Source organism: Thermobia domestica, chromosome 6, assembly GCF_964235325.1.
Source record: "Thermobia domestica chromosome 6, izTheDome1.hap1.1, whole genome shotgun sequence".
NCBI lineage: Eukaryota > Metazoa > Arthropoda > Insecta > Zygentoma > Lepismatidae > Thermobia > Thermobia domestica.
Window position 1 is genome coordinate 147,635,241 of NC_137459.1, and position 282,458 is coordinate 147,917,698.

At 35.6% G+C, this 282,458-nt stretch overlaps 4 protein-coding genes across 14 annotated transcripts in view; 2 read left to right on the plus strand and 2 right to left on the minus strand.

Annotated features, from left to right (window-relative positions):
* Positions 1-59,785: 59,785 nt before the first annotated feature.
* On the plus strand, positions 59,786-84,824 carry LOC145688254 (putative hydroxypyruvate isomerase). Of its 2 annotated transcripts, none has more exons than XM_081762215.1 (6): positions 59,786-60,405; positions 65,109-65,220; positions 71,923-72,095; positions 75,780-75,899; positions 77,289-77,516; positions 84,585-84,824. In XM_081762215.1, the coding sequence occupies exons 1-5, from the start codon at positions 60,210-60,212 to the stop codon at positions 77,474-77,476; spliced, it is 789 nt and encodes a 262-aa protein (XP_081618341.1). In that variant the 5' UTR covers positions 59,786-60,209; the 3' UTR covers positions 77,477-77,516; positions 84,585-84,824. The 2 variants fall into 2 exon arrangements, with proteins under 2 accessions (XP_081618341.1, XP_081618340.1); XM_081762214.1 differs by having other exon boundaries at positions 59,787-60,405; positions 77,289-77,511.
* A 10,834-nt stretch (positions 84,825-95,658) lies between these two features.
* On the minus strand, positions 95,659-119,400 carry LOC145688255 (tRNA:m(4)X modification enzyme TRM13 homolog). 4 transcript variants are annotated; one of them, XM_081762216.1, is made up of 8 exons: positions 119,141-119,399; positions 114,282-114,328; positions 110,300-110,487; positions 107,621-107,803; positions 104,948-105,184; positions 101,941-102,080; positions 100,789-100,997; positions 95,659-96,037 (listed from the first exon to the last, which is right to left on the minus strand). In XM_081762216.1, exons 1-8 carry the CDS (start codon positions 119,282-119,284, stop codon positions 95,815-95,817), a joined length of 1,371 nt encoding a protein of 456 aa, XP_081618342.1. In that variant the 5' UTR covers positions 119,285-119,399; the 3' UTR covers positions 95,659-95,814. The 4 variants fall into 4 exon arrangements, with proteins under 4 accessions (XP_081618342.1, XP_081618344.1, XP_081618343.1 ...); XM_081762218.1 differs by lacking the exon at positions 119,141-119,399 and adding an exon at positions 118,991-119,009; XM_081762217.1 differs by lacking the exon at positions 119,141-119,399 and adding an exon at positions 116,182-116,722.
* LOC145688257 (beta1,4-N-acetylgalactosaminyltransferase B-like) lies at positions 116,746-231,062 on the plus strand. Of its 4 annotated transcripts, none has more exons than XM_081762221.1 (3): positions 116,746-117,008; positions 209,965-210,009; positions 213,433-231,062. In XM_081762221.1, exon 3 carries the CDS (start codon positions 213,620-213,622, stop codon positions 214,688-214,690), a length of 1,071 nt encoding a protein of 356 aa, XP_081618347.1. In that variant the 5' UTR covers positions 116,746-117,008; positions 209,965-210,009; positions 213,433-213,619; the 3' UTR covers positions 214,691-231,062. The 4 variants fall into 4 exon arrangements, with proteins under 4 accessions (XP_081618347.1, XP_081618346.1, XP_081618348.1 ...); XM_081762220.1 differs by lacking the exon at positions 116,746-117,008 and adding an exon at positions 181,285-181,452; XM_081762222.1 differs by lacking the exon at positions 116,746-117,008 and adding an exon at positions 181,517-182,173.
* Positions 231,063-267,634: 36,572 nt separating this feature from the next.
* Positions 267,635-282,458, minus strand: part of LOC145688259 (cilia- and flagella-associated protein 100-like) — a 288,731-nt gene continuing 273,907 nt past the window's right edge. For 3 of the 4 annotated variants that reach the window (XM_081762227.1, XM_081762228.1, XM_081762230.1), the window contains one exon: positions 267,636-267,905. In XM_081762227.1, coding sequence (XP_081618353.1) covers positions 267,786-267,905 — 120 coding nt within the window. In that variant the 3' untranslated portion in view covers positions 267,636-267,785. Of the gene's footprint in view, positions 267,906-282,458 lie in introns of all 4 variants that reach the window. The other variant, XM_081762229.1, reaches the window with a different exon arrangement.

A 282,458-nucleotide genomic window follows, 5' to 3' on the forward strand; every position in this document is an offset into this window, starting at 1 on the left:
CAATCTGACGCCTTTGTTACATTTCTATCTAATAATACATTGTTAAGAGCTCTTCTTTGTTCTACCAGTCTCTCAAGCATTCCATGTATGCTGTTCCACCGAGTTTTAACTTGCTATATAAGGGAATGTACTGCCAATCCTAATAACCTTCAGTGTTTTTCCAGTTCTGACGTTGCCAACGTACTATGTTTAAAGTGGGAAACAATCCGACTAGAAACACACAACATTTTCTCGATTTTTTCTATTACAAGACCCTTATTTATAGAGTTGTAGAGTCTGAACAAAACAACATATGCTTGCATACGGAAGTTCTCGTACCGCACTTGTGATATTACTAGCATTATCAAAGGGGGAACAAACTGTCAAAGACTTGGGTGTAATATACGATAACAAACTATCGTTTAAGCATCATATAAATCAAATTGTAAATCACGCAGAAATCTTGGATTCATTAAAGTCGAATGCTTGACTGAAATTATATTTTTCATTTGTTAGATCAAAATTAGAATATGCGTCTATTATATGGAACCCCCACACGAAGAAAGACTCTATTAGAATAGAAAGAGTTCAAAATAAATTTCTGCGGTTTCTGGTGTACAAGAAAACAGGCATCTTCCCCAGATATGAAAATAATACTTTTCTTAATGAAAATTTTAACACAATATGTACCAATCACAGAAGAGTGTTAAATGACATGATATTCTTGTACAAAGTATTAAATAATAAATTAAATAGTAAGGATTTGGTCTTTGTCTTTCATCTCAGGGTACCCAATGGAAACATACGTGTGGGCAATGGGAATATCTTTTATTGTAAGAAATCTCGAACAAATGTAACAAAACAGTCACCAACGTGGAGGATGGGTGCAGTGTACAACAAACTGAGTAAATGTAAAAAAGTTTTGGATATACACGGTATGAGTCAGAATAGATTTCGCAAACATATTACAGCTGTTCTATGTAACTCTGATATGAACACACTAATTGGGTAGAATTACCTGTTGTGTTCTTAAATAAATAAAATAGACAATTGCATGTATTTTATCTGAAATGTTCCACTACTCTGCAACATGTGCTAAGTGCTGAGTTAGGTTTACCCTTGTGTGTCTCACTTCTATTTCAATTATTTGAAGGACTGAACTTATTAAACTTAGATGGAAGCATATAGTGGGCTGTGATTGTAATATAACTTTCCGTAGCATGCAAAGTCCAGCTATCTGTTGTCAAAGCAATCGATTCCACAGACACACTGCTGCTTGTAGACGATCCAAGAAAGCTTGAACAAGACCATTCAATACCTCAAATTTACACGTTCAAAGGAGTATTGTTCGAGACACTTGAACAAGAGTTTCGAACGGACTTGAAACAACTTTTACACCATCACAGAGGTATTGAATCTGTTTTATATTCTTGTTAATAGATGGCAGTCCAAAATAAGAGACTTTAGCTTTGAAAAAAATGAAAGCGATTTAGTTCAGACCTGCGCATGAATAGCTATAATATTAAGATATTTTTCGTAACTTTCTGCAGGCATTTGTAATTTAATAGATTATATTAAATAATTTAGAAAACAGGTCAATTGATTTTGCAGCAATCCCATCGAATTTTCACTAAGTAGTTTGTCCCTTTTAATGCGAGTTAGGTTAGGTGACGTTAAAAAAGTAAAGTGCTGCTTAGATATAAAATCGTTCCCTATACTAAGCTTTTTAAAAAAAATCTGATTCTTCAAATGGTGTGCTGATGACAGAACCACACTCAAAAAGAAAAAAAAATTGAACTGTTTCCTAAAATTGTGTGTATCACGAGACAATGACTGCCTTTCGATGTTATTTATGCTTTGGCATCGAAGACTGTTTAAAGAAAGGGCTGAAATCACAGAAAACCAAACGAAACAATGATAACATTTTTCAGCTACAGGACTTACCGCCCATATCTGCATCATACTTTCTTCACAAATCTATCCGTTTTGGTACTGGTTAAGAATAACCCGTAAAATGAATAGTAATTTTACTGTTAAAATGTGTAAGTGTGTATGAAGGAGAATTATTTGAGATACCGTAATAATTCCCACTGTCGAAACATGCCTACATAATGTAAGAAACCAGTATTTTATGTTTAGAAGTTTAATGTTACCAGTATCAAATGATTACAAGAGCTATAGTTCAGTTCAAATGAGAGAATACGATATCAAGGGTTTGTTGCACTATTCTAATTTATACATGTTTCTTATTCTTGTATTATAACCTCCGTCAATGATGCGCCTGCTCCGTACGGACTACTCTCTCGTGGACCCCCTTCAATGCTCCTGCCCCGACACTGTTAAATAGCATTTCGATTTTATTTATTTATTATTATTATTGCACAGCCTTGTATGTAACATATGTTAGGATGCACATTTGTACCTTACGGGAAAGCACTAGTAAAATTAATCTGCACGCGTGAAAGCAACCTCTACCTTAAGAAATAATTTCTCAAATACTACGTGTGGATTTCGTGATAAAATAATTAGAATACAATAGGATAGCATGTATCATTTCCAGGATACTTCAGTTTGCGAGCATATTATCAATCTGTACGCAATTATTTGATATTATCAGAGATTAATAACAACACAAAACGTCTTATTAAATCAAGAAAAGTCAGTCATATATTTTTTATTTAATGGACTCTTCTTTCTTAATCTACACCCGGTATTCTTGTATATTAAATTCTCAAATTAATACTTATACTTCTCATTGCCTCAAAATTAAACAAAGGTTATGGGAATATATGCATTATAACTACATAAATCGTGAATATTATCAACAAAAAATACTAACAATATCTTCCGGCGTAAATATTAGCTTTGTTTATTATTATACACACTTGGAATATCAGATAATTATGGAAAAGAGTAACGAAAAGATATTTATTCAACTGCAGCTCTGGCTCATGACGCCATCATACTTGTCTTTTATTATTCTGCACTCAAACTCGAACGCTGATTGGCTATTGAATGCTCTTGAATTGGTTTGTTTACAACAGGACCGAAACGAAATTTCTTGAACGAAACTATTGAATTCAAGAGAAAAATGACGTCAATGCTGACGTCTTTTTCATCAAATAGTCTTGAATGGTCTTGAACAAGAGTCTTTTCCAAGCTTTCTTGGATCGTCCACAAGTAGTATTAGAAAACGGCCTCAATACGGCAAGTCACAGTTTGCCTGGATGGTGACTGGTAACTTGGTTCTATTTTATTCATAAATTCAAGAAACCGAACTGCTTCAACGAAAGGCAAAGGAAGAAGATCCTTTGGTACCGTGTCACTTATTTTACTATGAAGCACCTCTGCTCTTACGGAAGAACAAGGTTTAGAGTCTCTGAGTTAAGACAGAATTCTTTTCTGGTTCTTACGTACTACTATGTTCCCTTCTTTGTAAAACATTTTTCCTGGGATCTTTGTGTTACTTTAGATGCATTTGAGCTTGCAGCAGGTAAAGCGATAATCTGAGATATATATATATATATAGAGAGAGAGAGAGAGAGATAGAAGCACTTAGATTATCATCTACGTTTCTGAAATAAAAAAAATAAAATAAAATAAACATTTTGATTGCATTAGGAGTTGACAATTTAGTTACAAAACAGGAATGTAGAATAATAAGTAAAACTTTCAAATGTATACAAAAACATAGATAATAAGTCAGCATTGAGAACTGAATTGATGTATCGATGACTAGGTGGAATTGTCCTTCAGTTTAAGAGAATTTGGCGGAAAAAGTTATGAAGAGAATTATGTGGAATAGTTTACTATATGAATAGCTGGCGGTAGTTTCAAGTAGTGCTACATACTCTAGTATTTATAGTCAATAGTACCGTTATTTGCAATTCGTTACGCTTATGGTTGCAAGCAGTGGCGTAGGGAAGGGGGGCCCAGAGGGGCCGCCCCCCCAAAGAGGTCCGACAATGTACTTTGGTACTTTGATGTTTGTAATTTTTGATATATTTTTATGTTTATGTATATTTTTGTTTGTAATTTTTCTATGTGTACCTATAACAGCACTTGCCCCCCCCCCAAACACACATCCTGGCTACGCTACTGGTTGCAAGATAGTAACACTAGGATACAGAGTAAAATTGAATTACATCAGTAGAATTGAATTTATCTTATGGGTTTAAAAAGTCTATGGCACAGGTCGGGTATAACTGAGGAATAAACTTACCGACTGGTCAATGTTGGCAGTTCATTTTAAAATATAATCAGATTAAGCCACCTGTATGGATATGCAAATTAAATGTTAAAAAAAAATCGTTACTTAACTGGCCACAATGTAGGAGGAGGGGTGAGTAGTTCGAACGTGGAGATAAAATGTGTCTGAACGATATGGTTGGCGCCCATGAGTCGTTCAAACACCTGGTCTGCTCTGGCCTGCCGTGGTATTTCCATAAATAATTAAAGAAAGCACTAATTCAATTCCAAATAACTATAGAACGTGGTCTTTGCATATTAATGAGTAAGAAAGAAACACTGACGATCCAGGTAGTAGAAATAGATTTTCATATATATAGTTCAGAAATTGAGTATGCTCTTTGTTACTTACTAAAATCTTTTCATGGTGAAAAAAACGTTTCACATACAGTACGTGTATGGGTGAATGATGAAAAACTATTTTGTTCTAATTCGTGGGAAAGAAATCCGTTACTAGCAGCTCCCACCGAAGAAATTATTTGCGTCGCAAAAATAAATTTTTATTGAAGAATGATTTCTGTCTTTCCAAAATATACAGAGCGTCCAGAAAATTACTTATATAACCTGGTGACGGATATATATATATATATATATATATATATATATATATATAATATTTGATAGTGCTATCCGAGGAGGATGCAATATTTTCGATATTTTCGAGGAAAATAGGGAACTTTTACATTCTAACCATAATCAATATTTAAATCCAAATTAAATATAATTGCAGCACCTAAACGTTGAGAGGGTTGTACAGTGTGTCCGTAAAGTTGCGCATCCCAAAGTTTGATTGAGTATATCTTTTGAACCAAAAACGATAAAGACATGAGACTTGAGGCGAATGTAAGCATGTTCTTTGTAAATAATTTCGAGATAATGATCAATGTTGGAATTTGTACGTTTTTATTTTAGTGACGAAAGAAAATACCGAAAGTGTAAAATAAAAAATGTACAAAATGAAGAAAATCAATATTCAGTTGCAGAAAACTCACATCTTGTGAGTGAATCCCTGTGTATATGTGCAGTATGCATCAAATGGTGACGAAAATTGGTGCGAAAATGTGACAAAGTTGATGCATTGTTGCCATCAAATAGACTCTTTACTGCAAATCCATATAACGGGTGTTTTTTTATTGGCAGAAACGTGGTCTCTGGAACCACTGTTGTTGTAAAATTCAAGGATGTCATAAATAGAGGATCTACCTATATGCATCTTCATCCTATTAAATCGACGAAGCCAAAAAACAACCGAGCATCGGCACGTCTGATTGGCTACTCTCGTTTCTGCCATCGTCTGATTGGCTACTTTCGTTTCCGCCATGATTGTTGGCTCAAAACATTGCGATCCTATTGGGCGGAGTGGGCAGAGTAGGGATGGCGAAACTGTGACGTATGGCTTCAAGATTTTGTTGTAAGGGCAAATCCTCTATTTTATAAGATCCTTGGTAAAATTACACCAATAGGTGTGTTTCAGGTTAATTAATGACAAGCAATGAGAATTTGCACATAATTGATAATCTGAGTTTTATTCAAATATTTGCGATAAAAAATACCCATCTGGCAGCAGGGCCGGTTTAACCTATCTGGAGGCCCGGGGCTAGAAAAAATATGTAGCCCCTGCTGACTTCGCCTAAGACATTCCTGTGAAAGCATGGCAGGAACGTTAAGGGCCTATGTTTCATATTTTGGGTATATTTTATTTTATGATGATGATTGTATCTTGTATGATTCTTTTTAGACAGCCAGCTGAGATTTTGATCAGAGTGGAGGCCCCCATCCACCTGGAGTCCAGGGGCTATAGCCCCCGTAAGCTCATCCCTTAATCCGGCCCTGTCTTACAGCTGGCATAAAAACTGGGATTATCAATTATGTGCAAATTATCATTACTTATCATTAATTAACCTCAAACACACCTGTTGGGGCAAATTTACGACAACAGTGTTGCCAGGGGCCGAGTTTCTGCCAAAAAACATTAGAAATCTGATAGCTACCTTGCATCATATATAAGTATCTTTCGAGTTAGTATTCATGATAACGTCATCATGGCATTGCCTTTCGTCTATAAGTCGTAAGATTCAATAAGGTAGCTATCAGATTTCTAAAGCTCAAGGTCAAATCAACCACCACCAATGATCTTAGACTATGAGCTTAACTAAAGTTCAATGTATTGTTTCAAATTTCGCGCCTTATGTTATAATTCTGTTTATCACAATTCCCAAATTTAAAGAATACTTCTCTCGATATACCTAAGTCTTAGAATTAATCATATAACTACATGTTGTAGTTAGGTCTCAATTAGGTCAATTGTTTATCTTAGCAGAACCAACTGTTGTCTAGAAACGTGTTATTTGATAACTTCCACGAATTTTGAAAAGGAAATGAATCCCTGTACACTACCTTATCAATCACATGGTACATCGTGTTGCTTACGTTTATATTTGGTCCATAGGCTGAAATAATCAAAACCAATGACGTAATTTCATTTGACAATTCTTAAATTATCCTACAAAGTTTAAATGTACTAATGCCCTGAACACCTAATCCCATCATAGGTCAGTAACAGATCACGTGATCATACTAATATTTGACAATGATTTACCCAAAGAAAGAGATACCACCCAATTCTAAGAACAATTACCAACTATTGATATGACAATAAGAAATGTAACCCTCCCAAAATTTAAGGTTGGTACACAAATACACCTGTGTCTTACGAAAAAGTCATAAATCCTGTACTCATTCAATTATATAGCCGTATCAAAAAAAATAAATAAAATAGGTCAATAAACCTCAAAATTTGAATATTTGGCAATAAGAGGAACACCAACATTTACAATGGGTCCAAGACAAACGTTTACCGAATTTTGTTACTTGATAATTCCCAAATTTAAAAGGGAACATAAACATGTAAAGGTAATAAACCTCTGTACATACCCATATAACGTGCTAAATACTTATCAAAGGGGTGGTCAATAACCTCCGAAATTTGATTTTTTGGTAGTTCTTAGTAGGAATGTCTAGATTTGTCAACAACAATAGCTTTTATTGCCCTCTTAATTGCTTTTATGACTGTATACTTTTGATGTCAATATGGCCGTGTCGGCCTTGGAGAGGCCGCCCCGTCCTTGGGGAAGGTTTCTGGGGGAAGTGGTTTTATTAGTTGTGCAATAGAGGTTGTTTGGAAAAGTGGAATGACCTTCTTTCTTGTTGAAACACGCTCCTATACGATTCTTGAATCGAAATTATAATCAAATTAGAATTAAAACTACGATTTAGATAATTAGAGCATTGGTATACGTTATTGAACGCAATCTCTAGCTTCAAACATGATCCAACACGATTTTGATTGAGGATACGGCTTTGAACGCTGTTCCTAGCTTCAAACATGATTTAATACGTTTATTGAATCGAAATTATAATTAAATTAGAATTAAAACTACGATTTAGATAATTAGAGCATTGGTATACGGCTTTGAAAGTGATCCAACACGATTTTTGATTGAGGATACGGCTTTGAACGCTGTTCCTAGCTTTAAACATGAACCTATACGTTTCTTGAATCGAAATTATAATTAAATTAGAATTAAAACTATGATTTAGATAATTAGAACTTCAGTATATGGATTAAAACGCGGTCCATAGCTCCCACAAGGTTTTTCCCCATTAATTTAATTATGATCCGACTTGTAAAGCTCGTAACTAATTGAACACTCTTATTTGAACTAGAAAATTATGAATAATGAATATGATTACACCCTTTAAGCTCCAATGTTTAGCAATGATTTTTAATGGTGCTTTGTTTTACGGAGTAAAGTATTAAGATGGGGGAAAAAGGAAGGAAAGGAAGAAATATTTATTTATTTTCATTTATTTTTTTCGTTGCGAACTGCACTTTTTTCGTTTAGCTTGCGTAGTTCTTAAATGATAGACTTAACATTGCCATTTTTCAGCGGTGCTCAGTACAAAATTCGCAGATACGCAAGGTCCTGTGTTCTCTCCAACATCCATTGCATGACTGAGCGTTGGGAGATTGACGTTCAGTTTCACACACCCTATGCAAACAACCTTGCGATATGGTTGGCCAGGAAAGACCAGTTTGTCCCGCCTTCAATGTTTAACCATGGGAGATAGTTACCTGCCAATCATTCCCTCTAGTTTGAGTGAGCGGGAGAACCCACCCTTCCCCGCCTCTCTTTGGCCTCATCTTGTATGAACAGGTTTCTACCCTCTCCCCACCTCACGACAACTGACATACATTTCTTGTCCCCACCCTTCCCCCGCCTCTCTTTGGCCTCATCTTGTGTGAACAGGTTTCTACCCTCTCCCTACCTCGCGACAACTGACATACATTTCTTGTCACAAAGGATGTTTTCTTCAAACCACTTCTGGTGGTTGGTTCTGGAAACAACCTTCCCCCGCCCATTCAGACAAACAAACAAGTTGATGGTGCCAGACTGGCCTTGGACTCAATGTCGATAGCCTCATATTGAGTACTGCAAAACAACACACACAAAAACCTGTAGAACGGTTTCTGTGTATTGCCACATAAAATAATTGTGCTGTTCTTTTCGGCAAAATACAAGTTATTGAGACAGATGTTGAAAATGATAGCTATATAGTTTACTGAATAAAGCCGGAATTTTAAAATCTAGGAACATTGTCGCCTGAACCCAGCTAACGAATTTTATTGCTTGGTAAACAACTATATGCCGTGAAAAATACGACAATTTGGCGTCTTTGAGGTACGAATTCAGACATGCTGGCGATGTTTTTCAAACTTTAGGCATTGTGTGAAAATTCCCTGGTATTACCTCTATAGAAAAAGAAAGAAAGAAATATTTCCTGCGATTCGGGAAGATGCCGACAAAGGAAATACCCCAATTCTTTTCTGCTTCTTTCCAGAGTGATGCAATGCTGTATTACAAGACAAATTCATTTACTTTATTTTTTCTCCCCCTATTCCATTCCCCTTATGTTAATGAATAAATAAAAAATATATTATATAAATGCAGTACACATTTCCTGTATTGACAATCTTGCTTGCGAAGGCTTTTGCGTTTGCTTCTTTAGTGTTTTTTTCTGGATTTTTTTCTGTGTCTTGTTCAAAGAAGAAGATATCATATTCATGTAAGTTTTATATTATTATAATTGATTAGATATATTTGCATAAGTATCGAATGGTGGGACTCCCCCTAGAAAATTAACACACATTGTTTTTCTTATGAAAATAATTAACATAGTGTAGAAACGAACTAAGAGTTTGCCAATATGTTTCAACTTGTGGGGGACCATAGCCCCCCAAACAGGGGAACCGCGTCTGACTTATATCCCCTTTCATGTTTGCCAAAACCGGGGGAACCATGCATGGGGGGCATAGTGCCCCAAACCTGGCGGAACCGCGTCTGAATTATATCGCCTTCCGTGTTTGCCAAAACAGGGGGAACCATACATGGGGCATAACGCCCCGAACCTGAGGGGAAGCGCGTCTGACTTATATCGCCTTCCGTGTTTGCCGAAAATCGGGGGAACCATACATGGGGGCATAACGCCCACTGGGTTTACCAACACCGGAAAAGCTAGCTTCCTGAACGGTCACCACGAAGGAACGAAATATTTGCTTTTTAAAAAGAGATTAGTTGACGGTGTTAGCGCCTTATGAATTGTTTTACGAATAATTAAACTGTTGTTTGAATACTATGTTTGAGTTTCGGTTGCGTTTTTGGACAAGTTGACCACAGGAAAGAGTGAAGAATGGAACTAGCATTATTATTATTATAGTTAAGAATATGTGGGGGAATTTTGCACGAAAAATATCTTGGCAGTGTTATTCTTTTTAGAGAAAAAATGCGTGGTGACATCCCTTAAGAATCGCCAATGACGGATGGACTTATAGTTTACTGCAGAATTTTTTGGCGTTTTAGAAATGTGTGGTGACATCCCTTAAGAATCGCCAATGACGGATGGACTTATAGTTTACTGCAGAATTTTTTGGCGTTTTAGAAATGCGTGGTGACAACCCTTAAGAGCCGCCAATGAGATACTTTATAGTTTTAGAATTGCGTGGTGACATCCCTTAAGAACCGTCAATGAGATACTTTATAGTTTTAGAAATGTGTGGTGACGTCCCTTAAGAACCGTCAATGAGATACTTTATAGTTTTAGAAATGCGTGGTGACATCCCTTACGAATCGCCAATGAGATACTTTATAGTTTTAGAAATGCGTGGTGACATCCCTTAAGAACCGTCAATGAGATACTTTATAGTTTAATACATAATAGTTGGTATTTTAGAAATGTTTGGTAATGTGCCTTAAGACCCGCCACTGATGGACTTTACGGCAAAAATCAAGTGTGCAATTTCTTTGAATCTTTATAACTGAAATTGTGATTAAACAGAATTGCGTACTATCAAATATTTTTTGATGGTAGATTTTATATAAATACATTGTGTCTGAATGATTTGTCGTGAATCTGTATTCATATTGGGAAGTCTTTTCGGAAAATAAGCAATTTACACATAAAGAACACTTTTAGAACACATACATATTCAATATTTACTACAGATAATGTTCAAAATATATTGTTTAGTGTAAAATAATTAAGTTCAACAGAAAGATAGACATTTGTTTTGCTTGTATCCCTAATATTTAGAAAATCAGTCAGTATTAAGTGCACAGATGTATTCACAAAGTGTTCAGAACTGAACAAAAAGTGTTCAGAACCGAGAAAAAGTGTTTTAATGTGTTTTCATACTGAAAAAATGTACTTATATAAAAAGCTCTTAGTTGTAGTGGATGCAATTTTCCTAGATACATGCGAATATTGCAATTTTTACGTAAATGTGTAGACTTTTCTTTGCCACAGTTAGACTCGAAAGAAAAGAACTACGTTCAATGATTCATTTTGGATCATAGCTGTGGACTTCCCCCTTTGCATTCGTGTTAGAATAGCTTGTTCATCACGAAACGTAGTGAATACTCAAACGGTTCTTTTTCCAAGACATGACAAATGAAAGAATGTAATTAAGTGAGAGAAATTTAAGGTAGATGTTCTTTATTTCTGAATAAGTGTTGGGAATATATTTGAAAAAAGGTAAGAAATATGAACTTGCGTATTTTTAACATGTGTTGCAGTATTCAGAATTTTAATCATATGGTAGTCACATGCTTTTTGTACATACTAACTCTATATTAAGCAAGGTAATGACTGAGAAAAATAAATATTGGCTTTGTAAAAATGAAATGAAATATGAAATATCTTGTTAGGGATGCAGAAAGAGAATCCAATGCAGTTTGAACGCAGTCTTTTGCGTAGGGAAGAGGGACTATACCCGGACTGAATTCCCCCTCACAACTTTTCAATTACTGAATGCACTCTTTTGCGTGGGGAAGAGGGGCACTATACCCGGACTGAATTCCCCCTCATAACTTTTCCAAATAGTGAACGCGCTCTTTTTGCGTGGGGAAAAGGGGGACTATACCAGAGTAATGTTTAAGAGTAATGCCTCCCATTACTGAACGTTACTTGTTTTATATATGGATTTCGAAGTGAGAGAGATGGTTTTACCCGTCTTTTTGGCAGTAGGATTTCAATGTAAACGTATGCAGCAATACTAGTAGAGGGGTCCCTCACTGAAAGACTGGGCTTCATACCCCAGAAATGATGTGGTACCGCGCCACTTAAGTAAATACTCGTTCTGTCACTGAAAGACTTGGGTTTATATTCCTTATTTAACCCAATAGTTTTACTTATACGCGTTTGATCTTCAATACTTTTATAGAATATTAAGACCAACAGAATATACAAGCATATGTATTTGAATGAAGTGAATATGTGCTATGGTTTATTACACATTGAAAACATATATACTATACTCACCTGAAAAATATACGGAACTCTGTCACACACGCGTCAGCAGTGCCCAACTTTCAACGCACAACTAATCTTTAATTATGACTTTTGCCGCTAGATGTCACTAGTAGTAGTGGTTGTGCAATACATAATAGGACATGATATAACTTGCATTTGGCGTGTGGGGGTATCATTTCCTTTCACGGCAGCGTACGTGTAAGATCAAGGACAAGCTTTAGCGCATCTTAATTAATTAACTATATAGTTTTAATAGTATTAAATAAAGTATAAAGAAATTGATTCAACCCTATTGTATTCCAGACATTGAAGCTTTACCGAACCTTGAGTGGTGGTAGCAGCACAAATAGAACACCCAGACATATTGTTGTTCAGCCTTACAGCGCCGCAGAGTCAACATTTTTTCTTCTTTTTCTGGTTTTGTGAACGAACAACTAAGGCTTGAAAGGTGTGTATTTCTTCACTTATTGTTTTTTTTAAAAAAAGAAAGAAATTATACATATTTGAGCTGTATTTAGCCAATATTAATGAACAGAGAGAGACTTATTGTGTCTGGATATTTTAAAAGAATAGATTACTGATTTTTTTTTCATAAATTGAACAATTTGCTATCTATTTACATATCATTATTTGACTATAGATTGAAAATAAGTGTTTGCTTTTTATGTACATATTATTAAAATATAATTATAGGTTGAAAGTAATTGAATGTGCTCTCTCTCTTTTATTCAAGTGATATATTATCGTCAACTTGAAAACTCAAAATAGTTTTTTCTTTGTTTTATTTCTTTCAGATGGATTTCTTCTGCCCGTCCGAAGAATTGAATATGGTTGATGAAATTTATCTCCAGGAATTGGTGCGCGGTTTCAACGACTACCCCAGGGTCTTCAGTACCTGGAAAGCCATCATGGAATTGAACAGGCTGGGATATCGGGGGTCGGGGAGATGCGACGCACTCCTACGCGCCCTTCGTGCCTTCGAAGGTAATGATACATTACTTCTCCAGCACTGCGTAAGCAGTGCTGATATAATAGATTTATTTTTGTATGGATTTTTCCGTACATGTGATACTTACGAATCGGCACAGTCAAAACTCTTTTATTTATTATCATGTGGGGAAGGTCAGGTGGATAGGATAAAAGACACAGAGTTATCGGACTTTTTTGATTTTGGCACGCGGTTTGTTTCGGAACCGTGCTTAATCCCATCCGAAAATAATGCCATAGTCATGCCCCCTCAAGAAAATCACAACTTGAGTCCTAATAATCTATATCAATTAACAAATGAAGATTTAGCTTTCTTAGATGAAGTAAATGGGATTGGCACTCAAAATTCCGATGAAATACCAGCTGAAGAAATGAGGAGTTTGGTTCAAAACGAGGACAATGCCGCGGTTATACCCACGCAACAAGTCCAGGGAGAAAATCCTGTATACAATCCACCTGAATACTGTGTACAGGATAATCATGACTATGGGGACCAAATGTTTGTTACTCCTCAGCCTGACCCGTCATATGCCAATGTTCCAGCAATGGTTGGACATGGCAACATAAACAACAATAGTACAACTGGTACTACTAGTAGTCCTAATAGTGGTAGTACAGGTGGTAGTGGTAGTGATAATAATAATAATGGCGGGGATAATCAAAGAAATAGTAATTTCGAAGTTGTAAGAGAAAGCAGACAAAGGTTTCGTAAGTTCCATCTTACGGGACATGAAATTGCCGTCAGACCTGTGGGTGATGAAAGGAACATTAATAACCCAGAGGCTTATATCGAAAGTTTAATTAATTTTGCGTTGGAACATGTGATCTCCAATGCACGCCCCTCGGACTACATTGGCTTATACATAGAGAGTAGTAATAGTACCAACAAGCCAGTGTACGTTCCGTTTAGAAGAAAGGGCAATTTCTCTGCTAGGACAGTCCTCACTTCAATCGAACGTGTATTAAATTCGAATGAAGTGTTCCTTTTGGGGCAAGAACTATTGTTTCGATTCCATATCGCTGAGAGTATGCACGGCCAGGGAAGAAATGCAACGAGTGCCGTTGACACATATGCAAAATATCAAGATTACTTAGAAAAACGATTAATTCGTATTGAAAATAGAAATATTTACTGTCTCCCTATGGCAATAGTATATTGGATAACCAAGCATACATCAAGCAGGCAGAGTTTGCATCTTTTAAGAACAAGAGACCAAGATACATGGCTTCTTAAAGCAGAAGTTCTCTGCGAGATGGCAGGGGTTAACGTTGAAAGTAAGCAAGGTTGTGACTTTTCCGATCTGGACCTCTTTCAAGCATATTTGAAAGGGGAATATCAAATCGTAGTTTATTAGGAGCATGAAAAGAATAACCGTGAATATATAGTACGTTACCCGGGAGAACCGGCAAAAAATAAGATTTTTATCCTTTATCGAAGAGGTAACACTATTGGTCATTTCGAACCCATTCGCAACATTAGAACTTTCCTCAAGGCACGAAAGTATTGTTATTATTGTTTGGAAGCTTATGATGAAAGGTCACGTACACACAAGTGTAAAACTCGTTGTACTTATTGCGAACATACTCACGAACGGGACTATACTGCAAACAGAATTAAATGCAATGCATGCAATAGAGAGTTTGCTGAAGGTGAATGCTTTAATAATCATGTGACACGTAATAAATCGGCTAGATCTGTATGTGATAATGTAAAGCTCTGCATCAATTGCGGCGTCATCTTTGATAAGAGAGGGCGAAAATCTGATCACATGTGTGGCGAACATTTTTGTTCAACGTGCCGAGCCTATGTTGATACAAACCATACATGTTTTGTTCAGAGACAGCGACCTGTTCATACGAAAAGGTTTATGTACATCACCTATGATGTAGAGACGATGTTGAAGGCACCGAATGAGCGCGGTGAAAGGGAACACGAAGTTGTACTGGTATGTTGTCGTCATGTTTGTCATGCCTGTATAAGAAAAGTTATCGATGAGCCTTGTAAAACGTGCGGTGACAATGTTGGAAATCGTTCGTTTTCTTTTAAGACAATGACGGCTTTTATTAACCATGTGTTAGTGGAGCGTCCTGTCTTTCAGAAGATCGTGGCAATCGCCCATAATGGTAGTCGCTACGATGGTCTCTTCTGTCTTAGAACTCTAATAGAAGACCAGCATATTGTACCTAGTGTCCTTATTCAGGGTCAAAAGATTTTTAATATCAGCATAGGTAATCGTATCTTTTTCCGCGACTCTTTCCTTTATATTGGCGTGAATTTATCCAAATTACCAAAAACGTTAGGCCTTAGTCAAAATTTAAAGAAGGGAGATTTCCCATATTTATTCAATACTGAAGAGAATCAAAATTATGTTGGTCCCTACCCTCCACTTGATTACTATGACCCTGAAGGGCGAAGCACAGAAGAAAGAAAACAACTGGAAGCCTGGCACCAAGAACGTGCGGAAAGTGGCGAGGAGTTTAACCTGCAGAGGGATATGTTGGCTTATTGTGAGAATGATGTTAGAATTCTAACAGAAGCGGTCATTAAGTTTAGCGATATCATCGAAGAGAAAACGGAGGGTTTGCAATGTTTCATAACATCATCTACCATTGCAAGTCTTGCAATGCGGACATATCGTACCTTGCACTTACCGGAGAATACTATTCCTATCATTCCCGCGTTGGGATTTCATCAGAAGACCAAGTATAGTACAAAAGCTATGCAATGGCTTATGTATATGGAAGACCAATTAGGGATAGAAATCCAGCATGCTAGGAGAGGTGGGGAAAAGTATATTCGTAGGTACAAGGTCGATGGATGGCACGAAGGACTCAACGCTGCCTTCGACTTTTACGGGTGTTATTTCCATGCCTGCCGCCTTTGTTTCCCCTTTAACCGTGACGCGGTTTTGCACGATGCCCAGGACTCGTACAATACGATGGAGAAACGATATGAGCAAACCATGCGCCGCCGTAGGTACCTGAAAAGTATAGGTGTAAATCTATACGAAATATGGGAATGTTCTTGGGACAATAAGGTAAAGACGGATAAGGAAGTGCAAAAGTTTGTTCAAGAACGTTGTACTAATCTACCTGATTTTCTTATTCCTAAGAACTGTTACAACGTTGGTCGCACGGAGGTCTTTCGTTCCTACGTCAATTGTGCGAGTGATGAGCGAATTTCCTACGCCGATGTAACATCGTTATACCCTTGGGTGATGGCACGTAAACCTATGCCGGTTAAATCACCTAAGATTCACACGGGACCGGACTTTCCAGATGTGGAAAGTATTCACGGTGTAGTCAAATGCACAATCGTCCCTGCAAAGGACCTCTACTTTCCGATCTTACCATACGTTGCGGGAGGTCGATTACTTTTCGGCCTTTGCCACACATGCATGGAAGAAGAAAACACTAACGAATGTACCCATAGCGACGCTGAGTGTGCTCTCACAGGAACATTTTGTACACCAGAGTTACACCTTGCTCTTAAAAAAGGTTACAAAATAATCGATATACATGAGATATGGGAATTTGAACTTTTAGATCCTGAAGAGGGGAATTCAGGAGGGCTGTTCGGGACCTACGTGAATTCCTTCCTTCAGATGAAGCAGGAAGCCTCTGTTTTTCCTGCTTACTGTACCACTGAAGAAGACAAACAAAAATATATCGATGAATATTATGCCCATGAAGGCATACGATTAAATTATGACAATATTAGGATGAACCCGGGATTGAGGCAATGTGCGAAACTATACCTCAATTCATTGTATGGAAAGTGGGGGCAACGCACAGACATGTCGCAGAGTATAATCGTTAGTGATGAGGTTACCTTTCTTAGGTATTTAACTACGGCAAGGTATGAAATTCAAAGTGTGGTACCAATTGATGATGACCATCTCATTCTCACGTACAGAGACATTGAAAATGAAAACGTTCCGTTGGAGTTTTCCAATGTGATACTAGCCGCATTTATTACTTCGTGGGCTAGACTTAGACTTTACGAACTACTGACGACTGTAGGACCTGACAGAGTAATCTACTGTGACACTGACAGTATCATGTACTTACAGAAAAAAGATGAGGAACCCTTGTTACCGCTCGGAAAGTATTTGGGTGATCTGACGAATGAAATTCCTGAAGGTTGGGAGTTTACAACCTTTATTGGTCTAGGCTGTAAAAATTATGCTATGCGGCTAACAAACGCCCAAGGGGATGTTCGGCATATATACAAAATTAGGGGGATAACACTAAATGATAGGACCTCTCAGAAAATTAACTTTGAGAGTTTCTATAAATTAGTGCCTGGACAATTAGAGTCCACAGTAATAGAAAACCCAAATAGCATCGTTCGTAGACCGGGGTTCCGTATCTTTAGCTGTAGAGAGACAAAGAGACACCGTGAGGTCAACAAAAAACGAAAACGAATTGACGAATCTGACATAACCGACGATGAACCAATACGAAAACGTGCAAGTGTACCTTACGGTTATAGGCCCACGAATGAGTGAATGTGACTTGTATGAATGTCTCTTTCATGTAATGAAACCCCGAACCATCATCAAATGTAAAAAATATTTATTTTTAATTTATTTTAATTTATTCTTAATTTATTCCTAATTTATTTAATTTATTCTTAATTTATTTTATTCTTTTTATATTTTCGTTTGCTGTGCAAACAATGTATAAACTAGTCACTTCAGCTTTAATCTTATATCCCAGTGATTTTTTTTATCCATTTCATTACTATGTATACTCCGAACAATCAACGATTGTGAAAATATTAAAATTCCCATGGAAACTTGATATTCAATGTATGAGTGTGAGTGTGTATATATAAAGCAGAGTCTCTATTGTATGCATTCATTTGATTACAAGATGTTAAAGTTTCAACATCCCTCTACTATTTTAATCGCTGGCCCTTCAAGGGCTGGTAAAACTTGTTTTGTAAATCGTTTACTTAATGAACATGATCAAATGTTTAGTATAAAGTTTAATGATATTGTTTGGTGTTATGGTGCAGTAATACCAAAATTAGATGCAAATGCAAAAATACGTTTTGTAGAGGGAATACCTGACATGAATAATTTTGAAATCAAAGAAAATTCATTATTAATACTTGATGATTTAATGTCAGAAACTAATGGTGATGTTGCTAATTTATTTACAAAGTATGCACATCACAAAAAGTTAACTGTAATATTTATTATTCAAAATTTATTTCCAAAAGGAAAGCATGCACGTGATATTAGTTTAAATGCACATTATATTATAGTATTTAAAAATCCACGTGATAAATTACAAATACAATATTTAGCAAGGCAAATTATGCCTCGGTATAGTAAAGAAGTCGTGAGTGTGTTCGAAGAAGTAACACGAGAGCCTCACACTTATTTATTATTTGACTTGACACAAAAAACAAACGATGCGTTGCGAATACGTACAAATATTTTTCCGAATGAAATCATGTATGTGTACGCTAACGTAAAAGACATGCATACAGAAATTTTTGTTTAGTCTGCATCAAGATGTTGAAGGTGAAACAACGCTACAGCACGCTCCGTGCGCTGTGCAAATGCAAGAATACCAAACGAAAACAAATTTTACAAAATGCTTCAGGGGATTTAATAAGAACAATATCTCAAGTAGCTAAAAACACAATAAAAGGAAACATCCCTTTAAATTCTCGTCAGAAGCAACGTTTACGTAGACATAAAAAGATCTTACGTGCTCTATCTCAGCAACGTACTGCATTGAATAAAAAGAAAAAGTTGTTACTACAGAAAGGTGGTGCTCTTTTACCGTTAATCTTGGGACCACTTCTTGCAGCAGTGGGAAGTAGTATTTTTAGTCGTTAAGTATGTCAGAATTACGTAAAATGATTTTAGTTCCTGAAAATGCTGTACATGAAATTCAATCGAATCTTAAATCCATAGATTCGCATCAGTCACGTTTAGATGAAGAAATGAATAACATCTTAAAACGTGGTGATCTTAGTGTACAACAAAAATGGAAATTATATCAACAAGCTTTGCATCGTTATTTACAGTATACATCTTCTTCACATAAACCTATTACTTTACCTATCATTCAAGAAGAAGAAGAAAAATCATCATCATCATTAACTTCCAAACAAGATAGCAATACTTCTATTTTACCATTTGTATCAGACATTTTACAATCAGTACCGAAAACACTTCGTAGGAAAACAGATCTATTATTAAAACAGTTGACAAGTTGTAATAAAATTCAGTGGGATAAGTCTGGTACAGTACGTATTCATGAAAAAACAATACCAGGTTCAAATATTATAAATTTAGTAAATGATGTTGTTCGTACAAGAAAATATTCAAGAAATCCTATAGGTATTCATGAATTTAAAAATTTATTAGAAGATCTTAATGTTCCTAAAGAATTTATTGATACACCTATTAGCACGCAAGCATCAAAAGTGAAAAGTAGTAGTAGTAGTAGTAGACATCGTATTCGTAAAGTAAGAAAATCTCCTAGTCCTGCAGTAGTAGCTAATTTATTTAAACATTGGAAAGAATATAGTATGTAAAATGACAAAATTATCAAAAATATATTATGATTATTCAAATCCTGATTCTTTATCAAGTATACAAACATTACAACGCAAAACAAAGTTATCTAAAAAGAAAATTAAAAAATGGTTAGCTTCTCAAGATGCTTATACATTACATACACCAGCTCGTAAAGTTTTTGAACGTAAAAAGTATTATGTTAGTGCACCAAATGAAACATTACAAATGGATTTAGCAGATATGCAAAATATTGCAAAGTACAATAATAATTATAAATATATATTATGTTGTATTGACATTTTTTCACGTTATGCATATTGTGTTCCGTTAAAAACAAAGAAAGGTCCTGAAATGGTAAAACCAATAACAAAAATTTTTAAAATTTCAAGTTACCTGTGTTTAACGTACAAACAGATTTAGGTGGTGAATTTTATAATCGACATGTAAAACAATTGTTTAAAGAATATGAAATTAATCATTATAGTGTTCATTCCGAAATTAAGTGTGCGTTAGCAGAACGCTTTATACGCACATTAAAAGAAAGATTGTATCGTTATTTTACTGCAAAGAATACTTATCGTTATATTAATGTATTAGATCAAATTGTAAAAAATTATAATCATTCATACCATTCAAGTATTAAAATGGCACCTGCACAAGTAAATGATTCCAATGTGAATCAAGTGTGGGAAACATTATACGGAAATAAAAATAATAAAAAGAATATAACATGTAAATTTAATGAGGGTGATTATGTACGTGTTAGTAAGTATAAACATAAATTAGAAAAAGGATATTTACCTAAATGGTCACAAGAAATATTTATTGTTGACAAATGTATAAAGTCAGATCCTGTCACTTACAAATTAAAAGATTGGAACGGTGAAGAAATTAAAGGAATATTTTATGCAGAAGAATTACAAAAAGTAATCATAAATTCAAAGAAAACATATCTTATTGAAAAAAGTATTGAAACGTAAAAATTGGTGGATGTATGTAAAATGGTTAGGATATCCATCAAGTATGAATTCGTGGATTAGATCAGATTCTATTCAGTCTGCAAAATGAATTCGAACTTTACACACGACTTTTACGTTACTCTTCCTTCAAATGCAAGTAGCAATCTTTTTGATAATAATACAACATCATCATTTCGAGTTAAATTGGCACAACCTATTGATTTACGTGATGGAGAATGGGGTGTTGCATTAACACAAATTAATATTCCGTAGAGTTTTTACAATGTTGGTGAAAATGAAGAAATTATAATTACTAGTGTTATCGATGGTAAAGTTGAACGCCACCATGTTCCAATAACACCTGGATATTATTCATCAATTGAATCTATTCTACAATTAATTCCTGAAAATGCTCGTATGTTACACTATTTAAAAAATAAAAATCAAATTGTTATTAAACATTCTTTGAAATTAGAAGATCAATGCATGATTGGTGTTACACCAGGATTACAACACATTTTCGGATTTATTAATGAAAATACACATGATGTTAAAAAAGTTATATACACAAAAGTTAGAAATGTTGATTTAATATTAGCACGTGGAAAATTTCCATGTGATTTAGATTATAATATTCCCAATACAATTAATGTTTGCATTGATATTGTAAAACAACAACAAAATATAGGGCCATTAGTTCGAAAACTTAGTGTATATAATGTACAACACGGTCATGTAAAATCTTTTGTGTTTTACTCACCAGATTATTTTAAAGTTGAAAAGAAATATTTTGATACGATAGAAGTAAACTTAAAAGATGAACACGGGTTAAAATTACCATTTCGTTTTGGAACTTCAAACCTAACACTTCACTTTAAACGAAAATGATTTCTGAAAGTATTGATGATAGTTTTTACATTACACTAGTTTCAAATGCTAGTGCAGATGTATCCTACAAATAGTCCAACACATTTTATTAATCAATTAAAAAATAATATTCGTTTATCAGAATCCGATTGGTATGTAGGATTAAGTGAAGTACATATTCCATTAACATGTTATAATGTTACCGAAGGTGAAAATGTTATATGGTACAAAATTAAAAATGCAGAACCTATGAAAAGTAAAATTCTTGTTGGATATTATCCATCCATTCATCATTTACTAGAGGAATTAAACGCGATATCAAGTTTTATAAAATTTAGTTTTTCAAATGTTGTGCATGTTGAATGTGATGAACGTGTAGAATCAGTTACATTGTCGCCTACATTAGCTTTACAATTAGGTTTTTCTGAAAAATCAGATCTTGTTAAAGAATCTCGTGGATTCAAACAACCATATGTAGATATCGGATATCCACATCAAATTTTTATATATACAGATATTATACAATATCATTTTTTAGGTGATACAAAAGCACCATTATTACGTATAGCAACAATCTCCGATATTAAATACGGAAAAGTTCAAACAATTACCTTTGAAGATATTCATTATATGCCACTTGCAAAATTTTGTTTTAACACAATTGAAATACTATTAAAAGATCATGCAGGGCGAAATTTGCCATTTCGTTCTGGGACACAGACCGTAACACTACATTTTAAACGCTCTCCTGCATCTGCTAAATAATAATTATAGACAAAAGATGAGAGCAAGACGTGTTACTTATCACCGTTGACGTGGAATACCATATTTTTCAGGACCTGTATATCAAAGGGGACATGGTATAGGTAGTTTCTTTAAAGGATTATTTCGTTTTGCTTTACCATTTCTTAAACAAGGTGCAAAAACTGTAGGACGTCAAGCATTACAAACCGGTATGCAAGTTGCGAGTGATGTATTAGAAAATCGACCATTTAAAGAATCTGTTCGTGCGCGTGTAAAAGAAGCTGGTAATAGTTTAAAGACAAAAGCAATTAATAAAGTTGGGCAGTTGCTAACTGGTAACGGCAAGAGACGGTCACGCAAGAGGAAAGCTCCTGCAATTGTAAAGTTTGGACCACCAACAAAACGTAAACATATACACGACATCTTTTCATAATGGCACTCCTAAATTCAAGTAGTTTTGAATGTTGTACCAATGAATTTGATTTCTTTTCTATACCAATGACACAAACAGCTATTGAAGCAACTACAAATGCTGAATATCGTCCTATTTCCACATTAACCTCAGAAGGACCTATTGAATTTGTTATTCCAGGAGAAACAGGGGAATTTATTCATCCTGCATATCTATATCTTTATGTACGTTGTAAAATTACTAAAGCTGATGGTACAACTTTAGCTAATGATGATACTGTTGCACCAGTAAATAATTTCTTACATTCTTTATTTAGTCAAATTGATATTTCGTTAAATGATAAATTAATTAGTTCTTCATCAGGATCTTATCCTTATCGTGCATACATTGAAACATTATTAAATTATTCTTATGATGCTTCTCAAACACATTTAGCATGTGGATTGTGGCATAAAGATACTGCAAAAAATTTTAATAAATTAGATAATACAAATGCTGGTTTTCAAAAACGTGCTAATAAGGTGAAAAATAGTAAATCTTTTGAAATGTATGGACGTCTTCATACTGATATTGTAAGTTTAGATCGTATGCTTCCTAACAAAGTAAGTTTACGTGTAAAACTACATCGTAGTAAAGATAATTTTTGCTTAATGTCTCCTGAAAATAAAAGTTATAAAGTTGCACTTGAGGAAGTTATTCTCCATGTACGACGTATTGATGTAGCTGCAGATTTAGCTATGCAATTAAATACACGAATGGGTTCGGAAACGGCCAAGTTACCTCTGACGAGAGTGGAGACAAGATCTTATACTATACCTGCACAAGTAAAGTCTTACAACATTGATAATCTTTTCCTGGGTAATGTTCCTAAAGGCCTGGTTATTAGTTTCATCTCCAACACAGCCTTCAATGGGAAATCACATCTTAATCCCTTTGAATTTCGAAACTTTAACGTTAACAAACTGCAATTACAAGTCGGCTCAAAATCATTTCCTCCCAACCCTCTCACTCCTGATTTTAATAACAATTTATACCTTCTAAGTTACTATACTTTGATTTCAGGTACTGGTATATATTATCAAAATTATTCACATACTGTTACTCTTGATGAGTATCCAAACGGATATGCTCTGTATGATTTTATTCTATCTCCAACAGGAACTTTAGACGATAACACGTGGGATGTGGTACGCGATTCCCCTGTAAATTTAAAAGTATCATTTTCAGAAACTTTAACTGAATCTGTTACATGCATTGTGTACGCACAATTCGATTCTTTAGCACAAGTAGACAAAGATAGAAATATTTATACTGATAACACCTTCTAATTTATTCAGTTGAGTACGATGAGGGTTGTTGTACACTTCTCGGCGTATCATGATAACGAAGATGACTTTATTGTAAAAGAATTAGCCATTGTAAATCCTGACGTTCCCTTTCTCCAAAATTGGATTTTTAAACCACCATTTCCTTTAAAAAAGTTAGCTGAGCCGATCGTAAGTACAAACAAATATCTAGGTGAGAATGTGTATGGCATTACCTGGCACGAAGGCGATGTAGAATATTCCCATCTTAAGGAAATACTTCAATCATATTGTTCAAATACTACAACAATATACACCTACGGAATAAATAGAAAGTGTTTTCTTCAAGAAATTCTTCAAAGAGAAGTTACAAATTTAGAAGAAATAAACTGTCCAAAGTATACTGCATTAAGTTTTCACGTTCATCGGTGTGCACATAATAAGCATCGTTTCGGACAATATAGGTGCAGTGTTCATGAAGCATTACTGTATAGTGAATATGTAAAAGTGTATCACTATGTCTTACATGTGAATAACAGTGATAGTTACATACCTACTACAATTAAAAATAATAATCTTCATCATGTATAGTGACGAATTGTTAAAAGTGTTACTAAGTGATAAAGTGACTGGTGCAAGTGTTACTGGAATTTACCCTATTGACAGACTTCCTGTAACGGTAGAACCTCCTGCTGCACTTGTGATTAATCTTGATACATCTGATTCTGCTGGTTCCCACTGGGTCGCAGTGTACATCAATAAGAAAAAACATGGATACTACTTTGACAGTCTTGCTATGGACATTCCCAAAGAAATAAAAAACTTTTTGTCGAAAAATACTAAAATGTACTTTACGAATAATCATCAATATCAACATGATAATTCTGTATTGTGCGGGTATTTTGTGTTGTTCTTTTTGCATCATATTATCCGCACTCAATCATTTCAAAAGTGTTTAAAAATGTTTAACAAGAAAAATTTGAAAAAGAATGATGATATCGTTTATAAACATGTGAACAAATTTTTTTAAAAAAGAAAACATAAATAATTTTTTTATTTTTTTATTTTTATCTTATTATATGTTTACAATTTTTTTTATTTTTTTATCATATATACAATTTTTTTCTTAAATTTTCAATATTTTTTTTTAACTTACATCCCTGCATTTTATTTACAATTCCTAAGAAAAACATTACAATCTTGATAATGCATTAGTTAATGCTGTTGATCTTCCATATTTCCACCAATAATTCAACTGTTGTGCATTACGATATGCACATCCTGATTTCTTTACAATATTTGTATGAAAATTACAATAATCATTAAATGTTTCCACATAATTCACTTAATGGTGGACAATGTTTTGTTTCTAAATCAATGACATTATCTAATGCAAATATTCTTTTAATCCAAAGAGATTTCTCTAAACCTTTACAATAAAAGGATGAATTCTTTGAACATAATTCATATACAAGGTTTCGTATGCATGATACAGTATATCCAGTTTTGCTATTCCATTTCAAACCGTGTAAATTTAAAGTTAACCAATCAATTTGTTTTTGACATCCTAATGATAATAAATTATAATCTATTGGTGATTTTACCCAGCAATGGAAATTTACTGTATCATCGCATGCAGTTAAACAAAACTCACGAATGATAAATTCATTATCAGACATTTTAAAACCTTGAATATCGATAATATATTGATTTACACATGGTGAAATTTCATTTGTGTGATAAATGAAAAACGGAATAATCTGTCCAACAAATTCCGTATTTTTTAAAAGATCACAAATTTTACGCATAAACCATATAAATGAGATTTCACTATGTTCTTGTTCAAAAACTTCAAAAAGTTCACTAAGAGTTTTATCAAGAGATAAGTACTTCGTTGCAAATGTTCCAGTATTTTGAAGATGAGTACAATCATGAGGAAGATTTAACTTGCATTCCATGCATTCAATTGGATTGGTGTTACGTAAGTATACTTTTATAGTTTTTAATACACAGTTCACATTAATGTTTTCATCACTGCATAACACACATGAAACACTAACTCTATTCGAATACATTTTTTCAATCTGAAATATTCGCTTTCCGTTTGTCTTTTCTTATGAAAATGTCCAGTAATTCCGGAAGATAGTCTGTATCACTTAATAATTCCACATACGTTTCATAGAATTTTTCTCTTGTTAATATTCCAATAATATGGGTGTTTGCATACAAGTAAAACACATCTTCTTCAACACTAGGACTTGCAATAATATTCCATGCACGGGTTTCCAATGACTCTGGGTGTACATTCATACAATCATGCGCAAAATCATGAGGGGCTCCTTCTCTACATCCATCGCATATTAATGTATCGTTGAAATCCCATTTTTCAATAGCCTTCTTTATACATTCACGGTCCACCTTTTGACTATTACAACAACAATCTAAACCCCAAAATCGTGATGTTCTTGATAATACTGCTGGTGATGACGGTGGTGTTGGTGAAACTGTTGTTAGCACTGGTGAATCTATTGCATCAAAATCATATTCTTCATCTGACGATGATTCGTATATTTCTGTTTCAGCATCGGATATTGCTTCAGTGTTATCCTCGTAGTGTTCTTCTTTCTCAAAGAGATGCATGGTGTCTCTATGTATATTTTCCGCTATGACCCGTATTTAAAGTATTTTCATAGCCACAAGGAAATCACGTGTTCATGATTCGCCGCGCCAAACTTGTTTTCTATTACCAATTAGCAAAGGGGCATGATTCAACATGTTTACCTGCCACAACCTCAATCTTCTTTGTATTCTTCGCCGACAATGTCTTGTGTTCACCTACCCTGGCGCCAAACTTGTTTTTATTACTCTGTCGGCACTCTGTGATGTATACTAAACGTGTCGTCGGTTTTCCTTTGTATTTGTCTTTATGTTTTAACACGCACCTGTTACCCAACAACGCCATCTTTCACTCTTGATATTTTCAAAGTCACTCCTTAAAAAAAATAGGTTAATATTAAAAATTTGGAAAAGAAGAAGAAGAGCGAACACTAGAGGACTAGCTCGGGAGAGTAATGCTCCCGGAAGTAGAAGCGAGAAACACAGTTCTGATTGGTTGGCGTTATCCACTTCTTGCCATGTTGCCTAAAAATAGCAGAAATCATACGTTTCCTGTAGTCGGCCTTCGTGTCCGAGTGGGCTAGCGCTGTATGCTACTAATAAAAGTCTCTTTTGGCGCGAGTTCAAACCCGGCCCGAGGAAAGTTTTTTTCACATTTTTTAACATTTTTATAACACTTATTAAATTAAAATAATATGAAAATTATACTTAAAAAAGTTATTTATTTATTTTTGTGCAGATAAGTAGTTGTAGTTCTTATGCCCTTGTACTCCATGATATAGGGCTCGTTTTGTTCCCCTTGAACTTCATGATATAAATTTTGTGACCAACTTAAAACAACTGGCTAGGATAGCGCGTAAAACAGCTGGCTAGAGTAGCGCGCGGAAAAACGTACTTCCTGGAGTATTACTCTCCCGAGTGGGTCGTAACACTAGTTAATCTGATCCTTTGTTTGTTTGTTGTAAGCGTCACATAAGAGAAATAAAATAACGTTGCCACTGTCTTAAACAAGACTTATCGGCAATTTACAAAAGTAATGAAACGTGTATAATGTAAAGATTTGATTAGTGGATAAAAGGTAAAAAGTAATAAGGGTAGGAAAAAGTCATAAAACATGTAGAAAGTAATAATTATGATGAAGTAAAAGTACGTGAAAAAGAAATGTCATAACCGGGAAAAGGTCAAAATCAGGAGAGAAGTTCAAACAGTTGGGCAAGCTATACACTACAAGATCAATCCCAGGAAATATCTTAGGATTTTTCTTCGGAAAAATGTTATGACATATCTTATAGGAAATCCTACCCTTTTTGTACTATACACGTGAAGAGTTTTCCTGTCTGGCTGAATGACATTTATCAACATTGTGAAATAGTTCTATTAAATAAAAGTACAAAGTTGAAGAATTACTATGTTAACCACACTGCACATACCACTGATATTAATATCAGGCGCTATATTGTTAAATTGGATACCTCTAAAAAAAGCATAAAAGTCAGAAGGGTACAGGTATACTTTTGGCGCACCACATTTTAGAAGATTTACAAGTAAAATTTAATATTTTGCATGAAAAGACAAATTTATAAGGAACAAATTTCTGCAAGCAACATAATTAAATACAAAGTAATACAGCTGTAATTTATGTTTACTACTACAGGGTTACTAGTGTAAAATCATTATAAATGTTTTAACGACGGATAAAATAGATGAGAGACAATGTTTAGCAGAAAGGGTCCAGCTAATTTTTCTAAGAAATCTTACAGTTTCGGTAGTTTCTATTCTCATTAGTTTAGGTTGGTTCAGGTTAGTTACGGTTATGTTACGTTAGATTATATTAGTATATGGGTCCAGCAGAATTTTCAGAGTGATAGAAATTTGCTTAATTCTATTAATATTAGGTTAGTTTAAGTTAGTTAATTTCATTAGTCTAAGTTCTTACATCTTCCATTTCTCCTGTAAATTTTGTATGTTTTGCCTACTTCTGGGCCCCTTCTGCGAAATGTTTACCTAAGTGAGTGCATATGAAAGATTACCGGTGATACCATTTTCCACCACCGGTGTATTTCTGCATAGTTTACAGAAGCTATAATTTATGTTTACAAGTGGAACGCTACTACCACGATACCATGACAAGTGCTATTCAAATTCGTATCATTACCAAAACCCACTCGTTTTCACTATATTCACTGACGCGCCTGCTTCCTTCGCTCTCACCCCTAGGCTGACGATCGGGCCCCCGCTTCGCCCTGCACTGACTCGGTTAGATAGCATTCGTACTCTCCAGAAACCACCTAGCACAACTTGGTTTGCGTTTTTTTCTTTTTGCACTATAGTTTTATACTATATATCTGGACCCCGTATTTGTACGTGAATCGTAAAAGGATTGTAGTTTATCAACAATTGCTATTGATGGTCCCCTTGAGGGATTTTATCTATGCTATGTGAGACATTTTCATGTCGGTCAATGTAAATCATTTAGGAAACAGTGACAAATTATCATTTTTCAACAATTATTTTCAGTGGTACACCTAAAGTATACCTGCACGATCAAATGATATCTCGTCAGTTGTGTTTTCACTTTCTCTCACCTGATGTCGCTTAAATCGAAATCTTACGAATTTTCTTTCCGAAATAGAGCGTGCTCTAAACAAGAAAAATCTCATAGGATCGTTCAGAACACAGGAAATGACATGCGATCTGATGCCATACATGTTGAGATTTTAGGCGGATTTTCATGTGTCCTTTACCTCCGTGAGTTGCGAGCGATTGTGCTAAACAGCCAATGAAATCACGCATCGGAGATGGCGCGCTACACTCGCGTCAGAGTAGAAATTTGTTCAATTCTGACGGAAGTAGCGCGCGTACACTATTGTATTCACTGACTAACATGGCGGAGGTAAGAACAACGTTTGAAGAACTGCTCGTAGAACAAGTAAGAGAAAACAAAATTTGGAGAACCTTAAGTATCCGAAATACAAGGATTCAGTATTAAGGACAAAAACATGCCATCAAATTGTTGAAAATATTGGTATCGATGGTTAGTACTTTTATATTTGTGTAATTAATTAGTTGTATTACCGGGAACAATAGATAGTTAATACAATAACTGGTATGTACAAATTATCAATCCCTATATAAAATAAAAGCAATGTAATTTGAAACATGCTTTAGTATGATTTATAAATATTTTTATTTGTTTTATAAAATTTATCCGGATCGGATTTTAATTCAAAGAAAAGGTTCCTGTATATTCCGTATTCTCGTCGAAGCTGGAAAATGGGGTGAACCCACCACATTTTCCTAACATACTTCTGACGGCGGCGTTTTGAAATATAATATATTCCAGCTAAAACGATAGCTCTCCTTCGGGAATCCATTAGCACAAACTAAAGTCGCAAACTTTCTATTTTACGCATGCGCATTAGCTAGCGAGTAGTAATTTGGCGCAATACACGCACGGATGTATGAAAACGAAAATAATTTACGATGAATACGCTACATGTGATGCTTCCGTTCTAACGCGGGCATGAAAATCCGCCTTTTGACTCTAGGACAAATCGTAAGAGATTTCCTAGGATCTATCGTATAGTGTATAGCTGGCCTAAAAGAGGGCTGAAGGCCAAAATGGACAGGGCAAAAGGTAGAGAAAAGTGGGAAGTGTAAAATGAAGGAGAAAAAGTGTAGAAAAGGAAGGGAATGTATGAACGTGTAAAGGTAAGAAAGAGTGTAATTGTATAGAAAATCCATTTAACAACTCTCCTCCCCACAGAGCACCCAAAACACGATGCACTCTCCGTAACGGCCACTGTCGAACTCCTCAAGTCTTCAATCTGATATTTCTGCACCGCACTTGTTGATATGCAAAGGAGACGAAAACAATCCGATGCAGTGTTGCCAACAGCCTGTCACGGAATAAGGTTTGATAGCCATCAGAAATAAGGCCTTTTTTACGCAAAAATGGCTAGATTTTGAACTGCTAATCTATAATCCACATTGTAGATTTTAAACCTCTCTTTTTGTGTGTAGTGTAATCCTGGCCGTGTCCAAAAGTGCATAGTGCACACTTCGAGGATGCACACTCGAAGTCTACAAATGGAGTGCACACTAAATAGTGTACACTTTGTAAAATTAGCTTTTGATCACCACTTGGTTACAGTGCCTCATTGTGGTGGAATATGGAACATTGATAACAAAAGAAGGGAGAATTTCGTAAAAATCAACATGCTTTTTTTCTTTAGATGAATGACCTTCCAGTTATATTAAAGATAAATATACCGTGCAGATTGACAATATGGGGTAACCATAAAATTACTTAAGAGTTTCTTTCATGTATGCCAACAGCTTCAGCTTTGCCGTGCCTGCAAATATTTGTCATTTTGGGTCTTCCACTCGCAGATTAACAAAAGCGGAGCGTAAAGGCAATACATATATATGTGTGTGCGTTGTCTTATGTGCACAATATACTCGTAACAATATAAAAAGCACTAAACTATCGGCGATATTCTACTTTAGTAGGCATGCTTGCGGAGGGAATATTTAATATTCTCCCGAAAGAAGAGTAGCACTGGTGGTTAGGGCGCTGACGACACTTTTGCGAAGTAGCTTAGGAATTTTATTGCAAGTGAAAGTAGGCAACTTACAAGAGCCTTAGGACACTGAGGGGAGCGGTATTTACAATAATGTGGTTCAAAACTACTTTGGGAGAGAGTTCATATTGAGTATAATTACTTCCTGTACGGTAGATTACACAACAATGACACTATAATTGTCGTAGTTCTACTGTATTCTTTCAGTTCAGGCATACTTTTTGGACTATTTCTACCATATTGCGCTAATATTGAAGTTTCTTAGATGTTATTCTTTCACTGTGAATTTATTGATTTTAGGTACCTGGAAATCATCGAAATAATGTCTCCCTATTCTTAATCTACAGCAAAAGTTAACACATAGAAGGATGACAATGAAAGAAGTGGTAAAGTTGAACAACATGAGGACCAAAATTATAGGAAAAAGCTATTATGTCGCTATGAAACATCAATTTATAAGCATAATGTATACTCAAGGTGGATAACCCTAATTAAAGTAATATGGTAAAAATAACAAAAAATGTAAGATTACTATCTTATAAGTCCGCTTGAATGGAGTTCTGTATATTGCATATACATCAACATTTGCTTGAACTTTACTACGCTTTCAGCGCCCTACATCTCTCTTGAAATATACCCGCTCTCTCTCCTACATGCTTCCCATTGCGAAAATGATTATTCAGTAACCAATCAAATCCCCTCGTCCAAATATAAACATAAAAAACTACTAAAAATATAATAAGAATTTTATGAAAATTAAGAGATAGTTTTATGAAAAAAAAATACAGTATGTAATGTAATGGCTCTCATTGTTCAACTATATGGAAGAAATTATTTGTTCATAATCGTTTCATACTGGGTACCATAATGGGATTATATGATATAAGAGGAAGACAAGTCTTTACTTTGGCCGTTTCTTTCAATGAATCGTTCAATGAACCGATTCGTAACGAAGGCGGAAAAGAAAGTGCTCTGCGGGGTTTTAACCAGCCTTCACTCGCTCGGCAATACTATGTGAATTAAATATTAAACTTCGGTACAGAAAGGAACCAACTTAGCTACTAACTTATATACGGTATATGGTTTAAGAGGCATGTCCTTAACCCTTAAGAGATCCGGGGTTTGTGGGCTATTTTTTAGACTTTCAGTCAAGCAGCTATTGCATCGTCATTATTTATCCTAGGATCATAGTTCATACCTCATTCTCTTCAGAATGGAGCTGGCTTTCAAATGATACCACTTGCATACTCATACCATATACCAGGAGCGGGAAAAATGATGTCAAAGGGAAAATTTCGGAGGGAACATTTTTTCTCGCAATTTGGGCCCCCCTGGGGCGACCCTGTGTGAACGTAGCCATCTAAAAAAAACTCTGATAAATAGTACTTTGTATACTGAATGTGTGTGCCAAATTTCAAGTTTCTATCTTAAATACCAAGGGCGGGAGAAATTTTATCAGGAATTCCCACCATGTCCCAAATTACCGTAAAACACCATGATCTCAGTTAAAAAATTTCCTGAGACATCCCTAATTACCCTAGGGTCACGTTTCGCACATCACTCTCTTCAGAATAGAACTGTCTTTCAGGCTGTATGACTCACGTGTCTGCGTCATGTATCTAAAGCGGGAAAATGAGGAAAAACGGGATTTTTGCGTCTAAATATCCTTTTTTCAACTTTTAGCTCCCCTGGACCCCCTTGTTTTAACGCAGAGATCTGAAAATAATCTGGTAAATACTACTCGGTAGGCTGAATGTTTACGCACAATTCCAATTTTCCAGGTGCAAAAGTAAGCCCGCCAAAGAAAAAATATACCAACAATGTCCCATATTCCCGTATACAGAGGGAAATTTTTAAACATTCCCTGAGACACCCCTAATTACCCTATGGTCATGTTTCGCCCATCATTCTCTTCAGAATGGAACTGCCTTTCAGGCGGTACCATTCACTTGTCCCTATTATGTATCTAAGGCGGGAAAATCCCGTGAAAGGGATTTTTGGTAAAAATGTCCCTTTTTCATTATTTAGCCCCTCTGTACCCCCCTGTTTTAACGCAGAAATCTGAAAAAAATCTGGTAAATACTACTCGGTGGACTGAATGTCTCTGCACAATTTCAATCTTCTAGGTGCAAAAGTAAGCCAGCACAAAAATAGTACCGAAAATGTCCAAAATTCCCCTATACAGAAGTATATTTTGATAAAAATTCCCCGACACTTCCCTAATTACCCTAGGGCCATGTGTCGCACATCATTCTCTTCAGAATAGAACTGCCTTTCAGGCTGTATGACTCACGTGTCTCCATCATGTATCTAAGGCGGGAAAATGAGGAAAACGGGATTTTTGGGTAAAAATATCCCTTTTTTCAACTTTTGACCCTCTGGATCCCCCCTGTTTTAACGCAGAAATCTGAAGAAAGAATCTGGTAAATACTACTCGGTGGACTACATGTTTGTGCAAAATTTCAATCTTCTACGTGCAAAAATAAGCCTGCCAAAAATACTTTACATAACCCCCCCCCCAAAAAGTATTACACGAAAATATAAATTTTAGACTTATGACGTTATCACCTCCTATGTCTCGATACAGGAAGGTGTGAAACCATCCGTAATGTCTTCTGCAATGTTTCTGGACTTAAAAAAAAAACGGACGAAAAAGCTCAAATAGGAGAGTTATAACGCAATGTACCATGAAACACCCCGTATGGTACAAATTGTACCATGAGATCCCCAAAGGGTTAAAACCGGAACCGAAAGATCAAATCACTGAATCGAAGAATAAAAAAATGAAATGGCCAAAGTAAAGACTTACCAGGAGTAATTTGTGAAGTCTTTGATAAATGTTGTGAAAGGAATTTTTGACCTGTATTTCACTTTTCGGTACCTGTCAAAAATGCATAATGTACGGTGATTGGTATATTACAGTCTCTCTCAAGTGTAAGCAAATATGGTAGCTTTGAAAGTAATTCGTTTAGAATCAAAGCTATAAAATTAGGCGTATCTATCTACGAATTAACATTTGCAGCTGCAGCTGTAGCTGTAGCTATAGAGAAATTAATAATCTTCCGGTAGGTGTTCTATGCTAGAGCTTAATATTTTAATTCAAACGCCATTAAAATTTGTCATTTACGTGCAAATAGCCGCATTACCGATAGTGTAATTATTTCAATTAAGCTACATAAACCATGTAATATTTAAGCACAAATGTCTTTATAGCATTATTAAAGTAACTATTTGGTTGGTATCCCTATACTATTTTAAATTCTATTGCATACTCAAAGTACATAACGTAAATACATTTGTTATTTGCGTAATATTTTTATATTCCAGTTGTAAAATCACTAATTTGTATGTTTACCAAGTAAACAAGTAAATTATCATAAAATCAGCCCACAAATATATTTACTTCAACAAAAATATTAAGAATATGCATCTTAAAATTTTATTACGTCATTCTACAAGAAATCGCCATATTAAGCACACAAGTATACTAACGTAGTGTACATCCTCGCACACTACGCACTATGCACTCGCCCACTTGTGAACTTGGACCTTTTGACGCACACTAGGTGACGTCACTTCCGAAAATATGCGTACTTCGAATGCGCACTTGTATCTTTTGGACACGGCCGCAGTCAATAACGGTCCGGGTGTATTCCCCTTCACCAATTCTATTACAAATACAACTAATTCTGAATTTACAAAGAGTAATCTTAGGCTAGTTTTAGACGGAAGCATCTCATTTAATATTCTATGGCATTGAAAGTATATGGTGCTTTTACACTGTAGCATTTTGATAACCATCTTGTTGTGATATAGCAAACAAATCATTGGAGAAGATCGCAAGTCACTGGTTCCGAAACTAAAGCGTAAGGTAGCTAAAGCTATAGTGATTATAACAACAATTCTCGCCCGCTATGTTAAAAAACGAAAACCACAAAGAAGTATGTGGGTAAAGATCATCCCTATTCCAACTCATTTTTCTTTACCACAATTCAATTTCTCACACACAAAAGGAGCATATATATTTGGCACAATCTTTTGCTTCCTTTTAACACACCACGGAGCTGCAATTGGACCCGGAATGCTGGGGAAAATGCTACGAATTACTGCAGGTTCTATTGACAAGAAATGCCATGGTATGGGAAATGCTACATCATTTGCTACTTTAAATGGTAGGATATCGATGATACGATTTTTGCTACGATAAATGCTTCCGCCTAAAACTAGCTTAATAGTGTCTTTCCTTATAATAGACAAAGATGAAGGAGAAAGGTGTTTTGCACGGTGTCCCTTTAGCTCATTGCAGCCTCCAGAACATCTGCGGTGATTTTACTTGAATACTTGTTGGAAACCTCCTGAGCCCGATACAGCATCGCGAGGTTTAGATGTGGTTACGATTCCCTAGTCCAAGGCGACCTCGGGAGCTGGTGTGGGTTATTTGATCAGCGGTCAACTGATAGTTGGTTCGTCTTCCAGCTCTGCTTTTATAGATGATTTCCTGGTGGCTCGTTCCTCCTCGGGCTCCATCGTTTTGGTTTCGTAACTTCCGTAGTTACTCGTCTGGTTGTGGTGTTTGTAAATAGTAGCGCGTATTGTGGTGACTTGTGCTTGCGTTGAAGGTGGGATTATAAGTGAGTTATAATAAAATTTGAAATGTTTAATTTTATTCACTGTAGACTAACAAGTAACATGTAGGAGTTTAAATTACAATAAAATCCATCAACAACTCACCTATTTTGTGAAAGTCAATAGTAATAATTATAAGTCGAATCGAAATATATCTGTCATCATCATTAGAGACCGGCCGCCTTATGCAGATTCGTTTTGATGAGTGATTAGCGTCATGCTAAAGGCCTGACTACTGCACGAAACATCGAACTCTTTGGTATGATACAAATCACGCGTCAGAATGACTCTGCATAAGCACTTATAATTTAAAAATAGGCAGTATAACATGCACTAAAATGTAACTCGAAATAATGAAGATAAATACTCAATAAAATTTAAAAAGTATATTCAAGTCAGAGTCGTGCACAGGGAGTGGGTCCTGGGGTCCGGACCCCCCGAAATTTCGACTTTTGTGTAAATTTAGTCTAATATTATAGCTGTCTTTGGTTTTCCTCCCAATGAGAGAACGTCATTCTATAGCGTTGCCTTGTTTGAGACATTCCGCTACTTCCAACATCAAAATGCAGGCTGGTGGGTGAATGATTTGATGGTTTCATCATGTTAATAGCAAATTTCCCAAAAAGCCATTGATATGCTTATTTTTCTCCATAGTTAACCAGTATGAATGCAGGACTATTTCTAATGTGCACCAAACGTCCATTATTTGATCTTTCAAATTGGCAATACTCCTAATTTTCACCTCATATTTTAAGATTCCAACTGGCACTTTGCAATTGTTGCCATGATTTATGTTTTCTAAATTTATTAAATTTTTTAAGAGTTGCGATTTGTCAGTTCATGAATAGTGTTCGGATAAGCATCCAGCAAAATTTCTGAATTTTGAAGAATTATTTATTTGAAACCAGAATACTTGACAAGCCTATGGACCTATGTGACGTAAAGAAATACAAATGAAATTATAACAAATTGTCATTATATCAGCACAAAAATATCAGGAAATATGACCTACATGTTGCGAAACGACAAACAATAAAATATTTTAATAGATACAACTTTGAAGGAACAGCAGCAATGTAGAAACTATCAAAGAGACGTAATATGACAGTTCCCAACACGATGTTTGTACCATAAACATAATATGAACATAGGTAACTTGTTTATAAAGAAGTGTAACTTAATCGAGTTCCCGATCAAAAGTGATTATAAATCTTACAAATATGAACCTTTGACGACAATAGCCAGAAAACGAATAACATTTTTGTCGGACTAGCTAAAAACTTGCCATACAAAATAAATAAATAAACAATAAAGACATAAATATAAAACAAATTTACTCAATAATCATATTTCGTTTTTCTATTTGAAATGAATTTTCATTTGGTTACACATCTCATCTACTATCCATTACAAACTAGGTCTTCGGTATTATCTGAATGCGAAGTTGGAGTTGTTTCATTGTGCGTTGGTTCATGTCAGTAAACAAGTATTTGAAGAGCAAGTGTAGGAAATAAATAATTACATTGCAAGTCTCCAAAATTCAGAAAGATTGCTGGATGCTCATCCCAACACTATTCATGAACTGACAAATTGCAACTCTTATACTGCTTGTAGACGGTCCAAGAAAGCATGAACAAGACTCTTGTTCAAGACCATTCAAGACTATTTGATGAAAAAGACGTCAGCATTGACGTCATTTTTCTCTTGAATTCAATAGTTTCGTTTAAGAAATTTCGTTTGGGTTCTGTTGTAAACAAACCAATTCAAGAGCATTCAATAGCCAATCAGCGTTCGAGTTTGATTGCAGGAAAATACAAAACAAGTATGATGGCGTCGTGAGACAGAGCTGCAGTTGAATAAATATCTTTGCCATAATTATCTGATATTCCAAGTGTGTATTATAATAAACAAAAGCTAACATTTGCGCCGGAAGATATTTTTAGTATTTTTTACTGATAATATTCACGATTTATATAGTTATAATGCTTGCATGTCCATAACTTTTGTTAAATCTTGAGGCAATGAGAAGTATAAGTATTAATTTGGGAATTTAATATACAAGAATACTGGGTGTAGAGTATGAATGGAGAGTCCATTAAATTAACTATGTATATATAACTGACTTTTCTTGATTTAATAAGACGTTTCGTACTGTTATTAATCTCTGATAATATCAAATAATTGCGTACAGATTGATAATATGCTCGCAAACTGAAGTATCCTGGAAATGATACATGTTATCCTATTGTAATCTAATTATTTTATCACGAAATCCACACGTAGTATTTGAGAAGTTATTTCTTAAGGTAGAGGTTGCTTTCACGCGTGCAGATTAATTTTACTAGTGCTTTCCCGTAAGGTACAAATGTGCATCCTAACATATGTTACATACAAGGCTGTGCAATAATAATAATAAATAAATAAAATCGAGATGCTATGTAACAGTGTCGGGGCAGGAGCATTGAAGGGGGTCCACGAGAGAGTAGTCCGTACGGAGCAGGCGCATCATTGACGGAGGTTATAATACAAGAATAAGAATCATGTATAAATTAGAATAGTGTAACAAACCCTTGATATCGTATTCACTCATTTGAACTGAACTATAGCTCTTGTAATCATTTGATACTGGTAACATTAAACTTCTAAACATAAAATACTGGTTTCTTACATTATGTAGGCATGTTTCGACAGTGGGAATTATTACGGTATCTCAAATAATTCTCCTTCATACACACTTACACATTTTAACAGTAAAATTACTATTCATTTTACGGGTTATTCTTAACCAGTACCAAAACGGATAGATTTGTGAAGAAAGTATGATGCAGATGTGGGCGGTAAGTCCTGTAGCTGAAAAATGTTATCATTGTTTCGTTTGGTTTTCTGTGATTTCAGCCTTTTCTTTAAACAGTCTTCGATGCCAAAGCATAAATAACATCGAAAGGCAGTCATTGTCTCGTGATACACACAATTTTAGGAAACAGTTCATTTTTTTCTTTTTGAGAGTGGTTCTGTCATCAGCACGCCATTTGAAGAATCAGATTTTTTAAAAAAGCTTAGTATAAGGAACGATTTTATATCTAAGCAGCACTTTACTTTTTTAACGTCACCTAACCTAACTCGCATTAAAAGGGACAAACTACTTAGTGAAAATTCGATGGGATTGCTGTAAAGTAGTTGTATTCCTAAATCTATCCAACGTGTGTGGTCCAGAAACAAAGGATTGGAGATAAAGAACCTTTGTATTGCAGAGAATAACCCATTATTTAACTGTAACGTATATTTGACCCTTGTGTCATTAATACAAAAGAAGATATTGACACTTGAAACTGATAGATAGCTTTGGGTGAATGCTGTACCGTAGGAAGTCAAAAGTTAAGGAGAATAGCCTTTTTATGTATTGTCACATGTGTTACTTGCTTCTATTAGAAACAACATAAATGTAGATAATACAGGAATTGTTTAAAGTGACAGAGAATGATAGCTAAGAGGTGCAGGTAGAGACTAAGGAGATGTAGAAAAATGCTTTGACGGCATGTAAAGAAAAGGAAAGACAGCCAGATGTTTCAATGTGGGTGTTCCATAGGATTGGGGGGCGAAGTGTAATGTCCTTTCTTGAGTAAAGGAACTCTGTTTAATTGGCTTGTGACTTGTAACTTATGTAGAATGAATAAAGAACAAAAATGCCAAGTTGAAGAAAGAAATAGCACTCATTATTGTGATGGACAGAGATTTTTTAGAAACACCTGGTCAAATGTTAGATGTCAGTTTGTGAAAGTTATTGGAATGGAATGCGAAAGCCACATACTGGCGGACCACACATATATACAATTGAACAGAATAAAATGAGAAAACGTATGTGACATTTATTGGTGGGGGTGGACAGAACGTTGTGTTACTTTTGAGGAGTTGTATCTTGCGATTTTGTGACTTGAATGTACTCCTTTTTTAGAAAAGAAACAATTGAAATAGATGAAAAAAGGTCTTTTTACTTGTTAGACAGATAAATGTGACATTCAGCATCCCACCTACCATGATGGTAAGAAAAAAAGAAATAAAGAGCCCTTTTACGTAGAAAAGATTCTTGTTAACTTTAAAGAATAGCAATTGTAGTTGTTTTGTGAAAAACGGAATGCCTAGAAACAGATGTGTTTGTGTGTGCATGAAAGCACGCAGCTTAAGGTATATATACCGGAGTTTGAAATAAGATGAAATTAAATAGTGTGCTTTTGGTTTTGTGGAAAGTTGGCTTGTGTATTTTCGTGTAAGTGTGTTCTTTGGCGAATAAATTTGAAAAGTACTAGGAGTAAAGGTAAGTTAAAATTTACCATTTATATAAACAAATATGATAAAAAATATTGAACTGCGATTTTAATGTATTTACATGAATTAAAATGACTTGTTTTTTAGCTTTTATTTATTGGAGAACTGTAGGATATAAGCGTTGTTATGAACGAAAAAGACATTGAGATTTTCCTGACATGAATTTAAGAATGAAACACGCAAAGCGAAAATGGGTTGTATTTCTTGGAGTTTTATAGAAGGATTTGTGTGTGAGTTAACAGAGAAAGAGAGGTAGAGAAATATATATATATATATATATATATATATATATATATAAACTTGCTAGGCTTAAAAGATGGTTTAAAATGACTGAATAAACGCTGTAAGGGAGACAAAGTGGTTGCCTAGCATTGCAAACGAATTTGGAAGGCAAGAGAGAGCGAGAGAGAGACAGAGAGGAAAAAAGAAAAAAGTTTGGTTTGACTGCAAGGTAGAATATGAACGCAGAGGGGAGGCGGGTGAATTTGTCTTGTTACTTTGAAGGAAAGATTAGTTTGGCTGCGAGGTATACTATGAACGCAGAGGGGAGGCGGGCGAATTTGTGTTGCTACTTTGAAGGAAAGAGAGAGAGAGAGGTGGGGGAGAGAATGTATACTTGTATTTGTGTGTGTGTGTGTGTGAGAGAGAGAGAGAGAGAGAGAGGTGAGGAGAGAAAGCTAGCGTAAGTGGCTAGGCTTGTTACCCACGCTTTGAGCCGACTTGAATGGTCGGTAAAAGCGGGGGTGGGATTTATGACATTGCAATGGAAGAAGCAACAAAATAGGGAGAAGAAAACTTTTTTTGGAGACCAAAACTCCACGACCTTTCGTAAACTAAAAACGAATAGCAGATGATTAAGTTCAATTATTACTAACGAAAAAGGAATAATTTGTTTGTTGAGAACAGTGGCGTATGCAGAACATGATTATGTGGGCGGCTTATTGAGAGTAAATTCAGATTCAAGAATATGTAAATGGTTTTAAGTGATTATTTTTTAGCTACTTGAGTATGATATATGCCTATGTAATGCTACATTATACGGTTATGGCTACTACTGCAAAGCACATGGAGATTATACAAATTTTAAAAACGTTGTTACCTACCTAACACAGATTGTCCTCTTGCATGTTTTAAGGCACGTACGGAAACTGTATACGAAGAAATAAAATATGGCGGAAAAAATAATAAAAAAAATTGATTAGAAAACACGGGAAGCGACAGAATATTTTTGTCGGTAAACGTATGAGGCATTGCCGTATAACACTATGCCCGTAACTTGTGAAGTTAAACGCACAAAATCCTGCATACTACTGACAATGATGCCTAAATAGATGTCACTGATGGGAAAAAAGTAAAAAATTTTTCCGTATAATGAATTTAAATGATCATATCTCCTAAACTATTCATCATAGGACAAAATGGACTACAGAAATCGATTTGTGAAATCAAAAACTATATAGAATGACACCTCACATGACAAACTTAAACATTTTTTGGTAAGTGTTAGAGGCGGTTCGAAAGATACGATTTCTGACATTACATTTTTTGTTTTTTACGACAAACTATTAGTCGTAGAAACAAAAGGAAGATAATTTCTTGAAGCTTACGACCTAACAAACATTAATGTACAAGTTAAAACAATGTAAATTTAAAATAAAAATATAATGATCATAACGCCTAAACTATTCATGTTAGGACAAAATGGACTACAGAAATGGATTTGTCAGGTCAAAAACTATATAGAATGACATCTCACACGATATACTTAAACAATTTTTTTCGGGATGTGTTAGAGGCGGCTCGAAAAGTAAGTTTTGTGACACTACATTTTTTTGGTTTTTACGGCAAACTATTGGTCGTAGAAAGAAAAGAAAGGTATTTTCTTGAAGCTTAGGACCTAACGAATACTTGTAACTTTAAAATAAAATTTTAATTACTTTGCTTGAACAATATGGCGTCGATTTTTTTGAAACTTTGGAAATATGCTTATTAAAGGATATATTTTTACATGAATAGGTAAAATGAATGATATTATTAAAATAAACACCATTTTCGCGCCTTTTTACCGCTACCGGTGCGCGCCGCGTGGTATTTGTTCCCGGAAATAAGATTTTTGCGACGCGGGACGCGTAAAATATTGCCACCCGGAAACTGCGCGGGGTATTGCCGGTTATGAAAACAAACAACACTAGGTAAATTCCTATGGTACATGTGCACACACGCACAGTCTTTTATACACACTAATGTCAATGTTGTGTGCACAGATGGCGTTGTTTGGAAAAACGAACATGGCGGTCACTATTTTGGATTTTAATGTGTTTTCTTTGCATTAATGATATGTAGTATATGTAATAAGGTTTATAATATTTGAATGTGACATATAATATTAATCGGAATGTATAACTTTAAAATATTTACAATTAAGGTACTGAACGTTTTTTTAAATATTGTATTATCTTATTATGAACACCAATAATTGGTAATTCCAAGAACTCAACATGAAAATTGCCGAACTTTACCGAAGTTTCCGAACATTGGCGAAGATAAACATAAGAAATGTCGTTTGGTAAATGTAACTTGTAACTTCCAAAGGTATACTTGAAAGTTTATTATTAGATGCATGTGTACTTTGCATGAACTGTAATTTTGTAACGAAATTATTGTTTTAAATCAATTACAGTAACAACACCAAGTACAACACTACTAGTTGTATAGGATGTGACGCAGTTTGTTGCGTGAAATGTTTACTTTCAAAATTTAATCTCGTACCCAAAGGCATTTAGTTTTGTAATATTGTACCCAAAGGCATTGTTTTGTAATCTCGTACCCAAATGCATTTAGTTTTGTAATCTCGTACGCAGGTGTTTCAAAATATTTTAAGTTAGTAACATTAATATTACACAATGTATTTTAATTTACTCGATCAATTTGTAATTGTAGTATTAACGTTTGTAACACTTCAAACAATTATAGTTGCTTGTTTTTGTATGCTCTTCGCTTGTGTTACTGGTTTTAAAAAATCCTTTCTTAGTAATGCTAAGAATTTTTTTGTTTGCCTTGCTGCAGGTGTTTAAACTGGTTTAAACTAGTTTCATTGCTTCTTTGTTACGCATTGTATATATATACCCCCGTTGCTGAGGAAATATTATCATATGATTTTTGGTAACCATACCTTCAACACGATATTTACTTAGTGATTAAATTTATGCAAACATATATTAAAAGAAATAATAAAGTATTATATTTAGAGAAGAGTACTAATATCAACTGTATTGTTACAGCGGGCCGCGGTGGCTCAGTGGTAGAGCGTTCACCTCTGGTGCTTGGGGTCCCGGGTTCGATCCCAGCCCCCGCCAAGTGAACTTTGTGGTGGACAAACACCGTGTGCGTGGATTTCCTCGGGGTTCTCCCGTTTCCTCCCACTTTCTTCATTCCACCATTTCACTCATTTCTCATTATCACCGTCTCCTTTAGCCTAACCGGCATAACCGTGGGACGTAAAACTCAAAGATTTTATTTTTTTGTATTGTTACAGTTGTTGAAATTGAAAACAACATCAGAAGAAAACAAAAGAAGGAAAGAATCCTGATTTTAACTTTAGGATACATACCAGATTTACTTAGAAGATCATCGTAAGTATATTTATATTATACATATTTGAATGATAATGTTTCTATACTTTGGGGATATATACATATATAAGGTATTATTTTTTAATTGTAAAATGATAAATATTGACAGTAATATACATTTTAAAGATACAAAATTTTGTTTTAACAACATTTTTTACCAATGCACAATGTGTTTTAAAACCTTCAATAGAATCACACTTTATTTTAACAACAAATTTTTTACAGAATTTAAATACGATTACAATGTATGAGTGTTCTGTTACGACAAAAATAAGTAGAGCTTCGTAGAAATAAAGTAAATAATGTTTAACTGAATAACACTGTATTTTATATATTGTTGTATTTATTTTAATGTAAACTAATTTTTGTTTTTATATTTACAGATGGAATTTCTTGGTGCATCATTGGTTCAAGATTTTAATGAAATCGATGAAATTTACCTGGGTGCAATTATTGAAGGCCTGCACACGAAGAAACGCGTGTTGGAGACCTGGTGGAAATTTATGGATAAGCAGCGCCAGGGATTGCGTGGCAGTGAAAGGTATGATACCTTCCTATCTGCTCTTTTTAATTTTTATCATGATAATCAAGCACTTATATTACAATACACAATGTCCAGTGCAGACATCGTTGACTTGTTCACACATGGATTTTTCCGTGAACAAATAATGTACCAGTGTGCACGTGATAAATTTGTGCATTTTAATTATTTTAATTGTGCACAAGGTGATACGATAAATGGGTCAGAGGTAGCCGACTTTTGTAATTATGGATCGCGTTTTATTTTGGATGATAATAATGTGATGCCATCTGTTGATGAAAATCTGTAACCGCGGTCCACCAAGAAAGTCAACCCTTGGAAAACATACTTCAAGAAGAAGATTTGAATTTAATTGATGAAATTATTAATGAACAAATAAAAAATGAAGCAGCAGATGGTACACAAACAATTCAAAATTCCACAGTTTTAGTAAATCGCGATGATTTTGGAACATCTGATTATGTGGAGGCTTTATTAAACGAGTTATGTGAAAATGGACAAAATCCTGTGGATGTTGTAAATAATGAAGAACAGGTATCAGGTGTACAATGTTCACGGGATACTCGTGATTACGGAATGGGGTCTTAACAACTTGTACATCAGGTTACGTTCCTGCAGGTGAACGTAGCGGACATACAGATGTTCAAAATACAAGGGAAGGTAATTTCGAAGTAGTACATGAAAACAGAAAAAGTTTCACTAAGTTTAACTTGGTGGGACATGAAATTGCGGTGAGGCCAATGGGAAATGAAGAAATTAGAAATCCTGCGGCCTATATTGAAAACCTAATGAGCTTCGCAATGGATAATGTACTTAACAATACGAGACCTAATGATTTTGTTGGAATGCACATGATTCGTCCAATAGTAATGATAAGAAAGCAAAGATATTTCTGCTGTCAGTTTTAGCTTCCATTACTAGGGTGTTAAATAGTAACGAAAACTTCCTTTTAGGTAATCATGTCCTCTTTCGATTCCATATAGTAAATTCAATGTTTGGTGTTGGAAGAACACGAGATAATAATTCGACACTAAACAAATATTTACCGTTAAATGAATTTTTGGTACAACATTTGGTTGAGCTTCCGAGAAAGGGTATTGACAAACTTTGTTTGCCTAAAAGTATTGCTTGGGGTATAGCAAAGCATACTGAAACACATCAAAATTTGAGTCATTTAACAGATCCAACTAGAGATACATTAAAAGCTAGAGCTTTTAAGCTTAGTACTCGTGCAGGTGTTGTGATTTTAGGAAAAAATGGATGTGATTTTAATGACGTGGATTTATTCCAAAAACATTTAAGTCCAAATTACCAAATTATTATTTATAAAAAAGTTCCCGAAAGCAAACGTGAATTTAGAGTACGTTACCCGGAAACAGAAGTACAAAGACCAGAGTTGCAGGAAGCAAAACCGATCTATATTTATTATGATCAAAGGGGAAGTATTGGACATTTGCGTCCTATTAGAAACATAACGTCGTTTTTAAGAAAGAAAAAGTATTGTTTACATTGTTTAAAGGGATTTAATGGTTGCAATCGTTTCCATAAGTGTGAGTTAATGTGTTCATCTTGCGAACATGTGCACAAAGTAGATGTTACGATGTATAAAATGAAATGCAATGCATGCAATAGATATTTTACTAGGGGTGTATGTTTTGACAATCACTTAAAAGGCAACAAAATTGGCAAGAATGTGTGTGAATATGTTAAAGTTTTCATCAACTGTAATGCAATCTATGATTTAAAAAGACGTAAATCCGATCATACATGTGGTGAATATTTTTACAGTGCGTGTTATGAACATGTACAGGAAGGTCACTCTTGTTATGTGAAGGAAGTAAAACCTACTCATATCAAGAGATTTCTTTATATTGTCTTTGACGTAGAAACCATGCTCAAACCGGAAAATGAGCGTGAGGAGCTGGAACACGCTGTTTGCTTGGTGTGCCTTAGATATGTATGCCATAAATGTATGAACAAAAGCATTGATGAACCCTGCAGTACATGCGGTGATGGAAACGGAAACCGCTCGTTTTCTTTTAAAACCATTGATGAATTTATTACACATATTTTATTAGATATACCCCTATTTAGTAAAGTATGTGTCATAAGTCACAATGGTAGCCGATTTGATAACATTTTCTGTTTGAGATCTCTCATTGAGTACCCAACATATTATTCCAAAAACTTTAATTCAGGGTCAAAAGATTTTTAGTATTTCTATTCATAATAAAATCATTTTTAGACATAGTTATTTGTTTCTTGGTGTAAAATTATCAAAATTACCTAAGACGTTAGGCCTTTCAGAAAATTTAAAGAAGGGAGATTTCCCATATTTGTTTAATACATTAGAGAACCAAAATTATGTAGAGAACCATATCCGGGAATAGAGTACTATGATCTTGAATCGCGATCTGCTGAAGAAAGAAAGCGGTTGGAGGGATGGCACCAAGAACGGGTGCAATTGGGACAGCAATTTAATTTGCAAAAGGAAATGTTGGAGTATTGTGAAAATGATGTGAGAATTCTCACAGAAGCTGTTATTAAATTTAGTAATATTATAGAAGAGAAAACGGGTGGTTTACAATGTTTTCTAATTTCGTCTACGATTGCAAGTTTAGCCATGCAAACATATCGTACATCATATCTTCCAGAAGAAAGTATTTCTGTTATACCACCTTTAAGGTACCATTATAAAACGAAAACTATTGAAAAAGCAATGAAATGGCTAAAATATATGGAACACCAATTGGGTATAGAAATCCAGCATGCTGGACGGAACGGAGAACAATCTTTTGGAAGGTATAATGTTGACGGATACAATGCAGAGCTTAATGCTGTGTTCGAATTTATGGGTTGTTACTGGCATGCCTGTGCAACGTGTTTTCCAAATAACCGTAATGCCATAATAGACAATGCACATGGTCCGTACAACAAATTTGAAAAAAGGTACGAACATACGGAAATCGGACGAAAATATTTCACAGAAATCCTAAAAATGAATTTGTATGAAATATGGGAGTGCTCTTGGTATAGTAAAGTACGCACAGATGTAGATTTTCAAAAGTTCCTTAAAGAACATTGTGATACTACTGCTGACTTTCTTATTCCTAAGAGTTGCTACAAGGGAGGCCGTACTGAAGTTTTTCGTTCATATGTGAATTGTGCGGACGATGAATCCATTTTTATTATGATATTACATCGTTATACCCCTATGTAATGGCAACGAAACCTCTTCCAGTGGGGTCACCTAAGGTTCATAAGGTGCGGTTTTCCCAGATGCGGGAAAAATTCATGGGATTGTAAAATGTACTGTATTGGCTCCTAAACAACTCTTCTTTCCCATCTTACCGTATGTAGCGCAAAGCCGATTAATATTTGGACTTTGTAGGCTATGTATGGAAGGAGAAACTATTGATAATTGCACACATAGCGATACTGAACGTGCCTTAACTGGAACTTTTTGTACACCAGAGCTTCACCGTGCTCTTGAAAACGGTTAAAAGATCGTAAAAAATTATGAAATATGGGAATTTGAACTCATGGGTTCTGAAGATCGGAATTCACCTCGTTTTTCCGGGACTATGTGAATACGTTTCTTCAGATGAAGCAGGAAGCTTCAGGCTATCCTGTTTGGTGTAAAACTGAAGACAAAAATAAATATATTGACGATTACTATGCTCACGAAGGGATAAAATTAAATTATGTTTTAAATAAAATAAAATAAATTTAAGATAATAATATTATCTTAATTTTATTTAAATAAAATTAAGATAATATTAGGTCGAACCCTGGACTTAGACAATGCGCGAAGTTGTACCTTAATTCCTTATACGGTAAATGGGGTCAACGTACAGATATGACGCAGTGTGTAATTATTGATAGTGGGGCAGAGTTCCATAGGTACCTTACCACACCGAGATATGAGATTCATAGTATAATTCCAGTTGGTGAGGAACATCTTATTCTCACATATAAAGACTTGGAAACTGAAAATGTACCTTTACAATTTTCCTATGTTGTGCTTGCTGGTTTTATTACTTCATGGGCCAGGCTACAATTATATGACTTACTTCTGACTGTAGGACCTGATGACGTAATTTATTGTGACACAGACAGTATTATGTTTACGTGTAAAAAAGATAGGGAACCTCCGTTGAAACTTGGAAGCTATTTGGGTGATACCACTGATGAAATTGTAACATTTATAGGCTTAGGGCCAAAAAATTGCTAGTATGCGGCTTAAAAATGCCTCATGAAAATTTCGGAATATTTTCAAAATTCGGGGAATTACATTAAATGATAGGATCTCTCAAAGAATAAACTTTGAGAGTTTATATGGATTAGTGACAGGAAATATTAATTGTACAACTATAGAGAATTCAAATAGCATTGTGCGAAAACAGGGCTTCACTATCTTTTCACGTAAGGAGACAAAAACACACCAAGAGGTAAACAAAAAACGTAAACGTATTGACGATATACAAAGTAACGAACCAGTACCAAAGAGAAGAAGTGCACCTCATGGATATGTACAATAATAATTTTAGCTTGGCTTATAGGTGATTGGTTTTATTTATTTATTTTTAACAGAACATTAGTAGAGTGTTATTTTATTTATTTATTCCATCGTTTGCTGTGCAAACTCCTTGTTAAAATTGATTCCGAAAATATTAAAAGTTGTTTCAACTTGAAAATAATTGTAGGCCAAAGCATTCTCATAACAACAGCTATGCTGTGATTCTAGTCATTTGAAGTTTTAATATTTATTTTTAATTTATTTTTATATTTTCTTTTCTATAAAAAGTTGTAAGAACACTTAGAGTGTCGTTATTTTGTTAATTGTCTGAGGGAGTGTGTGAATGATTGTATATAAAGTAAAGTATCTATTGTATGCATTCAGTTTAATACAAGATATTAAAGTTTCAAATTCCATCAACCATTCTAATTGCCTGTCCTTCACGTGCAGGTAAAACATAATTTGTAAATCGATTATTAAATGAACCTGATCAAATGTTTACTTTGAAATTTAATGAAATTGTTTGGTGTTATGGTGCAGTCATACCAAATTTAGATGCAAGTTCAGAAATTCGTTTTATGGAAGGAATTCCAGATGTCAATAATTTTGAAATATAAGAAAATTCATTATTAATATTAGATGACATAATGTCTGAAACCAATGGTGATGTTGCAAACTTATTTACAAAATATGCACATCATAAAAAATTAACAGTAATATTTATTGTTCAAAATTTATTTCCAAAATGAAAACATGCTCGTGATATAAGTTTAAATGCACATTATATTATAGTATTTAAAAATCCTCGTGATAAATTACAAATACAATATTTAGCAAGACAAATTATGCCACGATATAGTAAACAAGTTGTGAATGTGTTCGAAGATGTAACACGTCAACCTCACACCTATTTGTTATTTGACTTAACTCAAAAAACAAATGATGCATTACGATTACGTACAAATATTTTTCCTGATAAAACACTGCATGTATATGCAAATGTAAAACACAGTAATTCAGTCGTTTACGTTTAGTTTAGTTCAAGATGTTGAAGGTGAAACAACACTTTGATACTCTCCGTGCTTTGTGCAAATGCAAAAGCCCAAAGCGAAAACAAATTATACGACATGCAACTGGTGATTTAATACGTACTATTTCACAAGTTACTAAAAACAATAAAAGGAAACATTCCGCTCAATTCACGTCAGAAGCAACGTTTACGTAGACATAAAAAGATCTTGCGTGCTTTATCTGTACAACGTACATCACTTAATAAGAAAAGGAAGATTTTATTGCAGAAAAGTGGTGCATTTTTACCATTAATCTTAGGACCATTACTTGGTGCAGTAGCAAGTAGTTTTTTGGAAGATAAGTATGACAGAATTTCGTAAAATGATATTAGTTCCTGAAAATGCAATGCAACAAATGCATGCAAATATAAAATCAATAGATTCACATCAATCGCGTTTAGATGAAGAAATGAATAGTATTTTACAACGTCGTAATCTTAGTATTGATGAAAAATAAAAATTGTATCAGCAAGCATTACAACAATATTTAAATTATACTTCATCAGTTTCACAAAATCCAATTACATTACCTATTATTGAAAAAGACGTTCATAAAACATCATCTGAAGAACAAAAAATAATTCTATTTTACCCTTTGTATCAGACATTTTACAATCAGTACCAAAAACACAACGAAGGAAAACAGATCTATCATTAGAACAGTTAACAAGTTTAGATAAAATTCATTGGGATCAATCAGGAACAGTACATATTCAAGGAAAAATAATACCAGGTTCTAATATTATTGATTTAAAAAATGATGTTGTTCGTACACGTAAATATTCAAGAAATCCTATAGGCATTCACGAATTTAAAAGTTTATTGGATGATCTTAATGTACCACGGGAATTTATTTCTACTCCTATAGTGAAATCACATAGCAAAGTTAAAAAATCACAAAGTCCAACATTAGTAACAAATATTTTTAAAAATTGGAAAGAATATAAAATGTAAATAAAAATGGTAAAATTGTCAAAATTATATTATGACTATACGAATCCTGCTTCTTTATCAAGTATTAAAACATTACAAGGAAAAACAAAATTATCAATAAAGAACATTAAAAATTGGTTAGCATCTCAAGATGCATATACATTACATGCACCAGCACGTAAAGTGTTTGAACGTAAACAATATTGTGTTAGTGCACCAAATGAAACATTACAAATGGATTTAGCAGATATGCAAAATATTGCCAAGTATAACAAAAATTGTAAATATATATTATGTTGTAGTGATATTTTTTCACGGTATGCGTATTGTGTTCCCTTGAAAACAAAAACAGGTCCTGAAACGGCAAAAACAATAAAAAAATTTTTAAAAATTTTAAACTACCCGTGTTTAATGTACAAACGGATTTAGGTACAGAATTTTATAATCGATATGTAAAACGTTTATTTAAAGAATTCGAAATTAATCATTATAGTGTACATTCAGAAATTAAATGTGCATTAGCAGAACGGTTTATAAGAACATTAAAAGAAAAATTGTATCGTTATTTTACTGCTAAAAATACATATCGTTATATAGATGTGTTAGATCAATTTGTAAAAAATTATAATCATTCGTATCATAGTAGTATTAAAATGGCACCGGCAGATGTAAATCATTCTAATGTTGATCAAGTTTGGAATACGTTGTACGGTGATAAAATGAATAAAAAGAAATTAACATGTAAATTTCATCCGGGTGAATATGTGCGTGTTAGTAAATATAAACATAAATTAGAAAAGGGATATTTACCAAAATGGTCATAAGAAACTTTTATTGTTAATAAATGTATTCTGACAAATCCTATTACATATAAATTAAAAGATTGGAATGATGAGGAAATTAAAGGAATATTTTAAACAGAAGAATTACAAAAAGTAAATGTAAATTCAAACAAAACACTTTTAATTGAGAAAGTATTAAAACGAAAAAAGATATGATGTATGTAAAGTGGTTGGGATTTCCATCAAGTATGAATTCATGGATTAAAACAAATTCTGTTCAGTCTTCAAAATGAGTTCAATGATAGAACATGATGTATATGTTAGTCTTCCTTCAAATGCTAGTAGTGAAATTTTTACTAATAATACAACTTCTTCATTTATAGTAAAGTTAGCACAACCTATTCATTTAAGTGAAGGAGAATGGTATGTTGCCTTAACACAACTTAATGTTCCTTTTAGTTTTTATAATGTTCGTAAAAATGAAAAAATTGTAATTGAAACCATCGTTAATGATGAACTTGAAATTGCACATGTTGATATTAAACCAGGATACTATACTTCTATTCCATCCATTTTAGATAAGATTCCTGAAGAATTACGCATGTTAAAATAATATAAAAATAAAAATCAAGTTGGAATTAAACATTCTATAAATTTGAAAGATTTCTGTGTTATTGCAATGACACGTGGATTACAACATTTACTTGGATTTATAAATGAAAATACAACCGAGTTTACAGATGCTGTTTTTGTAAAACCAGTTAATGATGATGTTCCAACCGTAACACGTGCAAAATTTCCATGCAATTTAGAATATAATATACCAAACGTTTTTAATGTTTGTGTTGATATTGTAAAACAACAAGAAAATATTGGACCACTACTTCGTAAAGTTAGTGCATATAATATTGAGCACGGAGATGTAAAATGTTTTGTATTTCACACACCACAATATGTTAAAGTTGTAAAATCTTATTTTAACACGATTGAAGTAAACTTAAAAGATGAGCACGGTTTAAAATTGCCATTTGAATTTGGAACTTCAAACTTAACACTTCACTTTAAACGAAAATGATTTCTGAAAGTATTGATGATAGTTTTTACATTACAGTTGTATCAAACGCAAGTACTGATGTATATCCTACAAATAGTCCAACACATTTTATTAGTCAACTAAAAAATAATATTCAATTATCAGAAACCGATTGGTATGTAGGATTAAGTGAATTACATGTTCCTTTAACATGTTATAATGTTAACGATGGAGAAAATGTTATATGGTATAAAATAAAATATGAAGAAGCACAAAAAAGTAAAATTGTAACTGGATATTATCACTCCGTACATCATATCATTGATGAATTAAATAAAGCATCAAAAGACATAAAATTTTCTGTATCAAATGTTGTACAAGTAGATTGTAGTGATCGTGTTGAATCTGCCTTATTATCACCAACATTAGCAATGTATAAACGCGGATTTAAACAGCCATATGTTGATATTGGATATCCACATCAAATTTTTATTTATACCGATATCATACAATATCAGCTCTTAGGTGATACAAAAGCACCTTTATTACCTATTGCAACAACAATATCAAATGTAAAATACGGTAAAGTGCAAACATTAACATTTCAAGATATTCATTATCTTCCACTTGCAAAGTTTTCATTTAACAGTATTGAAATACTATTAAAAACCATGCAGAACGAAATTTGCTATTTCGTTCTGGGACACTAAATGTTACACTTCATTTTAAGCGCTCTCCTAATAAAAATTAATTAATTAATTATATTTTAAAGAATGAAATTTAGACGGCATTACGGACATGGTATCCCATACTTTTCAGGACCTGTATATCAACGGGGACATGGTATAGGTAGTTTCTTCCAAGGATTATTTCGTTTTGCATTACCATTTCTTAAACAGGGTGCAAAAACTTTAGGTCGACAAGCATTACAAACGGGAATACAAGTAGCGGGTGATGTATTAGAAGATAAACCATTTAAAGAATCTGTTCGTGCACGTGTAAAACAAGCTGGTGAAACATTAAAGACAAAAGCTGTTAACAAAGTTGGTCAGTTATTAACTGGAAGTGGTAAGAGACGGCCACGGAAGCGTAAAGCTCCGGCAATTGTTCGTTTTGGACCTCCAACTAAACGTAACCGTTCAAATAAAAGCAAAATCGAAAGAAAAGTAAAAAGAAAAATAAGTCGTGTTACAAATATATTTTCATAATGGCAGTACTTAATTCAAGCAGTGTGGAATGCTGTACCAACGATTTCGATTTATTTAGTACTCCAATGACAAAAACTGCAATTGAATCTTGCTTTAATGCTGAATACCGTCCAATTTCAACATTAAGTTCTGATGGACCGATTGAATTTTTTATTCCCGGTGAAACAGGAGAATTTATTCACACTGCATATCTTTATCTTTACGTACGTTGTAAAATTACAAAACCTGATGATGCACCATTAGCTGACACTGATGTTGTAGCACCAACAAATAATTTCCTACATTCATTATTTAGTCAAATTGATATTTCATTAAATGATAAATTAATTACTTCTTCATCAGGATTTTATCCTTATCGTGCATACCTTGAAACATTATTAAATTATTCCCGTGGTGCTTCTGATACACATTTGAAATTAGGTATGTGGTATAAGGATACCGCTAAACAATTTGATACCATAGGTAATGCTAACGTAGGTTTTCAACAACGTGCTAATTATATTAAAAATAGTAAATCGTTTGAAATGTATGGGCGTCTGTATACAGATATTGCTGGATTACCAAGAGCACTTGCAAATAAAGTAGGCCTTCGTATAAAATTACATCGTAGTAAAGATGCTTTTTGTTTATTGTCTCTTGCAAATACTTCTTATAAAGTAAAACTTGAAGATGTCACTCTGCATATACGTCGCATTGATGTTGCACCTGATTTGGCAATGGAAATCAATACTAATATGAATCATGAAACAACAAAATATCCCCTCACAAGAATACAAACAAGATCGTATACTATTCCTGCAAACGTTAATTCATACAATCTTGAAAATATTTTCTTGGGTAACGTACCTAAAGGTGTTGTTATCGGATTTGTTTCCAATTCGGCATTTAATGGAAAATCTGTACTAAATCCATTTCATTTTCAACACTTTAACGTTAACAAACTGCAGTTACAAGTTGGATCAAAATCTTTTCCTCCCAGTCCCCTCACCCCCGATTTTAAAAACAATTTGTACCTTCTAAGTTACCAATCTCTGTTTTCCGGTACTGGTTTATATTATAAAGATGATGCACATACAATTACCCCTGAAGAATATCCACACGGCTATACTCTTTATGCATTTGTTCTATCACCTACAGCAACATTAGATGATTGTACGTGGGACCTTGTGCGTGATGCAGCTGTAATAGTTAAAGTTTCCTTTTCTGAAAAATTAACTGAACCTATAACATGTATTGTATACGCACAGTTTGATTCTTTAATTCAAATTGATAAAGATAGAAATATATATACCGATAATACTTTTTAAAAGTATCATTTTAATAAAAGAAGTATAACTGTTCACTTCTAAGCATATCAATTACATGTGCCCTACTGGTACAAAGTGTGTTAAACATTGTATATTGTAATATTTTTGCTTGATTATTCAAAGAGTTGCAAGGTATCATACTATGAAGTTTGTCAAAAGTATTTTTATGCGTTAGCACCATTCATCGTTATTGTAAAAGTTATTAAAACATCTGTCATTAATATTTTAAACATGTTATTTCGTTTTATGAAAATATTCCATATACTTCACTAGGTCTTCCAACATATACGCGTATAAAGTGATATAAAGTGAAGTGAAGTGATGTGAATTTAAAAAACAAAAGTTATGTACACGGATGATATAATAAAAGTGTTACTTCGTGATAAACTTACTGGTGCAAATGTGCATGGCATTTATCCTATTGATAGAATACCAAAAACTGTGCAACCACCGGCTGGACTTATTATAAATTTAAGCAATTCATCTTCAGGTGGCATACATTGGGTATGTATTCATTGATGAAAATCAAAGAGGGTACTATTTCGGTAGCCTAGCATTACCATTTCCAAAAGAAATAAAAACTTTTTTAAATAAAAATTGTAAAATATATTTTACAAATAGTTCCGCATATCAAGATGATAATTCAATCTTGTGTGGACAATTTGTGTTTTTGCGCAAGAAAAGCTTTCAAGAATGTTTAAATTTATTCAGAAAAAATAATCTTAAACAAAATGATAAAATTTTATTCAATCATGTAACCAATATAATGAAAAGACAAGTAGATTAGTTAATAATTTTTTTTATTTACAATTGAAATTCTTGTTTTATTTACAAGAACATATCATATCCTTTTTACAACTTTGCAAATGCATTAGTTAATGCTATAGTACGTTGAAACTTCCACCAATAACATAATTGTTGTGCATTACGAAATGCACATCCTGATTTTTTGTCAAGTTTAATATTTTGTTCATGAAAAGTACAATAATCATTAAATACGTTTGCATGCAATGTGTTTAATGGTGGACACTGTTTACTTTCCAAATCAATAACATTAGCTAGTGCAATAATATTTTTTAACCCAAAGTGTTTTTTCTGCACCTTTACAATAAAAGGTTGCATCTTGTTTACAAAGTTGATATATAAGGTTACGTATGTGTGATACAGTATAACCGCATTTATCATTCCAAGTTAATCTGTGTAAGTTTAATGATAACCAATCAATTTGTTTTTGATAACCTAACGGAAGTACATCATATTCTACTGGTGATTTTATTAAACAATGCAAATTTACTGTATCATCACACGCAGTTAAACAAAATTCACGTATAATAAATTCATGATTCGAAATCTTAAAACCTTGTATGTCAATAAAGTATTCATTAACACATGGTGAAATTTTATGTTTACGTTCAAAGAAAAACGGTATAATTTGTCCAAGAAATTCAGTGTTCTTTAAGCAATCACGCGCTTTGCATATAAAGTTTACACTTGAAATGTCACTATGATGTTCTTCAAACACTTCAAATAAATCAATAAGAGTTATGTCGTTGGATAAATGTTCTACAGCAAAAGTTCCAATATCATGAAAAAAATAAACATTGATGTTCATGATGCAGCAAACATTGTTCACAAGAAATATTATTAAAACGTAAGTATGCACTTATAGTTTTTAAAACACAAACTTCATTAATATGTTCTTCACTACATGATACACAAAAATTTCTTTCGGAATACATTATGTACAGCACGTTTTCTTAACACTATACTCGTTCGATCTGTTTTTTTCAAGAAAAATACTTAAAAGTTCTTTTCGCACATTCACATCCACTGATAATTCACCAAATGTAATATTAAAATAATCTCTTGTTAATGGTGTAATAACTGTATGTGTTTCGGCAAAAATCTCAAACAATTCCTCCTGTACACGAGAATTTACCAATACAGAACAAACACGAATATCTAAAACGTCTTCATTACAATAAAAATATTCATGAGACCATTCACATGTATCGTGCCAATAACATGCATAACATATCAAATAATCATTTGGATTCCATTTCCCAATGCATTCTCTAACAGAGTTGACATCCACATAATTAACACCACATTCACAGTTCCAACTTAATTCCGATAAAGCAGGTGAACATGAGGGCGTACCCACATTTGATACCACTTCGTCATCTGATTCCGCCTCAAAATCTGAGTTATCCTCCGAAAATTCAAACACTTCATTATCTAATCCCTCTTCAGTATCACTTGTATAAACTTTTATATTATCATATCTTTCTAATTCATTTTCATTAATTGTAGGATCCGGAGAATCTGGATAATCATTGTCACTGTCTAACTTATGCTTCACATCAACGTCTTCTCCATCGCTAACAAAACTATACATGTCTATTTTTTAAAACCAATATTTAAATAAAAAAATTCAAATTACGTCACGCGCTCGCGCCCGCGCACGCGGGTATTTTCCGTTCGCGCCCCCGCGCATTCCCGCGCCGCGTCCGCGTTTCCACCGCCGGCTTAAAATTCTTTTCATAAACATTTCGTCTATTGTGCAATATTCTCTTCAACTTCCCACGACATCAACATCTGGTATTATTCTTTTCTTTATAACAATCCACTATTGTTCAACAAGTAAATTATTATTCTTTAAAGCATACACCTGTGATGTTTTCTTTTATTATTCTATTCATACAAGTACAATGTATTGTGTAGTTCTATTATTCTTTATAACAATCTACCATTGTTCAACAAGTTTCCAATGTTTGTTTCTTTTCTTTTACTAATCATTTATCTTTACAACTTTGACATATTTTATTATTCTCTTTTGTGTAACTCCTATACATACAATAATACACCAACCATTACCTGTCATCATATGTCATTTAAACAATAGTGTATTTCTATACAACTAAACTCTCTACCCATTGTCTGGGACGACGCCCCGCCTGCGTAGCTTGGATAGATTTAGGAATACAACTACTCTGCAAAATCAATTTACCTGTTTTCTAAATTATTTAATATAATCTATTAAATTACAAATGCCTGCAGAAAGTTACGAAAAATATCTTAATATTATAGCTATTCATGCGCAGGTCTGAACTAAATCGCTTTCATTTGTTTTCAAAGTTACAGTCTCTTATTTTGGACTGCCATCTATTAACAAGAATATAAAACAGGTTCAATACCTCTATGATCGTGTAAAAGTTGTTTCAAGTCCGTTCGAAACTCTTGTTCAAGTGTCTCGAAAATTACTCCTTTGAACGTGTAAATTTGAGGTATTGATTGGTCTTGTTGAAGCTTTCATGGATCGCCTACAAGCAGCATTAGAAATGTAATAAATTTAGAAAACATGAGCCACGACAACAATTGCAAAGTGTCAGTTGGGATCTTAAAACAGGCGGTGAAAATTAGGAGTATTGCTAATTTGAAAGGTCGAATAATGGATGTTTGGTGCACATTAGAAAGAGTTCTACATTCATACTGGTTAACTATAGAGAAAAATAAGCATACCAATGGCTTTTTGGGAAAATTTGCTATTAACATGATGTGTCACATGCTATGGTTTTCATTTTTCAAAACTTCACTTTAATTCAAAATGACGGATTTCAAGATGGCTGCGGTCAAGGTTACCCTTACCGTATCACTTGACTCTAGGTATAATATGTATTACCGAAGCTTATATGCACTTATTATCATTAATACGCGGGTTAGAAGAGGAGGAAAGGGACTTACGCATATGTAAGTATAAGCAATTAATATGCCTGTAACTTTCCCCTAAATTGGCGTATCTTAAAACTAACTTCACCATTGTGTTTCTGATTAAATTCTAGTCCGAAATTATGTATCATATTACCCTATTCCGATTTTAAAAGCTTGATCTTAATTCAAAATGGCGGATTTCAAGATGGCTATTGTCAAGGAAATACCTACCATACGACTTCCCCCCTAGATTTTATATGTATCTACATGGTTGTTCTTTGATTAACACTCCGTTTACAAAGGGTAGTAAGGGACTTCTGCATTAATCTCTAATAATCACATCAGACCTCTTAAAAATTATAAAAAATAGAAAACATACACCATGGCAAGATTTTCTGTCATCACAAATAATACATACATGTCCTCTATCAGCAAAAAAAAAAAAAATCATTGAAATCGGAGCCGGACAATTGGGTGATGTCCCTTGTAAGTAGCTGTAAATATGTGGTTGGGCAGAGAGAAGGAGAAAACTAAACTAGGGTTTGTTGCGTAGTAAAAATCAATCTTGAAAAATCAATTAATACAATTGTATAATGACAGATAAGATCATTTAAAAAAAAAAGTTTATACTTTATTTTCGAAGAAAAATGTATTTTAGAATTAATTTAACGGCTAATAAAACAGGCCAAATTGGCAAAAGAGTTTTATAAAGTAAACTATATTTAAGGCTATAAGCATTTAGAAGATCTGTATGGCTAAATGCTTTTACAAATAGGCTAGATTTAGCCAAGAATGATCAAATCGTTATCACTGATCCGATGATGTTGCGTTCAAAGAGCGACGGCAGCGCCATCGCAACCACGACGATACATCATCCCGCCCGCTCAGCGTTGATTGGCTCTTTCGATGTGCAGACGATCAAAACTGATTTCAATAGAGCATGTTGCTCGTTTATCTGAAAGTCTTACTCTGCGGCATCTTTCTGATATGTAATGATAAATGTTGAGGGGAATGGAGTGAAACCCAATAGTTGTATCATGACAAGCCTATTACATTTATACCAATAAAATAAAGAAACTTTCATTAATGCAGGAGGTCACGCCTGGAACTCGTACCTAATTTCAAAATTGGCGTGACCGTGTATCGTGCGTGTGTGTTCGTGATTTTGCACGTATTAGTAGAATGTGCCAGGCATCAGATTAGTTAGTAAATAAATCAACATAAATAAATTACTAACAAAGAATAACACTATCTAAAGCAAAGAGTATGTACTTTATGATTATAAAGAAGATAAGCTTATCACGTGATGCAATAAAATTTGAATCGTGTTGAAGCGGTATGAGCATAGAAAACATTTTCTAGCACGAAATAGCATACTATTTTAGCAATAATTGCGTTAAAAAAAATCAAAATGTCAATTCGATTATGTGCAAATCTGTCGTTCATGTTCCAAGAAACAACTAATCTGTTGGAGCGTTATGCGTTGGCGGGGGAATCAGGTTTTCGAGCAGTGGAGTGTGCTTGGCCATACGATGAAAAAATTGAGGATGTAGTTCGGGCGAAAACGAAAGCAGGCGTACAACAAATACTGATCAATGGACCACCAGGTAAGGTGCTGTTCTTGATACTTATATTTTAGGGAAGGGCATGAAATAAATGATCAGTACAAGGGCATTTTTTACTGCCGTGGAAAGTATTTTTTAAGGGAGGAGGAATAGAAAACGGGTTATGTTTGGCAGAACGGGTCTAGAAGCACGCAAAAAAAAAAAAAAAAAAAAAAAAGGGTAATAGTATACATGAGAACCCCCTGATCTGCGTTTCTTCTGTGTGCTGTTACCACTTCTACATGAAATACCATAAATTTTCTACGTAGTGCAATAGTAAGAAGTAAACATGTGCACAAGACATGCGATATGCGTTAAAGGGGTATGTTTAGTACAAGGGGTCCAGAAGCACGTAAAAAACACAAAATTTACAGGAGAAATGAGTGATGCAAGTACTTAGAGGTAACATAACGTAACCAAATCTAACCTAACCTAACATAAACTAACTTGAACTAACCTAAACTAACGTAATATTAGTAGAAATAAGCGAAATTCTATCATTTTTTGGAAAATTATGCGGGACTCCTACACTAATATAACATAAACTAAACTACCCTAACGTAACCTAAACTAGCCTAACCTAACTTATATTAACCAACCCTACCCTAAAGGAACCGAATGTGAACAGAAATTACCAAAATTGTAACATTTTTTAGAGAAAAGAGCTGGACCCCTTCTGCTAAACATAGGCCGCGTTAAATTCTCCCCCCACCCACATAGTCATAGATAAAGTACAAGGGCACTACACATGCAGATATAAAGTACAGGTACGTTCTTTTTTATTTTCGTCTCAGTCGATTAGTAAATAAAAGTCACTTTGTTACCCCCTTTGTAAGTTCGTACATACTCAATGAATAATCCTTAAAAGTATGAGCGTCCTGCTCCTTCGGGAACTGATGCAGCTTCATGTATACTATATCCAGAAAGATACATGTTCCAAGATGATGATGGATGATGCAAGTACATAGACCTAACATAACGTAACCAAATTTAACGCGAACTAACATAATATAAGTGAAATTCAATAATTTTTTTTTGTTGGAAAACTGCTGGATCCCTACACTAACGTAAACTAACCTAACCTAGGCTAACCCAATTCACTTAACCTAGCTATTATGAACAGAAATTACCAAAATTGTAACATATTTTTAGAAACAATTGCTGGACCACTACTGCTAAACATTAGCTTAGGAAACTTGTAGTCAGCATGGCATCCCATTTTATGGGGATACTTATATTAATGCAATATGAACTTTCTTAGCAGCAAATGCACTCTTACTTCCTGAGAAAATGTTTCTTAAGATAGGAGTACCATCAGTGGGTGCACATTGACTTGAAGAGGGCTGGGAGCTCGATGGATAGCGAGGGGTTGCGTCCGTAGTGAGCTGCTGCGTTAGCGACTGAGTATACGCATAAACGAGGATAGTGGGAAAACACTTTATATATCAAAAGCACACGCCTTGCATGTAATACACCTTTACTACACGTCTATGATCACTTTGTACACTGCCTTCATATAGCACTTCACTTCAATATACCTTGCTTATGGAGCACACTTTGCATTTCGTATTGCTAACTTACTACATATATACGAGATTCCTTAGCATATTTTCCGGTAATTTAAGCTTCTGTTTAAGTTTTCTCTATAAAGTTTGAATACTACATCACATAGTTTGACATTTCTTTATGGTATTTACTACACTGCTTGATATGGCTTCTGTGTTTAACAGCTTATAGTGCAGAATTTGTATTACATATTCTAGTGTTTACACATGCTACAGGTTAGATCCACATATTTTCCGATTTTTTATGTTCCTCGTTCAAAATCAGAATACAGCTTTCTTCCGTAAATTCGACAAAATTGTGCCCCCATAAAATGGGATAGCATTAAAGGTAAATTATTTGGTTTTGATATCAATGATGATAAGGTCATAGAGCACAGGTACCTGTACCCATTTAGCTGTAATAAAGACAGAAACAATTGCCCTCCGGGGCTCTAAGCCGCCTTTACTTGCTAACGCTCTCTGGTCAAAACTATGTGGATTAATTAAACTTTGGTACAGACAGAAAGGAATCTATATAGGGGGACCTGTGTTCTAGAATCATCCAATCAATGGTATTGCGGTAGTAGTAGTAGTGTATATATATATATATATATATATATATTATAGTAGGCAACCAAGATAAAAGTTTAGAGATGATATCTGACCTAACCTTAATTTGTGAATATAAACCAGCCAGCATGAAAACAGTGGAAAAATTTGGTCCATAATTGGTAGAACCGTCGGCGAAAGCAGTGCCGGGAGGAGTTATATTACTCTGTATAGATTGTCTTTAGAAGAGCTGAGTATAAAAACACGAACCAAATTTATAACACCAACGAACTTAAGCTAGGTGGCTATTAACAACACAAACATCTAAGCGGGTGAGGGTACAAGTGCAGCAGTGAGTCCATGAGGGATGCGGCCGTAGAGAGCTGGCGCGACAGCGACGGTGGGTATGTGTCTGAACGAGAATAGCGGAAATACACCCATACGGAACAAAAACACATGCCTTAGGTATGGTACACACATGCCGACACTTCCATGGTTTCGCATGATTACTTTCTACACTGCCTTCAGATAGCATTTCATCCTGACTTACTTATGGGTTGTTACGTGGGAAAGATCGTACATTGCATTTTGTATTTTTACCTAATTATACATGTGAGAGTAAGATCCCGATGTATTTTGAGTACTTATACACTGATCATAAATAACACATTTCTTCCGTAAGTTTACAAGTCAATATTTTTCCTGAAGTGGGGCAATACGAAATGGACTTATTCTAATTTCAGAATTGTATTTTGATATGTGTGCTGTACCAAGATTTGTACCGGAAAAAAAAATCGTATGATTTTATTATTTTCTTGTTGCGGACAGCACGGCAATCTGTGCGTTTAATTATTTTTTAGATTAATGTATATAGGGTTTTGGAGTATGTGGAATTACAATAGTGGAAAGAGGAGAAAAAGATGTCAGCGCAGATGGTTCTGTTTCTAGGATGTGTAAATTAGTTTCTGCCCCATCAAACTCGACGGTGCACCGAATGTTTTTATGGCTTGGAGGATTCACTACCTTCATTTGTAATAAAAAGTCATTAAAGACCGTAAAAGAAAAATAACTTCTGAAAAAAAAAAAAAAATCAGCAGTTGCTGGAGGAGAAGTGGTCGGAAGCGGTCGATGATATGAAAAGGATTCTAGTATATTGCTCTTATGGAAATATAATTCTCTTCTAGTAAAAATTACTTGTGATAGGGTGATCAAAAGATTTCTGTACATTTTATCGTTATACCCGTAGCTAGTAACCATGAAACTGAATTTGCTGGGTACGGAAGTATTTCTGTATACAAGAGCGAAATATATAAATAATAGTGTTTAAAAATATATTTCCTCCTCTAGTTATTTTCTCTGTCTTGACAGTTTGATGATTAATATAATTTAGTGTTCCTTTTCTGTTCCAAGCTGTATGATACGTGTTCTACGTGGAATTGTACCGGGGTTTCAACACCAAAAGTGGGATTGCTAAGCATTTAGCCACAAAAATGCTCTTGAGAAGACTTAAAGAGTACAAAGTCTATCCGGAAAAATAATCCCATACATTTTATTGTGAAGCGACCGTACGTTCTGCCGGGATCGATTGTGGTGTAAGTCAACTACAGATTGTACTTAGAGGTTCTGGAAGGTAGTCTTGGTTTGTGTGATCAAAAGTGTACGATACCTTGGAAACAATTTATCTAATTCATATTTACAACCATCTTTAATACAATGATTTTGTTGTTATTCATTGTTTCTGCATGATTAGAGGGTTCTGTTAGCAGATCCAGTAGCCTATTACAATTAAATGTAGAACATAAAACAGAAGCATATACAGAGCTCCCTCATGGCTATTTGGTTGGCGTATGAGTCTTTGGCTCATGAAGCTCGGGTTTAATTCCGAGTGGGAGGTCATGTGGTTCGTTCCCACGCTAAGCTGTAGATCCACGTCTCTGCAGAAAGGGACGCTAAACTCATTTAAACCAACTAACAAACCAAAAGCATATACGCCATCTTATCATATTAGGTATGTTAAAGTTATAACGTTTGTTCCGATTTTATTTTGCAAACAATATATCTATATTTCATTTTTCTAACTACTGTCACAATTTGTGTTCTACTTTTCCAATTACTGTCATTACAAATCCACACGCCAAACACAATTTCAGCAAAGTACTAACTACAGTTTACACTGTTGATTTGAAAACAAACGTAGATAACACTTGGTAAGTGTTGATGTGATACTTTCTTGTCATAGATAGTCACAAGCCTTTGTAAAGTTAATTTCGTTTTTTATTTATTTATTTATTTATTTACAGAAACTTGCACAAGTTCTGGCTACCTTGTTTTTTGCATGCAATGCCCATAAACTGAATTATTAAGGACATTTTATACTGTTTGGTTTATGAGTGTAAAATATATATATATATAAAAAAAAACTTGTGTAAATTTTACTTTTTTGCTTGTCATAGCTACTTTTTAACTCAGTGTCTCATATTAACTGATAGAAAAAATAGTTTTCCATATAAAAAAATGCGTTCTTAAAAATTCTTTCTACAGATTTAGAGTACAGTTGTAATACTGAATTTTTCATTTTACTTTATTTATACCTTCTTAAATATATTTTTAAAGGTGACTTGAAAAGAGGAGATGCTGGAATGGCAGCAATCCCTGGGCGAGAAAAGGAGTTTAATGACAGTATTGATCTCGCGGTAAAATATGCAAAAGCACTTGATTGCAAAAGGTGAGTTTCGTACACACACCACACATGTTCCATGACACCAAATGTTCATTAGTTTACAGTAGCGTGATCACATTATGAGACAAAAATTAAAAACTACATCTGTATGAATAGCAGGGTGGATTGATTTAAATCAGTCTGATTTAAATCACGATTTTAATCAAGATTTAAATCACTTGATTTTTTAAATAAAAATCGTTGATTTAAATCAAATTCCGAAATGAATTAATTTAAAGTGAAAGTAAGTAAGATCTCGTTTCTCTTCTGTTATTTCGATTATGGAAGATAATAATCATAATACAATGAGACTCAATGTATGTAAGCACAGTATGAAAACGAGTATCACGTAGGGAACTATCGGGAAAAATCCCGTTTGAACGGGTTACGGGTGAACCCTCCTTCCTTCTCTTTGTAACACAGGGTTTTAAAATTTCTATTCCAACGGGGAAATCACCATGGACATTTAAGATAAAGACTCTTTTGTGTCCACGTCTATTTGTTTGTTTCCAGATAATAGGGGCGTATTTAGAGGGATCCGTTCCCCTCTCTGAAACAAAACAAAAAAAAATAGATTTTAAAATTTTGGGCGAAATTTATGTACTAAATACATAGAAGTTCCTCGTGATCGTAATACGAGAAATTTTGGATGCATTAAAATATCGAATAATACTTATAAAATGGATACTTGACCCCATTGCAGAACATGCTGCGATCTGCGATGTGATCGCAGAAAATTTGCCGCGCCTGTGCAGGAAAAATTGTCAGAGGAAATAAAATAGCCAACAGAAGAATATAAAAACGTGCCTGGTATGTATAGATGCTTAAATGCACGGACAACTCGCATTTGAACTGTTTTTCACGTCACATAAAGCATATTTTTAACAATCACAAGTGTTGTTTCTTCTGGAACTGATCATCTTGATTTTTTATTTTGGAATTCCTGCAGGAAATTCGTGTTATTATTCAGTTCAAAATCTCTTATCGTCGCGAATTGTGTCGAGGAATTTGAAGCTTTAAAATATATAAAACGATAATTACAGTGAAACCTGTCAACTTGGCCACCTCTCTAAGTTGGCCACCTGCTTATCTTGGACTAGTTCGTCTTGAACCTGCATTTTCCCATAAGACATTCGTTACTTACTACTCGATAAGTTGGCCACCTGTCTATCTTGGAAGTTGGCCACACTGAAGCAATGTTTACCCTATGATGATAATGATAAATTTACCTGCGTATCTTGGCCACGAAAAATACAGTTTTGTTATTTTTCTTAACTCTTTCGAATTCCCATACGAGAGGCAGATGTTCTGTATTTTTGACCTGACACAAAGAAGCATAGATTCGCACGATTTCTTCTTGGAGGTCAATGGCCAGAACACTACCCTCATAAAAGGGTGGTGAAGAAAGATGTGAATAAGAAAAAGCACACACAGGAATTCAGGAAATGGTTGTACGTATTTGTTTACCCTGTCTGTTTTGGTAAAACCATTAGCTATATCGGCTCCTTTCATCAGTGGGAAGCTTTAGTAATTCCGGAAAATTCTCAAGGTTAAAGCTCAATTGTCATTTATTGGCACCTGACTGCATGTCAAAAGGTAGCGGAGGTTTTGAGATATGAATTCCCTCAAGATTTTCTGAAAACATCTTTTGCTCCTAGGGAAACACTTATAGCTCATTAACAAGAGATAATTAACTACAATATTAGAATGTGTATATCTGACAAAAGGAATAAAGCAAATATGTCTAGAATGAACCACCATTCAGTAACAGCTGAAAAGAAGTCATATCAATTGCATATGAATTTCTCAATTTATAACTTAGCTTTTCTTGTTTTCAATCTGAATAACTCAGTTTGCTATAATATCAATTTCAATAAACTGCGTACATACACTTCTATTTCATGGTTGTTTGTGTTATTGTGTTTCCAATCCGAATAATCCAATGTACCAGACTAGTTTTCAGGAAGAGAAAGCCATGCATATATTAGACATACTATCAAAAGCGCCGATCCTGGGGGGACCGAGCGGGCCCGGGCCCTCAAAGCTCATGTGGTCCCTATTTTATTTATGAGTATACAATATTTGGTATAATTTGAGTGCAATTTGTCTTAAAATCTTCATATATATACATTCTGCATCTGAATGCCCCCCCCCCCAAATTTACAGAAAAATCGGCGTTCTTACATACTATAGTAATATTTTCTAGTACTGTATATTTTTATGATTACTCTATATACATTTATAAGTAGCTGTCGTGCCACTGCTTATTAAAATTTTACAATCAAGTAATACTAGAAATCCTATTCTAAAAATACACAAATCACACTTATTTTCTGTAAGTTGGCCACCTGTCTAAGTTGGCCACTTTTCGATGGAACCGATGGTGGCCAACATAGACAGGTTTCACTGTATGCCTGTTGTGCTGTATGGTTGTGAAACATGGTCGCTTACGCTGAGGAAAGAATGCAGATTGAAAGTATTTGAGAATAAAATCCTGAAACGAATATTCGGAACCAAAAGGAACGGAAATGAGGAATGGCGAAAACTTCATGATGAGGAACTGCATAATTTATACCATTCACCAAACATTGTTAGGGTCATCAAATCTTGGAGGCTCAGGTGGGCAGGACATGTAGCGAGAATGGAAGAAAGTAGGAACACTTTCACAGTTTTAACTGGAAGTCCAGTCGGAAAATGACCATTAGTAAGACCTAGGCGCAGATGGATCTCGCAGAAATAAGATTACAAAATAGAAACTGGATTCAGTTGACTAAGGATAGAAGTCAGGAGAGCTTTTGTGAACATGGCTTTGAACCTCCAGGTTCCATAAGTCATAGAATGAATTAGTTAATTTTAGGCGAAATTTGTGTACTCGATATGTATTTCGTGCTGCTAGCTAGTTCCAATTGTTAAAAATATGCCCCTGCCAAATATCAGTAACTTTCGTGAAAAGAAAAGTGTTATGTTGATATACATTGCTGTACTTTTTCCTTAATGCTTTGGGAATTAATTCAAAATTAAAACCCAATACTTTCACTTAAATGACATAATTAACGTTTAATACAAATTCCTAATGTTTTTTCTTCAGTTCGCGACTTGTATTATACGAAGAAAAAGATTTGATTTAAATCAAAAAAATCGATTTAAATCAAAAAAATCAACAAAAATGATTTTTTTGAAAAAAATCATGATTTTTTTCCACCCTGATGAATAGTGTTTTATAGAAGTTTTTGTTGGCGTCGCTGCTGAAAGGGCGCTAAACTTGAAACCACTCAATAAAAGTTCTTGGGGGGCGCGGTGGCTCAGTGGTAGAGCGTTCACCTCCAGTGCTTGGAGTCCCTGGTTCGATCCCAGCTCGCACCGTGTGGACTTTGTAGTGGACAAACACCGTACTTGTGGGTTCTCCCGTTTCCTCCCACTTTCTTCATTCCATCATTTCACTCATCTCTCATCATCACCATCTCCTTTAGCCTAATCGGCATAAACGTGGGACGTAAAACTTGAAGATTTCATTTTTTTTTCAATAAAAGTTCTTGTGTAACTTCCTTTCAGCAAAGTGCAGAAGGAAGTATGATGTGAATATTTTGTTTACAAAATCCTGCATAATATTTGCCGTGAGAAAATTTATTTTTTTATTTTTTATTTTGTTCCTTTATCGAAGCTTAGGTATGTTTTCAGCACCAAAGCTATATAAAACATTGTTCTACCACCTAAGGTTAAATCCAAATCACCGTAATATATTCAATAATTTCCCACAAAGACCACTTGTACAAAATACGCGTGCGCTAGACCAACATGGGGGGGAGCGAATGTTTAAATATTTCGTCCTGAATTCATCACATCAAGACTATTTAAAAAATATATGAAACCAATTCGACGAGCAAGTTATGGCGCTCCAGCCCGGTAAGAGCTCTAACATTAAGTGGCATATGCTGAACTGACGCTAAATTATTTCTGACCTTCTTGCCCCATAATCTGCACGTTTTATTATTATTATTATTATTATTATTATTATTATTATTATTATTATACAATTAGCTCCCTTCTTCAAACTTATCACAAGCACGGATCTTTTGATTTACTAATTGAAGCTATGGAGTAATATTACATGAATTTCAATAGACTTACTTTGGTACTGCGACCAGTATAATTTTTTAGTCCCGGGTAATTTTCATCAGCACTTTGACCATGATCACAATCACAACCGTCTCAATGTTTAATAAGTCATTACTGATTTTACTGTCCTGTAAAGTGTAAGTAGAACACAGAGTTTGCTGAACAGCAGTAATTATTTATGTTACACTTGTTGTCTACACAACTATTTCTGCTGTACATATCAATTTAGTTTGTTGAATGCCCTCTCTTAGATTGCTAAACATCAAAAAAACGGGTTGTCCTCCGTAACGTAATTTCTGAATGTCCACAGATTAATTTTATTAATTTTGAGTTTAACGTCCCGTTCAGCAGCGAGGCTATATGAGACGTGGACCTACTGATTAACATGGAATCCGAACCACATGAGCTCCCGCCGGAAATCGAACCGGGTCGCCCACGCCAAGTCTACAGATTAAATCTTAGTATGATGATTTCTTAAAGATCAAGGTTACGCTAACAGTTGTATTGGTGACCAATATCACAGTGTTGTTCGACATTACCCAGGATTATATATATATATATATATATATATATATATATATATATATATATAGTGGCGGATCCAAGGGGAGGGCTATAGGGGCTGTAGCCCCCCCCCCCTTGACGCTCAGATATACACTGGATAAAATGGGCTTCAAGCCTGCTTTACACAGGATAAAACGGCAAAATATGGTTCAGCCCCTCCCTTGATCATATCCTGGATCCGCCCCTGTATATATATATATATATATATATATATATATATATATATATATATATATATATATATATATATATTTTGCGGTATAAGTGTACGTCTATTGCCATTAAGTGTGGATCATGTCCATATTGCATATCCTGTATACAGATTACGCAAAAGTTGTTAAAGAAAAAGTAATCGGGCTTCACATTTTGAAACTACGGTGAACTTCCAAACTGTGGAAATTTAATATTGAAACCAGAAGTGGTAGACCTATCACTTCTTGTTGCAATAGAGGGATATGGTAGAAGGTGAAACCTGTTCTTGAAACGCGAAAACCACATAAAAAGCCATTTTTCGATACCTTATTACCATTTTTGCTCTAACGGGGTCAAAAATGAAACCTGAAACTCATGAGATTTGCACAGAATCCGGTTTTTCTAGAAAGGAAGTGTGGAAATAGAAAATACTCATGCGGCACTGAATTCGTAGCAAGAAACTGCTTCTCGCTATCTATTTCATTCTTCTTATGGCGATCAGTGCTGAAACCAGAAACTGTAGATTTATATCATTTCCCGTTTGAATACAGGAATAAAGGTGAAGATGAAACCTGTTCTTAAGACGTTGAGTCCATCTCAAAAAGTCATTTCTCGCTATCTCTCGGTTTTTGCTTTATGGAGAGCAATATTTAAACCGGAAGTGGTATAAAATTTCTACAACTTCTGGTTTTAGTAGAGGGATAACAGTTGAGCTGAAATTGATTCTGGCGGTACTGAATCAATATCAAAACACCGCTTTCCTCCCTACCTATCACTATTTTTGCCTTTTGCAATCAGTGTTGAAAACGGCCGGCTTAAATAGATGATTAAGAGAAGAGATAAAACTTATTCTTGAGACACTGCATTCATATAAGAAAACCGTTTCTGGCTATCTCTTACTTCTTTTGTTCTGATATCTGTAAACAGACAAAGGAACGTACCCATTCTGTAAGATTTCCCATCCATGCATAGCATGGTTTGGAAATTCAGAGAGATACAAGGAAACAGGACAGGAGAAAAGACGGAAGCATACTACCTGTGTTTTGGAAAAATTGTTCGAAACGATGATTGATTGATGTTCTCATTACGTCACAAACATTCTGTAATAAAAATAGTTCTTTGCCCAGTTTGAAAAAATTAAATAAAATGAAATATTTCAGTTTAATGTCCCACGATTATACCGTTTAGTCTAAGGGAGACAATGATTAAAGCACGTGAATGATGATGGGAGAATTGGTGAAATGAGAAAGTGGGTGAAACGGGAGTACCCCAAGAAAACCCACGGACACGATGTTATCCAGTACAAACTTACTTGGCCGGGGATCGAACCAGGGACCCGACACACCAGAGATAAGCGCTCTACCACTGAGCCACCGTGCCCCCTTTGGTCAGTTTGAGTACTATGCAATAAACATAAGCGAAATCTTCACTCAATCAACATGGTGTTAGTATCGGTACTTATCCATTATAAACTCTCCTCCGACCACCAGCTGTTTTTAACTTCAGTGAATACTTACTTCGAATAGAATGAATATAATCTATCGGGTAAATTAAGGAAAATAGTTTTTAATAGCTAGAGAAAGAGAAAAATAATATAATTTACGATTTTCGTTCACACATATTTCGATAGTTTATCTGTGTTTGTTACATGGTTTATTATTATCATTATTTCTTTTTAATTATATCAGTTTAAAAACAGCACACGCAGTGGAAAGTATTTTGGAAAGATTTATCAAAGGCGATCTGCTGCGGTATATTATTATTATTATCATTATTTTAATTGGAAATAATTTTTACTATATTACTTAAAGTATGTAATATATGTTTTAATTTCAGAATACATATTATGGCAGGGAAGGTAGAAAATCCCCAGGAAGAGCATTTGAATACGTACGTGAAGAATCTTACTCATGCAGCATCACTTTTAAAACAAGAAGATATTGTAGGTTTGATAGAGCCCATAAATAATATCAGTGTTCCGAATTACTTCATGAATAACTTTGAAAAAGGTACACAATATTTTTTTTAGAAATTGTTGTCAAAAGTAAATTTGTAAATATGATTATATATTCGATCATAGTTGTTGTGGTGCTAGGAACAGCAATAAGCCAAATACAGCACTGCTCAACAAAATGAAACTTTTTGAAAGTTGTTTTTGATTTGACATCTGATTTTATATAATTGGAGGTTGCTAATTACGAAAATGAAACTAGTTTTTCCCCATCACGTCAGGTCTTTGTACAAATCGGAAAACATGATTGCGTAAATTGTGCTATTTGCACAGCAACGCTGCTAATATAGAGTAACATTATGATTATATATTTCCAACAAAGGAACATTATTTTGCTTAGTAACTAATCTGAACATCGATATTCTAAATTATTAAGGTCATTCATAAACAACTTACCTCATTTTTGTCTCTGCCTTTTCACTTGGAAACTCCTAAAACTAGACTTCCTTTTGTGAGTAGTTCGTGAATCTTCACGTACCAACGTCCAGCAATAATCCGCCAGCATTGTTGTACTCCAACGTTCCTGATAGCGGCACTCAATTGATTTGATGTCTTGGTGAAATCTTTCACCATGTTCGTCACTTAAATCACCCAAGTTAGAAGGAAAACTGTCTAAATGTGGAAACAGAAAATGAATCTTAAGTCTCATTTTGTACCCTAATGTTTTAAACTTCTGGAGCATATTGGACACAATGTATTTGTAATTTTCGTGTTTGTTGTTCCCGAAAAAAATATGACACACGTCCCTAAATGCACTCCATGCTTCCCTTTCAACACTTGTCATACAACGTTCAAAATCTGAGTCCTTAAACAACTTTCTGATCTGAGGACCAATGAATATTCCTTCTTTTAACTTAGAACTTGAAAGTTGTTGGAATTTTGTCACTAGACACTGGAAGCACTGTCCATCTTTATCCAGAGCTTTGACAAATTGTTTCATTAGGTCCAGTTTAATATGCAGATGTGGTAATATGACTTTTGAAGGGTCTACGTGGCAGATGCTTTTCAAATTTTTACTTCCTATATTGCGGCTTTCCCTGACAGGTCAGTCAGTTTGTGTCCAGTGTTTATCGCGTTCTCTGCTGTACCATTCGCAAATGTGGCATGGTTACTTGGTGTACCCTTGTTGCTGTCCAAGAAGCATACACATCACCCCTAGATCGCAGCACAGTAACCACTGATGATTCTTGTATTTGATTTTTTCAAAAGCATTTCCATATTTTCATAAGTCTCCTTTAAATGTACAGAATGAGCAATTGGTACAGAGGGTTGTTGGTTGCTGTTGTGAAGAAGCAAACCCTTCAAACTGCTCTTGTTGGAATCAATGAAAAGCCTCCATTTCTCTGCATTATATTCATCCTCTGTGAGTTTTATCATGAGATTTCTGACGTCGTTGCAAAAAACTAAGTTTCCGTCAGCAGAAAAGTATTATACAAATTCTTTCTGATGATGTCTAAAATATGAACATGATGTCACTGAAGCCAATAAATTCTTTTCACTAAGCCTTGAGCCTAGGAGTTCCGCTGCTTGCTTGGACATATTCAAGTCTCGCACTAAATCGTTTAACTCGGGTTGTGTAAATAACTTCGGCTCAGCAGCTTCCTTTTCTCTGCCATACATCTCACCACTACATTCTGTGATACTAGAAGCATAATCTGTAGACAGTAGTTCTTGCGGTGGGTTAGGTACTGGAATACCAATACCATGTGGTACAGCTCATAATGCAGATGGTAGGTTAGTATATGTAAGGCTTCGTTTGTTTCTAGCCGTAAAACCTTTAACTTCACACGAACAGAAATAGCAATCATTACTATGATCTGTCGCTTCACGCCATTTGGTATTCCGAAATGTAGAGATTTCTTCTTATCTTTTGTCCAGTTTCTTAGGTCTTCGACACACACTTTACATACTGTGTGTGGCGCATATGATTTGTCTTGATCCCCTAACTTGATTCCGAAATAGGCGTAATATGCATGTTTCACAAACGATGTAATTTTTTGTCTGTTTCGACACTAAATAACTGCCACAGATGTAGCAGAAATAATCAGAAATGTTCCGACATTTCCTACGTTCCATTTCGATTCAACAACAAACAGCACAGCACAGCTAGATACAACAACAAAACGTACGGCGACCCGTAGTTCTCACAATCACAGCTTACACAGCGCTGTTATTGCGTTTCCAGCGTGTAACGCGTTGTGATATTATTCAGTGTTACCAGATACTGTACATACGTTTTCAATGTTAGCAGAATAAGTAATTGCACGTCTTTTATTACAAATTCAAAGATAATCAGAAGAATATGGAATCGAAAGTATCTTTTTATATTTGCAATCAGTACATTTATAATCACTACTTCTTCCGAAATATACATTTATACGGCTATTTTCCTCTCCCACTCCCCTCTATTTTAAGAAAACTATACGTGATAGAGCAAAACTACCTACATTTTTGGATTTCTCAGGTCAGAAACATTAAGAAAACGTTAATAGTTTCCAAACAGCAAAATCATTGTACAGCAGTGTAATTAAATACAGCTACGAGAACATCAAAATTACAGGAAAGAAAATCTTCACTGTACAATTTCGTACTAGAGATATACAGAAGTTGATGTTTCTTACTATATTGCTTAAACCAGTATTATACTATTAAAGTATTTTAGGATGCAATTAATGATTTAATTACTGTTGTCATTTAGTATTTTGGAGTTTTTTTTCTTAATAACTTATCTAAATCAGACCTGCTGGAGTTTTTTTTTTTTTCTTTCTTGTTCTGAATCTGGGAACCTTCAGTAAAATGTTTTGAACTAGATATATACTGGTCAATTCTGCTTTCAAACTTTATTTACTTATTTGTTTTACTAGTGTCTGATCTTTTAACATGCCTATTGTTAAGTATGTCAATAATAATAAACTACATAGTCAATATGTTGCTCCACAATAATTATTTTTGTTTTCATGACACACTGTTCTGTGACACTCTCGTATGAAAGGTTTCTAAACTGCAGCTCTCTGATTTTCAGTTTTCGTGGTTTTAAACCACATGGAAAGAGATTGATCTCACTACCCATCCTCTACTGGCTAAATGGACTTTCGTAGCTCTCGTTAGCCAGTGGACTGGAAACTTTCTTCGAACAGAACATCCACATATATATAGCAAATAATTATTATTATTTGATTTTGTATATTACTGCAGGAGTATGCATTACAGTGTAGGACTGAATCACTTCGTGAATTTTGAGAAAAATAATTTTAAAAAGTTCCTTCAGTGACTCAGAAGGTGTCTTCCAATGCTTCATAGAAAATTTCATTTGCTTGCTATACACTCAGGTAACACACATCTTTGCTCTAAAATATGAATTATTTGAATATAACTCAAATGTACTACTAATTACAACACTTCAAAGAATGTGACTCAGTTTCCTTTCTTCAATTACCTATATAGTATGTATATAAAAATTGGATTTTCTTGTCTTGTTGATATATTATGTTGTGTTTATAATTTACTGATTACGTAGTTAACTTTGGCTATTATATCACCAAAGATCGACATATGTAATGGGTAATCCGCCATTCATGGTATATAGAAAGTTGTTTTAAGTTTGGTGTCTGTCGAAGCTGTTGAAGTCTTGTTTCCATCAGTTGGTGTTCTGTACTATTAAATAATGTTCTGAATGTTATAGGCTTGGAGGTGGTAAAAACTGTGAACAGCCCGAACTTGAAACTCCAGCTGGATATTTTCCACTTGCAACATATTAGCGGCAACTTAACAAACAACATCAAGCGCTATCTTCCGTATGTAGGTAAGATAATTTACCACTTATGTATTAAAATTTTGACGCGCTTCCTTAAGTCTAAATGGTTATTGTTTTGTCTTTGGTGCGACTGACTGGGTTGATTCGGATCCACGTTAAACTGTATATCTATTGTTCATATAGCTTGAATGTTGGAAAGTAACGTTAAACTTCAAAACACAAAAATTCTGCCGTATATTCGCAAATAACTTAATATTTAATTCTAGATTGGGCTGCGTAAAAATCGTGCTTATATGATAAATGCACAATATGAACTGAAGGTTAGGATTAGTAATTAGATTTCTGCGCTTTCGGCATCTAGGCCACGTTAGCCTGCAATGTATGAGGAATAACGTCCGTCGGCGATCACACTGCCCGGAGAATTGGGGAGGAAGAAAGGAAAGGGGAAGGAAGGAAGTGACCTGGGGTCATTGTCAGATATCATCCCAGCATTTGCCTGATGTGACTAAGGAAACCCTCACTCAGGACGACTGACCTGAAAAAGCTTTCAAACTTTTTCAACGTAGTGTCCCCACAGAGAATCCAACCCAAGACCGCTCGCACCAACGGCGAGAGCGTTAGCGACTACGCTACGCGGAGCTGTAAGATGAGCTCAAGGTAGGCATCAAAGACAACAACGTTAAATTTTAAACATATATCAGATGATTGTAAAAAAAAAAAAGTACCTGTATTATTAATACACATTTTGCTCATGGATCTTCTCAAGTCATTTTTCTTATTCAAAATGCTTTATTTAGTCCATCAGGTGTACCAAAACTTAGGCGATTATTGTAATTTGGGAAAGAATAGCTAGGAAGTAGAATCTTAAGATAATACATGAAAGTAGATTGATTCTAAATTAGGTAAAATTAATTTCGTATGTATTTCGATAGTGTGTATGTATTTTGAACAGCCTGCATTTGAGTTCCCAAAAGTAAAGTTAGTTATTTTTAAAATATATATCTTGCTCTGCATTTGTGTTTTAAAATTTTTATACGTGCATTTCATTGGCTGATTTTTGTAACTATATTTATTGTACTTGTTACTTGAAAGCTGTCATTTGTCTCTGTATTAAGAATTATGTATACAACAATGGGAGCAAGATTTAAAAGAAAGTATTGTTTTCAACATGTAATTGCTTTAAGTAATACTGTTTTTTTTTTTTTTAAAAAAAAAAAAAAACAATTTTAAGGAGCTGTATTTAAAAAATACCTGCAAAATGGACGAACAGACGAATAGTGCTAGAAGCAATATTTTATTTTAGTGGATTTGAAATATGTGTTCTAGCAAATAAGAAGGTTCATGTTAAGAAATAATTTTTTAATGACTATCATAAGTGCTTTGCATAACGCAGAACAAAATTGCTTGAGATTTAATTTTACTTTGCGTTTATTTCAGGTCACATTCAAATTGCACAGGTTCCCAACAGAAATGAACCTAACACACCCGGAGAGATTAATTTCCCCTATATATTCACATTGGTGCAGGAACTTAAATATGATGGATGGATAGGACTTGAGTATAAACCTGCAGAAAACACAAAGTCAGGACTGAAGTGGATTCAGGAATTTGGTCTTGAGATATGAGAGATTCGTCGCTTCTAATACGCCTACCAATAAAAGTAAGGTAAAAGTTAAGAATACGTTTTAATCGTCATGTATATTATGTATCGGTACTAATTCAGAAAATGAAGTAAATTCAAAAATATTTGAGATTAACTGTAAGCACCAAAAACAGAGGGGGAGGGTTTTATTGCCAGCTTTACAGAATCTGATGACTGAATTCAGATAGTAAGAGAGTATAATCTTTCATTTTCTCAATCCTGTACAAGGAACAGTAACGACGCCAAAGTGGAGGGTTATGTATATGTGGGAGGAAGGGGGGAACAGCTTTCCTTCTGGTTACGTCTGCTCTCATTCCCTAGGTTCCACTGATTTAACAAGAAAATATTCGGTTAATTAAAAAATTATGTACAATTTCATGAAATATTCACTCTAGATTGCTACGATTAATACTACACCTCATACGTACTGTAGTTTATGCTCCTTAAAAGAATGTTCCAGCAACCATTTTATTGCCCAGGTATTTATCCTCTGATGATACGTCAGGCCACGTAACTAATATGTAATGGTTGCATACATATCAGGCATTTTTAAAGACAACCAGGAATGTCCATATATTTTGAAATATGTCCACCCGCAAATCCCCTCTCTCGAGCCGAAAATCAAAAGAAAATGTCTTCGTGCGCGATTAGATCTGGTGCAGATATATGTACAAAATTTGGTGGGTCTAGGTGACTTCTTACTATGCAATAGACACATATTATTATAAAGATGGATAAATTATATCGTATGAAAGGTAGTAGAGATCCAAAAGCTTGGAAAAATTCGAAATATATTAAACAAGTAAGTTTTTGCCTGGGAAATTTTAGGCTTCTTTCAAACATTTCAATCTTAATGAAGAAATAACAGTACGTTTCACCTTCTGTCTCACATTATAACACGAAAGAATATTTAATTACTGTATTATGAAGGGAAAAAATATGAAAAAAATATCAAGAATCAAAGAAAATCGACCATCCGGTAACAAAGGAAAAGAACAAATTGGTGAATGCAGTGCTTTTTCCATCAAATGAAGAATTCCAAACCAATAATACGACACCGTGTGTGCTGGAAGTATTTTAATATGATTTAGTTAGGAACAACTTCGTGTGAAACAGATATTTGTTCACTGTTGTGTGGGCAATCTGAATATGTAATAGCTTAACGTAATGCCATTTGAAAACAAACGAGTTTCTACCAAGTTGGTAACTTCACTATTTGTGAGATTGGTGTAACACTTACGCATAGCCTATGTAAAATAGTATTTACTGTGTTAAGTTCGTCAAAAATAGATTGTGTGTGTTTGAAGATACTTTGATTTATCTACAAATTTTGCCATTATTTGTATTCATGATCCTCAAATGTTTATTGCCCCCGCCATTTTGATATTTATGGCCATTAGTATCTGTAATTTTGAAATGAATTCACACCTTTAGGGACCTACTTTTCAGATTTTCTTAATGTTTTGGAGCTGGAAAGTATTTCTTGCAACTATTAGATATTAGTGATTATCAGGGATGGTTTCTTTTCTTTTTCTTTTTTTTTTTTTTTTTTCACCGAAAACAGTTTTCATTTTTCTCCAATAGTTTTGGGTTTTTACTGAAACCAGTGAGATTTTTGCAGAAGTCGATATCCTTTCTTGTTCGTGTAAGTTTCCAAATGTTAACGAAGAAACGAAAAGTTTATTAGAAAATCGCACCCGGACCGAAACCTTTTTATTATTATTACAGGAAACTGAATCTGTTCTTTGAAAGTTTTTTAAACTAAAAACCGAAAAAACTTTTTTTTACTCATCAATATTTCAATACTCATCAATATTAGAAATTCAGCATTAGTGTATAATTTCTGATCTACAGCTAACTATAATATATATATATATATATATATATATATATATATATACAGTCTGTTAAGTAAGAACGTGGTCGCATTACGCACAGCTGGTAACAGATATCGCCTTAGTTCTTTCACACCCAATAGAGGGAACCTGTGTCCTCCATGCAATGTCCAGAAAGCACTAGTTGAGTGTGAATGTGTGTCTGAGAATGACAATAACAACAATGAGTGCAGCTTACACGTCGCGTTTTGAGGCTGTGTTTCTCTGTAGCCACCCAAGAGGGCCGAAAATGAGTGACGCCGCGGCGACGAAATATATGAGGAAGTCCCAAGTCGTTTTTACAAAACTGGATAAATCGCTATAAAGTGGTGAAGAACGTGGATGACTTTCAAGAAGGGTCAAAAGGGAAAGTGACTCCACAAGTGGCAAATATGATTATTAAGCTGTTTTCCGAACTCCAGCCTTAGCATTGCGTCAAGCAAAAGCAAAATGGCTACGATGTGTCTTGTGGTACTATTCCAACATTAAATATTGCATAACCTCCGGGTTCTCAACATTAAATATTGCATTATAGTGATGAAACCTTAAGTTAAGAGCACCCCACGAAACGACTGGCGTGGGCAAAGGACAACTTGGACCGCGAGTGGGTCAACGTAATTTTTACCGACGAATCTTCTGTGTTGGATTATGTAAGCAGACAATGGGCCTGGTCAACTGCCGCCAACAGGTTGTTCCAACGAACAGTGAAACATCCCATAAAGCTGCATATCTTGGGGTGTTTCTCAAAATTGGGTTTTAGCACGTCGCATGTGTTTATCAGCACTTTACATGCACGGAAGGTGTTACAAATCTAACAAAGATGTTTGCAACGGACTGCCAAACGTTGGTACATCGACAAAAATGAAGATTGTATACTGCAAGAGAGCAATCATCCTAAGCACCGCAGAAAACTCTGCAGAGACTGGAAAAGGGAGAAAGGTGAGCAGGTACTGGATTGGCCCTCACAGTCGCCTGAGGTTAATCCCATTGAAAATGTCTGGTCATACATCGAGCTGAAGCTTCAAAGCAAACAGGACTTCACTTTAACCCAGCTGTCCCCGCAAATTCGACGCATTTGGAGGTCTCTTCCACGTGAATATGCGGAAAACTTGGTTGCAAGCATGCCTTGAAGATGCCAGCCATTATCGACGCTGCGCGTGAATGGGCGTCAACTGTTAATTGTACGTGCATTTTTCTTTTGTGCATATCTGATGTAGTATATAGTTTAATTTGCTGTCAAATACATGTTTCTTCTAATTAACCCGACCACGCTCTTATTTAACAGACTGTACATCTTTTTTGGGGTTTCCTCAGTTTTGCTGCTCACTCCGTTAGCCGAGTGGCCAGCGAAGACACCTTTGGTACGGGTTCGATTTTCGGTGGTAATCACTAAAATTTGAGCGCATTACAGTGGCTTGGATTCCACCTTAGGCTGTAGGTCTATGCTTCGTGTAGCCTGAAAGGGACACGTAAAGTTCAACCATCAAAGTATCTCGCTCTATCCCCATCACACACCTGAGTTGAGAAGTCTACGTTTCCCTAACCTCTATTGTACTATGGTAGTATATTTTAGCAAAAGAAAGATGAAATTGTACGGAACTTTTAATTAACCGAATATTTTCTTTCTTTCTTTAATAGTATGTTGTAATCAGTGTTAAATCAGTAGAATGTAGGGAAGGGGAGCAGACGTAACCAGCTGAAGAGCTGTTCCTCCCTCCCACCGTACATAAGCTTTCACGTTGGCTTCGTCACTGTTTCTTGCATAGGATTGAGAAAAATGAAAGATTATAGTCGCATGTCTGAATTCACACACAAAATTTTCAGTTATCAGATTCTATAGAGCTATCGGTAAGTTTTATGTAAAATAAAAGAAAGAGAGATACAAGAAAATTCTTCCCTCTCTCGAAGAGAAAGGAGGAAGCACATGAAAGGGTAAAATAGATACGATGAAAGATCTAAACTTAGAGCACATACTTAAAAAGGTGGATACTTAGAGCACATTACAATAAATTAACATTGTGCGCGCTTCGTTTACCATTAATTTTGATCGTCACATTAACACGTATGCTAGATTAATCCCTTCAGTATTTCCTTCCGAGTAAACTCGGGTGGAAAATTCTACTATGTTTGTAATATCACCATAAACATTTAAATCTTAACTGCTAATGTGCGTATTTTGATAAGAGTTAGTTGTTACACATAACCCCTTGGTTAGTTGACTTGATGTTTAACGTCCCCTTTCAGTACCGAGGTGAATATATAACGTGAGATCCGAACCACCTGCAGTCCCACCGGGAATGTAAGCATAGTTCCGGCGCAAAACGTGCATATGTTAACCATATAGAACAGGGATATGTATATATGACCCGAGATAAAGATTATGTTATTCAATTAAAGTTTTTATATTTTAGATACACTATTTGCATTATGTAACATGTTTACTATTAATTAGTTTTAATTATAGTAATAAATATATTTTGTTCAAAACCAGTTAGTTGTAAGTTTCCTGTGTTGTACCATGTTTTAGGTCGGTTTCTTTCTTGAATTCTTGCTTTGGCTTCCCACAGTTTTGACAGCATTCCTTCTTCAAATGTACTTAGTCCGATCCAGTTAGGGTTGCTCGATATACTGTATCAGAGGTTTGGCATTTAAAGTAATTGTAATAATTTGATTTCCGAATTTGTTTATTTCTGCTTTCCAGCAATTGTCTTTCTACTGTTGTGCTCTTTGCTCCTGATGTTCACTCAGTGACCATGTTTTACTTCCAGAACTCAGATGATAACTGAATTATATTGTACATTGTCACATTCTTGCTTATTTCTTTTTATCCTACTAATCCTTCGTTGATAGCACTGTCAGTCATTAAAAAAATAAATAAATAAAAAAAATAGTAGTATATTTTATGTGCAAACTCTACATAAACTTTGGTATTTTCTTTGGTTGTTGGAGACGTAGACCTACTTGTATTTGATATTCTAGGACTTAACATTTCATCTATCTACTGTGGTGTTAATTGTAACGCCCAAGCATTCAACGTTATTAGTTTGCTTTACTTTTTCGTGAAAGCTTACTGTGTAAGATTTTATCTGTTATCCTTATTGCGTTGTCACTTCAGTGTGTACTTTCATATCTTTTTCATCGACGTAGTGGTTATTATTTTTTTCCTTGTATGTTTCTTTGTAGGTTTTCTTTAGAGTTAGGTGGATTGCTTTATGTTAGTAAATATGTATGAACAGGAGAAAATGTATCGTTGTTTTCTATGGATTTCTTACACTGCGGATGAATGGAGAATCGAAAGTTTTGCGTTTATTAATTTTTTCTTTCCTTTCTTAATTCTTAATTAAAGATGTGACGCGAGTGTAAGAAGTTGTGAATAAACTGACTCAAAAAATACTCAGCTTCTATAGCCACAACATGTGTGTTGACAAAGAATATATACAAACGAAAAATTGACAGAAATAAATTTGGAACTCCATGCAAATCTATTCGTGCAAAAGAAACTGAAAATTAACTAGCGGTACTAGGTTTTGCAGTTTACAAGCAGGACATGGTCGTGGGAAAGCTTGTCAATCTTGGCATCAAACAAGTATTCAACTTGAACACAAAACGCACTCGCAGTAAAGCAACCCCTCTTCCTGAGGGTGTGTGCAGTCAGTGTGGAGCAGTGTTCGTTATTTAACCAGTTCAGTTTGTAGCTGAATTGCACAATGAGACTGCGAGAATAAGAACTAAAGAAGAAAGAAAATAGCAATCAGCAGCTACCACAAGTGCAAGTTATGTAGAGATGTAGTTAAATACTAAAACACTGGAAAACAAAGAAACACTGACAGAAACACGCGGCATATTAAGAAAACTGAAACAAAACCCACAACCGAGTGCTTGAAAGGTTAGAGATGAAGGAAGACGCATTGGAAAGCATATCAATCCACGAACAATACGAAATGTGCTTCATGAAGCCAGGTGTAATGGCTATACAGGCTTGTATAAACTAAGGATTCCAATTCCGGAATTTTTACTTTCCGGAGTCCTCAAAGTAAAATAGGAAAACCTCTGGAATTTTTCGAAAATCCGGAAAGTGAAATTTCCGATTCCGGAAAATAAATCTTCGGAATCCGGATAATTTTGGCCATCCCTAGTACAAACCTTATATGAGCAAGGCGAACAGAAAGAAGTAACTGACTATGGAAGAGAACATAAAATGATCCTTAAGTTTCAACGGAAGATGGTTTTCAAAGACAGAAACAAATTCAGTCTAGCTAAGACGGGCGTGTAATTGTAGGGCCCACAAAGACTGGAGAATGATGAGAAAAATCGTACAGCGTAAGTAAACACGATGGGGGCGTTTGTTAGTGTTTTGATTTACTGATAGTACCGTGTTTCACAAACGACAGTCATCAACATAAGAAAATCGCTCGCACCCACCAGATTCAAATCTTGGGCTCACTGGTGATTCTTTATCTGCACTCAAGAGAATTACCCGTAACGCCAATCCTCAACGTAAAGCTGTTGTACAGTACACCATGCCATGCGAGATAAAAATACGTCCCCAGTCGCCTGATGCAAGTCCCATTTGAGAATATATGGTTTGAGAGAATATGTGGCATGCGCTAGACAAAAGAACTAGAAATCAAAATCTGAAATAAAATTGACAAACGTACATTGTTGGTCAAATGAAGGAAAATTACTCCAGGAAAACACAACCCTTGTCAAATTAAACTCGACATGACGGTTGCAGGAGGTCATCAAGGAAAAAGGGAGGATCCACCAAGTATTGAAAATGTCACACGCGATGCCAGATGTTTTTTGCATGCATTACATTTAAATACTAGTTTGCATTTGCATTACAGATCCAATATTTATTACTTTCAGGAGATAATAGGGGAATAAAAGCATTGTTTATGGGTTGCAGTTGAATACTTGTTTAAGTCGAAATCACACATCATGTGTTCTTCCAAATCAGACAATTATATTGTATTTATTTGATCCTTCGTACACAAATAATTATATATGCATGTATTATCGCATTTGTTCAATATCTGCTAGTTGTCGATGAAGGTAAGAAGTGTTAAGTAATTTGTGTAAGAAGTGTGAAATTTTTTTTTTTTAGTTACTTCGGATCTTCCAGATCTGTATCACTATTGTTAATAGTACTATACTAGGAAGTATATAAAACAATAAGCAAAATTACTAAATATCGTTTTTTTATGTTTCTTACAGGAACTCTCTGATGAATACACAAAATATTGCATATTGAACCTTGGTAGAAAATGATATTTTTTTATGTGGTTGGCTTGTGTTCTGGGAGATTGTAATAAATAAATACTGAAAACTATATTTTGTTACTGGAAAAATGTTCTTGTTAATTGTATATTAATAATATTATAGTATGTTACAAACACATTTAACTTTGTCTTATTTTCTCTTGAATAGAATAAAGTAGCAAAATGGGGATTTCTACTCATTGTTGATTTATATTAAAAAGAAAAGCATCTGGAATAAATAAATATATATTTCTTTCCTGTGTGTACGCAATATTAACTAAGTTACTGGCCTTTGAAAATCACTTCGGGCCACGCCCACTGAAAACGTTCAAGTGCTATTTTTCTTCAAGAATGGCAAGAATCTAGATGCCGAAACAATCGTCTGCATTTGCAGTAAATAAAGTTAGAAAAATGGATGTCGATGTTAGATGATAGAAAGTGAGATAAGTTACCTAAGCATTAATATTGTACCGTTCCACTTTCTAAAATTAGTACTATTACTACATCCAGTTAGAATTCGAAATTAGATTTCTGGACTTTCGGCGTCTATGGCCAAGTTAGCCCATGATGTAGGGCCGGCGCGAGGGGGGTCGAGCCGTGCCACCGCCCAGGGCGGCAAAAATTGAAAAAGAAAAGACTTCACTCACATTCAGAAAATACTCACTGAGGAAATTTAGAACATTTTCCCTCATTTTCAATTATCAAACTACTTGCCACAAGCATCTCATTCATTTCTCTTGCAGCGGCGTAGATGAGATTTTCAGCTAGGGTGGGTAAGATTATCAAGGTGTCTAATTTTTTTTTTTTTTTTTTTTTTTTTTTTATTATTATTATTCTATTCAGCAATATTCTAACTCTCCACTCCAAGTACGCAGAAGGTACATTCCCAATTGAGAGCCATAGGAGGACAAATTAAATACCACCATTACTTAGGAAAAGATGTCCAAAATAAAATTATTCAGATTCCTAGTGAACAAATAAAAATTAAAATACTGTCTTTTTTGAGAGCTGCAAAATATTATAGTATAGTACTAGACTGCACGCCAGTTGTTTCTGGTACAGAGCAAATGACAATAATCGTTCGTTTTGTACAAATTACATACATGCAACAATAGAGAATGCCTTGTAAACATTTACGAACACTTCCTTGGTTTTGTAGCGGTAACAGACAACCCTAGTCTTGGACTGACAGAAGTAATAAATAAACAGGTAAAGGAATGAACATTCCTATCGAAGTCATAAGGGGTCAAGGATATGACAATGGTTCCAATATGAAACGCAAACAGTCAGTATTGAGAAGAGAATTTTAGAAATAAATTCCCGAGCCTTCTATGTTCCTTGCAGTAGTCATTCACTAAGCCTTGTCGTTAACGATGCAGCCAGAACATTTCAGTACGCTGTTTCATTTCTTTGTTTCTTTTCTTATTCTTTTTTTTCTTTTTTGTATAGTTAAAAAAGTTTGAATTCTTTCTGCATCGGTTCAACATTGGACCATACTAAAGAAACATATTAGCAGTCTCACTTGAAGACTATTAAGCACCACAAAGTGGGAAAGCGGAATTGATGCTCTGACTCCATTTAGATATCAGTAGGGGAGGTTTATGATGCCTTGCTTCAAATAAATAATGACAATAGAACAGATAGAATGGTCGCCCACGATACTCTGTGTATAGCAAACCAGCTGCATAACTTAACTTTACTTTGCTCACTCGATATCTGGTATGATTTTTTACTCCACATAAACATAGTAAGCAAAAGTCTCCAAAGTATTGATTCTCATGTGTTGGATGTAGTCAGGATTCTTGACATATCCGAATCCTTCGAGAGGAGCAAAAATGATGCAAAGTTTCAATCTAACTTAGTTGATATGATGGAGTTGGCATCAGCATTAGATATGAATGACCTGCAGATTGGTAATACAGTAAAAGCTCGAAGTCGAAAGAAGAGAGAGTTTCAGTACGAGGCAGATGATGAAGCTATTGAAGATCCACAAACGAGATAGAAGATCGATTTTTATTACAAAGTTCTAGACATGATTATGTTAGCTTTAAGAGAAAGGTTTGAATAACAAACATCACAGCGAGTATTTCGATTTTCTTTACGATATAAGTAATCATAAAGATATGCCACCTGAACTTTTGTCTGAAAAGGCACTAAGCTTGCCGGCATTTAGCACACGAAGAATCGAAAGATATTAAAGCCAGTGATTTGAAAGATGAACTGAAAATGTTATCCGCTATAATTAAGCCTAAAAGTTCACCAAAAGAAACTTTTAAATTAATTAAGGAACATGAGTTTGCTCCCAATGTCAGTGTTGCATTTAGGATATTTTTAACCTTACCGGTAACAGTGGCAAGTGGATAAAGAAGTTTTTCGAAACTTAAGTTTATTAAAAACTATCTATTTCTTCCCCGTCTGAAACACCCTTGAATGGTATAGCGATAATATCAATAGAACACGAATTTTCTGAAACATTGGACTACGCGAATGTTATAAAGGAATTTGCTCATACCAAAGCAAGAAAAGTTTCTTTCAATTAAGGTATGTTAATTTATGTATCTCTATTGTGTTTTAGTGCATCATAAGGCTTAGGCTAATCACTTAGTATCGCCGTAATATCGGATTCACTATATTATCTTCATGTTCCATACTCTATTCGAAACACCTTTTGATATAAAATAAGCTTAAAAATTAGAATTCTTAGTCGTGACTAAAGCACATTTTTTTTTTTTTTTTAATTTTATTTTCTGTGTGCGCTGCTGTATATCACAGATATAACTCTATCCACGACTATAGATATACAGCGAAATCGAGCATACTGAATATTGTCATCTATGGAGTCGTTTAGATGTTACGTAAGCATTCGAGAATGGTAGTTCAATTTTTTGTTTACTTTTCCGTTTCATACATGTTTTTAAATGGGGCATCCTACTTTTTCGTGACACCTGAACGTCGTCTGTCAAAATAAGGTTTGCGGATTAAAGGGGCAGCATGTGAAAGTACTGCCCAGGGCGACAAAACTGCTAGCGCCGGCCCTGCCGTGATGTATGAGGAATGACGTGTCTCGGCGATCGCACTGCCCCGGAATATTATGTGAGGTACACACGGAAAAAGAAGTACTTGACAGTTGACAAATTTTCTTTTACCAATAACTCGGGAACAAGTGAATTAATTTCGATATTTTTGTTGTTATCCTTGGGATAGTTGTAACTTGACAACTTGCCAAGGTTGGTACTCTAATAGGTTAATTTATTGTTGAGTTATTATGAAAAGAAATTTTGTCAACTGAAGAATACTTTCTTTCGTGACTGTACCATCCCAGTATTTGTCTGCTGTGAATGAGGAAAACCCAGGCGAACCTCACTCAGGATGGTTGGCCTGTAAAATCTTTTACACTTTTTCGACCGAGTGTTCCAACTGGGAATCGAACAAAACGCGAGAGCGTTAGCGACTATGCTACGCTGGGTTACTACTACATCCGAGAAAAAAAAAAAAAATATTACGTACAGTTCCTAGCGAACTCAAGATGAGAAAATTGTGGATTGAAGCAGTTCGCACAAAAAGATTTAGCAGCAAATCAGTACTATTTGTATACGAAAAGCATTTTTAATGTAAGTATGAACGTACATTCAAAGAAAATTATAGCAGATTAAGAATACGAATACGGGCCACTTTATGAATTAATAGATTCTGCCTATAAATTTTAAAAATAAGGATTAAATAATAATAATAATAAAAAAAAACTTCTACAACCAAACATGTGAGACATCTGTGAACATGGCAAACACAGTAAAATGTTATGTGCGTGTTTTTCACCTTTTCTTCCTTTATGGCATATAAATTTGCAGGAAAATTATCTGTTTGCAATAGGTGGGCAGGTGCCAAAAAATTAAAGGTGTAGCACGTCATATGATACTATTTCCATGAAGAAACGTAGCGTTGAAGTGTTAATTCAATGTGATCCCTGTTCTAAAACTGGAATTTCATTTTAAAATCTCGAATGCACTAATCAAGCAAAAATCAGTTGACTTTTTTAAAAAATAAACAGATTCGAAACGAATAAAGTTGATAAATAAATATAATTTACTGTATTTGAAGTTCTCTTTAAAAGCGTTCTACACACGCTTAGGTAGATCACCTATTTCTTCGTCCTTTCTCCTTCCATTTACCTCAATAACTCTGTACAACACGAAAGTGGTTCTTTGTTTAAAAATCTGATTTTTTAAATGTATTTTTGCAAGCAAAAGACGAATCTGCGATTAGTTTATTCGATCACGTAGTTTTCCCGACAAAAATAAATAAATAAAAATATGACTTCTATACATTACATGTATTACGTAAGAAACAGTAATGAATTCGTTTAAAGGTCTCTCTCCAGTGCTTGATAAAAGGGATATCTTTATCAGTTTAACATTGTTATAAAAATAAACATATTGGGCCTTATGCAGAGTCGTTTTGAAGCGCGATTAGTGCCATACTAAAGAGTTCGACTAACATAAGTCTCCTGCAGTAGTCAGTAGTTTAGTATGACGCTAATCATACGTCGAAACGACTCTGCATAAGGCGGATTGAATCGTGTAGTGATGAATTTGTTACATAATAATCACTGTGCTGTCACTACTGAAGAACAAGTGCTGCAATATGTTTTGTGTTATGCGACATGAAGGTTGTGCTTTGCAGTTGCAGATGTTTGTCAAGTTCCAACGTTTGCGTTAGGTTTTTGCCGCTGAGATGTGTATGAAAAGGAGACTGTGTTCGGTGTTTCAGAATGTCCCATCAGTTAAGATCAACCCTGATTCATTTTATTTATACATACGTTGAACTGACGTTGAAGAATCAAAATAATCTTACCGTTATTGTCACTTTATATATATATATATATATATATATATATTTGGTCTAGGAATTAATTCGTGCGGGTGGACAAGAGATGGCGCAACGAACGGAGCGTCCCACAGTTCCGTGTATCCACACATGTGTTGCAAACCCCTGTCATCGCGTATCGTTCGTAGTATAGGGCAGTGGATTAAAGCGTCAACAACACCAGTTTGTAGTTAAGTGAACATGGCGCAATTTGTGCCTGATAAAGTGTTTTTGCGGGGTGTCCTGCTGCATTACTTTAACATGCAGAAAAGTGCGACTGAAAGTCATCGTATTTTGGTGGAAGTGTATGGTGACCATGCTCTAGCTGAGCGAACGTGTCAGAAGTGGTTTGCACGGTTTAGAAGTGGTGATTTCGGCTTGGCAGACCAAGAGCGAGCTGGACAGCCAAAAAAATTTCAAGACGAAGAATTGACAGCATTGCTCGAGCAGGATTCGTGTCAAACGCAGGAACAACTTGCAGCAGCATTAGGCGTTGATCAAACAACAGTCTCCAAACGCTTGAAAGCCATGGGAATGATTCAAAAGATGTCACATTGGGTTCCACATGAATTGAAAGACAGAGACGTTGAAAGACGAAAAACCATTTGCGAATTGCTGCTTCAACGACAGAGCAGAAAGGGGTTTCTGCATCGAATTATTACGGGTGATGAGAAGTGGATCCATTACGAGAACCCTAAACAAAAAAAAGGCCTGGGTGAAACCAGGTGAACCAGGTCCATCACAACCAAAACGAGATATTCACTGTGCAAAGGTTATGCTGTGCATATGGTGGGATATGAAAGGTGTGGTGTACTATGAGCTGCTGCAACCGGGTGAAACTATGAATGGAGAACGTTATCGACGACAATTAATGCGTTTGAAGCAAGCTCTGGCCAGAACACGACCAGAATGGGAGAACAGACATGATAAACTTATTGTTCAACGTGATAACGCTCGCCCATATGTCGCAAAACCGGTCAAAACCTATTTAGAAAATGTCGGATGGGAAGTTTTACCCCACCCGCCATATTCACCAGACGTTGCTCCTTCGGACTACTACTTGTTCGATTGCATGAACAACGATTTGATTGGACAGCGGTTTACTTCTTCAGAAGATATCGAAACATGGGTCTCTGACTGGATCGCTTCCAAGGATGAGGACTTCTTTCGCCACGGAATCCGTACATTGCCTGACAGATGGGCGAAAGTGGTGGCTAGCGATGGACAATATTTTTCTTAAGGTATTTATGTATTTTGTGTTTGTACTACAGCTTCAATGTGTGCGTACCAACCGCACGAATTAATTCCTAGACCAAATATATATTAGGTATGGTCAATTCTGGAATTTTTACTATTCGGGAACTTTTCTGAATTTTTATCGAAATCCGGAAAGCGAAATTTCCGATTCCGAAAATTTTTGACCATCCCTAATATATATATATATATATATATATAAGGATGGAGCGAAAAATCATTTTTTGGATCAAAGATCCAATATATTTCAGACAAAAATTTTCTTCTAGGCCTTATATCTCGAGAACTACATATAGTGTAGCCAAACCCAACCTATCACTTAACTTAGTATGATGTGATTATTCCTTGAAAAATATGAAAACTCGATTTAGGGTCCGTTCAAATATTTTGTGGCCCCTAATCCAAAAAATTCAATATATTTTATTCAAACATTTTCTTGTACGCCTCATATTTTGAGAACTACATATAGTGTAACCAAACCCAAACTATCACTTAACTCAGTATGATATACTTATTCTGTACAAAATACGAAAACTCGATTTAGGGGCCATTCAAAAATGTTGTGGCTCCTGATCCAAAAGCTAATTATTGGCTAAGATGTCAATCTTTTGATGCAATTTTTTGACCATTCCTAAAATTCTTGGCCAAGATCGCAATTTTTTGATCCATTGTTTGAATCATTCCTAAAATTCTTGTTTATATATCGAAAACGCAATAGTACGGAAAAGTTGTCAATTGATATTGATAAAATACTGTAAAAAAAATCGTCGCTGAAATCGAATATTTTCCAGTGGCGAATCGCCAAAAGAGACTTTATGTCTTCATAGGGTATGCAAACCCGCTGTACACAACACACTTTTGTGTTTCTACGGTAAATGAACAAAAGTATTACCTATATTTCTTAACTTAAGCAGTGTATAAAATTTAAGAAATATTTTCTGCATGATTTAGGCACATTTAGAATTACACAATAGCCAATTTGTTCAAAATAACAATCTACATAATACAAAATACATATTTTTCTGCACTTTTCAACAACACAGGACCCACGACGAGGACGTAGGTGCAGTACTGCAGATGTAAACAGTCTGTGTTATATTTGTTATCCAGAAGCACAATAGCGACACTGTTGAAACAAGAAAGATAAAGCTCGTTATCAATCTATCAATAATCAGCTTCAAAATAAGTAATGTAAATATCATAAAATCGCAAAATAACTATTGAGTTAGAGCTTTCATAATGACCGATTTTGCTAATAACAATGTACTACAATGATATGTAGAAGGCTTGCTGGAAACAAATATAAACTCGTGAGAATATTATTACTATTATTAGTGAAGTTTTGATAATTCAGAGATGTATCTGAAGTCACAGAAGAGGTCAGCCAAAAACCACGTATAACCAACGAGCATAAAGGACGGGCAAGGGAGAGGCGTGAAGTATTCAAGGTTTATGAAGGGGGTACCAGGTAAACAAGGATGGGAACTACTGGTTTTTCATAATCAGACAAGGTTTTGCAACATGTATGGCAGCGTGCTGTAGACAGTTCGGAATATTATTCTGAGGGTTTATCATTCGAGACGAGTTTTTGTAAATGTGCATTAATACATGTGTATGTCACAAGGTTGCTTGGGTTTCTTTTGCCTAAAAGGAAAACACGTAAAGTCCGTTATTGTAACTGATTATTGTCCAGCTATCTACGTATGTCTTTTTGTACAATTACTTTTTTTTTTTCTTTGTTTGTTCGTTAAATCTTGTTAATAAAAAATTAAAGCTGAGATCTTTAGACTTACACTTTACACTTTGAAAACCAGCCCCATCTCCGCAGAAAAACACTTTTTTAATTAGAAGTTAATGTTTAACACCAGATTTATTTAAGTACTTGGGATGCTTCGTGGGTCCTTGGAAGTGTTCAATTCATCCAGATGTGTGACCGTTTATTTTCACGAGTCTTTTAACTTATATATATGTTGGTTGAGTTTGCTAAATTATGCTTGTGGTAGGTTATGAGGCTGGTGATAATAAATTGGTTCTACAGCTGTCCAACCTGTCTGAGTGATAACTTTTCTGATAAGTGGAGTGTCCGTATGTGTAAAGGGAAGGGGAGTTTCAGGGGCATCGCGATTGCCCAATTTGAACACTATGAACCACTTCTTAGAATATCGTATTTCTTTACTCCAGTCAATATTTCGTTATTTCAAACATTTTCTTCGACGCATTACCGACGCCTGAGACTCGATTAATTGTGATGCACCCTGTTAACGAGAGTTCACCGATATTTTAACTATCGTGCTGCATTAAACTGTGCGACCAGCACTTCGAAGATTATAGGTAAAAGTCTATACTGTCTTATGGAGAAGGGTGTTTGGTCTATCCTGTATCCTTAAAACAACGCATTTCCAAAAATTTTCACTTAGTGTTAGAATATGTTTATAAAATTCCTGTTAAGTATCAAAACTGTCTGCCAACAAATGCTTTCCATAACTTCTGATTTATACACATCTTTCTATCTGCTGAAAACAACTGAATTAAAGGATGATACTTTCTGAATCATTTAGTTCTAAATTCGGATGTGAAGAATTTGGAAGTAATGTCCTTAATCTATATTATAAAATTGAAAATGGCTATGTTTGTGACTTAATCTCTTGAACCATCCGACCGATCTTCGATCAAATTTGCAACATAGATGAGGTTCGGGCACTTAGGGTAGGGGGAGATATATAAAAATCAATATACAGTGAAACCTCTCTAAAGCGGACAGCCGTGGGGAATCAAAAATTGTCCGCTATAGAGAGGTGTCCGTCTTAGAGAGGTTTCAATATTTTCTTACGTAAATTAATAAACAAGGTAATATGCAATTTAAAAAAAAAAAAATGCATGAATCACGTATTTATGAATATTACCAAAATGTCACTGTACCTGCATTATCTTGCGCCATGCAATTCGAGGCACGACATGGGAATAAGATGTTATAGTTCTCTGCCCTTTACACTTATCGCTACTTACTACGTTTTCGGTGTGTTGCTTTAATTTGTGAGTTAATTGCAGTCCAGCAATGACTTTTTTAAAAAAGACAATATGCGTACCCGTGGTCAAAAATACCAAACTTGTCTTCTGTTTGGTTAGAGATTCCAGCGGGACAGTAGAATGATGTCATATTCCAAACAGTGGGCAACTGTCAATCACTTTTGTTTCTGAAGCAGGTTGGGTGGGAGTGAAATGCAAGCAAAGGATATAAGGGTGTTGTGAAACAGAGATCCTTCCTCGGGGTTGCTGAACAGACAGTTGAGGAGGCAAAATGTCACCCCCACATGTTCTTCCTTGGTGACATACGTATGAATTACTAAAAGTGTATTTTTACTGCACTTTCCAACTTGTTTCTAGAGAAAGTGTCCGTAATACGGAGGTAAATAATACCTATAAAAGACAAGAAAGACTGTCCGTGTCCGTACTAGAGAGTGTCCGCTTTAGAGAGGTTTGCCAATATGTTTTTTCCTATTATAGTATTTGGGGATTACAAAATATGTCCGTTATGGGAGGTGTCCGCTTTATAGAGGTGTCCGTTAGTAGAGGTTTCACTGTATATAAAAATGAAAGTGACTGCGATTCTGACTTAATAATTCTTGGATCACCCGACCGATCTCTATCAAATTTTCAACATAGATGAGGTTCGGACCTGGGATGTTATTTATCATATCACTTTGACAGTGCAACTTAGGGGAGGGGAAGTGGAGAAGATTTCAAAATGATCGAAAATGACCGATATTATCAGTGTCGAATTTATAGTTTTAGAGGTCGCTGAGATAAAAAGTGATACTTTCGATGCAGTTTAAAACCATGCAAAAAACACGGGTACGAAACACGATAAGGAGTTGTATATTTGAACTTTTTATTTTAACCCAGCGACACGGGTAATCGATGCTAGTATATATGTATTAAAGAAAGCATTCCCTATGTATGTAACGTAACATACGAGGGGGGACCCAACTGGAATTTCCTGAGAAAAGCTGGAATTATTATTATTATTATTTTAATACAACTTTAATCACCGTCAAAGTACTCTCTATTAGTACAAATATACCTGTTCAAACGTTCATTCCATTTTTGGAACCACCCCTTGCAAATTCGGCCTCTTTGATACTTCCTCGCGCCGTCGTAACATTGCGTTTGACAACAGCAAAATGCTTGCCTTCCAAGTTCTTTTAATCCAACGGAACAGGAAGAAGTCCGCGGGCACTTCGGTGAGAAGTCTGAGCACAAACTTAGCAGCCACTCGTTGCATTCCCAAATCGTCGTGCAAAATGCACTGAATGGAACTTCAGGACAACCCGAATAAGTCTTCGAGTTGGTTGATTATTCTGTCAATCTTCCCTGATGAGATCACGGATTTTGGTGATGTTGTTCTCGGTTCGCGCACTTGAAGGACGATCGGAACAAGGTTGATCTTTAATGCTCATTTTCCCCTTTCTAAACGAGCGAACTATTCGTACACTTACGTTTTAGTGAAAGCATGCTCTTTGTAAGCTGTTTGCATTATCACGAGTTTCTGCAGCGTTCTTGCCAAGTAAAAGAAACAAAACTACACAGCCGCACGTTGAGAGAGAGAGAGAGAGAGAGAGCTTAGTTGTCGGTTGACAGCACTTGGCATAATGATTCAGGAGAGGTCTTCCTATAGCGTCCTAGAGGCTTAACCTCGTACTAGAAGTACACGTTGCGCAGGAATTACGGTTATTTTTGGGTCCGCCCTCGTACATCACCATACATGTCATATTACGTATTTTTCGTAGTTTCTTTCTTTTTGTTTCTATTTAGAATACTCGGTAGTTTAATGCTACGTAAAAGAGGTCACTTAAAAAAAAATAATAAAATAATACTTTTAATTAAGGTTTTCCTGTTGCAGCATATATTGAAGATAGTTATTGAAAATTTTATTTCTAAAAAAATAAAATTTAACAAATGTAAATACATCATTAAAAGTGTCCTAGACAATTAAAAGAAGAAACGAAAAATGCAATTCTCGTAAAGACAATAATGTCAACTGCCTGAATGTATTTAGAGTGCAGTGAATATCAACTAACACGTACGTCGTTGATTTCCTCTCGTGAATTCGTTTTATCCAATTTCGCTAACACACACAGATTTTCAAGTGAAGTGTCTTCTTCAACGTAATACACTAATCGTCCATTAAACCCATAAGATCGTAAATACTGGAGTCTACCCCAATCCAACAAATTCTTGCACTGCCTACCTACTTCCTTTCTCATTTCTGGATCCAAATTCAATCTTCTGTACCTAGAAAGAAATTAATATTCTACATTTCTTTGTAGGCATATGCAAACATGATTAAACTAGTTTAAATTCTAACTTATCCCTCCAAAGGCTTGTATTTATCATTTGCATAGAAATATAAACTTACCTTCTTTATCTTTCTCTCATTTTTGTTATAATTTTATTTTTTTAAATTGCATTCTTTTATCTCTAACTTATGATGGAAGACAAAAAGTATTTAAAAATGTGACTTACAGTCAACTGTAAAAAGTATTTACTTATTTCATACATCATATTATCAAAATCTCTCAGTAACTTCAGAAATAATGACTGAGCACCCCGCAAAAAATCAAGGAATTAACCTTTTGCTCAGAAATCTTAGAACTTCGGATTTCAATATTTCATCACACGCTGATTAAATATCCTAATGGAAACAAGCCATGAAAATTACAATCTTACCTTAAAGTAATATTTAGAGTATTAAATAGAATTATCTCATGTGTGTGGCAGAATAAACAAGCATCGATTATGCGTACGTATGTGTATGTAGAAAAATAGATGTGTGTATGTGTACTGACCATCTAGCTTAGCATGCAGTCGCAACCGAAACGCGAACAGTCAGGTGACGCATTTCGGAGAATTTTCTGCACCGAAACTGAGTTGGTGAATATTAAACTCTAAGGATAATCGCCGAGTTCGCTTAGGCATTCAGACGCAGAATACGATCTCTAGCAAGTGTAATAGGAAGATCAGTATTATTTCAATGTGTTTGAGCATTTTGGAAGTTTCGGCAGTATGCTGCAACAAAATTATAATAATCACTTTAGCTAGGTATTGTAAAATTAAGTCTTGAGGAAGTGATCATCTCCACGGAGTTCGTTGAGTCACACAGTTAACAGATAACGGTGACTTTAACAGCGGATGTAAGCTTTTTTTCTTTTTCAATAGCTAGAGCGATTATCTCAGCCGAGTTCGTTAATGGAATCAATCCATTAACGTCTTAAACGTTACCGGTGGCTGTTTACATCCCATACACGTAAGTTTCGCGTGATTCTCTTCACCGTCCGTATCAGTGTTTATTACATCTCTATATTCATTACTTTTATTTCATATTGCTCCAACGTACAACGGACGGCTCCTACTTAGTATTCATCAAATCAATCCTTGCTGTTTCTTTCATATGACAGTAATGGCACGGGCTGAAATGTTGCTCAGCAATCAACTTAGAGCTTTCACTTGTCATCATAACATACAAGTTGCGTACGTTGTAGAAAGCGTGAGATTTTGAGACAGGAAATTAAATTTCATAAATCAGATATTAACTTAATTACTTTTGTAATGCAATAGAAATGTTTATATTCGCTTACATTTTCGGGACAATCAAAGAATTTTAATTCTTCATCATTTGGCTTTCAAAATCACACAACACAGTATTACTAAACTTTTTAACTTCTGAATAAGCCTTTGAAATTGATAGCAACACTTGTTGTCACTTTTACTTACTTACTTATCTTAATTTAATACTATTTAGGTTTGGATATAAGACCATTAAAATTCTGGCAACTTTTCCTAAATATAACAAAAGAAGAAGTAAAAATTATTTTTTTTTTTTTTCTATAGCCAAGAATGTTGTTCATAGATAGATACATACGTAAAAACGGAATTTCATTCGAAAAACACTGCCACAACAGATCAAAGATATTATATCTGAAGCAGATATGTAATCAAATACAATATATATATATATATACTGTATATGTTACATACAAAGTAGTAACTAAACACAACGTTGAACAAATCCTTGTAACGTTGGAACATTACAAAATCATATTGCATGCTTCATCTGCCATAATGCACTGATTCTTTGGTTATGGTTCAGGATAATGCTATATAGCTAAAAAGCTATATCTGAACTCAATGAAACTGACAATTGTAATATAATTACAATCTGGAATTCGTATATAAAACAATTGTAACATTTCGACTACTCTTGTAATAATGTTTTAAAAAGCATTCCTTGCGCAATGGTGTCAATTTAGAACGTTTCATTTCGAGGGGCAAAACAGTCGGGTACACCGGACAAAATATTAGTCATCTTCATACAACTTACCTAATACCTGGAACAGCATCGCGCCTCAATAATCTGGATTTTGTTTCGCAGTGACTGCACTAACTAGGTGTTGCAGTTATGCAACATCAAAATGAATCGACTCGCTCATCCCGCAAAGTACATAAATGGGAATTTCTACACTTCAGACGTTGCCGTAAATGGGCTCATAGATTTTCAATTGGATTGCAGGCTAAACCAGTTGCGACAGGGTGCACGAATCTTTATCTGTTAGCTCTGTTAGCTCGGCAGTTCTCATCTTAGAATATTGAAGTGCCCATTATATATTCACCATAAAAGAGAGAGATAGAGATAGCAACCTGGTTACTGGAAATGTCCAAATAAACACACTGGTTCATGTTTATATTCGCCTGTACGAATGGACTCAAGTCATGATGTGAAATACACCATCACAGAACACCCTCCATCTTGAATCATACCCTCCACACATGAACCCCCTCCCATGGCACCTACAATGCTTCACTGGGCTTGCGGTACGCTCGAAACCTTGCTTCATTGGAACAGACAAAAACGCGATGACACTTCACGTTTCCAGTGCGCTATAACCTACTGACTGTGTTCTTGAGCCCATTGTAGACGAGCAGCTTTACGCACCGCATTGAGAAGGTAACTTCTGGTATTTGACTCTAAATGTTCGTTGCGTGACAGTTCCTTGTCAGTGTTCTTTCGGAAAGTGGCTGGTTCACGGATTGTAGCAATTCCTGTCGAGTTTAAAAGAGAATTTTTTTGAATATGTGTAAAAATCATAGGTTACGGCCTATTAATGCTGGTATGCTTTATGAAGGTTGGTGGTAAAAGTTGTTAAATAGTGGACTGTCACGGTAATATAGGTAAACGGCTAATAACTGTTTGTAGTTTATATACTGCATTCATGTTGCTTCGGTAATATCGTATTAGAATCACGCAGTGAGACTTATAAAATTGTGTTGTTACTTTGTCCCTTACTCTGCGCGATGACTCTTGAACGAATGCGATTTTTTTTTTCAACAGATAGCTAAAGTGAATATTTCGGCAGAGTTCGTTAACAGTGTCAATCAGTTAATATATTAACGAGTAATAGCCACTTTAACGGTGACTATCTATGGCCCATATCCCATACATAAGCGAGCAGCACATATTTAGAGCAATTATCTCAGCTGAATTTGTTAATGGAGTTAATCTGTTAACATATTAATGGATAACGCAACTTTAACGCTAGCTACAGCCCGGTCACTATAGTCTATATCCCATGCATGTAATCGTATTTTTTTACTTTTTTTTTTTTTTTTTTTTTTTTTTTTTGCAATAGATAGCTTAGAGGGATTCTCTCAGGCGAGTTCGTCAATGGAGCCAATCCATTAACATCTTAACGGGTATCGGTAACTAGCGGTGGCTATCCATACATGGAATATCGTGTAATATTCTCTACTGTATTTACCAGAGTTATGCTCAGCATAATCACTATCCATCTTTGAATAAATGCACACAGGTAGCAAATCTAGCGGTGGGGCGACTGTTAACTATTAGGAATTGGTGTTATGTTAGGAATTAGGTATTAGCAGGCAGATGTTTCCTTTTCATAATAAGGATTACATGTAACGAAAGACTGAAAATGTAAGATTTCGATAGATAATTGTGCTTCCCAATAATTACCATATTAGCGAAATACGCTCCTTCTGTTTCTCAATTCTATATAAAAGCTCAAGCAGACAGAACATTTTTCGTTGTTAGTGATGTATACACACACACACACAGAGATAGTTATCAAAGTACTGGAAACACCTGTAGCTTCCAACACTTAAGATGATGTGTGATGTGATAACTCTGAAAATGTGTGTAGCGTTTGGCCGTTACTAGTGGTGGTTAAGTGATCTTCTGTAGTACGTGAGACGTAGCAGGACGGAAGAATGTATTGAAGCAGGCAAACAGTGCTGATGCAAACTGGGAAGCCTCTCTCTCAGAGACAAAATTGTCGATGTGGGGTTAATTAGTGCAAGTTTATCTGAAGTTGTCAATGTGTTAGGTGTGTCACGAGGAACAGGGTCCATGGTAATTACGGCCTACAGAACGCATTGCGAAATACTAGCGAAGAGTAATAGTGGAAGAGAAGCCTTAGTGTCTTAGTAACACGAATCACCGACCACTGAAGAGACTGCTACCAAACATTGTAGAGTAAACGTTAAAGAAACTGACTGCGGAACTCAATCAATACCTGAACAGCCAATTATGACAATTACAGTATGACGCGAGTTGCATATCCTGAACATCCACTATTTTCAAATTGCTGATCACTGATAAAAACATATTAGTTGGATGAAATTGGTGACGAGAAATGCAAACTTGACGGATGATTGGTAATACATAATATGATCCAATGCGTTCTCTTTCATTTTATTTTTTACAACAGATTGTATTTATATATGGCGGACTCATAGGCTGACTGCCAGCTACTAACGTTCTCTGTCGTCTAGAAAAAAATCACGCATGTCCATGAACGTATCGTGCTCCTCACCAGAAAACAATTTCGGTGCTACTTTTTCTCCATGATAATATAAGATCATTAGAATTCTGAATATATCACACATAAATGTAAACTTTACTCAAGTTAATGTGTACCAGAATGCATGCAAAACAGTTTGAGGAAGAAAAAAAATATTTTTTGTCTTACTTTTGTTCTCGTGCTACGGGTACATTATCTTCCGCAGATGAACAAGGGCTATCTTCATGCGAATGTAATGCTATGTTCTCACACGAGGAATCGTCTGCATGCCTCTCCTCCAAAATATTTGGTTCTCGCACGTTTCTCCCTGGTCCGCATGTCGCCCAACTTACCATACTACGTATCACATTGTAGTTGCACGGCATTATCCCATGTTCCTAAAACGAAAGTAATTTGGATTGTACATCTTTTTTCTTGGTGTCCTAATCCTAGTAACTAATCAAGACTAATAATGATCAGGTAACATTTTGTAACAACTAGATTCTTTTTTTGCATTCTGATTACAAGAACTATTATAACATTTCATGGATGGACGGATAGATTACAGTTTAACGTGAGATCCAAACCGGATGAGCTCCCATCGGGAATCGAAACCGGGTCTATCACGCCAAAGACGCGTACGCTAACTATATAGCCATGAGGGAGCCCCATTATGCTTCATGAACGCATCATAAAACTGTCTTTACGATCTCGATGATCAAACAAATGGGCATGTTATTTCAATATTTACAATACTTGTGTTTGAAAGTGTAGTTTTCTGGGACACTTATGTCAACTCATTCTTAATAATTCATATTTTAAAGGTAACTCATTATATATCATTACTCTAAGTCCTTCGGCGGAAACTTTCCTAGCAGCTTAGTTTCATCAGCATTTTTATAATAATAATAATAATAATAATAATAATAATAATAATAATAATAATAATAATAATAATAATAATAATAATAATAATAAAGACCTAACTGGCGAAGTCAAATCTGCCAAAATGCAAATTAATTAGAAGACAATATAAACTAGAAAGCTTAACATACCCATTCAAAGGATGCAGGAAGTGTTAGCTTTAAACTGATTCCAGATGATAATGAAGAGCATATTGAATAAGTGATTCAGCAGGATTGTTAGTAACAATCGTATTACATTAACTGACGAACATTTGAAAATTAAATTAAGATTTCGTAACCTGACACTGTGATTATTAAAATAAAATAAAATAAAATAGAAAATCATAACCGATTAATCAATATTACTTATGCAAATACAGACAAAGGAAAGGAAAAAGAGAGAGAGAGAGAGAGAGAGAGAGAGAGAAACCTTTACCTTTAATGAATCTATTCCAACGTAACTACTCCATTCACATTTGTGGTGGCAACATGTAGCAAACGCTACTCCTATATATTCCTTGGAAGTGTCTTCATTACTACTTTTAACTAAGTTAGTAATGCTCCTTAAAGCGAAATCTGCAATTTAAGAAATAACTACTTAATGTTAGTCAAGTTACAAAACTGTAAAATATGATTTGCTGTTTTAACTATTCTAAACGTACTACAGATTTAGTAACATGTACTACAGAGTTTATCGTACTACCGTATGTTCCACTAAACTACTACTAGGAGTAATATGAATACATTTCATGTTGTAAATGGGTATGGGACATCGAACTAAGTTTACTCTTCCCTTTTTTTATTCATTGAATCATGTCACTCTCTAGGGTTTGTTGAGGTCGTTGAGTACCTATGCCATCTTTTTGCTCAGCCCATTGATTTATATACGGATGTTTTTTTCTTCGAAACGAACGGGTACATTTTGCTGATTTCTTCATGCCTATTGAAATGTCTCTAGCTTTGTAAAAATTAAATTGTATTAAATGTAAATTCAATATTATTAAACTTCATTTATAAATATTGTATGTCACGGAATTTATTTTTCAGAATGTAAGACATTTAAGGACATTTAAACAAAAACTAGTACAACGAAACCTTTAATATCTTGCTCAATTAGAAACCCTGCCCTGTATAAATTAACGGACAGAAAAATCTACGAAAACGTGGATACTTAACAGCTTTAAACCTTCGCGTTCTTTTCAATTGTGAACCGACACTGCAATTTACTATCATTTGCGCATTGATGTCTTAATCTAATCTGCCTTATTTACATTCTCCTCGGACAACAGACGTCAAAAGTGTCTGCACTTGTTCGCACTTGGAACGTTTTATATATTCAAATTTTCCGGAGACAAAAATCGTTGATGAGCTTTCTGTGGCATAAAAATTGAGTACAAAGGGTTAATAAAATTTTCATTTATAAAATCATTAGCTCTATATTAGAAATTAGAACAAAACTCATTCCTTTAGTAAACTAACTACTATGGGTTTTTCGAGAGAAGTAAATTATGCTAAATTTATAATTGTTAGTTGAATATTTAATTATGACTATGATATACGAACAAAATCGGTATAGTCACTTTCTCAAAAACTTCCAAAAAATTATCTCACTAATATATTTTCCTTGTACATTCTATATATTTCGCTGAGAATAGTGGATTATGCCGTATTGTAAGGCTGTTAATAAAATATGAACGAAATAGTCACAGTTGTCTTCTAAAAAGTGGTCCGAGAAAAGCTCACCCAAATTCAGTAAAAATAGTATACAGAATGTTTAATTTTTCCAATACAAAATAATTAAACGTATGACAAAGATTTGGGGAGAGAATATTACAGCTGTTCACGTCAATTCTTTAACCTGCAGTTCTTTTGTTCATTTTTTCTTTAATTATTAAAGCTAAATGTACAAAAATTATATTGTACAAGATGCTGAAATGTAAAAAGCAAAGATAAATGATATCAAATACCGGGAATATTTATGTATTACTCCATAAAAGTTACTAACAGTAATAACTACTTTTATTATCTACATTCTCTTAAATTATTACAATAATAATTTTCTTATAAATTTGTTAAATTATAAAAGAAGCTATATTGCCCCTCAGACTGACTGCTTCAATCTTACTTCAATGGACTCTTGTGTTTGGATTATCGGCTCACCTCAACAAATAAGCAAAAGGAAAAACTACCCAAGAAAAAATCCCCAATTCCCCCTAATTTCCAAATTAATTTCCCTTGACATTTCTTTTTTTTAAATTTATTTTATTTATTTTCAAATTTGTAAGAACCCTGTTAATGAAGTATTTTATAGGGGAACTCATTACGCAACTAGTGAAAATTTATTAGGTCAAAAATTTACTAGCTACAATAATTTGATATAATTAATGCCTAGAAAAAATATTAAAATACTGCCAAACGGGAAAATATTCCCGTTTTGAATCTTTATCCTCTACAATGACTGGATATAAATTTACAGCGAAATTATATTTAACATTTAGATTTCACCACAAGCGGACACCAATAATTAAACTACGCAGATCAATGCATGGATGTTTAGACAATTCTTGCTTCTAGCAGCGATAATTCGAAGCTTGATGATTGCCCTATAAATCTGTAGCATAATACATAAGAGCAAAATTAGAGTACCATCGAGTTTAATTTTTACATTTGCCTAATTCCATCACATCTCAGCTTTATCAGTGGATCGGGGATAGAAGAAAAAAATCATGTTTTCAAAGCAATAGCCTAGCATGAGTCTGATGTGAAAGAAAAAAATCGATAAAATTGACAGTCGTGGTGCCTATTATCACTTACAAACTTAGTACAATAATGTTGTTGGTCAGAGGACGTCGTTAACACAGCGGTTCCCAACCTTTTTGACTGACGAGAGACACTTTACGGAACACCCATTACATCGCGACACACTTGTTTCATTTTTTATTAATAATAGTATAAATTATAATAGTGTACGCATGTAAGTTTATATACAATACTGATTCTATGTAGTACTGAGCATTCTTATACAGCTGGAGATGTTGAGTGATAGTCCGTCTCAAAATTAATTATAACTAATTAAGTGCTTCACGATTTATGAATTCTTGAGTTTTGCGACACAGGAATGCGCTGGCTGGGAACAAATGTGTTATATAATGTAACATAAAATCTTATCTTCAAAACCGAAAAACATGTTAAGTGTTTGAAGACACGATTTCTTATTTATTTATTTATTTATTTTTTTTAAATACTACAAAAATCCCTGACAGTTAGTACCAGTACCTTCTGTACTAAGCAGTATTTTCCTCTCATTCGTATGTTACTAAGCTTAATGGCACAGATTTGCTGAATGACTTTTATGCATTTTAATATTTCTTTTCATGATTAGTGTTAAGATAGTAGTGAAGAGGAGTTGTATTTAAAAAGACTGGGATTATGCACTATTTTACCTGTAGCCACTCCACAAGCATGCTTACTGAATGCAACAACCCGGCTGGATTTTTTAACTCCTTGCACTTCACTTAATTTGAGATCTGCTATATCGATTCGAATTCTTTGTACATTCTCTTTGTCCTTCAGCTGAAGTTTATTTTCACGTTTATGCCGGTAAGTTGCTCGGTCGATTAGGATAAAGAAGCTGGAATCCTTATCTTCAACAACATCACTCAACGTAGAAGTCATTGCACCTAAGACAGAAAATTACATGTTATAACAGGTTTTCGTGTTACACATTAACACATGTGATAAAGAATTATACAGAAAATTTCAAGCCTTGTGTATGCAGTAGATATTGATTTTGTGAATACTTGTTTACCATTCAGTCACAAATATTATAGGAAACAGTGGACGGAGACAGTTAAAAGCATTTAATTCCGAAATTTGGACGTATTACATCTACAGGGTTCATAGTGGCCTGGTCTCTTGTAAATAGTTGAAAAGTGACCAAAATCTCATCATGCCCCTTTTTTCTTCGTCAATTTCTCCATCACCCCTCTCTTTGTTTGTTGTTTTGTTTAATCTTTTCTTGTTTACTTCGTCTTTTTGAGCTTCCTCGTTTCTTAGGTTTTCTAAGTATGCTTTGTAGTTACGGTAAGCAGACTTAGCAGGTAAGCTTCTGAGTAAGTGGATCCAGTTCTTGCCTATTTCCTAATTTCTCCATCCCAGACATTATATTTAACTTAGCATTGAGGGTTCTCAAAGTTATGAACTATTCAAATTCATCACCCACTCTTAAGAAGAACATACAAGAAGCATAACACAAGACGAACATGATGAACCACACAAACACACACACACACAACGTTGAGCGGAGCGTTAACTATTACGAGAGAAAACTAAAAGACTATTATGATAGAAGAAAGAATCGACACAGAAGGGTTCTCAACCCCACCTTGAGAGCTTAAGCATCCACCAACCATTCACTGTGCTTTAGAAAGAATAAAAGCTGAAGTGAGAATAAAGCTGACTGTTTCACATGTGGCAGCAAGTACTGAAGCTTTCAGAAGAGTAATGAGTAACAAGTTTCTGCCTTTTTTCATTTATTTTTATAGTATTCTTAGAAAAGTGTCAATGTAAAACATAAATCACACGAAAAAAGTAACTTTTAGTGACAAATTAAAAAAAAAGTAACTTTTAGTTAAAAAAGTGACTCGCTATGAGCCCTGCAACTATTAAACACTGGCAAGTGCCTGGGTGCTTTCTGCGTGCATGAACTAAGCTGAGGTTGGATCTCAATGTGAGTTACACGTCTCATCCACCCTGGCTGAAAAATCATTAAAGTACAATCAATTAAGCAAAAAATGGATGATATTCTTACATGTTTATTTCGACAAAATGAAAACTTTAATCATGTTTGGATTTGCCAGTTCCCTGTCACAATGTAAAATGGACAGCATTCCAAGGTTGGAGGAACACTTGAAATTTGTAACGAACTTGACGGAAACAGCAAAGATTTAGAAACATGTTCAACAGTACCTAGTAAAGTATTATAAACAGAGAAGTCAAGTAATTTCGTCATTTCCAGCGTCAAGAAAAACGCAAGGGTCCAAAAGTTACATTCTTGATTCCAAACAATAGGGTGCTACGTTAAAAAAAAAAAAGCCAGTATGTGTTTCACCTTTATTTTTGTATAGGCACGTTTTCTTTCTTTATCTGATCCATTTATCATTTGAAGTTCCTTCTTTCAAAAGTTTAAACGTAAATTACAATATTCCGTTTCACTATAATGTTTACAGATCAGCGCAAAATATAACCACTGTTCAGTATTATGTGTAGTACATTTCATTGGACTCTGCTGGAAAGAAATGATGGGAGGAAGTACTGACGAAAGTACGTCATGCTTGGCCCATTCATTACTATTATGTACCTTGAACTGAGGAATGTTTTCAACGTATTGATGTGTGACACACATTTGAGAAATCACTGACTACATATTATTAACGTCAAAGGAACCTGGAACACATGTATCAATTCTCAGTGCCTATTTTTGTATCTTGCGCTATTTCTGAACTACCAGGCGTCTAAAATGCTAACTTCATCTTCTGACTAACTTCATCTATGAGATATGAAGACCGTGTGGAGCGGTTACCTGGGGGTTCTCCAGTTTCCTCCCACTTTCTTCATTCATTTTTTATCATCACCGTCTCCTTTAGCCTAGCCGGCATAAGCGTGGAACGTAAAACTGAAATATTTCATTTCATTTCAAGATATAAAGATGAAACAATGAAAATGACCTACAACATTGACATCATACTGTATTATTACTTATCTTAGTTATAGATACAGCCGGAAGACCAATTTATACTGGCAATAATAATAATGGGAGAAGGAAAAAAGGTTTTGGAAGTAAACCAGGCTTGTATATTAATGGTATCATCCAGACATCCAGCTGATGGGACTGAGAAAATCTTAAAGAGAAAAACAGGATAGCTGGCACTGAAAGTCCAATATGGGACCTCCATCTGCAACAGCTCGGTGTTAAACACACATTTGTTATTTGCTTGTTATTGGGGGTTTACACTGAAAATTTCAGCAAGCACTTAACCGACCTATACTACGATCAATCCATGTGAATATTTAGTCAGTGTGCCAGTTTAGTTCCTTAAGGTGATACACATACATACCTTTCCCTGCTCCATACTCAATGAAAGCTGTATTGCCATTCGTGAATCCTTCAGCCTGCATATGAGCAAGAAGCGATGCACGCTGCTTCTCGTGTTTCAGATATTTCCCGGAACTTGATGGTATATGATCAGCTAAACCACTAAGTTGACTTTTCTCTTCAACAGCAATTTTCGGGATCACATCTGTTTAGTACAAATAAAATCAAGTGTCCTAATATGAAACTTAAGTAATGTGCAAATCTGTAAATCAGATCATACAAAATAGCAGAACAATATTTTAGAGCAAAAATTTATTTATTAACTTACAAGTTTAGGATACTTTTGCGTAAGGTTTAGCCTTTTGCGTAGCAAAGAGAGGGCATCGTCACACAAATGCTACCTAAGAAAGTATATGCAAATATGGATGATAAGCACTTCTATTTAAGGTGTTACAGAACAACTTCCTCATGACTTAATAATTAGACTTATTGCCTTTGATGCGACAGAGCCGAGTTTGAAAAAATGAAATGAAATCTTTAAGTTTAACGTCTCACGATTATGCCGGTTAGGCTAAAGGAGACGGTGATGATGAGAGATGAGTGAAATGGTGGAATGAAGAAAGTGGGCGGAAACGGGAGAACCCCGAGAAAACCCACGAGCACGGTGTTTGTCAACCACAAAGTCCACACGGCGCGAGCTGGGATCAAACCAGGGATCCCAAGCACCGGAGGTGGACGCTCTACCACTGAGCCACCGCGCCCCCGGAGCCAAGTTTGATTCCCAACGGGAGTACATGTGATTCGGTACTTGATATACGTTCTCGTGCAATGGCTATGCTAAGAAAGACGAAATCTATTATTAACGTAGGATTCAAACTAAGTTTTGGATTTTTATCCAAATTCTTGCACTTGAGGATTACGGAACAAAAATATAATTAGTGGAAAAGGAAGATCTCGAAGCAAGAGAGAAATCAACTTAGAACCAGAACTTCACAATGTTTGGGAGAAAATGGCAAGCAGCATTAAATCAAAGCATTTCGGGCATTTTGCTTAAAAAAAATATAAAACGAGAACTTGCTTGAAATCCTGTAAGTACAATCTTATTTCTTAAATACGGCCATGCATCAGTATTTTAATTGCTTTCTTCCAACACGTACAGAAAGAAAAGAATATTGGAAATATTTTATTTCAGAATGCATTCGGTTTGCAACCTTTTCAATGTTTGACAAAAAACCTGCCCAGATGTAAGAGCACATATATTATGAAAAATGAGTGAGCCACTATTTAAAAACAGGGCACAAAGAACTGTACTAGAAATAGATGAATCAACCGATTTTTGTTCATACCACATTCTATATAAATGAAAATTCATAGTGAACCAGTTGAGAATGTTCCAAGAGCATGCCAGAACAAACTTAAAAAGAATGGAGAGATGAAGGGGGAAGGATAACTGTGATTGTTCCTAGATGGAACAATAAATCATTTTATCCGCAGCTTGTTCTGCTTCTCCCAAAAATTTGCAAAATATCATCTCTCTATGACTTACAGTTCCCGAGACATGGCTCTTTAAATCTCCCGAAATTCGAACTTTTTTGGCCAATACCTAGGGAACGGTGGCGAGTTGGCCAGTTGATCAGTGGCCACTGGTTACTATCTGGTACCAAAATATTTACCATTTTCTTAGATATTGATCAACATCAATATGATCTCTCTATGACTTATGGTTCCCAAGATATGGCTCCTTAAGTCTCTGGAAATCGGCCATTTTTTGGCCAATATCTCGGGAACGGTAAGAATGACGCGAAAAATTTAATCACTTTCTCAGATAGTTTTTGATACTCTAACAGGGATGAACCCTGCATTTGTTATGGAATGCAGGGTTCAAAATTGAAAAAATCGCAAATAACAGACAGACGGACGAAACACACAGACATAGAGAATTCAGTAACCAACTTTTTAAGTTCGTTGAAAAAGTGCGACTGGGCAGAAAATTGAATCATTTGGCTGGGTATCGATCTCATAGTGAAAATGTGTGGTTTGGTCAAGGACTGAATTGGATATCACGGGAGTTAATGCATCACTACGGCGAACCGCGACCTGCGAATCAGTCGCACGTTTCCATTCACTGAATTTTCATTATGTAGGACTACTTGCTTACTGTTTTATTCTCTGTAGTTTTAGTTTCATGTTATTACATGTTAGCTTAGAATATTCATGTACAAATAACTATGTTCGTTTGCGCTATTTTATACACTTCATTTTTTCGTTCGAACAACTGCTACATACATTTTCAAAGGAACTAAAGACCTATTCTGACGTGCTAAGCGAAAAGGCCTTAACTCCATTTCACATACTTTCGAGAAAATAAGCAAAACGCGTTTTGGCTTAGGCTGTACGTTCACATTTGTTGTATTTCAGTAAAACTTTATTAAATATATTTTCACGATCTAAAATTTGTGTGGTAATACAGTTAAAAATGTTTGCTTATTAATTGCCACATAAAGTATTTTTGCTTACTTTCAGTTACAGTTTTGAACATGTAAAGCACTCATGGCGTCATTACCCCCTACCTATTGGTCAAACCACGTCAATTTCACTTTAGATAGATGCAGAATTGTACTACGAACATTCCCATTCCAATATCTCCATTTTCGAAAAATGTGGAGTTAAGGTCTTTTCGTTTAGGACGGCAGTATTATACCTGTGTGTACTTTTCTGATGTGCTCAATTAAATTCATGAGAACTTCATCTCCAATATTGTCTAGTGTTGTTTCAGATCCTTCCTCAATGAAACCTTTATTGATATCAGGTACACAGTATGGAGGGTTTTCTCTTGGCCGCGCATTACACACCTTCAGGTGTCTTTTGAGTTGATCAGCATTACATGTACTAGAAAAATATAAACGTTAAATATTCCAATCAATATATCATTACTAACATAAACATAAACATAAATTTATTACTTATTATGCTAATGTTCTGGAATGTTACAATTAAGAATGATAGTAGATGTAAGATATCGTAACTGTTAAGCAAATATTATTGAGGAATAATACTCATATAATGTTTTCTTAAAATCGAACAAGATCATTTATAAGACCTATTTCTCCACGTCTGTGCGAGGTGAAACATGAATTAGAGTTATTTCCTTCCTAACTACTTACAAACAGGAACGACCGTAAAATACGGATTAAAGAAGTAGCCTTCTTCGAAACATCTACAGCCAGATTCTTCAGTTTGGACCAACCAAGAATTATTTGTAAAGGATACGGGTAACTTTGGTTGTTTTTGTTACTATACTTCGCTCTTCTTCCTCTGAGGACATTCAATTAAAAGACGTTTATGTACAATTGAAGGATTCACTTGAATAGAGAAGAATGCCATGAACTTTTCCGCGAGTCCAATTTGAATCTTATTCAGAAAAAAGCAGATGGAGGCTGTGCAATACCAGTTTATAAAATAACATGGAAAAGCCCTCTTAATTATCAGTTAAAGAGTCGTTGTTGGAGCTTAAAATTTAAGTTCTATTAATGTATTTAGTTTGTTACACTTAATAACAAGCAAATAAATAAATATATTTAAAAAAATATTTATGCGACCCTGATTATTACATCAATATCAATTATCATCAATAATGCACATAATCACCATGAATTTCATGTATGTATATCATTATTTGACACTCTAGTTTTTCAGCATGTCGGACTTATTCCTCCATTCATATTATATATAGATATAACGTAAAATTGCTTTAAACAATGATTTTTATGTACAATAAACAAATATGTCTGTGTATCAAATATAGTTTCTTAGTGGAATTCCCTGTAGTGTATATATAGGATGGACAGGAGGTTATTTTTTCGGAAGATATACCATGAGTGATTCCATTTCAAATCGTCCAGGGTGGTCCACACTACTATCTCAGATTTCATTTATTTTTTCTAATATGGGATCTACATGCAATATTATTAGACCCATATTTTTTATTTTTGGTGAAAAAAATTTTTCCTTCGATAGACAGCCTTCCAAAATGGCGGCCCTCCTCTCGGATTGTTCGGAAAACTGAAAAACGTGTCAAATTAAACGTTCTGTTGTAGAGAAACGAGTGTACTTACTAACATAATCGCAATAGCAGGAAGAGTATAAAGTTGTATGTTTCGGTGGAGGGCCAAAATTCGTCTATTGGTCCAATAGGAATCGTGCAATTTACTCGCAATATTGCCAACTTTGGTGAAATTTTGCTAACTTCAAACATTTTTTTTTCTGTCCTCACGAGCAAAATCAACCATCTACTTCTAGCATCGAAATCTACTCCATAAGGTCTCTTGGAAATCTAAAGGACTTACGTTTCTGATTATTACATCCCACGTTATAGTATGATGAAAAGCTGAAAATTTCATTAAGACGCCATGTTTGGGCGCCATTTTCTCAAAAAACCCACCTTTTAAAAATCTGAATTTTTTTACAACTATTGGAGAAGTACCTAAGTATTTAATATCCGTTAACTGTTCATGCAGCTGCAGCCCCTAACATTCGCAATTAATTATTGAAATTTCGATTTTTGTACTTGAAATGTAAATATTTCCTATGGGCATTTAGGTCTTATACACAAGGCGAATTGAAAGGGAGTATGAAAATTTTGAGAGATGAATCCTGACATCAAATCAAGTAGAAAAGTTCCTATAAACATGAGTCGAATTATGCTTCGTTTTCGAGTTACAGGGTTTCCAACTCGGGACCCAAAATCTGCTCGCGACCATCGAAAATAAAATATATATTTCGCGTTAAAGTTATAATGAAATTCAGAAAGTTGACTTGTATCAATATGATGATTTTTACGTGCGTTGGCAGTGTTGCCAACTTGGTAGAACTTTTATTTGTTTCCAAACGACACTACGTGGATTTTATTTGATATTCATTAATGATTGTGAACATCACATGAAGCACAATTTTCCCCACGTCACCACAGTTTTCGAAAATTTGCATGTATTTCATTAAAAGGCTTTATTTTGTGTGTTATTGATAGTGTAGTTTGCAACATTGAGTGTGAATTTCACTTTGTGTTTACCATCATTAGTCAGGACTACTTGATTTGATGTCAGGATTCATCTCTCAAAATTTTCATACTCCCTTTCAAATCGCCTTGTGTATAGGACCTAAATGCCCATAGGAAATATTTACATTTCAAGTACAAAAATCGAAATTTCAATAAATAATTGTGAATGTTAGGGGCGGCAGCCGCATGAACGGTTAACGGATATTAAATACTTAGGTACTTCTCCAACAGTTGTAAAAAATTCAGATTTTTAAAAGGTGGGTTTTTTGAGAAAATGGCGCCCAAACATGGCGTCTTAATGAAATTTTCAGCTTTTCATGATGCTATAACGTGGGATGTAATAATCAGAAACGTAAGTCCTTTACCTTTTCAAGAGACCTTATGGAGTAGATTTCGATGCTAGAAGCAGCTGGTTGTGAGGACAGAAAAAAAAGATGTTTGAAGTTAGCAAAAATTTCACCAAAGTTGGCAACATTGCGAGTGAGTCGCACGATTCCTATTGAACCAATTGACGAATTTTGGCTCTCCATCGAAACATACAACTTTATACTCTTCCTGCTATTGCGGTTATGTTAGTAAGTACACTCGTTTCTCTACAACAGAACTTTTAATTTGACATGTTTTTCAGTTTTTCGAGCAATCAGAGAGGAGGGCAGCCATTTTGGAAGGCTGTATATCGAAGGAAAAATTTTTCTTCAGCAAAAATAAAAAATATCGGTCTAATAATATTGCATGTAGATCCCATATTAAAAAAAAAAATAATCTGAGACTATGATGGGGACCAATTGTGGTTTGCCTGGACGATTTGAAATGGAATCTGTCCCATGTAGACAAACACTAGGTAGTTCTTTTCCTACACAGCCAACAATCTCAACAGTACGAGGTTAGTTTCATTCTCACACAACTTATATTTTTATAGTTATGTAATATATTATTTCCAAATTATCGACAGTGTTACGAAATATTGTACTTCTAACAAATGCCTAGGTATACAATTTCCAACATACTGAGAGAAAATGGGTTTTGTTTCATCCAAGCCTTAATCCAATAATAATCTTATTTTATCTTGAAAACCGTTTATGTTGTTCTGATCGTATACTTTAAGCCTCGTCTCACATAATCACGGAGCCTAAAATTTGTCAGCTTCAGACAAATAAATGTCTGAACCAAAGTTCCTCAAACTTTTCTTTCAATTGGGGCTATTTTCATTAGTCAGAATGTTCTACGGTTCACCCTACTCTTAATCCTTTTGAAAGCACAATTTTCTATATTTTTTCAGCATTTACCACTATATCAGCATACTTATATTTTTTTAGAATAATATTATTTAAAATTCTCTTAAAATTGTATGGCCTTAATAGGAGAAAATAGATCTTTTTCTTAAATAACTTAAATACGCTATTAAAACTTGTATAAACTTTATCTCATTAAATTGCACAATCTATAACTATTTGAGATTCTCAAGTATAATGTGTGATATACAGTTCGCTTGAATTCTATTTTTTTGTCTTTTTTTCGGACTAACGTTCAATCTAAGGAGACAATAGGGAAGACCTCGAGGACCACATTTTGAGAAACGCTAGTTTAAACTAATTCATTTCAACATATTTATAGAGAATAAACTTACTGAGTAGGATCAAGCGGGCATGGCATACGTCTATTTGAGGAACAATCCTGTAATTAAAAAAGAAATCATAAATCTCAATTTTTTTCTTCCAAATATTAGATATATTTTTCTTACTCAGTCATTAATTCTCGAAAAGGCACGTGGGGCCAAATTTGACTCCATCCTTCATATCATATTTTACTCTTAACGTTTCTCTTTGACATTCACACGAAATTTGATGACTAGCTGACTTTCAAGATGGCATATCGATAATATACAAGTTATAATAAGTGTTCTTTTATAACTTCAATTTTGAACTCAGGGTCAAATTTGATACGCGGTAAATGGCAAGCATCTCAAGTAATAGGTGCCCATCATGTTGTTGATACTAACATTTTATGTGTAATGAATATCTGTATGTTAATTTTTACACTTATTTGGCAATAAAACATGAAAATTGTAAAACAATTCAAAATAAGCAGCAATTTCAAGATGGAGGCAAATATGACTCCAGGCAGCATCCTAGTCTTAAGAATGTCATGAGCGTTAAGGCAGACCACATTTCTTGATTTTAAATGACACCAGCAGCTACTGGAAACAGAATTAATAGCGTATTACAATTCAGATACAATCACAGAGGATCAGTTCATCTCCTTTCACTATCCTGTTCCTTATATAAACCAAGGTTTTGAACCATGGAAATACCATGTTCCAATAATACAGAAAGAGATATTTTTGAGTCCTTTCGCATCTGCCCCAAAGGATCTAAACACAACTTCGATAAGGGCAATTTAGCTCACAAATGGAACGATATAATCTCAACACCTCAAGTAAACCATAAATTATCAGTCTTACTAAGGAATCTAAATAGGATCTCAACAGCTGATTTCGGAGGATACGTAAATTATTCAAAAACTGGATCCGAACACATTGCCCTCACCTGGAACTGAAATAAAAATTATTTCACAAATTCATATGGTACAAACAAAAATGTAAACTAATTTCAGAAGAGATTTCATTGACAAACTACACAAGCCAAGATAAACGTTCAAACACTTTGGTTCTAAAATTTACAGTGTTAAATTTGCCGTTAGAAATAATGTTTACAACAACTAAAAATAAACTCAGGGACAACCACATAAAGACATGTGAAATTCCGCATAAATTATTAAGTTTTTTTTTTTTTTTTTTTTTTTTTTTTTTTTTTTTTTTAAGAACAGTAAATTAACGGGAAATACAGGGATATTTATTACAGGTAATCAAAAATCGAAATTAACTCACTTGAATACTTCACACTAATGTTCTTTATGGAAAACAAAATTACAACAAAGATGTAAAGGTAAGGATTCGGTAATACAGTAATAAAACTGGTGCTGATTATGTTTCCAGAGAAGGAAAATTCAACTAAAGTGATAAACACGAACGCACAAGGTGAGACCTTTTTTTGTTTCTTTCTTTTTGTAGCGTTACTAATGTGAAAGCATTATAAGTGCTATAGGAACTCGTTTCACTGTATTACGGTACTTGTAAATGCAACTTACAAGCAATAATCATACTCTGCTAGGTAACCATTTACATTAGGGATCTACATATTTGTAAAATTTACAAAAGAAATTTCTAATATATTTTAATATACTAATGTGTAAATAATCGAAGTGTGATGGGATCTTATTTGTAAGATGCATATGCACGTACAAATACATTAATGGAAGTCTAATCCATTAAGTACGGATTTCGCCATAAGGTAGCCATTAAGGACAGTATAGGAACAAACTGAAGTTAAATATACGAATGCAATGGGCTAATTCATAATGTGCAATCATGAAAATGTCCCAGAGTTAACTGATCCACATATTGTGAAACTTGGTTAGTAATGTATATGTTATTTTAGAACACCAATGTGTAATCAAAAAGAACTTACCGGGATTTTAGCTCTAACATCTATAATAATGTACACATACATAATTTAACATGTAAGGTAAATGTTTTGAAGTCATATACACCGTTCTTCCGCTATCCTCGGTTATGCATATATCCACTGTTACTAATGCGCCTGCCCCCGTGCACGTCTCCTCCTGCGTTCGACAGCATTGGTACGTTTCGGTGGCCTAAAGTGAATCTGCACCGAGGAATTCCATACACCAAAAGTGATCAACATACAAATAGACGATTTAGTGAAAAATGGGATATAGTATACGACAGTGCCTCGTTACTTCCCGAGGACGTACGAAGTGCAGTCTTTTACAGATTATTCACTGAACATGTAGGAACTTAAAAATGGGGTAAAAAAGCGAGTGTCGTTCACTTTCGTGGTGGTACGAATGGAAAAAACAAGTTGCGTATTTCACCTTTGTGATCGTACTCCATGTTTGTAATGATCGACGGCTAACTCTCTTCAACTGTTTGAGAGTTGTATGCAGTAGTAGCAGGTCTACCGTGATTGATTACCGGTTTTGAAGGATTGTTTCGTAAAGGTTTGCAGTCATTTCGTAGAGGTTTTTGTGAGCTGAACGCAACGCGAAGTTTCTTTTTTTCTTGTTTACTTTCACTTAGTGCTAATTTGCATTTTCGGGAATTTTCTTGTGGGCCGTATAACGTCCTGCAGTTCTAGCTAGAGGTTCCGCCTACGTGGAGTTGCCATTTTTTGTTATGGTTCTGCGAGCATTGACGTCGCTTGTGCTTTGTTTTCTGAATGTAGGTGGAGCACGCTGAGAGGAAAGATCGTATAAAATGGCAGTAGGAACACATGTAAGTAAGACGTACAATTTTTATCTGTATTTATATTCGTGCTTTCAAATGTTGCTAATATTATGTTTTATTCTACTTAATAAGTCATTCTTTTCTGAGGATATATATTTCATTAAAATTTAATCACGAGGGCGGTAATCACTTGTATGTTGCTGACTAGGTCATTGTAGGCATTAACTTTTACAGTGATTTATATCTCGTGATTAACAATAGTATGCCCCTTGTACTTATTCTTTGCGCGTTTTCCCTTGGTACTCCCTCCCTTATTTTTATTGCATTCTTAAAATGGCCCTTGTACTTAGATGTTTTTCTAGAATTTTTTTTTAAATATGGTATACGAAGAATAATAATGTGCCCTTGTACGTTGTGTATGAGTATATGTGGGGCATTTGAAACACATATCGCATGTCACGTGCACGTGGATGCTTCTTACTGTTGCACTACGTATAAAAATGATTTTATTTGATGTAAAAGTGGTAATTGAACACATAAGAAACGCAGATCACGGTGTATTCACACTTCATGTTGGAGTGTGAATACAGCATGATCTGGGTTTCTTGCGTGTTCTATTACCACTTGTAAATATAATAAAATCATTTTTATAGGTAGTGCAACAGTAGGAAGTATCCACGCGCACAGAAGATGATGAGGTCCCGTTGTATACTATTACCGGCATAAAGTAACATGTGAAATGCAGTGTGCTTCCACTGTCTTCACTTATGAGGCTGATTCCTATGGACAACTCCGCGAGTGCCCAGTAGCCTCTACTCCCTGCCTAGACTCGGTTAGATAGCATTTGCGCTTTTTAGTGACCACCTGGCACAGGTTGGTATAATTTTTGCATTTTAAAAATTTCTAATCTTTCAAGAATTATGGTACTGGTGAAGTCTTGGAACACCATATATTGCAAAATTTACAGGTAAAATTCAATACTCTGAATGGAAACATATTTATAAGGAACAAACTTCTGCAGGGGACAGAATTAAATAAAAAGTAATACAGGTATACTTTAAGTTTACAAAGGTATGGTCACTAGTGAAAAATAATTACAAGTGATTTACGACACATAAAATAAGCAAGTGCATATGGAAGATGACCGCATTAGATACTACCTTCCACCGGCAGAGTATTTCTGTACAATGCAGGGAAGTTGTACTTTGTTTACAAGTGGAGTGCTAGCCACATGCTAACTGCCACTGAAACTCGTATCATTACCAAAACCCATTTATTACACTACTCCCGCTCAAGTATACACCCACCGTCGCTGACTCACCTCCTCCCTAGGCATGCACATCCGCGCATTCAGAGTGGCTTCCAGCTTCGACCTGCCCTGACCCGGTTAGATAACATTCGTGCTTTTTGTGGACACCTACCACAGGTTGGTTTTGTTTTTTTGTACTGTAGTTCTTGCGTCACATATTCGAACGCCGTATTTATGCGCAAATCGTAAAACAATTTTAATTTTTCAACTTCTGGCCCCCTTGAATTTTATACATGTTAAATGTGTTAATGTCATGTCGGTCGCCCCGCGCAAGTCTTTTGGAAAACACGGCAATTAGTGAAAGAATTATAATTTTTCAACATTTCGAGTATTGTGCTAAACCTGACCTGACCTATTAGTCCCCTTGAAACTATCTATGCTGGGGTACTGTCATGATGCACAGCGGAAATAGTTTGGAGGACAATAAAAAAATATTCTTTTAACGGTAATAGTATACAACAGTGCCTCATGATCTGTGCGCGTGGATACTTCCTACTGTTGCACTACGTATAAAAATGATTTTATTACATTTAGTAGTAAGAAGCATCCACGTGCACGTGACATGCGATATGTGTTTCAAATCCCCCACATATACTCATACACTACGTACAAGGGCACATTATTATTCTTCGCATACCATAAAACACAACGAAACGCAACGCAAACCGACGTACATTTTATTTTATATTACTCAGTAATTAAATGAAAGTCGCATTTTTACCTCATTTTCAAGTTCCTATATCCTCAATGAATAATCCTTAAAAGACTGCACTTCGTGAGTCCTCGCTAAATGACGAGGCACTCTCGTATACTATATCCTTAAAGGTTAATACATTATGTATAAACAGTCTATAATTTACATAATGCTTACATTGCTTTTGTCGTGCTTTTCTACGAAGTACGAATGTTCCCCACAATATGCTTCACCAGCTTTAGGTGTCATTCGGCATTGACGTTTCTTTTTCACAACGTAATAATGACATTGAGGTTTGAGACTAGGTACATTCTCTGTCATATTTACCAAAATAAAAACAATTTATATAACGATTATTCATATAATTATTCTTCGCAAGATTTACACATGATCTAGCAGACAACAGATTGAATATAACATCGATTCTAGCATGTAATCGATCAATGAGATGTTTTTTGATAACACTATCGAATTACTCGATAAGTTATCCAATAAATTTCAGATTTGCGTGGGCCTTATTCCGTAGCGTTTGCGTCAAGGTAATCCAAAATTGACACTAATTAGCTTTAATCGGCGGAATACATGATTTGTAAATAGAGATACAGAATAACGCCGTAGTGTAATTTCTGCTGCTTTTCCATTGTGGTGAATTTCTATTCAAGGATCTTGCGGATTGCTATGTGATGTCGTTGCAACCCTGGTTATGTTTATCTTGGAAACTAAACCTGCCAACCTTACTGATGTTTCCGTGGATCTACTGAATTTTCAACCTATCTACTGATCTAAAGGAGATTTTTTATTAAAACTAACTTTCTCGATATTTACGTTAACAGCCGTAGAAGATAGGCTCTTGGCTGTTGGAACGATCCTTCAGCAATTAAAAGACCCATGCCCAGAAATAACGATCCATTAGCAAAGACGGTTTCAACAAACTTCACATGCAATATCTTGATTTGTATTGCACACAGTTACTAATCTAAGTATACAGGTGCAAGGAAAAGATCCTCAGAGTATTATGCTACCCACAAATATTGCTGCTTCGTTGAGAACTGTTCTTAATTGCCACAGGAAGCCTGAACACGAGGTGGAAAGAAAGAACTCGATTTTTTCTTGCTAATACTCCAGAAAAGTCGCTTTCTGATGTGAAAGACAGAATATTAGGTAATCGGAGCATACTTTGAGGTGTCGCAAAGGAGCGGACAAAGTGCTAGGAAACCCGGGCAACTGCCGGGGCGCCACAGTCAGGCGGCACCAAAACGAGTCTCAAAAAGTAAACTTTATAACGTGTTTTCTACTGACGTTTTTTTGTTTATATCTTTGTAAAATAGCGGCAATTACATCATTCTTTTCCATTCCACCATAGAAAAAGAGAGTTTCATGGTATAAAGGTAATCAAAAAAGATTATGTTGCTTGTTGTGGAGTTCTGTGTTTTCAAATGGCCCTCTCACCGTAAATTGAATGCGAATAGAGATAAGGCGAAGGTCAGTTGTTGGTGTGGGTATATCCAACATACTACCTGGTTGTGGTAGTTCAGTTACACCATGAGAATGTCGTATCTATGCGGACAGTGCAGCGGTGGTTCAACAAGTTTAAGGACGGTGACGAAACGCTCGACGACGCACCACGTGCCGGAAAACCAACACATGTACAAAATGAAGATCTTCAGGCAGCAATTGAGGCATACAGTGGTCAGACATGTGAGGAACTGGGACTACAATTCAATATGAGTGGAGAAACAATTCGGCAACTCCTCCATCAACTTGGGAAGCACTTCAAGTTGGGTCGATGGGTCCCAAATGATTTGATTCCGGGCCAGAAGGCAACGCGAGCACGCACCTGTGTTTCTTTGCTGTTTCGCCCATTTCTTGACAGATGTTGACATGTGATAAGAAGTGGGTCTTGCTTGAAGCTCCACGGCGCCGTCATGATTGGTTAGCATCCCGTAAACCGGTTCCAAAGCAGCCGAAACTAGCACTGCACCAGAAGAAGGTCCTCCTATGTGTTTGGTGGACTTCTCGCGGAATCGTACATTTGGAACTGCTACCAGCTGGTCAGAGCATCAATGCAAATGTGTATTGTCAGCAAATGAGCCGTGTTCAAGAAAAACTCAAAACTCTGGAGCAAGCACTTGGAATCGCAAAGGGGTCCTCCTGTTAGAGGACAACGCTAAGCCCCACGTGGCTAGGATGACCCGGGACACCATTCTACGCCTTGGATGGGAAGCACTTGCATCCGCCATACTCTCCGGTCATTGTTCCGTCCGATTATCACCTGTTCCATTTCTTGGACAATCACCTTAGAGGCGGCCAGTTCAAATTCCTAGTAGAGGTGCAAAATGCACTTGATACCTTTTTCGCTTCACGGCCCACCAACTTCTACACGATGGAATCCGTGGCCTTCCAGAAAGTTGTCAAAAGGATGCTGATGGGGACTATTTTTGGTTTCCCAGGCACGTCTTAGGTGACATATCATTGTTCAAAGGTGGTGGGTTAAAAAGGTACAGAACTTTCCTGCTTATCTTTACAATACAAAATATAACAATATTGTGATTCACAATGGTGTAATACAATTCGTTCATACGTAAAAATTTTGGCACGTAAAAATATTCTATTATACACAAATAGGTTAACTGGTCGTAAGTTACGAGTGAGTTAAAGATATAAATTCAACTCTATTTTGACACAGCTGAATTTGCTTTGACGGAGTTCGCTGGCCAATCGTAAATGAACCAAGTTTTGGTTAGAAAATCGTAAATGAAACCACGTTTCAAACCCTTTGGCTCGATTTGACGACAGTTGAGTTTGGTTTCTGAGCGGTACCGTTTGGGAACGGTTCGGTTCATTTTGAAAACAGTTCGACTCGGTTTCGGTTAACCGTTCCAAACCGGTTTAAGTGGCCAACCGAAACCGCAGTTTACTTTTTCAGGAACCGTCCACCCCCAGGTTGAGCAATCCAGTCTGTCATTCTGAACGGTTGAAGGGGTAATAACAGCATTTGCAGTCACTCATGCAAATCATAAGAATTTTACTTTGGGACGGATACGATGTTCCGTCACAACTTTTCGTTCCATTATTTCATTTATTCTTATTATCTCCGTCACTTTTGGCTTGCATGGCTTATTCGTGGAATGTGAAACTGAAAAAAATTATTTTTTCGAATTCTGAATGTAGTAATAGGTATCAAGGAACAAATCTAATTTTTGTTTGATTCGTGAATTACGTCAATTTAAATACTAGGCGCTCGTGGAACGAGGATGACGAGGTACCTATGATAGATTCAAATTCCATTAAAACCATAACAGGAAGTATGAATGTAGGTTCAAAATATCCTCTCCTCTCTATCACTTTAATTTCCAGTTTTCTCCAAAATCAAACAACTCCTTCTTGGTACAACTATTTCTATGGACATCAAATTAAATTTCTCGTGAATACTGAATATAATGATCCCCGCGATATCAAGTTCTTTCGTGTCAGAGAACAAAACAGAATCTTTCCCTATATTTTCTTCCGGATTGCCTGTTTCTCCTCACAGCAATTACATCTGCCAGAGAATTTAACTTTTATGATGTTGTAAGAATGTCTCCTTCAATTTCAGAGGATTTATCTTTCCTGGATCCAACCCGGGACGTGTCAACTTCTGCGATCGATATTTATTTTCATACGTTGAGCAGATACATAAACATTAACCGACATTCTAATAATTGCCGACCGTTTTCACTCTGCCCTATTTATTCTGTCTTCGACGAAGTTTTGCTGATGAATCTGCCGATGATCGTCACTTTTATTTAGGATTTTGGGATCAACGACATGATAAGAGTTGAATTAATCGACTCATATGGTATGGCAAATAACACACGCATCGAAAGATTGAAGCAACTATTTCGCAAATTGTATCACAGGGCAAGACCTGGAATACCTGTCCCTTAACTCAGTGAGCTCTTATACAAACATAGATGGCAATATAACACAATAGATTGTGAGATATATTGTATTCTTTTCGCAAGTTTTTTAGTTATTGGTCGCGAAATACCTTTCTCACTTAATGGTAACAACATATATCCATACCGTCTCTAAATAATGACACAAATTTGTAGTGGTGCCATACAACTGTTAGTGTGATGCTTTTATATTCTTTAGTGAATGTATATAATATTTGTTAACTTGAAAATCATCCGTTGTTTTTATGTTATTATAAACCGTTATTAATATCGACACTGAATTAAAAAAAATTCAAGCACAAATAGTGATGTTCTAGAAAAAATAATATTCCTACTCTTCAATGTGACCCATGGGTGTTTGTATTTTGTGCAGGTAAGTGTACGTCATCTGCTTACACATATCCTTTATAAGGTCACTGTAACGTATGGGCCTCTTTCTACAGATTTTAGAAAAAAAAATCAATAATTTGACCTTTTGCTGGTTCGTTTATTGGATCTCGGTATCGACCTAGGGTACCTACCAAATTTGAGTCCTCTATCTATTATAGGTAAAAAGTTATTTTCTTTACAGAGAAACGTATTTCATTCCATTTGCGAATTTGTATAGCTCGTACCTCGCCACAAAATTTTCGATTAAAAATTTACATATAAATTTCAAACTTAAAATATGTGCATGGTGTGAAAGGGAAATACTGTATTTATTGTATATACTTTGTGCATAGCGAAATCTTATATATAGTAGTAGTAATTATGGTCTTTATGCTTTAAATTATCTATATATATAAAAGAGAACGTACAAATCCTTTGTCCGCTCATCACGCTAATACGGCTGAACCAATTTCTTTTATTTTTGGGGGGTTATTAGGATTTGGACCCTAGATGGTTTTTATCATATCACTTTAATTTTCTATTACCAGTGTCTTGAGATAATTGACCATTCAGGTGTCCATTACGTACAAATCCTTTGTTAGTTCATCATAGGTATAAAAATAAACGTATGTATATGCAACCCGCATGACCGTGTCACTCGGCGGGTTAACATAAATGACAGGCGTTATAATGGTTTTTATCATATCACTTGAAAGCGAAAAAGTAAAAATTATCTAAGTAACAAAGTTTATTGCGTTCGGGGGTGACCGCAGCGAAGCGGGGCGGGTTAACATAAATGACAGGCGATATAATGTTAACATTTACTGCAATCTTCTATGGTTTTTATCATATCACTTGAAAGCGAAAAAGTAAAAATTATCTAAGTAACAAAGTTTATTGCGTTCCGGGGTGACCGCAGCGAAGCGGGGTGAACGCTGCTAGTATTTCATAAAATAACAACTTAAAATTGAAGCTCATATCAATTAGTAGTGGTAGTGCAAAGTAGTGATGAGCAAATGCAAGACCAAAACCAAGACCGGGGTAGTCTTGGTCTTGCACATTCAGTCTTGGTCTTGGTCTTGCACTGGATTCCTTGGTCTTGCTTGCAAGAGTCTTGCAAGGCTTGCTTTTAAGAAATCGTAAGTAATCTAATTTCATAGTAATTTTACTTTGGATATAAGGGAAAATGAAATGAAATCGTTAAGTTTTACGTCCCATGGTTATGCCGGTTAGACTAAAGGAGACGGTGAAGATGAGAAATGAATGAAATGGTGGTATGAAGAAAGTAGGAGAAAACGGGAGAACCCCGATAAAACCCACGAGCATGGTCTGGATATAAGGGATAATAAATTCTACAATGCGCTGATAGTAACGGAAATACAATGTATGTTTCTAAATGTAATATAGTTTACTTTCGTGTAAGTATGGTGACAGTGTACAACATAGGCGATGATTTTTATTTTTTAAAAATGGGTGCCCACGCTTCACTATTTATAAGATAAATCACAACGTTTTGCAATCTTTTTATATTTTTAACAGATCCAATACTCCGCTGATTCCCAAACTGGGGAGGCTACCCCTGAGACGCATGAAAGAAAATCAAGACGGCACATATTACTGAAATACAATGAATTGCGAAATTATTTTTACACTCTAAAGGTGTCAGATTTTTTTCTTTTCAACCACGATAAGCTAATCTTTGTATTGAACAAACTTCCAATTAAATATTGAGAATTTGTTTCACTGATTCCAGTATGTACTCTATGGGGCAGAAACACAGCCTTCTCTGTTCCTAGCCACGAAGTGAAAATGGCAAGGCCGCATTAGCTGTCATAGGTAGTCCAATGATCCTGCCTAGTAGTTGTAGGAGAATGGAGAAAAACACGACAAAGCAGCAATAGCACACTTACTACACCATTCGTGATGTTGTGCATGTATAATACGATTATTGTAGTTTAAAGTGTGTATTTTGCAAAAGAATAGGTGCATGAGCTGTATGAAAATTACAGTAAATTCTGGACAATGTATGCGTGTTGCATACGTATACTTACAATGCTCGGTGCAGTTTTACTATACGGATCCATAGATTGTAAAATGGACAGAAAAATTGGGACAAGTCTTTATTTTGCCCATTTGATGTTGAGAACATAACCCAACCAGCTCCTGCGGGGCTTCTAACCCGTTCCTACTACCACTGGCGAAAATCCAGGTGAGGATGAGGAGGACACGCACCCTGCAATTTTGAACTGAGGGGGACTGTCCCCCAATAATCCGATTTGAAATTTGCTTTGGGGGATAGAAATGCGTTCGAGTCGAGTAGAGACAGGATTTTTCTGACAAAATTCGAGTCGAGACACAGCTCTTCCAATAGAAAAATATATACTTTTCGAGTCGAGACATCACTTTTACAGCACATTTTCGAGACGAGACAGTCTCAAATCTTGTCTCGTGCGCATCCCTATTGGGGGAGATATTTGATTATTTTTGTCTGATTGTCACAACGGAACGTGAGATGAAATTGATGTCCCCCAGAATAAGCCTCAAATCTGCCCGCCTCCCAGCGTTGAAGACAACTCTGCTCCTCTTATCCTCCCCACCATTGTTTTTCAAATTCATAAATATTTTGGACATCGCAATATATATATATATATATATATATATATATATATATATATATATATATATATATATATATATATATGGGAACGGTCTCACCCGTCCCCCCAATGTTGAAGACAGATTTGCGCTGCTGCCTACTACTAGTAGTACTTATATTATGGATCCGTATAGTAAAACTGCACGCAATGCTCTTAATGAATGATTTTTAAGATCACAAAGCAATGCTCATTCTATTTTTTCTCATTAAAATTCTATCATAATGCAGAAACAGGATATAAAGGCCCATATCCATGGGGGGCTACGGGGGCTGGGCCCTCTTTAATATTTTCACGGCAGGCTTGCAATATACTATAATATGGTTGGATCGGGCCTCCCTACACTTTTGCACTGGTTACGGGTTTGAGGATATATATCAGTACTTAGCAAGCATTAAGATAACTGGTTCACCATATGCGTAATATCAACATGCACGGCAGTGCATGGCAGCCAAGTTCCGCGAAGAAAATGAAAACTGGCCTTACTGCCGTAAGCATATTATACACGAACAAGAGTTTTGGGTAAAATCGCCGATTTCGAGGCTTTATAAAAACGATTCTATTAAAGGTAGAAACACGAAATTTAGAATATTAGGAGATATCCCACAGATGTACTCATATGCCAAATCTCACATTCCTACCTTCAACCATATTCGAGTACTGGACCCCCAAAGTATGCAGTTTTCAGGCTCACTGACTCACTCATCAAATTGATTAGGTACTTCCCAATGAGATAGAAACGTGAAACTTTGCATAAAGGTACCCTATAACAACTTGAGTATGGAAAAAGTCCGAAATCTGAGGAATGTACTATGGGAAATTTTTTATGGGCAAAAAACTGTCCTTAGCCAGGAAAAAAAATCGTTTCACTCACTCACTCAACAAATTGATTAGGTTCTTCCCAATGAGATAGAAACGTGAAACTTTGCATAAAGGTACCCTACAATAACTTGAGTATGCAAAAAGTCCGAAATCTGAGGAATGTACTATGGGAAATTTTTTATGGGCAAAAAACTGTCCTTAGCCAGGAAAAAAAATCGTTTCACTCACTCACTCAACAAATTGATTAGGTTCTTCCCAATGAGATAGAAACTTTAAACTTTGCATAAGGGTACCTTATAGAGACTTGAGTATGGAAAAAGTCCGAAATATGAGGAATGTTCTATGGGAAAGTTTTTATAGGCAAAAAACTGTCCTTAGCCAAGCAAGAAATCGATTCACTCAACAAATTGATTAGGTACTTCCCAATGAGATAGAAACGTGAAACTTTGCATAAAGGTACCTTATAGAGACTTGAGTATGGAAAAAGTCCGAAATCTGAGGAATGTGCTATGGGAAATCTTTTATGGGCAAGAAACTGTCCTTAACCAGGGAAAAAATCGTTTCACTCACTCACTCAACAAATTGATTAGGTTCTTCCCAATGAGATAGAAACGTGAAACTTTGCATAAAGGTACCCTACAATAACTTGAGTATGGAAAATGTCCGAAATTTGAGGAATGTACTATGGGAAATTTTTTATGGGCAAAAAACTGTCCTTAGCCAGGAAAAAATCGTTTCACTCACTCACTCATCAAATTGATTAGGTACTTCCCAATGAGATAGAAACTTTAAACTTTGCATAAGGGTACCTTATAGAGACTTGAGTATGGAAAAAGTCCGAAATATGAGGAATGTCGTATGGGAAAGTTTTATAGGCAAAAAAACTGTCCTTAGCCAAGCAAGAAATCGATTCACTCAACAAATTGATTAGGTACTTCCCAATGAGATAGAAACGTGAAACTTTGCATAAAGGTACCTTATAGAGACTTGAGAATGGAAAAAGTCCGAAAGTTGAGAATTGTCCTATGGGAAATCTTTTATACGCAAAAATTTGTCCTTAGGCAAGCAAGAAATCGATTCAGTCACTCACTCAACAAATTGATTAGGTTCTTCCCAATGAGATAGAAACGTGAAACTTTGCATAAAGGTACCCTACAACAACTTGAGTATGCGAAAAGTCCGAAATCTGAGGAATGTACTATGGGAAATTTTTTATGGGCAAAAAACTGTCCTTAGCCAGGAAAAAAAATCGTTTCACTCACTCACTCAACAAATTGATTAGGTTCTTCCCAATGAGATAGAAACTTTAAACTTTGCATAAAGGTACCTTATGGAGACTTGAGTATGGAAAAAGTCCGAAATATGAGGAATGTTCTATGGGAAAGTTTTTATAGGCAAAAAACTGTCCTTAGCCAAGCAAGAAATCGATTCACTCAACAAATTGATTAGGTACTTCCCAATGAGATAGAAACGTGAAACTTTGCATAAAGGTACCTTATAGAGACTTGAGTATGGAAAAAGTTCGAAATCTGAGGAATGAGCTATGGGAAATCTTTTATGGGCAAGAAACTGTCCTTAACCAGGGAAAAAATCGTTTCACTCACTCACTCAACAAATTGATTAGGTTCTTCCCAATGAGATAGAAACGTGAAACTTTGCATAAAGGTACCCTACAATAACTTGAGTATGGAAAATGTCGGAAATTTGAGGAATGTACTATGGGAAATTTTTTATGGGCAAAAAACTGTCCTTAGCCAGGAAAAAATCGTTTCACTCACTCACTCATCAAATTGATTAGGTACTTCCCAATGAGATAGAAACTTTAAACTTTGCATAAGGGTACCTTATAGAGACTTGAGTATGGAAAAAGTCCGAAATATGAGGAATGTCGTATGGGAAAGTTTTTATAGGCAAAAAACTGTCCTTAGCCAAGCAAGAAATCGATTCACTCAACAAATTGATTAGGTACTTCCCAATGAGATAGAAACGTGAAACTTTGCATAAAGGTACCTTATAGAGACTTGAGTATGGAAAAGGTCCGAAATCTGAGGAATGTGCTATGGGAAATCTTTTATGGGCAAAAAACTGTCCTTAGCCAGGGAAAAAATAGTTTCACTCACTCACTCAACAAATTGATTACGTATTTCCCAATGAGATAGAAACCTGAAACTTTGCATAAAGGTACCCTATAACGACTTGAGTACGGAAAAAGTTCGAAATCTGAGGAATGTGCTATGGGAAATTTTTTATGGGCAAAAAACTATCCTTAGCCAGGAAAAAAATCGTTTCACTCACTCACTCATCAAATTGATTAGCTACTTCCCAATGAGATAGAAACTTTAAACTTTGCATAAAGGTACCTTATAGAGACTTGAGTATGGAAAAAGTCCGAAATCTGAGGAATGTTCTATGGGAAAGTTTTTATAGGCAAAAAACTGTCCTTAGCCAAGCAAGAAATCGATTCACTCAACAAATGGATTAGGTACTTTCCAATGAGATAGAAACGTGAAACTTTGCATAAAGGTACCTTATAGAGACTTGAGTATGGAAAAAGTTCGAAATCTGAAGAATGTGCTATGGGAAATCTTTTATAGGCAAGAAACTGTCCTTAGCCAGGGAAAAAATCGTTTCACTCACTCACTCAACAAATTGATTACGTATTTCCCAATGAGATAGAAACCTGAAACTTTGCATAAAGGTACCCTTTAACAACGTGAGTACGGAAAAAGTCCGAAATCTGTGGAATGTACTATGGAAAATTTTTATGGGCAAAAAACTGTCCTTAGCCAGGCAAAAAATCGTTTCACTCACTCACTCATGAAATTGGTTAGGTACTTCCCAATGAGATAGAAACTTTAAACTTTGCATAAAGGTACCCTATAATAACTTGAGTATGGAAAAAGTCCGAAAGTTGAGGAATGTCCTATGGGAAAGTTTTTATAGGCAAAAAATGTCCTTAGCCAAGCAAGAAATCGATTCAGTCACTCACTCAACAAATTGATTAGGTTCTTCCCAATGAGATAGAAACGTGAAACTTTGCATAAAGGTACCCTACAATAACTTGTGTATGGAAAAGGTCCGAAATCAGAGGAATGTGCTATGGGAAATCTTTTGTGGGCAAAAAACTGTCCTTAGCCAGGAAAAAAATAGTTTCACTCACTCACTCATCAAATAGATTAGGTACTTCCCTATGAGATAGAAACGTGAAACTTTGCATAATGGTACCCTAAAACAACCTTAGTGTGGAAAAAGTCCGAAATCTGAGCAATGTGCTATGGAAAATCTTTTATAGGCAAAAAACTGTCCTTAGCCAGGAAAAAAATCGTTTCACTCACTCATTCATCAAATTGATTAGGTACTTCCCAATGAGATAGAAACTTTAAACTTTGCATAAAGGTACCTTATGGAGACTTGAGTATGGAAAAAGTCCGAAATCTGAGGAATGTCCTATGGAAAAGTTTTTATAGGCAAAAAACTGTCCTTTGCCAAGCAAGGAATCGATTCACTCACTCACTCAACAAATTGATTAGGTACTTCCCAATGGGATAGAGACGTGAAACTCTGCATAAAGGTACATTATAATGACTTGAATATGGAAAATTTCCGAAATGTGAGGAATGTGCTATGGGAGTTATTTATGGGCGAAAAACTGTCCTTAGTCAAACACAAATCGGTTCATTCTCTCCCTCATCAAATTTATTAGATACTTCCCAATGAGATAGAAAAGTGAAACTTTGCATAGAGGTTCCCTATAATGACTTGAGCATAGAAAAATTCCGAAATGTGATTAATGTGCTATGGGATTTTTTTATGGGCGAGAAACTGTCCTTAGCCAAACATAAATATGTTCGTCCTCTCACTCATCAAACTGATTTGGTACTTCCCAATGAGATATAAACGAGAAATTCTTCATAAAGGTACCTTATAATGGCTTAAGTGTAAAGAATTCCGAAATGTGAGGAATGTGCTATTGAAAATTTTTCATGTGCGAAAAACTGTCCTTAGCAAAGCACGGTTCATTCAGTCACTCATCACATTGATTTGTTAGTTTCCAATGAGATAATGACGTGAAGCTGTGCGTAAAGGTACCTTATAATGACTTGAGTGTGAAAAAGGACCGTAATGTGAGGAATGTGCTATGGGAAATTTTTTATGGATGTAAACTGTCCTTAGCAAAGTAGAAATCGGTTCATTAATTCACTCATCACATTGATTTGCTAGTTTCCAATGAGATAGAGACGTAAAACTCTGCATAAAGGTACCTTATAATGACTTGAGTGTGAAAAAAGTCTTCAATGTGAGAAATGTGCAATGGGGATTTTTTATGGGTGAAAAACTATTTTTAGCCAAGCAGATATAGGTTCATTCATTCACTCGTCACATTGATTAAGTACTTGTTTATGAAATATTAATGTAAAAGTCTGTATATTGGTACCTTATAATGGCTTGAGTATGGAAAAGGTCTGAAATTTAAATAATGTACTAAAGGAAAGTTTTTATGGGTGAAAACTGTCCTTAGCCAAGCAGAAATCGGTTCACTCACTGATTGACTCATTCATAGCATTAATTAGGTACTTCCCAATGAGATAGAAGGATGAATCTCTGCATATAGGTACCTTATAATGATTCGAGTATGAAAAATGTCCGAAATTTAAGGAAGTGCTATGGAAATATTTTATGGGTGGAAACTGTCCTTAGTCAAGCAGAAATCGGTTCACTCACTCGCTCATCACATTTATTTTGTATTTCCAATGAGATAAGTCGTTAAACTCTGCATAAAGGTATCTTATAATGACCTGAGTATGGAGAAAGTCCGAAATGTGACGAATTCTTGATACTTCGTGTCTCTATCTGTGAACAGCGTGCGAATCTTATGTATCAGCCTTTTCATCAACAGTGAATTTCGTGCCTTTGCTCTTCATATTTCCTGAATTTGCCTTCCGGGGGTTCGCCCCCCACACCCTCGCCTTTGCTTGGCCTACTTCCTCACACCTCTTAAGCTTACAATTCCCGAATTTCAAGTTTATTTTCTTATTTCAACTATCTAAAAGATAAGATTTTGTATTCCAGGAAAACGCCTGTTTAAATAACATGGTGATTTCTTCATCTCCCTTTAGTACTAGGCTAGTCGACAAAGCGTTACCCCCCATAGTGAACGCGGCCTAGGTGGCTACACGGTAATTTTAGTTTCACCAAAGTTGTAAATCATACTATGAGCCAGTCAGGGTTTCCAGGTCTTTTCTTTTCATTTCCCGCGCCAGAAGTGGTAGACCTGGATTCGATTCTAGGCAGGAGGTTATATGGTTAGGGTCCCACGTTTAGCTGTAGTTCACGTCTGATGTAGCCTCGCTGATATAGTCGAAAGAGACGAAGCAAGAGGCATTTTTTTTAAAGATATCCTCTGTATCGAAAACAAATATTAGACCACAATCAATAAATTCCATTTACACTACTTTATACTTTACTAGCTATGCACGTGCCTTTGGAGAATGGGGTTCCGGATTCGAATCCTGTGGGAAATAATTGAAAAGTTTCAGCGCATAAAGGTAGTTTAGATTCCACCTTAAACTGTAGGTTTACATCTTGTATAGCTTCGGTGCTGAAAGGACCGCTAAATTCCAAGCCACCAAGTATAAAATTTACATCATGATATTTTTAACCAATTCTCTGGTTTAATCTTTTATTTTTTTTTCCCTTTCATGATTTTGGCTTCTTCTGAAATTCCTACTCTCTACCAATTTTAGCACCTTATTTTCAGTTTCAGAACAAAGTTGATAAAACACGAGCAGTTACAGTTAAAATAAATAAATAAAATAAAATAAACATATCTTTCCCAGGAATATTTCTAAGCTGCATGGAAAGAAATGTCTGGAAACTGAAACATTATGTGTTTGTTGTACAAAACTAAGTTTCGAAATAATTTGGCAACGTAGTTTTTCGGTCATTTCAAAGACTGGAAAGAGAATAAGATGTATTGAATCCCAATTTAAAATTATGGTCTTTGCTGTTTAAAACATTTTCGATATACCTAAGTACCAAACTATTAGAGGTGGCATTTTCCGCCTTTCTACTGTGCACACATCTATGGCTTAGACCATCTAAGGGCAATTGTTCCATCATCCACCCCATAAAATAACGCATAGGCGACCCTGGCCCTTTCGGACTGTTGCGCTTTAAGGTTTGGTATATATTAGGTATATTGGAAGTTGGCACAACTTTAACAAAGTATTTATTATTATTATTATTATTATTATTATTATTATTATTATTATTATTATTATTATTATTATTATTATTATTATTATTATTATTATTATTATTATTCATAGTGAACATCAATTTGGCTCGATGTAGCTCTACTTAACAGTATTAAATGAAATCATAAAATAAGAATATTCTTACCTTCTTCATTCTGAGAATTCCGTTCCATTCCCTCCCAGTCTGGAACAAATATCGCAGCCACTTCTCTCCACATTTTTAGTTTTAAGTCACGATTCATGTAGTTCGGATCTCTTAAATCATATAGGCATGGCCTATTTTGTATTTCGATTATAAACGCCTCTGTGTTAAACACACTAACCATGACTGGATATGTACACAGGAAACGTTTTCAAACACAACTGAAAATTTCTCTTTGTGATTACACTTGTGGTTATCTGTTTGGGGGTGGAGTTCGAGCTTTTGAGATAGAGGCTCAAATTCAAGTTATTTCGTTGTTTCATCTTTTGCCTAAAGCCAAATATTTTGCTTATAGATTACCATGGCACCAGCAAACTGTCAATCAAGTGTATCACGAGAAATCACCCTATTGTGTTACATAGATTTTTCTGTGATTAGCTAATTTTTCGGAATTTCCTTCTATTTTTGTGAATTTTCTTTTGTTATACACACACATACATTATAATAGCAGAGTTCCAATCTCTGCACAAAGCGTCTTCCAAGCAGCTGTTTCTTGCTACAATCCCCTTGCCTGGCAACACGTCTTTCCTTTCTGTCATTCCTTTTGAAATCTTTTAAACAGCAGGCGGCCTATTGTTCCGACCCGCACCAAATACGCTGGAGCCGGCGTTTTTTCAGCAATTTTATTGCTTTCGCGTTCATGTTTAGCCGCTCAGATTTAAATACATGGTCAGCGTATTTCAAACTTACGCATGAGCAATAAATGCGCTTTGCGATCGCTACAAATAGCCGGGGTCTTAGACTCCATAAAAATTAAAAATATTCACTTTTAGCAATTTTCCTGTTGGTTAGTCCCGGGAAGATACAATCGTGCCAAATTTCATCATTCTAACCCTGCCGAAAGTGCCTAAACATTTTGAGGTGACGTCCAATATAAATAACATGAAAAAGGTTTTTCTGTTCCCCATAAAACCACTCTAAATTTGGAAATTTTCATTTTTACTGACTTACTTAGGTAATACTAACGAAAACGTTGAAGCATACCGAATTTCACGTTTGTATTCCAATTTCAAATACCTAAAATATGAGATTATAATTTTAAAAAAACGCCTATTTAAATAGCATGGGGAATTTCTTCATCTCCCCTTTAGACTCCCTAAAAATTAAAAATATTAACTTTTTGCAATTTTTCTGTCTGTTAGTTCCGAGAAACTACAATCATGTCAAATTTAATCATTGTAGCTCTATAGGAAGTGCCGTATAAATTTGAGGGGTAAAAGGTGTCCCATATAAATACGTACCATGGGAAAGATTTTTCAGTTCCCCATAAAAACCACTCTAAAGTTGGAATTGTTTAATTTTTCCTGATTTACTTAGGTAATACTAATGAAAACGTACAAGCATACCGAATTTCAATTTTTTTGTTCCAATTCCAAGTTCCTAAAACATGAGATTGTATGTGAAAAAAAACACCCATTTTAATAGCACCGGAAAATTCTTCATCCCCCTTCACCATTTCAACTTTCCACGTCAACCGGAAGCGCCCCTTTAATTTATGTCAGTTCATGTAGTTTTATATAGAGTTAGGATATGTTGGTGGCAAATATTATTAAGTTTACAAGCTATTTGAAAGAAGCTATCATTAGAAGGAAAACCCGAGGCAGTATGAAACTGCGCAACATGCGCGTCATGTAATGATCTCCGTAATTTCGCAATGTGAAAAGGTAGAGAACAACTAAGTATATTGAAACCCCAGCTATGTCTAGTGATGTAGCAGCGAGAATTCAGCATCAAGGGTTTTGGGCTCTGTTGATACTCTTCGTATTTAGGTAATGAAAAATGAGATGTTAGAGATCGTGATTTTGTAATTCGGGTAAATGAATTGGAATCTCGTTTGGACATAAAGCGCTGACAAATATTTAATAGAATAAATCCTCCCCGCTGTTCTAGTGGCTAGTATGTGCGCCTTTCTTGTACGGGGTCTTGGGTTCGATTCCCGTTGGGAGAGCCCTTGGGAACTAATGTTGTATGTGACACATTATGACTCCTTTAAAAATGTATAATTTTAAATTTAAATCCAGCAATATGCCACAATTGAGAATCCCAATATACGATATTGACATGGTGAACTACAAAAAGAAGTGAAATATGAACAAAAACACCAGAGGCGCAAAAAGTGCAGCCAAGTTCGTCAGCCTCAAAAAGTGTTGAGATGAAGATGCATGAGCCAAGTTCCTTGGCCACTGCATCTGAAAGGAACACTGGAACTTGGCGCGAGGTGTCAAGGAAAATGATGTTAAGGAACCTTAGGTATAGTGGTAGAGGACTAGCTCGGGAGAGTAATGCTTCCGGAAGTAGAAATGAGAAACACAGTTCTGATTGGTTGGCGTTACCCACTTCTTGCCACGTTGCATTCAAATAGCAGACAAACCCCGCCCGACGAAAGTTTTTTTATTTTTTTTTTACATTTTTATAACACTTATTAAATTAAAATAATATAAAAATAATACTTAAAAAAGTGATTTATTTATTTTTATGCAGATAAGTAGTTGTAGTACTTATGCCCTTGTACTCCATGGTATAGGGTCGTTTTGTTCCCCTTGTACTTCATGATATAAATTTTGTGACCAACTTAAAACAACTGGCTAGGATAGCGCGTAAAACAGCTGTCTAGAGTAGCGCGCGGAAAAACGAACTTCCGGGAGTATTACTCTCCCGAGCGGGTCGTAGTGGTAGTGGGTTTGGGACCACCATCAACCTTAGGAATATCAACTTTGCTAAGGCACATATAGAGTATACTGCAGTAAGATTGGTGGTTCGAGACCCAGACAAGGAAAACTTATATTCCTCCACGAAGTGTCAAAGTAAATGATGTTAATGAGCCTTAGGGAGTCTGTTTGCGTGGTGGATTTGGGGGTCACCACTAACCCTAGGGCTTAAATGTCCCGTCCGTGAAACTAGGAACAGACATCTTAATGTGTTCGAATAGTTAGACACTTCGCGCCAAGTTCCATTGTTCCTTTCAGATGCAGTGGCCAAGGAACTTGACTCATCCATCCTCATCTCAACACTTTTTGAGGCTGACGAACTTGGCTGCACTTTTTGCATCTCTGGTGTTTTTGTTCATATTAAGAATTCTAAAGTACAAGGGCCAATGTGTTACTAAATTGCATTCCTCAGATGTTTACTTTATCTAGGCCTACTCCGAACTTGAGCCAGTTACTGACCAGTATTATACGCTCTATAGAACTAGTTTTTAGAAATAATTATCCTTGGCATTTCCATAAAAAATGTAGCCCAGCATGTAGCGAGAAAAACGGAAAGCACGTCATAATAATTCGTAAAATACGACCTCCATTTAATTCAGAGACGGATATAATGGCACGCAGAGGAATACTAATCGCGTCACAGCGAAATGGCAGTTTATATCTTTTGTCTTCTTTCACTGTTTATAAATTAAGCTACAGTGGGTTGGGTTAGGTTCGGTAATCTTTTATATATCATTTTGACAATCAGCTACTGCCAATCCTCCACTGTGGCAGAAACTCATGTAGTCCAAGTTTTTTTCTTATTCCAATGTTTTGACTCGAATACATTCTAATTTGCGTTTTAACATTACTACCTATGTTCCTAACACTATTTTTTCTATTGTACAGTCAGCGACTGTAAAAAGTGGAGGTTGGGTACATAAGAAATGATAGCTTTTTCCAGTAGCAGAAAAGTTTCACTGTATGCCTGATAGTTGGACAACCAACATGACAGCAAATACATGCCCGAAAACATAACATGCCAGGATATTCCTCCATTTGGAGGAAAAAAGTATTAATATCTGAGAGCATCACTTAGAGAAACAACCACGAGATAAATCTGCAGAAATTCCATTCGCGTTAAGTTCAAAGAGATAGGAATTAATGCAAAGGAAACGAAAAGAATAATACGCATCATGCAGAGACCGAAAAAGTATGTAAAGCTAAACAAAATGAGAAAAGAAGAAAAGAGGGAAAGGAAAGAGCAAAAGACATGGGAATAAATTAAATTTTAACACTTAAGGATAAACAGTCTCCGTCTTTCCCCCTGCCCCCTGTATTGTCTTGGTTTTTCTCCCTTCATAGGATAAATCTCTTTCAGTATCAAACGCGAACATCATTTATAATTTTTAATTCCTTGAAAAAAAATGTAACTCAGTCTAGGCTCAGACTCGAACACAGAACCCTTAGAACAACAGTCACACACGGTACCCACTTATCTACACAGGCTCTATCAACTCCGTTTATAAATAACCCATTACGCGCGCTGTTATCAAATGTGTTAAATCAGCCATTGTCGGTGAGTTACTCCAGTTACACTTGAAGTTGGAATTTTATTTACGGTCTTTAGCCATCTACGGCAACAGGTCCCATGTTTTCATTAAAAGCATTTGTTTTGTAGATTAAAATCAAGAATAAATTAATCTATTATGAATTAATCTCTTGGGTGCACCAGCACACACACACATACATTGTATATATATATATATATATATATATATATATATATATATATATATATATATATATATATAATGTTATTGATTAAGGATTAAATGAGTTATTTCGTAAATTTACGAAACGGGTCTTGAAGATCATCGCAACAGTAATGACACCTCGTAGCATTGTTACGTAACACACGCAATATAAATAAAGCTTCAAAACCGGAAGTTACAAGTTCTGCCGTGGCTAAGTCGGGAGGATGTCTGCTTCTTGAGTGGAGCAACGCGGGTTCAAATCTCGGCTGGTGCACTTTCAATTTTCTTTCTCTCAAAATACATTCCTGTATGTTTGTATTTGTCACTAATATTTGCTTTATTGCATTTTTTGTAAATTAACTTAAATTATTGGAGGTTAAGTAAAGTCAGGAAGGTTAAGATAAATATATGACTACTTTATACGTGTGTGCACTCCAGAGATGGAGTGAGTCAGTGAGTCAATTTGTCAAGATTTGTAAGTGGGTCGTGGGTCAATAGGATGTGATTCACTGCGACTCACTGTGACTCACTCTAAGCCAAAAACCCATTCTGACCCACGCTCACCCACTGATCCACTCTGACTCACCAACCCATTCTGCTCAGTGCATTGAAGATAGCTTCTTCTGAGCACTGGTGAATTTCTCTACCTTTTACTTTCAAGGCCTCCCTTTTTGTTGTTTTTTCATTTGTTTCTATTTAAGAAAGAACTTCAGGCACTCTTGCAGAACTTCAGGCAATTGACCATATTTGGATTTGTAATAATAGCAATAGGACTTACTTCTTGACTTTTCAAACACATCCTGTGAGCTTTTAGAGGAGCTAACTATTGGAAAAAATTGTGAATCACCCGTAATGTATGAATTATTATATAAAAAATTAAATATAACTATGTGTGTGTGATCATCATGATCATATTGCAAAGTCAACTGAAATGACATTTGGCGTATACATAGTTTGGCCCTGATCTCAATATCATTTTTTAAAACTCTTTTACTGGGGGGGAGAGGCATTTTCTATATATAGGGTTGATTTCTAAAAATAATCGAAAACGATCGATATTAGTTCAGAAACAAATTAAAAAGCAATTATTGAGAAATAAAAACTACAGTTTTACGCATTTTACATCTACTGGTTTTTATTATAACAACTGCTGAAACTTGTGTTTATATATGGAGCGTTCACAGCATAAGGGTATCACGTCATAAAGTTGTGAGGAAAATGGACATAAAATTTGTACTGTAAGCTTAATTACGTGAGAATTTTAAATTTGTACGGGATGCTTAATTATATGGCCAATTTTAGACTTCTCTTTACTTTGGTCTACTTTACCTTGATTTGAGACTTTCAAATTTCATCCTATTTTCCACTGAAAATGTCTGTAAGTCAACAAAGAAATAATTATATATGATAATTAAATTTAAATTCATCGCAATTTGGCCCATGACAAACACTTTATCATTGTATATCGTAAAGATCAAATCCACCGGTATTGTAACACAGCGGTGCTTGAGCGTTGAACCGTAGAAATTCAAACTCCGATTATTGATAATTTCACAACCTTGTTTTATTACAATTGTAAATTTTATTTTGTTTTGAAGAGAGTGTGGATCATGGGTCAGAGTTTATGACGATGGGTTTTGGTGGGTCGGAGTTGGTCACAAAGGTTCAGAGTGGGTCATAGTGGGTGGTGGGTCGCAGTGGATCACATACTGTTGAACCACTGACCCACTCCAACTCTGATTAACGCTTCGACATTTGAGGCTAACAAGTTCTGCCAGGGGACTTTTTTTTTCTTTCAAAATGTATTTTATATGCTCATATTTATTATTATTAATTACTTTCTTGCATTTTTTCCTACATTAGCCTATCTTAGATTAGTGACCGCGGTTTAGGATAGATTATATAAAGTCAAATACGGTTATGTATGTTTACACTTTCGTTTTTCTTTCAAAATACATTCCTATCTGTTCACGTAGTCCAAAAATAGGCATACACTTTTGTATTGATCAACTATAACATTCTAGTTTATGAGTTTATTTGCTTCGGCTCTTCTAAGCATAAGAAGTAAGTAAAAACATATTAAGAACAAATAATAAAGAAACTAAGTCTACCTGATGGATAAAAATAAGAAATTTTATAAAATGGAATGAGCTGATCAGTACGGTACTGTATACTTATTTTTGGGCCACCTTGTATATTACTAATAATTTATTTCTTGCATTTATTAATAACAAGCTGAAATACACACTTTTCGCATGGGTCAGATAAAATATCTATGTAAACAAACTGAACAACGAAACGAGAAGATATCGGTCATTTTCTACTACTTTTACATATCCCGGTAAATGCCCCCTGAGACCCCCTGGTTCGAAATTTAAAAGAACGCCTCTCGCCCGCAGGCAATTGGGCTGTATTTGGAAGTCAGCGTCTCTGGAAGAATCACCTTTCATCTCAGCTACCGTGAAAACTAAGGATTTACACTAATATTGACCAAGGGCTCCTCCGTGGCTAAGCGGTTAGCGTAAGCGCTTTTGGCGTGGGAGGCCTGGGTTCAATTCCCAGCGGGAGCTCATGTGATTCGGATTCCACGTTAATCAGTAGGTCCACGTCTCATATAGCCTCGCTGCTGAAAAGGGACGTTAAACTCAAAATCAACTCAACTAATATTGGCCATTTTGAAATATTTTTATATATTTCGGTACCCCATCCCCGGGTGACACCGACCCGCATACAATGGTAGCCGATTTTCAAAGTCATCGCTAATAGAAGTGTCACCATTGATCTCAGCGACCGCGATAACTATGAATTCAACACAAATATCGGTCATTTTCTAATATTTTTACATGTCCCGGTAAACGCTCCCTTTTCCTGAGAAACTGGTTCGAATTGAAAAAAAAACGCTTTGTCCTGGTCTGGAGCCTGAATAAAGATATCCGTGACCAAAATTTAGTAACTTTCCGTCAACTCGTCTGATTCCCAGGCCGCACACAGACAGACACACAAACAAACTCGTATTTCATACACACAACTGACAGAACAACCCAGAGCATTTTTTTCCTTTTCTTTTTTTTTACACAGCACAGCGTTCTTTGCCATAGAACGTTACTATGTTGCTTCCACCCAGTTAAGCCTTCAACTAAGTGCCTGAGGCGTTAGTTAGTCTTTTATACGTAAACACGTCTGTTGTATTTTCCTCTTCTATCGAAGTAATGGGTCAGCTATTTTGTTTATGTATTGACCTTGAAGAACCAACAAATTGATTTTCATGAAGTCACAAGTCGCTTTGGTCCGTGAAGTTGATATACAGTAGAAATGACCTACAGTGACTCACATTAATATTCGGACACTTGCATTTTGTTAAAAGTAGGAAGGATTATGAAATAAATGAGAGCCGTGTGAGTGAAAAAATTAGGTATTTAGATATTCATATACTTATAGAAAAAAAAGAAGTACAAATAAGGTGTCTTGAACGAAAGAAGCAGAAAGAACTTACAGATACTGATGACACTGTGTATTTGCAACGCCACTTTAATATTCGGACACCTAATACATAGATGTTTTGTGTGTGTTGTTGCTTGCTCACAAACGCTTCGCTAGTACTTAGTGGCTCAGTGGTAGAGCGTTCACCTCTGGTGCTTGGGGTCCCGGGTTCGATCCCAGCCCCCGCCAAGTGAACTTTGTGGTTGACAAACACCGTGTGCGTGGGTTTTCTCGGGGTTTTCCCGTTTCCTCCCACTTTCTTCATTCCACCATTTCATTCATCACTCATCATCGCCGTCTCCTTTAGCCTAAACGGCATAACCGTGGGACGTAAAACTCAAAGATTTTTCGCTAGTACTTAGTGAGAAACCCACGACGTTTCCTGACTTCCTGTAAAGGGTTGGACATGTTTCCAACAAGTTTGTTGGTAGAATGGGGCGATATGTCATCCCATGCTGCACGGAGAGCCCTTTTCCAATCGTCTCGTGACGTTACTTGTACCCGTTTGACCTTATGCTGTAGCTCATCCCAGATATGCTCTCTAGGGATAAGGTCGAGACTCTGCGGTGGTGTTTCAAGCACTTTCGGACAATTATACAGCAACCATTTGCGCACCACATGTGCTTTACACTTCGGGTCATTATCCTGGTAAAATTTAAACATACCCATAATTCCTAATTTTTCAGCACTTTGGTGGAGATTTTGCCGAAGAATATTCAAATAAACCTTCTTTCTCATAATCCCTTCAACAAACACCAATTCTCGCACTCTCGATGCAAAAATACACCCCCATACCATCACACTTCCTCCTCCATGCTTTACCTTAGGTTGAAGATTTGCAGGACCTAACTTTGTATTTGGCTTCTGCCACACAATTATCTTGGCATCGGACTCATGGAGATTGAATTGTGATTCGTCCGTGAATAACACGCCATTCCACCAAGTTGGGGGCTTCTCAATATGAACTTTAACGAACTTAACTCTTTTATCTTTGTTAATTTTACTAATAAAAGGCCTTTTTTGTAGCTATTTTCCCATTAAACCCTTCACTTCACAACACTTGCCGCACAGTTTCAGGATGCACCGTCTTCCCTGTGTCTTCTACAGCTCTACTGTTCATTTCAACGCACCTATTCCGGAATTTGCTTCACTTTCTGAATCAATTTGCTTTTCTCTCCATCATTCAGTTTCACAGGTCGGCCCTTTTGAGGCACTGACTCGATTCAAAATCTCTATTAAATCTTTGTACAATGTCAAAATGGTGATTTTACAAATATTGAGTAGATCTGCAATTTCCTTGTACGATAGACCTTTCGCACGGTGAAAAATTACTAACTGTCTTTGCTTAAACGTTGTACTTGGTCCCTTGTGCCCCATTTTCCTTTTATGCTTTCTCTCGGTCACACTAATCACTCGTAAACTAAGTAGATACACATGTCCTGTCTCGGGACAACTTAAACTGCAACTGGAACTCTTCCACTGTGTCGCTCGCTATCGATAAACAAACGTTAAAACAACTGTCCGAATATTAAAGTGGCGTCCAAAATACAGTTTATTACAATTGCGTGCTCATGAAGTGGACTTAATTTGCATAATTTAATTAACTGATAACATATTTGTTCGACTAAACCATTGCCTTTTTGCTTGTTTTCCGTTGGTTTCCCATTTATTATTTTTTACATGTATAGCAAGCAAATTATGTGTAATATCTATGGTGTCCGAATATTAATGTGAGTCACTGTATGCATTACTCACCTGTTGTGAAATAGAAAGATTATGTTGATTTTATCTGAACACCCAAAAATCTGTTATAGCAAGAGGCCTTTCCACAACTACTTCCAATCTGGATTAAATTTCACGGCTGACTTTTTGAATTATACACAAGAGTATCATTGATATGTTAGTGTTAATAATATTTATGGAACTAGTCAGGTTTTAAACTTCCAAACTATGCCGTGCATAATAGTCGGAAGTCTTATAGAGAGGTTTCATCCGTGTGTGTGACAGATACCAGAGCAAAGAAAGTAAGTGATATCGAAAAGTGATTTTCTGCCATTGATTCTGCATCCAAAGAATAGGTTCCATCTCATCCGTTAACTCCATATTCAAGGCGGAAGTGGTTCAAATTACCTATTTCCAGTGTTGCCACTAGACGAGACAGAACTCTTTAGGATGAGACGCGAGACGAGACAGTCTACTTGTCTCGTCTCGTTTTCGAGGTGGGGCACGATAAGAGACGAGACGTCTCATGAAATGTCTCGTCTCGTCTCGTGTCTCGAAATTGCAAACACAGTTTTTGAATTTAAAACACACACAGTAAACGTAACATTTTCGATGTTACTCGGATGACACATTAAGATGTTAGAACATTGAAACCGTTGCGTTTGCTCTGCGTTTTTTTTCTTTTTTTAAAATAAAGTTAAGTGTAATAGCCTTGTTAGCTTGTTTTTATTAAATTATTTCTTCATGTTTAATTTTTCGGCTGTTTCTAGTATATACTACTTAATTTCCTACAGTAATTTGAGCCCGGCATTTATAATTGAAATTTAATTTTGGTTCCATTGCATTTTATTGTCAATAGTAAAGATGCCTTACAACACATTTAATTTTGACTGAGGAAATGAAATTTCTTCCCGTTTTTGTGAATTCAAACCCCTGCCCTGGATGACTTTTGTATGTGTCCTTAACCTTACTGTTTACAACGCATGTCCTGCACAGTAAAAAATAGCTGTGTTGATTCAACACCATGGGCGGAGCTATGGGGGGCATTGTCCCCCAACGTTTTGACAAAAAATGAGTTATTCATATTAATTCCACACTCTAGGAAGTATTCCACAGGTCCGAGACCGAGCAAAAGGTCTGCCTCCCAGCAGACAATTCCTAACTCCGCCTATGTTCAACACAATGCGATGACCCAGCATGACTAGCACTCTTTGTTTTAAATCAACATAGCACACAGTGTTGATTTCGGTAGTGGGAGAAAAAGTTAGCTGCAGGGAGATTTGAACATGGATTACCCAGTTAGAAGTCGAGCAGCTTACCTACTTGGCTAACTCATCAGACAGAAAAAAAGAACACTTGAAACAGTGTAGAGATAAAAAAAAATGTTGCTGAACAATAAACACAAAATTACTCTCACGACTTATAACATTATTTGATTACTTTTTCAATGGTCAACTAAGAAGCACATTTCCCTATCCCTTTCAGTACTCTTTCTGTAGTTTTATTTTTTAAACCCACTACACGACCTGGCGACGCGACGGCCAAAACATTTTCTTTCATCACGCTTTTGTTATTGTCTCTGGAGCCAATCATAGCATCGCTATTACTAGGTCGAATCATAATAGTAAATACGGTCGTAATTAAAAAATGCCAAGTTCAATTTTGTTCTACACTTTCCCTGTCAAAAACATTCTTAAAGGGCTATTTGGGAACGATTAGTGAAAGTTAGGAAAATCACGCCGTCATTTTAAACCTGTCTTAAGATCGTATTTACTATTATAATTGTCGTGTGCTATTAATAACTCTAGTATCGCAGTAGACATGCCTATCTGACTTGACTCGCGGTTTTAGAGAGTAAGGTAGGTTGTACGGAATACTATTAAAAAAAAAAAGTCTTAGTGAGTCGGTATTGAAATCTTGAACACGTTCAGGAAGGCCTATTTCAATTCAGTTTGGGATTTTACTTCGTAGGAGCTTTTATTTTCAGTTGTTTGCCACTCTCTAAACATGCCGCCTTACACGCTCCGCACAACAGTCAGTACTCTCTGGGGTCAGTGCAGTCACATCGAACTTTCCTTGTCGCGTTAACATTACTTGACATTCGTTTTCGACGTACCTATGAGCAATTTGTATTCGTGTATTCGTGCTGGTATAACAAATTTCAATGTTTCAGAATGTAAAAAAAAAAAGTTTAGGGTCGAGAAGCCTTACACCAGCGGCGCAAATCTGTCTTCACCATTGGGGGGGGGGACGAGTAAGACCGTTCCCGTATTTTTTTAAGAGATGTTCAAAATATTTTTCAGTTGAAAAGCAGCACTGTGGAGGATCAAGGAGCAGAATTGTCTTCAGGTGGGCAGATTTGAGGCTTATTCTGAAGGGAAGAAGATGAGACTCATATTACGGTAAATGAATTTGATTTCTGAGGTGAACCTGTTGTATATTATATGGTGATGTAACTGAAGTGGCAGTCGGACACAAATCATCACATTTCTTAAAAAAAAAAAATCAAATCATGTTACTGACCTTCGTTTACTCCACATACCGTATCATCTGACATATCATTGCAGGTTAAAAGTAGGATCAATCGGCAAGAAGAACTGCAAGTTGTGGTCTTAGTCTGTTTTTGAGAAAAATGAAATGAAATCTTTAAGTTTTACGTCCCACGTTTATGCCGGTTAGGCTAAAGGAGACGGTGATGATGGGAAATGAGTGAAATGTTAGAACGAAGTGGGAGGAAACGGGAGAACCCCGAGAAAACCCACGAGCACGGTGTTTGTACACCACAAAATCCACACGGCGCGAACTGGGATCGAACCAGAGACCCCAAGCACTAGAGGTGAACGCTCTACCACGGAGCCACCACACCCCCTTAGTCTGTTTTTGATGCTCTGGACTCTATCGCCTAGCACGCCCGTCTACACCATGACTCATACGTCTATCATTCAGTGCAGGCACGTATGCAGGTTTTCTTTTCAGAAGGGGGCCAACATGAATCCTCGTAAGCACATAATTCTAATGTTTCAAAATTATCTATAATAATAATAATAATAATAATAATAATAATAATAATAATAATAATAATAATAATAATAATAATAATAATAATAATAATGCAACAGTTCTGTATTTCTCTTAAACTTTTTCTTATTTTTCACTTATGAACCGATTTACTTCAAACAAACTGCATTGTAGTACAAACGAAATCAAAAAATATTTTTGAGACACATGTAAGGAAAACTGTCTGCTACGTATATCAAATGGCAAATGGCTATCATAACAAAAATAGCAAATGGCAATGAGTGTATCGTTCTAATACATTAATGTTATAAACAGACCGGAATCGAAATTGTAATCCCATTTAAAAGTGGAGGCGCGGTGGCTCAGTGGTAGAGCGTTCATCCCCGGTGCTTGGGGTCCCTGGTTCAATCCCAGCTCGCGCCGTGTGGACTTTGTGGTGAACAAACACCGTGCTTGTGGGTTTTCTCGGGGTTCTCCCACTTTCTTCATTCCACTATTTCACCCATCTCTCCTCATCACCGTCTTCTTTAACCTAATCGGCATAACCATGGGACGTAAAACTTAGAGATTTCTTTTCCCATTTAAAAGTGTTCTTTAATTCCACCTAGTTACAATGGCATTACGGTATGTTCTTAGAATCATAACAACAATGTATTGCCCACAGTTTGGACACTGCCTCAAAGTAATCTGATATAAAAGAACCTCAAAAGGGAAAAAGGTTCAACAAGTGCTTGAGTTTTGGAAGGGGACAGCTTCCAGGACCTCACGCTCGATACGTCCCTGATTCAATGCATTATATTTATTTCTTACAAAACATGATTATTAGATGCGCAATATGTAAAATTATATCATAGTTTGACTTTTAATAGGTCTTTTCTTAACACATCCATAAATTCCGGCGTTCTGCCTGCCTCCGGCGAAACTCTACTGTATTTCCCAAGATAGCTTATACACAGGGGCTAGAAGTCTGCACGGATCGGAATTTTTAGCTCGGACAGGCCCGGTCCCTTGAATCTATCAGCATTAATGCATTAAGGGCGCAGTCAATGGATCCCAGGCTCCGAGACTCCAAACTCAGGGGGCCTCTTAAAATCCCTTTGTTTAATACTAAAATACAGCATTAAACTTATATTATAGACAGACCTAAGCTAAATTTCTTTCGGCTCGTTACGCTCGCGGTATCGCTAGAATTAAGTCTATCCATCAGCAGTATTTAACTGTTAATAATGAATATAATTATTTAACTGTTAATAATTAATGTAACTAAACCAATTATTGTAAACTCGGAGCACATTAAAATATTACAGCATAGTTCTCGGTGGTTCGATAAGCCTATGAGGCAGTGGAAGGCAGCAAAGAAAATTTATGAGCTGAAACTATTCTTAACATAGGGCCCCCTTAAAATAGTCGGCTCCAGGTCCCCAAAAGCCTTAATCCGCCCCTGCCTATAAGCAATATTTCACGAAAAGCTGATATTTTTTTTTAACAAATGTGTTCGTCATCAAGTTTTCATAAAGTAGTCCCTTTCTCCTTTAAATAATTTCAGATTCCGCAGTGTTTCAGTAGTAGAGAGTTCACCCCTGGTGCATGGAGTCCTTGGTTCGATCCCTGCTCGCGTCAAGTGAACCTTGTGCTGGACAAACACCGTATGCGTGATTTTTCTCGGGGTTCTCCCGTTTTTTTCCCCACTTTCCTCATTCGACCATTTCACTTATTTCTCATCATCACTGTTTCTTTTAACCTAGCCGGCATCAACGTGGGACGTGAAAACTTAAAGATTTCATTTCAAATAATTTCAATCAAAAAACAGTTGCAGGACATATTAATTTCGAATAAAACAAACTACTATATAAAATTCTGAGTATATTATTTTTTAAATGAAATTCTCGCGGACCTTATTTCTGAGTCGAAGGATAAAAAGACTAAATTTACACTCTTATTATTATAGATCCCTTTCAATTGAAGCAGTTGAAGTAGTTCGGAAAAATTAAAAAGCCATACCCTATATTCCAGTGTGCCACAATCGGTATAACGCGGCACACTAGTGTGTCCAGCAAAGTGAACAGTGTGACGCAAACTTGTTCCTATTATTTGGAAGAATATTTGTCGAGTTTCTGTTATTTATTATTATTATTATTATTATTATTATTATTATTATTATTATTATTATTATTATTATTATTATTATTATCATTATTATTGCTGTTGTTGTTATCAACTATCCTTCCATGGATCAACTGTCTGTATACAGTTAAGCAACCACAAGTATCATATTGAGGGAATGAGTATAATTGTTCACTTTAATAGTAACAGAAAAGTCTATTTGCTTGTATATTTTACCGGAAATAACTGCATCCATCTAGAAAGTTAGGACTAACAACAAAGGAATCCGATATTCTGACCAGACACCACCCCAAAGTCGTGAGTCCCACAAGTTCTCTTCTACGCCTTGGCACAATAAGGGCTGTTGCGTTCAGGGAGAGAAGGAAACAACTTAATTCCATTGCAGTTATATGCTTTAATAAATGTGTATGTCCATTGCAGTTATATGTGATCGTTTCGTTTTCTGTTTATATTATTATTATTATTATTATTATTATTATTATTATTATTTATACATTTTTCAACACGATTGCCATGTGTATGGTATTTCATACACACGGCTCTCCCACGCAGCGCCGCGTGATGATTTTCTATACACAAATAATATATTCCAAGTTTGTTGTGTTCGTTCTATAAGTGTGTATGTAATTAGATAGATATGGCGTAGAAATCAAAATTTAATGTCCACGCCACGTATATGCAAAACCACACACAAAGAAACTTATGAACAAAGACATTGAGTTTGAGTTTAACATCTCGTTCAGCAACGAAGCTATATGAGACGTCGACCTAATGATTAACGTGGACTCCGAACCACATGAGCTCTCTCCGAGACTCCCACGCCAAAGGCGCGTACGCTAACCGCTTAGCCACGAAGAAGCTCATGAACAAAGACACTTATGGGCTAAAACAAATGCGAAAACAAAGATGTGTGATGTGATTTTGAGTTTATCGTCTCTTTCAACAGCGAGGCTATATGAGACGTGGACCTACTGATTAACGTGGAATCCGAACCACATGAGCTCCCGCCGGGCGGAAACAAAGAATTACTGGCTGATTGCTGTACGTGATGCACAGGTGATAACGGTCAACAGTTTTAAACAAATATAGTTTTAATTAAGCACGAATTTAACTTACAGTGTACAGTGGGGAAGGCACAGTCGTTTACAAGGATCGTTTTCTTTACAATATCAAACCCCGTCAAATACCCTGCAAACCTGTCAGCAAGCCCCGATCAATATTAAACAGGTATTGTGTTGCAATGTTCATTTCAATGTTAACCTATGTAGGCCTACGAACTTCAATACTCGCCCTCAAACGAAGGTGCAGACTATCCATGATTTGCAGTATTAAACTCTCTCTCGCCCTCTGTGTTCTTTTAACATGTCTCCTAGCGATTACAACATTTTTTGGTATATCAATCACTTCTTCGTAGGATAGTGAGTGGCCATTGATTAACCTGGCATTGAATTTTTCACTTTTTTACCTTTGAAATTGACAATAATTGTTTGGACATTTCAGTTGCACCTACCTAATATTATCAACGTTTCTTCGATAATTTCGTAACATTATATTATTTCTTTGTATTATTGATTAGCTTGGTCTGGCTTATTTAAACACTTTGTTTTCTCTGCACCGACGTGTCACATCTCTTGGACAAAAATACACTAGCTCTCACTGGAAATCAAATCCAGAAACAATGCACTTGAACCATTTGACCACAACAAGGTACATTTAAAAGGGATTTTCGATTTTGTTCCAAAAATTGTGATTAGGAAACATTTAAAAATATATTCAAGAAATGGTACGGAGCAAACGCACTGTACTTTCTCGCTCGAATTTCTTACACTGACTCATGTTAGGCTGCAGCTATTATTGAAACATTTATTTGGGAAATTGCCAATAAAATAATGTTTTGGAAAACTTGTTAGAAGAAACTTTAGGCATAAAAGTAGAGTACCCATTGGTCATATTTCCGTTAGAAATAACTTAAGCCATATACTACAATTATTAAGGATATAATTGTATGTGGACTATAAGTAAAAGCGTCTAAGTAATTTCTGAGAAAATCATGAAAAACGTCACCCCAAGAATAAATGTCCCTTGTGGATCTTTTCAGGACAAACGAGCTATGCTATATTGTTAGTGTTTTCATAAAACATTTATTTATGAAATACGAACACAATCGCCTGAGTCGTCCTTGAGAAAATCGCAGGGTAAAACTTAATGTCAAAAGTAATATACCACTTCTAGATTTTCAGGATGAGAGAATTATACCATATAGCTAGGTTATTTATGTAACATTTATTTATGAAATATGAACAACAAACATCTCCTGAGTATTTTTTGGGAAGGTCATCGGGAAAAACTTACCGTCAAAGGTAAACTTTTCTATCTGTAATTTTGATGATAAACGATTTATGCCATATTGTAAATTATTTATAATCTGCACCAAGTATATCGAGTAATTTTTAAGCAAATCGTCAGGAAAAATTTCACTCTCAAAGTAAACTATCTCTTTTCGATTTTTCTTTTCGGGACAAGTGAGTTATACCATATTGTGAGATTATTACAGAATATATTTTAACTGAAATTACAACAAATTTGTCTCAGTTATTACTGAGAAAATTGTAAAAAAAAAGTCAATTCTTGAGAAAACGTCTCCTTCTGTATGTTATCGGGATAAATGATTTATGCTGTATGTTAGTTTATTAATGAAACATTTCTTTACGAAATATGAAACAATTGCCTGAGGCGTCAATGGTAAAATCATCAGGAGAAAGCTACTCCTTTTGAATGTTTACATGACGAACGAGTTGTCATATAGTTAGATTATTAATGATATGTTTATTTATGAAATTTGGTTGAGAAAATTGTGCAAACAGATCGCATACTACACAATAAATTACACCATATGTATTTTTTTCAGAAAAATAATTGATACTACGGTGGAGAGTTGCTAATAAAATATATATTTATAAAAATAAATATAATCGTCACAGCTGCTTTTTTTTGAGAATACTGAATTATTTTAAATGTTCATCCTTCAGTAAACTATCCTTACATTTAGGTGTCGAAGGATATAAAATTCGAAACGATAGTATGTTATTAAAACGTTATATCTAGAATTCGTTCCAGATACATTGAACAGTATGGCCTCTAATTCAGTGCATGTAAAACCGTGACGAACCGACAGACGAATAGATGGGCAGACATGGAAAACTAATTTTTTCGATATGTAGGGGCCATGTAACTTGAATCCATTGAAATCTCGTATTCGATTTTTATAACTATCACCACACTTTCTTCTTTCGTCGCTCGAATGTGAAAACGAATAGGCCTACACCGACACGCAAAGTGATAATTTGTAATCCCCAAAATTTAATTTGTTATGTTTAATGTGGTCACGCTAGAAAAAAAACTTATGCCTGTTACACCATTTTATTATCAGTTTTTCACGCTACTGTATAATTCAGAAGAACGTTATGATTATAGTTAATATCCATGGCATATTTTGGAAGCATTCGTGTTCCTCACAAATAGAGCTGTATAATTTAGTTTTGTTTAAAGAAAGCATTCTTTATTCCTTACACAGACTTATGATTGCATTTCTTGCACTTGTGGATATGAAAAAAAGGAGAGACAGAGAGAGTCAATACTCTAAAAAGAAACACACACACAAACACTAGAACAATAATTTAACATCAGCTTTTTTTATGACAACGAGTTATTGTTCTTCTTTCGCTGTGACTGTCAGGCTGCAGGTCGGGTATTTTTTTCTGTTCCTGACTCGAAGTGAGTTGAAGTTTCTTCTGCTATGCAAAAACGGAGAGGGGAGGAACAGGTATACCATACCATAAACTGAAAACAATAGCTATTATTAATAGTACCCTAATTCTGAATAAATATGCCATTAGAGGAAACAAAGTTATTTTCTTATTATATTCTTTTTGTTCCTATTAACATAAAAATTATACACTTTCTATAATGTTTTGTAAAAAAAAAGTAAAATGGATGGCATGGGATGGGACTCGATCTGGTGTCAAAACAGTATAAGAACCAATAGTCCGCCACTCTATCCACTTGACCACAGATACTACGTTTGTTGCCTGTCTTTTAACAAATAAATCTCATGGCTATAGAGCATGTCACTTCCAAATTTAAGACAACAGTTTTTCTCTTTGTTTCTATATTTCCGTTCAACATCTTGGTTACAGAAGCTACTTTATATTTGGTAGACAATTTACACTCTAGGTTTAAACCAATAAATGCAACATTTTACTCTACTTTCTAGTTCCTTGATTCAACTTCTGGATACTACGATACTACCAATCGTGAAATTCGCTCTGCAGTCGTGCTCTGCTGCTGCAAAATTCTCTTGAAAGCATTATTACCAGTATACACAAAACCGAGCATAATTTTGTTTTTTGTTATATTTTTATTATTTTATTATCTTTTTTTGGAAATATCTTCTTGGATGGATTGCTTTCTATTATCTCCACTTACTAATAACTGAATTTTACCCATAAACGTAAGGAAAATGGAATAATTGCGAAAAATCGTTTGTTACAGTATACGCGCATGTTTTTTTTTTTTTTTTCATGAGGGTACGTCTGTATTATACAAATGAAAAACACATTGTTTAACGTAAAGGAAATGGTTGAACCGTTCGGTGTGAAGTTTTTAACATAGTTAACACCTACCTCAAACTGGGTTGTTGTCACGTCATATTTATTAAAGTGCGTATCCTAATAGAGGAGAGAGGGTTAAAAATACATAACAAATAGAGTACTTCGCGTTAGTGAGATGAAACTTAGTACCGTAAGACTTTGTGTACTTTGCACAAGATTTAAGCCTTTTTAAAAAAAAATTGCATTTAACTTACAAACGTAATGATTTAGAACACTGTATTTTAAACAGTGTTGGGAAGTAACGTAACGCAAGTAACGCGTTACTTGTAACGCGTTACTTTTTAAGTAACGTTTCCTAGTAACGCGTTACATTTGTTCCAAAGTAACTGTAACGGTAACGCGTTACAAATTTTTAACTAACGTACCTAGTTTGCGTTACTTTTTTCGCGTTACATTTCGGATAAGTAACTATAATGTACCGTATGTATATTTTTTTCGGAAACAATTGTTTCTTTCCTGTAAGTGAATTTCTAAAAAAAAAAAAAAAAAATCGAGCGACCAACAGTCTCAGACACACAGAGAAACAGATAAGTTTGTAGTGCCACTTGCTGTTTTTTTTTGAAGATGAGGACAACCTTAAGGAAATCACGTGTACTGATTGCAAGCAGCCGGAAGATTTTGTCGTAGATTTTGACAGCTCCAAATCAATACATTCAGTGATTGAACTAAGAGTGCAATGATACCGGTAGTCTATTTTACTTTGATTGGTGTTGTTTTTATATTTTACCGTTCGAACATTTTACTCAGCTCTTAAGAATACTTTTTTCTTATGAGGATGATGGTGAACAGAATTTAAAAGTAAAGTGTCTGAAGTGCCCCGGCGGAAAATGTTTATCAACAACTATCGTGCTATAATTAACGATTTACAGTAAGGGGTTAATATGAATAAACTGTGTTCTGATGAGCAGGCCTACTTTATTACTAGAAAAATAGTTTGCTGATGGTATGTAATATTGGAGTTCTTTCAGATCAGTTTGCTTATCCTAGAGTCCCGTTAATTATTGAGTAGGGTAATGTTTCTCTATATTCTTTATTTTTAATTTTACATAACAACATTGTTATTATTATATAATTAGTTTAGCAGAATAATAATAAGCAACCATTTTTTTCTAACGCTAAGGGATGAGCACGAGTTAAGCTAAAACTCGACTAATTATTATTATTATTCAAGTCGAGTTTCGAGTCAAGTCAAGGGTAATATCCTCGAGTCGAGTTCCGAGCCGATTCAGTTTCTCGCGTCGAGTTTCGAGTCCAGTCGAATTTGATAAATGACTCGTTCGTTTTAAGCCGTCTTGAAATCATGATCTGATTACACTGGAAAACGAAAGCCATGAGAAATGTAAGGTAAACAGTAATATGGAATACTTTTAGTGTTGCTCACGAGAGGGGACACTGCTTGTATCTCGTCTCATCTCGATAGCGAGACCACAAGAGATTTTTTATAACAAGCTCAGCTCGGCTCGGCTCAACTGAGAAGATGGCTCGAGCCGGCTCACTTGGGATGAACCATCGGCTCGAGCTGGCTTGGTAAGGATGAGCCATTTGCTCGGTTCGGCTCAACTGAGCCGAGGGCTCTAGCCGAGTCAGTTTTGTGAGCTGTTGGCTCGGCTCACTTCTCGGTTCGGGTCGATAGTGAATGAGCTGTGAGCCGAGCTGCTCGAGTCATTGACAATTCTAAACCCAGGCCGAGCAGTTTTAAAGATATTTGGCCAGTACCCTATAACTTTTAACAGTGTTTGGCTCGAGCCCGAATACTCAAAACCGTCAACCCAAATTCAGAAGCTCGTGAACAATGTCCTTGACTCCTAGACTTCACGGCTACCGAGGTTGGCAATCAACTAGTTTTTTAGTATTCAAATACAAACCGCCTATCTTTCTTTTTATATACAATGTTGTTATAATTAATAATAATAATAATAATAATAATAATAATAATAATAATAATAATAATAATAATAATAATAATAATAATAATAATAATAATAATAATAATAATAATAATTTGTGGTAGTAATAGTGTAATTGATAATTGTACTGTCTATGTAATATACTTGAAACTACATACCGGATTTGGCTCGAGTTGACTCGAAACTCGACCCCAATTCAAGTCGAGCTGGAGGAAATTTTTCGAGTCGAATTCTCGGGTCGAGCTCAAAGATGTGTGTTTCTAGTCGAATCGAGTGTCAAAGAAAACTCGCTCGTGTCCATCACTACGAGTAACGCAGTATGGCATTTTATCAATGTTACATTATATGAAAATGTTCATATATCAAGTAAAAATTTGTCCTTGCACTTACATAAAGCGATTGAGAACGTGCAATAATAATAATAATAATAATAATAATAATAATAATAATAATAATAATAGCGATAGTAATAGTAGTACGGAAAATTGAAGCCATATTTTTTTCGCACTTTTAAAGTTTCGGACCTAAAAGTAACGCGTTAGTAACGCGTTACTTTCGAAGTAAAGTAACAGTTACTTTTTGGGGGCAAGTAACGCGTTACTAACGCGTTACATTTAAAGAAAAAGTAAACTAACTTGTAACGCGTTACATTTTTACAAGTAACTTACCCAACACTGATTTTAAACATATAATAGCTAGATATATATAAGTAGAGATGCAATGGCTCGGAAAAAAACCGGCTTTTTTTGGAAAAAAACTCGGTTTTTTCTGCTTTGCTTTTTTGCTTCGGAAATTTTGGGCTTTTTTCAAAATACTGCTTTAAATTGATAAAACAGACTTTGTATCGCTTCTCTATAACACAAAAAATCATTTAATTAGTGGTTGATGCTGATAATAATATAAAACATCGAAAATAAACTATGAATTTCGAAAAAATATTTCAAACAATTTTTTTTCAACATATTTACATTATGAATTCCACAGGATTAACCAATGTATATAATAAGAATTTTTTAACCTCCTATATACAAAAGTAAGCAGAGTTGGCAAGAACCGTGATTGTTTTTGAAAATGCCAAAAACCCGTTTTTTGGGGGATGTTTAAACCAGGCTTTTTTGGTTTAAACCAGGCTTTTTTGACTTAGATTTTTTGCTTTATGTATTTATATTACATATTCACAGAAATAGCCTAAGTTTGTTTCGCCTTGATGTTATTATGCAACAGCGGGATTATGCCGGAAGAACTCCCATAAGCTTAAAGAAGTGCGGTCAGTAAATTTCTTAAGTTGAGAATCTCCCGCCCTAGCCATTGGGAAAATCCCGTCATTACTTGAAATGTAAGACAATAACGGGAAAATCCTGTTATTGCTTTGCATGTAAAATTTAAAGGTCAACGTACCATAATCAGTACGCTAAAACTGAGGTATTAAATTACAAATTTAGTACCGGTACGTAGATATCATTGAAAGTCCAATCCAAGTTAATGTTGGAAGCTACGTAGGCAATCGATAAATTTTGCCAATTTCTATCAATATATTTAAGCAATATTGGCTTCTTTATAAAACAACACGCATTTAGGCATGTAGAAATATACAATTTGGTTTGTTTCGTATATTTAGGCTTAACATCCTTACGAAATACCAAGGTTATCAAGGAGAAGACTTTCGCTTAAACTGATATCCGAACCGTTACTTGGGTTACGCATGAAAGAAGGATTGTGGTTTGACCGAGAATTGAACATGGGACACCTTGATTAAAAGGTGAAAGGGAAATAAAACTATTGCAGGTAGTTTGATATCTGAAAACATTACCATGAAGTTCACACGATTCGCATTTTTCATTCTTTTTATTTTTGTGGTTTAAACCAGTTATTAAAAAAAAAAAAAAAGTTGGTGTAAATCAGCCAACCCTAAAAGTAAACACTTCTTTTTAAAGAATACACAAATAACTAGCAAAATAGTATGTAGTATTTTTACTTCAAAATATTCCATACCCTCTTTTTGAAACAAAATAAAATTAAAGTAAAACATAAGAGAAATACTTAGATTTATATGATACACTTAAAGGCTGCACATCTAGAGCTTTTGGTTCTGTATATTCTTGAAATTCTACAGTTAAGTTTTATAGAACCACCATCACAGTTTACCCAATCCTCAAGTTTTCTGAATTTTTAACAAGAGGGATTCAACATATCATTACGGAACCCCCCCCCCCCAATAAAAGACTACGGAATATATTTAAGTTAAGCTAAATACAACTGCACAACAAACATGACTGAGTGATTAGCTTTTGCGCTTCTATCGGGAAGTCCGGGATTCAACCAGCATTCGACCATTCTGACAAGGCTTTTCTTCATTCCATCTGTGAATGTAGAAATAGTGCGTGTACTGTGAGTTGGGCGACTTCCTTTTTTATTGTTTTTAAATCGTTATTATTACTAATTACCAGCAGTGACGGTTTTGCGAAGGTTAGGGGGGCGGTCTTTCGGACTGAAGCCCGTTCCCCAAAGTTACGGAATGTCTGCAACAAACGAAATATCTATTATTTATGCCTTTACTCATAAACTTTAAGCTCCCGTCAAATAAAAATTACGAATGTTTAAAAAAACTAAACATTAGTAAGAAACCCTTCCCAAAATACTTCTCTAAATCCGCCACTGATTCTCAGTATAAAATGATTTTTAAAGTTGTATCCGGAAGACAACATGCTAAACATATAAACGAAACGAAATATTAGTTATGCCTGTACTCATAAACTTCAAGCACTTCCCAAATAAAATTAGGACTTTTTAGGAAACGAAACAATCAGAAAAAACCCTCCTAAAGTACTTTTCTAAATCCGCTACTGATTATTTGTATAAATTGGTATTCAAGGTTGTGTCCGGAAAATTATTGCTAAATCACTTCACAGCTACAGTATAACAGAAATGTGGAAGTACGGTTTGACGGATATATTGGCGGATAAATAGAAAAACGGGCAAGTTTAACTTTTGCGCTAGAAGCTAGAGTACTAAAAGCTCTTAGAAATGAAACACGGATGACAAACTAGAGAAGAAAAAAGATGTCGATAACTCAAAAGTTAAAATAAAGTTAAATAGCCTCTAAAATTACCCTCAAATACTACATTCTCCATGTTAGCTTTAATTCCTAAAACATGTGCTCCATCCATCTTGATGGTGAATTTCAGAGCGAAATATCACACTCAGGTCATGGAATTTTTATCTAACTATAGAATATACTATAAGAAAGCTATTTAGATAGAAAAATCATGATGTTGAAAAAAGCCAAAATTTCCAAAATTCTCGTTTTTTTCCCAAAAAAGCCGGCTTTTTATGTGAAAAAAACCATCGATTCAAAAAAGCCGGCTTTTTTGCATCTCTATATATAAGGAAAACATTAGTGCAAGTTCATTAGTAAACATTCAGTATAACCATAGCTATTGAAATATAAACTTTGGTGCAAAGTAACCCCATAGCTGGGGTTACTTTGCACAACGTGCAAAAAAGTATGTTCGACATACGAACATAACGTTTCCGTGCAATGTTTTCCCTTCAACATTTATACATTTTACTTTCTACACAAAACTGCATGCAGTCTACAAATATTAATATTAGAATGATGCTACTGGTATTAGTACTTAGTTTGAATTATCGATATTTGTAAAGAAAATTATGTATTTTCTGCTACTGGCACAGGAACCGCATTCTAATAGTTTAGCATATGTCCCACAAAAATGCCAACTCAGGGACAGAAAAAAATCCCCGTGAACTGATTTTCCTTGGTTGTTCCTTATGTCCAAGAATCTCACCCCAATCGTAATTAGTGGGACATTTACGGGATTTGGGACTTTCAGGATGAAAACTACCCAAATTGCATGATTTCCTTTTCAAAATCTAATGTTAGTCATTCCTATGCGTATAAGCTGAAGCCCCCCCCCTCCAAAAAGTCTAGTCATTTCTTAAAAAAAAAAAGAAATATTTGTGGTTGAAGCCTCTCTCAAACTACTTTTCTGAATCCGCCACTGTTCATAATTTATTTATCAACAAGAAATTCATTCCAACATCTTCCTAAATAGGAAATTTACCTAAATTTAGAATGCAGTAGGTTCTAGTAGTAATTATTTCCTATCTAAGCGGTATTTTTGGACCGGTGCAAAGGAACCCCGAGTAGAGACTGAAACTACCTTCTCCCAGTTTTACATTTTTATGACTTTAAAACGTTTCACATTTCAATTTCAACTATTGCATCTAGGGACGTACACAGAGGGTGGGTCCTGGGGGTCCGGATCCCCCCGAAATCCGGACTTTTTGTAAATTTAGTCTAATTTTAGGGGCAATTTTACAATTTTTAATATAATTTAGCCTGAAATTGTGTTTGGACCTCCCCCGGAAAGGTTTGGACCCCTCCCGAAATAAATTCCTGCGTACGTCCCTGATTGCATCGAAGTTCCGTTATCCACAGTAGTATTCTACGAAACTGACTTAACTTTGACGGAAAATCTCGTACGTGATATCTTTCAAATTTTGGCGGCCTTTAGAGTGAGTGCTTTCCATACCTCTACAACAATGAACCCTCTCGGTAATTAGAACTGATGTTAACCGCCAACATTATAGCCAAAATACAGTTAGGTGTTCTATCTTACGGTGCCAGTTGAAACTTCCTCTTTTCTGTTCATGGTTTTGCCGACAGAGGACTGTGAAACTCTTTTCATATTTTGTGCAAAGTAACCCCTGATGTGCAAAGTACGGTATATACATTCGGTACGGTACGGTTCAAACATTTTTTTATTCAGTAGTTAGCTTCTCTAAAAAGTCACAGGCTGCATCTCAAAGCTAACTAATAAGTCCTATTGCTATTATTATAATTGCAAATATCAATATCTAAGATTGCCTGAAGTTCTTTTTTCAATAGAAACAAATGAAAAAAAGAAAAAAAAGGATGCCTTGAGAGTAAAACGTAGACAAATTCACCAGTGTTCAGAAGCTGTCTACAATGCACTGAGCAGAATGGGTCGGTGGGCCAGAGTAGGTCCCGGTGGTTCGCCGTGGGCACGTTCTGTTGACCAGTGGCCCACTGACCCACTCCATCTCTGGACTGCATATACGGATAAAGCAATCATATATATGTGTCTTAACCTTCCTGACTTTATTTAAACTCCTCTAATTTAAGATAATTTACAAAAAATGCAAGAAACCAATTATTAATAACATATATAAAAATATAGAAATGCATTTTGAAAGAAAAAAGTTATCGGTGTACTCGAGACTCGAACCCGCGCTGCCCACTCTAGAAGCAGATACCTTACCGAATTATCCACGCCACAACCTGTGACTTCTGCTTTTGAAGCTTTATTTATATTGCGTGTGTTACGTAACAATGCTACGAGATGTCATTACTGTTGCGACGACTTCCTTCAAGACCCGTTTCGAAAATTTACGAAATAACTCATTTAATCCTTAATCAATAATATATATATATATATATATATATATATATATATATATAGTGGCGGCGATTGGACGTTAAAAGTGCGAGGCAAGACATGATCTGAATATTTGTATATCAATCTTAGTTTCCCTGGTTGTTTCTAACACTTTGACGAAAGGTTGTATAACTAATAGGATACTATATTTTTTCAGTTAAAGCACGATATATCGTATTTCATATTTTATTAAGTAAATTGACAAGGCTAGCGCAAATAGGTACTAGACCTTTGTACTCTTAAATAACGAAAGTGTAAGAAGAGATTTGATTCCTTGCTCATGAACATCTTAAAATTCTGTCTGGAAAATTGTGTAATCAGATTATTTAATAACAAATTTGCAAATCAAATAAATAGAAAGGATATTATTAATCATAGTAATGAATAACGAGTCTTGTTTTGTAGATGTTATACTCAAACTGGCGGTAATTGAACAACTTAATTTTTAATTTCAGATATGCTATTAAACGTATGTTATTACTCTTAGAAAATGAAAGACAGTAAATACTATAACCATATGCTGCGACATTTAAAGCAGTATTTGCTTTTGCAGCTTCCCGAAACATGTTCGTTGCCATTAGGTGCAGTTTCAACTTTCTTGGAACACATCAAAACACAATACTTAGTATCACTCCACACTCCTGCTATACAAAATAATCCTAAAACCTAGAATTATGTTGAATTCACTAAAGTTAATTGTATATACACTTACACCCCTAAACACACACCACTTCACTCGTATATTACATTACAAAATAATGAAAAAGGTAGTTGTTGTTTCTTATTACGCTCTTTTTAATCAATATTCCTTACTTTAGAAAGAAGAGAAGCTATTTTAGGAATTGTCAATTTTTGTTCAATTAAAGAATAACTTGTGAAATACTTTTGTTTTGGCGAAATGTTCTCTCAATTAGTTTCAAAGCGGCTGACTAACATATCGAGCCCTTATAAGAAGGGGATATAGAAGCAAAACCTGCTAAATCCAGTTTTGAATTTTGTCTGAGAACGAAGAAAAAGTGACGCCTCATGTTTTCAATTGTTGAGCAGCTTTTTTTGTTTAGTGGTTGATTTCATTAATTTGTATTAAGTAGGGACCACTAAACTAGAAAATTGTTCAACAATTCTGAAACATAAGGGCATCACTTCTTCGTTTCCTGACAAAACTGAAAATGAATTTAACAGATTCTATATCTCTGGATTGAAAATATGCTCGAATTTTTGGATTGTTTGCCGTCGCACTTAAAACGAAATTCCTCTAGCTTTCTTAACTTCACGGGAAAACAACCAATACGTACTCATGCAACGGCAAATATTATATAGCACCATTTTTCTATGAAACAGTAATGCACACAAAAACTTTATATTTCCAAATAAAACTACGACATATACATTAATGGGTTGCTTCAAAAAAGTGGGAGGCAACTGCCCCCCTTTGCACCCCTTAATCTCCGTCCATGTATATATATAATGTAAGTATGTGTGTGTGTGTGTGTGTCTGTTGTGGGTTGTTTGTGTGTGTGTGTGTTTCGGTCTCTACATGATGCGTATTATTCTTTTCGTTTCCTTTGCATTAATTCCTATCTCTTTGAACTTAACGCGAATGGAATTTCTGCAGATTTATCTCGTGGTTGTTTCTCTAAGTGATGCTCTCAGATAGGAATACTTCTTCCTCCAAATGGAGGAATATCCTGGCATGTTATGTTTTCGGGCATGTATTTGCTGTCATGTTGGTTGTCCAACTATCAGGCATACAGTGAAACTTTTCTGCTACTGGAAAAAGGTATCATTTCTTATGTATCCAACCTCCACTTTTTACAGTCGCTGACTGTACATTTTACTTTCTTTGAAGTAGATCAAGTAACCAGACCCCATCCGTCACATCGTCAGTAAGTTGATTTTGTTACTGGATTTAAATTGTGGGCATTACTTGCGAAAGTAGCTCGTACATTTTACATTCGAATTCCGATGTTTCTCATGTAAATTGCATAAATGTCTTCCTTTATCACTTGCAAGCAATGGTGGCTCGTGCTTTGAATTTTAGGTGGTGCACAATAGATGACCTCTCCTTTTTCATCATTATTATTATTATTATAAATAATAATAGTTTAATAATAATAATAATAATAATAATAATAATAATAATAATAATAATAATAATAATAATAGCAGTGGCGTATTTACGATTTTGTTTCGGGGGGTTTTGCTAACTCGGGGGGGCTTTGCCTGAAAATGTGAAAATTCTGCAAGATATTTCATATACTTTATTATAGTAAGTAAGATTTGGGGGGGCTTAAGCCTGGAAGCCCCCCTAAATACGCCACTGATAGTATAAATAATAATAGCGATTACTTCATGGCGTGCTTCAAGCATGAAATGGAGAAGCTCATTTTGTATGATTTTTGACGTACTCTTGAAAATTGTTGCGCTTTCTAAATGACTCTTGAGAGCGCTGTCAAGTTCTGCACTGAAATTAATTAATCTACGAAAAACGCCTAGATTTGAAGAAGAGTATGTTTTTCATCATGTCCTCTTAAAGCCAATTCGAAGGTGCCACGAAACCAAATGCAATTGATGATTATATTGAGCACGTACCTGTTTTGCGTCACTTTTTGATTGGGGCGAGGTGGCTCAGTGGTAGAGCGTTCACCTCCGGTGTTTGGGATTCCTGGTTCGATCCCAGCTCGCGCCTTGTGGACTTTGTGGTGGACAAACACCGTGCTCGTGGATTTTCTCGGGGTTCTCCCGTTTCCTCCCACTTTCTTCATTCCACCATTTTACTCATCTCTCATCATCACCGTCACCTTTAGCCTAACCGGCATAACCATGGGACGTGAAACTTAAAGATTTCATTTCATTTCGTTTTCACTTTTTGATTGTGATTCTCAATGGACCGCCTATAACCAGCCTTTAGTTGAGCAGCAATATTCACGTTTCCCAACACAGTGAGATCAGAACGTGTCTTATATGACCTGACGATTTTTTTCTTTTCTTTTTTCTTTTCTTTCTTTCCTTTTCTTTTTCTTTTCTTTTCTTTTTTTTTTGTCATGCAGATGCTGCATATCCGCACCTTTTTTTACTCCATGCATCTTCCTCCGCCCCGAACAACAAACAGGGAAAACAAAGCAAAGAATTTTTAATTTCACATTCACATAACCACTTATGCTGTTCGTACAAGCTGAGATTAAACTTCCTTGCAAATGTTCGTTTCTGACTTGTAATTACTTGCGTTATATTGAGAGTCGGAATTGGTTTTCCGATGTCTTTCACAAGTAGGTTTGCTTCTGAAGTTCTTTTCGAAAACGGGTAATTCAACAGAGGCGTTACAGAATTCATTGCTACTGCATTGCTAGTTCACGTATATCAGGGACAGACACGTAATTATGCAATTACAGCAACAATATTCCAATGAACAACAAAGACCGGCACACACACACACACACACAAACATACAACACTACAAAGTCCGCTACCCGCTTTAAAATCTCACCCCTTCCCCAATTAACGCCCTTTCTCTAAAAACTGTTCTCTCCAATTTTCTCATTCACCCATGTGCACATGAAAAGGGAAACGTATCTATGCTGCCATATTTCTACTTATTCAGATACGAGTGTATTAAATATCGACACCCTTAATTTGTCTTCACTCTTCACGGGGTCGCCTTTACTGTCTCCATAGCTGCCTTGACCTTACTTGGTTGACACAACCAATAGTTATGACCACTTGGCCACCTCGCATTTATTCAAGGCGCAAGTTTTTTTTTTCTCCTCTGTAGCGACTTGGTTACGGTACACAACATTGTCACAAAGGAACAGACTATTCCCCTTCAGGCGAGTACAGTGTCAACCAATACTGCAAGGGGAGGGACGGTGGTGAAGTTCCAGTTCCAAAGCGTTATGTTTTGGAAAGGCTGTTTTTGTTTGGTAGATTTGTTTGCAAAAGATGTGCAAGCATATGGAGCCTTGTGAGGCAGTGCATGGCGTGATAACCCCCTCTTACTGCGTAACTCCCGCAGTGGCCCAGAAGCTGTTAAAGCTGAAGAGTTTGGCAAACTCTCAAGCAGAAAGCAACTAGCCAGCCCCGTTTCAAACGCACTTGATTAAAACAAGATGATGTTGACAATATAATGAAAAGTGATTTAGCACAAATAAAAAATGAAAATATTGGAAGGAGGTTTGTACAAACATGCAAACATTAAGAGAAACGGCCACTGCTTGCAAGTGATAATATCCGCACTTCTGCACATCCTTGTGACTTTCCAAAACATAAATTACATAAAGAACTTAATCCAAAGTTTTCTCGCGACCACAAGATACAAACGAACAACTATTTCATGTTTGCTTTGCTGAGATTCTATGGACGGGACAATTTTTGGTAGACTTCGATTCACTGCGTTTAATTGCATCCTCAGCTGATTTGAACCCGCAATCACGCGCACCGAAAGACAGTGTTCAGACCACTGCAGCGACTGTCTAATTTTCTGTTTCCGAAGAAATTAACTTCACTTAATCTGAAGTATGTACGATAAACATTAACATCCTTACCGTAGGCTGCATTGAACAAAAAAAAAGAAAAGAAAAGTCGGTTCATTCCGACTGTCGCTCGTTATATCCGTAATTTGACTTCCAGCTAGACAGCCATCATGACTATGTTGTTTTTCATAAAAACTGGGATAGGTATGTAAATATGCAACTGGAGATTAATTTTTACTAAAGAGAAAAAGTCTTCGAATATAAAACCTACTTTGTGGGAAAAAAAATCAATGTTTCGTCTCCTCCCCAAATAAAATTGAATTAAATAAAACGCTCTAGGATCCAGAGTTGCGGAATAGGTACACAGAAGCTTAGACTCCGAATCCTGAATTTTGAATACCCCCAAACCCCTTTGAATTAGTAGGGCTAATATAAACTTCGTTATATTAATTGATAGACGCAGCGTATAAGGTGTAACCACAGTCAAAGAGAATCATCAGGCTATTTTTAGAACTTTGCTAAGCAATTATTAAGTTTGTTATTTGATTTTCATATTGGCGCACAAAATGGTTGAAGAACATATATAGAAGGATGCGACATTACGCAAAAGCGATGAAAAAATTGGAAATTTTCGAAACGTGTGCATGGAGGAGAAAGGAGAGAATCATTTGAGCTGAACGGAAAACGAATGAGTGTTAGAAATAACAGCAGTTGGGGAGAAAAAGGAATTTTAGATGTAATTAGGAGGAGGAAGAGGAACTGGTTGGGACATTGACTGAGGAGGAACTGTAATATGGGGGACGTGCAAGAGAGTATTGTGGAAGGAAAGAGAGGGAGGGGGCGAAGGAGACTGAAGTGGAAAAAGAAAATTGCTACGTCAAGACGAAGATACTTGCTGAGAACCATCGCATATCGAAGCTTCTCAGTTGCAGCAAGTGACTTGCCAATAATGGCAGAATAGTTACGATGATAATGATATATAATTAGTAATATTGGCCGAAGAAACTAACTAACTAACTAACTCTACGGCCTATGGAACCCGGAGGTTCAATGCCGCGTTCACAAATGCTTTCCACTGACTTCTATCCTTAGATAACTGCATCCAGTTTCTACTTTGTATTCCAACCTCTGCGAGATCCATCTTAATATTGTCCTCCCATCTGCGCCTAGGTCTTTGCAATGGTCGTTTTCCGATTGGTCTTCCAGTTAAGACTTTGAAAGCGTTTCTACTTTCTTCTATTCTAGCTACATGACCCGCCCACCTAAGCCTCTTAGACTTGACGACCCTAACAATGTTAGGTAAACCGTATAAATTATGTACTTCCTCGTTATGAAGTTTCCGCCATTCCCCGTTCCCGTTCTTCTTGGGTCCGAATATTCGTCTCAGGATCTTGTTCTCAAATACTTTCAGTCTATGTTCTTCCCTCAGAGTAAGTGACCATGTTTCGCAACCATACAGAACAACAGGCATGATTATCGTTTTGTATATTTTAAGCTTCAAATTCCTCGACAGAATTCGCGACGACAAGAGATTTTGAACCGAATAATAACACGAATTCCCTGCTTTTAGTCGACATTTAATTTCTTCGTGAATATGATTTTTGTCTGTTAATATCGATCCTAAATATTTGAAAGTATCCATTTTATCAAAAGTATTATTTAATATTTTAACGCATCTATAATTTGCTGTATTACGGTCCCGACGCACATCCATGTATTTAGTTTTCTCTGCATTTACTTCTAAACCCATGTCCCTGCAAGCGTTTAATAAGATCTCTGCATTTTTTTTCTATTGTTTTCCTATTATCCCCTATTAAATTTACATCATCAGCATATGCCATAACCTGGTGAATACCGTTCAACTCTAGGCCCTGGTTGCTATCTTTGATTTTCCATATAGCGTATTGCAGAACAAAGTTAAATAATAATGGCGACAACGCATCTCCTTGTTTCAGGCCATTTTCGACGTGAAAGCTCGTGGACAAAAATTTTCCTACCCAGACTTTACTTTGGGATTCATTTAAACATATCTTAATAAATCTAATTAGCTTTCTCGGTATTCCAAGTTCTGCAAGAACGTTGTATAATGTTTCTCTCCTAACCGAGTCGTACGCCTTTCTAAAATCAATAAATAGTTGATGTACCGGGGTATTGTATTCCCACTTTTTTTCGAGTATTTGGCGAATGGTAAATATTTGGTCGATAGTTGATCGATTTCGTCTAAATCCACACTGATAATCTCCAATAATTTCATCTGCATATGGGGTCAATCTTGCTAATAGAATATTTGAAAGGATTTTATAGGATGTTAACAGAAGAGAAATGCCTCGGTAAATATTACAGTCAGTTTTGTCGCCTTTCTTGTGAATTGGAACAATGATTGATTCTTTCCACTCTTGTGGCAATTCTTCCTTGTTCAAGATAAGGAGAATGAGTTTGTGTATCTTGTTCTACAATTTTTCGCCTCCATATTGGCCGAAGAGGAACGAAAAAAATTAAAATATCAATGGTTATAAGCAAACCTCTTAATATTTTAGAATAATTTGAGTGACAACTGAAGACGACTGAACTATGTCTTTTGTATAAACTCAATTTATATAAGAGCGGTGGCTCAGTGGTAGAGCGTTCACCTCCAGTGCTTGGGGTCCCTGACTCAATCCCAGCTCGCGCCGTGTGGACCTTGTGGTGGACAAACACCGTGCTCGTGGGTTTTTCTCGGGGTTCTCCGGTCTCCCGTTTCCTCCCACTTATTCATTCCACCATTTCACTAATCTCTTATCATCACAATCTCCTTTAGCCTAACCGGTATAATCGTGGGACGTAAAACTTAAAGATTTCATTTCATTTTGCAATTTATATAAATACTTTTGACCTTTATCAGAAATACAAAATAACGGGATCAAATTCCAAGTTATTTGAAATAACTGTACAAAATCATTCTCATTTGTGAATATGGATTATTTATTGTTGTGTAATGTTGTATCACTCAATCCTCGGTGTGCTGTATACTTAAGGAGGCTAAAAGTTATATTGATAAACAATTATTCAACGTATAAGCATCCGCTCATGAAATCAAACTTGTGGTCACATGCACTAAGTTTTTGTCAATAACATGAACATGTTATTTCGATATTAATTTTATGAGCACATTAAAAGTTTCCAACGGTTGCTTGAGCCTCTGAGCCAAGGCCATACCCATGTACTCGGCACCTATGGTATAGACTACCGAATACCGATATTCAATGCTACATTTCTCTTTAGTTTTGGAAGAAAGTACTTGTGCAAGACTCTTGTGGAAGAGTCTTGGTTTTGCATCGGGATTCCTGGTCTTGGTCTTGGTCTTGCATGCAAGACTCTTACACTAACTGCAAGACCTAGACTTTTGCGCTCATCACTAGTGCAAAGCAAATTTGTTAGAAAATCATTCGTAATAAAATTTAATACATCTTTATTGTTTGTACCTGGAATAATTTAATATTGAATACAGTGAGAAGGCTCAATAACTACTACATTAACATAATATAAGCCTGTTTTTGTAATTGTAAAACTAGGAAACATGGTGCTCTATCAGACTCATCCAATTCAGTCATGGGTGCTACAATTAAATATTTACGGTCAAAATGACTTCACTTTAACATAGATTATAGAAAGCAATTTATTATATGTGTAGTTTTACAATACGGCGTCAAATTATATTTAAAAAATCAAATTTCGTGTATTTGCTTTTATCCGGACATCCCATTAGACTTCTAATTAGACTCTTGGGCACCACTTAGACCATTTCCGCAAAAAACATGACGGAGGGTCATTTTTAGTGGACAAATCATTAAGGACTCTTCAAAATTCATTCACTTCGTTAATGTTCCATATGTAAAAGAAAGAAATATATTTTTATTTATTCTGCGCGCAGTTCTTTAAATTAAAATAAATAAAAATATACACGAGTGCAGCAGATTTAACTAATATCATGTAAATTTCTTTAACTTAATAGCTCAGAAATTGGGCATAGACGCAGAACACTCCGTGAAATGACAGTATTAAAAAACTTCCACTTTTTTGCTTTAAATGATTCCTTAAGACGTTCTGGATTATTACCGTACAGAGTGGTAAAATAGGTGCAAACTGATGTGCTTCCTCTAACGGGTGCAAATATGTGACCTGACATACACCGTAGAAACAACCGTGCACAAGCAGAAATCAACTTACGGTGGGTGACCACAGAAAGCGAGAATGTTATCTAAAGTGTCAGGGCAGGAGGGGGGTTCGTCCATAGGGATTAGGCGACTAAACGATGATAGTGAAAAAAACTTGATATCGCATAAAATCACATAAGATGAGCACTAGTAATTGACCATAGGGATGCGCTCGAGTCGAGACATGTCTCGAATCTCGACTCGACTCGACTCGAATTCGAGTCGAGATTCGAGTCGAGACACACTTTGTAAAATTCGAGACGAGTCGAGACAAACGTATTTCTCGACTCGAATTTTCGAGTCGAGACACGAGTCGAGTCGAGACGGCTCTTAAAAATCTCGACTCGACTCGAATGTCTCGAAAATTTTTCTATAATTTTTAATATTATTTTGAAGAAAGTATTCACTCAGAAACAGCCTTGAAACCAATTCCAGCTTTTATTCCTTCAGAAAGGTACAGAACGCATAAAATTAATGATTAATCTTTAAAGATCAAGATTTAATTTTCAGCTCAATTCAGTTAATTAGAACTAATAGTTAATGTTGTTGTATTTGGTTGTACTGCAAATATAATGATAATAATAATAATTGATTATCTAGTTTGTATAAAACTATTATCCGTAGTTTAAATCTAGTTTGTATAAAACTATTGCGATAAAGTGAACTTCACAAATTCTCTGAATGAGCAGTTGATAGTCTATAGTAATTTAGCATAGTTATAATTATTGTTTTTGTTCCCATGAACGCAATAGGGTTACGTAACTTCTGGATTATTCGCTTGCCCAACTATTTTGAGGCTTTAATATGTTGCAGCATATCAAGAGCTACGGATAATATATAATGAAACATTTGTTGTACATCACATATTGTGATACGAGACTATTTTACATAGTATATCTTATCTAATATAAATAAAATAAAGAGTTTGTTTGTGAGTTTGTCTGTCTGTTTGTGTGCGACCTGGGGACCAGACGAGTGGACCGAGAGTTCCCAAAATTTGGTCACGGGTACCTTGGTCCAGGCCCCAGATCAAGACGAAGCGTTTATTTTTAAATTTCGAACCAGGGGGTCTCGGAGGGGACGTTTACTGGGACCGACCTGAGGACCAGACAAGTTGACCGAGAGTTACCAAATTTTGGTCACGGATACCTTGGTCCAGGTCCCAGTCTAAGGCAAAGCGTTTTTGTCAAAATTGTAACCAGGGGGTCTCAGGGGCGCGTTTACCGAGACATGTAGTAAAAGTAATCCAAATTGATGGACATTAGTGTCAAATCCATAGTTTTCACGGTCGCTGAGATCAATGGTGACACTTCCATCAGCGATGACTTGCAAATTCAGCTACCACTGTACGCGGGCCGGGTGTCAGCGGGTGAGGAATACCGAGACATGTATAAATAGCCCATATTGATTGATACTAGTGTCAAATCCATAGTTTTCGCGGTCGCTGAAATGAATGGTGATACTTCCACAGGTGTTGACTTCCAAATACAGCCCCCATGCTAAGAATGGGTATATTAAGCTAGTATTACAGTAAATGGACTGCTTGGATGCCAAGAACTAGTACAGATAAGTACCTTTCACTTCTGTGAATAGGTATTTTTTTAAAGGATTTTTGTAAACACTAAATTATAAAACAATGAACTACATACAGTAGTCATGGTTTTGGTTCCCAACATAAAAGAAATATGAATTGTTCATGAGATATTGAACTTTAACTTTCACTCCTGGAAAATTTCAATTTTGGAGTTAGGCCACTTGGCATCGAAGCAGTTCACTGTAAGATAAATACATTCCGCACATTAGTAACATAGTTGTTCAGGAGCCTTCGATTTCCATCCTCTCAAATGAAAGCTGAACGATTGCTTGGTACATGCTGACTATATAGGAGAAATAGTGTATTAAGTTTTCGAGCTTTGGTGCGTATCCGTATTTACACTCTGATATAACTTTAAGTTCACACTCAAATCGAGCTAATTGTTTAATACATTTCGAAAGCTTTTGTTTATATGCAGCTCATTAAGGAAAATCTATTTCATAATCGTAACATTTATGTACTAAGAAACTATGAACGTAAAGTGGACTCGACCTAGCCTCGTGGCTGCTGTGACTCAGTGGCACAGCTTTCACCCTTGGTGTGTGAGGACTCTGATTCTGTGTGTGTGTGTGTGAACTCCGTGGCTAGTGTACGCGTCTTTGTCGTGGAAGATTCGGGTTCAATTCCCGGCGCGAGCTCATGTAGTTCGGATTCCACGTTAATCAGTAGGTCTACACTTCATATATCCTCGCTGCTGAAAGAGACGGTAAAGTCAAAATCAACTCAACAATATATATGTGTGTGTGCTTATGTGAATTTCCTCGTGGCTGTATGGTTAACACATACACCTTGATCGCGGGAGACTCTGGTTCGATTTACGGTGGAAGCTCATGAAGTTGTTACCGGTATTCCACTTTAAACTGTAGATCCATGCCTCATATAACCATACATATAATATATATGCCTTTGATACACTTATTTTCCGACTTGGAAGCCATCGAAAATTTCCGAACACAGAGTCCCGTAGACCGAAAATGAGAAACATGGCTACAGAGTAAAACTGCCATAAAAATTTAAGCTTTTTAGGCTAACTTAATCCTTATATATAATGCAACTAGCTTGGCTAAGCTATAATGAAGGAAATGCTATCATTTGCAACACTCTGAGAATAGAAAATGTTCGCCAGGTATTACTATCCTCCCCTCTCCTGCAGAATGAAAACCCTGACTAAAACTCAATATTATATATATATACATATACAGTGGCGGATCTAAGGGGGGCTATAGGGGCTATAGCCCCCCCTTGACGCTCGGGTATACACTGGGTAAAATGGACTTCAATCCTGCTTTACACTGGATAAAACGGAAAAATATGGTTTAGCCCCTCCCTTGATCATATCCTGGATCCGCCCCTGTATATATATAACTATTTTGTGTAATGTAACAAACAGTGGCGGATAGTATTCATGTTTTCTTGCAGAGGTCCTTACGAGGGTTCGCTTCCATCTTCCTCTCCCCAAGAACTAATAAATTAAAAATTGCGATTACTTGTTAATCTTGTAAAATTGCGATTACTTGTCAATCTTGTACAAAGGACGCAATTAAAGTCCCAGTGTAACACCCCTTCACATTTAGATTTTTGCCCTGGAAGAAAACCAGTTATTATTGTTTCTTGATTTCTCAGTCTCACCTACATAAACATACGAATAGAATTAAAGGATAGGACATGTTTAGAGTGCTTGCACGTGACATCTAACTATATTTCTCATTAAATGTGTCACAGATGAAAATGTCCGTTTGTACTGCCTCTATTTTCTGGTACACATGTTTCATTTATGTTATGTTGCTAAAATTCGTTAGGAAACAAGTACAGGCTGCGCCTGTGTGCCTGACAAAACGTAAATGTACTGGATAATTATTTCTTCACTTTCTTAAAAAAAAAAAAGTAACACATCTCATGTCGGCTAACAAAAGGAGGTAGCGGACCAAAGATAGCCGTTGTTTACCTAAGGTCGTTACACAGCAGGGGTTTCACTCAGTCAGAGAGAAAAAAAAAATTAAAGTTTCTACATTTGTTTTGAACTGCAATGTACTTCTTCCTTTTATTTTAAGAACCATTTCCTTGTCATTTGTCTGCATCAGAAAAAAATGCAATAAAATCACTAGAATGTGCCTATTTACCCAAAGTACGTACTAGATCACTAGTTCAATAGTAAAATCACTAAATCTAGTATTATACGAAATCATAAATGTGGCATCCCTGGGTTGGAGCGAAAGTAATGGTTGAAGTAAAAACTAGTCCGTATTTCTACTGCGTTCTGTTGTTGAATTCACAGAAATGTTCAAAAATAAATTCAAGAAATAAAACACGATCCTACAAAAGACTGTTTACTTGCTCACTGGTTTTAGTATTGTGAACTGAAACTCAAGTCGCAGTCATGTTGAATACTTCTGTCCCTTTCTAGTAGTTTCTACTTTACAACTTGAGGTAGGATGAGGGTCGAGTCGGAAGCGGTATGTATTGTTTATACTACTTACAATGTTACCCCCCCCATAAAATATAAATTCACCCTTTCTCCCTTCCCTTTTTCGAATACAATGAACCGACTCTTTTGCTGAAGAAAGATGCTAAGAGAAAATTGAAACATCTGTGTCTAAACTTTCTTTGAAGCGCATTCTTTTGTATCTGTAGGGTTTTGCGAGTGTTTTCACGTCAATATGAAGAGATAGTTAGCCAAATCTTTTACCATGGACTCCTGCTGCGAACTGACCGTGAGTAAACATAAACACCCGATCTCGCTGTGCTCAATTTCTCTCGCACACGTGAAATGGGTGTTGTTGTTTCCAAAACAAATAGGAAGTTATCTTGTGCTTTTGCATTTCTGCACGCACACAGGTACCATTGCTATATTTTAATGATCAGAAGAAATATCAAAACCATCCAATATATATGATACGAAACAGCTAACAGAGGGAGGCAAAGATTATAGTATACCAAGTTTTCCGCGTGGTACCATTATGGAGAATAAATATTTGATAAAGTCACGTAGATGCGCTTAAACCTATTCCATCTGTCCTTATAATTTTTCTGGTCTCATCAATTTCTCAGGAAAATACGTACAACATATGTCCAAATTCCATATATACTATTTCTAAACTAATGAGTAAACTCATTAAGAACACCAACTGATATCAATAAACAGGAAAGAAAACAATACTTTATACTTCTATCATTTGGTACACATCTCTATGAAGCACAGCTTGTTTCTTTTCGAAATAGCTCCTTCGTGTCACAGCTGTGGTTAGTTTTGTTTTGTGTTAGGATGAAAGAGAGAAATGCAACATTTGCTTCGCGGTGAAGTTATATATATATTATTAAGATGAGCGGTGATAAGCGAGGTTTAACAAAGAGTGCCTTTCGGATGCACAATTTAACGGGTAGTTGCAGTCCGTGTTGAGAATTGAACCAAAGCTATGTAAGACATGTCAATATTGAGCTCTTTTGTGGTAAAAGTGAACTTCAGAAACACACAAAAGACTTGAAACATCAAGCTAATGTAAAGCAATTGAAAAATAGCCTACCTATCGCTGCATCTTTTCTGTGGCTAGGAACATGCAGTGTGTAGCAACAAGAATCGTGTTAAGGACTTTTTTTTTTCGAACATAACATTCCCTTCCACACCATAAAAGACAATATAATGTTTGTTAAAAGAAAGTGCACATAATATTTTTAAATTTTGTTTGTGATCCTATCATGCATAATTATAAATAATGCCTTTCATACTACGAGAATGAGTTCAACTATACGTCATGGCCCCTCTAAAGCGGGGCCGCGGTGGCTCAGTGGTAGATCGTTCACCTCTGGTGCTTGGGGACCCTGGTTCGATCCCAGCTCGCACCAAGTGAACTTTGTGGTGGACAAACACCGTGTGCATGGGTTTCCTCGGGGTTCTTCCGTTCCTCCCACTTTCTTCATTCCACGATTTCACTAATTTCTCATCATCACCCCTCTCCTTTAGCCTAACCGGCATAAGCGTGGGACGTAAAACTCAAAGATTTCACTTCATTTTTTCCCTCGAAAGCGATATCTTTCAAAATTATTTATTGTTAGATATTGTAAATTTACGGTATCTATTTTAGTGGACGGGAAATTTTGCATCTAATCGGATAATTTCATGGCTTCTAACAGGAATTCGCAGTTACGAAATTTGCATCACTGTCTTTTGAAAGGATGCCTAGAAAAAATACTACTAGAAAATAACTGAAAACACAAAATGGATTTGATAGCCAAATTCACGTCATCTTGGTTCGTCATCATTTTTCTTTAAATATTTGTATTTAGTATTAGATTAGAGTTTAGTGTCCCTTTCAGCATCAAGGCTATATGAGACCTGAACTTACAAATTAACGTGGGTTCAGAACCATAGGAGTTCCCATCGGAAATCGAACCTAGGTCTCCCGCACCAAAGACGCGTACGCTAATCATATGGACAAGGGTGTTCGATATTTAGTAATGTGTACATAAAGTTGTGAAATTGCGCTTGTATAATGGAATGCAATTCCTTCTACTGACATAAACCTTCACAATACTTAGCTGGACAAAGTATCTTTAAAAAGAAAATGTCACTCTTTATGTTTCAGTTCCTGGTTCGACTGAAGGATGGAACAAATTGCAATGAGCGTTTTTGGATCCTACGTTCTGTAGTTGATTCATCATAAACTTGGTATTTGATACGGATATGAACTATTACACTTATTTGGTGTTTATTTCTAAATAAGTCCTAATACAATTTCATAAAGTTGTAATTCTTCTTTAGTTTGTATCACTTTACACAATGACAAATCCAAAAGGTGTGTTGTATCGGTGCAGTACCAGTTTTTCACGTTTTTCAAAATGTTCCAAAACCCAAAGAATAATCTTTAATTTCTGATATTTTAGTCGTCACAAATTACAATTTTATAATGTAGTCAATGTAACGTCCCGTTCAGCAGCGAGGCTATGTGAGACGTGGACCTACTGATTAACGTGGAATCCGAACCACATGAACTCCCACCGGGAATCAAGCCCAGGTTTCCCACGCCAAAGGCAAGTATACTAACCGTTAGCCACGAAGGAGCTCCACCATAATTTTAGTGGGCGATAAGAAATATTTCGCCAGTGCTTTTACAATAAATAAAATTTTATAAGTATTAAAGAATAGTGGTAAGAGATTTTATAATAGCTCTTTTATTTATGAGATATGAGTATTTAAAAAAAAACAACTAAAGAATAGGTTGGCGGAACCACAAAAGACTCGTAAAATAAACTTTCTTATAAATACATACGCACCTTACTCACCTTTTATAATTGCTATGCTTACGTTCTCCATAAAAACAGAAATTCTCTTTTAATGATACTTTACACAAGATCATGAAGTGGGTTCAAATTTAATTAAAGGCAAAATACAATACAATAATCCACAAATATTGCCTCAAGTGAGTTTAAAGATTTCTAAACACTAGTGCGAAACCGGGCTCTGCCGTTGCGATCGATTTACAGGTCTTGAGACGAAAGTAAGAAGGGACTTACGCACACAGTAAGTAAAAACAATTAATATGCCTGTAACTTTCCCCCAAATGGGTGTATCTTAAAACTAACCTCACCATTATTTTTCTAATTAAATTCTAGCCCGAAATTATGTATCATATTACCCTATTCCCATTTTGAAAACTTGACCTTAATTCAAAATGGCGGATTTCAAGATGGCTGCCATCAAGGTCATATCTACCATACGACTTCCCCCAGGACTTATATGTATCCACATGGTTTTTCTTCACTTTTCTTCATTAACGCTCCGTTTACAAAGGGTAGTAAGGGCCTTCTGTAGTAATCTCTAATAACCACATCATAACACATCAAAGTTATTTAAAAAAATAGAAAACATGCACCATGGCAAAAATTTGTCATCACAAGTAATGATGCATACATGCCTTCTATCAGCAAAAAAAGTTTCATTGAAATTGGAGCCGTACATTTGAGTGATGTCCCTTGTGGGATGTGATTGAACGTGACGTCAGAACTCATCGCCCCCCTTCCCGGAATTTACGGGAATTAGGTGACCCGAGTGAGCACATGTGGTGCCAGCTCTCTCCAGCGACCTATCAAGGATCATTGCGTGTATGCCAAGACGTGTCGCCGTTTTTATCCATGCCAAAAGTCGACATACTGACAATTAGGTAGGTAGTCATGATGGTCTGGCTGATGTGTGCGTATATTTTAACTCGTACATTTTGTCTCGACTCGAATTTCGAGACGTCTCGACTCGAATTCGAGTCGAGTCGAGACAGAGACTGTCGAGTCGAGACACGAGTCGAGACAGAAACATATTTTCGAGTCGAGACACGAGTCGAGACAACATTTTCTCGAGACGAGTCGAGACAGGCTTAAATCTCGACTCGACTCGACTCGAATGCATCCCTAATTGACCACACTAGTAACGCTATATTTGTAAAACATACAATACAAATTTCCTACATCATGCAGAAATATTCTGCCGGTGGAAATTGGTATGTTACACAGTCGTCTTTTATATGTACTGGCCGGGGTCGGACTGATTACTAGTTGGTCCCGGGTGCTAACACATTGTGTTGGCCTCGAATTCTCAATCCTCCCAACCAACATTACCCTAACTGCCATAATAAAAGCATACTATTATCTTAGAAAAAGCACACTGTTCTTTAGTAGCAACACCGTACATTATAGCTTCTAACTCTTTTTATAAAAAAAAATTTCATTTGATACCCTTTTGATTTGGCTCCTGTCTGGGTGGCGATCTCCGCTTAGGCATCTGGGCCAGTCCGGGCCTGCCACTGGCTCATTTAAATCCAAGAATCAGGGCCATACTGGCCAGGCAGGAAACCGGGAAATTTTCCGATGGTCCCTGGACGATGAATTTTTTTAGTGGGCACCTCCGCCTCGTATCATAAATAGTGGTGTATGTACAAAAAGTCATACATCACGGTCTCCTTCCATATGGGAGTAACGGAACGGAGTACCAATTGTACCAGCAATACAGTCAGCTAATCCCAGACTAGGGTTGCCAGCGCAAATGTTGCGAAAACAGCCTTTCAAATTTTTCGTAATTCAACCCTTAAAGGGTTCCTGATTTCACACTTTGCTTTATAATTTTGCTAAAGTATTCGGCTAAACTGAAATCTCAAATGAAGCTATAACTTGAAACTAAATAATAATTTACATTTTACAGCACTGTTTATGATGGAACCTCTCTCAACATGTTCAAAAGGGTCCATGAGTTATATAGGAGTTGCTTACATCGTGATTTTTAAACTTTTGTTGTGAAAATGTTTTCAGTAATTTTTAAAATTTTTGGGGTCCCTTTGGTCACTCTTAATAGAATACGGTACAATGGAGAAGTGTTGCATTTGTATAAATTATAAATTACTTCTGACGCTTCATATGTGTGTTTGTATATGCACCAGGGCGTCTATAAGGGGTTCATGCCACAGGTGCGCCATTGTTATTTTAGGGGGAGATGTGAAGTAATGGAGCTAGTGCAGATTGTACAGTTGTAAGAGAAGAATGTGGATTGGATACGTCACATCAATCAGCGTCAAGAGAGAAATTACTTCCTAAAACCGTTTTAAAAGTGTATTTAAGACTTTTCAGCATACTTGATCCGAGTAACACTCCCGGACTCCCTTTTATTGTCGGGAGAGGGAGTAGTACCTACCTGTGAGTGGGCCCCTAGAAAGCACCTTCCCGGTAGGCCCCAACGTTGCAGTACGGCCCTGCCTAGTATACCTCTTGTCATGGTTTGACACTAGTAATATTATAATTGTAACCATAAAATATTGGTTTTCTATATTGTGCAAAATGCTCCGATAGTGAAAATTAATATCCTAAAATCTCCTTTTTGATATCCACTAACTCATTTTAACGGTAAAATTTTCACTTTTATAACGGACCATTCTGCAGCAATACTAGAAATTGTATTAACTTGTCTACGGATTAGTGTTTAATATTATATCTATACAGGGCGTTTCAAAACAACACCAACAAAGTTTGGGAGGTGATTCCAGACACCAAGATAACACAAAAAGTATAGACCAACCTGGGACACAAATGCTTCCTTTCGGAGTTACAGGCTGCCGAAAACATGATAAAATGAACTTTAAAGGACCATAGCTTCAAAACTCTGGGACCTACCACAAGCGGGTCGACTTCACGGAGGAACAACTATGTGCTCCACCCAAATATCAATGTTTCAGAATCTTGTGGTACTTCCACAACAATTTTTGTAGAGGTAATTGGTGAGTACTTCATATTATACGCCCGTAGACAAACTCCCTCTTTAAAAATTATAGCGTGAATACGTTAAGATTCTGAAACGTGGATTTTTGGGTAGGGCACACAATAGTTCCTAAGAGAAGTCATGACCCGCCTACGGTAGGTCCAATAGTTTTGGAGCTATGGGACTTTAAAATTCCTTTTTTCATATTTTCGGCAGCCTAACTCCGATAGGAAGCATTTGTGCACCCAGGTTGGTCTATACTTTTTGTCTTATCTTGGTGTCAGGAATCACCTCCCGAACGTTGTCAGTGTTGTTTTGAAACACCCTGTATATTAAAATGCTAGGTTTATATGTTTGTCCGCAATCCTTTTGAAAATGAGATCTCGAGAACCACAAGTGTTAGAAACGTGCCGTTTTCACTGGCCATTCCAAATTTTGAGTAGATTTTCCAGTTCTCATTCAAATTTTCAAAAATTATGTCGTTATTGTTATATTCAACATTTTAGGGGCCGTTTTGAGCCCATAAGATTAAGGCTAGTTTTAGACGGAAACATTTACCGTAGCATTTCTCGTAGCAGAGTGCTGCAAAAAATTTCATATAATATTCTATGGCATCAAAAGTATATGGTGCTTTTAAACGGTAGCATTTTGATAAACATCTGTCGTGACGTAGCAAACAAATTACTGAAGAAGAGCGCAATTATGGCTCCGAAATTAAGCGTGAGGTAGCTAAAACTATAGTAATTATAACAACAGTTCTCGCCAGTCATATTAAAAAACGAAAATCACAAAGAAGTATGTGGACAAAGAACATCCCTACTCCAACTCATTTTTCTTTACTACAATTCAATTTCCCACACAAAACAAAGAGCATGGATTTTTGGCACAAAATCTTTCGCTTCTTTTTAACACCACGGCGCTGTAATCGGACCAGAAATGCTACGAAATAGAGCAGGTTTTATCGACAAGAAACGCCATAGGATATGCCATGGCATGGGAAATTCTATAGCATTTGGTACTTTAGGCTAGTTTTAGACGGAAGCATTTATCGTAGCATTTCCTGTAGCAAAAATCGTATCATCAATATCCTACCGTGTAAAGTAGCAAATGCTATAGCATTTCCCATGCCATGGCATATCCTATGGCATTTCTTGTCGATAGAACCTGTTCTATTTCGTAGCATTTTCCCCAGCATTTCTGGTCCGATTGCAGCGCCGTGGTGTGTTAAAAAGAAGCGAAAGATTTTGTGCCAAATATCCATACTCTTTGTTTTGTGTGGGAAATTGAATTGTAGTAAAGAAAAATGAGTTGGAGTAGGGATGCTCTTTGCCCACATACTTCTTTGTGATTTTCGTTTTTTAATATGACCGGCGAGAACTGTTGTTACAATTACTATAGCTTTAGCTATCTCACGCTTAATATCGGAGTCATAATTGCGCTCTTCTAGAGTGATTTGTTTGCTACGTCACGAAAGATGCTTATCAAAATGCTACCGTTTAAAAGCACCATATACTTTTGATGCCATAGGATATTATATGGAATTTTTGGCAGCACATCTGCTACAAGAAATGCTACGATAAATGCTTCCGTCTAAAACTAGCCTTACACGGTACGATATATCGATGATACGATTTTTGCTACTAAAAATGCCTCCGTCTAAAACCAGCCTAACATTGTTGTGGGCAAAAACTACGGTGTCAGGCAACCAGTATGGCGGGTTGACGGACATTGCAGGCGCTTTGCTTAATGGCATGATGGCAAATTCAAATGCCTCAAGTGATGCAATAAGACGTACTCGGACGGATACAGATTTATTAGAGAAAAAAATATGTCCATATGATATTATGTTACTTCTACAAATTTGTTACAAACTCACTGCAACATCTATACATAGCAATTCACTTCGTGAGTCTCCTACCCCTTACTTGTGTAAGAAGACGTGCACAGTGGGAAGGAGATTCATGGTCATAACAGAACGATGCGCTGAGTAGGCAGTGCAGGTTCAGCTAATCTATATATTAAAATGCTAGGTTTATATGTTTGTCTCCAAAGAAAACTTTATATATTTTTCTCCAATCCTTTCGACAATGAGATCTCGAAAACCACAAATGCTGGAAATGTCCCATTTTCAATAGTCGATTCTAAATTTTTTTGTAGATTGCCCAGTTCTGATAAGATTTTTTTTTAAAAAACATGACTCATTTCTTTATGACATTTTTAGCGGTACAGTGGAAATGTTGATTTTTTTTTTTTTTTTGAGTAAAGCATCATACCCTACGAGTTACATATTCCAACACCACATAGTTGTGTAGAGGGGTTGCCTGTCTCTCAGGAGTTTGTATCATGTCCAAATGACAATGAAAAACGAAGGATAACCATTTCTCCAGTCTAAGATGAATCTTTATTATTTGGAGTGTTTTGTCCAATGAACAACATATATCACTGACATTATAATTAATTGCGTGTGTAATGTATTTGCTTATTACATACTGAATGCAAGAAGAAAGAAAACACTGATCACACATGAATTAGAAACTCCAACAGGAAGTAGGCTCAAATTTTGCAAATAATCCGAGATATTGAAAAAATAATCGAAAAATTCTCCCCTTTATGTGGTGTCCCTTGCCAATTTTTAACAAGATGTCCTTCGCTTGTGTCTGTAAAGTGACATGTACAGATGTTGTGAGGAATGACAAGGAAATCCATGCTCATATGTGAATGATTCACTGTGTAGAGAGCGCAGGTTCAGCTAGTTAACTTTAAAGTACTATAATGAGTGTAGTCTTCGAGCGCTTTCTATTAATATCTTGAATTCTCGGTTGGCAACGCTGTGGAGAACACAGAAGAAGCAGAGTGCAATAACAGCTAATTGCCCGCCCCAGAAGAAAACATTTTTTGATAAAGTATCTTACGAAGGTATGTTGCCGGTGTCCAATTCGATTTACTCTTTGTTTATTTAATATAATATGTGTAGGAGTTTGTGATTAACCTGTCGAATTCACGGAAAAATATACTGTTTAAATACTAAATATTTATGCAGCAGTTGTCAGGCGTTAAATTTAGTTGTCAAAGTGTTTTTAATATTTGAATTGAAAAGGATTGATTTAAAATACATCAGTATTCGTTATGGCTTAGAATTGTTGGGAAACATGTCTATTACCATTATTATTTATTATTACCTTAGCATTAGATGTCATTCGTATAAGGTCCCAAGTTCCTGATTTGATTTACCGAAATTGTTTTAACATGTTTTGCATTTGAACTTCGTTTTACTTTTTTTTTTGTTTGTTTGTTTTTGAATGTAACTTTTTCCATAGAGTTTTGTTTCAGACTATTACTATATACTTAAGATAATAATTATAGTAGAATGAATTATTATATACTTAGAGGCTCATATTTTAGTACATCACTTAATAAACTTCTCCAAACCGGTTTTCATCTAGTGCAAAATTTATTTAGTGTCATGCTATTTTGGGAGACAATAGGTTTCTAAAATTCATAGAAAAAAATATTGATTGTTACTGCATAGTAAGAATGTAGATGTAATCAAAGTATATGGATATCTTACCTGTGACTTAGTCGCTAACACTCGCAAGAAAGGCGATATATGGATTGGCGGTCATTGGATCCTATAGGTGTAAGTAAAACCCTTTTCGGGCATGCTGTCGTAAGTGAGATTTTTTCGTTCACACCGGGCGAATGTCGGATAGTATATAACATAAAGTTATGTGGGTATGTACTAGCCTAGGGACGTCGTCCATCATTTGACAGGCCATGGATGTTAAAAGCCCAGAAATATAATTCCTTGCGGCATTACTCGAGCAGACGATTCTACCAAATTTTCAGGTATATCTTACATTTTCAGGTTAGATTAGAGTTTTCTATTTCTTTTAGCAGAGCATGAACTAAATGAGGAGCTTCGTTACTATTTGGAGATCGACTTCAGGAGGTCTTAGTATAAATGCGGTGTGGACTATGACATAAAAACTACAGCACATAAAACACGAACCAAGTTGTGCTAGGTGGCCACTAAAAAACACGAATGCTATCTAGTGGAATCAGGGGGGCCCGAGTGGAAGCGAGGGGTGCGTCCGTAGGGAGCAGTCGCGTCAGCGACGCGGGTATGCCCGTAAACGAGCATAGTGGAAGAGCACACTTACACATACAATACTTTCATTATAACTCAAAATTCATGCCAGTATGCTGTACACTGACAGTAATTACTTGTATTCACCCTATCCGTAATAATGTTTAAAAATAAAATCCAAAACGTATGCTTTTCACCACGTAGTAGTCCATAAGGAAGAATTCCTGTTTGAGTGCAGTGTGTTAAATCATGATCCATTATGATACAAACCTTCAAGAGCTGTTCCACAGTTGGAAAATAGGAACGCAATGCTTTTCCAGTAACCTCTTTTAGCTTATAACCACTGTCGCTCACGTACCTCCTTACGAGTGCCCATCAGCTTTACCTTGCCCTTACGCAGGTTAAACACAATTGTTTTAGTGTCAACCTCGCATAGGTTGGTTGGTGTTTTCTGCACTGCCATTTTTATGGTCTATGTCCGCAAACACAGGAATGCAGCTCCTCACCTAAGGAACAATTCATAAGGTACTAGGAATCGATTTTCTGATGAAGGAAGTACCTCTAAACTAGAATTAGCGTCAATATTCCTTTATTATTTTTTGCAATTACTTGTTCGGTAGTTAGAAAATAACTGGGCACAAATATGCATGAGTGCAAATTCGGAAGGTTCACTTGACCAACCGGCTCTACCAAATAGAAAATTTATAGGTAAAATACGATGTGAAACATTTTTTATGAAGGAATAGAGTGTGAGTGTAATTACTGTCAGTGCACAGCGTATTAAAATAAATTTTTGGGTGATAGTATTGTATGTGTAATTGCGCTCTTCCATTATCCTCGTTGTTCGATCCCAGCCCCCGCCAAGTGAACTTTATGGTGGACAAACACCGTGTGCGTGGGTTTCCTCGGGGTTTTCCCGTTTCCTCCCACTTTCTTCATTCCACCATTTCATTCATTACTCATCACCATCTTCTTTAGCCTAACCGGCATAATCGTGGGACGTAAAACTCAAAGATTTCATTTCATTTTTCATTATCCTCGTTTATGCGTGTACCACCCGTCTCTGACGTGCCTGCTCCCTTGGACGCACCTCCTCGCTACCGCTCGGGTCCCACTGCTGCGCTCCTACTCTGGGTTACGTAGTATTCGTACTTTTCAGTGGCCACCTAGTAGAGGTTTGCACGGACTCGGGAATACAAAGCATACGAGATGTGGCAATTAAATAACGAGACTGGTGTCATAAATGTGAGTTACAATTGACTGTTATCCCCTTTAATATACTCCCCTCCTCTATCTATCCACCGCTGCATTCGTGCCTTCCATTGTTCATAACAATGCTGTAGGTCATCAGATGTCACTCTGTTCAACAACTCTGTCGGTTTTCCCGTGTTCCCTTCAATGCACTTTTCCGTTTTGGGAATAGATAAAAGTCACAGGGAGCTAGGTCTGAGGAATACGGAGGATGGTCGAGCACAGAAATGCGCTTGCCTGCTAAAACTGCTTCACAGAAAGACATTATTTGCAGGCGCATTGTCTTGATGGAGGATCCATGCATCGTTCTTCCACAAATCCGGTCTCTTCTTCCTTATTCTTTTTCTCAGCTTGATTAGGACTTCTTTGTAGTAGATCTGATTCACCGTTTGACCCTGAGGCACCCATTCAGTTATGATGATACTCCTGATATCGAAAAAAAGATGAGCATTGCCTTCACTTTCGACTTGCTCATTCTTGGCGATGTCGGAGTCTTCAAGTGCATGGATTGACGCTTAGTCTCGGGGTCATACTGGAAAATCCATGTTTCATCACATGTGATGACACGTGTTAGCAAATCTGGTTCTGCTTTGAGTCTTTCCATGACGTCACAGCAAATGGTCTTTCGAATGACTTTTTGTTCCTGAGAGAGGTTTTCCGGGACAATTTTTGCACAAACTTTTGTCATGTTTAAATTGTCATGCAAAACTCGTCTTACTGTCCCTTTGTTAATGTTTGTCATGTCTGTGATCATCCGAACGCTCAGACGTCTGTCTTTCCGCACAAGTTCATTAATTTTTTGAACATTTTCGTCCGTTCTTGAACTCAAAGGGCGGCCGGGTCGTTTATTATCTTCAACCTCCTCTCTACCTTCTGAAAATCGTTTGTGCCATTCGAAAACTCGCGCACGTGACATAGCATTATCACCATACACCTCTTTTTAACATTGCACAACATTCCGTCGGTGTTTTGTTTAATTACTTATGTTAATGCGCTGCTCAACTTTACTGTTCACTATGATTCCGGCACTACTACAGAACACTGACCTCTTCATGCAAACCTGGAAAGAAAAGAAAAGCTTTCAGAATCATAAAACAAACAGTGGCTACTCATGAAAGTTCAAGATCAGCAACACATCATTAGCTACACCCCTCCCCCCTCACGATCCTACGCGACAGGAAGTGGACCGTCTCGTTATTTAATTGCCACACCTCATATGGTATATCACTTCGGGCTCGGGACGTGAATTTTTAAATATACAACCATGTTTCTCGGGGCTTTTCGAGTCTTAACTTCGTAAATACTGTACAACGATATATATTGCACCGTTCTTTCTGGAGAACTTTTAAAGATACATCTGCAAAATTAAACCTGTAGTTGTGTGAATAAAAATACAAATTTGCGTTAATTGTTAAATTTCTATAATTCGGGCTTATTTGATTATCATACGAGCTCGGGCCGGGCTTAGGCCTAAATGTTGAAACATATTTCGGACTCGGGTCGGACCTCGCATTGTAAATTCACGGGCTGGGCCCATGCAAAAAATTTCGGCCCGTGAAGATCTCTACCACCTAACACAAGTTAGTTCGTGTTTTATCCACTGTTTTTTTTTTTTTTTTTTTTTATACCTCCACGCTCTACTTATACTGAGCCCTCCTGAAGTCAATTGGCAAGTAGTAATGGGGTTCTTCATTTAATGCATCCTCTGCTAAAAGAAATGCAAAGCTCCACCCTAACCTGAAAATGTAAGAAATGTGTCAAAATTTGGTAAAACCGTCTGCTCGAGTAATGCCGATTCAGATTATACATGTCTTGGAAATGAAAATTCCTAACAAAAATTGAAACTACGTACAAAAAAGGTAAGTTAGCCTTCACTAGAACCTTACAGTAAAACACACGAAGAAAGATATAAACATTAATACAAAACGCTGTAATGAAAGAGGAATTTGTTTCGTAAACAATTTTCCACGTAGTTTTGAATTCTAAATTTATTTTAATTTTGCTTCACGTATTAACGAAGTTTAATAGAACTTTAATGTGAAATTTGTGCAAAATTACAACTCTTCAAACTTTTCAGATTTATTTGAGATCACTGTTTTGTTAGTATCTTCTATAGGCAGGGTTGCCAAAATCCATGGTTGTTATTGAAAAAAACAAAAACATCTGTTTTTTATTTATTTATTTAAACCAGGTTTTTCTGGTTTAAATAATTTGCTATAAGTATTTATATCGCATATGGACAGAAATAAGTTTGTTTTGCCTTGGTGTTCTTATGGGACAACTGGGTTATACTGGAAGAGATCACATAAACTTAAAGCAGAATCCAAACCGCTTCTTGGCTTACATCCAAGAGAAAATTATCCTTCATTTGAACTCGAAACCGGGACTGATTGGCCACAAATGCGATACGTCTGCTGACTCACTCACGAGGGATTCCTGATAAAAATACGTTTTACTAATCTTTACATACTTGTTAATGTAATTGTCAAGAGGCATTTCAGAAAGATAAAAAGATGAACAGTTGAACAAGTGAAACCATTATACAGAATTACATATGGACAATTTCAAAATACTACAGAGAAGAGAAGAACTAATTTAGTCCAAGTTAATTCACTGCGACTTAATTTGCATATCAGTAAGAAAAGTGAATAAAGCTACGAATTATTTGAGTCGACTTTGGCTCTGAACCATTTATACATAAATAGATACCAAAAGTACTTTTGATTTCAATAAATGCCTCTCGTGGGGTTTGTATGACTTCCCCCCCAAAAAGTACGACATTTCGATTTTATCAATATTAAATATTATTAAAACGAAACAATATTGATTGCAATTGCATAACAATAATGACAAACTATTAAAAAAGTCACAAAACAAATATTCATAAATTTATTATATTGTAAAACTTTGTGTAATAAGCCTCCTGCGGAGATAGAGGAAGCGTCGGTATACACACGTATTTCCAATGAGGGATCGAAGTGAAACAAAGATGGCGCGTGTATGATGTCAGTCTTAAGTTTCTCATATAATTCGTCATGCTGAGAGGTCCATTTAAATTTTGAATTCTTGTCTAAAAGGCACTGGAATGGTTCTATTTTTTCCGAGAAATTTTTGATATGTGCTCTTAAATAGGAACATAATCCTAAAAAGCTTTTCAGAGTTCTTTTAGTAGTTGGTTTCTTAAAATTTCGAATCTTGTTAGCGATTTTGGGTGAAATCTTGATTTCTTTCCCACTAACTGTGAAGCCTAAAACGTCCAATTCTGTGTATAGTAAGTGGGTCTTCTTTGGACTGGCACGAAAATCATGCTTTCTTAATCTTTTAAAAAGTAATTCTAAATCTGATAACTGTTGTTTCCAATTTTTACTTCCTATGACCAAATCATCAGCAAAGGCAGTTATACGGGGTGGTAGGCCCTCTAAAAGCATGCGTACAGCTATACTGAGTCCGGCGGCGGAACTGGAGTGACCCATGGTACACCTCTGGAATTTATATGCCTTTCTAGTATGGTTGACCTCAAAAGTCATGTATTTTTGGCTTTTGGGATGCAACAATTGCTGGAAATAGGATGATTTTATGTCGATTGTGGATATGGAGTTTTTTCCTCTTAAAACGTGTAGAATATCCTCCGTATTTTGAAATGGTATACTTAGGTAATGTGAGAACCTATTACAAGCCTGGAGGTTCAAGACTAACCTGAATTCCGAAGTCCCTGGCTTCTTCACAATGAGCAATGGCGATGAAAACGAACTATCGCTAGTTTCCTTGATAATATTAGCGTCTAAGAGTTGCTTAATTTGTAAGTCAATTTGAGGTCTTACTGCTAATGGAACCGGAGGAGATCTTTGATGGAAGGATGCTCCTTTGTCTATCCGTATTTTATGTATATAACCTCGGAAATATCCAATGTCTGTTGGTGTGTAGGAAAAAACATCTCTGTATTTAAAGAGTAAATCTTGTACGGCTTTCTTTTTTTCTTCTGATAAATCCGGGTTTATGTCAAATAAGTTAATGTTAAAAAATGATTTTGTTTCTTCTAATCGATCCTGAATTTCTTTTTCTGATCTATAAAAAGTTTCGTCATCATGGCCATTATCTTGACAATTACCCTGTAAATCTACTTCTTGAAGATTCTCTTCTACGTAAGCAATTGGGGTGCTCTTTACTAACGTTACCGGTCTACTAGTAGGATTTGATATTAATAAAGTCAAATTATTCTTAGGTACCTTAGTAGGTAACGTTTGTAGTCCGTATTTGTCCAGCAAATTTTCTAATGGAGAGATGAAGAAATATTTATTATTCTTTTGCCGATTCTTGACACTAATTGGTAAAAAGAAATGTGACCTGGCTGGTATGGTAACCTTTCGAGTTGTAAAAACATCAGCCGACTTGTGCTGTTTTATTGTATGCATAGCGTTAGCAGATAATTTTTCCTGGGTATCAATTTCAATTGGATACTGCGGAGGCCGTGGTTTCTTGTATACTGACAACATGTTATTCTTTAAGTCAATTTTGGTCTGTAATCGATTTAGAATGTCTTCACCGAATAAAGGCAAAAAATCTCCATGCTCTAAAATTCTGAAATAATGAGAAAATGTTGTTGAGCCAATTCTAAATGTAATCAAAGCTATATAGCGCAAATTTACGACAGAATTCTCAATTCCTCGTAGATTAGTGCTAAAAGGAATCAATTTTGTGTTTGGTGGAAGCCAATTTTTAGGCCAAAGACTCAATGAACTGCCAGTGTCTATGATTACAGGATATTTTTCTTTATTAATTGTTACATTAATTAATAATTTATGTTCCTGATTTAACATTTTAATGTTCTCCCTTCTATCTGATAACGGAGCTACTGCATAAAGTGATGTATTTGCCAATCTTTGTTGTTCACTTATTTCCTGTTTCTCGGCCCTCAGAACATGTTCTTGAGAGGGTTTGTCCTGGGGCCCCCCTAGGCGTTTCCCTGCTGATTGTTGTAACATGTACTGGAAGAATGACCTTTTTTATAGCACGTACCGCATACCGTAACTGTTTCCGGCCTAGGATTACTATTATTATTTTTAGAATTGTTCTTATTTCCATTTCTCTGCCGATTTTGATTTCCATTATTTGTATTTTTCGACCTATAATTGTTACGTCCATCTCTCCTAAATTGTGAGTTCTTAATGGCATTTTGAGCTACAAGAAGAGATAGTTCAGCCATTTGATTTGCTAATTTAGTGAAATCTAATGTATTGTTTGCACTGGAATTACTAGATGTGCTAGGCGCGGGGGGTTCGGGAGGGGGATTCGGATTAGCAACTTGGGGGGAAGGATTTGGAATTACCTGATTTTGTGATGCACCCTGTAGTTGTGGTGCTGAAGGTGTAGGAAAAACTGAAGCTGGTTGCTGGTATTGATTCCAACTAGGTGTTGGGTTACATATTGGATAGGTCAGTTGTTGTTGATGTACAGGGAAGGAAGCGCCAGTGATTGCTGATGAATGTAAACTGCTGACTGGTGTACTCTGATCGCAGAGTGAATAGAATGCCTGTTGTAATTCCACGTAATCTCGTTTCTTCATTAGGTCATTTGCTTTCTCGAGGTTGTGTAAATGCGTTTGTAAGGCGTGAACAGTTGTAAATGTTTCTAACGCTATCTTTTGCAAAAAAGTTTTCTTTAAACCTAAGGATAAATAATTTATTTTCTGCTCCTCGGTGGCCTGAGGCAGAACTTGTCTAATGACCCTTAATTTTCTAAGAAAATAAGCATCTACTGGCTCGTTTTCACCTTGTTGGACTTGAAAAATTTCAAATTCCGCCCGGTATGCCGGTAATCTTGGTCTACTCAGTGCAACTAATTTGTCTTTTAATTGTTCATAATTAAGCGCGTCTAACTGATTCTGGGCCTTTAACTGTAGAACTAAGTCAAGTGCTACGTCTTGTAAGTACATAGGTAATAGTTCTTTCTTTTTCTGTTCATTCCATGAATGTAATAGTGCCAAATGGTCAAAGAGCATAAAGAACCTATCGGGGTCCTCCGTAACGTGTCCCGAATACTTAGTCAGGTGTGGTATATTAAAAGAAGGGCGCGAATTCTGCTCCATGTTAAAATTGTTTTCTGGGAAAGTGTTTTTACCAGTTCTAGTTTGAGGCATAAACAAAATTCACTTCACTAAAAGCACTAACACTTAAAAATTCACATACCTTCCAAAGAAAAAATGTCCACTTCCGATTAATAAAAATACTGTCCGGTAGGGGAGTATTCAGAGCTTATTCTGAGTCGGTCAAGCCTCTACCATGTAAAACTTTGTGTAATTTCGTCTCATATAAGGAAGAGGTAGAGCAGTTAATAAAAAGAGTGTCCGAAATCGACTCCCACTACCAGTTTTTATTATAAAAATCCACTATAAGAGTATTTGTACAAAAATACTATACAATTTGTTCTCTACTTTAAAAGGGTAAGTGAAAGGTAGTCTTTGACCGTAAGGTCGCAGACAGGATCTCCAACAGAGCCCCGAAGCAGGCAAAGTGGAGTAGAATTAGGTTCCCAAAGCTCCGAAGCAAGCAGTGGGTAGGTTAGATGGCCAACAGAGCCCCGAAGCAGGCAAAGTGGCTGAGGTTTGGATTCCCAGACAGAGCCCCGAAGCAGGCAAAGCCAGGAGAAAGGATAGGCGTAGTCCCGTAGCAGACTAGAGGCCCTGGGATAGGTTACTCCTAAAGTCCCGAAGCAGACAGTAGGAGGGTCACCAGAAAACTGGTACTGAGCTGGATTCTTCTGCCCAATTTATAGCGTCCCTTGGGTGGCGTTGGCGCTTCTGCTTCGATTTCGTCTTCTGCTCCGTAGGAGGGGCTAAACGTTGTCTGCAGGTGATAGCAGGTCCCTCTGGTGGAAGATCCTCTTGCCGAACCATGTGGTGTTGTTTGTAAACATTGAAGCGTGGAACTGCTTGTTTACGACATCACATAGGATATTACAATATAAAAAAGTTGCTTTCGTAGTATAATCTCTTTGAGTAATGAATGGGGAATTTCGGTCTGGATATAATACGAATAATAGACAAGAGTGAAACGTGATAACCCACAAATGTATATTGATCAAGATTTTACGAACATTTTTCGTTTTTTGGTTTAAACCATTAGGAAAAAAAAAATAGCTGGTTTAAACCAGCCAACCCTGTCTATAGGAAAGAAGATAGAGGAGCGAAATGAACACAATTGGAAACATCATCAATATGGCTTTCCAATATGCAATATGATCTAGTCTAAGAATTTCTTAAATTAGGAGTTACTTTTATGAGTGTTGACTAAATGACGAAAATCAGTTTGACAAAACGTTTCATATGATAAGAAGGGAAACAAATATCAAGAAGAGAAAAAATAGAGTTGTAAAATGTCCAGCTGGACTCCATATTAGAGTACAGTGTTACGTAATAGTTGTCTGCTTGAAAGTGGACTGAAGAGAGTGAATAAAGATAAATCTAATAAGGCATGTTGTTCGGTAAAACATAGGAGGTAGAAGGAATAGTAAATGAAAAGAGAAAAATATAAGAGCTAAATAAATGAGAATTAGAAAAATATACAAATTAGAATAAATTCTGAAGTTATAATAATGAGAGATAATTAAAAATGAGTAGTATGTAGGATTTTTTTTTAATGCATAAGATGAAAATCTGTGTATCAGAAACTAGGGATGGCCACAAAGTTCCGGTTCCGGCGGAACCGGTTCTCGGATATCCGGTTTTCAGAACCGGTTCCAGACCTGGATCCGAAAACTGGATCTTGGGAACCGGTTCCAGACCTGGATCCGAAAGAAACTGTTCCAGACCTAGATCCGAAAAACCGGTTCCAAAAGGAACCGGTTCTGGCCATCTCTATCAGAAACGGGATAAGTATGTGATGAAGTGGGGAATTATAGAAGGTTAACACCAGAAGTTAGTGAATAGGATAGTAATGTTAGTGTCTTTCAAATTCAGTGACATGGGAGAGTCTAGGAAAGGATTTTGAGGATATTTATGTGGAAGATGTGGTTGAATGTATTGTTGTGATGGGGTGTGCGTTCTAAGACAGGTAGATGGGGAATTTGAGTGCTTTAGGAGTGTCTGTGTTTCTTGACGAGGATTTAATTCCTATGACATAGGAGGCTGGACAGTGAGTGCATTTAGGGATACAAATTAAGTTGGAAGTATGGCCAGAGTTATGGGGTGCGTGTGTTCTCTTGTGATGGAATGTTGGAATATCAGACCAATGTTGAATATAGGACAAGTTCTACGTCTGAACTTCAGACATTTCTTTCGCGGCGATGCGGGGTATTCCAAAGAAGTAGAGATTTAGGCAGCCATTGATACACGATTTTGGGCGATTAATGTAGTATAAGCTGTATTCATTAGTTTTTGTAGAAACTAGAGCCTGAGGTGGTATTGAGTAAGAAAATTGGAACAGGGGATTCTATGGTGGAGCTTGCTTTACTGTTTTTCGGCAAGGTTGGAGGAAAGCGCTGACCTGAGGATGTTAGGAACGTGTTAAGGGGACGATGAGACGATGAGGTGGAACAGATCAAGATTCTCCGTAAAGCCAAAACACAGGGTAGGAAACTATGTATGTGATAAGGGTTAGAGATCTTTGAAGTAAAGGTGCAAACTGTTAGTGAAGAAGAACTAATGTGTCCGGACGATAATAGCAAGGTTGATATGGTTGAGAAAGAACTTTATGTGACTGTGCACTTTTCTGGGAACTAAAAGAATAGTTTCAGTTGTGGTTGACCGTGGATCCATGTTACAAAAATATCGTCAATGAACCGGAGCCAAAAGAAAGTTCGAATAGAGACGAGCGGGGAATTCGTTGTTCCAGGTGCTCTATAGACAGTTTGTCCTATGAGAAGTCAATATGATTCACATAGTACAATCCTTTATTTCATTTCAAATTACTTAACTGAAAATAGTGAAAACATTACACAGTATTAAAGAAGGTATTACATGCACTTTCCTAAACTCTTCATTTTATAAATCAGATAAGAAGTGTAAGAAACGGGAAAAATTAATAGAACAGAAATTAAGCTATGAAACATCCAGTTGAATTCCATATTGGAATGCAGTAGAACTACCACGTAATAATTTCATTGAAAGGGATAAATAGTGGAGAAAAGGAGAGGGAAGAGAAGAGAAAGTATATTTAGCTAGCAAATGCCTTCACGTGTTCCTATAGGCAGTATTTTGCGTTCTTCTCAATCATTCATATAGAATTCGTCTGAACTTCTCACACAAAATTTCAACGTCTCGTATGGGCATCTGAGAGAGGCATCCAGACCTTTTTCTTTAATTCCACTTCAAGCATCTAAAACATGTTTTCAGTTTAGATGAAAAGTCCAAACACGAAATTTCATGTATCAAACCTTAAGAGATTTTGATATATAGATATATGGCAACCTCTACCACTTTTTCTTTTCTAAGATAAGTGGCGGAAAACAAAAATAAATAGAGTCCAAACACCAAATTCCGTGTCTTTAACGTTAACACTAGAAGCTCCTATTAGTTATGCCAGTTGTCTTTTTTTAAGTTTTCTAAGCCAAATAATAGAATGTTATAAACCATTGATGCACCAACTCATATTGAACACATTGCATATGATATCAAAAATTAGATTGCATTACATTTCTTCCAGAAAATTTTATAATTGCATTTTGAGCGCTTAACGCAAAGTTTTCTTCTTTATACACATCAGTAATTTTATTCTGGTTGCCGAACCGCACCTGACATTGTCGCTTCTTCGGTTGATCATTTTCTGTCAGACTTATGAGACTCTTCACTACAAAAGGATTTTCGCAGTTTTTAGTCTAATTTATCAAGAATTTTCTCGGCATATCTTACTTTCCTTTTGCACCACTGAAGATTTGAGACACGATATATCAAGAACTTCGTGCGTGACATAAACAGGTACATGGTGCTCTCATTCTATTTCCTGACCATTCGATCAGCAACATCTACACTACCTTTTGTGTTGCAGTATGTTATTGTTTTCCGTTTATTCTTTGTATGTTGTGGTATTTTTTCAGTTTGTGCTTTGTACTGCAAACAGACACTTCTTTATTATTTTTGCACGTTTACACTGTTCTGTGTCATATAGTGGTTTATCCGATTGATTTAACACATGAAGGGTACTGGGACAGAGCGAGCTAAGTCCAGTTCATGTTAGTTTCAGAGGAGAGCTATTTTTGTAATCAAATATTCTCTCGTTTGTGTAGGTCTGTAATACGTTACTTTTTTTTTTAAAGGAAAATTACAAACATTAGGGTATAATTTGCTACTTTACATGAATGTTATTCCGTATTTATAACAATTTATTTATATAATGTGGAACAAATATAGTAAGGATGGATTATTGAAGGAAAGAAAAGACTCAGCCCATAAAATTTAAAGCACTAGTGTAAATGCTCCGTGTTTCCATTGCTAATTACTTCTGAAACTTGTAAAAAGACATTATGATGGCGACTTTTCGGAGCATTGTTCAAAGAAAAGGTAGGTTTATGTAATAGCTCTGGGCTTCTGATCCACAAAACCTGTTCAGATCCTAAACACCCTCGTATTTCTTTCAGAATGACTGGAAGTCTGTCATAGGAAAACTGACAAATCAAACACTCTTCCAGTGGGACTACCAAATGCAGAAACTAGTTTCAAAATTGCTGTCTCCCATGCATCATTGTAAGTTGCTCTGAGTCGCACTAGTCTTGGGTGAGATTTATCTAAAATTAGTTCTTTTATTGGGCGAGTGGCAAAGGATCACTTGTGTTTGTACACTACAAAGGTTTCAGAAATACTGTCCACTGGCGAAATGTATCGGAAGTAGCTTCAAAAACATTGAATGATGATGGCTTGGATCTAGCTAATTGGAACCTGTATTCAGTCCTTGAGATTTCAGATTGATAAATCCCATATTTTTATCGCCTTCCAGATATGACTGTTCTCTAACTGGAAATGTGGTCTTTACTATGTCAAATCTTCTCTCTGCTGTCATCAAGTTACGTAACGAACGAATAAGGGTGTGGTTCTTATTTTGCCCTGCACACGAATCAAAGTATTTATACATTTTTAACAGACATAGGAAGATTATTATAACAGACATAGGAGCATTGAGTGCACATCATCACTTCTTGTTTTGGAAACACATTATGGATTAAAAAAAAAAAAAAAAAAAAAAAAAAAAAAAAACCGAACTCACTGAATTTGGCAAACAATGTATACCAAAAACATGCATAGACAACTGCCATTTATGGTATAGAGCAGCGTTTCCCAACCTTTTTCAACTTGTGGCACAGTACGGGTGTTACTTGGATTCTCGCGGCACACTTATAGATATTATTATTTGTAAATATAAAACACTGGTATTTTTCTGTGATTATTGGTCTCCTCACAGAGAAGAAAGCTCGAGCACTGTTTTTTCCCCTTGGTAAATCATTATGCTTATTTTTCATTCTAATTTAAAAATAGAAAACAATTGCAATGAAATGTTGGACTCTGGTTTTTAAAAATACGCTTTCTTTTAAAAACGTATCCAACCTTTTACTAAGAAGAAAGATCACTAAATAACGAACGAACAAACAAATCTCTTTTACTTTTAAAACACAAATGTAGGTAATTTGTCGAAAGGGTTGAATGATATTTTAAATTTTCAAGTTACGAAATAGTCTGTAACAATAAAGAAGCAATTATGACCATAACAGTGATAAGAAATACTTTTTCCAACATTAGAAATGTACAGAATAGTAACCTGGAATGAAACTTAAAATTGTAGGTTCATAGTAGTTTCACAGTGATGTGAAATACAAATATACATTTTTCCCTACGTTTTGCAATTTGATTGCTATAAAATTAATATTTTTTTTCGATTTCTCGCGGCACACCAGCGGCCCATTCACGGCACACCGGTTGGGAAACGCTGGTATAGAGTATTAGTTGAAATGTTTGGCAGTTGTAGATTGTTTCAAAGTCCATACATACAGCTTCCTTATCCATGTTTCTGTAATTTCCTTTTTAGCTTTCTTCTTTTTGGTAAAACAGCAGTTCATTTGTAAACATATTTAGGGCTTTCAAATGCTTCATTTGAGACTCAGTAGTCTTTAGTGCAGAGATATCATTGCATTTCTTCTTTTCTTTATCCAGATGTTTAATTTTTACGGTGTGTTCGTTACAAGTACTACAGGTATCTGTGCGAGGGTACCCAAACGCTATATTGAATTTAGCGTTAAATATCATGATGTGTGATTTTCTTCGATAGATTCACTCATTGCCTCACTTTCTGTAGTATTGGGTAAGAAATGTCCAGCATAATAACAGTTTACACAAACCGCACTTAACAACTTCACAAGCGAACAATGCAATGCTTGCCGTGGGTTACAGTGTCAGCGTAGAGCGTCAGTCTGCACTCTGGATGAAAATGGGCTCAGCCTTTTGTTTCCCAGTTGGATGCGAACTGAGCCCTATATGGCTATTTTTAACACCAGAGGAGTGAGCCGAATTTTACCAGTTTGAGTAGTTCAAAACATTGAGTCGGATGCATACTTTCACATAGGACTGGAATCCGAAAAAAAAAACCGATTTAGTTTTTTTTTTTTTTTCTTGTACCCTTCACATGCTTTTGTCTGTTCCTTTTGTGTATTCCTCACTGTATTCACTAAACCACATCTTTTGCTGCTCAAAGTTTCAGCCAAATGTTTTCCCGTAAGAAACTGCCATATGTTTATACATTAATTCAGGATCAATTAATTTTAGTGCAACTTATTCATCTAATTGTATATAACGTGTACGTTCATTACCCTTACCAAGATAAGGAAATCTATTCATCAAATATCTCGTAATTACCCCACGTCTACCAATGACCAAAATTTGAATGGAACTTTCCGGTTTATTGTTTTTGTAGGAAATAGCTTCTCATCAGGCTTGTAATTTCTCTCACAGTTGTCAATGAATGGGTATCATATGTCAAAAACCAAAGTAATCTTTCAGCTCTCTCTCTCTCTCCTTTTTTTTTTTTTTTTTTTAAATTAGTTTATTTTATCAAAGTAGAAATTTCATGATCTCACAAAATATGTTCATCGTTTGCTTCTAAAATGCTGGTTCGTATTGTTTGCTCAATAGGTACCTTGTACCCATTAGTTTCATCACAATAAATGAATATTGCCAACCCAAAAATGCATCGAGTTCTTCAATAGTCAATTACTATACAGTGTTGTGCAGTTGTCTATTAGCTTCTGTTACAGTGCATTTACGTAATTGATTCTGCGTTTTCCATGTAACACGTATCTCATACTTCGTATTTCTACAGATCATTTTTTTGCCATCACTTTTACATTTTTATTCACATAAAAGCAGATAACTGCCAGTGATTTAATCACTTTTCCAATACTTAACATTATGCGGCCAAAAAGATCGCGTGGTGCTTCTTGGTATATTACGGTGAAGCTCCTTCCCCTACACCATTTATCCAGAGTCCTCGTAAATAAATTGAATAAAGAGTAAATAAAAGTTACAGAGTCTGAACGACGAATTCGAAAAAATAACTGAAAGCGAGCAATTGCTGTAACTGGATGTGCAGAAAAAAAAAAAAAAAAAAAAAAAGCTTGATGCTTCTAGTGTTAAGGGACTTTGAGGTATGGACACCTTATTATAATGTAATTGTAATTCCATCCCGTTTTCCTGCTCACTCCATTTTCTTCCCTTCTGGGTCAAATATCAGAAAGCACTGAGATACATACGTTAAATTAGAAGTCTATATCCAATTCATGCTTTTAACCATCTCAGAATTTGAGATACGGACATTTCAGTGTAATATTTTGCACCCATAATTCCCCTTTTCCTTATTGAATTTGCAAAATCCTGCCTTAGTGGTACCTTACCAAATCCTATGCATTGTGTAAATTTGAAGTTCCTAGCGTATGTGGTTTGGCTTGGCTGTTGATCAGTCACTCACTCACTCAAGATACTTTTGTATATAGAGACTAGCTGAAGTGTCGTACTTCGCACCGGGAGAATAGCTTTAAGGAAACTATTTAAACTCCTTCTTCCCTTAGGATGTGCGTTTCAATGAAAGTGTAATGATAAAAATTTATAAGATATTTCATTTTTCTCAAACTCTGAATCTTTACATTTTCCTTTATGATACATGTGAGCCATTTGTACAACACTTTCCGCTCGAACTCACCTGCACAAACTGCTAACCATCATTATTTTCTTAGTTACCATAATATTCATATAGATGCCTATTTAAAGAAGACTAGTAATTGCAGTCGGCTAAGTCATCAATGACGTTAGAAAATAGAGTTTAAATGAATTTAAACACAAAAAAGATAACTATTTGCTATGCAATTCAGATAAACAAAATGAACTCATTTTCATTAAATTTTACCCCTATGTTATCATTAGAATACTGTTACTAGGGGCGTTTTCTCCTTCTTAGGGAACTCTCTCGGGAAAACTAATGTGATAAAAACCTAAAATAGGTTAGTGCAGCGGTCTAGGAGTTAAATGTCAAACTTCATTACATTCATTTTTATTTATAAATACTAGCCTTCAGTTAACTGGGGAATTCGCCCCCGAACCCCCGCGTTTGCTTGGCCTAGCACCTAGTATTTTTGTTTATGTTTTTGTTTTGCTACTATTTCTAGTTTTTATTAAAACACGTTTTATCATTCCTCTACAATCAATAGTAACGAGGTTATGGATTTCTTAAATTTTTAAACGGCCGTCATTTTGAAACAAACTGGTGTATCGACATAAATAAGTGAAACAAAAGGTGTAGAAATCCTTACGAGGATTAGGAATCAATTATAGGAAACATTAGGAACCGTGGAGTTGGCGTTCCCTAACACTTGAGACTTGAAGCTGTTGCATTCCTTAATCACTGCTGTCAAGGTTTACCTTTTGTCTATTTTGGACCCATCTCTAAGTCAGAGCATGTCTGAGAATTATGTTGAGAGCATGTCTAAGAATTCTCTTAGAAGCATGTCTGAGAATTCTGTTGGGAGCATGTCTGGGAATTATACCCTGTAGGAAATCCCTTGCGCACATATTAAACATTACTGAAATATGCATTTTTGGATGGGATATGTGCGACTTCATTTATATTGATGTGGACTGTCAGTACACAGTTTCTCGTGTTCGAAATAACACGTACTCCGATGTGAGGGTTCTTACAAACTGGAAAGTCAGGGAAATTAAGGGTAGTCAGGAATTTCTGGGAAACAGATTGAAAGTCAAGGAATCATATGAAATTTAGTGGAACGGTTTTGTTCTGATAAATAGAAGATATTTCAATATCTCAGAAGCATTTTTAACGTAACTTCAAAATTCTTAGCTATAATGCCACTATGAATCATTGATTGATTATATCGAGTTCCTCAAAGGCTTACAGCTTTCGTCGTGGGTATGAACTGTACCGAGTGATAAGTTTAATATCTAATTGTACATTGATTGGGTCCATTTCGTCTAGAACAGTTACCATAGCCCACGTGAAAGCTTACGAATTTCTAATCTACTTCGATGAGGCTCTGAAATTATTCAGAAGAAGCAAATGCAAGGTTCTGGAACAGTAAGAGAATTGTTACGTGTTACGTAATCAGTATGTTCTTGACGAAAAGCTTTGCAGAACAACTGTTAAATCATTTTCCTAAAGGAATTTTGCCTTTGAAAACAAAACATTGTTATAAATTTCCATGGATGTTCTAAACAATATGAACTTCTTTTCTCGTCTCCAAGACCACATCAGAGCGGTTAGCGGTAACTCAAGGAAAAGCTTTGTAAATTTCGCTACACACGGCTTGCATGTTATCCATTGTGGCATGAAACCTGTTGTTGAATCGGTGGATGGAATATGTGTAACTTACTACGTCAACTATGATACGTGAACCTGTAGCTTAATGTGGAATTCGAACCACATGAGCTCCCGCCGAAAACCGAATTCGAGTGACCCAGGCGCCAAGGCGTATACGCGAACCTCTTAGCTACGATGGAGTTCTCCAATTTGTATAGAGAAGGTAATTTTGTTTCTAGACAGTTTTGGAGTCTTGTTAAAAAATGAAATATATATATATACGAGGGAGGTTCAATAATTATTGTCCCCGGCATATTTAAAATACTTGAGCTGGGATGGCTTATGGGGGATATTGTAGCCTTTGGAGGCTACAATCGTGCCAAATTTCATCATTCTAATCCTACCGGAAGTGCCAGACATTTTGGAGTGTAGAAGACGTTCAATATAAATATTATGGAAAAGTTTTTTTGTTCCCCATGAAACCACTCTAAATTTGGAAATTTTCATTTTTACTGACTTACTTAGGTAATACTAATGAAAGCATTGAAGCATACCGAATTTCACGTGTGTATTCCAATTTCAAGTACCTAAAATATGAGATTATAAGTCCAAAAAAGCATGGTGAATTTCTTCATCTTCCCTTTAGACTCCCTAGAAATTAAAAATATTCACTTTTGGCAATTTTTCTGTCGGTTAGTTCCGAAAAACTACAATCATGTCAAATTTAATCATTGTAGCCCTACAGGAAGTGCCCTATAATTTTGGGATGTAAAAGGTGTCCCATATAAATACGTACCACGGGAAAGATTTTTCAGTTCCCATAAAACCACTCTAAAGTTGGAATTGTTTATTTTTACTGATTTACTTAGGTAATACTAGTGAAAACGTACAAGCATACCTAATTTCAAGTTTTTATTCCAATTCCAAGTTCCTAAAATATGAGATTATATGTTTAAAAAAAAAAAAAATTAAATAACATGGGAAAATTCTTCATCCGCCTTCATAATTTCAACTTTCCACCTCAACCGAAAACACCCCTTTAATTTATGTCAGTTCATGTAGTTTTATATAGAGTTAGGATATGTTGGTGGCAAATATTATTAAGTTTACAAGCTATTTGAAAGGTGTATATCTTGGGAAGGAAAACCCGAGGCAGTATGAAACTGCGCAACATGCGCGTCATGTAATGAACTCCGTAATTTCGCAACGTGAAAAGGTAGAGAACAACTAAGTACATTGAAACACCAGCTATTGGGGCGTTTACACTTAGTCGATTTAGTCGCACGACTAAATCGACTCGCTGCATTTGCCACTAAATCGAAGAAACTAGGCCGAATCAGATTGATGGATGTGTTCAATTATTTCAACCACAGAAAATAGAACGTCTTTTAATTCAGTTGCCAGTCGATTAGTCGCCTTCGATCAACAAGCGATTAAGTTGAAGTCCTGTTTACACGGTCGATTAAGTTGAAAGTGACGTCAATTCAACTGAATCGAACGCAAATCGACTAAGTGTAAACGCCTCATATGTCTAGTGATGTAGCAGGGAGGATTCAGCATCAAGGGTTTTGGGCCCTGTTGATACTCTTCGTATTTAGGTAATGGAAAATGAGATGTTAGCGATCGTGATTTTGTAGTTCGGGTAAATGAATTAGAATCTCGTTTGGACATAACTCTCTGACAGATATTTAATAGAATAAATTCTCCCCTCTTTTCTAGTGGCTAGCTTGTGCGCCTTTCTTGTGCAGGGTCTTGGGTTCGATTACCAGTGGGAGAGCCCTTGTGAACTAATGTTGCATGTGACACATTATGACTCCTTTAAAAATGTACAATTTAAATTCAGCAATATGTCACAATTGAGAATCCCAGTATACGATATTGACATGGCGAACTACAAAAAGAAGAGAAATATGAACAAAAACACCAGAGATGCAAAAAGTGCAGCCAAGTTCGTCAGCCTCAAAAAGTGTTGAGATGAGGATGGATGAGCCAAGTTCCTTAGGCACTGCATTTGAAAGGAACACTGGAACTTGGCGCGAGGTGTCAAGGAAAATGATGTTAAGGAACCTTAGGAATAGTGGTGGTGGGTTTGGGACCACCACCAACCTTAGGAAAATCAACTTTGCTAAGTCGCAAAGCCACATATACAGTATACTGCAATAAGATTGGTGGTTCGAAACCCAGACAAGGAAAACTTATATTCCTCCACGAAGTGTCAAAGTAAATTATGTTAACGAGCCTTAGGGATGGTGTTTGCGAGCGTGGTGGATTTGGGAGTCACCACTAGCCTTAGGGCTGAAATGTCCCGTCCGTGAAACTAGGAACAGACATCTTAATGTATTCGAATATGTTAGACACCTCGCGCCAATTTCCAGTGTTTCTTTCAGATGCAGTGGCCAAGGAACTTGGCTCATCCATCCTCATCTCAACACTTTTTGAGGCTGACTCACTGAACTTGGCTGCACTTTTTGCATCTCTGGTGTTTTTGTTCATATTTAAATTCCGGGTTCAGAACCAATTTAAAACAGAAAAACAAGGAAAAACACTCTTTGGTTTTAAGTAAAACTACGTATGAAACAATTTTGGATCTAAAGTCCCAGCAATAAAACATCCAAAGAAAAACAAAAAATTCTAACTCATTGCACAAATAATTGTTCAAGAAGAGTACAAATAAATAAACTGAAAATAATAAAAAATAAATAACGTAAAGTGCAAGTTCTGAACATTCTTATCAATATATCGCACTTGGACCTAAAGAAAACTCAATAAATGTTCAAAGGATCGTCCAGCACCTGCGATACATGCGAATGCGTACCGGGACATTTTTGACTGCTCTTAACATTTCATTTGCACTTGGTCCATGGTGCACATTACGGATCCTCTCCATCATGTCGTCCCTTGTAGTAGGACGCCCTTGGTAAACCAGCTCCTTGAGACGTCCTCAAAAGAAAAAATCGAGTGGAGTCAAGTCTAGAGAACGAGCTGGCCAGGAAACTGGTCTCCTCTTCCGAATCATCTGTTTGGGAATAAACAAGCAACAGTTCGTCTAGCAACTCTTGCAAAACGAGCAGGGCAATCGTCTTGTAGTCACATCATTTCACGAGTTTTTAGTGGGATGGCTTCCAAGAGCTCACAGAGAACATCTCACAAAAAAGTTGCGTACCCTACCCATGTTAATGTACTTTCGAAGAAATGGGAACCAATATTATTTGGCCTCTCACTATACCACACCAGACATTTAGACTCCGGATAGGTTGATTGTCAATTTCACGTACCCAGTGAGGTTTCTCGCTGGACCAGTAGTGAGCGTTTGGTATGTTGACATCTCCATTACGTCGACTCATCCGTCCACAGAATATTCTGGTGGAAACATGGGTTACTGGCGCTCATCCATTGACAAAACCCCAGACGGTTATGGAAATCTTGTTCTCGAAGTTCCTGATGCAGATGAACATGGTAAAAATGGAACGCATTATTGTGCAGAATCTTCCAAACCGTCATGTGGCTAATAACAGCATGCCTGGCTAATCGTCTTGTCGATATTTGCTGATCCATATGGACTGCGACAAGGATGTGCGAAACAGTTTATCCTGAATACGGCACCTGATCTGCTGACATTTCTTGTGGTGAGGAGGGACGTGCCTAGTGCCAAGAGCCGAAATACTTTTCTCGACTGCAGATCACGTTCGGGAAACTGTTCACCATACAGCCGCGCGCTTTGCTATGATTCTGCCGACATTCACCCAACACCTTTAACATATCAAAAGCTTCGATATTCGAAAATATCGTATTGGTTCCCTCAAGCGCACGCAATAATAGGTAATAGGAGTGAAATCAACAAACATTCAACGTGGCACCAATTAATATGTCTTTTTCGCCACTAATAACCATCATACGAAAATTTATCCTTTTTCTCTCTCTTTTATTTACAGCTTCTTTTTTTCTTGATCTGCTTCTTCAGCTGTGTCTCATTCTTTTTCTTCTTGACCCCTTTCTTCACATGTGTATCAACAGTTTGTTTTAATTCTTCAGACTTCCTTCCATCATTCCTCCTTTTTGTGCCTTTTTCTTTCAATTCAACCTCTACTTTTTTCTTTTTTTCTTCCTTGACTAATTCTTCCATCTCTTCGCCTTCTCTTTTATCTTTACACATCTTGATTGTTTTACTATATACTTTTCATCATTGTTTTCCTTCAATGTTTCTTTGTTCGTTACTTTATTTTCTACGCTCACCTGTTTACCATATTTGCTTTGCACTTCTTCTATTATTCCTAATCAGTCCTTTTCTTCTATTATTGTTGACCTCGTAGTTATCTCCGGACTCATATTAAGATGTTTCGTTTCTTCTGTCGGGTTGTCGGTGTGGCGTCTACAGACCTGATTCCTCTGTTATCGATTTTCATGTTCAAGATTCTCGTGTTTTACCTCTGAATTTCTTTTTTTCTAACCGAATTCGATTAATTACCAGTGGACATATTTTTTTCTCTGTATTGGCTACCTGAATGGAACTTAACATAAAATCTCCATTGAAGTTTTGTTCACCCTCTACATTCATATTTGCTTCTATGTCATCTAATACTTGTAATTCAGTAAGGATGAAGGTCTTGTCTTCCATCTGAATATCTTCATCAGATAATTCATTGATTCTTCTTTTGAATCTATTCGGCCATTCTTTTGGACAATACTGTGCAAAAGGATTATATTCGTTGCAATTCGTATATTACACGCCACATTGATATCTAAGGTGTTGTTTTCCGCTTGCTACACAACCATATTGATAACGTCCATATTTTACTTGTGACATTGTTTTTGAACGGAACCTATTGATTTCATGTAGTTTGTCGTGGTACGATTTTTGAGTCTTTCGTTGATCTGTTGCAGCATTCACTTGTAGCGAGAAAAAAATGCTTTTGTATACTGACTTAACAATGCACATCTTATACATATAGCAAATCAGGTAGAATTGATGGCAAAGGAAGTAACCATATTTTATAAATTGGATTCAAGAGTGGAACAAGTGAATACTGCAGCTCTGAGCGCATTATTGACCTTTACTCGGACCTAGTTATCAGTTCCATACTGACAGCCTGTGGTGAACGGACACAAAAGTTTTGAAAACATGGTCAGGTCTGCATCAGGAATCATAAAACTCGTAGTGGCGTAACAAGACGGAAAGGGAATGTACGGGGACGTTGCCTCCCCTAATTTCAGGTGAGGAATTTAATGGCCTCCAACTTTTTATTTTGCACAAATTAGTACTTAACTGAAGAGTCCAAAGTATTTTCCGAAAATAAATCTAGCAAGTTTAACGTGCGAATATTAGTTCACATTCTTAGGGGAAAAGGAGTAGCCAGGGACATTTTAACACATTGAGCTGCCTCTTGGTAATAAGCTGTAAAGTTGTTCCAAAACAAGCCTGAAATATTTATTTGGAATGTGAACTTTATTAATGAACCAAAGATATCGACATAAATGCAAAAATAATGAAATAAACAAGTGACAATACAAATCGCTACATTTCACAAGTTTCGAATATTGGCGTGTACCACCGGACACATAAGGTAACTGCAGGTATGTACGCTAGTGCAGCCAAATACGCCAAGTGTTCAGTGCTGGGACCTTTCCGACGAAATCCGCTAGAATGCGTCTCCAATATATGTTACGGTCTTGTACAAGTCCGATTTGACGAATACTCCGGGAGACAGCACTGAGACCACCACGACGCGACGTGCAGTCTTGTTTACTTCAGGAAGGTTCCGTGGGAGGAAGTTATTATTTCACTAGAGGTAAGAATCCGTTATTAGTACTGTGCTAACTCAGAACATTGCCAATTGTTTACAGCAATGTACGCTTTGTTTCGTGTCCGTCTAGGAACACTTTGTTTTGTAAGTGTAATTTCAGTATTTGTGGTTCCGTGGCTACTAAATCAATACCAAACATGGTGCATCGAAATCCGCCAGGGCTTGTGCAGGACTGACTGCAGAAGACAAAGATGTTTCCATTTGTCTTACATGTTCCATGTAATATCGGTGCAGTTTTTTTTTTTTTTTTTTTTTTTTTTAGTCATAGTACAGTGACACTGTTTATCTTCTTATGGACTAAGACTTTTCAGTTTGGAACTTAATTTCAATTTTGGAGATTACATTTTATCTTTTTATCTTTATCTTGCACTTTGGTTAGGGTTACCATTCGTCCCGGAAAATCCGGGATCGTCACGGAATTGAGATCTGCATTCCGGCGTCCCGAAAATATTTCTTGAGACAAATATCCCGGATTTCAGCGAAGAAGAAAAGAAGGGAATATTATAGTTTGCTTACAAGGGAATATAATATAACAAACTCCACCAGAAAATATTTCCAATGAATTAACCATTTTATATATTTTTTTAAAAAAAGTACACAACGTGTGAAAGGAAACATCATACCTTGAATGAGCTGAAACAGACTCTGAAAATCACGAAACGTAACAGATCCTGAGGGGAAAAATTTTTTTGCTTATCAGGAAGAGGGAGTAAATCATTTGCTTAAGTTTGCTTAACTAGGAGGAAAGTCTAGTTAAATATGTGATAACGTAATACTTGAACAACTCTATCTAATGGAAGAAAGTAAATTAGTATACAACACTTGTTTTCATTTTAAGAATTACAAAGATTCTCGTAATTTAGTAGCGTCCCGGATTTGCATTTTTGAAATATGGCAACCCTAACTTTGGTTATTCTATTTTTTGCCTTAGCCATCGTGTGTAGTAATATTTGAGTTCGTATAATATAGATGATGTAAGCAGTTGCAAGATTTATTACAGGTTTCTAGTAGTATTCTAGACTTTGCGTAATTAAATGCACGTGTTAGTAAATACGTCACTTTGTAACACGTTTTCCTTTTACCTTGGATACAAAATAGAAATGAGTCGCATCATTGCCACATTTTCTTCTACACGCAGAAAAGGCTACATTGCAACGCACATGTCTTGTTCTTTGTGTTTCGTGAAAATTAAGGCCATAAAACACTCTGAACATGGCGTATTTACCTGCAACTACCTTATTTGAAAAACGTTGTATTCTACACTTAGAGGGAACAATAATAACACCTCTTACCCACGAAGCTGACAGTGATCACATGTGTAATGGATATCTGTTAATTCGATAGGGGTGCAGTTTCATGAGCCTAGCCATCGCAGGATTCACACTACACCCAGCCTTCATTAAACGTTTCATCACAAATTATGCATTCAGTGGTGCTTTCCTGTTCGTCTGGTCGTATTTTCTCTTCTTCGATATGGTGGTTCATTAGCTTTTTGCGACCTACCGTTGCTAGTTCGTGTGCATAAGTCACTTTTCTTTCAATTTTCAGTTTAACGCGGATCAGCTGCAGACGACGAACAAGAAGTAACCTCCTTTTCCTCGACCGCTGCCGAAGTTGAAATGGGTCTTCACAGCTACACCTAGTGTAACATCTTGCAACATGAATCACGTATGCTGACAGATAGTCAGTGTCTGTAAATATCTGAGGGTTCAGTGAATATATTCCGGTGGATACAAAATCAGTTGAGAGCAATGCCCATGCGACACATCTTTCGATATGCCTCTGAAAGAAGTTGCACTACACGGTATTCGGTTATCTTTACTCCAGCATTCTTGTGCATTCACAGTGAACAAGGTAAATTGTATGTGTCTTTAAACGGTTTCATAAAACACCTGTCAATGGGTTGAGTCTTATGAGTGGTATGTGGGGAAGTACTGAGCAGTGAATACTGTGATCCCTTGCATATTGAATCACTTTCAGTTCTTTATGGCAGCCATAAACAATTAGCAGAACTGAGTTCTGAGGGAAAGGATGAGAGAATTTCACAAGCGTTGCAACCAAGTTAAAAAAAAGTATCATACGTTATAGAACCAGTACTTTCTGCTACAGCAATGCACTCGGATGGCGCATCAACCATCTGTCTCTCACTCAATCTTTAAGTCGGAAATATGAAGAGGGGTGGTACAAATAGACCAGTAGCACTTATTTAGAACATCAACGTTAGGTTTCGACCTCTTTCGCGCGACGTCAACTTGTTCACAACTCGTTTCCCTTTTTCACATATCACTTTGGGATGATACGACGATACACCAGTCTCATCCACGTTCAATGTTTGTGATGGTGGAAAAGAATATTTCTCCATCAGTGTGCACTAATTCGAAAAAGAACTTTGCAGCTTCTTCCTTGTTGAAAGTTGTTGTTCGCAATGTACTTGTAGACACAGGAGTTCTAAGAAACAAATCGGTATGTCATTTCATAAACTCGTAGTAAACATCTTTCACAGATCTCTGTTTATTTTTATTGAACCTGAGATGCATTATCAGTTCTTCGGCTAAGTCAAACTAGCTTCAGGTATTCTTTTCGTGATAATGGCACTAAGCGATCAGCTAACTGTTTCACATGGCATTTTAGCTCTTTTCCATACATATCGGGAAAAGTACTTCCGAATTTCCTAACTTACGTGCAATACGTAATTTCATTCCTTGCTTTCACTGTGACAGTCTGTCTTGCACTAAATATGTTTGTTTGAAGTGTCTACGTACACTACTAACCGAGAAAAATGACTGGTACGGGAGGTCTGATAATAGCAATTTTACCACAAATAACAGATGTAGATGCCAAACCGTAGAATTTAACGGAAAGTGTTTCGTGTAAAAGTTGTTTCTTTTTCAATAGTATTTCCAAAGAAATCGAAATTGATACCATTTTCCATTTGGAATTTTGGAGTTGACCCCCGTAGTAGTATTCCAGCTACGCCACTGGATATGGAAGCATCATCATTTGATTTTTCACATACGATTTGGTGATTCAATTTTTTGTTTGAAATGTCTACGTGCATTACGAGCTGAGAAAAATGCCTGGGACGGGTTGTCTGATAATAGCAATTCTACAACAAATAACAGACGTAGATGCCAAATCGTAGAATTTAACGAAAAGTGTTTCGTGTAAAAGTTGTTTCTTTTTCAGTAGTGCTTCCAAAGAAATCGAAATTGATACCATTTTCCATTTGAAATTTTGGAATTGACCCCCGTAGTAGTATTCCCGCTACGCCACTGGTTTTGGAAGCATCACCATTTGATTCTTTACATACGATTTGATGATTCAATTTTTTGTTTGAAATGTCTACGTGCATTACGAGCTGAGAAAAATGTCTGGGACGGGTGGTCTGATACATCCTGTATATTAGCTGAAATGCTCGTTCTTCGCACGGGAAAATAATTTTATGGGAAATATTTGAATCCTCTTGATCTTTAGGTTACGTATTTCAATCAAAGTGTAATAAAAACACAAAAGATACTCCACTTTTAGCATAAATTTTGAAACGTCGCACCCACATGAAATACACCCTTGAATCAAATCGATATGGTTAAAAAAAAAAAAAAAGAGATGTACTAACTGTATTCTAAATGTCATTTCAAACGGGTCAGCAGTTTTCCAGACCCCGAAAATTATTAATTGGACACTAGTCCCAGTCATTTTAGACATATTTTTTCGCCTTCTTCCCCACTCTGCCGGTTAGGCTGAACTTGGACTTAAGTGGCATTAGGAGTGTCACTACTCATTTCAACGATCCCGAAAGCTATGAATTGCACACTAATATCGGTCGTTCTGGATTATTTTTACATGTTACCCCTTCTCTTCCAACTTTCACCCCTTCGGGTGTTTTACTCCAACTGCATTTTTTCAAGATTGTAAGTTATACTTGTATCAGTTTTGGTTGAAATTATTCCAGGCGTTCCAAAGTTACTCTAGAATATACATACATACATACATACATACATACACACGCATACATCCAAATGTGTACGAGCAACGCCCTCGATGGTGGTGGGTAAATTCCCAGTCCAATTGACATACCCGTTCTTGCCTACACTTCGGCTGAAATGTAATCTGGATTTTCACCTAGCAGTTTAGCGACCCCGAAAACTATAGATTCGACACTAATATCGGTCGTGTTCGGTCAATTTTATGTATCACCTCTTTTACTCCCTCTTAGGTGTGCCAGGGAGGTCTTAACCAACAGTACTATTTTCCAGGCTGTAAGTAATATATGTACCAAGTTCACGTAAAATTGCAACAGACATTCCACAGTTATGCTGGAGCATACACACATACATAGATACATTCATTTTTATACATACCTAGGTATAGATATATTACTATTCTAATACTACACATATGACCAGTATTAAGCTTGTAAGTAACGTCTTATGACGCAAACTGTCTGATTTGTTTGTCAGCTGTACGTAAATTGTTTGTGATGTTCTAATATAAAATTTCACTTCTACAGGTGATTCCTGTTGCGAAGGGAGGGAACAAACCTACAAAAATGAAGGTTTGTATCAGCATTGTAATGCTTTGTTTCAGTTCACAGGTAATTTATCAGTGAAATAAGAATGAGAATCTCTTGTTCTTATTTCATTCATAAATTAATGTAATATTGACAGTGGTTATAATTTTGTGCTAGAATGCAGTTTTCAGCTGCATTAATTTTATTTATTATTATTATTATTATTATTATTATTATTATTATTATTATTATTATTATTATTATTATTATTATTATTATTATTACTGTGTGTCTACCTTTTTCGGAGTATAAATGACGTAGTACTCAGGGTTACAGCTTAGACTTCACCAACACCTCTTAATTTCTTGTTCGAATTGTTCATGTATTGCGTCGCGATCCGTAAGCAGAGCACAAATTGCACTGGAATTTAGTAATTTTAGCAGTTGTTCTGCTGAAATTTCGAAAAAATCATTTGCATTTTTCAGATAGTCTTTCAACGCATTAGAATTTTGTTAGTGATTTTTTTTTTTTTTTTTTCACTCTGTCACATCTCATGCTTCATCCCATTTTGACGAGTTATTTCCTTATAACCGACTGGCACACACACACTCGCTCTTAAATGTACTCATGTGTTAGCGGTAATGGGTCATTTATTCACGTATTACTGATGAAACATCATGTGTACTGATGGAAATAAACTGAAGTTTGTGTAGAAAGTGGTGTTAGTATGTGACATTTTAATTAATTATTTTTTTCCTGGTGCGCTTATCTATACTTACAATCTGTATTTGCTGGGTACAAAAAAAAAGAAGAAGAAGATAGGATTACACTTCCAGAACCAGTTCGAGACACTGTTGCGCCCGCGTGTGTATGTAAGTCTAAGATAAGAAAAAGAAGTATAAGTCTGGAAGAGGAATCAAGACTTTTAAATTTTTATTCCGTTAACATAAATAGAAGTAGGCTCACAACTGAAACTTAATGCAATTTAAATTTTTAATTATTATTTTTGTTAGTATTAGTTAGTCCTTAATTTTAGCTGTAAACGAAGCAAGGAACAAAATTTGAAATGACACTTCGTTTCATAAACAAAGAAGATTACGAATAAGATATAAGGTGAAAACTGGAGTCCACATTGATTGAGATTTGAATTTTATCGAAATCCTAAAGAAGTGGATCTATAAACTTCGTAGACAATGCTGATGCAAATAATCGTATACCTCTGGAGATTTTTGCTTTTGAATAGTCGTATTCAACGTATAAGATATGAATAATATTCCTAATGTGAATTGATCAAGTGACAATCCAGGTAGTTAATGCTGAATTTTAAGGGCATCAAAACCCTCGGTCACGTCTTATTAGAGCAACTACGTTTTTGTGTGTATAATTTTTGTTTTTCACTTTATTATTTCTTTTTTTTTTTTTGTATCGTAGTGTATAAAGTATTTTTACTCATATTTTATTGTTAAATGTAATTTATAATCAAAATGTTATGAGCATTTGTTATAGATGTGTGTTAAATGTGCTTTTTCAGTGTATAAAATCAGGTATTTAACTTGAAAACTTGAAGTGTTGTTACTACTATTATCATTATTATTATTTTTATCAGCTTGCTACTACCCGTTCTTCTGATGCTAGAAGTGTTTTTAAGTGATTTTAGAACATGACCCATTTTAGATAATCTTTCAACTATAGCTATTGTTGCGCAATATTTAGTCTTTATGAAAACGATCTTGCAATTTCAAGATAAAAAAATAAAATAGAAGCAAAGAAAAATATAGCAAACAGCAGTGGTAGAATTGATTTATATTTTAAACCCAACCTAGTGTATAATAACCCTAGGAGAGAGAGAGACTGAAGTTTCATCTCTTTTATGGGCACTCATGAAATGATCTAGGAAAATAATGGCACAGCTACACAATAATCTATAGAGGCGAAAGGATGAGTACGAAAGCTTAATACACGAATTAAAATACTTGATCCGTTGAAATTAGAACCAGCAGCTGAATTCGTTTCCTAGCTATGCTAGAAAAACTGACCATATGAATCTATCTGACATTGAATAATTTGACTAGTGGCTATTATTGTATGATCAGTTGAATAATTACTGGTTTCCGTTAAAAAGAAAAAGTATTCTCTTTGCGTATTTAGAAATTATGGCATACAATTATCTCGTCGTGCGCATTCCAATGATTGTCATGCTGAAGGAAAGTAGGAAAAGTGTTTGGAAATAGAAAGAAAAGAGTTAACTATTACCAAAAGTTTCAAAGAGACTTTCGTAAGTATTCTCTTTCCAAGGGCACCGGAACTAAATTAATTCGTAACATGAACACCATCAATTGACAAGCTGATCCTTTATGGCCAGTACTGATTATTTAATGTAACTTTATGTATTGCAGAGGATTTTGTCTTAACAATTTAAAAAACAGGCAATACTCTCAATAAACAGAGGACAATTCTCCACCCTCCGAATGTGGTGTCTGTGTGTCTTCTTACCCTGTACCACTATATTAAGTATTTCTTTGTAGTCTACTTCTTCTGACTGTACGGAAATGCACTGTACAAGAGACGTTTGCTTTAGAGAAAACTTTAATTTTCATTATTTGCCAGCAGTTTGTATTTCATTATAATTTTTGAAACTGCATTTATGTTACGTTTTTGTAATTCCTGCGTATCTCGTAACAATTTGATTTATTTTTTTCGTAGTTTTCCACTTACAGTTGTTAATATATTAAGTACATTCTCACGAAGTAATTATAGTACAATTTTTTTTTCTTTGTCATGTATAGATAACAAAGTCAAGTTTCTCGCTGCTGAACTGGACGTTAAACTCAAAATCAACTCAACTCAACAAAGTCAAGTTTGGATCAAACCAAACAGATCACGTAGACGGTTGCAATCTGAAAGTGAAATGCTTAGTGATTTGCGTGTTACCCTTTTTCTTTTTCTTTCTTTTTTCTTTTTCTTTTTTTCTCAAAGATAAAAAGGAACTTTAGTTAGCGGGGAAAACGAGATACTTGGTTAGTAGTTAGGAATGATATCTACTGAGTCATGAATTCAGAGTCTGCGTATATGACAGATTTTAAACATAAAATTGATTTTTTCTTCTAGTGAAACTTAAAAGGGTGACAGTTTTTTCAGAATTTAGATCTTTTTAGTGTATTTTTATTATATCTTCGATTAATTGCATTAGTAAATGTATTTACTTATTTTCTCAATATTCACAACTTCAAAATCTTGAATATGGTCAGTAAAATTACGATTAAAGCCCCGGATATGTAAATTGTGTGAAAAAAAAACACACTTATAATATTAATTACAAGAAGGGACAGAAGGAACAAGTCAGCGGGCATATAGTGAAAGAAAGTACTTTTATTGTAACTGTTTGTGGGAATGGAATGTCTTTGTCGTATAGTGTTTAATCATATGTTACTATCATTAAGTTTTATGATTTTGATTTTTTCATTTCAGCACAAATAGTAAGTGGACATTTATGGGAGATCGGGCAGCTCTATGGATACTTCTATAAAGCAGGTTTTTGACGCAACATAATATGTAGCCACGCCAGATGAAGTACCGTAATTTTATAATCATGTCACATGTAAAAAGTATTGTAAATTTTTGTAGGTAATGCTTCTATTGATGCATATTGTAAAATATGCTTTTTAGTATGCTGCATAATTGCACATGCTTATACAGTTTTTTTGCAAATAGCCTGGGACGTATGCTAGCTAAGTATAACTTAGCTGCAATAACAACCAAAGAAATAGCTATAAAATGTGGTCTTGTTTTATTTGTTGTCTTTTTATTTAGCTATTGCGTTCATCCCGGACGCTTTGCTTCCCATTACTCATATATACCTTTGGAAGATATTATATATGAGCTTGAGCCTTCTCCTGATGTTACAGAAAATAAAATAAAAGGAAGTCGCAAGTTATGTTCTATTATGCCACAAAATTTGGATACATCAATGCAATATGTAAATCAATCTGTGACTCCAGAAGATTTGTTACAATTAGCTATAGAAAAAAATGTTAAAAGAGGTGGTGTTTGGGAACCAGAAGATTGTATTTCGCAACATCAGGTAGCTATAATCATTCCGTTCAGAGACCGCGAGTTTCATTTAAGGATATTTCTAGCTTACATGCATCCATTTTTACAGGGGCAGTTGTTAAATTATAGAATATTTGTAGTTGAACAGGTGCCAAAATTACCTTTCAATCGTGCAAAGCTTTTAAATATAGGTTTTGTTGAAGCTTCCAAAACATTTCCCTTCCATTGTTTTATCTTCCATGATGTGGATTTGATACCACAAAAATTAACGAACATGTATGCCTGTACTCATCAACCACGGCATATGTCTTCTAGTTTAAATACGTTTCGTTACAATCTTCCATACAGTAATTTGTTTGGAGGTGCTGTTGCTATTTTAAGAGACCAGTTCAAAAGCGTGAATGGATTTTCAAACGTTTTCTTCGGATGGGGCGGTGAAGACGATGATTTTTACAATCGCATAGAACGAAAGGGTTACAAAGTATGTCGTTTTGCACCCAGCGTTGCTAGGTATTTTATGTTATCTCATACCAAGGAATTACCAAGTGAGAATAGATTTGCTAATTTAAAAACTGGAAAAGAACGGTTTGAAACGGATGGCTTAAGCGACTTGCAGTATACAGTGAAAAGAATGGAGCTTTTGCCATTATATACGTGGGTGTTAGTCGAAGTGTGATACTGCATTGTAAATAAGTAATATTCAGTTTAATTAGCAAACTAGTTGCCTAGCGTTAGTGTATATTGCTCCGTGTATATTGCAAATTGCTTGCCCTGCCTGTTCATTTAAAATAAACTACTGACCTGGTAATAGATCTGTTAGATTTCAAAAGTTTGATGGATCAGTACCGCTTTCTCTTTTACTATATAATTGAAGAGTACAAAGGATATTTTTTATTTACAGTAGCATATTTTAAAAGAAGAATACATATTAGTTTTTCAAAGATATTTCTTTGTTCCAGTGCACGTAAATCTCGTAAGTATATTTCGGTGTCAGGAAATCTTGATTGAGGAAATCTAGGTGACCACCAGTATTTCTGTGAGTGATACTGTTTTAGGATATAGTTGGACGTGTACTAACCTTTGTTGCGAATGTAAGCACTTAAAAATAAGAAAACGCAGTTACGAGTATCCATTTTCTATATCACAAACTATTTTTTGTGAATTTACTGTCGATTTCACCAACTATTGTTATGGTTTCCATGTCGTTAACTACTATGTAGTGCCTTATGAAGAGAATTAACCATTCTACCAACGTTTCTTTTCGCTGGTCATAATGAGATCACTCAGTCAGCCTAAATATTGTTTTAATATTTTGCAGAATTGTTAGGCAAACTATCGTTAATATAATTTAACGAATGTTGGCGAAACCGATGATATAAAAAAAGAATCCATTAGGTGCCCTTGCCCCAGCAACTGGAACTTTATTTTTCATTACTGTGTTATGTTTTAATAAATAGGATCAACATTTTAAACTATATTGCTTTTAATCGTTGAATTTTATCTAAAGGAAACTTACAACTGAGAAATACTACTTTTATTATTTGCACTGAAATATCCATACACTAAAATTTCCGCGCACTTATTTTTCGTACACCAATCTTTCCTGCACCGAAATTTTTGTTTTTAGATTTTAAAATTGTTTATTTATTTGTTTTTAATAGCAATACTGTGTGTTCTGATTTTTATGTTCGGGATCTGACAGAATATTTGTAATATTTTACTAGTCCGAAGATTATATACTTTTACTTCTTGCCTTTTGAATGATATTAAATTGTAAGTTAATTGTATATATATATATATATATCGCTATTTATGACCCAGTTATTGTTGAAATCTTATTTGTAATTATATGTATATTTGTGAATCTCATTGATTATGGAAGTACTCTTAATCATGTAATGATATATTTGTGTATTTTACAGATATTGATGTTTGTAACGTAACAAAATCGTATGGAGGGGGGTATAAGTTGGTAGAAAAGGCAGTGATATTTAAATTATTAAAAAAAGAAAGAAAGAAATGGTGAATTGGAGTGCAATATTAATCATGAGGTAGTTATTTTGGTGTATATTTACACCCTCTCATAATTTGAGTTAATGAGAGCTTATTATCTTATTTGAATCTTGAAGCATATCTCGTATTCCAATAATGTATTTTGAGAATTTTCTGTGAATTACGATTCACTCCCTTCTTAGTACTTATTTCATGTTTTATTTGTTTCTCATTTGTACTTTACCTATTACAAGTAGCTTTTCTATTAAATTTTTGGGGACTGTCTTTCTTTGGTAATTACATTTTCAGGAAGGGAAACATAAAATGCCAGGTTGATCTTACCTATCATCTGATGTATCCAAGGGAGCTTTGTTACAGAAAAATCGAGCACTCGAGCCTTTATCAAAGAAGACTGGGATTCTATGCCCGTTGAGTGTTCATATCCAATGTTGAACTGTAGGTATAAGTCTCATGGCTCATGAGTGCAGGAAGGGACGGTAAAATCGAAATAATTAACATTGGTATGCCAAGGCAAATCCTGGAAATCTGTTGGTTTACTAGGTCTTTAGTCATTCAAAGATCGTCCTGGGTTACATATTGTGAGACTGTGGTAGACGTTGTAGAATCCACATATAGAGGGAAGGTTCTCGACGGCTTGCGTCATTACACTGTCTGAAAGCGTAGATTTGAATTGTCTTCCTCAACGTTTGTTAAAACCCTTCCAAACATCCTGTATTTCCTGCAATTTATGAAGAATGATGAGACTCCGATCGATTAAACAGTTCACTTAGAGTGTTCAAGAAAAATTCCAGTTTTCTAACTATATTGTATGAAATAAATATTGTACCTGTTTCTTTCAATATTTATAATCAAATATGGTTTTGTGATAATATTCTGATTTTCACCAGTACTTTTTTTTTTTTTTGTTTGGATTTATGGTTAAGAATTTTCCAATTTCAATGTTACGAGTTCGTGTTCGTATTTGTGTTAAGAGAGCAAAATGCTGGCTCTGAAATATGCCTAATAGCTAAATTGTTACGTCAGTTTATATTTGATATAACCAATTTTTATAAAGTATATCACAATTCTAATGTAAGGTAGGAAGTACTGTATTCTTACGCCAGGAGAAATATTTATTATTCATACAGTGTGTGTGTATATGATATGTAATATATATATCCATCCAGTATATATATACATCCAGTATATGTACTTACTTATACATCCATCTGATAAGCTCCCTCGTGGCTGTATAGTTAGCTTGCGCGTCTTTGGCTTGGGAAACTCGGATTATATTCTTAGTGGGAGCTCATCTGGTTTGATATCCATAGAAGCTCGTATATGGGATTGCATCTTACATGAACGTGGAACAAAGAACTGTCGTGCGTACATATTAAAGATTATAGAGCTTTTTTCTTTTTACCTTTTCGTGAGAGAAACACTTCATTCAATTTGACTTCCAACCAAATTCCTTATAGGTTACAGATGGTCCCCATGTGAAATTTAACACGTAACTACACGTATCAGAGGAAAGTGCCAACTGGAGAGTCATTAGAGGGACAAGATTGTCTTCTATTGAAGTACAAGTAGTACCAGTTTCGAGAGTTTAATACAGTGATAACTGACACGAGCTTCAAAAGTCGGGAAACTTACTTTGCTGAGGATATGTCAGCGACAATCACATACTGTTAATGCTGCATTTTTTAAGAAACATGATTATATAGATACACTAGATTTTCAGGGCCTAGCACCAGAAAACACGGACAGAGTTTGAACAGACCTGGAAAGGATAACAGAAAATGAATGAAATGAAATTTGGCAAGGAAAGCGAGGAGACGGATATTTCTCAAATCTCAAAATGATGTATAGTACAGAAAATGATTGTTAGCCTGGAAAGTTGTGGACTACATGGAGTACATGCTTCCACAAAAACTAGTGAATCGGCTGCAGGTTGGGATATTTACATCAGTTTGTAAAATTTTCTCTTTATTTTCATATTATCCAGGTTTTTACTCACAGATTTATCGAGAAATGTACACGGATCTTACAGGAAGAAAAGTTTTCCCGCTTATTCTGTACTGTTAGATGGCTTGAAAATTCCAAAGGTTGTGTGAGAGCTGTGGTAATGTGGAATTGCATTTAAAAAGAAATCTTTAAGAAGCAAAACATTGTAATAATAAACCACTACAAATTTTAGGAATACTGTCAAAGGTTCATTTAAGGATAAATTGCATTTTCAGGGTGTCTTCTAAATAATGTGAAGCATTTCATTATCATTAGTGTTCAAGATTGTTATCTTTTTTTCCTGAAGATCTTTATTATTTGGTTCGACCATTAATTAGTTATTCATTGAAGTGCAGCAACAACTTCTGAAGTTAATTTTATATATATATATATATAAACTCACCAGAAATAGTTATACTGACACTGAATGTGGGCAGCTGTTATATGAAGCCAAATATAGTGGCAAGGAAAGATGAAATTTCTTCTCGAATGTTGAGAGTTAATTATCCTAATGATTATGGACCTGTTGGAAGAGTGTGCTTGGATTATCTTCACTAGATCCAACAGCAGTTAAAGAGACATTGAAGCAGCGGCGCAAATCTGTCTTCAACATTGGGGGGCACGGGTAAGACCTTTTTTTTTTTTTTTTTTTTTTGTGATGTTCAAAATATCTATGAAGTTAAAAAAACAATGCTGTGGAGGATCAGTGGAGCAGAGTTGTCTTCAACATTGGGAGGCGGGCAGATTTGAGGCTTATTTTGGGGGGACATCAATTTCATCTCACTTTCCTTTGTGGCAATTGGACACAAATAATCACATTTCTCCCCCAAAAAAACACATTTCAAATCTGATTATTGGAGGAACAGTCCCCCAGTTCCAAGATTGGAGGGGCATGTTCCCCTCATCCCCCCGGGATTTGCGCCAGTGCATTAAAGTAATATTAAAGTGAGTTTGAGGTGTTGTTGGAAGTGATGTATATTAACAACCAGAGAAGTGACGATATAGCAGAGAAAGCCAAAAAAGCAAGAAGTCGTCCTGACAGAGTAACTGATCAACGTTCAGTCCAAACTGCTTAAACTGGAAACTTGAAATTTTGACGTGGCATAGGACTTGTGATGTAAGGTACCATTATGGAAGGATTTCTGGAAATTTGTTTGGGAAGGGGGAGGGAGCGGAGGAATTATTATGATATATTTGTATCTCTGAATCTCTGATGAAATTTGCTATATAAGTTTCCCATTTAAAATAGACACGTGTTTTCTTGTTTTTGATATTTTCCCTAGAAGGGAAGAAAAAATAGTGATGTTACACTTATTGTAAAAAAAAAAAAAAAAAAAAAAAAAATCTCAGAACCCTTTAAGGTTAGAGACATGAAAACTGGTATTTAGGCTTTTAATTTTAAATAACTAAGACATGTTTCATATTTAACAAAAAAAATCCTTATAACGTAAGGAAAAAGGGTTAGGTCAGGTTTTTTTTTTAACATAGTTAACGCTTGAGGTACATGAGTTTTTATCATTTCATTTTGAAATGTGTATTCAAAGAGGGAAAGGGATTAAAAGTTTTCGTAAAGAGTAATACCCATATTCTCAAAATGCGATGGCTGCAGTACCAGCATGAGATGTGAGGCTGTAGGCCAAGCAAATGCGGGAATTTGGGGGCGAAATCCCCAGAAAAAAAATCCGTATTTCTTCAACAATACTAGAAGAGAAAGATTTGTTGAAAGTAATGAAAATTAGCTTTATTTTATTGCCTGGTAATGCTACCGTGAAAGTCCACTCTCTGTTAACAAATCAAGACATAAGAGAACATTCATGAACAAAATTCGATAATGCAGCTGGAATTAAACAAACATAAATTGCTAGAGAAAATAGCTTACTGTTTTCGAGGAGCACCGAGTTGTGCCCGCTGATTTAGTGGCTAGAGCATGTGTGAGTTTCGCAAATGGTTTGAAGCAGCTCATGTGCATAGGCACTTCACGAGGGAAGTAGAGTTTATCAAATTGTAATAATAGAAAAAAAAATATCAAAACTAAACAATAAAGGAGAGGTGTGGTCAGCTAGAAGATGAGGAGGAAAAAAAATCTCAGCAAAGAAATCAAGACTGAGACATCTGTAGAAACCTGGCGGATAATAGTCCAATACAAGTAACCTGAAAATATGTTTTTGTTTTAATTATACCTAGAGGATGTATATATTGACATTATTGATAATGGAATGCATTAGTTGTGATATGACTCATCAATTTTTGAGCCACATACTATATAGTACAGTATTACGTACTCGTAAAAGGATATGTTATTATTGTTCTTAATGAATGATCGTATTGACAAAAGTAGTCTATAATGCTTCTGTGCCGTTTTTGAAACATTTCTTCCCACCAGAGCGCCTTAAATTTTAGACATGAACCCCTCTCTACCTCGTGCAAATGTAATGGAATATTGTACCTTACTACTGCAAAGCGTAGTTCACATTTTGACACTATTAAATTTTAAATGTCTTCGGCATAGCAAGATTATTTATTTATTTATTTATTTATTTATTGTACATCTTTTTCTAAGAATCAAAATGAATCACTGATAAATTGATAAAACGGATAATCTGGAGTCGCCTACTTAGATTCCGTCATTATTTTGCTCTTTTATTATTTTTTTAAATTTATTATTCAGCTATAAATCACTGATTGTGGTACCTTTATTCGTATTGATGATGGAGTATAATTAGCACTCTTCCACAGAACTTAGAAAAATGATTGAGAGTCACCTACTTTCTGTTACGGAACGCAGTGTTACAGAATAGACAAATATTTCATCTATGGCCGTGTTATAACTGAAATATCTAATTTAGATTAAGAGAAATTAGAGAGAAAAAAGAAAATATGTTTAATGAGTGGAAACATCAGGTTTTCCAAAATTGAATTGATATTGTAATTATTTTGAATGCTGTAGGGCATGTGATGTAAATTGCTGAGTCAAAGGAAATAGTCTGGAAATTGTACGGTAATTCTGAATAGTAGTATTTGAAATTCGCATATCCAACTAATTTCAAAACTTCTTTAGTGTAGTGCTTTCACAAGATTTATATATGTAGTTCCTTTTCAAATATGAAAACACATTTGGCCTACTTGTGATCTTCCAATAGTTGCTTCCATTTTTAAGTATTATATGTAGACAGTATGTCTTTCGTAGAGTACAAAATCGTATGATCATTCGAAGTAATTTGAGTTTCTTTGAGAAAGAATTTATTTAGATGAAGTTAGTATTAACCAAAACCTTACACTAATTCTTAAGATTGTAGATTGAAGTTATATATAGTTATTTATGATAGAGAAAAATAGCCTTACCTGGGCATTTCAGTGATAGTGCAGTAGGTAACTGAGATGAAGCTTAGTTTTAGTAATATAAAACTATCATTTAAGGTTAACAAATAAAAATGTTAAGAATATTCGAAAATGTAAAACTTGTTCTAGTCAAATGAATTTTTGGGGTTAAGATCAGCACTTATTATTATTATTATTATTATTATTATTATTATTATTATTATTATTATTATTATTATTATTATTATTATTATTATTAATATCATTGTCGTTGTCGTGTTATAAGTATTCTGCCACCACTAATAGGAAAATGAAGAATCTTCCACCCAGGTTTGTCCTGTGGCAATCTAATAGTTTTGACTTTAGAATTATATTCTTTAATATCAATCATCACTTTCAATCTTTCTTTTTTACCATTCCTCATACTTTCTACTAAGCCGTGTACTTAAATCTTAATAAAATTTCTTCTTAAAAACTTTACATTTTTTAACTGTCTCCAGTATTGTTAATTTCTTACCAACATTTACTAACGTCTTTTTTCTTTCTTTCTTTCTTCCTATCTGGTGTATTTTCTTCATTCTCACATTTCGAATGTATCGAGTAGTTTTGGCTGGTTTGTCGTAGTGTCTAGTTTCTATACAGTACAAATATACTCTACTTGAAACTTTTGATAAACTGCTGAGTATTCGTATTTTAGATACCATAATTATAAGTATTATGTTATAAAATTAAGAAAATACGATGTACTATGAACCTTGGCTAACTTCTTCGGTTTGACCTTTCTGATATCCGTTTCTATAATTCACTATCAATGCTACTAAGGTGCATGAGCATGTAAGTTTATTGTGAAACGACGAAGTCTTTTGATCCAAAATAAGTGTGCAGGGGACGACGCCGAGGTTTCTTCTGGCGTGATTCATGCCAACTTAGACGCTATGTTGATTCCCTGCGTTGTTAGGCGTAGTTTCACAATAAACTTATATGCTCATGTTGCAGGTTTTTTGCTGCGGACTGCACCACGTGACTGTCTTGCTGCTGAAAATATTAATCTTTTTTAAGTTTGGTCTGGTGACTAACAATCTAGCTTCGATAATATCTTTGCTTCTAAAAGGTTGAGCTTGAACATTTTTATTAATACACTGTTGTTCTTGGCATATGCTGGTAATTTTGTCTTCCATTTTGAAACTTCCAGCCTCAGAATTTAGAGTAGATTACTTATAGCTTTGTACAGCTTATAAATTTTGCTGCTCCATATTTGCAAAAACTACACTTACGAGAGAAACAATGCTGATTATGTGTCTCTTTTAAATATATATGGACTTCTGAAGGATTATCGCTTTATCGACCGGTATACGACATCAAATTTTACAGACTTCAAAAGATAAGGACTAGCGAATAATTTGACTTCTAGTATCTTGAAAATTTATGACGGAAATACCACTTCCAAATCACTTCCGATACCTACTCTAAGGTAACGTTCCAGGATTTGCCTTTTGAGTGAAAATTCGAATGCGCTTGAGATCGCTGTATTTGAAGATGTGAACAATGGCACTAACCATGCCACCTTTACGCTATCCAAAATGGATTGTAATACCATGCGGGATAGTAGCACCATTCTCGTCTTCTAAGTGGTAAGCCCCTTGTTCGTATTATAATGGTAAGAGAATGGGTTATTTTTTGCGTTTCATTTAGTAATAATTGGATTTTCGAAGTGTGTGTTATGAGACTAAAGAATATTTAGTTATCGTGTAGTGTCGACACATAAGAATATATATACTTCTACTCAATTTTGTAGGCCCTCCATTGCAACCATTTACTGTTAAATTTAATTAAACCGTTTATTTCAGAATCTTCAAACATTATTGATCTCAGAAAATAAACTACTTTACTGAAAAGCAGTATTTTATAGGCCTAAAAGAGGCATGAGTGATAACTGTTCTTTATTATATTTTTTAAAATAACAAAGTGCGAATCATCAAATTTACAGAAATACTTTATTATTTTTATTTGTTATTCTTGTAAGGCGAGTTTGCCAACTTTGGGAGTTTCTGATATAAACAGTTCAGTTTTTCTGCTGTGAATGTATATTGATTCCAGTAACGTTCTTATTTGGTTTCGATATTATCCAATATGTGGTAATTATTTTACTACTGAAAGGTTACTGCCATATAAATTACTGGACGCGTTAAGTAATGGAGGTTACATGTCTAGTCAACTAGTATTCATCGCGATAACTTGTGCTAACATGTCATTCGCATGTAATTGGTTACTTAAAAGATACATAGTCGATATGTATTGCTGTGTAAAAATGTGTAACTTACCTTTCTAATAGCAATTTTTATGTAAGAATAGTCAAATATTTTGTACAAGCAAATAAACTTTACATTACTTGTATGTAGAATATTATAAAACACGGAGAATGCTCATTGTAATATATATATAGTATCTAGAAATGTTATTGTTTCGTAGTTCTGATTTCTTCCACACGGTGTAAGAGACAACAAATGACTTCAACCTTCGTTGTATATATATCTGTATATAATCAACTGCTGTAACTTGCTTGGTAATTTGGAGCACAAATATGATAACTTCATGTGTTAATGTTCGGATGCAAGCCCCCTACGAAGATTGGTACAGAATATTGGTAAAATTTTCTTTAAAGCTAATATATTGTATAAATGTATTCTTAATTCAATCTGTACTCGATGTGGAAAGTAAAATGAATTACAGAGCCTGCTTGATTATTGCTGACATGAAAAATGGTAAATTTTAAAGCAAAGTCACTGCTAATTTGAATATTACACTACATTATTATTATTTGTAAGAATCTCATGTGTGCTTGCTTTTGAAAGGATAGCTTGACTTTAAGGGCACAAATCTTAATATTTGGGGCGTGTTCTAAATATGAACACCACATTTTTTCTGAAGGCCCGGATTTACCAAGAAGAGTCAAGTTGATTTATTAACTTTGAAGGTGCTATAATGAATTATGGGTCTCTCTAATGAGTTTTTTTTATAGTTTTATTCTTGTATAAAGTACAACAAAATAATTCACAGAAACTTAATTGTCAGTGTTGATAACGATGAAATGTGAGATGTTTTTTGCAATTCTATGTTGTGAAAGTATGAATCTCTTACTTCAAAATAAGTAGATATCTTTCTCCATTACAAATCGTATTAATTATATAGAAATGTTTTTTCGCAATATGTTTTAAGCTCAATACACAACTCACAGTGCAAACTTGGTAATTTGTATGTTCATTAATGCTCAAAATGATGTAAGTAAATTGAGGCGCCATCTCAGTCAATGGAAGATTTGATATTGTGATTGTTGGCACATATCCTCTTTTAACAATCGCCGATTTAATTTAAAATATGTATTCTTATATATTTACTAGTTTTCATTTTTAAAAATCTGTAACTAGGGTTTGAGTGATTGTTTTGAAACTTTTTTTTTTTTTTTTGTTATGTGTGTTATGCATATGTAATCTGTATATTACATACAAAATGCAGATGATTTTGTAAATGTATTTGTGAAACGTAAGCGTATTTTACTTTGGAGAGTTTTATGATAAAATGATATACCTGTACTTAAGTTTTTAAGTTGAGGCTTAGTGTGTAATTTCACATCTTAAACATCATAGTTGGTTGTTAATTTGTTGACTTTAATAATATAAATAAAACGGCATGTGGAAGAAACGAAAGCCTTGAATACCATGCGAAGAAATTCTTATGCAAGAAGAAAAGAAATACTATTAGTGATAAAATAGTGCTGCTTTAAAGAACGTACAAGATGTGTTTAAGTATAAATTGTATTTATAAGATTGGTTTTAAACTATTTGCTCATCACAAATACAAGAAATGAATTTTGTCGATAAACAACTTCTGTAGAAAGGATTTCCGTACCTACATTTTACCAGCATTAAACTTGAAAAACTATGAGCAGTACTCAAATTCACTATGTAATCAGGTTGATAGGTGTTGAACCAAGTAATAGTATATTACTTTTGGAGTTTCAATTTAAATATGTAAAAAATTAGAAAGGGAAATGATGAAAACATGTATGGTGAACATAAGCAGGATTATATATTCAAATCTGAAATTCCTTTTCTAGTACTTTTTGCGGATATATTAATTGTTAAATAGAGTGAAGGAAGACTTCCATTCCTGTCGAATATCTAAACATTTCCTACAATGAAAGGAAGATTAAATTAATAAAGGCGTATTGGAAAGATATCTTGTACTTATTTATGTACCTTCAGTATTAAGTGCTGGAATAATATAAAGAAAAGACCTAATTTTAGTTCCGGTGGCTGCGTAAGAGGTAAAATGTAATTTTTATCATCATTAAAAATGTAATGTTTATTTTGGAATAGCACAGAACATTTGTTACGTATAGAACGTATTCTTAGCGTAATGTACAATAATATTGTACGATTTGTAGTCTGTAATTTTAATCTGCTGCCCTGAGTACCTGTGTTTTCTGTATTGTTTCGTTGCTGCTTTAAGTGGTCTGCGTATGAAATGTATTATTTACAATACTGTAGACCAAAACAACACTATGTGAAATGCTTCGAATGATGTAGCAAGATGAAAGACTATTAACATGTGTATATAAATGCATATTTGTTAACCAACTGAAGAGTACTCAGTAACAGTAGTAGTTGCTCAATTAATAACCAGAGATTTGATTGTGTTATTTTTCTCTCTTGAGTGTTTGGTTGAGTAGTAGGTGTCGCTAATTCATCCTTACAAATATATATAAGATTTAATGAATATAAAACCGGAAATTTTCTGTCGTAGAAATTGGCCCTTGCCTCCCTTTCAGAAACGGAATTTTCGAAAACTCGGGAACACTCGTTATAGTTAAGAATTTATTACTGGATTTACTGGATTTCATATTTCAAACTTTAACACATTCTAACATTCGTCATGTTACGAATTTTAATACCATCAGAATTGTCCCCTTATTCCCTTCAGAAGGAATTTTTCAGAAATGCTGAAGCACTCTGTCCCTTATCATTAATGAAGATTTTATACACCGAACCGCAAATATCCAATTTAATGCATACTGACATTGAGAATTTTAGGAATATAATGTTGGGAATTTGAATATGATAGAAATCCTCCTCATTTTCCTTCTGTAGGAGCGGAATGTTTAAAAACGCCAACTTGTTTTAATGAAGTTTGTATATACCGAATTTCGCATCAACTTAAGCGAATCTTTCCATTGTCTTTAGGCTATGTATTAAAAAAATCATCATGCTTTCATCACAGGCAGTATTCTCCAAAGTTTACATTCCTAGCTACAATAGTATTGTCTGGACGTTGTTGAGTAGGTCCTTTTACTCTTTTTATATAATAATTGTATAGATAATTAGTATTAAACATTTGTCATTGTCATCAACCATTTTAGGTCACTTATTTTATAAGTATAAGTTCTCTTTCATATTATGTGATATGTTCTTGTATGGCTCATAAAAGCAAGGAATGGCATGCAGGCCCGTATTTATATATTGTGTGCCTCTATGCTGTAAATAATTTGCCCCCCCCCCCCCCCCCGCACAAACTAGTCTCAAACAAGGAAACGAGCCGTGATTTTGCAAACATACTAGCTTTTGTTGAATACCAGTTTAGGTATTACAAATTACAAAACGTACAATGTGAATGGACTAATTCTCTCAATGATAATTATGATGTGGTGTTCTGCCTGAAGATGGTTGTTCGACCCGAAAGTCCCTGGGTAAGGTGAACCCATTGTAGTTTGTTATTGCCTTTCATGAGATGATGATGATGTACTAAGGACGGGACCTATAGCTTAACTTGGGATCCGAACCACTTGTGTCCCCACCGGGAATCAAACCCACTACTACTCCTTGCTTACAAGGAACGAGCTAAACCATTCATTAATTGTGGAACATTCTCTAAATACTCTCGCAACAACTCGCATTAGCGCCCTCTCCCCTTGACCAACCAAACCAAAACGCTTCCAGACTACACCTGATATTGACATCACAGAGTACTTTTCCTATTCCATTTTTCTTCAAATGGTAAAGCTTGATTTCAAAATTGCTGTACATAATCTAAATGTTACCTCAAAATTAAAACACCAAAGTAATTAGTATTTGATTTCCAAATACTTTGAGAGTAGCATGCTTGACGTATTCTTGTAGTCTTATTATAACAACTGCGGATTACAATGTTTTGAATTACATCGGGATGTGCATGTGTAGAATGAATCAACAGTCTGTTGCTTTAGAGTATAATATTATGACAGTCAAGCTGGTGTGTCGAGTATTACACTCGGACATTTTGCAAATTTATTAAATCGACGTAAGTTAAATGAAAACAAAAATCTGGAATTAAAATTTAACTTTGCGGTCTGTTTTTGCTGCAAAGGATTTTAGAATGTCCTCAAAGATAGTTTTGAAGCTAACTTACGCTCTATGAATATGATCCTAAAGTGGGTGAATCGTTGTCCTGTTCAATTTCTGATGTAATTTTTTATGATCTTTAGTTTGCTAAAACTCCTTTCCTTGCTTTATAGTTAAAATAAATATTTGCCGTTTTGTGCCCCAATCCGGCGCTAAGGACATGAGCCCCGTTTGCCCTCCCTTAGTTACATTACTGTTTACATAATGAGCGTGGATTCGTTGATACGATTTTAAGCTACTCGAACAAATAAGAGAAAATCTTTCCAAAGTAGTTGCAAATAAACTTTCTCTCCTGTATGCATTTTCTTTTCTCATGTTCTAGGTACTTGAATTATAAAAATACTTCCCAAAGTATTTGAAAAAAAAAAAAAAACTATGCGTATTCTCATGTTGCTGGATTACTCAAATAATAATAAAAAATTCTCCCCGATGTATTTAAAAAAACAACTGTTTTCTTCTTTTTTCTTTTTCTTTTCTCACGTTTTACATTACTTGAATAATAAAAAAATGCAATAAGATATTTAAAAATATTTGCAATAAAAAATTGTTTTTTCGTGTATGCGTTTTCTTATGTTATTTTTTTTTATCCTGTACGCGATTTCTCATGCTTTTAGGTGTCTCGAATAAAGAAAACTTTTCCCAAAGTATTTTCAAAGAAACTTCTTTTCCTGTATGCGTTTTCTCATGTTTTAGGTTAGCAGAATAAAATCTCTCTCCAAAGTATTTGCAAAAAAAGTTCTCTTCCTATATGCGTTTTCTAATATTTTAGACTACGCGAATAAAAATATCCCTTCTCAAAGTATTTGCAAAGAATTGCCTTCCTCCTGTATTCTTTTTCTCATGTAAGCTCCTTCGTGGCTAAGCGGTTAGCATACGCGCCTTTGGCGTGGGAGACCCGGGTTCGATTCCCGGTGGGAATTCATGTGGTTCGGATTCCACGTTAATTAGTAGGTCAACGTCTCATATAGCCTCGCTGCTGAACGGGACGTTCAACTCAAAATCAACTCAACTCGTTTTCTCATGTCTTTAGGTTACTCGAATAAAAAGCTCTTCCCAAAGTGTTTGCAAAGAAACTGTTTTTCTCGTGTCTGCATTGTTTTATCGGATTTAAGGTTACTTGCACACGCACAAGAGAAACTCATTTATCAGCTTACACAAAAACGGTTTTCGTCTTTTTTGACTGTGAGCACAGTCATTAATTATTCCGTCAAAACAACCTGTTAAGGTATATCCGACTCATCACATAGAAGTGCTGCATTTACTAGTCGTTCTTGCGTTTGGCTTGACCACATACAGTTCTTCACTCGACCCCTCAGATGAACAGTTGGTCACGGCCGTGCAATTATAAATTTTCAGCGCAAAACAAATATTCGGATAAACTTCTTGTAAGTTTCTTTCAACTAACATTTTGTTCAAAGTTTGAGAAGTTCAGGAATTTTCTACCTTTTTACCTTGCTTGTTTATCACTTCTTTAATATTTTTCTTGAAACCTAGACGCAAAATTTGTGTACACAGATAATTTTCGTCAAATTTTCCGTTAATGTGTTGATTACGGAATAAAAACTTGAGCCTTTTTTCATTTAACAGTATTTCTTTTGATCCTTTATTTTCATGCGTAGATAAATAACCACTTTCCTCATCACTCTCATCAGTGTGTCAGGCTGATCAAAAAATAATTTCTTTTCCTTCTTCCTTTTAGTTGGGATCAAGTTAGGTTCTGATGTTTGATTTAGTGTCCCATTTACCTTTTCCACAGCTTCGGATTTGTATTTGGAATACAGCTCCCTAATTCATTCAAGATAACCAATCAACGATTTTGGCAGCATACACATCCATATCTTCTGCTTGTAGCTTTTCCATTGTTTTCCCAAACTGTTGGAATATGGCAACCCGAAGGCTAGACGTAATGCCGTGTTAGTTTGACTTAAGTAATCCTCTAGCTTTTTTTCGGTGCAAACATTTTTGGGGTGACATCTTCGGAAAATGACATTGAGCCTTGAATACAGCTGTCCAAACCAAATTTAGACTTTCACATGCTTCTTCTCTTCCAAACCAACGAGATTGACTTAATGATTTTAATGTTAAGCTCTGTAGACCAAAGAATGATAAAAGCAAATCCCATCTCTGTGTCGAACTAGAGAAAATGTAAATATACTCTGCAAGAAGTCGAAAAACCTTACTGCTGCTCCTGACAACACTTTACTGCTCGAAAATCACTTAAATTTGCTGAATGTGCAGCACAGGGAATATTAAAAGCTTTGATTCTAGCCTGCAAGCCAGGCATGTTGAACCTGACGCGTTTGAACAGTTGTCAGAAGTTTGACCCCTACAGTCAGACATAATTAAAGTTACACGGTTTTTATGATGTTTAAGTTATTCTCATCCCTTGGGGTGGGGGTAGGAGAGAATCACATTTTAAAAATAATCTGATAAGCTAGCTCAGTAGTAACTACTGTAATTCGAGCGAATTAAACACATTAATACATTTTCTCGTGCTTGCGTGGGACTCAGCAGATTGCTAGTTTGAAATATTACTTTATTGTGAATCTTAAAAAATCCAAAAGTTTGCTGCCTTGTATTCGAGCACAGAATAACACTTAACTAAATACGGGCCTGATGGCATGGCGGTTGGGTCTTCTCATTTAAAAGTACTGTGTTATATTTGTTGTAAGGCCGTTGTCATGTTTAAGTGCAATTTGTTTTTAAATTTAAGGAGCATTTAATTCATAGAAAATCTTTCGAAATGTGATTGTAACTTTTCCTTGTATTACTTAATTGCGATAACGTTTGAATTTAATTGTAGATTCCAGTACTTATGAAACAAAAGAAACATTTGGAAAATTCATTTGATAACTATAAATATAATAGATATATTAAATGTTTTTCAGTTCTTGTGCTTTTCAATATAAGACTGTGAAATTATCCCTTCATTGGTAAAATAAATATTATTGGGTGGGTTTTACGCATATTAGTTAATTCTGTAGAAAATTTAAGATGTAGACATAAAAAGTATGATTTGTAAGACCGTTATGAACAGCAATTACAAAAGTTATCCATCAATTTGTTTGGAAGGCTACTATTTCAGTGATTGAAAAGAAAGTTGAGACAAAGTAGATAATCATAAGTCCATTGATATTGAGAGCTGGTATTACATACTAGTAAAATCTGCACTAGTATGCGTCATTCTGTGGCTTCCAATATATACTGCAAGCCCAAAGTAATTGGCTTTTGTGGTCAACTTCCGAATAGGTAATTAAAGTTAATTTCGCCTTATGCAGAGTCGTTTTGAAGTAAGATTAACATCATACTAAAAGCCTTACTACTACAGGAACCTTACGTTAGTCAAACTCTTTAGTATGGCACTAATCACGCGTCAAAATGACTCTGCATACGGCCCATTAAGTTTAAAATATGATTATTTTGTAATGCTCTATACTCAATGACAAGAACACAAAATAAAATAAAGCACATACATTTCTCGTAGTTGTTTTACTTTCATAATCTTTGGTATTTAACGAGACATTTTTAAAGCTAGTTTTAGACGCAAGCATTTCTCGTAGCAAAGATCGTATCATCGATATCCTACCGTGTAAAGTAGCAAGCGCTATAGCATTTCCCATGCCATGGCATTTCTTGTCGATAGAACCTGCTTTTTTTTTTTTTTTTTTTTTTTTTTTTTTTTTTTTTTTTTTTTTTTGTAGCAGCATTTCTGGTCCGATTGCAGCGCCGTGGTATGTTTAAAGGAAGCGAAAGATTTTGTGCCAAACATCCATGATCTTTGTTTTGTGTGGGGAAATTGAATTGTAGTAAAGAAAAATGAGTTGGAGTAGGGATGCTTTTTGCTCACACACTTCTTTGTGGTTTTCGTTTTTTTAATATAACCGGCGAGAACTGTTATTACAAGTGCTATAGCTTTGGGTACCTCACGCTTTAGTTTCTTAGCCATAATTGCGCTCTTCTCCAGTGATTTGTTTCCTACGTCATGACAAGATGGTTATCAAAATGCTACCGTGTAAATCAAGGATGTTATAAAATATCTTATCCTTGGTGTAAATGCACCATATACTTTTGATGCCATAGAATATTATACGATATTTTTGGCAGCACATCTGCTACGAGAAATGCCTCCGTGTAAACCTAGCCTTATACTTCCTGCTTATTTGTTCCAGTTATGCCGTTGTTTTATCAAGTTACACAGATGATAAAATAATTCTGATTGAATACATTTAAAAAAATGCAGGGGCAGATTGGCCAGGGCCGCTTTCGCAGCCTAGGCCCTCTCAGGAAAAAAATAAACAGAGAAAAGCTAAAACAAGAAAGCTAAATAATTCGGTGGATCACTGGCTATCAACACCCCCTCTTCCATCAGTAAGTTAACTTTTCAAATAGGACCGTTTTGTTACTTGACTTGTGGCTAGGCACATCTTTCACTATGGTATTTTATTATTGGAAGCTGATTGTGCCTGGAACCCTTCTTTCATTTGAGTACTTGGGGCATGGGCTCTTTCATTATGTTGAGTAGTTGGGACCCTGGGTCCTTTTTCATAATGTTCGTCAGTCTTTCATTACATTGGGCAGTTCAGACCCTTCTTTCATTACATTGAGCAGTTGAGACCCTGGCCCTTTTTCATTTTGTTGGTCAGTTGGACCCTTTCCATTGTTGAAGACTGGGGCGTGGTTTGTAACTGGGCCCATATTTAACTACAGGCTGTTTGGTCCTTTATGGATGTTAACATCTTGTAGGTCTGTTATCTGATAGTGATATCTCAAAAATTGAAAACCGCGCATTTTTAAAAAATGTATTTACTTTTGCTTAGTCCAAATATCAGGTTCATTTAGAACAGAAAACATGCTTCCGTTTTGGAATTATTCGCTGGTGCTTATGCTACAGTGTTGACATGGAATTTTTCATCATAAATACCATAATTCTATCCAGCTCTGGAATAAAATTGGTCTATCAAAATCCAGTCCAGTAAGTGATGATGCCAATAAAGTACGAGACTAAAAATAATGGTGTAGGTAGTTACTACAGTAGACCCAAAATAACGTGATTACTAATCAGAAGACAATGCACAACGTTTTAGACTAGGGCATGCTTAAGCCTGTCTCAGACGGGACTGAAGTAAGGCTGCGATTCACGATCTAAAATTCACGACTTTACTTAACGATCGTGTGAGAAGTAACTTGCTCCTAGTTCAGGTTGAAATTTTCTGCTGTCCTTATTTGGATTCTGACTTGGAAGAAATAGAAGCAGTTTCTAGGAGTTTCCTGTTAGCTTCGACTGAGTGTACTTCTGTGCTAGGTCTACAGCCGATTTCGAGTGCTATTTAGTTTCGTTGTTCTCGCATTATAGTGTATTTGACTTGTGTAGTGTTCTCTTCCTTTTATTTACTAAGTGTGTGGTGCATTAGTGCAAGTTTTTTTAAAATTTATTTTTCCTCTTTCGTCGCTGCCAAATATGGCAGCCTCCTCTGACGGACACGTGCTCCAATCAACTAATATGGATACTTCATCGTCTACTAATTCTAATTCTCATGTATCAAATGTGCCCTATGCACATACTATCAATAACAGCTATAAAAATCACCATCTAGGACCTTATGTCGTCCACGTGTCCTCCACGTCTGCTTTGAGCAAACAACATCCCATGAAACTAGGTCGACTCTTATATAATAACAATCTCACAGATGTAACCGATATTCGCACTCTTGGCCCTCAGGGTTTAAAGTTTTTTTTTTCGCACTGGCAAAGCAGCCAACGATTTCCTACAACATCCTTTATTAGCGGCACATAATTGGCGTGCTTACATTCCGAATTACGCCGTTTGATGTCAGGGTATCTTACGAGGAGTCGATCCGTCCTTAACGGACGATGAACTCCACTGTGTTACGCAGTAGCGCTCCCATCTTACATGTTCGCCGTATGTTTCGTAAACGTTCTTCGTCTGATGCTTCTACAGTTCCCCCTACCTCTGACTCTTCTTTACCTCCCATTCTCCACCTTCTGTTACGGATTCTTCCATCCCCACCGGAACAATCGTAGTCACTTTTGATGCCAACACTCTCCCCTACCATTGCAACCTTTTCTATTTTCACCTTCCCATTGAAACATATATTCCGAGACTAAAGCAATGTACTAACTGCCTTTTTACGGCCATTTTAAGCAGGCCTGCCGTGGTAAACAATCTTGTGTTAGGTGCGGCCTACCCGGCCACCCCTCTTCCTCCTGTTCTGCACCTCCCAAATGCAAGCACTGTGCTGGTGACCACGTGGCTACCTTCCCTCAGTATCCTGAACGCCTTATACAAATTCAAATTAATACTCTGATGGCTACAGAACATCTATCCTATACCGATGCCAAACGAAGCTATTTAACCACGACCCCTGCACAACGCTCCTTAAAGGGAGATCCACTTCCCCATTCTACTTCGTCCTCTCTTGCCAATTCTAGCTTTACTCCGTCCTCTATCCCTACCTCCGCTTCCTTTTCATATTCAGCTGTTATTTCTCGGCCTTCCACTTCTCATTCTCCTTCCGGTGTTAGAAAAAAGCGCTCTCTTAGTCCTCACCAAAGGTGGTCATTTTCCACTGGGCTCGCTCGGGCTCGCGCTTACTTCTCTCAACTGAGCTCGCACTCACTCGGGCTCGCGCTCATCTCTCTGGACTGGGCTCGCACTCACTCGCGCTCGCACTCACTAATCTTATCTGGGCTCGCGCTCATCTCTCTCGACTGGGCTCGCACTCGCGCTCGCGATCACTTCTCCCAACTGGGTTCGCACTCACTTCTGTCCACTGGGCTTGCACTCATCCAGGTTCGCGCTCACTTGTCTCAACTGGACTTGCGATCACTTCTCCCAACTGGGCTCGCACTTACTTCTCTCCAATAGACTTGCGCTCACCCGGGCTCACGCTCACTTGCCTTAATTGGGCTCGCGGGTATATGATGAGTATAAAGAGGTATTATAATCTAGACTTTGACTAGCAGTAGGCCTAATTCAGTAGAAAATAGAGCTATTAATGCTATATATCAGTTGTCAGATATAAAAATAAAATAATAAAAATGTTGCAGGGTTTAATGTATTAAACGTGGGCGGACTTTGAGGAACTTGAAATAAAATGCTCCTGATATTTAAATCTGGGCTTTGACTACTAGTAGGCCTAGTTTCTCAATAGAAAATAGGCTATATGACTAACGTCATATAGAAGTTATCAGACATCAGATTAAAATATTAAGAGTGTTGCAGAGTTCAAGTCTTAAGGCTGTCATCACACTTGCAGACCAATACTCATTAAATGAATCTCTTTCTTATTTACTAAGATCAAAACAACTTATAAACAAAAAAAAGCTTAGTGTTAGTAAATAAGAAAGAAACTTGTTTGAGTGTTTGTCTGCAAGCACGACGGCAGCACAAAGAAGCAAAGCCTAAATATATCTGAGTATGATGATTTCGTAAAAAAAAAAAAAAAAAAAAAAAAAAATCACCAGTCCTGTTAGCAAACAAATTCTATTATGTAAGTACTCATGCCTTATCATGAAATTATTTTAATGCAGTTGATGAATTGTCAGGCTTATAAGAAAAATTTGGTTCGAAAATTTCCAGGGCCAAAATTAGGCTTACTGTCGCCCAATAACTGCTATACGACATTAGTAGCTCTACTTTCTACCGAGTTATTTGGCCTATTTGTAATTGTAGTCAAAAGCTAGATTTTAATATCCAGGGCATTTTATTACAAGTTCCTCAAGATCTGCCCACGTTGAATACAACGCAACTCCGCAACGTCCTTATTATTATTATTATTATTATTATTATTATTATTATTATTATTATACCTGATAGATAAGTCATATAAGATAGTAGCTCCATTTTCTGTTTAGGAAGTAACTAACATCTGAATTTCAATATTCGGTGAATTTTATTACAAGTCCTTCAAGGAAACTTATGTTTGCTATCGGTGAGCTTTTGTCCATCCCTGTAATATGAGACTGTCGGTGACAGAGATGCCACTTTTAGTGATTTCGTACTAGATTTAGTGATTTTATTATTGAACTAGTGATCTAGTACGTACTTCCCGTAAATCTGCACAATCTAGTGATTTTTGGCGTTTCATTTCTCATGCAGATAAATGACAAGGAAATGATTTTCGAAATAACAAGGAAAAATGTGTTTTGGTTCTGAATCTTTTATTCCACTCTGAGAGTAACCCTTGCCCTGAAATGACCAGGTGTAAACAGAGTATTTTTGGCCGTATTCCTCTTTATGTTCGCCGATATGGGATGAGATTGTGAGTTACTTATCGTGAGCAGGTAGTTTTCTGAAGTAAGTAGAGAAATAATAATTCTCTGCTTCTACGCTTTGTCACGTACTTAGGCGCAGGCCGTATCATTCACTTTTCTTGTTTCCCAATGAGTCTAAAGAATGAGGAAACCATACTAATATACGTATTGATAAAATGTACCAGCAAATAAGCACAGTACTGACGAAAGATCCATCTGTGATTCACTTGTTGAGCATTAACCTTTTGATATTGTCACGTACAAGCACTCTAAATTTGTCCTATCTTTTCGTATTATCCGTATAATTTTTAACCTCACTAATTTCTCACGAGAAAATTTTTGGCACATGGGATTTGAAGTCTGGGCACTTGTACTTTCTTCTTGTGCTAATGAGTAAACTAATTTAGGTTTCTAGGAAAGACATCAATAAACAGAAAGGTCAATAATGCTAACCGCCGCTGTTTGGTACACTTTTACAAAGTAAGATAAACAATACATATACGTACATTTTCAAAACTGTTCGTTGGAGTTTTATATTAGTTTAGTTAGAAATTTCGTTCGGTATCTTGTGGAGTGCGAATCCTTCGTAGGTTTTCTCATTGTTCATAATATTCATACTGATTTCCCAGAACTTTCAGTTTTCTTTCATTAAAAAAAAAAAAAAATGGATTTGCCTTCTGCAGGTAGGCAGGCTTTATATTCACTTGATAGACTTATGTATTTAATTCTTAACTTTGAGAAGTCATTAAAAGTCACATTTGTGCTAATTGTTCAATGTATTCCAAATGATTTGCTTCTATGTAGTATGTAATAACAGTATTACTGTACTAAGAGCTACAGATGTAAAGTTAACTCAAGTAATCCAAAAGCGGCTCTTAAGGGAGGTTACATGGTAAATGTTTAAATTTTATCGCTAAGCTAAGGGAAGAAATACATAATGTATTTATTCTTGTATGCATTATAAGGAATTAGCGCATGGGATAAGCTTTCTTTTCTTAGCTTGTAGCAATAAAATTATAATTAGCAGTGTGACTCTTCTCGATAGCCGCCAATGAATTATTCGCCCGAAGTCTTTTCGATTTCCCCCCCCCCACTGTCCTGTTCTGGATACTGGAAATTTTACGGGACACTAGGGAGTAGGAATAGTATCGAGCCATTACAGTTTGACAAAGGTAATTCAGATTTTCTTCCTCTCCATATATATATATAATATGGTGTTAACATTTAGTGATTTTCCGCTCTCTAATCTAGTACTAAATGTTGATTGTTCATTGGCAACCCTGGTCGGTGAGCTTTATGCCGGTGAGCTTATGTCCAACACCCATATTACGCATAGATATCTCTTGTTTTTAACTAACACACAGATTCTTAGGTTTTAATTTTTTATTTATTTATATTTTTGTGAGAAGACAGCTTTAGAAGTAAAATTAGCAGTAGAAACATTACAGGTATTCAGCATTCGTGAAATTACAGAACTTATAATAACAAGAGCTAAACGTTTCCCGAAAATCTGCTAAACGTTTGGTAAAGGATGTAACAGGATCTGATATCAGTGACTCTTAAGTGTTTGTTAAAACCATTTTATAATAAAACAGCTACATCTGCGGAAGGTAAAAGGGAACTTTCTTTGATCCCTTTATATTGGTTTGAATGTAACAACGAAATAATAGTACTTCAGAGGGTATTGCAATGTCAATGGTCTCATAGGCTCCAGTAATACTTGCAGGAGTTCTGGCCTATCCTACAGGGATGTGCTAATCAAAGCACTAAAAATTAGAGATTTTTGTGTAATTTTGGTAGTGTATACCTCAAGAGCAATAACTTTTACATATGGAGAGAAGGAAAAATAGAAAAATATTTTCTATTTTTTTAAAATGTACTTTTAATCGGAGGGGGCTTGTAAGAGAAGTAACACGGATAAAAATTAAAAGACTTTTTGTTGCTTCAAACTAAAAGAAGAAAACTTCCCTACTATATTAATTGTCGTATACAACAATCAGGGCCGGACTTCAGCGGATTGGACCGATTGTTCCCAGTCGGGTCCCGCGCTAGAGTGTAATCTACTATTCAGTGCCGTCTTCGCAGCATAATGTTCCCCTGTGGAAACCAGTGTGGCTCCTATGACTAAATTCTGCAAGTATTACATGCAATTAATACATTCTGCTCGCGGGTCCCTCGGCCAAGCGATCATCAGACTGGTGGATGGCTCTGTTACTCTTGGCTTGTGAAATACTCACAATAACATATTGCAATACATGTACTCCCATGCGCAAAAAAAAAAAAAAAAAAAAAAAAAAAAATTGCGCGTATACTGTAACTTAAGATTTTTTGCATTTATTCAATTTTCCTTACGTTTATGGGTAAAATTCAGTTATTAGTATGTGGAGATAATAGAAAGCAATCCATCTAAGGAGATATTTCCAAAAAATATAATAAAATAATAAAAATATAAGCAAAAAACAAAATTATGCTCGGTTTTGTGTATACTGGCAACGATGATTTCTAGGGATTTTTTCAGTAGCAGATCACAATTGCGGAGGGAATTCAGTAGGGGGATCGAGGAACTGGATAGTGGACTAAAATGTTGCATTTATTGGTTAAAACCTAGTGTGTAGATTGCCTGCCAAATATAAATTAGCTTCTGTAACTAAGATGTCGTACGAAAATATAGAATTAAACAGAAAAACTCTTATCTTAAGGTTTGAAGCGATACGGACCATAGTTATGAAGATTATTTCTTTTAAAAAAGGAGCTAACACCGTGTAGCCTCCGTGGTTCGGTGGGTAGAGTGGCGGAGTCGTAGTTATTTTATTATTTTGACACCACATCGAATCCCATCCCATTTCTTTTTCTCTTCTTTCTTTCTTTTTTTTTTTTTACAAAACATTATAATTTTCATGTTAATAAGAACCGAAGCAATATAATAAGGACAACTTACTGATATTTTGCTGTAATGACGTATTTATCCAGGATTAGAAAACTATTGTTAATAGCTATTGTTTTCTGTTCATGCTGTTGTATAGTTTCTCTCATCCTGTTTTCTTGGGGAAAAAACAATTTTGTCTCCAACGAAGTGTGGATATATACGGACAGAAAAAGACATCTTAGTACCAAACGTGATTTATCGTGGTGAAGTGGACTAGTTTGCCATTATTAAAAAAAAATGAAGTTGGCTTTTCTTTAGGTTTTAGCTAAAAAAATATTTTTTTCTTTATAAGACTATACTTTATGAGGCAAGGTGTGTGATCATACCCACAAACTTAGCTAGGGAGTGAAAGATAATTGTTTATACAAACATTTTACAGGTTTAGGTGCGTGAAACACCAATACACCATGGTCTCGCTTATCCGACCATCCTTTGTTCCACATACCATATGATCCGATGTATCATTGCAAATAGCACCAATCGGCAAGAAGATCTGCAAGTTGTGGTCTTAATCTATTTTTTCATGCTGTGGAGTCTATCGCCTAGCGCGCCCGTCTACACCTTGACTCATACGTCTATCATTCAGTGCAGACACGTATCCAGGTTTTCTATTCGGAGGGGGCCCAACACGAATCCTCGTATGCACGTAATTCTAATGTTTTTAAATATCAATAATAATAATAATAATAATAATAATGCAACAGTTCTGTATCTCTCTTAAACTTTTTCCTACTTTTCATTTATAAACCGGTTTATTTTGGAAACTGCATTATAGCACAAACAAAATGAAACATATTTTCGAGAGAAATGTAACTAAAGAAAACTGTCTGCTACGTATATCACATAACAAAAATAGCAAGAAGACATGGAGTGTATCGTTCTAATATATTAAAGTTAAAAACAGAACGGAAACGAAATGTTAATCCTATTTAAGACTGTTCTTTAATTCCACCTGGTCAGTGGCGTATTTACGATTTTGTTTTGGGAGGGGCTTTGCTAACTTTCGGAGGGGGGCTTTGCCTGGAAATGTGAAAATTCTGCAAGATATTTCATTTACTTTACTATACTAAGTAAGATTTCGTGGGGGGCTTAAGCCCGGAAGCCACCCCCCTAAATACGCCACTGCACCTGGTATAATGGCATTATGGTATGTTCTTAGAATTATAACAAGACAACAGCACATTGCCCAAAGTTTGGACACTGACTACTAGTAAACTGATATAAAAGAACCTCAAAAGGGTAAAGGCAAGTTTATTAAAAAGTGCTTGAGTTTCGGAGAGAGACAGCTCTCAGGCCCTCACGCTGGATACGTCCCTGATTCAGTGCAGTGCAGTTATTTGTTATAAAACATTATTATTAGATGCGTAATATGTAAAATTATATCATAAGTTTTACTTTTAATAGGTCTTTTCTTAACACATCCATATTATCCAGCGTTCTGCCTGCCTGTTTATGTCGGATAAGCGAAACTCTACTGTATTTCCAAAGCCAGCATATAAATAAACTAGAATTATATCGTCCTAGAACAGACAATATTGTGAAATGCTTATATTAAAAGGCTGGAATAAAAAAAGCATAAGTACTGTTTTGGAAGCGTGACAACAAATTAAAAACAATTCAATATATTTCCTAGGTATCAGATTATCATCTTATTATGTCGATGTGTATTCTCTTTTAAACATAGTTTTAAAAGTTATACCATTCGCAATATTCCTAAGGAAATCGAAAGAAGAACTCCTTGTGCCTCTTATGGCAAAGCGGCTTAAGTGCATGGTCCGAAACCGATTCTCAAGTTAAGGTATAGATAAAGTTCCCGTACTTCAAAAATGCAAATCCGGGACGCTACTAAATTACGAGAATATTTGAAATGCTTAAAACTGAAAGAAGTGTTGAATACTAATTTACTTTCCTCCATTAGATAGAGTTGTTCAAGTATTACGTTATCACATTTTTATTCATTTCACTAGATCTTCCAAGGACGCCAATTTCTCTGTCAATTGGGGGGGGGGAGCATTCAAATGCAGAAGATATATATATGAGGATTTTAAGACAAATTACACTCAAATTATGCCAAATATTGTATATTCATAAATACAAAGGAGGCCTACATGAGCTTTGAGCGGGCCCGGCCCCCCAGGATCGGCGCCCTTGCCTTCTTCCTAGTTAAGCAAACGTAAGCAGATGATTTACTCCCTCCCCCTGGTAAGCAAAATTGTTTTTTTTCTTTCTCAAGATCTGTTGTGTTTCGTGAAATAACAGCAGGAATTTCCTGATTACTTAACCATCTAAATGAATGTTTTCACTTAGAGCCATCCCGTCGATTCGCGTTGCCTAGGACTAAAATAAATTAAGGGTCAATAATGAAGATGAGACTTCTATATCAAACATGAAGAGACATGTGGATCGGAGATCTTTCTTTGTTCCAACTTTGATTTTTTCAAATCCATGATGGGAAATTATATTATGAGTACAATTTTCGAAATTAATAGTATACAATCGTAAAAATATCTTACAAAACGATGGTTTATTGCAAAATACTTTGACTCAGAGGTGTGCGTCTACGCGTAAAAAACGATAGTTTACGTTTACGTGTCAACTATGCGTAGACAATGTAAACAACGTAGACTATGTAGAATATGTCAACAACATGTAATTTAATATGGCATCGTGGACAATAAAGGAGCTTTCTTTTGTCGTTAACTTGCGAAATTGCGTACAAAATAAAATGTCTAGACCAGCGAATAGTAACTTTCGAATACTATTGATGAAGGAAATCAATCTTGATGAAGGAAATTGAAAAATATTATGCATTTTGTAAAATATGCAAGAACAAATTGGCAAATACAGCAGCTTGAAGACTGAAAGCCCACAGGTGAGAATTAGTTTTGTAAGTTTCATTATAAAAGCAGTGCTCGAAGTGGAAAATCTAAGGAAGTGGTATGTGCAGAGCAGAGAAAACATACAGATTAGATAATTCCCTCTACTTTTTATATGTTAGTCGTTTCCCTAATCTTTCGCTGCACCGAAGCAAAACAACTGAATGAGGAAATATGAACAAACGAGCAACGAAATTCTTCCTTACATTTGATAGTGGTTGTCTGCATAGTCTACACGGGAAAAGGTGTAATGTAGATTACGTATAGATTACAGTAGACAATCGCGTAGACGTAAAATTATAGTTTACGGCACATCACTGCTTTGACTCAAAGAATAAATTACAAGTAATAAACTTGTTACTTTTCCTGAAGAGTCTAAGTCGTGAATGAGACGGAAGCTGTCGAGCGTAGTGCTTGGAACGATTGCCTCACTTGTTCTACCTTCCCGTGGCGCAGCCTTGATTCGATTTGATCCTAAACTTATTATTCAGAAGTCGAAGTCGGAAGATGTTTCCCATTTTTCCAAAACACTCTTGGTCGATTACAATCTGCCTCACTCGTGAGGGGACAATCCCATGCATTAAGCGTCGGTGGACCACCGATAGGCAACTAATGACATGTCCCCAAAAATTGGCGGTCCCGCAGCCAAAAATTGGTCCCACTTCCGTTTTGAAAATTATACCACCACCGGCAGAGAAGCGACGGAACGCCAACAAACCACAAAATTATTCCCCTAAAATAAGTTAAATCGCCTATATGCGTAATTTCTTTGCATCAAGATGAGTCTAAAAACATTTTTTTAAAAAACGAAAGTGCCTTGAGCTGGGCGTGAACCATCAACCTTAGAGTTACTAATTACGTGTTCTTCCGAATTCGTCACGGAGGCGATTATGAAGACACAGCTTGTAGAGTGATAAATCGATGAAGTCTTTTTAATATTTCTAATCAGAGTGCTTCTTTAACCGTATATATTTGAAGACAACTGTTCGGAATCAAATCAAATGCACTCGTCACGTAATTTTATAACAAAATGGCAAGCGTCTATTTACTTTTTTCATAGTTCTCCCATATTCACTTGCTAGTGATCGGCGACAGTTGTCAACTAAATTCATACAATTATACGCACCCACCTCAAGATTTTTCACTTCATGATGTAAAGGCAGGAGTTACTCTTGACGCCCGGAGCTCAAATATTGTCCTTATAATAACAATTCGTCAGGGAAAAATAACATATAATAATAACCGCATGCACATGACTGGCGATAGTTCATGTTGGTCCCTTTACGATTCTCCGTGACAAATTAAACGAGCGTGGACCAAAATGAAGTCCTCGTTCTTACGTTGTGGTAACTTCAATACCTCCGATTCTAGATATCTGCTTCGACTCGACGAATCCCTGCCACTAGTGGCACGCTAACGGCAATCCTTCGACGCGTCGCTATATCGACGATCGCCAGTAGATGGGGGGCACCTGACACCCGGTAGCTGAAAAATCGCCTTTTTTTCCATGGTCTCCTGAGAGCAAGGACTCAATTTTCCACTGTCTCACGATACGCTATGACCCACGCCCCGTCAACTCATGGTCTTTTACGACCTCCATTTTAGGGGTGTATTCATTCTCTTTTATGAGCACTTTTTAGGGGGTGTACTCGTTCCCTTTTATGAGCACTTTATAGGGGTGAACTCATTCCCTTTTATGATCACTTTTTCAACCCCTATTTTAACATAACAGATAAAACATAAGATTAAGAACACATAGCATACCAGATAATACATAAGACTACGAAACATAGCAGGGGTGTACTCGTTCCCTTTTATGATCACTTTTTCAACCCTTACCATAAGACCATGTAACATAGCAGAAATTACACTGAGACCATGAACACACAGCAGAGCATAAGACTATGTAACATAGCAGAGCTAATACAAGAGTATGGCTTATTTTCCAACCCTCATTTTAACATAGCAGAAATTACACTGAGACTACGTAACATAGCAGGGGTGGACTCGTTCTCTTTTATGATCACATTACGAACACACAGCAGATACCTAAGACTCGTTCCACCCTTATTTGAACATAGCACAGCTAATAAAAGAGTATGGCTCATTTTTCAACCCTTATTTTACCATAACAGAAATCACACAGAGACTACGAAACATAACGAAGATTAAACATAGTCCATTTTAGGGGGTGTACTCGTTCCCTTTTATGATCATATTTTTCAACCCCTATTTTAACATAGCAGAAAATACATAAGACTACGTACTTTTTCCACCCCATATTTTACCATAGCAGAGAATACATGGAGACTACGAACACATAGTAGAGCAGATAATCTTTAAGAGGTGGACTCGTATGATCACTTTTCCATCCCTATTTTACCATGGCAGATAATACATAAGACTAGGTAACATAGCAGGGGTGTACTCGTTCCAACCCCTATTTTAACATAGACAATGAGCACATTATAGCAAAGATTACTGAACCGTCCACCCACGGTCTACAGATAGTCATTTTAAGGGGAGTATTCATTCTCTATGATGATCACTTTTTCCACCCTTATTTGAACATAGCAAATTCATTCCACCCCTAATTGAACATAGTAGAGATGTATTCGTTTAGGGTGTATTCATTCTCTTTTATGAGCACCTTGAACCGGCGACCCACGGTCTTTTACGATCTCCATTTTAGGGATGTACTTGTTCCCTTTTTAACCCCTATTTCCCACAGAGGCTACGGACATAGCAGATTACATAGCAAACGGGGTGTACTCCTTCCAACATAGCAAAGAATTCTTTTTTACCTGGGTCTTATAGTTTATGTGGGATACGCCCTTTCTATGACAATTTTAATCGATTTGGATGAAACTCGGAATATAGGGGTTTTCGGACATGCTGATTACGAATATTATATTTATTTCTACCGGGGTCTTATAGTTTATGTGGGATACGCCCTTCCTATGACAATTTTATCCAATTTGGATGAAACTCGGCATATGGGGGTTTTCGGACATGCTGATTACGAATATCATATCTATTTCTACCTTGGTCTTATAGTTTATGTGGGATACGCCCTTTCTATGACAATTTTAACCGATTTGGATGAAACTCGGTATATGGGCGTTTTCGATCATGCTGATTACGAATATCATATCTATTTCTACCTGGGTGTTATAGTTTGTGGGATACGCCCTTTGTATGACACTTAAAACCCAATCACTCATAAACGAAGCAACATATTGAGGTGGTGTTTCCACATTTAGCAATTGGTCATTAACTACTAAAAGTTCCAAAAATAATTACCATCGAGGTCAAAGGTCAAAATACTTATAACCTAATAACTCGAAAAGGGATCCTCATATTGAGGTGCTGTTTCCAAATCTAGTAATTGGTCATCAACTACTGCAAGTTCCAAAATAATGACCATCGAGGTCAAAGGTCAACATACTTAAAACCTAATAACTCAAAACCAGAGCCACATATTGAGGTGCTGTTTCCACATTTAGTAATCGGCCACCAACTACTACAAGTTCCAAAATAATGATCAAGGTCAAAGGTCAACATACTTAAAACCTAATAACACGAAAACTGAGCCACATATTGAGGTGCTGTTTCCACATTTAGTAATCGGCCACCAACTACTACAAGTTCCAAAATAATGACCATCGAGGTCAAAGGTCAACATACTTAAAACCTAATAACTCGAAAACTGAGCCACATATTGAGGTGCTGTTTCCACATTTAGTAATCGGCCACCAACTACTACAAGTTCCAAAATAATGATCAAGGTCAAAGGTCAACATACTTAAAACCTAATAACTCAAAACTAGAGCCACATATTGAGGTGCTGTTTCTACATTTAGTAATCGGCCACCAACTACTACAAGTTCCAAAATAATGATCATCAAGGTCAAAGGTCAACATACTTAAAACCTAATAACACGAAAACTGAGCCACATATTGAGGTGCTGTTTCCAAATCAAGTAACTGGTCATCAACTACTACAAGTTCCAAAATAATGATCATCAAGGTCAAAGGTCAGCATACTTAAAACCTAATAACACGAAAATTGAGCCACATATTGAGGTGCTGTTTCCAAATCAAGTAACTGGTCATCAACTACTACAAGTTTCAAAATAATGATCATCGAGGTCAAAGGTCAAACTCTCAACAGAGCCAAATATTGAGGTGGTGTTTCCACATTTAGTAATAGCTCATCAATCACTGCAAGTTCCAAAATAATGACCATCGAGAGCTAGTAAACGGAGCAACGGATAAATTTTGTACCAAGCAGAAAAAAGTGAAGAATGAATAAATTTGAGTGACTTATTTGCTATTGTACTAATGAGAAAAAAATCAAAACATCGCCATTTTTAACTAGCTCAAAATTTCTGTACATTTTTGGGTTATTCAAAATAAACGAAAAAATTAATTTGGATGGACTAACGAAAAGAAAGCAAAGATATGCGATTTTAACTAGCTGAGTATTTTATATCATCTTTTAGTATTTAAATATACGAAGAAATAAATTTGAGTGACCTATTCAATTTTGTACCAACGAGAAGTGTCATATTTAATTGGCTCAGAATTTTATATCATTTTGTACTACTCAAATAAACGAAGGAATGGAATATTTAGTTTTGTACCAACTAGAAAAAAAGAAGTGAAGAATGAATAAAATTTAGGCGGATTATTTTCTTTTGTACCAACTGGAAAAGAGAAGAAGAGCTACTTTAACTAGCTCATTATGTACTGTTTAAAGAAACGAAAATTGACTATTGTAACTTTTGAACTACTGGAATGTTCTATTTTTGTATCAATCAGAAAAAACGAAGAATAGCCGTTCATAATTTCTGTAACGAAAGAATAATTTCGGTGTTCTACTTTTTATACCAACGAGAAAAAATGAACTAGCTGAATATTTTATATCATCTTGTACTATTTAAATATACGAAAGAAGAAAATTTAAGTGACCTATTTAATTTTGCAGCAACGAGAAATAACTGCGTATTTTAATCCATTTTGTACTATTTAAATAAACAAACAATCGGATAAATTTAACCGGCTCAGAAGTTCAATACTATCTTGTGCTATTTAATCAAACGAAGGTCTCTTGAGTGAGCTTTCCAATTTTGTAGCAAGAAGGACTATTTTCTAACTAACTCAGAATTTCATTTCATTTTGCAACACTCAAATTTGGATGGAGTATTTAGTTTTGTACGAACCAGAAAAATTTGATTGGATTATTTCCTTATGTACCAACTGGACAAAGTGAAGGGCCATTAATCAAATAAATGAAGGAATAAATTTGGGTAGAATATTTAGTTTTGTACCTAGCAAAATAAGAAAAAGAAGTGAAGAACGAATAAAATTTGGATGGACTATTTTCTTATGTACCAACAAAAAAATGGAGCAAATTTGAGTGGCATACATACTTTTGTACCAACGACAAAAAAGAAACCGAAGGAGGAATAAATTTTGGTGACCTATTCAGTTTTGTACTAAGCAGAAAAAAATGAAGAATGAATAAAATTTGCACCAGAAAAGCGAAGGAGGATCAGCATTCTATACTTTTCTGTGCCATTTATTGGGGGTGTCCTATTTCCTTTTGTACCAACGAGGCCATTTTTAACTGACTTAGAATTTGTACCAAACTAAAAAAAAAGCTACACAAATAAACAAAGCCATCAATTTTAACTAGCTCATAAATTTGTGTGACCTATTCAGTTTTGTACCAAGCAAAATAAGAAAAAGAGGTGAAGAACGAATAAAATTTGGATGGACTATTTTCTTATGTACCAACAAAAATGGAGCACCAACGACAAAAAAGAAACCGAAGGAGTACCTATTCAGTTTTGTACTAAGCGGAAAAAATTTGCACTAAAAAAGCGAAGAAGTTAAAATTTAAATAGCTCAGTATTTATGTACATTTTTGTACTACTAAAATAAACGAAGGAATAAATTTGGGTGTTCTACAGAAGAAAACGGAGAAGGGCCATTTTATGAATTTTGGACACTCAAAATATACAAAAATATAAATTTGTGTGACCCATTCGGTTTTGTACTAAGCAGAAAATTTGTTGGCTTTTTTTAGAAAGACCATTTTATCTTTTGTATTCATATTTTCCGGCTACTTTTTGTGCTCTACAAATAAACGGAGGAAAAGCAAAGAGAGACCATTTTATGTGCCTTTTGTAACGAAGGAACAAATTTGAAGGAGGTTCATTTTAACTAATCCTGCTGCGAGTAGATCAATTAGTACATAGATTAAAAAATAAAACAATATGGCAGTATTGCGACTTTCATTTTCGAATACATACGGATTAAACCACTATGGCAAAAAATACTACTCTCTCCTTATGCTTATTTGGAGCAGACTTAAGAGGACCAAGCATTAAAAACCCGCTAGTAGGACGTTGATTCAGTAAACCCGTTATGCTTTAGAAAACAAAATCCATATTGGAGTATACCTTTTATACAACAAACAAGCTTCTTAGCCCCACTCCAGAAATTAGAAAACAAATTCTTTCTTCTACGGTCTTCGGCATGCATTTTAGACCAAGAGCAGTAAGATTAATATTAAATAACACTTCTGCTGGATAGAAATTCGATTATCTCGATCTTCTATTTTATTCGGCAACTTTACTTGGAAATTATCCCCATCTAGTAAAAGAAAACGAATAGATAATTTTGAAACAGATCCATACGGCTAAATACAGTATTAGTAGAAACGATAGTTTTTTAATTAAGTAGAGATAGAAAGAGAGTGTGTGAAAAAAATGGAAAATTAAATTTGAAATCACTATTATTATTATTTTAGAGGTCAAAGGGAAGAATAAATGAATTTTAGTGGCATATGTACGGAATTTAGTTTTGTACAGGGCAAAAGGGAGTGAAGAATTAATAAAATTTGAACGGAATATTTTCTTTTGTACCAGCTGAGAAAAGTGAAAGAATTTAGTTTTGTACCATTGTATCAAACTAAGTATTTTGTACTATTTAGTACCACCGAGAAGGTATAGAATATCTAGTTATGTACCAAGCAGAAATTTGTTGGCTTCTTTACTTTTGTATTAACGACTAAAAACTTTAACACATACTTGGTTGTGTGCATTACTGTTTTGAATTTTAGAGTATAAGTACAAATTGTTTTGTATTATTTTACAATGGCCGAAGTTTTTCATTTCCCTGTGGTACAACGTAATGGTCGCCCCGCTTATTCTAGGTACAGTTAGATATTTTCGGCTGGATAATGGTATACAGCCATGTTTTGTTGAGCACAATGCCCACTATAACGATGTGGTAGACAATTATTTGATGGATAGATATTTGTTTAATAGTCGCTATAATAGTTATACTGTGACAGCTTTCTTTCGCTATGGGGGAGCACAAGACACTTTGGATGAGCTACTACAAATCATGGGACACTTTGGATCATGAGTGCGAGTTCAGGTCAAGTATCCAGATTGCAGATTTACTTGGTTGCTTTACACGATGTGGTAAAACTGTCCTTTTTGCGGTACCTCCTGATACCTATCTGTTGGACCTCACAGTATTTGGATACTTGGTGAAAAAGAATAACAAATGGTTTTTCTCACAATAAAGCTATACATACAGAATAATCCATTATGGCAAAAAATACTACTCTCTTTTTATGCTTATTTGGAGCAGACTTAAGAGAATTTAGGTAGTATTATATTACACTTCGATAACAAGAACGATAAATTGTGTAAGAATTTCCAGTTTATAGCGGTATAGTGCAGTTTATTTTTCGAATGAGAGTAGGTTTTAAAGGTGTATTGTAGTGTACATTTTCTAGTCTACCAGCAATAATAATCTCTGATAGTAGCGAACCGATTACACCGCCATTCTGCGAACACATTTATACGATCCAATTTCTCATATTTAAGGCTAAATTAAATGGGGAAGAGGTGTACAGTATTTGGGAGATATAACTAAGAAGTACTAGGATGTGCAAATACAAAAATTTCAGAACTTCTATTTTAATATTGGGATGGAAAAACAAGCCTATTAACACTGTTTGTAACAATGATGATTCCGTGGGTGTAGATTGTCTTAGATAGAATTCAGGTAATTCTTCCATTAAAATTTACAACTATCTAATTGATTTTGTTCATTGTTCAGACAAGCGTTTACAGGGTATTACGAGATGGGAATCAATTATCTTTAACTACTATACTGATGAGTGGATCCAATACAAGACTGTTTAGAGCTAATTTTACTCATCAAAGAATATTTTACAGATGCTTATTGGGATTGCCGGATAAAATAGAAGATCGAGATAATCGAATTTCTATCCAGCAGAAGTGTTATTTAATATTAATCTTACTGCTCTTGGTCTAAAATGCATGCCGAAGACCGTAGAAGAAAGAATTTGTTTTCTAATTTCTGGAGTGGGGCTAAGAAGCTTGTTTGTTGTATAAAAGGTATACTCCAATATGGATTTTGTTTTCTAAAGCATAACGGGTTTACTGAATCAACGTCCTACTAGCGGGTTTTTAATGCTTGGTCCTCTTAAGTCTGCTCCAAATAAGGATAAGGAGAGAGTAGTATTTTTTTGCCATAGTGGTTTAATCCGTATGTATTCGAAAATGAAAGTCGCAATACTGCCATATTGTTTTATTTTTTAATCTATGTACTAATTGATCTACTCGCAGCAGGATTAGTTAAAATGAACCTCCTTCAAATTTGTTCCTTCGTTACAAAAGGCACATAAAATGGTCTCTCTTTGCTTTTCCTCCGTTTATTTGTAGAGCACAAAAAGTAGCCGGAAAATATGAATACAAAAGATAAAATGGTCTTTCTAAAAAAAGCCAACAAATTTTCTGCTTAGTACAAAACCGAATGGGTCACACAAATTTATATTTTTGTATATTTTGAGTGTCCAAAATTCATAAAATGGCCCTTCTCCGTTTTCTTCTGTAGAACACCCAAATTTATTCCTTCGTTTATTTTAGTAGTACAAAAATGTACATAAATACTGAGCTATTTAAATTTTAACTTCTTCGCTTTTTTAGTGCAAATTTTTTCCGCTTAGTACAAAACTAAATAGGTACTCCTTCGGTTTCTTTTTTGTCGTTGGTGCTCCATTTTTGTTGGTACATAAGAAAATAGTCCATCCAAATTTTATTCGTTCTTCACCTCTTTTTCTTATTTTGCTTGGTACAAAACTGAATAGGTCACACAAATTTATCTCTTCGTTTCTTTAAATAGTACAACATCGTCTAGAAATTCTGAGCTAGTTAAAATTGATTGCTTTGTTTATTTGTGTAGCTTTTTTTTTTTTAGTTTGGTACAAATTCTAAGTCAGTTAAAAATGGCCTCGTTGGTACAAAAGGAAATAGGACACCCCCAATAAATGGCACAGAAAAGTATAGAATGCTGATCCTCCTTCGCTTTTCTGGTGCAAATTTTATTCATTCTTCATTTTTTTTCTGCTTAGTACAAAACTGAATAGGTCACCAAAATTTATTCCTCCTTCGGTTTCTTTTTTGTCGTTGGTACAAAAGTATGTATGCCACTCAAATTTGCTCCATTTTTTTGTTGGTACATAAGAAAATAGTCCATCCAAATTTTATTCGTTCTTCACTTCTTTTTCTTATTTTGCTAGGTACAAAACTAAATATTCTACCCAAATTTATTCCTTCATTTATTTGATTAATGGCCCTTCACTTTGTCCAGTTGGTACATAAGGAAATAATCCAATCAAATTTTTCTGGTTCGTACAAAACTAAATACTCCATCCAAATTTGAGTGTTGCAAAATGAAATGAAATTCTGAGTTAGTTAGAAAATAGTCCTTCTTGCTACAAAATTGGAAAGCTCACTCAAGAGACCTTCGTTTGATTAAATAGCACAAGATAGTATTGAACTTCTGAGCCGGTTAAATTTATCCGATTGTTTGTTTATTTAAATAGTACAAAATGGATTAAAATACGCAGTTATTTCTCGTTGCTGCAAAATTAAATAGGTCACTTAAATTTTCTTCTTTCGTATATTTAAATAGTACAAGATGATATAAAATATTCAGCTAGTTCATTTTTTCTCGTTGGTATAAAAAGTAGAACACCGAAATTATTCTTTCGTTACAGAAATTATGAACGGCTATTCTTCGTTTTTTCTGATTGATACAAAAATAGAACATTCCAGTAGTTCAAAAGTTACAATAGTCAATTTTCGTTTCTTTAAACAGTACATAATGAGCTAGTTAAAGTAGCTCTTCTTCTCTTTTCCAGTTGGTACAAAAGAAAATAATCCGCCTAAATTTTATTCATTCTTCACTTCTTTTTTTCTAGTTGGTACAAAACTAAATATTCCATTCCTTCGTTTATTTGAGTAGTACAAAATGATATAAAATTCTGAGCCAATTAAATATGACACTTCTCGTTGGTACAAAATTGAATAGGTCACTCAAATTTATTTCTTCGTATATTTAAATACTAAAAGATGATATAAAATACTCAGCTAGTTAAAATCGCATATCTTTGCTTTCTTTTCGTTAGTCCATCCAAATTAATTTTTTCGTTTATTTTGAATAACCCAAAAATGTACAGAAATTCTGAGCTAGTTAAAAATGGCGATGTTTTGATTTTTTCTCATTAGTACAATAGCAAATAAGTCACTCAAATTTATTCATTCTTCACGTTTTTCTGCTTGGTACAAAATTTATCCGTTGCTCCGTTTACTAGCTCTCGATGGTCATTATTTTGGAACTTGCAGTGATTGATGAGCTATTAATAAATGTGGAAACACCACCTCAATATTTGGCTCCGTTGAGAGTTTGACCTTTGACCTCGATGATCATTATTTTGAAACTTGTAGTAGTTGATGACCAGTTACTTGATTTGGAAACAGCACCTCAATATGTGGCTCAGTTTTCGTGTTATTAGGTTTTAAGTATGCTGACCTTTGACCTTGATGATCATTATTTTGGAACTTGTAGTAGTTGGTGGCCGATTACTAAATGTAGAAACAGCACCTCAATATGTGGCTCTAGTTTTGAGTTATTAGGTTTTAAGTATGTTGACCTTTGACCTTGATCATTATTTTGGAACTTATAGTAGTTGGTGGCCGATTACTAAATGTGGAAACAGCACCTCAATATGTGGCTCAGTTTTCGAGTTATTAGGTTTTAAGTATGTTGACCTTTGACCTCGATGGTCATTATTTTGGAACTTGTAGTAGTTGGTGGCCGATTACTAAATGTGGAAACAGCACCTCAATATGTGGCTCAGTTTTCGTGTTATTAGGTTTTAAGTATGTTGACCTTTGACCTTGATCATTATTTTGGAACTTGTAGTAGTTGGTGGCCGATTACTAAATGTGGAAACAGCACCTCAATATGTGGCTCTGGTTTTGAGTTATTAGGTTTTAAGTATGTTGACCTTTGACCTCGATGGTCATTATTTTGGAACTTGCAGTAGTTGATGACCAATTACTAGATTTGGAAACAGCACCTCAATATGAGGATCCCTTTTCGAGTTATTAGGTTATAAGTATTTTGACCTTTGACCTCGATGGTAATTATTTTTGGAACTTTTAGTAGTTAATGACCAATTGCTAAATGTGGAAACACCACCTCAATATGTTGCTTCGTTTATGAGTGATTGGGTTTTAAGTGTCATACAAAGGGCGTATCCCACAAACTATAACACCCAGGTAGAAATAGATATGATATTCGTAATCAGCATGATCGAAAACGCCCATATACCGAGTTTCATCCAAATCGGTTAAAATTGTCATAGAAAGGGCGTATCCCACATAAACTATAAGACCAAGGTAGAAATAGATATGATATTCGTAATCAGCATGTCCGAAAACCCCCATATGCCGAGTTTCATCCAAATTGGATAAAATTGTCATAGGAAGGGCGTATCCCACATAAACTATAAGACCCCGGTAGAAATAAATATAATATTCGTAATCAGCATGTCCGAAAACCCCTATATTCCGAGTTTCATCCAAATCGATTAAAATTGTCATAGAAAGGGCGTATCCCACATAAACTATAAGACCCAGGTAAAAAAGAATTCTTTGCTATGTTGGAAGGAGTACACCCCGTTTGCTATGTAATCTGCTATGTCCGTAGCCTCTGTGGGAAATAGGGGTTAAAAAGGGAACAAGTACATCCCTAAAATGGAGATCGTAAAAGACCGTGGGTCGCCGGTTCAAGGTGCTCATAAAAGAGAATGAATACACCCTAAACGAATACATCTCTACTATGTTCAATTAGGGGTGGAATGAATTTGCTATGTTCAAATAAGGGTGGAAAAAGTGATCATCATAGAGAATGAATACTCCCCTTAAAATGACTATCTGTAGACCGTGGGTGGACGGTTCAGTAATCTTTGCTATAATGTGCTCATTGTCTATGTTAAAATAGGGGTTGGAACGAGTACACCCCTGCTATGTTACCTAGTCTTATGTATTATCTGCCATGGTAAAATAGGGATGGAAAAGTGATCATACGAGTCCACCTCTTAAAGATTATCTGCTCTACTATGTGTTCGTAGTCTCCATGTATTCTCTGCTATGGTAAAATATGGGGTGGAAAAAGTACGTAGTCTTATGTATTTTCTGCTATGTTAAAATAGGGGTTGAAAAATATGATCATAAAAGGGAACGAGTACACCCCCTAAAATGGACTATGTTTAATCTTCGTTATGTTTCGTAGTCTCTGTGTGATTTCTGTTATGGTAAAATAAGGGTTGAAAAATGAGCCATACTCTTTTATTAGCTGTGCTATGTTCAAATAAGGGTGGAACGAGTCTTAGGTATCTGCTGTGTGTTCGTAATGTGATCATAAAAGAGAACGAGTCCACCCCTGCTATGTTACGTAGTCTCAGTGTAATTTCTGCTATGTTAAAATGAGGGTTGGAAAATAAGCCATACTCTTGTATTAGCTCTGCTATGTTACATAGTCTTATGCTCTGCTGTGTGTTCATGGTCTCAGTGTAATTTCTGCTATGTTACATGGTCTTATGGTAAGGGTTGAAAAAGTGATCATAAAAGGGAACGAGTACACCCCTGCTATGTTTCGTAGTCTTATGTATTATCTGGTATGCTATGTGTTCTTAATCTTATGTTTTATCTGTTATGTTAAAATAGGGGTTGAAAAAGTGATCATAAAAGGGAATGAGTTCACCCCTATAAAGTGCTCATAAAAGGGAACGAGTACACCCCCTAAAAAGTGCTCATAAAAGAGAATGAATACACCCCTAAAATGGAGGTCGTAAAAGACCATGGGTGGACAGTGCGTAGGTCATAGCGTATCGTGAGACAGTGGAAAATTTAGTCCTTGCTCTCAGGAGACCATGGAAAAAAAGGCGATTTTTCAGCTACCGGGTGTCAGGTGCCCCCCATCTACTATCGCCATTTACCGGCAAGTGAGCCACTAGGAGTTGGCGACGTTTACGGCATGGGGAAGTTAATAAACAAAAAAAAAAAAAAAATCTAAAGCCTTATAAAAAAGTTTTCTGAAAAGTTACATCTAGCAAAATCATTTGTTGGTATTCCAGAACTGTGAATTCACCTTTATTCATAATTTACTTCTATCGTAGTTTTCATATAAGAATGATAGGTCTGAAACTAACACAGGTCATTAATACTTTTTTTTTTTTGCTTTACTCAGATTTAGCAGTTTTACTTAACAGTCAGTCAATTTGGATCTGTGATATCAGAGTTTTAGAGATTTCCTTAATTTTTTCATTTCTAAAAAAGTTTGCAAATAACACCATTAACGTATCTCTTTCGATATTTCCATATGTAATGGCTTGGTCACTCCCAGTATATTTCAAACAATAATTTACGGTGTCTTACTCCATTAATCCGAACTACATTTTATATCCAACAACTCTGTGCATTTTCCCTTAAATCTGCAAACTTTCTACTAGGTTAAAACTCAGTATTTTCTATTTTCTTCCTTTTTTGCTAAAACAAAAATGTTCTTTAGACAACCTGGAATGATGACTCTATACTACATTATGTTGCATAGAGCATTTTATGTAGCATATCATTTGACAGTTAGACACTTTCTTTTTATATTGAAAGCAACAGGGATTAAGTCCTTCTACACTTATATGATAAGTAAACACATTCTTTTTAATTCGTGGAATTGTGCCAATGCACTAGGTCCAGAGAGTTTTTAATTTAAGATAATAATAATAATAATAGTTATTATTATTATTATTATTATTATTATTATTATTATTATTATTATTATTATTATTATTGACTTAGGTTTTCCTGAATATTAAGCAATATTTCACAAAAAGTTGGTATTTTTAAACAAATGTGTTCGATATCAAGTTTTCATAAAAGTAGTCACTCTCTCCTATAAATAATTTCAGAGGGGCCGCGGTGGCTCAGTGATAAAGCGTTCACCTTTGGTGCATGGGATCCTTGGTTCGACCCCAGCTTGCACCAAGTGAATTTTGTGGTGGAGAAACACCATGTGCATGGGTTTTCTCGGGGTTCTCCCGTTTTCTCCCACTTTTTTCATTCCACCATTGCATTCATTTCTCATCATCACCGTGTCCTTTAGCCTAGCCGGTATAACCGTGGGTCGTAAAACTTAAAGATTTGATTTCAAATAATTCCAACCCAAACAGTTGCAGGAAGTATGTCATTTCGAATAAAATAAACTACTCTATAAAGTTCTGAGTATTATTATTTTTTATATATACAATTCTAGCGGACCTTATTTCTAAATCGAAGGGTAAGAAGACTAAATTCACTCCCCTATTATTATAAATTCATTTCAATTGAAGCAGTTAAAATAGTTGGGAAAAATTAGAAAGCCATATCCTATATTCCAGTGTGCCACAAGCGGATAACGTGGCACACTGGCGTGCCCAGCAAAATGAACAGTGTGACGCAAACTTTTACCTATTATTTACAAGAATATTTGTCGAGTTTATTTTATTTATTATTATGAACGATTCTTCCACGGATCAGCTCTCTGTATACAATTAAACAAACAAGTATCACATTGAGGGAATGAGTGTAATTATTTACTTTAATAGTAATAGAAATGTATATATTTTTTTATTTTCTACCGGGAATAACTGCATCCGGTCTAGAAAGCTGGGACTAACAACAAAGGAACCCGATGTGCTAAACACACACCACCTACGCACTTCAATACACCAACGAAGGTGCAGACTATTCATGAATTAAAGTCTCTCACCCAATGTATTCTCCTAACATGTCTCCCAGCGATTACAACATTTTTTGGTATCTCAATCACTTCCTAGTAGGATAGCTTTACCTAGAGACCACTGATTAACCTGGTATTGGATGCTTCACTTTCTTACTTTTGGAGTTGACAGTCATCGGTTGGACAATCTCACACGCAAATATCTAATATTAACAACGTTTCTTCTATAATTTCGTAATATTGTATTATTTCTTTGTATTATTTATTAGGTTGGTTAGGCTTGTTTCAACACTTTTCTCTTTGCACCTACTTATTACCTATACCTTAACGTTGGATAAAAATACACTAGCTCTCACCGGGAATCAAATCCAGAACCAATGGACTTGAACCATTTGGCAACAACAAGGCACATTTAAATAGAAGTTTCGATTTTGTTAGGAAAATTGTGATTAGGTGTAACATTTAAAAATATATTTAAGAATGGGTACGGATGAAACGCACTGAATTTTCTCGCTCAAATTTCTTAAACTGACTCGTGTTAGGCTGCAGTTATTACTGAAACATTTATTTGGGAAATGCGAATAAAATAATGTGTTTTTGGAAAACTTTGTTCGAAGCAACTTATGTCCAAAAGTAAAGTACCCATTGGTCATATTTCTGTTAGAAATAACTTATGCCATATATTAGAATTATTAAAGAAATAATTGTATGTGAACTATGAGCAAAAGCGTCTGAGTACTTTCTGAGAAATCGTCAAAAAAGTCATCCCCAAGAATAAAATATCCCTTGTGTATCTTTTCAGGACAAACGAGTTAGGCTATTTATGAAATACGAACAAAATTGCCAGTCATTCTCGACAAAATCGTAGGGTAAAAATTGCCCCGAAAAGTAATATACCACTTCTAGCTTTTTAGGATGATGGAATTATACCATATCGTTAGGTTATTTATGTGACATTCATTTATGAAATATGAACAAAATTGCGTCAGGCGTTAATGAGAAAATCGTCGGAGAAGAGTAAACTACCTCTTCTGAATGTTTACAGGACGAACGAGTTGTGTCATATTGTTAGGTTATTAATGATACAATTATTTATAAAATGTGATTGAGAAAATTGCTCGAAAAAACGCATCCCATACAGTAAATTACACCTTATGTATTTTTTTCAGAGCAATGATTCAAACTATATTTGTAAAAAACATAAGCAAAATCTTTACAGCTATTTTTTAAACAATTTAATTATTTTAAATTTTCATCCTTCAGTAAACTACCCTTATTTTTAGGTGTCGGAGAATATAGAATTCGAAACGATAAAGTGTTATAAAAACTTCATGTCTAGACTTAGGTGCAGATACGTCGAACAGTATGGCCTATATTTGAATGCATGTAAAAGCGTGACGAACCAACAAACGAACAGATGGACAGACATCAAAATCACTTTTTCGATATGTGGGGGCGTGAAACTTGAATTCATTGAAATCTCGAATTCGATTTTTATCACTATTACTACAATTTCTTCTTTCGTCGCTTGAACGTGAAAAAGAATAGGAATACAACGACACGTAAGGTGATAATTTGTAATTCCCAAAATTTAATGAGTTACGTTTAATGTGTTGCCATGCTAGAAAAAGAGCTTATGTCTGTTTGTTATATCATTTTAATATCAGTTTTTCACGCTACTATATAATGTAGAAATATGGTATGATTATCGTTCATATTCATTCCATATTTGGAAATATTCGTGTTCCATATACATAGATCTGTATAATTTAGTTACGTTCAACGAAAGCATTCTTGCACTTGTGGATATGAAAAAAAGAGAAAGTCAATACTCTAAAAAGCAAAAAACAAGCACACACACACACACATAAAAAATCATTTAACATCAGGTCGATGTAACAAGGGGTAAGACTGGACAGACTTTCAAGGTCACGTATGTTCTTCCTGACACACAAACCCGAAGTGAGTTGTCTGCTGTTCAAGAACGGGAAGTAATATACAAGACTATAAACTGAAAACAATAACTGCTTCCAATAGTACACGTATTCTAATACTGAATAAATACGTCGATTAAAGGATACTACCAATAAATTATTTCCTTATTATATTGTTTCGGTTCTTATTAACATCAAAATTATACACTTCCTATAATGTTTTGTAAAAAAAAAAATGGGATGGGATGGGATGGGATTCGATGTGGTGTCAAAATAATAAAATAACTACGACTCCGCCACTCTACCCACCGAACCACGGAGGCTACACGGTGTTAGCTCCTTTTTTAAAAGAAATAATCTTCATAACAATGGTCCGTATCGCTTCAAACCTTAAGATAAGAGTTTTTCTGTTTAATTCTATATTTTCGTACGACATCTTAGTTACAGAAGCTAATTTATATTTGGCAGGCAATCTACACACTAGGTTTTAACCAATAAATGCAACATTTTAGTCCACTATCCAGTTCCTCGATCCCCCTACTGAATTCCCTCCGCAATTGTGATCTGCTACTGAAAAAATCCCTAGAAATCATCGTTTTTGGAAATATCTCCTTAGATGTATTGCTTTCTATTATCTCCACATACTAATAATTGAATTTTACCCATAAACGTAAGGAAAATTGAATAAATGCGAAAAATCTTAAGTTACAGTATACGCGCAATTTTTTTTTGCGCATGGGAGTACATCCATGAACATAAACAGGGGAGCGTATAGCCTGTTGCCCTCTATCTAGAATTTGAGGGAGTAAATAGTTTGTATTAAAAGTAATATTTTCTAAAGTTAATTCTGCAGTAGTTTCTTTATTTCTTTACGTTTCAAACTCCCGATGAAAAAATAGGCCTACTAAGTGATATGACACCTCAATGAATACGAGGATGATATAGTCTTAATGCGATTTCTTTACTTGTTTTTCTGGAACCGGGAGTCCCACAATAGTGTTCCCATTCGGGCCTGCTTCTTCTAAGTCCATTAGATTACTTTTACCCCTTACTTTGAAGCAAGAAAACTTTAATTTTTTAACTTTGTGACTTCCCTCAGGAGCAACCACTACTTTTAATTATGTATTTGAAAGCATATTGTCCTGATAAAATACATTAAATATGAATATTTCTTAATTTAGGCCAAGTTTAAGAGTATTAAAACTGAAAATTTGAAAGTATGCGTTGATTATAGCCTGTATTTTGTTAAAACAACACCAAAGAAAATTAGAAGTTAATGAAAGCTCAATAAAGATGTTTATGAATGAAATTTACGTCATAACATCAGTTTGAGTCAAGAAGTTATGTATAATACTTTCGAAAATGGTAAGCATATTGTGGTTCTAGTTTTCAATTCATCTGTACATTTCCTTACGTATATTAAAAGCCGGTTCTTTAATGGCGTAACATAACGGAAAAATAGAACTTATATAAAATAAGGTAATAATAAGAACTGCGTTAAAAGAGGAAATGTAATTATGTCAAATTATCGTGAAATTTTGAATGTTTTGTATTTGTTTGTTTGGAGCTAAATATTCTTTTTCATCAGTGAGGTTATATGAGATCTCGCTCGTCTGGAAGATGAGAATACTTACCACTTATTCACAGTGAATCAATATGAATAAGTGCCTGGCAACCCTTAGATATTTCGTCAGGTATGTGCTAATCTTCAAGGACTAGCTCGGGAGAGTAATGCTCCCGGAAGTAGAAACGAGAAACACAGTTCTGATTGGTTGGCGTTATCCACTTCTTGCCACGTTGCATTAAAATAGCAGAAAACAAACGATTGCTGCTATCGGCGTTCGTGGCCGAGTGGGCTAGCGCTATATGCTAGTAATAAGAATCAATTTTGGCGCGAGTTGAAACCCGGCCCGAGGAACGTTTTTTTTTTTACATTTTTATAACACTTATTAAATTAAAATAATATGAAAATAACACTTAGAAAAGTGATTTATTTATTTTTGTGCAGATAAGTAGTTGTAGTACTTATGCCCTTGTACTTAATGATATAGGGCTCGTTTTGTTACCCTTGTACTTCATGATATAAATTTTGTGACCAACTTAAAACAACTGGCTAGGATAGCGCGTAAAACAGCTGGCTAGAGTAGCGCGCGGAAAAACGTACTTCCGGGAGTATTACTCTCCCGAGCGGGTCGTTTAATTGCCGGGAGAGCGATCTTCGCTAAGGCAAGTTGCAACCGCAGAAGAAGAAGAAGCAGAAGCAGTTTCTATTTTCATCTGGACTTGCATACAACTACCAATCTGAGAAGAGTAGCGCTGACGACATTCAACTTTATTTCTCGATGTAATTTCAAAACAATGCTGCCTGGACAAGAGAAGCACAAATAGTATTAAGTACGAAAAATATGATTTTTTGTAGCATGATTTATATTATTTAAAAAATGCAAGAATAAAGACCTTAGAGGAGGTATGCAGTGAAGGTATCCGCCCGAACACTACGGCTGTGAACAAATGTAATTACATCTTTTAAAAGAATGAAAATAGGTGATTATTGTGCAATTTGTATACCAAAAAAAGTAACATGTTAAAAACAGCGTGCAGGTTTACTTTTGGCGCACCACTCGATATAATTGTTCAAAAGTTAGAATTCTTTCACTAATTACCTTCTTATTGTTTTCTAAATGATATATGCTGGGCGACATGAAAATACCCACATGGCATAGTTAAAATTCAATGGGGTATTATAAGCAATTGTTGAAAAATTATAATTCTTTTACGATGTGCGTATAAATACAGCGTCCGGATGCATGCAAAAAAACTACAGCCCAAAAAGCACAAAACAAATTGCGTTAGGTCGCCACTAAAAAGCACGAATGCTATGTAACCGAGTCATAGCAGAGCGAAACTGTAGGGCCCGAGAGGTAGCGAGGTGCTGCGTCTGAAGAGAACAGGCGCGTCAGCGAAGGTGGGTATCCGCATAAGCGAGGGTAGTGAAAACGAGTGGGTTTTGACAATGATACGAATTTCAATACCATTTGTCATGGTTTCATACTAGTAGCGTTCCACTTGTAAACAAAATTCAACTTCTGTAAGCTGTGCAGAAATTCATCTCCGGTGGAAAATAGTTTCTATATATTCATCAATCATATCAACTCATTTATTTTATCCGTCGTAAAGCACTTGTAATAATTTTAGACTATAATCCTACACTTCTAAACATAAAATTCAGATGGGATGCGCCAAAAACAGAAACAATGAGAGTTAATTGTCATCAGTGTTATGTGACTTTTGTGAAATTTTAGGGAACAGTTCCAGGTGTAGTGCATGAGATAAGTTCCCGGTGGGTATAAGTTTACTTTGTGGGCTAACTGGGCATTTTTTGTTGGTACTGAGCTGAGAGGATGCACTCAGTATCCATACTAGAAAATTGCTCTTTCTTCTTTATTTTAGCTTTCCGCACCTGATAACTGCCCTCATTTACATATTTGGACAAGCCATTTGATTTTCAGTTTTACAATCTGGTGGATCCAAGGATCTACATACCATTTTTCAGCTGATATATACTGCCTCATGTTCGTATCTTGCTGCTGAATTTTCGGAGTTACTAATTTCAATAGGGTATGAAACTGAATAATCCATTGTGTAGTTTTTTTTTGTAGGAACGAGGATTTGTAAGTAGTTCATTATTCACCATTGGAAATACGGGATGGTATTCAGAGAGAATTCGTTAATCAATAGTTAGTCACCGTCTAGTTAGTGTCATACTAGCACTTCAGTAAGTAAGGTGTACTTTTTGGTATTCAGAGTCTACTTTGAGTAGAACTAAAAAAGTGATTTGGGTATGATTGACTAATATAACCCAATGTATCAGGTGAGAAAAATAAATGTGGCAACTACGAAAAGAGATGTGCGGATGCGTAGTCTGTAAAAATGGAAATATATGACATACGAAATCCGAAATGAGTCGCTCAAGCTAAACCGTGGCTAAAAGGGTACCCTCTGCTCTAGATTAATTAGTCACATGTAATGAACTCCGTCGATTACTACGTCCTAATCAGAGACTCTGAATACACTTTTGAAAACCATCTGTTAGTCAACCTCGTAGGATTGCCCTTATCAGACGTCAAAACGACTCTGCATAAGGCCCTTCACTCCTTGGCCCACGAGTTCCTCTTTACTCTCTCGTTTTTTTGGAGCGGAGGGGAGGGCGGATTTTGTGTCAGCAACAGAGCAGATATCCCTGCTATGGCTATTTCATCCACTTCAGATGAACTCATATCGTGAAATAGAAAAACAATAATATTTGCGATTTTCGTAACACGTTTCTCGTTTGTTTTAATACAGCGACCACGAAAGGCTCTGCTGGTAAAACCTACTTAGTTTTAAGGATCGTCTGAGACCCCTACATTACCTCAGGATAAAAGAAATTGTATGGAAGTTTGAGTTAAGCAACATAAGTTGTAGCCTGGGTTGAGGCCTTAGTTCAGATCCGTGTGAGACGGGCCCTGAAATGAGGAATGCCTCTTCCTTAGCGACCGTTATTACTTTTGCGTCTACTGTATAAGGTTGATTCACGTTACGTCCCAAGGGTGTTTTGATCACGTGGTGCCGATAAAAACTTTCAAGGTACATCAGCAGCATTTTTAGAACTGGATTTGTAGAAATATCAACACAGGAACTTCCTGGGGCTGGTTTTATTAGTGGCTGAATATGATGCTGTACTGAAAGATCATGTTAGAAAAAGATATATCGCTCAGTAAATAGCGCAAGGAATTGCAGCAGCAACGTCGTAGAAACCTGAAAGGGCAGGGAAGAGGATCGCTAATGACTTTTCTATCAAAAACGTTTATAAACTAATCCGTATTATTGGACATTTATTGCAGAAGAAAATAGTAGAAGACGTCAAGAAACCAGGCATTTTCAGCATAATGTTTCAGTGCTCAATCAGCTGGCTATTGTAATTCCCTACGTTATAAAGGGTCAAGTATTTGAGAGGCTGTTAGCAGTTGTCGTAAGCAGTGGCACTACAGAACAAGGAACTTACAATGAAATCAAAAGAGTACATTCTGCCAACAATGTTTTGATGTCTGATATTGTAGACTGCTCTTTTGATGATGAGGAAATCTCTTACGATTTGTCCTAGAGTCAAAGGGCGGTATTCAGAGAGAATTCATTAATCGAAGGTTAGACACAGTCTAGTTAGTAAAGCATACTAACTCTGTACTAAGGAAGTGCACTTTTTGGTATTCAGAGTACTACTAATATGCTGATTTGTGTGTGATTAACTTATAGAACCTCAATGCATCGGTGAGTAAAATAAGTGTGGCAACTACGGAAAAGTAGATGAGTGCATGCGTAGTCTGTAAAAATGAAAATACATGAATTACGAAATACGAAATGTTGTGTCGCACGCTAAACCGTGGGTAAAAGATTAGGCTCTGCTCTAGGTTAGTTAGTCACATTTGATTAACTTCGTCCAATACTAAGCCCTAATCAGAGACTCTGAATACAATTTTGATAACCATCCGTTAGTCAAAACCATAGTATGGCGTTAATCACACGTCAAATCGACTCTGCATAAGGCCCAAAATTTCAACGTGTATAGTATCAGATCACATGTCATTTTCTGTGTTCTGCTGCACGATCCTATGAGATTTCTCTTGTTTAGAGCACGCTCTATTTCGGAAAGAAAGTACGTAAGATTTCGATTAAAGCGACATCAGGTGAGAGCTAGAGAGAAAAAAAAAAACAAATGAAAACGAACAACTGATGAGTTATGTTTTGCTACTTTGTCTTCTGATCGTGCAGGTGTACTTTTGGTGCACCACTCGAAATAATTGCTATTTTACCGAGTCAGGGCAGGGCGAAGCGGGAGCCAGAGCGTTAGCAACTGTGTGTGTCCGAAGGAAGCAGGCACGTCAGCGAAAATAGTGGAAATGATTAGGTTTTGGCAATGATACGAACTTGAATATCACTGTTTATAGTATCATGGTAGTAGCGCCCCGCTTATAAATTACAGCTTCTGTAAACTTCGTAGAAATACCCCAGTGATGGAAAATAGTATCTCTAGTCATCCTTCATATGCACTCACTTAGGTAAATGTTTAACAGAAGGGGTCCAGAAGAACTAAAAAATACAAAATTTACAGGTGAAATGGAAGATGCAAATACTTAGACCTAACATAACTTAACCAAATCTGACCCTAATTAAACTTACCTAATATTGATAGAAATAAGCGAAATTCTATCATCTTTTTGAAAATTATAATGGACATTGTCTCTCACTTATTTTATCCGTCGTAAAACACTTATAATGATTTCACACTAGTTATCCTACACTTGTAAACATAAAATACAAGTGTAAACTTTGTATCTAATTCTATTGCTTTAAGATTTTTTTTTTGATAAACATGTCTTCATGCAAAGTATTTTATTTTTCTTGTAAGTCTTCTAAAATGTGGTGCGCCAAAAGTACGCCAGCACCCTTCTGATTTTTTTTACAGGTATCCAATTTAACAATATAGCGCCTCGTATTAATATTAGTATAATATAGTTAGCCATAGGAATTCATCAATTTTGTACCTTTATGAAATACAACTATTTCATAATATTGAAAAACCTCATTCGGTCAGATAGGAAAACTCTTCACACGTATGGCACAAAAGGGTAGAATTTCCTACGAGATATGTCGTAACATTTCTTCCGAAGATAAATCGTTAGATATATCATGTAACTGACTGTTACTTTTGCTTGACAGATGTAAAGGGGTTTACCTCCAAATCTAAACATCAGATTCAGTACCAAAATATAAAGTCAGCTTTTCGACCAGTTTCTCACAGTAAAGATCTTCCAGTACCTAAAGCTCCAGAACGTTATACTATTGATTCAGAAAAAAGATACATCAGACGTTCCAAGCAGCAGGGAAGATGTACACTTTCAGCCAACTACATCCCAGTCAACGGCATCTCATTTGATCACACAAGAAGAGCTTGACGATCTTATACGAGACTTTAATCTTCCTAAAATAAAATCGGAATTGTTGTGCTCCAAGCTTCAAGGTTGGAATCTCTTAACTCAAGATGTTAAAATAAGTTTGTTTAGAAAACGACAAAGTCATTTTGAGGACTATGTTGTTGGAAATGGAGGCATTGCTTTTTGCATAGCTGTAGATGTCTTATTTCAGTCTTTGGAACATGAACATAATCCCACCGAATGGCGTTTGTTTATTGACAGCTTTAAACTAAGTCTGAAGGCAGTGCTTCTCCATACTGGAAATTTTCACCCATCCGTTCCTGTAGCATATGCGGCTCGTACAAAGGAGACGTATAAAGTATGAGTGCGATATTGGACTTCATTGAATATAAAAAATTCAAGTGGCATATGTGTCGGGACTTCTGGTTTCAAAGACAAGATTGTTTCTAGCAGCAAAAACATATCTCGTAAACCAATTGTGAACCCTCAAGATGTATTTTTGCCACCATTCTATATGAAGCTTGGGTTGATGAAGATTTTTGTTAAAGCACTAGACAGAGAAAAGAAAAAATTCCAAAACTTAAGTACTATTTGTCGGTCCACAGACTAAACCAGTCATGCAGGATGAAGACTTTGAAACTAAACTCTCTGAAATTCAGACATTTGCTGGCTGTCATTTAAATAGGTGTGTTAAGGTTTTCTTAGAAATGTAAAGGCTGAAAATTATGCAGCTATTGGTAGTGACGTGATGCGCAGTTTTTAACTCATGGGATGCAACATGTTATTAAAAATACACTTTTTGCACTCACCTCTTGATGTTTTCCCTCAAAACCTCGCGCAGTAAGTGATGAATACGGAAAACGGATTCATCAGGACATTGCCATATTTTAAAAGCGTTACAGGGGAAAATGGGCTGAAAGTATGCTTGCTGAGTATTGCTAGTCTATCATCAGAGAGACTCCAGAAGAAGTATACAAGCGTAAACGACCCAAAAAATATTTTAAAGGGTAAATCAACAAAAAATTAATATTAGTATAATACGCCTTCCTAGCCTATATTAGATAGTAAATATATGTAAATATGTACATTTCGTATAATGCGTTCCGGTCTGCCCAACAAAAACGTGACGTGATGGAACATTTTTGTTTCCACCAATGAATTCAGCACCTGTTATTTAGTTAAAATCACATAATTTCATTTGAAGGACCGAAATGAAGTTTAAATTTGTTGTACAATGTAATCTAAGTATTACGTCGTCGGAAAGACTCAAGAATTGAAAATAATACAAAAGTCTTCTGGATAAGCGATAAATTTCCGGGTTGTATTCTTTGTAAGTTCGACAAGCTCCTCGAAATCGCGGACGAGCGTATTTCTTAACCTATTATATTGTACATGTTCTCGGACACCAGTAGACACTATTCAACACAGAAACCTTCGCGACTCTGACGAGCCGCATTCAAGGGTGTATGCAGTAATCAAGAAACAAGATTGCCAGCCTGTGTTCGAGTTCCTTGAAAAGAACCATGGTTTTTGGAACTTTTCAGAAAACCTCAATTAACGCAAATCAGCTACAATGATTATCCTGATTATTTTGTGTATTTAATTTATTTATTATTTTCTTTTGAACTATTTGGTATATTAATTTATAAAAACTTCTTTTATTTAATTTTCTTTCGCATTTTTGTCTTCATTTTACTTTGAAATACTCCCTTTCGAAAGTGAGCTGCCAGCAGATTGGTAGATCAAATTAAATGCAAGTTCATGGAATATTTTATTAAAATAGAACAGTTACATAGTTCCAAAAGTTAGCTTTGACACTGTTTTTTGTTATGCTCCTAGTGTCATTGAAATAAGAAAGGAAAATGTTAGAAGCGGCGAAAGAAATACAATTCTTCTTCTTCCTCTCTGCTGATGCCCTCATCTTCCTCCACTGGTTCTCGTTTGTCTCTTGGAGGTCGAGAACGGAAAACGAGTTTTCTTCCCACCTACAATTGAAAAACAATTCATTATATTAAGATTATTGTTAAACTTTTATCGAACTATGATTAAAATCAGAAAATAATCTAATCTTTGGGATCATGTTGAAACACAATAACTTACTAAAGCTTTACTCTAGAAAGTTCAGTCATCTGTGCTTACTTTTGTCAAGACGTTTGCTTCTATCTTGAGGAAATGACTCGGTCTGGCACGCGTGGCTAAACTGCTCGGAAGAACAGTTGTCGGGGCTTAAATTTAGGGAGAGAAATATTCACCTTTAGCAAAGTTATTTTCATTTTAATTTGCAAATTAATATTTATTTGAAGACCAAAGGCAATGCCATAAATGTGCATAATTTTGTGTTCAATCCCCCTGAGAATATATTTTCTTCTGTTTTGACTCATCTTTTTGAGGCAATTGAAGAGTTAGTGAACTAAGAAGCAGGGCTGTGAGTCATCCGGGTTTGGATATCGAAAATAGAATGGGAATAGAAAATTGGCTTGATGACAATTTACCTGGGCATTTGATTGGTCACATTGATGCCTGAAGTGGTACTTGTGCGCACCCAACTTGTATCCACTGGTTCATTTTTTCTTTGGACTTTAGATACCAGGGCCAGCAGCGACGAGTGTGGTCATGTAATTCATTTCTCGTGGAAACAAGATAGTATAGTTTGAAACGACCTGCACTGTGAGGGTTGATCTTACGTGATGCCCATGGATCTATATTCGTATGATGCTCACGAATTCAAGCGCGGTCTTGGTACTTAGCTCACGAAATAAGTAGGTTCCGTTTTTCTTATCCTTGGTGTTGCATAAGGATGCGAAACACAAACACTTCAATTGAAACAAAGTATCAGATCTGATCGAAATATAAAAGATAAGAAATAACAAAATCGAAATATAAAAATATTGAATTATGAAAATACCACAATATCAAAATTATCGATGATATTAAACAAATCAGTTTTTATGAAGTATAAAAATATAAAATAATAATAAAACTCCGTACATGCTACGTTTTAAAACCTATCTTGGATTGCTGAATCTGCGAATATAAATAAATACCTGATGAACTTATTTCTGATTTAAAATATAAGTATGCGATTAGACATAAATAGAGTCGTTAAATATAGTCACGTTATACCAATATGCTCAAAAAATTGCGCGTATACTGTAACTCACGAATTTTCGCATTTATTCCATTTTCCTTATGCTTATGGGTAAAATTCAGTTATTAGTAAGTGGAGATAATAGAAAGCAATCCATCTGAGATATTTCCAACAAAATATAATAAAATAATAAAAAATATAAACAAAAACCAAATCATGCTCAGTTTAGTGTATACTAGCAATCATGCCTTCGAGGTATTTTTCAGTAGCACAGCACAATTGCAGTGGGATCTTCACAATTTTGAGTTGGATCAAGGACCTGAAAAATGGAGTAAAATATTTCGTTTATTGGTTTAAACCTAGTGTCTCGATTGCTGAATATGAATTAGCTTCTGTAACCAAGATGTCGTACGAAAATAAAGAAACAAACAGGAAAACTCTTGTGTTAACGTTGGAAATGACTCACACCATGGCTATGAGCATTTATTCGTTAAGAAAAAGAGAGTAAACCAAACGTAGTCTTTGTGGTTAGGTGGGTAGAGTGGCGGACTAGTAGTTCTTATACTGTTTTGTCACCAGATCGAATCCCATCCCATGCCGTCTTTTTATTTTGTATTTATTTATTACAAATTATTATAGTAAGTGTATAATTGTTATGTTAATAACAACAGAAACAATATAATAACGAAATAACCTATTGATAGTCTTGTTTAATGGACGTATTTAATCAGGATTAGAATACTACTGGTAAGAGCGATTGTTTTCAGTTGTATGCTTACTTCTCCCCTCGCAGTTTTGCACAGATGACCAACATCAACTCACTTTACAGAAAAAGAACATAACGCGACTTTAAGTCTTTCCAAACTTAGCACCAAACGTTACAGCGAATGAAGTAGAACAGCTTGTTGTGATGAAAAAAAGGAAGAGAAAAGCTGATGTCAAATTATCTCTCTTGTGTGTGTGTGTTTTTTTAGAGTATTGACTTTCTCTGTCTCTGTCTTTTTTCATATTCACAAGTGCAAAAAATGCAATCATAACTATGTGTAATGAATAAAGAGTGCTTTCTTTGAACAGAACTAAATTATACAGATCTATTTGTGTGGAACACGAAATATTTCAAAAGAGCATGGATATGAACGATAATCATACCATTTTTCTAAATTATACAGTAGCGTGAAAAACTGATATTAAAATGATACAACAAGCAGGCATAAGTATTTTTTTCTAGCACCAGAACTAGTGTTGCCACGAGACGAGACGAGACGAGACTTCAGGCACAGTCTGCTCTCGTCTCGTGTCTCGTCTCGAAAAAATGTGCTCGTCCCGTCTCGTGTTTCGTCTCAAGTGGTTTTGTCCCATCCCGTCTCGTCTCGTCTCGTTTTGTCTTGTTTTGTCTCGTAAAAAAATATAGCAGCATACGATGGGAACGAAAGGAAAATGTAGCAAACTGCACTATGCTAATCAAGATACAACTAAGTTACAAGTATTACCCAGACCACACAAGACAAGAAATGTCACGGTAGCTACACCGTGAAGCCTTCACCTCTGGTCTATGTGGTAGTTGGTTCGATCTCGGTTAGTGCCATGTCAGCTTTGTGATGGACAAACATTGAATGTGTGTGGGGACCGCGGGGGCTCAGTGGTAGAGCGTTCGCCTCTGGTGCTTGGGGTCTCGGGTTCGATCCCAGCCCCGCCAAGTCAGCTTTGTGGTGGACAAACACCGTGTGCGTGGGTTTTCTCGGGGTTCTCCCGTTTCCTCCCACTTTCTTCATTCCACCATTTCATTCATTACTCATCATCACTGTCTCCTTTAGCCTAACCGGCATAAACGTGGGACGTAAAACTCAAAGATTTCATTTCATTTCATTTCATTTTTCGAATGTGTGTGTTTTCTCGAAGTTGCCTAGTATCCTATCACTTTCTTCATTCCACTAATTTCCCTATCATCATCCATTCGGCCAAAGTTGCCTAAAGGTCTTAAAAATAAATTCAAATAAGCTCACAAGGCAAGGACAAATAGTTTACAAGATAATACATCTCTGCTGTTAGTTGTCTGAGGGTTCTCGATCCTGGCTTGTTTTTTTACCATTCTGAAACATTGAAATTTGTTTCACCAGTTTCAATACACGAATATACAGCAAATTGCTCATAAGTACGTCGAAGATGAAGACACTAATGTCAAATAATGTTTACACGACAAGGAAAGTTCGATGTAAAAGTGTCACTATCCCGACACTATCGTATACTATCAGCCCACTTACTTTATAGTATATATATATATATATATATATATATATATATATATATATATAGAGAGAGAGAGAGAGAGAGATAGATAGAAATATGTGTGTACACTTTGATTTCATATATTCCAGCCTTTAGGTTTCACAGTGTTAACCCATAACAATCCAAAAACTACTTTCCATTTTAGCATGTTTAGATTTGTTGCAATTATTTTTTTTTTAAAAAAAGCTCGGAACCAAATAATTTTATTGAGTAATGGAAAGTATTTGATTAAAATTTTATATGTTACTGCACAGTAACCTCTACTTAAAGTGCCATAGTAATGGGAGCTGAACGACACATCGGACGAAACAATGCTTGGGGCCAGTCTTCACCTCCATGGTTCAAATCTGTAAGCATAACCGCGGGGTGTGTGCTACTATGTGGTGGTTGCCCCGTTTGTGTAACAAACTCATGACAGTACACCCAGATTAGCTAGTGGCTAAAAAAAGTTGATTTTTGGTTAGCCATTTTGGGTTAAAGTTTCTTATATTGTCGTGATCTATTCGCAATCATACAACGTACCTCTTCATACCAAGCCGAGCGGTCTGCGGCGATAGACCATGGCTTGAAGGCCCTGGGTTGAGTCCTGGAAGGGTCATGTGTATGGATTTTAACAGCATTTGTTTTTTCGTATTGTGTCAGGGGGCGAAATCGTACGGGATAAAAGGATTTTAGTGTGAAAAAATTGGAGAGAATATCCTCCCCAGGATACTTTCATGGGAGTAAGGAATTAGTAAAAATATAGGATATACATTTTATAGCAGGTTTGAAAATATTGTTTGGGTATCCTATTTCTTTTCTGTTAATTATGTTCTCCAATGTTCGAATTTTGATAATTCTCATGATATTTTCTGCTTTCAACGGAGTTCCATGAATATTATGCCAAATGTTCTTTAAACTTATCAAGTTCGAGAGGTTTTATATGCCTGTAAGAAACAATTTCTGAAGATAATTCAGGTCCTAATGATTATTATTCACTAGGAAAGGGAAGTATTCCCCTCCTCTCAACATGGAAGCAGAGGACAATTTCGCACTCTGGTCAGATCAAACATTTCCGCGTAACAAAATGAAGGCCCCCCTGTAAAACCTCTTCACCTAAAGTGTTATTGTTAGTATCATAAATTTGCTGAAAGCAAACAATTTGAAGGGTTCGTCGATAATATCTTTGCTTTCTTTGTCCTTCGCCTGCAAACGAAGAGGTGAATTTTACAACATGACTGCTGTATAATAAGCGAGCGATTGGTAAAATGGTAAAAGTATGTTTTATGTGTATATATATATATGTGTGTGTGTGTGTGAGAGAGAGAGAGAGAGAGAGAGGGAGAAGACAAAATTTTAGTTGCAAGATGACATACTTCAATTGCCGTTTTCGGTTCATATAGCAAAAAGAATACCGCCACCAGAGAATAAAGACAAGTGTGGTCTGTTCTGTTATCTTCACCATCTCAGCCAGAACTTTCAACTACAGCCTGTAATGAGTGTAGACCTTACCCAGTTTTCAAATTGAATAGATGGTGGTGGTAGTTCGGTTTCTTGACCTTGTAAAAATCTTCCCTGTCTTTGATTTTGTTTGTCATCATTCCAGCCAGAAATAAAAAAACAGAGAATTACTCAGTTTAAAGCAAGGGGAATTGGGGACAAGACATTAAGGATGATATCCCTGGAAGCTCATGTATCACGATTGTTTCATTCAATAGACAGAAAACACTTTTCTATGAAGGCTTTTCAACATGTTTTGTCACAAAGGGGATTTTCTTTTTGCAATCTATATGACCACTGGCAATTTTAATCTTGGCCATTCCCGCCAGCGTTTTCATTTTCGAGACACGAGACGAGACGAGACATTTCACGAGACGTCCCGTCTCGTCTAAAAGGGTTCTGTCCCGTCTCGTCCGGGACGAGACACGAGAAATGTCTCGTCTCGTGGCAACACTAACCAGAACACATTAAACGTAACTCATTAAATTTTGGGAATTACAAATTATCACCTTACTTGTCGGTATAGGCCTATTCGTTTTCACATTCCAGCGACGAAAGAAGAAATTGTAGTGATAGTGATAAAAATCGAATTCGAGATTTCAATGAATTCAAGTTTTATAGCCCCTACATATAAAAAAAAATGATTTTTCGATGTCTGTCCATCTGCTCGTCTGTCGTTTCGTCACGCTTTTACATGCACACAAATAGAGGCCATACTGTTCAACGTATCTGGACCGAATTTTAGATATAAGGTTTTTATAATTCTATTGTTTCGAATTCTATATCCTTCGACACCTAAAAATAAAGGTAGTTTACTGAAGGATGAAAATTTAAAATACATTTTCTCAAAAATAGCTGTAACGATTTTGTTTATTTTTTACAAATATAGTTTTTATTAACAACTCTCCGCCGTAGTATGAACCACTCCTCTGAAAAAAATAAATAAGATGTAATTTACTGTATGATACGTTTTTTGAACAATTATCTCAATCACATTTCATAAATAAACGTATCAACCTAAGAATATGACATAACTCGTTCGTCATATAAACATTCAGAAGGGGTAGTTTACTCTTAGAGTGAGCTTTCCCCGACGCTTTTCCCATTAACGCCTCAGACAATTTTGTTTATATTTCGTAAAGAGATGTTTCATTAATAACCTAATATACTGCATAACTCGTTTGTCCTGAAAACATTCAGAAGGAATGGCTTTCTCAAAGGGTAATTTTTAAACAATTTTCTTAGTAATAGACGGATTTGTTCTAATTTCAGTAATAAATATTTCAGTAGTAACTTTACAATATGGTATAACTCGCTTGTCATGAAAAGAAAAATCCGAAAGAGGTAGTTTACTTTGACGGTGAAATTTTTCGCAACGATTTGCTTAAAAATGGCTCGAGCTACTTGGTCCACATTTCATAAATAATTTACCATTTGGCATAAATCGTTTATCCTCAAAATTACAGATAGAATAGTTTACCTTTGGGAGCAAGTTTTTCCCGATGACCTTCGCAACAATTCAGGAGATGTTTGTTGTTCACATTCCATATATAAATGTTGCCAAATAACCTAATGATATGATATAATTCCATCATCCTCAAAATATAGAAATGGTATATCGCTTTTGGGAGTAAGTTTTACCCTGCGATTTTCTCAAGAACGACTTAAGCGATCTTGTTCATATTTCATAAACAAATACTTATAGAAAACACTAACAACACTTCAGTATTATGAAAACCACTCGTTTGTTCTGAGTGATAGTTTATACTTGGGGGCGACTTTTTCGACGACTGTCTCCGAAATTATTTAGACGCTTTTGCTCATAGTCCACATTCAATTATTTCCTTAATAATTCTAATATATGGCTTAAGTTATTTCTAACGGAAACATGACTAACGGATACTTAACGTTTGTGCCTAAAATTTCTTCGAACAAAGTTTTCCATAACCCATTATTTTATTCGCGTTTTCCAAATAAATGTTTCAGTAGTAGCTGCAGTCTAACACGAGCCAGTTTAAGAAATTCGAGCTAGAAAGTTCAGTACGTTTGGTCCGTACCCTTTCTTAGATATATTTTTAAATGTAACATCTAATCACAATTTTCCTGACAAAATTGAAACTTCTTTTTAAATGTGCCTTGTTTTGGCCAAATGGTTCAAGTGAAGTGGTTCTGGATTTGATTCCCTGTGAGAGATAGTGTATTTTCATCCAACGTTAAGGTATAAGTGATACGTCGGTGCAAAGAAAAAAGTGTTTAAATAAGTCTAACCGAGCTAATCAATAATACAAAGAAATAATACAATGTTACGAAATTATCGAAGAAACGTTGTTAATATTATGTAGATGCGACTGAAGTGTCCAACCGATCATTGCCAGTTCCAAACGTAAAAAGTGAAAAATACAATACCAGGTTAATTAGTGGTCTCAAGATAAAGTTATCCTACTAAGAAGTGATTGATATACCAAAAGATCTTGCAATCGCTGGGAGACATGTTAGAAGAACACAGCGGGTGAGAGAGGACCCTTACCCTTCGATTTAGAAATAAGGTTGGCGATAATTTTATTTTTAAAAAATAATACTGCAAATCACGGATAGTCTGTGCCTTTGTTTGAGATCGAGTAGTGAAGTTCGTATATAGTTTTGCATTGAAATGAACAGGGTGCGAATTACCGGGGGGATGAGGGGGATTTTCCCCCTCAACCACATTTTGTTTCCCTCCCGAAGAAATCAACTGAAGTATCTCCACCAGGGATTCTCGTTTCCCCATCCCCCAACCCATGCTTAGTATAACGCCAAATTTCACTGTTTTTGGTCATTCCTTGTAAGTTTAATCTGCTAGCCGTATTTCGAAATGAGCGATGTAAACTATTCAGTTTTGGTCATTATTGATTTCCAGACTGTTTTCACCGTTGCTTAGTTGAACTATATTATTATGACTACTGTTGTTACTTGAAAACGTATCCCCACACCCTTTAGTTTCGTCGTTCGTGAATTTGAATGTATTAATTGCGTATAACAAAGTCGCATATGGATTTATAAATGCTCTTAGAAGCTGACCAAGAAGAGCTTCTTCCATAATACTTGGCGAAGGCGGGAGGTCATATTCATCCTCTACATTTGTATCGATTATCATCTTGTTTTAATTTTTGTTACATTTCATTTTAGTTTTCAAGTTTGCACACTATTCATAATATCCAATAAATAGAAGAAGTGGACTTAATAGAAATTAAGCGTATTATTATTGCCTGGACATCACTACCTTTTACAGTTTACGGAAATGAACTTTTGAAAATGTATTCGAAGTCTGAGTTATATATTCTCTTGTGGCTATATGTTAACGTAGATGCTGAGGATGCGTCCGTAGTGACAGTGGCGTAGCACACTATTGTGGACCCCTGCGCAAAGTATAGAGAAGGGGCCCTAGTTGTAAAGCCAATAGAAGTAAGATTGAAGTTCTACTTCTTTAAATCTTTATTCATCGCAAGACTTCGGGGCCCCCTATACGTCGGCCCCCCCGCACTGCGGGGGTTGCGGGGGCAGCTGCTACGCCACTGCGTAGTGAGCAGACACGCTAGTGAAGATGAGTAAGCGCATAAGATTAGTTTCAACATTTACTAATACGACTGATTCTCCGTGTCTGTATAAGCACAGTTTGCTATCCACGCCAATAATTCTGTCTGGAAAAGTTCGATGTAGTGTTTATACTTAATTTTATAACGTAGCACATAGTGAATTAACTCAGCTGTAACCTAACAGTAAAGTAATTGTGTGTTGATTTCTGAGCTCTGCCACGGAATCGATATTTGAAAAAAAAAAAAAAAAAAAAAAACAGCGCAGCATTAACAGAAAATAGAAGCGCAAGCTCGAAATTTAAATTAAGAGTTTTTAAATATTTGGCATTCGATTTGATCTTGATGCCAGAAATCGCGACCAGCAACAATCCATTTCTCGTATGATAGGCTAATACGTATTAAAAAAAAGAAAAAGAAAGGTTAGTCCTGTTTAATTGATAATTTTAGTGGTTTTCATAATACTGAAGTAGATTCTCTTTTGCAAGGCTGTGTGTAGATTTCGATATAAGCGTAAAAATTAACATATACTTGTGATCATGGCTACCACTGGGGCCAAATTATTAAGTAAATAAACCTTAGAAAGCTATGAGCACGAGAGTGAGTACAACATTTGAACACATTCAGATAGGGATGCGCACGAGTCGAGACAGGTCTCGAATCTCGACTCGACTCAACTCGAATTCGAGTCGAGATACACTTTGTAAAATTCGATACGAGTCGAGACAAACGTATTTCTCGACCCGAATTTTCGAGTCGACACACGAGTCGAGTCGACACTGCTCGTAAAAATCTCCACTCGACTCGAATGTCTCGAAAATCTGTCTATAATTTTTAATATTATTTTGAAGAAAGTATTCACTCAGAAACATCCTTGAAACCAATTCAGGTGAGCATCCATGCATTGGCGTAACTTAGGGGCGACTTCCCCCCAATTTTTGAACTTTATTAGGCTAGTCATCCAGTGTTATCTATGAACTGAGCTGAAGCGAATACGACACCGTTTTGCTTAATTTTATGGTTTTGTTTCACTGTTTTAAGGTCTTTAGGCGACTAACCAGGCCAAAAGAAGGGAGGGGCAAGGAAATGAAAAGACAGCGACCCTGTCCTGACAAAAGGTACCAGATAAAACCTCAGTCACTCAGTCAGGATGGCCGGTCGGAACAGAGTTCGTGGCCATGGTCCACCTTTTCAATACTGCTTGTTAGGCATACAGACTGCCCAGGGCTTAAAGTGAATTCAGTGATTAGCCGCCTCGCCAGAATGCTTATCCACAGTGATTTGTGAGAACGCAGTCAACAATGAAAGTAAATAATCCCTGATCTATGTTCCTGATATGGTTTGATGAATAATATTAATAGCCGTTTCATAGACGGAACTAAAATATTAATTAAAAATTAATGTACAATGTTTGTAAAGTGACAAGTGTTGCATACGAACTAAATTACGACAGCAGGCTGATTTGCCGGAACGCACTACCGTCGCGTTCCGGCTCACTTTAAGCCTTGACACTGCCTCTCTACTACTAGCTGGGTAATTGTTACTCACTTTCGATGTATGTGATCTGAATCGGTTCACACGTCACTTTATTGCCCTTTTCGCTTTTAGACATTACATGTTCCTCTACAACGATAATAATAATTTATAAACTGTATTGTCAAATTCAGGATTTCTTTATTTTTCTGTTATCAGAAATGCTTGTACAGTGAAACCTGTTAACTTAGCCACCTCTCTAAGTTGGCCAATTTCTAATATTGGCCTGGTTCGTTTTCAACCTGGATTTTCCCATAAGACATTCGATACTTATAACTTTGTAAGTTGGCCACTTGTCTATTTTGGAAGTTGGCCGGATTGAAGCAATGTTTACCCTATGATGATAATGATAAATTTACCTGCGTATCAATACCGTTTTGTTATTCTTTTTATAACTCTTTCGTATTTCCATACGAGAGGTAGATGTTCTGTATTTGTGAAGAGAAACAAAAAAGGATGGATTTCCATGATTTGTTCCTGAAGGTCAATGGCCAGAACACTACCCTAATAAAGGGGTGGTGAAGGAAGATGAGAAAGCACGTACATGAATTCAGGAAATGGTTTACGTATCTGTGTACCCTGTCTGTTTTAGATAAAACCATTAGCTATATCGGCTCCTTTCACCTGTGGGGAGCTTTAGTATTTCCGGAAAATTCTCAAGGTTAAAGCTAAAATCTCAATTGTCAACCATTGGCACCTGACGGCTTATCGAAAGGAGGTTTTGAAATATGAATTCCCTTACGATTTTCTCAAAACATCTTTTGCTTCGAGGGAAACACTTGCAGCTGATTAACAAGAGATAGTTAACTACAAAATTAGAATGTGCATATGTGCCAAAAAGAATAAAAGAAATACTGTACGTCTAGAATGAACCACCATGAATAAATTTGTTATTAATAACTGATCCACTATTTTTCGAAAGGTATCTACAGGAAATATTTGTCATTGTTTAATGATTTCAGATGACAGTTTCTTACTTCACAGACAGCAAAAGAGCGATTTCTGATTTCAGTGTGTGTGTGTGTTCAGTGGAAGGGGATGTGTTGAGTTCACGAATTGATAATGGATTCCAAATACAAGAAGTTGAATGAATTCTGCGTATTAAACATGCTGTACTAATTTGTTCTAGTACTGTGTATTGTTCTGGTTACTCTATATATGTATACATTATTTAAAAGTAGCTGCCGTGCCATTGCTTATTAAAATTTTAAAATCAAGTAATACTAGAAATCCTATTCTAAAAATATACCCATCACACTTATTTTCTGTAAGTTGGTCACCTGTCTAAGTTGGCCACTTTTCATTGGAACCGATGGTGACCAACATAAACAGATTTCACTGTAATTTGAATAAAGATAGGACTTATTCTAAACATGTTTTCTTTTTTTTGAGGGGAGGGGGGAATGATCACAGAGCCAGTGTAAAATTGTGATTGAACTATATCTGAAAATAAGTTGGTCACGTTCAGAGATGTTCATATACCTTATCCCTTACTGATTGTGGCTGTTTCTTAGGCAATGGACAGTTATTAAAAATTTTCTTATCTATGCTGATATTATAAAATGTTCGACTGTAAACTGTCTTTAAGTCTGAAAAAGTTCTAGAATAACAACAGGAATGGAACTCTAATTTTAACCACATCTGGTAATGTCTTGCAATAAATGTTTTGCTACATCCATCTTAATAAAGGTCAGTGAACTTTGAGCGTGCAGGAGAAATTGGATGCGGTGTACGATGATGATCAAAAAGAGCACAGGGCGGTCTATTGTCTGGGATAAAGGGTTGCTTTATAAAGATAAGCAGAGACATACAGAACTCGGCTCTTTGTTGGAAATCTTGTGGTTCTAAATAGAAAAGATGTTTTATTGCTTTCCCTGTAAGTCACAAAAATAGCAGCATCTGGTATTGTTGTAAAGAGGAAAGGGAGAACTGTACGGTTAAAACAACGAGTAATTTTTACTAATAGCTACCCTGGCACCCAAACCAAAAATAATACACTTGATTTATTCTGAAGTTTGTGTTTGCAGCAGTGAACAGTTCGTTTTTTTTTTTTGTATATATAGCCTTCACGTGTATCGGTGTATAGTGGTTTAATTTTTTAAATATTTTATCTGTGGTACTTGAACATTTCTTAATTTTCACAGGAAGTTGTGACTAATATGCAGTGCTAAAAAAAACTTTGTTGGAATATTTTAGTAAGAAACCGAAACTTAGCAATATTGACTGTCAGCGGAGATAATGAAATAGTGACTAAACAATCTACTTCTTGCGTTTCAGAAGATAAGAATTCAAGTGCTAGTGTGAAAACAGTGTCAGAAGATGAAGTCTCAGAAGATAAGAATTCAAATGCCGCTACTACTGTGGAAACAGTGTCACAAGATGAAGTTTCAGAAGATCGTGATTCAGTCAAAGGTTGTGAAAAGGCAAAGACATTTCTGGCAGTAGGTCTAGGTCTCTTTCAACCGCAATTGAAAACGTACCCCAATAAAAATGGCTGCCGGTTCCGATCTGAGTGATATAGGCAATTAGGTGTTTAAAATATAGCGTTTCTCGAGATAGTACTTTTTTTCTTTTATTGTCGCGCATTCTCCGAAAACATTGCGAAATCTGAAGACACCTTTACTAAGAAGGGTTTCTGTAGCTGGAAGAAACTCGTAGATAAATTCGGTACTCATGAGGCAAGTAACGCTCATAAGACTTGTATTTCTAAGGCTTCAGAATTCCGAAACGCACGCTTTTGCACGGATCAGTTGCGCGTAAATTAGATTTGCAGACGAACAAAATAGTTAACGACAATATTTGGGAGCACTTCTAGATAGCATTTTGTATTTTATTCGCCAATGTGTTCCTCTTAGAGGTCATAGAGAATAACGAAAGTGAAAATAAAGGTAATTTACTAGAACTCTTATCGCTAAGAACCAAAGACAGTCACGTAATTTTTCGGTATTATGGTAACAAAGAGAAAACTTTTAGATATGTTAGTCTGGAATACTAAAATCAATTTCTAGATTTAATGTGTGAGTATGTGCTGGAAAAAAACAATTGATCGTGTGAAGACTACAGGTATATATAGTGTCATCATGGATAGAACTCAAGATTTGAAGCGACATGAACAAGTATCAACTGTTTTGCGATACTGTGATGAAACATAAAACGTTCACGAAAGTTTTATCGGGTTTTACAAGACAGAAATAACACGGCGAAAGTTTGTCCAAACTGTTATCAAATGTGTTAATATTGCCGGGTCTGAGCGTAGATAACATCCGAGGACAATGGTACGATGGTGTAGCTGCTATGCGTGGTCAGTACTCTGGCGTTGCAAAGAGGATCAGGGACGTGAACGATTTAGTAATTTATATTCATTGTTACACTCACATTTTGAATTTATGCATTGTTGATGTGTGCGGAGAAATGTCTGCGATTCGAAACTTGTTTGATGTTCTGAGTAGTTTACATTCTTTCATAGTAGCGTCGCCAAAAAGGCACGCTATGGGGTCGCCCACACATAAAGTAACGCCGCAAAGGGGGGAGGGGTTCGGCCTTGCGTTACGAAGCGTGACAAGGGGGCAAGAAGGGGTTTAGGTCTTCGTTATGTAACACATGTTTTTTGCTGTAATTTTAATTTTTATTCTCAGATTTATATGAAATCTTTTTAAAAAATAACTTTATTTAGTTCTTTTTTATAAATAAACTAGCAGAATACCCGTTCTTCGCAAGGGGAAAATATACCTTTTATTTTGGGCATAAAGGGCACCAAAACTGTCACCAATCAACTTTGGAACTCCAAAAACTGTGAATTCGACGCTAATATCAGTAATTTTCAATTATTTTACATGTCACCACTCCCTTTTAAGAGTACTAATAGGGGCTGAATTTGAATTTAAACAGCATAGGAAGTATCACTGTTCATCTTCGCGACCCTGAAAACTGTAGTTTCGACACTAATATCGGTCATTTTTGATCATTTTTAAATATCTCTCCCACCTCCAAGTTGCGGGGCTAAATTTTAATTTAAACGGCATCGAAAGCGTTACTGTTCATCTCAGCAACCTCGAAAACTATGGACTCGATATTAATATCGGTCATTTTATAACATTCTTATGTCATCCATCCACTTTCCCCAAATTGCGGGGTTGAATTTGAATTTAAACGGCATTGGAAGTGCCACTGTTTATCTCAGCGACTCCGAAAACTATAGATTTGACATTTTCGATCCGTTATATATATTTCGTTCCGATTCCCTCCCCCAAGTTGCACCTTCAAAGTGAAATGATAAAAATCATCCCAGACCAAAACTTCATCTATGTTGGAAATTTGATAGAGATCGGTCGGGTGGTTAAGAGTTATTAAGTTACAAACATAGTCACTTTCATTTATATAGCCTATATAAACTGAATCATACAGAAGGGATTCGAAGACGCACAATACAATACAATACAATAAAACTTCGTTTTGTGCCTATCGCAGTATTGGATTTACAGGACACGTTTTTCTGGAGTTACTTGATAGTGATCGTAACCACCACTTGAAAATGCCCTCGTCTTCCCCCTCGTATCGCTACATTCCTTTCTTCTAAGGGATTT

Bases quoted from the DNA above. Each gene is read 5' to 3' on its own strand.
- LOC145688257 (XM_081762221.1), top strand. From the start codon at position 213,620: ATGCTTTTTAGTATGCTGCATAATTGCACATGCTTATACAGTTTTTTT.
- LOC145688255 (XM_081762216.1), bottom strand. From the start codon at position 119,284: ATGACAGAGAATGTACCTAGTCTCAAACCTCAATGTCATTATTACGTT. The intron at 114,329-119,140 runs GTAAGCATTATG...TTTTAATTACAG, and splicing joins AAAAGCACGACAAAAGCAAT to GATTGTTCCTCAAATAGACG. The intron at 107,804-110,299 runs GTATAATACTGC...TGTACTAAACAG, and splicing joins CATCAGAAAAGTACACACAG to ATGTGATCCCGAAAATTGCT.
- LOC145688254 (XM_081762215.1), top strand. From the start codon at position 60,210: ATGTCAATTCGATTATGTGCAAATCTGTCGTTCATGTTCCAAGAAACA. The intron at 60,406-65,108 runs GTAAGGTGCTGT...ATATTTTTAAAG, and splicing joins ACTGATCAATGGACCACCAG to GTGACTTGAAAAGAGGAGAT. The intron at 72,096-75,779 runs GTACACAATATT...TGAATGTTATAG, and splicing joins CATGAATAACTTTGAAAAAG to GCTTGGAGGTGGTAAAAACT.